The following is a 288,358-nucleotide window of genomic DNA, read 5'->3' on the forward strand; positions in this document are numbered from 1 at the left end:
GTGGGCATCGGAGAATCCATCTCGCCACCAGCCCTCAGATCGAGGAAGGTTCAAAAGGAACGATACTTTAGAAGTCAGCGGTGGCTAACCGGCGTCTCCTGAGCCACATGCGGCTCTATAATCCACCACATGTAGCTCTATCGAAGGGGCATAACGTAGAACATACTATCACAGCGGCAAAGAATAATGAATGTCTCCCATGCTGTGCCGAAAACTGCCAATATATACACTGTTTAACATGTAGGCTTTCGTAACCAATATCATCCATAATAGAGGTTTTTTGGGTTATACGAATTGGCCACGTTCTGTTGACGTGACAAGCTTTACTAGTTGGCTGCGTCGGATGGTGGCGGGTTTTAACAACACTTTTATATATTTACGCGATCCAACCACACAAAAACCCCATTATGCATATACACTCTTATATACATACACTTGACTCTTTGCAAAACTCATGGGTCCTTTTTGTCTCTCGGTCTACGACAGGTTTACCACCCATGCTTTAGGTGGTGTGAGAAGCTGTCGTGGTTGAATGGTGAGCACACTGGAACTTGCAATTCAGAGGTCGCCGGTTCAATGCGATCTCCTTGTGCTGCACGTGAAGCAATGTGCGAGTTTATTATATCCAACCGCCTCCGTCTACTCAGTGGCATAATGGGTGAACCACAGGCCATCACCAGGTTGGGTGCGGTGGGGTAAAATGTGGGTAACCCCACCTCTTCCGGCCAACGTGGAAGAGTAGTCGAAAATACCCTTCAGAGGGGTTCTGCAAAGCTCACTGAAATAGAAGAAATTACTTGGCGATACTGAATTTGCACGAATAACAAAATAACCTCAGCACGTTCCTCCATAGCATTGCATTTAAAAAGAATAAAACTATAATCGGTGGCGTTTTTGGCAATTGCCTTTCACAGCAGGCACCAGAGTCAATAGAGACCTTGTCTCTAGTGAAGGCCCTTCTGCCAGCAGTGGTATGAGCAAGTTATTGCAGGGTTGCACCGTTACATTTTTTTTTACTTTAGGTGGCTAGACGAGACTCGTCATATCAATGTGGATTTTTTGTTTGTTTTACCACTGGCAAGGACGACACTTTGCGACTTTTAAATTTACCGTGGCGTGGGAATGTTTTTTAAATCATCTGTTATGAGCACATTGCATATATATGTATACACACGTTGTATATAAACACGTACACATCTCAAAAGGATTAATTACACAGCCCTGAAAACTAAGGCACTGGCCACTGCATAACCACACGCTTATGTTAATGTACATGCCAAAACAAAGCGTGAAAAGGCATGCAATTAAAACATCCAGTGGTTTTTCTCTGTGTGCCACGTGTCGGTAATTTGCATTATTGATATGCATGGTTACAGATAACACTGATTAAGAGATGTGATCACGCGAACGTGCGGCTTAATTATCCTCTGCGTGTAGTACTCCAGTCGGACACCCATGGCACTCTTCCCCGACACAATTGCTAGAGCTGGCTGCATGCCTCCCTCCCTCTCTCCATCTCACTCTCTTCTTACCCCGTTGCGAGCAAAGAGAATCAAATACGTAAATAATGAATGAATGCCACCTCCCCCCTCCTCCCTCCTCCACTGCCCACGCAATTCGCGCAGCGCGCCGTCGGATTGGATACACAATTACATTACATCATACCCATAGATGGAGCAGTGGGCCTGGTCTCAGCTCATCTCTCGTGCTCACGACTGGAAGAGAGAGAGAGAAGGGGGGTGTGTGGGTGGGTGTAGGGGCCGGTGCGGTGGGGAGGGAGTGGTGGGTGGATGCGTGGGGGATGAACGAGCAGGAAGAGAGAGTGGGGTGGGTTGGTGGATGGGTGGGTTGGTGGATGGGTGAGCCACACCAGAAGGGGGGGGGTGTCTACGCGCTCCCGTATAACAAGTGGGCAGGGCAGCTGATGTGCGTTGGCGCTGCGCACACCCAGCGCAACCCCCTCCAACCCCACCCATCCCAACCCAGCCCACGACACCATCATACCTCCCTCCCCTGCTCCACGAACCCTCCCCTCCCATTGCATTACTCACAGTCCCAACCCCACCCCATCCCATCATAGCCCAGCCACCCCTCCCCCTGGGGGGTGGGGGGGTAAGGAGGCGGAGAGGGAGGAGGAGGGAGGGGGGTGAGATCTGGGGCTTGCGCAGGCGACCACGGGGCTTCCAACACCTAAGCAGTGGGGCGCTTGACCGTACTGAGCATTAGCGCTCACTTTGCCGTGACCAACGTCCGCATGTTACTCCCCCGGCGAGATTGATAGTGGCTTTGACGGGCAGCTGTGATTGCTGTAAGCAGTTTGTTTAAATAATAAATAAAATAAATATAATATAAAGGTGGCTGGCGGTGGGGAGGGGGCCACCGGCAAAATTGACGTTCTAATATTACAGCTCGTGTTTAAAAGGCAGTTAACTCTATCGCGTAAATATATTTTTTTGCGTGAGTTGGTGGGTGGGGGGGAAATAGGGGTTTTTGGGCCTCTTTAACGAGCATCTAGAACAATTATTTACTCAATTTTTATTTTATTTTTTTTGGTGGTGGTAGGAACCTGTGACTTGAGCAGCAGCAGCAGCAGGAGTAGCGAGGCAGCAAAGGGAGACCGCTCCAAAGAGCGACTGTGGTTATTGTTGTTGTGCTGCTTCTCATCCACGGGGCAAGCGGCATCGTCGGTGCCGGGAGTCGCTTGTTCCCTGGCCGTCCTTTCTTTGTTGTGTCACCTCGTGCGGCGCGTCCCGTGCTGGGATAACATCATCATCATCACTAGAAAGGGGGCAGTCCAACGCGCTAAATATTCTCGCTGTGCGCCATTGGATTCGGAAGACAATCAGAGGGGGGCCGGCCGTCTTGTCGCGTGAGTGAGACAGGCGGGGTGGTTGTTGTGTTGGGGGGTGGTGGTGGTGCGAGACGTGGCTCTGGGGGGTGGTGGTGGTGGAGAGACATTCGCAACACGGAGAGGAAGAGAGTAGCAGCCAGCGTCGGTGGTGGAGAGAGGCGAACAGATTAAGAATGCTGTAATAAGCGCAACTTTGGTCGAATCAATTTTCTTGGTTGCTGCTCTCGAAACTACAGCGACGGTGAACTCGGAATTGGCGTCCCGGGAGAAGTTAACGGGGCTCGCGAAGTGGAGGAACAATCAAAGTCGCCCTCGGTCGGGACTTTTTGTTGAACGCAATTAACTTTTGCGCGTGTCCGTGTCGAGTTTTAAACGCGACAACTTTGGCTTAAGTTGGTTCACAAAGACGCGCAATCCCGTCGCCTGCCTCCTGAACATCATCATCATCATCCGCTGCTGCTGCTGATGATGATGCGTCTGCCACCGCCGGTTTCCGCTGTCTACTTTGTAAATCGCTAACAGGGAAAAGAGGAGGGTGGAGGTGGAGGAGGAAGAAGGAGGAACAAGAGACCCGGACTGATGTCGCAGGAGGCTCGGAGAGCCACGGGGTTCGCTGGTTTTTACGCGTTCAGTTGAACTGCTGTGAAAGCGGCGTTTGTCGGCAGTCTCAGGCGGGGTTTGGGGGGGGAAGGGAGGGACAGGAGATAACCCACGAGCAGCACCGGATCATTAACTCATAGCATTTACTAATTAGCTGTAATAGTAAACCACGCACGCCTAGTTACCGCAGTTATTGCGCGTCTATACGGCGCATGCGTTCCTAAAACGAAAACTCATTATTAGCAACGGGAACAAACAAACAAACAACAGCAACAGCAGAGACATCGACCATCATCAGCATCATCATCGCGATCACCGGGGACGAGAGGCGAGGAGTCAACCCACAAGACCGTGGCCACGATGGACCTGAGATTCTATTCCCCGGCGGCTGGGAAATGTTTTCCCGCAGAGCCCAACTCGAGCCTCGACCCGTCTCGCTGCGCATCCTTCCCCTACTACACCAGCGGCAAGGTGATGATGGTGATGATGGTTGTGGTGATGGTGATGATGGTTGTGATGATGGTGATGATGGTTGTGGTGATGATCGATGATTGCGTCCGTGTCTGTGTGTAAAGTGAACGCGTTCAGCGCTCCGCACTACGAACCCGGCGCGCCGAGTTCGACTCCACCGCCAGTGGCGCTTGTGCGAAGTGGTTCTGCTGTCCCTCGTCTAGGTCGACTCGGCCTCGAATGAGTACCTGGTGCGGTGCGTGAAAATTTTTATAGTAATACAAAAAATACATCTCCACTGGGGAGACAAAGGCGGCCGGGTGCGGTGCTGGCCACCCGCTCGTGTGCCGTGCCGGCCTTAATAGGTGCTCGCTAACAACACTTGGCCCTACACGTGGGGGTATGGGGGGGGGGTGTCGTTGTGTCTGTGGCTGCGCACGGGAAACGTAACTCCCTCGGCATCCTCGGCTCATCATCCCCCGGTTGACAATCTCGCAGCGCTCACACACGCGCACGTGTGTACGAACGTGCACGTGTATGGTGTGTGTGTGTGGTGTATGGTCTGTGTGGTGTGTGTGTTTTGTGTGTGTGTGTACGTTGCTGGTGTGTATGGTGTTGTGTGTGTGTGTACGTTGCTGGTGTGTGCGTGTATGTTGTTGTGTGTTGCTGGTGTGTGCGTGTATGTTGTGTGGTTATGTATGGTGTTGTGTGTGTGTATGGTGTATGTGGTGTGTGTATGTGTGTGTGGTGTGTATGATGCTGGTGTGTGTACGCGCAGGCAGTGATTGTTGCTTTGTGCTTCGCCTGCACGTTCACGTGCGCGCTTGTTTGACGGACGAGTAAGGGAGGCGAAGTCGTCGTCGGGCATTGCGAGTAAACTAAAGCACCGCGACACCGTCAGCTGAGCGCTCGCTCACGCGTTACCAGAAGCCGGCAGGCACCACGCTGTTCACCCTGTACCACAACGTAGGATGCACACACGTGTATGTGTGTGTGTGCCTGCTTTAAACTATATCGACGTGCCCCCCAATGCGATTATTGTCAATGCAAGTTACGTTCGCGCAAAGCGTGGTTGCTGGTGTACCCGTAGGGATGTATATATGTTGTGTTTGTGTGCCCCCTTGTTCCGACAAAGTCAGGTCGTGCTTGTTAGTTGTGTGTCCACTGCGTGGTGGGGGGGGGGTGTCGTGGTTGTGCTAACACAGCTGGTGTTTGCGGGCTCGACACGCGAGTTTGTTTCGGGTTGACGTTTTGTTGGGAGATTAAAAAAAAATTACTCTGTTCTGTTCCTGAAGAGGGCCCCCGCAGCGAAACGTTGGCAACATCACGCGGTTAAACGACGTGTGTGCTCATCGAGGAATTGTGCGAACATATCAATTGAAGGATACCTCCTGCTAACGGGGTTCTTGAGACTCCGACGATGCCTTCGTGTACAGATCACCCATCGATATACTTATGGAGTGGTAACGCCAACGACCCCGAGGCGCTATGGTAGAAACGAAGACTTCACGTGGCATTCGTCGACTTTCTCAACGCGATGTTCTCGCAATGACAACTGGCGCCATGGGACGGTCCTTATCCTCATTTATTTACTCCTCTCTCTGTCTTTCTCGGATCCTCTGTAACGTACGAAGCGATGTTAATGACGTGTATTAAATATTAATAGCGATGGGAGGCTTTTTTTAGTTTTTTTGTATCACGACAGCGCTGTAACGAACGGGTTGTGTGTTTTTTGGGGCTTTTGTTTGGTAAGTGGCGGGTGGTTGTTGTGTTATTAATTCCACTTAGGCCACGAGGTGGCGGTAGAGTGTTGTGATTGTTCAGTCGATCTGTGCGGAGATGGTAGTAAGCATCCCCATCTCCACTTGGGTTATCTTCGGGTACTCCCGATTTATTGACACGTGCCAATTCCTTAACGGAACCGGCCACGCATACAGACGTGGGATCCTCCTGCAAATCTAACGTTTAGAGTCGGATAAGGCCTTCGTAAAAATAAAGGGCATTAATCTCACGTTTAAATTAGTCGACGGATATATTAGCACGAAACACAATTGCTATTTAGGAATTACAGCGAAGCGTACTAAATGCAAATCAATTCATGCTCAGTACATAACCTCGTTTAGACGGCCATGGAATTACAACAGGCACATGCATTGGAAGTCAAATCGTTAATATTTTCACTTTTTTACATAATTGGTCAGTTGGTTTTTAAATACTTTATGCAGCCACAACGTAGCAGGTGTGAAGTGAACAATTATTAAGCTTCAAATCAAGATTGAACAATTATTATAGTAGTTTTTTTTATGTATATAATGTGGTTGGCCGTTCTTGAATGTAGATTTCAAATGTCCGCATGTAGAAGCATACAGCGGTGGGTTGGATTAGAAAACTTAACAGCTGATTTGTTTTGGACTACGCACTAATTAATAGCAAAGTTCGGTCAAAATCCCAGTGACGAAGTGGTATGGTGACGCGTTCATCTAGCAGTGGATTTTACCCCATGGTTCATGCTACTGATGTGTCTGGAGTATAATGACTATTTTGTTTGCTGCCGTTGCTGCGTTGACAATGATGCTCTGGGACATTTTTATGATATAAATCAAGATATTTGGCAAACGCAAAACTGCGTGGCTTTAAAAAAGTAACAAAAAAAACCGTTCACAGTTACGTTATAGATGTAATGCAGGCTGAATTCGGTACCATTAATTTACTTCGTGATGATTGTGTGCTGGTATGTCACATATGTGGGGAGAGTTGTTTGTAGGGTACACCTTTTGAACGCAAGCAAAATGTTGATTGTCATATATTTTTTAATGTGCAGCATATGCATTATAAAAAAATACGCTTTTTGAAAGCTACCTCCATTGTACAGTACGTGAGTCGTGCACTTTATATTGTGAGACCATTAAGTGAAACTCAAGCCTTCGCAAAACACACTTATTAAACATGACTCCGACCCAGAATCCTTCAACAATATGTAACCCAAACCGCATATAGCCCATGCCACCGCCACCCCCCATTCTTAAGCCCACTGACAACATTAACAGGAGAGTAATCTGCAATGTGATAAGGCTCGATTTTTTTCAATTTCCTTTATTTAGAAGCAGGTGAACGCTTGCCCAACGCGATACAATATCTCCTTTGCAAATTCAGACACTGGTCACCCATACAAAAGACCATTGTTATTATATGTTTAGATAACTAGTGGATTCACATATTTGTGTTTGTTCTCTGGGATGTTTTGCGCTATGCCATAGTCATTTACAGGAAACTGCTACTCCAACATTCAAAACGAGCGTGCAATAACATAACATGTAAGCGTGACAAATATCCTCAATTTAATGCGACCAAATTCATCCCGAAATTCACAAGTGTGGAGTCACACTTTGCCAACAACTCTTCCACACTGTTTATGCAGTTTCCCGATCCGGCGTGTTTATGTGTGTGTGTATATATTACGCGTTATACTGCTATTGACTACAAAACCGTGCATGTGCTAAGAGATAGGCATCTTCAGGACAGTGTTGTGGGGATTAAGCAGAGAGAGAGAGGGGGTAGTTTGCACGCATGCAAGGCTGCTGTCCCTTAGCCCTGTATGCGCCATTCATGCTGTCAAGCAGTGATAGCGAACCGCTTCTTCCACGCGATAGCCATCGCATCCACAAGCGAAAGCGAGGGGCATGTGGTTACGTGGGGAGGACTTTCACCCACACGCTTGGAACGCGCCGTCTTGTGGCGATCAACGGGGGAGTGTTTCGCTTGCGCCAAGAGAGAGAGGATCTTGTTGTCACCTTGTTAGGAGTTTTTTTCTTTTAAAGAGAGCATTTATTTTCATAATCAACGTTTTTGAGACAAATAGTTCACTGCTTTAGCCCACCGGTGTGTTGAAGCGTGAAACTACAACATTTACAAAAAAATTTTGCAGTGAACTATTTGTCTTTTGTCAACGTGACACTTTTTTGCTGATTGGCCGTGTCGGGTGGTGGAGGGTTACGACACATTTATAAATAACGCGATCTAAACCCAAAAACGTTGATTATGAATAATATTGGTCGCGAAAGCCTTTGTGTTAAACTGAGCATTTATTTTTTGCGGATGAGTGAATATTGCACAATTTCGTTGCTCGCTTGGCTCTTGTCCGTATGCTTACGAGGTGTAGTGTCGTTGGTGCCTTCATTACTGGCATACCAGCTGATCAATGTGCAAATCGATGATCTGTGTTGCATTTATATTCTTGATCTACTCTCATGCGCAAACGGCACCCACAGACTATTGGGGGGTAATCCTGAAATTGGGGGTAATCCTGATGAAGTAATTTAGAGTTTAATTAAATTGAGTATTGCTTTGGAGCTCGGACAGCATCTGAAAAGGGTGGCTAATGTCGGACTTAATGTTATTTGGGATTCGGGTTACATAATTGTTGCAGTGTGATTTGTGTTTGCCAAGTTAACGGAGGGAACTATATAGCATATATATCGTGGACTGCAAGTTGCCAAGAGAGGGGTTATCAAACAGCTGCTAAAAATCGCAAGCACGATACATTTTTTACGTCCGCCTGCCAAGTTAATGAGATACCACGGTGGCGAGATGTTAACTACCTCGCCTGGTATGCAGGGGGTGGTGGGTTCGACCCCGACTCTCGCACCTGCCGTATATTTGGAGTTTGCGTGCTCTTCCCGTGATCGCGTGGATTTTTCTCTGAGTCCTCCCGGTTTTTCCCTCCACACTTACAAACAAAATCACGCGTTTAGGGTATTTGGAGACTGATATATATTTCCACGTGATAAGCCACTGCGTTGAGCTATCATTTGTGGCCAGGTCGCTTCTGAAAAACAGCTATACAGCTCAGAGTGGGCCTTACCGGGTAAAATAAAAATAGTTGAGTTTAAATTGTAATTCCAAGCCGAACTGTGTTAACCCCCCCCCCTCGTTTCTTGTCCAACACTTTACAGACTGTGCAGGGGCCAGCTGTAAGACCCCCAAGCTGAAAGCCTCTAAACCCCCCCCCCCCGAACACCAAATTGTAATAATGTTACAATATCCAAATTATATTGTGCGTGCTGTGTTGGTGACTTTTTTCATCAACACCCTCCTTCGCCTTATCAGCGTGCAAACAGCCGCTCCTTTGCTTTGTGCAATATTGCACGGACGCCCTCTGTCTAGGAAGAAGGTTAGTTGTACCCGGGGTCTTGTGCTTTCGTGTACAGAATGTGTAAATTTCCAAGACTTGGACCCCGCGGCTTTGCTTTCCGAGGAGTATCGGCTGGTCTGCACCATTACCCCGTTTTAAAGGTCCAACAACGAGCTTTTGCCGCACCCCCAAAGAGGAACGGCCGCCCGGGTCGTTCGGCTGAGTAAACTGTTTTGACAGATCATTTGACAAAAGCTTGTGCTACGTGTGCCGTAGAGTTTCTTGTGTTCTCTCGTGTTTTGAGACTAACGCATTGTGAAAATCCTTAACCCGTGCAGTGTGAACCCGAGCTCAAGTGCCCAGACATTTTCTAAAACTTTGATCCAATAATAAGGAGTTTCAACATAATGTATCGGCTATATTTACAGTTAAGAAAGGGGGGGGGGCATTTTACACTTTACAAAACGCATTAGTGAGAGTGTCAATCTTCTTCAAAGTGTACATTTTAAAAATAGTACTTCCAAAATGACGGCTATTTTAGCTTTCATGTGGACTTTGAAAGTTGCGCTTTTTTATTGCACTGGAAATTGTGAAGTTCCCCGAGGTTTCATATTAAGCAGAGCACTGTGGAGTGAGATTAAGCAGACCAGGTTCACCAGCGTCGGATGTGGCTTTTTAAATTCAACGTGCATTTCACCGAGACCTCGAGGTTGTGTTTAGCGAGCTCTACGCGGCACAGCGGATGCGGGTGCTTTGGAAAATCCGTGCTGGGCATTTTGCAGTCTTCATCACAGAGTTAAAATCAAAGCCTCGATCATTCCAAAGTATTGCTCAGGACTTCCAGTTACACTTACAGGCAAAGCACTTGCGATGTGCTGAAGTGACAGCTGTCAAAGCCCCGCTATTGCTCTGGGCGTAAAATTCCAGATGTTCAAGAAACACGTTCCATGGCTGTCAGTATGACTCCATTCCGTCTGGGGAATGGTATCCAGTCCAGGCTTTTGGCTCGCATTACTGCATTCAGATACATTGCAGTGAATACAATTGATATATTTTTGTTGGCAGTTCCTGTATGGATTGAAGCCACATTGTAAGCTTGATTTGCAGATAAAGCATTGTGGTTCCTGGGGGTCGTTTCAGCCATTACTCACCATCGTGTGATTCTGGAGTAGATCTGCATTGTTTTCAGTGAGGTCACAGATAGGTTATCCCCTGCCAGCCAATAGGCTCATCAATCATCTCAAAACATTACACGATTGAATTGTTATGTGCAAAAAGAAATATTGTCCTTTATCAATTCACCCAGCCGGGCATTGCTGTTTTATCACTCATTCATTCCCATGATGAATTTGGTGTAAAAGGTATACATTTCGCAATGAAAAATATACAGTGGAGCAAAAATAACACGTACGGTATATTGAAACAGCGTGTGACGAATAGTGAGCATCTCATCAAAATACAATATATCGAATGACGGTTCTCATTTTCATTCATGTATGTTTAGCGTGTAATTTTGTACAGCCCCTCCGTCAATCCACTGCTGGATAAAGGCCTCTCCACACCGTGGTGGTCAGAGCCTGCTGGTGAAGGATGAGTGCCAAGGACACGTTTCAAATATCACTTTCCACTGATGTTGACCCTTGGCTGGGAATATAACTTAGGAAGCTGGGTTCATAATGCGGTGCGCTAACCGTTGTCTGCCATCGTTTCCCCATTGTATGCTACTGCTTCTTCCCTATATGTGAATATATTGCAAAATATATTTTCATTCCACGTTCACGTAGTGTGCAACGCAATGCGTGTGCAGCGTTCACATCGGTAAGTAGAATACATGTGGATTGTGTCGAGGGCATTGTACGTGCAGCGTAATTTTTGTTCAACATTTTAATGCAGTACAATTAATTTTGCTTTCATAAAGTACAACAGTGTATTATTTCCTGTACAGTGAATGTAATCAGCAGTGACATGGTAGATAAGCGTGGAATGTCCCTGGCTTCAACGGAAACTTTTAAAAGCCATCCCTCGTTGCCTTTTTGAAACAATTAAATGCCTTATTCCCTACAATGCCAGTGGCTTCTTTGTATCTCATTTTGAATAATTTTACATTCATAAATGGCTATTAACTTATTAAGTAAACACTTTACAATCAAGGGGCCCTTTGTAAAGGGTGAAAATGTGTTACAATGTGCCAGAATCGCTGGAGCCTTTAAAAATGTAAAATTGGCAGCGATCCCGTGCTAAATCCAGCCTTGGTTCTCTTGAGTAATAAATGCACAGCCTAGAGTGGGACGTTTTGCTTGAGCATGAGCCAGCGCAACGCATGATGAAAGACAGAACAAGATATTACATTTACACAGACGGCACACAAAAAAAATAAAAATGACACATATGAGCATTGGCTTGGGCTTATGTGGAGTAATTTAATATTTTATTTCTGACTTTTTAATTTTAATGCACCGTGCTTCAACTCGGCTTGCTTGAGTGTAACAATTCATTCGCATTTAACTCCTTCGTATTATTATGTTACACGTTATTATGTTACACGCTCCATAATAATAATAAAAAGAAAAGTTGGTTAATTTGTTGGCCAAAACTTCCGTGCTTATATTTGAATTTAATGTATAGTATACCATTATTGTTAAATAAAGAAGCAATGCATCATTATTACAATTGTGCATGCTATTTTTTAAATCCACAATTAGATAAAATTCAAGTACATTACAAGCATTCCGTTTCTGTGGAATATATTAACAGGACATTAGTTTAAAACTCGGTAGTACTTCGCCGCTTCTCTCCTAGGTATCTCTCAAAGGTTGTACAATTTGTCAACTATATAAAACAGTCATGTTCTTAAAAAACAATAATATATAACGGACGTAAAGTTTTCCTGAACTGACGGTAATGATTAAAGTGTACTGAACGTTTTTTTTAGTTATTCCTTTTTTTTTTCAGTGTAAACTATTTACTGTGTAACTGCATAAAAACAGAGGCACTATAAGCCAAGATCACGAGCAAGTCTGCAATTCATGCAAGCACATGGTGTCCTGTGTCGCTTTAGAAGGGCCCTCTTGTCCCATCGGATATTGCTGCTGAATTAAAATAAAAGCGTGTTTGTTACTGTGGCTGATTTTGTTGCCGCTGTGACCAGTTTCTTTGTGGCAGTTGTGTTGATCTTGAAGTTGATATTGGTTGGCGTAACTGTTCTTGCCAGAGCGTCGGTTGTGCGGCCATTAGGACATTTTTCTCGGATTTTCTTTAAAGAACTTTCTGACCTTGAGAAAAAAAAACTGAATGAATATCCATGGTAAAAATGTTGTTGAACGCTACAATCGAAGATTGGATATGTCTTCAAGCGTCATGTTAAACGGTGTACGTTTAAACGCATGGCATCGTGTATTTTTTATGCGTTGCGTTTGACTGAAATGCAAGCAACAACAATGAAACTGACATAAAAGCGCCTTTTATAAAATTGCATTGTGAGAAGTGCGGTAAGTAAATACGATGTCATTTATCACAATGGCTATTAGCCAAATAGGGGGCTGTAATACATACGTGGGGGTAATTGGATGTATTAAAAAAAGGTAATAATATAAGTAATGTGGCTCTGCAGGCACTGTGGCTCAATGAGGCTCTCCAGGCATTGCTGCAAGATCAGCATTGCCACCATTTTGTGTCAAAACACAGGGTGCGCCCCCAAACACACACTGAAGTAGTAGTAATAATAAAAATATACTGATATAACAATCATCACGCTTCCAGAATGTGGGTCTGGCAGCGGGCACGCAAGCGCAGAATCCATTGTTGAGGCGTGCAATTGTTCGCCAGTCGGTGTAAAAAGCACAAAAGTGCAAAGCCAGTGGCAAGCTTTGAATAAAGGGGGGGTGGAGGTTGGGTGGGTGGATACTTCTCTAAAGCACCCCCCAACTTGCGTCTTAAATGGATCAAGCATATCAGCAAATTGTTTCGTAAAGCTGTTCACAACCACCCCCAACGCCCCCCCCAACCCATTCTCCACTTACTGCCACTGTTTTGTAATACCTTGACAAGCATTGGTACACACCGTGTCTGGAGCTTGTAACAAACATCACCTGAAAGCGCACACAATTCTGTACGTCTTTCCCTCCAAGGCAGTTGTTCCTTTACTTATTTATGAGTTTGCAGTCTTATGAAATACACACACGCCTGGATTGTTAATAAAAAAACACTTTTGTGATTTTTTTGAGAAACTAGTTTGTTTTGTCGGTATATATATAGATAGAGTTGGTGGCACAAGCCCATAGAAACACACGGAAGGCCAAGATTTCGCTGATGCCGCTGTCATCTTTCCACGATGTAGTCTATTAGTGGCCTAAAAGGTTAGAGGCACCGTGTCGACGCGTGTACAACATGCAGAGGACAGGTTACGACTCGCATCCAGTGGGACGCAGGCGCGTGCTCTCCGTGCCGACGGGAAGGAGCTTTTGGGACCGCTTTGCGCTGAGCGGTGCCATTTCACAGCCGGATTGCCACGTGCGCGTAAATCCCGTGGATCTCCATATCATCTCCAGGATGACGGCGCTCGTCAAAACAGTTCCCACTTTAGTGTGCACGATTTATTCCTGCCCGCTACAAACTGCCCGGTTTCGCTTTTGCTGATGAATCGAGTGTTCTGTGGAAAGCCAGGGGTTTTTGCGGCGCGCAATTCACGTCTGCAGAAAGCGGTACCTGTGCGCTGACGAAGAGGCAGCGGCAATAAGCGAGCCCATTCACCGCACGTAGCAATAACTGGCGTCGTCATTTTGTAACCACCGTACACTATCCACAGACTCAAACGCGGTATCAAAATGCACCGCTTACAGTAATGCACCGTACACCGAATTGCCATTTGCAGTTGGGCAAGCGGAAATGCACCATTTACAAATAGCACAACACAGTATAAAATTATTTAACGTGAACAATTACGCCTTGGTTACTAACTCGGCAGAAGCAAAATGTTATGTACAAGCCAATTTAGCAATGCCACTTTCTTGAATTGGTCGGTGCGACGGCTGTTTCACAAGGAAGCATTGTTTATTGTTTATATGGCGGCGTGCAGTGCGTTGGACGTGTTCGTCTGGCTGCGCTGCCCGCATATGGTAGCCAACTCTGGCCACATATGGTAGCCAACTTTGGCCGTAAATGTCCCACGGACCCTGAATGTTTTTAAATGGTAGGGGACGGTAGGTGGTATCAAAGTCCACCTCTGAAATGCAACCCATACAGCCTGCCACAGGGCCAGCCCCACCTGCCCGTTGTGTTGTGTCCAACAAGAGGGCCCATTAACTTGAAATAGCATTTTAAATATTAACGATAGAAGACAATTATGATTTCATTTAAAACCTCAGTGTTAAACTCATTTTAAATCTGATTGCCACAATTGTGCGTACCGTGACAATTTATAAAATTTGTATTGTATTGAAGAGTGTACTTTATAGACCTGCAATACTTGCTTACAGGCCTATAGTGTTGCCAGACTAGCAATTAATTGTGAACACAATAGATTTAGTGTTTTCAATGTTTTCTCCAAAATGAAAAAATATTAAACTTAAATGCCTTGTGACACGGAGTGAGTAATTTTTGCTTTCAAAAAATGTTACTACATAACGTGGAGGTTGCCTTTTGAATCATTACATTAATTTGTGTAATCACAAGGGCACAAATAAATTTAGAAGTGCTCAAATGCATTTAATTTCAAACATTTATTTTGAAGCTAAGTGCATAAAACACATTGGAGGGCGGGGGAGAACTACGTGTCAAGGAATTTTTGTGTTAAAAGATTTTTTTAATGGAACGACATTTTCATTTCTGAAGCCGTACATTTTCATTGTCCGCATCATTTGATCTCTCAGAATTCATAGTGCCTTTTAGTGAGGTGATAGGTCGGGCTTCAATGCTAAAGTGAAGGTTGAAACCCCCTGAGTTATGAGAGACACAGTCAAAGGGGACCAAATTCCAGTTTCTGTGTATAGATAATAATATATTTGGTGTGAGGTATAAGTGGATAAAGACCCACCCTCTCTTTTACCTGATTTATTTTTGAGCTCGAATGCCCGAACCTCAAGAGTTGCCACAATAAAGTAAGGCTATCATCGCTTGTGGATGGGGATGGCACTTGATCGGTCTTTGGGTGTGTTTTACTTGCTTCAGAGGCCCTTATCTGATAAGTACATTTTGGGTTGTGCTGTCGTGGGGGTTGGGTGTGTGAGTTAGAGGAGGGGTGTGGGGGGTGTGAGCTTCGGTTTGTGGGGGGGTGGCAGTTGTTGCAGCACAGTGGGGGGGTAGTGCAGCATAAAGTGGCTCTGTCACTCTGAATGGCCCCTTTCTGTCTGTCTGCGTTGACATATAGTGGGGTGTGTGCACTATGGCATTATACAGTCCATAAAAAAAATTCATTTACAATAGCCCTACACATTTTTTTTCTTATGTAAGTATGATATTTTTTTAGAGTAAAAATTCCACGGTGCAGACGTCATTACAAACACAACTTTAAGGAGCTGATTTAAAAAGCCAGGGTAGGTAAAACGATTTAAACAATGGCTGCCGGCTTACTTTTCTCCTCCCATCCCTAAATTGAGCGTTTATGATCCAACCATTGCCTGGCATGAATGTAAACTAGATGCCACACTTAAAATAAAACTTATCAGTGCCTCCCTGAAACATTGCAAAAATAAATAAAATAAATAAATGTTAGCCCAGGGAGCAATATTGTTTCAGCAACAACCTCGTGGAAGATAATTGACTAAAAGTCAATGGGGAAATGGAATTATAAGCTCCGATTGCTGTTTAAGTGATTGTAAGGACAATCCACCACAACACGAACTGCTGGTATTTTGTTGCTTTGGGGGTGGGTGGGGGGACAGGGCGTGCTTGCAGTGAGGACAAGTAGCGCTGGACAGATGGCAAGGGGGGAAGAGGCACCGCGGTTATGAAGAAAGAGTCGAGGCACTCGAAATGCCGAGTTTACAAAACGTACGTGCTTGCCACCCCTCAGTGGGGTGGTGGACGGGCGGGGGGGCAAGGAATTACCCCCGCAAAGTCAGGTGAACGGTGAGTTTGCATTTCTTCCGGCGGGGGTGCCCAGATTATTACATTGGCGGAGGCAGGTGGCAGGTGCCGGTGTAGAAGGCGGGGGAGAGACAAACAACCCAGCCCACTTAATAACAAACAGGGGACATTAAAAACGTATTTCACCGTCGTTTTACAAAAATTGTCTCCGAGGCATCGGCACTTGCGGCGGTGGCATCTGCTTGCGAGCGCGCACCTCTTTAAAAAAAAATAGAAAGAAAGTGAGAATTGTACGTTTTAGCGAATTGATTTATGCCTCCGATTTACTGGGGGGATGGGGGTGGGGCGACGAGAAAGGTGCTGCCGACACGCGGCTTTTATTCCCATTGAAAAATGCCCCACGGTTTTTTGTCCGCGTAACCCCGGGGTCCTCCTTGCCGGCGTCTCGGTTCCCACATCATCCTTGGCCTTGTGTGGCTTTTTCGTGGCTGTTTCCAAGGGGAAGCTCACGGAATCCACGCAGATGCACGGCGCTAATTTGTTCCGGCCACCCCTTCTCTCTCTTCCCCCCCCCCTTTCGTTTCCATGGCTTGATTGACGGCTCACTCTCTCTCATCCGAGCACAGCTGCGCACTGTCATTGTGTTCACATTACTGCAATTACCATAACTCTGTTCACGGAATACTAATGCTGCTCTATTACAGACTAATAGGCGAGGAAGCAAATTGCAACATCAAAATACATTTGTTTCCAAAATGTTGCTTTGCATTTCATTTCGCCATTAGCTAGGCACGGAGGAACAACGGAACAAGCACAATGTGAATTAAATATTTCCATCACAGTGAGGCAATTGCTTTGGATTATTATTCAGTTTCTTGTTGTGTGATTACACTTTTTTTTAATATATATCTTAGCCATGTAGATAAATGTGAAAAAGTACAACGTGCAACTTAGTAGTGTTTTTTTTAATGTGTTTTGATATTTTCATCAACACTGATTTTCAGAAGAACCGTGAACTATATGCTGGAAAAGTATACTTTAGTGTTGTGCTGTATTCAAACATGAGTGGCAATTGGAAACCAAAATAATTTGATCATATTTTGTTGAATAAAATCAGCAATTTAATTGCATGTGTTTGGCTTTTGAAAGTAATTGTAGAAATAATGTGGACTGTCGCAGTGTTGCATGTACAGTTCTACACTCCACATACAATACGTTAATTCAGCAGTGCAAATGATTCGCTGATACCGTCTTGGCAGTAGTTCACAAGCACACAAAAAACTCTGCATTCATAAATGACACTGCCTTAAAAAGTATTCCATGCGGCGACGTGTTTTCTTTTGCAATGGCCATTCTTCACAGCTCATAGACGGACCAGTCCTGTACCGTAATATCATTGGGGGGGGGGGGGGGATGGAGCAGTGGCACAGTGGTTAGCTCGCTCTGCTATGAACTCGGCAAGCCCCAATGTCTGAACTAGTCCTACACCCTGCTCCCCTTCAAAATTCTGCACTGACCAGTGTGGCAAAGTATGGTCACACAGCCCCCATAATTGACATTCAATTTAGGGCCATTCATCCAGCAGTGATAGTAAGGATACATTTATATAATTAATGTCATATATACACTAAATAGTGTATAATTAATTTGTATCAAAGAAATCATGCCAGAGCAGTAGAACAACATATGTAATGCACTGTATTTTTATGTATTTTTTTACTTATACAGCCACTAACTAAATCTGAGGGAATCGCCGTGGGTACACCAGCTGCCTGAAGCAATTTCGCCAGTGACTTGTATCTGGCTGCCTGCTGCGCATGTGAAGTGCGTGCGTGCCGTGCACTTGCCAAGGCTAACTTGCCATACGTCCTGGCATCAGACGGACCGAAGTTCTGCATCACTTTGGGCTGTTAACCGAAAATCACTTCTAATTGCTCCGTTAATATTTATACAGGACGAGGCGTACGGTGGCGGGTGGTCACGGTCTTTGCCTGGTTCCTTCCATCGGTGATCTGCACCCCTGCTGATTAGCGGGGTTACGAATGTGGAGCCGCGCATGCCGAGGGTGAACAGAATGATGGTTGGGGCTTGCTTTGAAAACCCAGATAAGCACAATCGCGTCCGCGAGTTTTTATCGGCGCGACGTTTGCTGTTTGTTGCCTCGGACCTTGTTTGAGTTCATATCCGTGGTTGGCGTTTACAGTACGAGCTTTGTTTTACACATTTGCACGTCCTACATGCACCACCAAGTCAGTCGTTACGGGGGAATTGTGTAATATTTTGTATTTCTCGGCGGGCTGTAAACTGTTATTTAAGCGTCGTAATACGTGTGCATGCATACGAGAAAGCACTTTCTGTTTATTTTGTGTAACGACCCTGACAACCTCACATTGTGGGCCAACCTTTGTGGTGTGGTTTTTATTTTCCTTCTGGCGCTCGGTGTTATGATTCAAAGAATTCGCACGCAAATACAACATATATGCAGGGCCAAAGGTGAAGGTGTAGTTTTAGCTATTTGCGCCCCGTGAGGGTGAGAAACTAAATCAAGAGCAAACATTTCAAATGCGCCTTTGTGTTAGGCGTGAAGTCTCTGAATGTAAACCCGTAATGGATAGGAATACGTGGACAAACGTACCTGGGTTAAACGTGTCTGTGTGTTGCTTTGAGAAATGTGGAATTTATATGGTGTGTTTTGTCGTTCCGCTGGCAACACTGCGCCTGAATGCGCCTCGTATTTATTCCCGCTTAGCGTAGAAAACGTGCAAGATTATGGAACGAACAGGAGGCACTTCAATCCATCAAGCCCGTTGATCAAAAAACGAGGTCCCACAGAGCAACGCATGCCCACAGCCGATGCACGCGAGACTCAAATTCAGGAGAAAACCGACTCATTTGCCGGGCACCGCTGGGGAAAAAACTAAGAAGAAGTGCTCGCTGTTTTGTTTGCGAGGAAACAAATTGAGAGAGTAAGAGCAGGTAAAATACTGTGGAGACGCAATCCTCCTTGAAGTCCCCCTTGTCTATGCCACAATCTGTGCGACTGCCGCCAAGCGGCTGAGAGCTGAGTGGCCCAATTGAGCAAGATTGATGGGGCATTGAACCAATCACATGTGAGCAAATTAATGGTCACATGTGGCTTTAAAAAAAAAACTCGGTAAGAGGAGTTTACATAAAGTTTACAGCCAGTTCTCAAACACATTTTTGGTCATGCTTTGTGAATTTATTACATTTTGTTAGCATATTTCATTTGTTTAAAATACGCATGTGATGGCGAACGCTTACGTGCGATTGGCTACGCGTACTCGCCGTAACAGAACCAGATGCGTGAATCTTAACAAAACCTAAATTATAGTACCCTGCTGCAAATCCATTTGTAAACTGTCTCGTTACAAGCAGCACCACAGGTAAACTTTTCTTAACTGTGGATGGTATATCAGCAAAAACACCCCCCCCCCCAAAAAAAAAAAATCCCTCTATCAATAAATATCTGTGATGAAGGAAAATAAATGAACACAAATCTTCCCTGCCGCTGGTTTTTAAATATTTTCCTTTGTGACCTACGAAATTGTTTTTTTTCTTGTCTCTAAACTCATTACAAAACCATTTGGCACTGGGCGACAATATGATTGGTTTGAGTAATTTCACTGTGTATTACACGGCACACTCGGTGCAGCATTTTGTTGAATCAATTCACACTCTGGCTGCTGCTTCAAGGCAGCAGCCAGGGAGGCTTAAAAAGCCTATGGCGTGCACTTTTCCCTACCTTTTTTTCTTCAGGGATGATTCTCCATTCTGGAATGTAGTTCTAAAGGATTGTTTGGCTGGGTGTGGCGATGGCTGCGCACCTGCAATGCAGCAAAATGGAGGTGGGGGGTGGGGTTGGTGGACCACGTTGAGATGATGTGCTTGAGACTCCCATCGTCGGCAGGAGCAGCAAGGGGGCACTTCCTATGCAAAATACTCCTGAAGTACAGCAGTGTAACAAACTGCCCACGTGTAATGATCCTCCAAACGGTTATTCAGCTCTTAGGCGAGACTTTGGTGGGAAGATGAACAATGTAATCTATGATACCTTTTTTGCCCAGAATCGAAACTGATGAAACAAAAAAAAGAATGGGTTTTTACCTTTCTGGCAATAAAACAGGAGGTGTTAATGTGATCAAACGACAAATAGATACCTATTACAAGGCATCAAGTCTGCATTAGCCGCAAATACTTGTGGCAATACATGCAAACGAACATGCTGCGATAATGTTTGCATTGTCTTTGAAACTGATTGGCCTACACCAGAGACAACCATCTTTATGGCCTTGTCTCACTAGTGCTAGATCAGAAAACGCCAAAAGGCGAACAGTACAAAGGCAATGCAAGTATCGATCAATACCACCGCGTAGGTTATTGTGGTTGTGCTGTTTCAGTTCCTTAAGAAGCTTCCAGCACGTGGAGCGAAACGTGGGACATTGTGCTGAACAACACGCGACACACCACATCGCAGAGCCATTAATGAAGGAACATTTTATTTTCGACGACGTTGCCCAATACGGGTGTCTCTTCTACTTTGCACAACACGTGTTCCGTTCACCCGTCCCATCACAAAGGTGCGTGGAGGTAGTGGCGTCGTGGGTAGCAATGCTCCGTCTCATTGTAGCTCATTTCTATTCCAGCCTCTTCCTCCCGAGCTCATAACGGCCCCCTTCCCTGTTGCTGCAGGCACAGGGGAGGGAAGGGATAAGGGAGGCCATGCACGACACACGAGTTATCACATTGAGTGCTCAACTAAGAAGAGAGTAGGCTCTGCTATCTCCTGTCCCCGTCGCCCTGTTCAGTACATTGAACGTGAGTGTTCTTTTGTTTAGAGACACACATGAAAGTCTCTCGCACAAGAAGGCCATTCATTCCACAAAGCCGGTCACAAACATGGAGCACAAGCCAGGTCCGTCATACTAACAACTACTGTTACGCTGCTGTTTTATTTATTTTACCCCCCCCCCAAAAAATAACAAATGTGTGCCTTCAGGACGTCTCCCAGGGATGCAACTGGACAGAAGGTTGCAGTGATCTAAAAGCAAGGCTCGAGTGTGCGAGGATCCATAATGCACAGAGGGTTATGCTGATTCATACGAGTCATTAAGAGAAGGATCAGCATGTTCTGAGTTTTAAGAGAGCTGGAATGAGTGATGTTTATTAACCGCAGTGAGCAGTCCCGCAAGGGACATGCATCAACAGTCACTCTTGATACACGTGGCATCTATTCTGTGTATTGTATCTTTATTTCTTGAACTAAAGGAAACGTTGTTCTTGTGATCCAAACGGGTATTAGGTTTCAAGGAGAAACTCCCGCCTGCAGTACTGTAACTTATTTCCATGGGGCGAATGTAATTGTCAAAGGAATGTGAATGTTGACTCCAAAGCTCAGCCCCTTAGACTATCCCCACCCGCTGTTATTTGTGAGTAAATATTTGAAGTTGCACGGAGGGGTGCAGAGAAATGGACCATTCAGAGGCTCTTGAGAATGCACACAGAAAGGCCCTCTCATCCTCTGGCCAGCTCAGCGTGAATAATTCATTGTGACCTTTGCACTCCATTAAAAAAACTGGAATGCGGCAAGATGACGTCTTTTGTGATAACCGGGCGACCTTACGCGGCGTGACGTTTCACCGTAATGGGATGACCGATTCCATTGTTCAAATTCTTCCGAGTTATTATAGAGATTACAAAATCGCTTACCAACGGGGAGTGGTGTGTGCTGCCGGAAAGAGCTGACACGGGGTTTCCTGCAGAGCCCCTCTTTATTTAAATCAAAAGGGATATTAATTTGCTCTTCGTGATTGACGAGCCATATCATGCAAACAAATAAAAGAAATACAAATGTCACGTCATCGTTTTCGTATGGAATTACACTAAAGTTGGTTGCGTAGACTGTAACCATTTCTATTGGCGGTCTTCCATTATTAATAAGAAATCGGCGAGTGGAATTTAAACACGCACATTCGGTATATGGATGAGCAGGCATTTACAGAAGACATGAAGACGACGTTTAAGTAATTTCACTTGTGCAGTATAAAAGCCACAGTCGTTTTCAATGGACAAAATTAAACTTAAATCGTACCTGCGTTTGTGGCCACATGCCAAGCAAGAATGCAGCTTCCTTCACGAGAGCCCCGTGTACAATTTGAAGGCAAACTAAAATTGTTCACAAGTGGCCATTAAACATGCGTAATGTACACAAATACGCAATTTAGGTTATCGTTGGTGGTCTAGTTTATTTGTCCAATTTTTACAAGCATGAATTTTAAGCGATTGAAATGTTCACTGTTTGCGAGAGAGTGAGATTCGTACGTTTTTTTTCTATTTTAACATCAATACAGTTTCTAGGAATTTCCATCGCCGCAGCCATTTGGATTTTTTTTTCTTCAATGTGACCTCGGAAGCAGCGTGTGATGGACAGATGCTGTGGTCTACAGCTTTTGGTGCACATTTGATGACACTTGCCCTTTTAATGGGAAATGTTGAAGTTTGAAATGAAAAGTGCAGTTATCATTCCACCTTTCACCTTGGCCTGTGGAGCAGCCGGGCCACACATTTCATGTTGTTATAATACACGCATGACTTTCAAACCACAAACATTTTAGCCCAAAAAAAAGCTAAAATGAACCATTTTTTATCTTCCAAACAATCTGCACAATTAGTCATTCCTATTATCCCAGTCACACTCGCTATCTTTAATCTTTCGCTTATACCAAGATATTCCTTGAGAAAGGAAATGTTAATCAAATACTTCATTTGAAAAAAAGTATTTACCTCTGAGGGAGACCTTCATGGTTTCCTCATAATAAGGCAGCTTATTAAAATAAATTGTGCACACTTTGTAAATGTGTACATTCGTGGTGCAGCGCATAGATATTACGCAAAGCCCTGTGATTAGAGTGCTTTATCTTAATACAAACCATGCCTCTAGGCTTGAACAAGAATTGGAGCAGTGCTCCTCACGCTTGTGTGACCCTGAGCCTACAGTGGAAATTCCACGTTTACATGGCAGCGACCAGATTGTCAGTAAGATAAACCACTGCTAACTTACCCAAGAAGTGGTACGGCTCCCCTTCTTTATGACAATAATTTTAAATATTTGTCCGGCACTTCAGTACACCAGAAACTGGGGGTGGCTGGGGATGTCTCGGATACATCTGTGCTCGATATCAATTGATCACAAAATACCCCAGACGCTTCAACGTGTTTCAACCTGCCCCCCCCCAAATTTGTGTAAAAGGAAGTGCCTTGGGGACCAATAGAGCTTGAAATTACAGAGCATAAGGTGACTTCCACGTTGACCTGCAGCGGCCCCTGTGCCAAAGAATTAGCGTTTTGTGTCGTCTCCGTTTGAATGCGTGCAGGTGCACGATGCAACAGTTTCATGGGGGGGGGGGGGCTAAATGCCTTCCCAATGGAGTACCGTGTGGAACTGTTGCAGGCGGAGCTTTGTGCCAGTGGTGTTGTGGTGGTTCTAGACTTCCTTGTCGGTGTGTTGCATGTGTGTACCAGTCAATCCCCGGTGCAAGCCATAAGGCTAATGCCATCTGTCATGCTGTGTAGCTACTTAGTGATATAAATGCTGTAATGGGTAAATTAATTAATGTGTGTACGCTCATATGTAAACATGTGGGGGGGGGGGGGGAAATATTTGTAGGTGGATCCCTTTAACCAATTAATTGTAGGGTACGTGCGATGTGGGTGTACACTTATGTACGTGCACATAGGAGCGGTAGTGTAGTGGTTAGCACACTGCACTACGAACCCGGCCAACCAGTTCTGGGCCTCTCCGGGGTCGATTCAACTGTAAATGAGTAGCTGGTTGCGGTGTGCAAACATGATCATTGGGGAGACAAAGGCGGCCAGGCGTGGTGCTAGCCACCCCACCTCCTCGTGTGCCATGTCGGCCTTCATAGGTTCTTCCTAACAGCACTTGCCCTAACAGTCTGATGAATGATATATGGGGGATCTTTGTCTTGCCTCCGTATATCCATAAATAAACTACCATATTGTTCGTCCTCGATTGACCCCTGAGCAATTATATACATGCAATTATTAGTAATGATCGATATTTATCAATTCATAATAATCATTCCAAACCAAAATACTCAAATACAATATACTAATGTGTATATATAAGTAAAGGTTCAGATTCTGCTATTTGTATTTGCACAAATGACGTAATGTAAATAATATATTGGATTAGAGTCATTTCAGTGAGCCCACTGGTAAACAATATAATTTCCAAGGTAGGGTTGGGTAACTCTATATGGAACCTTTATTGTTTGTTTTTATTTTATTAAAATATTTCACCTACAAAATCCCTTGAGGTGGAAAAAGTCATTTGCAAAGGTGTCCAGGGTGTCGATTGCAATATACAAAACAAACTCGTAATGTCACGCATACACACATTTCAAATCTATAACTTATACGGTCGGCATTTATACAGCGAATATCACACCCAGTGAAATATATAAATAAATACATCAATAATTATATTGGACACACCGCTCGTTCGTATAGAATATGGTACATATAGAATGCACCACGGTTGTTGTAGCGAGTTTGTTTTTAAATAAAGATTAATCCAAGGTGAGACTGGTGAAATATTTGAGTGTCTGGGAGATGTTTCAACGTTGAAGCGGCTCGCTGACCAATGCATGGCTGCTATAATTAAGAATTGTGGTATTCGTGCCATGGTAAACACATTCCTGCGGAGGGAGCTGGTAGGAACGTTGGGTTGCTCGGTCAATGGGCAGGGTCAACGGCGGCGTGGTGTATTCCGAAAATATGCCCGACTGTGAGGGCGGGCACAAGCCGGCGTGAGTAGGTTAAACGTTGAGTTTTATAAGGGCACCACGGGGTGACCAGCCCCTCCCCACCCAGCCCCACACCCCTCCCACCCAGCCCCACCCTCCCCATCAAACCCCTCCCCACCCAGCCCCTCCCCTCTCCACCCAGCCCCACCCCTCCCATTTTTGGATGCACGACGGACGGACAGAATAATCCCCTGTGGGCTGGTGTAACCAGGAGGTTCCTACCAGTATAAAACATCGCTGGCCTACAGTGATACAACAGGGTTTTGAATGTTCACTCTGAATCAGACACTGAGCTTTGGTTATTCCAGTTAGCATTGCCAGCCAATTTCGGGGATGGAACTATGACAAATGTTTTGCCCAGCAGGTTGTATGAAATATTCGTAAACTATAACAACATTGATTTATTGGCAGCGTGAAGACGTAGGCCAAATACGCTATAGAGGAGCTCTTTAGAACTCCCTCTTGTGGAGATCCTTTCACAAACAGTGGTGAGAGAAAGCAATTGCAGGGCTAGACGCTTACCTGTTTGCAGGATGCCTATACAGGAATACAAATTTAAACCTAATTACATTTTTCGGATGTGACCGGAGGGATCGGGCGCAGAATAACCAGAGCTCCTGGGTTCAAAGCTAGGTAAGTTAGCTGGGATTACACCATTTCCTCAAGTGTAGCGAGTTGATGTTCTCAACCAAAGGACATTGTATTGGATATAATGTTTCACTTGGCAAAATTCCAACCGTCATGTGATGAACATTTATCTGTGTAGTTGGGAACGTGTTCCCCCCCCTAGAGTCTCGATTAAAAGGGTATTTGATGGACAGAATCTCAGAATTAATTTTGAGATGTCCTGACACAGAGAATGTGCACTGGCTCAACAAGAGTTTTGAGTGGTTAGTTGGCCTTGTCACGTGATGCAGACAGCACAATTGTAATAGCGTTCTGGAAAAGGCAATAAAACACATTCCGTACACATATATAACACTTACGTGTGCACATGTCAGCGAGTCGTCTGCATTTAGAGGATTGGTGGTAAAAGACAAGATTACACTAGGAAAAAAAGCATTTGCAACAAATATATACACTGAGAAATGCTACACAAAGCGCGGGCCGGGCCATTGTGGGGATGTCACAGTGCCTCCCACGAGCTCGCACTGACAACACTAAATCATGGCCTTGTTCCTGGGACCCCACAAACCTGCCACCGCCGTCAGCCGTAATCCCAAAGCACGAGCGCGCAATCGGAACTGGCAGACGACTCGATTTGCCCGTTCGAATCGGCCGCTCTACCCTTTGTGGCGAACGACGCAAAACTTTTCAAGTTTGAAAATGTAGCACTTCACACCGGACGAGACGTTACAATGGGTCCCATATTGGTCCCACTGAAAGCGCCTTTAGTTGCGTCCAGTGGTGGGAGTGGATATTAATGCGACATGGCCTGGAAGTGGGTTCGGTACATGCTGGCACGCATCGCAGCTGTGTACCGCAACGTTCTGAGAGAGGCATTCAAAGCTACCGTATCGTTTTCACAGCTTAGTGAGTCGGTGGAGCTTTTCAGTTGATTGGTAACGGACAACCTCAATGGAAATTCATACAAATTTGACATCTCTTGTCATCTGAAACGTCCATGCTACACCCCCTAGCTCACGTGGCAGTGTTATGGGTGCAATAGTACTTTGAACGATGATGTTTTTGATGACGATGGCAACGGCAATGCATGTGGTGATGAGGATCATGTAAATAACGTGTGCAATGTCTAATAACCAGCATAGGTAACGACAATTTAAATAGTGATCAACTATGTGGCACTAATGGTGATGGTGACGACACCAGTGACAACAAGGGCACGGATAGCAATTAGTGGTTAAGTGTGCGGGAATTCATTACGTTGGGTTTTTAAGGAAGGTTATTTGTAATGCACTTAAGTTGCTCAGAGGCTGAGACTTCCGCCAATGTTGAGAAGGGGCATTGGCAGCTGTGCAATAAAGCTAATCCCCATCGACAAATTGATCAGTTCAATTCTTGCTTGAAAGGAACCCGCTGGTTAATTTATTGGGCAATTACTGAATTAAACCATCACGTGGATTTGGAGATGAGCCGCAGAGTAGCCTTTGGTGAAAGAAGAAAAAAAGTAATTTAGCGTTTAGCTGTGAAAAAAAGATGAAAGCTGGAAATGATATTCACATTACTATTTTTTGTTAATGATATTTAAGCGTTAGGTAATGCGGTTAAACTCCCAAGTCTTTTGTATAAACTGGAAACTTGCTGCAATAGACTTCGGCTGCCTGTTTCGTTATTCCCCTTACAATAATGCAGTTGTTGGAGAAAAAAAAACATTTAAAAGGCAAATTTATGCATTCCCTCATTTAAATTAAAATAGGCTTGGATGCAGTTTGAGACAGGAGCTTTATCATGACGCTGGACTAATGGAGTGTTTCTGGCCAGGTGGAGTCCAATTACAGCCCATTAATCATTGATAAGTACACATAACAGGACATGTTGTTCCAGGGGAACAGATTGTTCGTATTCATTACGGCACTCTTCATCTGCAGGCTTGATCAATGATGTCGTTTGGCTTGAACACAGCCATTGTGCCATGACTTGGAGTGTACCATACGGAATGCTGAATAAGTATGGGGAGGCAACGAAGGTGGGGAGGTGGTAGGGAAGGGGGGCATATGGCAGCATGAAAATGAGAAGGCATAAACTGGAGGACTATCCTGCATTCAGTTTATTAATTTCAACGGTGCACTGCTTAATCCAGCTTTTAGCTTTGGTTCAGCTTAAATTGTTTTATTCTTTTGTAGCCGGCTTTGTGCGTGTGTTTTTTTTGCTAGCGTGCGTATATTTATTTATTTAATTACATGCTTATGCCATTTTCACTGCAGCTTGCATAACAGGTACTGACAATACCACGCATTTCTCGAGGCTACGTATGTTCAGAAATACGCTCGCCCCCCCACCCCACGCTCGGCTATTTAAGCTCACTGACATTTGGCGAAATATAAAACCTGCATATAAAAGAACATTAACATGCTGTCGCAGCAGTGGCTCCACCGCATGCGGGCCGTTATTAGAAGCCACCGCTGTTTGTTTAGGCCGACTCGCGTACAACAAATTCTGCGAGTTGATTGAAAATGCCGAGATCGTGCCAAATACAGCTACGCAGTTTCAGGAAAAGGGGGGGATCATTGCAAGGATGTAATTGCAAAGCAGATCACATTGACTATTGAAATGAGCCTTTGGTTGGTAAACGGGGAAATGTCATACGGTGTCATTTAGGATATGGGGTGAAATATACAAGATTATTTGTGGGATCGGGGGGGGGGGGTGTTTGGGATTTGTGTTTGTTACGTCAAGTTGATGCTCTCGTTCAGCTGTTAAATCGATTTCGGTGGCAACTTCAATGCATTTTTTGGAATTTCGCTACATAGTCATCATCAGCCATGTTCTGTCAATTGCTGGATGAAGGCCTCCCCCACATCACCGTCACCCACATGACATGTGCGCAGTAATGTATTACACTCGTTTCCGCAGGATGTGTGCTGCATGTGCGGTGGCTCACTGAACCTCGCATTCTGGGTTTGATTCCCGATAAAGGCCTCCTATTTTTTTACATCATTGGCGAGTAATAACCGAACCGGTATGGGTCCCCTCTTCACTTACCCGCACTGACCAGCACGGTGAAGTATGGTCAAACGAGCCCTGTGACGACATGGCGTGGGGGAGGCCTTCAATCCAGCAGTGGATTGACAACATAGCTCTCAATTGTTATGTTTTGTCGTTATTAGCGTTATCACTACAGTGTGTTTTAGGGGTGGTCAAACTTTTTTAATAATAGCGCTTGAAACATTAACAAAGGGTAGCGTTTACAGTCCCGTGTTTAGTTTCCAATATCCACCCGTATTAATGTATCATCGTAAATTATTAATAGCACGTGAAGTTTGGGGGCTTTAGAATTTGCTCGGCATTAGGTAGGAGGCGGAGCTTTTCCTGGTGTCTTGTTCTCAGAATGTTTTGGCCGTGCCCTGGCTATGAATGAATGAATGTTGTGTGTGTGTAGCGGTTGTGTGTGTGTAGCGGTAGTGTCAGCGGTCAGCGCGCTGCACGGCCAACACCCCAGTGACGATTGTCAGAACCGGTCCTGGGCCTCCCCTAGGTCGACTCGGCCTCAAAAATTACTACCTGGTGCGGTGTGTAAAACATCATAGGTGCTCGCCAACAGCACTTGCCCCAATAGTCTGTTAAGCCTATACGGGGGATCTTTGTCTTTGGTGGTAAGCACACCGCACTCCATTGCTGGTGGAGTTATGGCTCGTATCCTGGGCCACCATGCACAACATTGGTGAGCAAAGTGGCATCTCAACCCATCCTGCGGCTCGCGTAGTTCAACTAAGCCTTAAATAAGAGTTCCGTGTCTGTTGTTGCAGTGTGTCGAGGGATAGGCAGCAGGTTGACAAAGGTGGCGAGCTTGGACGTGTTGCCAACAACCACCCACTTCTTCTTGCGTTGACAGCCTTTAATAGGCGCTCACTAACCACACTCTTCCCTGCAGTCTTTGAGGTCGGATGGGCTGGTAATCTTTTGTGTGTATTTTCATATCCTCTACGCATCAAAATGATTGATGCATGTTCATTTCGCGTACGGGCAAACAAGAAGCCGGTGGAATTGGCGTGCGCGTTGCGCCCATTAATACGTTGTATTTAATACGATTACACAAGCAAAGTCGCACGCGGCAGACCTTGTTAGGGGAGTCCAGAGGAAAATGCTTATTTATGTGAAAGCCACTGTTCGATCTCCATCGCTCCCTTCTCAGCCACTGGCCCAAACCAATGCCCCCCCCCCCCCCAAAAAAAAAAAACTCCTGTAAAAAAACACAAGAGAGAATAAAAAAAACTGGTATTAATTAGGCACGCAGAAACATAGCGCTTTCTACTCGTTAAAAATAATTCGGAGAAACAGAGAAAATATTGTGCGGGAGGGGATTAAGATTGATTACGCTCAGAGTGAACGCAGCGGGGTTACTGTTGTCGATTATTACTGTCATGCCAGCTGCAGTGGGTAATTGCTGTTGACAGCCCACCCTTCATTGTGTGTTCAGTTTGCTTTATGTTATTTCCTTTACATTTCTACTCTCTTGGCACATATTTGTCTACTTCAGTTTCTTGGCTTATGAGTTATTTATTTTGTGTGTGCGTACTGTATTTTTTTACCCCCCCCACGCCCGTGTTTGCCTAATGATCTTTATCCATCTGTTGCACTGTTTACGTTCCATATCCTACCGTAACGTAGTTATGTTATAAATCTCCCTTCATTGTAAGTGACTTGTTCATTATCCCTCCATGTTTAATTCCTCCCTTTTCACCGTAATTTTTTTTGGCACTTATTTCCAAAATTCTCTCGTCATGTGCTTTTGTTTAATATACCCTACCTATTTGTTGATGAATATCCCTTTCTCTCATAACACCCCCTCCTCTCCACTCCCTTGCCTCTTTCCACACGAACCACAACCCCCATCTCCACCCAGGCCCTCCCTGGCCCTCCTTCATGGTCTGTCCATCTTTTGCTCTACATGCATATCCAACTTGACACTCTGTTGCGTGCCGAGTGAATTGTATGGCCAGATGGTGTTAATCAATTACCCCGGAGTTGTTAAGTGGGAACATTGATTTTCATGTCACGCTCTGTAATAGCGGTAGGGGTTTTGCCGAAATGCAGCAACGAAACGTGGACTCAGGAGCGGCTGCTAACCCCTCTGCGTTCATCTCGCCCTTATTGTTGGTCCTGTCGCAGCATATTGCCATCGTTGTAAACCACTTTTGGAATACCTCCACTGCTTGGAAAATGCGTCGCACGGGGGATGCGTTTTAAAGCCCCTTCTTGATATAAACGGGGCCACGTGCGTTGAGCAAGACAGCCCTGCGTGGACGTACAATTTTATATATAAACCAGGGATTCATGCAATTTTCATTAAGGAAGTAAACCGTAAAATGACTGCTGTACGGTATTATCTACAAATCAGATTTCCCCCTTGACGTTTTATTTAAACATTGATATTGGAATGCAACCACAGTTTTTTTTGTTTCTTTACAATGTGTTTAATCATTCTTAGCAAGTGCTTCAATAATGACTTGGCAATCCATCAAATTAGACAACGTGCTTTTTATGGGAGCATTTGGAAGCCATCAAGTACAGTATTACATTGTGATTCAACCTGTCTCTCTCTCTCTTTTTCCCCCAGTCTAACAAAAGCTATATTTTAACCAGACTAAATTACAGCAGTCTTCAGTTGTAAAGCTTTACCATATGTACGCCTAATGTTACAATTCATCTGCCCAGTTTTAAACAAGTGATTCTCATTTGTGCAATATGTGCCTTTTAAACGTTTACCGACAACAATCATTTTGACAGCCCAGTTACATAAATTAAGATAGGGAGGGCGGGGGGGGTAAAACGTGTTAAAATAAATTATAAAAACACATCCCAAAACTTAAACTTTGCACATTCCAACGTGAGAGTACAATGTAATGACACATTCTCAGCTTGCCCCCAGAATGAGCAGTGTAAGCACACTGGCCCAGTTTGGACAAAAAAAACCTTTCCCCAGAGGAAGAGAATTTGATGTGATCTGCCTCTGGAGAATGGAGAATTTATAACCACGTGGCCATTTTTTTTGTATGTCAATTTAAAAATGAGGCATTTGTTTAACTTTGTTCCTTGTGTGCGTGTGTGTCTCTATCTCCCCCCCCCCTCCCTCCATTTATTTTGTTGTATGTTCGTCATTTTAGTTCGGAAGCGAAAACTACATGGATGTCATGGAACCAAGCCACAGCTTTCTTCCAAATACAGAGGCAAGTAATACGACAATATTAATGAACACACGCATATATGTACGTTGAACTTCTTTAACACCATACGTAGCCAACCATGCTATATACAGCAAATACATATACCAGTGGTTCTTAACCTTTACTGCAGATATGCACCCCTTTGATTCTCAATTGTAAAACATATATAATGTTAACAAATACATAGGTTTGATGTCACAAAGTAGTTGTACTTACATGGCCGTGCTTAATTTGTGTTTCGATGATTTACCTTCTAAAGAAATCCGGTATGTCTCGCACCCCCAGAAAGGGCATCGTGCACCCCAGGTTTAGAACCACTGGCATATAGTGTAGCTGTATAAGCATAACTCCATTGCGTGTCTTCACACGAATATAATTGTGATCACAATGCAAACACAAAACGTACTCTGATAATGTATATGATAATATATCTGGTGTGGACCAATCAGTTTCAAAGACAATGCATATATTATCAGAGTACGTTTTTTGTTTGCATTCTGACCACAAGTATTGTGGTTAATGCAGACATGATTCCTTGTAAAAGGTTTCAGTTTGGTGTATTAACATCTTAACACCTTTTTGTTGCCAGAAAAAAAGGGGAAAACCTATTCTCATAAAATTGGTACTGGCAAAGGAGGTCCCATGATGAATATAATTGTTTTAGCCCATCAGCCCTTTGCCTTTCTAGACCAATATTATCCCAGCAGAATTAATTCTGCCGGGGAAATATTCTGGGCCGGTTTCAGAACTTCTGGGTTCTGTCAGCAGCCAGGCTTGTTATAAAAACGCTGCTGCTGATTTACCAACTCATTGGCAACAGCACTCGATCTAAGCAACGGGACCCTGTTGAATGGGGAAAAAAGCAATATTATATACAAACTACATATGAACTGAGCTGTAGCTATAGCTCAGTTTGTTGAGCAGCAAGGTTGCAAATCCCAAGCAGGGTTAATTCTTGCCCTCATCATCATCATCATCGCTCCGGCTAAAATTAGCACTCTCAAGCGTGGCTGCGCAACTCTTTGCAAGATCAACAGCAGTTGCTCTGTGGTTGTACGAATCCCCGCCATAGGAATGTTGAATTAATACCACTGGCACAGACCACATATAGATGTACACCACCCATCTTTCATTGGAGCATGGAGGAATGTGAGCTTTTATATCTTAATATTAAAATACAATAATGTGATCATAAAATAAGTATATATATGAGTATGACCGCATTACTTTTTCAACGTATTATGAACCCACTTCTATATTACTTTTACAAAGACCCACTTTCCGAGTCTAAATGTGGCCATATACTCTAATTTATTGCTGCCAAGGTTGGCACTGCTGAAAATTAAACTCTCATAAAAACCTCTAGAATTTCAACCGTGAACTCGTTGGAATTTAAATTTGCTTTAGAGATGGTATAGAATGTACAGAAATCTGTATTATTACATGAAAACGTATGAAGTGCAATAATTTATTGGAAGTACAGCATATATATGCGTGTTAATTGTAAATGTCAGCCCTGCCACGTGTGGCTCATGTCACTGCAGATGGAGTTTTTGAGAGAGGTGTAGCCTTCTTTCATGCATGTCAGATGACATGGGGGGAGGGGGGGGGGATACCCACGCTTTTCCCCACCATGAAAGTACATTGCCTTTCATTCACTGCAGATTATTGCAGGTACAATGCAGGTGATGATGCTGGAGGAAAATGTTCTATAATTCACCTATCTCGGCATCTCTTGAGGAAGGCCAGCGTCTCGAGAAGCTGTGACTTCTTGTCTCGTTGTCTGTTAAAAACTCTAATAGATAGGTGGAATTCCTCCCCGTAGAGGGCATTAATTCTAGATTTGAAGCTTTCGTGACTGCAAGGATTCATATTCTTAGGTTTTTTCGGTAAAATCACGTATTTTTATTTTACTTTTATTAATTTTATTTTTTTTACCTACGTGACTTTACCGAAAAAACCTAAGAATATGAATCCTTGCAGTCACGAAAGCTTCAAATCTATAAGTTTTGAGGTTCACCATTCAGATTGGGTCGTACGAGCCGTTCTTCCTGCATGCTTATATTCCACAATAAGGCATACAGTAATCCCTCGCCACTTCGCGGTTCAAGTTTCGCGGCCTCAGTGCATCGCGGATTTTTCGAACTGATTTAAAGGCCTCATTATACCTGTGCAGTAACACCATCATCATCATCATTCATCGAACTGCACAGGTCTGTCATCGTCGTCATTGTCATCGTCATTGTCATCGTCGTCGTCGTCATTACTGGAGTCATGTCTCAAGATACAGTACTACTGTCATTGGTGAGTGTAGAACATCATAATACGTATCGTATGAGAGAGAGAGAGAGTGAATGTATAATATTAAGGTTTTATAATTAAATAGATTTAAGTAAAATATACATATAAAGTATAAATATACATATTGTAAAACATTCTGGTACCCACACACACATATACGGAAATTCCTAGGGGGCCAATCCTACTTCGCGGATTTTCACCTATCGCGAGGGGTTCCGGTCCCCATTAACCGCGATAAACGAGGGATCACTGTATTTGCAACAAAAACGATACCATTGTGCGAGTAGAATAAAATGCTAAAGTTAACGTCACAACAGCTCTGTAGATTGTATCCAACGTGTTATCCACACCCAGGCATCCGTCTGCATTGAAATAAGAAGTCGGTTGCAAATTATCCATGCAAAGAACAGCATAATGGAGGTAGATTGTTTAGTTAATATGTTGCCACACACTTTGTCACACTTAATTAACATGATATGCCTTGTTTGTTTCTGGCCAGAAGAGCATTAAGTGATAACCATAACGTGGGCAAGCAGTTGGCAATTGCAAAAGAGACTGTGTGGAAAGCTGATATTTATCCTGCATTGACAAGGATAAAGTAAAAAAGACACGTGTTGAAATAGACGTATTAATACTCCATTGGCATATACAATGTCGCAGCGAAAGACACATTCCCCTTTCGATAGTTGTCAGGAATAAAGAGAAGAATACAATTTATTATTAAATAATTACAAAGGTCATCAGATAATTAAACGAGGTCAAATCCGTGTGTTGAAGGTTGTATTCTAAGTTCAATTTACAACATGTGCCACATATTCCAGTGATACATACTCTGGCCTGAGCTTCCACAATTTCTCGTGGCATAAATTCCACAAAGAAATATTTAAAAAAATGACATTTGAATGCAGTGTACAGACTCTTGCATATGCTGCACAGTATGTGGCTAATCCTGAGTTTTGATATACGACGTTATTTGCGCTGTCAAAACGAATATAATTGCAAACAGATGCCACTGTCCTGCATTCAAGTTATGAATGGGGCCCCATCACTCGGAAAGCGTCTGCAGTGGTGTGTGTGCGCGTTTGATCAGCTTCATTGCGGCTGTTTCATTTCACGTGTAGCTGCCACGAATGGGGTCCCATTGCTAAGCAGGGTAGGCATACCAGCGTTCAATAAACAGCGCGTGCTGACAGCAGTCCACACACCAGGATAGTGGAAACCCTGCAGGCATGCACATGTCTTCTCCAGTAATAGTGGGCTGTTTACATGCTTAGCAGACAGGCCTGGCTTCTGGATCTCTTAAGTACTGTGGTTTTTTTTTCCCTGCAGATAAGTTGTGTCGAGGTTCACGTTTGAAATATGTTTTGCGATGACGAAAGGGCGGACAAGAAATTGTGTGTTGCATATGCGTATTCAGGAATTGTGCAGTTAAAGAGATTGTTATCACCTAGATGATAATTTCATAACCTACCTAGGTCGATTCGGGTAAAACTAAAATGTTTGTCATTTAAAAAGTAAAACTAAACTATTTGTTTTATTTTACAAAGTAAGACCCACGCTGAGCTATTATATAGCTTTGTTTCTGAAGTGGCTTATCACGTGGAAATGTATAGCAGCCAAATACTCTTAAAGTATAAGATTTGAATGATGGCAATGTAGCAAAGAAAGCTTAGATACACGTGAAAAACACAGCTGCCTGGAATACAATACCCTGTTACAAAGTACAAAACAGGAAAAACCAGTACTAATGGTTGACAAAGGTAACCTTCTATCCTCATTGAGGGAGGGGCAGTGGGAGGAGGATTTAAGAGTCGTTACGGTGGGCAGGTGTTTTTTTCTCGCCATTTCGCCAAACACTGCTCTTCATAAAGGCCACCCAAAGTATCGCAGTCAATATTTTGTGGGGTTTTTTGTGTGTGCTCAAACCTCTCTAATAACAAAACACACCATTTGCAAGATGGAGAACCCTTTTAAAACAACAAACAAAGTTTCCTTGCTAACAGTTGTTAACAATGGGGCTGTTATAATGACAAGTTAAAAATAGTGGAGTGAGACTTTTTTTTGGAAGGAAAGGTTAAATAATAAAATGAAGAACAATTGGAGGCAAGAGCTGGTGAAAGGCATTAGTCATATTTTGTCATTACCAATCTGCACCAACAGTAACTGTAAATGATTCACGGTCTTACCTTTCATTTCTTTCCAGTGCCTTTTCAGTTTGGTGGCACAGAGAACGTCACTGTAAAACATCAACCACGGCAGTTAAGCGTTAAAGGTTAATAAACACACCTGCTCAAGGAGGGGCCCCTCTGCGATTTTTTTTTTACCTGCCAACTAATCTTTTTTTTCTTCCACGGTTTGACGAATCGTCAACAATATTGAAGACAACGAACGGCCCGGGGATTTTTTTTTTCCCTCCTTTGCTCCAGATGTTCCCATTGCCGCTGCAGGGGGAATTTGCTCGGTACAAACATTTATTATAAAACAAGAGCCTTCAGGCACGATGTCCCTGGGCTTGGGCTGGGTGCGTTCCAAAAGACGGCGGGATTACAAGGATGGGTTTGAGGCCAAAGTCGCTGCACTCTGCCGTATCGCTCTCGCTTTTGTTTTCTCAGGGCCTTCTGTGTACACTACTTCGCACAATGTCGCACTGTACGCGCGAAAGACGTGCCGTAAAATTCCTCCTGAATATAACAAAAGAACAATTCATTTACTTAAAAGCTCCTTTGTTGTTGTTGTTGGGCAGAGGATTTACAATGTATTAGAAGAGGAAAATTAACCCCCCCCCCACCTTTTGTCTCTTTGGAAACAGGCTTTGAGATTATTTAGATGATTTTGGTGCTATAAATGTCCAAATGATGGGCGGCTTTGTTGAGCTATATCATTTGTGGCCAGGTCTCTTCTGAAAAATAAGTTAATACATCAGTGGGCTTTGCCTGGTAGGATGGGGATGGTTGAGTTTTATTTGTGTATTTGGGTGATTTCTTTACCTTTCTTGTACTTTACACTACTATCGGTTTTTTTGTACTGTTTGTTGTTGTAGCGTTCTTACCCGCCCCCACTGGACATCTATGAAAAAGAGCTTTATAGGTCATCGGATTCCTCCAGGCTAAATAAATATTCTGATTCTCTTTCCGTGACTGGCAAAGAGTTGTTAACCGTGTGCGTGTTTCCAGTTGGAATTGTCGCATGTCAAACATGCACTGAGTCCAGCTGAGCAGCTTTCTTTGTTTTCAGTTGTACGTTTTTTTAAATGAAGTAAATGTTAATCTTGCTTTTTTACTTTGATGTCGGTTAAATTGAACTAAGAGTAATGGCAAATGCATTTTCGATATCAGGCAACCACCTCTAACTGCAGTAGACTAGATTAATCGTTTAATATAGTATAGTACAGCCCTGCGTATATTATTTTTACAACAGTAGCCTTTTGTGTGTTAATGCATTGTATCCGTTTACAAAAGGCAGATTCACTCGTCTAATGATGGTAAAGTTGTTTGTTTCCAAATACGGCAATGAAATGGGAGATACACCAAAGTATGAACAAGGTGTAGTGCCCGTACCAGTAAACAAACAAACATTTAGAATTGAAATGCAGATCATTGGCAGAAAGTTTGACTGGCGAGAGATTCTGAGAAAACTTTTGACTTGTTCAAAACTAATGTGAAAACAATTTTCGCCGGGACATATATCTGCCCGCGTGCACGATTGCTTTGTTTAAATAGCTGTGTGGAAGACAGTGCAGGCAGATGATTGATTTTTGTGTCCTCAAGGCCTGTGCCTGGCACCAAGCATTGAAATGTTATACATTTTCTTTGTTTGATATCGACTTATTTTTTTTTAGGGGGCCTTGTTGCCTTTGAGCACATGATGAATACTTTGTATAATCTGCTTTGATGTGCATTCATTCAGTATGCCCACCTTCCACAAAGTGCCTCTGTGTGCTGTGTGTGCAGATACTCTGAGTAGGTATCAACACACAATTTAATTTTGCATTACAATGTGTGTTTGTGGTGCGTGTAAGGTTAATTTATATTTTTGTGATATTTGATATTTCATAATTTAGATTTTTGGAAATTCTTCCACCAAAATTCACCCAGCCGATGAATCGGGGCTGTGTGTATGCAATGTGTCATTATGTGTTGGTTTGTATATATTGGGCTGTAAACACCAAAAAATAATGCAACATATGAGATCAGCTGAAGAATTTGGATATTAAAGTTATTCGCAGCTTTAATTTTGTTACTGTACAATGTGATTTCACCATCCTATGGAGAGCTTAACCTCTGCCATGGGAATGTGAAATGTTCTGCCCGAGTTTTTTTCCTCTCCAATTTCGACGGTAAGTTAGCATCCATACAAATATTTGTGCTGTACATAATTGTCAATCTTATCAAAAACGAAAATGTGTAATGCAAACAGATGCAAATAATCTTTTCGACATATTTTAGCACTGTGTCAAGATTGAAATGATAAACTGGCCCACGCAGACCTCAGATCGTGGAGCTTACGTCACTGAAAGCCATCAGCTGACGACCCCTGTGGGTTCCGAAAGGATTTGCCAAGCGCTGCGGTTGCCCAAAACAAGATGCGAGTAGGGATCTGGGTCCTGACTTGCTCTGCAGACATCGTGCCAGGCCTCGCTGCTTTCTTATGAAATGGGATCCTGCTGTTGAGGAATATTTATTAGGTTTATAATGGCTGCTTTTCATCTTTTTATCCACGCCCACGCATACTGGTCAGAATTTCTGTGGCCTCTCAAAGGGGTGTGCTGTTTGTGGTCATGTTTATGCTCTGTGTTCAGTTTCACGTAAAAACAGTCCCAAATTAAAGACAGATGTGTGCTTCTTAGCAAATGGCTTTCACCGACTTTAATGTACAGTGTTGTGGTGTGGGACGTGCCTCTTGTACAGAGCAACACTGAAGGCCTCTGATGTTAACCCCTGATGGCTTTCAAAAAATGTGCGTCGTCCATTTTAAACCGACATGTTTTATTCAAATTTTAATTTATTGAACTTGTTCAGGCCAACTAAACAGTGCAGGAGTAACACTCTGGAAGCGGGAAATGTCGAAACGCAACAGCGCCGCTCGCTTTGCCCAGAAGTTCTGCGTAAGTGGAAAAATATGCTTCTTGAGGGTTACACGCAGTCTAAGGCATTTGAGTGATTGAGCAAAACTTCTGAGCAACTTCCCAATTCGGAAGGAGGGGAGGGTGTTACCATTGCTGTAAGCATCTGCATTAAGATTGTTGTCCAAGTTAATGCGTAACACTTGCGTGTTCACGCATTCTTAGGGGAATTATTGCCCGTTTAAAATTCAACATTACTCACTGGCAAGGCTTGCATGCCCCCCCCCTCATTTTTGTCTCTTAGTGACCCCCCCCCCCCCACTTGAATTCACTCGCACGCGCGCACAGCACACGCTTGGAAGGAAAACGTGAAATTCTTTACCGTTCTTGACAGTCTGAATGCGGCTTACACGCGTGCTTAGACAGGTGTGCTGACTCAACGCATGCCAAACGAAACGTTGTGCAAATATGCCCCAACTTCAAGGGGCCTTTTGGCATTTTTATGCAGTTTTACTGCACCCCGCCAAGAGGTGTAGTTTTATAAAAGCGTGTGCAAATAAAAAACAAGTCTTGATTAACGTGACTTTATTATGAGTTTTTTTATATTAACTGCAGTCCGGACAACAGCCTTTGACATTCAACAGACTATGCCACAGCGCCAAGAGGTATTTGACGATGCTTTCAGTGGGAGAAAATAAAAAAAACTGTGACTCGTACTCACGTTGTGGTGTTGTGCGGCACAAATGGCAGATTGTGTTTATTTGCGTGGCAGCCACTGTGTTATTAGCTATCTACAGGAAAGCGACAATTCCTGCCTTCCTGCCTTTTAAAAGAAACACTGTTCGGGTATAAATACATATGCATATACACAGATAAAGATCCCCCTCCCCGTATAGCCTTAACAGACTGGTGGGGCAAGTGCTGTTAGCGCGGAGCACCTATGAAGGGTGGCACTGCACACGAGGGGGGTGGGTAGCCAGCACCATGCCTGGCCACCCTTTTTCTCCCTCCACATGCACAAGGTACTAATTTTAGGCTGAGTCAACCTAGGGGAAGCCCAGTACACACACACGTATACATTTCTATTTTACTTTCAAATGCACAACAGGACAGTATCATCAACTATATGCCCCAGTTGGACGTCTGATGACATTGGTTTAAAAATCCACATCAATCAAATGTAAAACTACCTATTTTCCTTTTATTATGGACAGGGGGGTGTTTACAGAGACGGAGAGTGATTGCAACGGAGGGTAAGGGCAAGGGAGAGAAGAGGCTTAGAGCGTAAAATGGGGAATAACAGTTTTAAACAGAGGTTTTCCCACTTGATGTGGAACGTAACATTTTGAAGGAAGATGCCTGCGGGCATGGCTTTTGCTTGTTGCTCTTGTGTGCTCATGGATACTGTTGAACAAGAAGCCAAACTGTGTTAAATTTGACCTTTAGTCTGAAACAAATAAGTCTTGTGTAATGCATTTTAAACATGTAAATAAATTATATATCGGTACAAGCGCAATTCAAAATGTCTCCGTGCTCAAACGAGCATGGGGGCAATGCTGCTTTCTTTTGGTGGCCCCGGACCAGTGGTGCGCATCGTGGTGAGGCTCTTCCCCCCCCCCCCATCAATACGGGGGGATGGGGCACCACAGTGGCGAGATGTTACCTCCCTCGCCTGGTATACAGGGAGGCATATTTGTAGTTTTAATGTTTTCCCCGTGGCCGTGTGGATTTTTCTCAGGGTCCTCCGGTTTTTCCATTCACGTTTGAAATCAACGTGCGTGTAGGGCATTCGGCTACCGATATACATTTCCACGTGATAAGCCAATTAGTTGAGCTATCATCGGGGGCCAGGTCACTTCTGAAAAAGAGCTACATAGCGCAGTCGGCCTTACCTGGTAAAATAATTTTTTTTAATAGATACAGGCAGAATAAGTGCTTTTAGAGGATCCTATTATTTGCGCAAATATAGCTCCCAGTATCCGCACAATTACCCGAATAATAGACACCTGTAATACGATACATTTTTACCACCACTTTCTGGGTCTTTCCTTTTATTTGGGAAAATGTAGGTAATGGGATGAAGTTATTGCTTCCAGGAGACAACTTCAATGTGACACCTTTCATCCACAAATGTTGCGGATATTAGGATGGATTTAGTACTTTCAGGTGGCTTATGTGGATAACAGCTTGTTCTTGCCACTACTTCCACGTCACTGTTCTTATCTGCGTAAAAAAATATACATGATGTGAAGAATACATCGCAGATATTAGTATTTTTCATGGATAGACTTGAGCCGCGGATAGTAGGAGTGGCAGATCACAGGGCCTCAAATACGAGGGGTTGGTCTGAATACCTTCCTATGGCTGGAGACGTAGGAAGGCATTGCCACTGCAATGTCTCATGCTTTGGAGAACATCTTGGGTTTTCTGTGTGTAGAGATGCAGTGCTATGGACTAAATGTGCACAGCCCTTTGACAATCAGCTGCTGCATGAAGACATCGTATTGTGTCAGTCGTCGGGGATGTTTGACCATACTTCATCATGCTGGTCACTGCGGTATTGGTAAAGCGGGGACCTGGGACCAGTTTAGACATAAAGCACCACTGATGTGTTACTCATGTGCAGGAACTAATCTCAGGGCATGTTCCATAATTGTATACAGACCAATATAATCACACCGAAACGTAAATGTTCTGCAAATAAGATAAGTAAAACTTTATGCAATTGCAGATGTATTGAATAATAGAGCTCGGAAACAACATCAGTTGTCATTCAAGCAAACGCCAACTTTCATCACATCTCTCTCATATAGAGTACTGTAGATATACTCTACATAAAGATGCATAATAAATGCATAATATGATTGCAGTTACTACTCATCTGGATGGTATCAAAATTGTATCTTCAAAAAAACATCCGTTTGAATATAATTTGCGCCGACAAGACATGCATTGCCTTAATAATCAAAGCACTCTGTCTTTCATCTGCATTTTAATAAAGTGCAGGCACAAGCTTTAAAGTGTTGGTTTGGATTTTTTCCCCTTTCTGTAGTTAATAAATCCTGTTCCCCTCCCAGAGAGCCATCACTGGTTATTTATGATTTAAAAGAGCAGTCTCAACTTCACAGGATGCAATATCAGTGCCAGTCTTTTGAATGCTGATCTTTGATATCCCACCAATGCGTTTGATGTTCTATGTGAGAGACTGTGTATTTTCAGTTTTAATGATTTCACGCCCATGTTTTTTTGTAGCCAACCCTTGAAAAAAAAGAAATCCTTGCTCAATATTTTATTTTATTTCTTTAATCTCATGTTCAACTTTGCCCTCTTCAAATTTCAAAAATTTCCAGTCTTGTGTGTTATTGTCCAATGTAGATAGATGACATTTTTGACTTTGAAGTGAAGAGATGTACAAAAGACGATTTTCTAGCTTGTATTGTAGCAGCCTAGTGAGAAATGACACGTCAGACATGTGTTCTCTATTTGATCTGTACTACCAACTGTGAACAACTGATATATTAAAAGAGAGCATTTGTGACCTTGAGTGTATTGAAGCCACATGTCCATAATTTTGTGAAGCAGAGCATTCAAATGTTTAAATGTGTGTCTGTCTGTAGATAAATATTAGATCCATTTTATTGTTCGATTTTTTTACATTCACAGTGATACTTTTGCACAGTTAATAACATTTGACGGTTCCTGTTTGTCACCCACAGACATTTCACACGCCAAGCCTCGGCGATGAAGAGTTCGAAATCCCACCTATCAACCCCCTCAATGAAATGGATCCTTCTGGATTGATTCTGGATGATTCTGTGGTGCGGTATCATGGGCTGGAAGATACTATTCCACCACAGGGGGGACAGTATGTGCCACATTTCCCACCACAAAATCTGGACCTGCCGGCCATCACTGTTTCCCGAGGCATGATGGGAGGTCACATGAATGGCATGGTGAGTTGTAAACGCAACGCCTTAAGCACATATCCATCTTCATGCATGCACTCATGCACGTACACAATTTAATGCATTAAGACATACTGCTGCCACTTCCAAGTATCACAACGTTTTTTCTAACTTATTGCACTAAATACTATTTAGGCCATATATGTTTGTCATATTTTACCATGCTGATCAAGTTTGGTTAGCAAACGGGTGTCCAGTACTGGTTCAGATATCACATCCGACTGATATTAAACGTGGTCAGGAATGTAACTCGCGTTACTGGGTTCACAGTGCAGTGCGCTCATCACCGTGCCACCGTTACATGGCATTATTTATATATTTGAATAAAGATCATGATTATTATCTATAAACGATGATCAATACTAACCACATGAATAACCGCCACTGCTCTCAAGGTTCTGCGATGGGCTGCACTGGGCTTTGCCCTGGTCACAGGGCCTGGCTGTTACTCTCGTCATTAAAAGCCCCCTGTTTAGAATATGTGCACGCTCATGTGCTCAGAAATCATTAGCAATTGCCTTTGACAGCAGTGACAGGTCACAGGGGAAGGTCAAGCCTTGTTTACCCACATTGTCACTGTCCCAGTAGCCGACCATGCAAAGAAGCCCTGAGGGTTCACATCCTCGTGGCATCTGTGAGCCGGTGATGCATACCAAGGTTACGCCCGTTGGCCTAAATCACCCCAAGGTGACGCCGGAATCTCCAAGGGTGTTTGTGCCTCTCATCAACTTTTTGCACCCCGCCCCCCCAAAAAAAAAAACCTCACCTGTTTCTCCTGTATACTGAGCAATGCAAAGAGCTATCGTGCCCATTTTTTAAATTGCAGATTTAGCGCAGGTCATCGAGATCTACGCAACGGAAACCTGTCGGGCAGGTTCTTTTGAGCCGGCATGATATGTACCATTACAGTTGAAAAAGCACCATTTGGCAGCCTCTGTTTGTTGAAGGTTTAGCAACATTTACATAACCACTTTTGACTGCAACATTTATCTGTGACTGCCAAGGCTGTGGCAACATGCATTGTAAACTTAAAGTGAATCACGTGTGAACAAAAAAACTGCAATTCATGGTTGTGTTTCCATTACACGTATGTTTGTGCAAATATTTCCCTTGTTAAAATTTACAGGGCTTGATTTTTTTCCATTAAATATCACTATGATCAACCTTGAGTCATTACTTTGCAAAAAGCCACACATCTTAATGAGGATTATTTTTAAACACAATTTTGCCAACTGTAATAAAACCTGGTAAAAGACTCGTTCAAATAATTCCAAGGCTACCATCGTCTCTTCTCTCATTTACATCTCGGCCGACTTTAACGTCCCCTTTGTAAGGTGATGTATTTTACAGCGGCTTGTCCCCACGAACGCGTCACAAAACCTCTGTGTGTGCCGTTAAATGGTGAATTTAAGACGGAACAGAAAATGGGCTCATTCTTTTCAATTGGGGAAATTCTGCCAGCAATGGCTTATATTTATGTAATGTGCACGTTTTACTTTTTTATCGACCATCTCAGACTACTCGCGTGTTTATGGAGCTAACAACACCGTGCTGCATTATTTTTTTGTTGCCGTACATTTTGACGATGGTGTAATACCGTAATTGAGGCAAAATGATATTGACTTAAAACCATTTCAATAGTCACACACTGGCCTATTCATATGCGCGCGATTTAAATCTGCTCTCAAATGAACGGCTTCTCCAGCACAAATGTTGACACAGTAACGGGCGGCCATTTTAAATCCCCCCGCTGTTCTTTCTCCCTCTCTCTTTCCTTATTGACCCCACCATCTTCCTGATCCTGACTGAATTGCGTTATTTCTGGACAAATTTGAATGAGGTTTCGGACTGAAGCTATTTCGGTTCGCACAAATTAACTCGAAGGGGGCGAATGTTTTCGTTATTTTCAAAGACATGTTTTCTTCACACGAATTAGGTGAATTTTTTTTTCTTATTCTGTTAATTGGCATGACAACAGCACATATTGATGCATTTGGCATTAGAGCTGTGGCGTAGTGGAAAATCAATCCAAAAGTAATGTACTGCGAGGGATTTTTAGAGATTAAATGAGTTTTACAGTAATTGCTTTGGGGTCAGCTTTCAGCTGAAGGCTTTGAGATGCAAGCCATCTTACTTAAAATGCCTAAATATAGATGGCAGTGACGTCTGTGACATTTCAATGATTCATTCTGTACCTGCTCTAACAAAGAACGCCATGACGTTACCTTGCGTGCGCACTTACATCTGTTTTTTCCCTAATTGAATACTCAGGTTAAATTATCAAAGAGGAGAATATAAAACATGTTGGTGAATGTAAAAATGTAACTGTAAGAATGAAAGAACGAAATACACAGGATTCCTTTTTTTTAATGGTGTGTTTCACTGGTTGGACCATGACAAGAAATACAAAATAAACCTTGCGTGGCATTTAAAATGCCACATTTAATCCTGTAGGAATTTTCCATGTCAGCATTACTCAATAGTTATCCTTTAACATAAATATCCATTAGGGTTTCATAAAAGCCCTTATGAGATCTTGTTGGTTTTGTAAATTCTTGAAGGATTCCTTGAGGATTTCTCTTGAAATTGTTTACATTTCATACAGGGTCCAATAACATGTTTTTTTTATTTGTAAGATAGGGCTTTTCTTCTGGCAGTGGGCGTTACAGCTAACGAATTAGCTTCTTGCCAGCAAAGAAATACTTTAGCTGATAGGGTTTCAATGAGATATATTAAATGTGTTCACAAAGTTGTCCATGTCACGATGCAAGCATTACATCACTGAAAGTAAATCTGGAAGCATTGTTTTGCTGCTAAATGAAATGGGTTTAAGTGGATATTGGATTTTTTTTGCTGATATACCGGGTATCAATACTGGCTAAGCATGGACACTGCTTCTGGCTTGCACACTAGCTCTCATTTAAGCGCAGCACACTCGCAGTAATGATGCCGTTGGATTATGAGAGGCTTACGGTAATGATGTGCCCGATTTATAAAAGGCCAAATGTTTAAAACAGAATTCCTTACTCAACCAAAATTCGGCGCTTTAATAAGCCATTTCTTAAGGTCCTTTTTGCCCTCATTTAATATACAATGTTTGTATTATGGCATTATTAAAACTGTAGGTCAATTTACTGAATTGAGAGCTGGCACTTTTTTTGGGTGGGGGGGGGGTAGAGGTGTCGCTATAAGGTGGCAGGTGGTCACTGAATAATGAGGGCAATAGACTTGGGGGGGGGGGTGGATAATTCTGATTGATCGTAATAAATGCCATTTTAGAGAAACTAGAAAAGGAAGATTGCATTACATTTGCACCGTAGAAGGTATCCATCAGTATATACGTTACGGTACAGTGCGGTACTGTATATACACACACATTTGGGATTTAGAAACAATTTAACTGGAAGAAGATCAAAAGAAAAATCATGTCCAGCAATTGAATATAAAGTAATGACATTACACTAATTACGAATAGAGTTCTTTTCAACATGTGAATTGTGTTCTCTGCTTAAACAAACAATGAAGAGGTGTCTTCTTGGTTCTTTCGGTAAAGTCACGTAGAATGGAAATAATAAAATAATAAAAATAAAGCATAATAAAATAATTCTAACGACGTTTCGGCCACAACGCAAGCAGCCGTCCTCAGGTGAAGAACAGGTCTGTCAATAAGACTCTGGCCAAAACGTCGTGAGAATTATTTTATTATGTTTTATTTTTATTATTTTATTATTTCCATTCTACGTGACTTTACCGAAAGAACCAAGAAGATGAATCCCTGCAGTCACGAAAGCTTTAAATCGAAATTTAATGAAGAGGTGCTCCTCTACTTTGGCGGGCTCTGAGCAAGTGGTGAGGATTCCATATTCCTATGGTGGGGGGGGGGGCATTGTCTCTTCAAATGAGACCCACCATTCACTTCCATTTAAGTGGTGCTCATTCTATTGACCCTGGAGGGATTGTGGGGTGCATCGACCCCCAACCGGGATTTGAACTCGCGACCTTCCAATTGTGAGTCAATTGCATGAATAACAGGGCCACCTGCTTGCAATGTCTACAAATGCCACTCGTAGAGCTCAATGATACCAGCATGGAGAGGCCTTCATCCAGCAGTGGATAGACAATGGATGGTTACGATTATGGGAAACTTCATATGATAACAAAAAATGTGACCCTATAATTATATTGTGGACAATAGCTGCAGATAATGCCCCTAGTGCTGTTGCTGATAACAATAATGATGTTCAATATCAAAACTGAAATCCTTTATCTCACAGATAATTTAAAATGTCATCTTATGATGCTTCTAGTGCTGCAAATGGTGTCGACGATGTTTTACGATTCTGTGCAGTTTCCATCTTGGTTCAGGATGATCGGGCGAGTGACATTTACTTTGAGTGTTTCCTGTTAATGATTTCAGTGGAACCTGCTGAAGGCAGTCCGCTAACGGGCGTTGCGCGTGTGTGTGTGCGGCTGCTACCCCTTAGGCAATGGCTCAAGCTAACCCAGCGTTCTTTGGGCACGACCCTCACCTGGGCTTCCCTCACATGATTCCCATGGGCGGCCTGGGCCAGCCAGGGTCCATGCTGCCACCACACGGGCAGCTCACCACCATCAACCAGTCCCACCTGGGCCTGGGGGCTATTGGGGCCGGGGGAGGCGGCGGCGGCGGTGGTGGCGCTGGCATGGCGGGGCTACCGTACGGCTCACCCTCACCTCCCGGAAGCAAGTCTGCCACGCCGTCTCCGACCAGCTCGGCTAATGACGAGGAGGCGGACGATGCGGCTCGGGTAAGTGAGCACCACGGTCGCGAGATGTTAACTGCCTCGCCTGGTATACAGGAGGTCGTGGGTTCAATTCTGACCCTCACGCCTGCTGTATATTTGGAGTTTACGTGTCCCCTCTCCCCATGGTTGCGTGGTTTTTTTCTCCGGGTCCTCCGGTTTTTCCCCTCCACATTTAGAAATATGTGTTTAGAGCATTTGGCTGCTATACATCTCCACGTCATGAGCCACTTCATTGAGCTATCATTTGTGGCCAGGTCTATTCTGAAAAAGAGCTATATAGCTCAGTCGGCCTTACCTGGTAAAATAAAATACAACATTCGTATAATAGTTTAGTTTAGAAAAGGCATCGGATGTGCCACACTGGTTAATAAACAGTGATCTAATTTTGAGGCTGCCTTGTCAACAAATCCAATGAATACAGTGATGAGAACGATGGCAACAACATCAACGCGAAAGCCCACACTTTCTGTAGACGATGAGAAGGCCTGTCGAAACGGGAAGGCAAATGTGTGTGTGTGTATAGGCTGGAAACAAGGTCGAGAGCATTGTTCATGCGAATGTGGTAGCGACATGATATGCACGCAAGGCACGATGGGAGTCGGGCCTTCCTGCTGTTTGTGGGCACACCTTTTGCATGTTATTTTGACAAAATTAAAACCGTTGACCGGAGGAATATTGGATGCAGAGCACACTGGGGAGAACAACAGTGATTGGTATACTGGCCATAAGTAAAGGGCTTGGTTTAAATCCAACCTGGGCCTTGAAATGATGAGCTGCTGGGATGTTGTCAAGCACTGCAGTGCCCATCTCTAGCTAAGTTTGCATCCAAGAATGTGAAAGGGAGAAACTTTCTTTTCTAATCGTATATTCTGATAGATAAAGATACAATGCTTGCATCGTAACGGAACTGTATTTGAAAAATGGAGGCATAACGTCTTGAGTTCTTGCTTTGAATGGGTTGCGAAGCCAGGTTTTGGAATAAGAAAATGGCCAGTGACCCACAGGATGACATGCCAATTAGGCCACAGCACGATGATTACACGAGCACACTCTGATGATGTACCCATTGTGCTGGAGCGCAGTTGATAATACAACCAAATCATCGGCAGCAAGGCACAGTCTTGTAGATTGGCCATTTAGTGAAGTGGCAGCCCACCTGGTCTGTAATAATGAAACCTGGGGTTGTTTTATCAGTTGTCATGGATGAAAATAACCCCAAGTCATTATTCACAAGAAATAGGCTGCTGTTGACCATAGATAGTTGTTTTCAATCTCGCATTGCCAAAATGATCAGATTGTCCTTTCATGAATGCTGCTATATCTCATTTCTCTATCCGCTGTGTGTTTCCTCCGGTAGTCACACGTGCTCGAATTTGCCATTGCTCCGTCAACATGCATGCGGTGTTGTTTACAGGGCAAAGCTTTAGATGATTATTATTCTGTGAAAATGCCCCTGCTTGGAGCGAGTATTGCACCTGACCACGGTATATACGTTCGCCGGGACTAATGAAGATGCTTAACGTGCAGTGGCAAGGCAGATAACACACGTGTTTGTTCTGTTCCCGACGCACATGATCATTGTGCATGAGCTGAGAGCCTGAACCAGCTAACCTCTGATTTGATTGCTGGTGCAATAGGATCTAAGCCCAACCACTTCGGAAAAAAACAACCTGAGCCACTGTCTTACGTGTGGTGTACAGATGTCACGCGTTGTAAGCCTGTGGCATAATAATAAAAAAAACAATGGAGATAGAAATCTCGTCGAAATGATCCCCATTTCATTTCTACAATTTGGCTGCTTTGACCCCTTCATGATTTTAAATACGGCGAGTCTCCCCTGAAGCTTAATTCACTTTGTTTCCCGAAAATATTTTTCTCAATGTCTAAACAAGCCCTGACATCTAAAACTCACTCCGCCAGTGTGAATATTCACATATGTGTGCAAATGCATATACCAGGAACCTCTAAGTCTAAGTGTGATTGGTGGTGTAATCCTGTGGGATGTCTCAGCTTCTGCCACAGGTTAGATTCTAGGCCATATACAACACCAGTGGTAATTGGTATCCAAATGCAGCCTGGGTCTCCTCAAGGGTTGATTTGGCCTAAATCGAGTACTTCGTGTGTGGGGTGAGGTTTGCATCGACTCTGCAGAAGACAAAGGCAGCCAGACATGAGTGGTATTGCAGACCACATCACTCCTATAAATACCATGCCGGCTTTAATAGACGCTCGCAAACAGTCCTGTTTTCTGGATGGACGTAGGGATTCATACATTTGCTCATTTTATTTTCCACATCCATCTTTCCACATTGGCCAAATTTCCATGAACCTACATTAGGCCTGCAATGATTCACCTCCCTCCCTCGCCAATTTTACGAGTCGTCACGATTCCATATCGCGACCGTGGTTTGTTCCACTTCTTGGTTGCAATTACATTGTATGCACACCTCGGAGAAGTCGCGAGGTTCACGTGAGCTCACCACAATCAACACACGCGGCGTGAATGACAAATTATTGCAACAATTTGATGCGTCTATCGTGAGCTTGTCAACCGAATTGAATCCGGTGGGGTGTCATTGTTCTGCTCAAAAATGAAAGGAGGAGCTCTAGATTTGAAGTTTTCGTGACTGCAAGGATTCATACTCTTTGGTTTTTTCGGTAAAGTCACGTAGGTAAAAAATTGAAATTAATTAAATCACGACGTTTCGGGCGCAACACAAGTGTCCTTCTTCAGCTGGGGACAACTGGAGCGAAAGCACACCGCTTAAGCGTTGGGGATAACTTAGCGAACTTAGCGGTGTGCTTTCGCTTAGTTGTCCCCACCTGAAGAAGGACGCTTGTGTTGTGCCCGAAACGTCGTGATATAATTAATATACATTTTTTACCTACGTGACTTTACCAACAAAAAACCAAAGGGTATAAAGGAGGAGCTCTGGACGATGTCGAAAGATTGACTGGTGTCCAGCACATGCGGTCAAAACGAACCCCCACTTCTCATTCAAAACCGACAAGATGTGAAGTATGACTGTGGCAGGCCATTTATATTTGTGGGAAAGCATTCCGTATGTTTACAGTCGCTTTAATTGTTCAGTTATTCGGTCTGTTTCCCTGTCTCTCTGGGTGGTTCTATTCAGTTACTTCTTGCGAGTCATTTACAAGGCTGTGCTCTGTTTGTTTTTGTTGGATAACATTATCCAAAGTAGGTCTATTAAGCTCCTCTTTATACACGAGCGCGTCTTCATACAGAGCAACCTTGTTGGCGTTACATAAATCACGTTTATAAGAAGGGCCCTGTTTGCTTCTTAAAGAAACCCCGTGACTGAAGAGAGTCATGTGCTTAGCTTGGCCTTGAAACCTATACACAATATTCTGACACTAAACGAGGAGTTCTGCCATGGTGTTAGTGTCCATGAGACGATAGGACAAGCTGTTTCACCATCTGCTGTGATATATACACCAGGGCTGGGTTTCCTATTGACTTCTCATGAGATCAGAATCAAGTATACAACCAGGCTTGTACCTACAAACAAGATGAATAATAACAAAGAATAATAATACTTTGTTTATTCATAAAAGCCTCAATTAGGTTTGAGGCTCATTTCTAGAGGACCATGCATTGGGCTGTTTGTACAATTCCTGAATCGGTATTATTGCATGTGGCATGAAGCTGACATTTAGAGAAAAATAACACATACTCGTGGAAATACTCAAAAATCAGTATAGTTAAGTCGGTACAATAATGTATTAGCTGTACTGCCATCTACTGATCACCTCACAGCCCTGCTGGTTAGAAGTCTCAACACAGGGGTACCACTTAATGCAATGGGTACCACTTTGTGGGAAGTCAGCAGTGGTTCATCCTACGGAAAGATTGGCCTTGTCATGACAATCTAGAATTTCCACCACCTGAAATGAGCAATGACCCTTGCTCGTTTGAGCAGAGAGAGGCTTTGACGTTTTTTGGCGTGCAAAAGACGATGAACGAGCGGTATGTTATCCTTAAAAGATAAATGAAGGGCATCTGGCTGGTATGTTCAGAAATTAGTAACGTCGCTGAACCGAGGCCTTAATTGAATAACAAATTAGACAGGGCAGGGAGCAGGCAAGAGAGATGGGCACTGCATTGTCAAGGTGGTACATTTGTCCTAAGGGGGGTGGCTGAAGGGTTTAATGACGTTTGTTGGCACACGCACAAGTGCGTACATTGATTAGCATGGCACAAGCCGTGCCCCATTGTAATCGTTGTGGATATGTGGCTTAAAAATAGAGCATCCCATTTTAGCTTTTTAAAGCGCGCAGGAGCCGCTGCGCTAATCCAAGGGTCACTGCAGCCTCAGAATAACTCGTGTGCTCTGAATCGTGGCCCACCAAAAGACCTGACATTATTTATTCTTGTTATTTTTTTCTTCTTTAAATATATACAACTGTATAAAAATGGGATCTCCTCACTACAGTTCATGCAATTGTTGCTGTGCTTCTGGCAAAGCCAAAGAGCTGAGATGGCATATTGCGTCGTGCTCTTTGGTTATTTGAGGTGTAACCTAATTAAGAAATTAATGCGTATGAAGAAATGTAAACTCTGTTTGCAACTTGTCAACTTTGGTCATTGACTGGCAAGGTTCATGAAGAACAGTTTAACACTCACATTTCCCGATACATTAGCTGCATTGTAATTGGCTCGATGAATGCACTTTGTTGGGAAATTTGTCGGAAAAAATTTCACCGCGTGAATTGAGTCATTGAGCGTCACTGTGATTAGTTCGTTGATTGCACACACATTTGTAATTAAAATGTTTTTGCATTTATATTATATTCCACACAATTCCGATGCAATTAGAACTGTTATATAAACTCAATTACATGTTGTTTCTTATTTTAATCGTGTAATTTTAGATCTCTTGTTGTCATAAAAAAACACCCACAATAATGCTATCGCCACCAATGACCAATAAAACTTTGTTTCAATGGTGGAGGCGTAGCCTCTGCAATACTAACAATAAAAAAAAGATTAGTCTTCGTTGGGGCGGCGTTCCTTGCCGGTGCGCATTGGCGGCGGCGCTGACTGTGATCGCCTGTGTGTGCGTGCAGAATGGCGGAGAGAAGCGGCCTGCTCCCGACTCCGTGCTCAAGAAGCCCAAGATGCCCAAGAAGAAAAAGAAGAAGGACCCCAACGAGCCCCAGAAGCCCGTGTCGGCCTATGCGCTCTTCTTCCGCGACACGCAGGCGGCCATCAAGGGGCAGAACCCGAGCGCCACGTTCGGAGAGGTCTCCAAGATCGTGGCCTCCATGTGGGACGGCCTAGGAGAGGAGCAGAAACAGGTCGGCGAGCGTCGCTTTTGTAATTCCCCGCGCGCCGCGTTAATGCGGGCATGGCACTTGGAGTTGCACCGCCCCCGTGTGCGCGCACGGTAGACGCTGTCTTGTTGTGCGTGCAACAACGACAACAACAACAAAAATCGCAAATCGTTGTGCGTCCAGTGCTCTGGTCCCTGACGTGTGTGTTGCAGGAAAGCTCTCTGTTGCCCCGTTGCCTCTTAGTGCAAAAGATGGCCACATTTTCCCTCGATTTAGCAGTCATTTTTCTGTGATCCTGCCAAATGCTAGCGCAAACTGCCTTTTCTGCGAACACATGAATTCGGCTGTGCCCTTGAACGTCAACATGTGGCATGAAGCTGATATAAAGAGGGGGCATGTTGGGGCCTAAGAAAGTCCTGTGCATGAAATATACAGGAATGTAATGTTTTCCTTGGAATACAATTTTACATCAATACATGTCATTCCAACCACCATCTAAAATACAGCTGTACACGCAATGAACTGCGTGGCATATTACAACCTCGCAGAAATGTAACCACATCTCGTGACATTCACACAACGTCTATTGCGGTACGCGCACATATATATCACCGTTAAAATAACAGTTGCAGCCCTTTGCCAATCCTCTGCTGGATAAATGCCTCCCTCATGCAGCGTCAGTCCGTGGGGGTTGCTTGACCATACTTCAGCATGCTGGGCAGTGCGGTGAGCACTTATGTCGGCCATGGCCACAAATGAAACTCGTGTCCAGGAATCGAACTCGATTCACAAAGGGTGTGCGCGCCCCTAATGTACACATGTACGTTGAACTCATTTCGCACCGTACGTAGCCAACCGTGTTTCTGCTAAACATCCATGTAGGCGTAGACAAGAAAACGCGTTACTTATTGTATAGCATGACTTACAATAATATTTTTACTTATTTAAATATCATGTCAATAATTCAAATGTATTGTAACTTAACCAGCATTAAGCTTTTTCCCTGCCACGATGGGCTTGTCCTCAATGCGAGTGTGAGTTAAGCTTTCACTCTGCAATCCTGAGATTCGAGTATGTGTGTGTGTGTGTGTGCAAGATTGTGCACATGTATTTCATGATGTAAAGCCAGTGCATTCGAATGTGTTTTCTTAGGCATATAAACGAAGAACTGAAGCAGCTAAAAAGGAGTACCTGAAGCAGCTTGCAGCATACCGAGCCAGCTTAGTTTCCAAGGTAAGATGTTCCCCCTATCAACGCTTCAAGCGCTCCATTCAGCCTGCAAGCACCACTTAACATACCTGGACTACAAGAACAAACCTTCTTGGAGAGGGAGAGGAGAAATAAATAATAATAAAATCCCACCTACTTCGTTTTTCCTTCATCACAAAACCACAACCAGTTTGTACCACAAAACTGTTATTTTTTTAATGTTACATCAAATAATATTTTTTTTGCAACAAAGAGTGTACAATTAATTATAGATTTGAAGTTTTCGTGACTGCAAGGATCCATACTCTTTGTTTTTTTTTGTAAAGTCACGTAGGTAAAAAATATAAAATAAATTTATTTGTTTTTATTTTATTTTATATTTTTTAGCTACATGACTTTACTGAAAAAAACAAAGAGTATAGCGTACAATTAACATACGGGCGCAGGTGGAACTGCATGACAATGTGTCATCATAATCGGTAATCCTAAATTTTTATTTTAATCTGTGTTAATGCCAGCATGCAGGTGTATTTTCTCCAAGGCTTTGTCCTTGACTTTCTTTATCTACCTGTTTAACCCCATTAAGGCGCAGTCATCTTGCACTGGCTACTAATGCACTAAGGCAGCATTAGCTGACCAATTACACCATCCCTTTTTGCGGTCCATTTAAGGCAGATGTTGCATTTATTTCAGGGTAGCTCATAGAAGGCTGTACAGCAAGTAGGTTGCTGAGCTGTCTATTTATATTTTTTGACTGCTATCTCCTCGCGTGCATGGGTATTCTCTGCTGTTCCTGATTCATCCCACATGCAAAAAAATACTCTGAAAGAAGTTGACTGAACATCTGAAGCAGGATCTTCTTTAAAAAAGTGTCTTAAATACTCATGAGACTATCCCGGGTAAATTAAGGATAATATATATTTAAATAATTATCATCTATTTATAAAAATTCGATTTCCGTGCTTAATTTTTCGCAAATACAAGTTTAAAACATTAGTGCAAATGCACGCAGTCATGAACACAAATAATGTAATAATTTAATTACACTGATGTTAAGGGTTATGGAATTAAAACATAATTACACCATCATAACTGCGAGCGTGTGTATACGTTTAACGTCTCGCTCTCAACATTTTGGCAGACTCTTCGTATACGCCGCGTGCGTGCACCCTCTCGTTCGTACGCACTCCCGAGTGAAATTTACATTTCAAGTTGCTTTTAAATGTCACCGTGTTCAGCACTTGCCACAGTCGTGTGAAGGCAAACAAACGCGTAAGCATTTTCGCCGAATTCCCTTTATTACTTTCAGCTCCATTAATATGCAGATTGCCGTTGCTTTTCGCAATAAAAGCTAAATGTTTTTTAACGTGCAACCATTTTAAAAGCCCGCAAACAAAACATTCTTTATACGGCACCCTCTTAAACGTGGCCAATTTTCTTTTAAATATCATTAACAGGTGATGGATTTCAAAAAAATAGTTAATCTACACTACAATTCCTGAATCTTGCCAACTATCCTCTATTACAACTGACATATTATAATGTTTTTTTGTGACCTGTAATCATGAAGTGATTGAATTTGCCTGTTATTTTTTACCATCTTATACGTCATCAGGATTTGAGTCTAATAGAGTTTTCAAGGTATATTTATTTTCAACATTAAATAGCTCATTTTCTTTTCAGCTCTAATATCAGGCCTAAAATATATAAAATGAAATTAAAGCCATTATGACGGTATTCTAACAAGCTCATCTCTATCGGTGCTCTGTGGGGGGGGGGGTTCCAGATTACAGTATGGTGTTGGGGTTAAGTTGACCCCAGAAAGGATTTTAACCCATGACCTCATGACCGAAATCCTGGCACACATCAATTCAAGCTATGGTATATTCTAATCGTAAAACCGTTGCTACATTCGTATATATATTTATTTTTCCCCGTCTTCATCATGTTATTGTATTCTTTCCCTGTTTTGCCGCACTGGCAGTGACAACTGTGCACAAATCCCCGTACAACGTTCCTTTGCGCTGTCCCTTCCTTCGTCTTCCCTTTTGGCAGTCCTACCCCGACCCAGGCGACACCCAGCCTCCACGCGTCACGCAGGGCGGCATATCGCAGGTCAACATGTCGTCCTCCTTCCCAATGTCACAACAATCTCCGGGCATGGCCTCCCAGCTGCAGCCCATCCCCAGGACCATCGCACCCAAGCCGCAGGGGAACCAGGGACAACCTCCGCAACAGCAGCAGCAGCAACAGCAGCAGCAACAGCAACAACAGCAACAACAGCAGCAACAGCAGCAACAGCAACAACAGCAACAACAGCAGCAACAGCAGCCACAGCCGACGCCCGTCGGGATGGTGATGTCGCCCCGGCCAATGAGGATGAGCCCCCCTCGCCCACACCACCACCCACACCCTCACCAGCACCATCACCACTCGCCGCACGGCATGCCCACGCAGATGATGACGCCGGGCCAGGCGATGGTGCCACCCCACGGCATGCCCATGCAGCGCCTGCACCCAGCGCAGGGCCCGCCCATGGGGATGCCCACACCCCAGCAGCAACAGCAGCAGCACATGCAGCACGCGGCAGCACAGCAAGCCCTGATGGGACAACCGCAGGAGCCCCAGCCGCCGCACTCTCAGCCTCAGGGGCAGCCCCAGCCGCCGCAGCCGCAGGGCCAGCACATGATGGTGTTCGGGCAGCAGATGATGGGCAGCCCCATCCAGTCACCTCACAGTTTCGCTCAGCCACCACCCGGGCCGCCCCAGCACCACCCGATGGGCGGGCAGCAGCAGCAGCCGCAGCCACAGCTGCACTGTGAGCCAATTGGGCCAGACCAGCAGTCTATACAGGTGGGTGTCCTCTAGAACCTCTTTTCCACCGTACGAGTGAGCTGTGCCGGAGTGGTGCCGAGCCATCGCGGCCGTGCCGCTGACGTCGCACATAGTTGAACCAGTCGAGGCGCGTGTCGATGATGCGGCGTAGCCGTGTGCTCGCGGTGCATTGACTGATATCGCATGCAATGAATGCGTTATTTGGCCTGGCTCCTGGGCCTGCTTAACCCTGGAGCAGGATGTGGGTGTCTTGTGAGGCCGATGTGTCGTGGCTTGGTTCCGGCACAGTATGGCAAATGCCTTGTGGAAAACCACCCATACCGTGAGGGCGCAGCGCTGGCTTGGGCTCTGATGTGTCAATGGAAACGGGTACTAGCGTACGTATATGTACGTTGAACTTGTAGTGTCCTCCTGACCCAGGATGTAGTGACGGAAGGAGGTCAGATTGCAGGAAGTGAATGCACTGAATGGAAATTTCCTCATCGTGGCAGTGCAAGCGAATTGTAACTCGATTTGAAATTTGAATGTAATGGAAGTGTTGTTTTATAAACACAACATTGGATACCAAGCCACAAGTCATTGTTTTATAATATGTCAATTGAACATGTGTATGCTTTGTAGAATTCTTATTTTTAGGAGCAGAGTCAAGAATGCAAATATTTACAGTATTTGTTTGCACATACGGGTCAATTTAAACGTACAGCAATTACGAATGTGCACGTTTTTTTTTCACTGCGGTGCAAAATTATACATCGTGCCTTCGTACAATCCCATTTGTGATTACGGGAGATAAGATAGCATACACAAAAGCATGCGCACAGTTAAAACAATTTAATCCACATAGATAATTCACGAGCAATCACTTTGCACTGCAGAGCCGTCACGCAGACGGTGATCCCTGCCTGGGCTCAGACGCAGTGTCGCGCAGCAGCAGCTGTCACGGCGCGTACTGTACACCCCACTGCCGCACCGACAGCGCTGATGTCTGCGCATTTGGAAACGATTGAACCCCAATGTGCGTTGCATTATGAGCAGAATGTTCTACGCAGCGGTGTTTTAAGTGCTGTCCCGCTTAATTATTAATGCCCCATCGATCCTGCTTTTGTGGATTTATTTATGGTATATATTTTTTACGCGGCAGTGTGCGTGGCCTGGTGGTCAGCAGGATTTTGTGAACTAATTTATAACTATTTATATCCAAGTTGGCTGAATGCATTGGTGGCCAACACACCGCAAAGCCATGCGTTACAGAGGGGACAGTTTATTTTCCCTGGGTAGCCAGTAGCCACCATACAATTGATGTATATTCAAACAACTTGTGACATTGCTCCAACGTGCAGAGAACCTCGGCTACCACCAGTATTAGAGCCCAAATCCCACAGCTCGAAAATACCCACAGGCAAATTACTAAACAAATTAACAGCTATCACTTCCTGGCTTGGAGTTTACCCACGTGTTCCTGGCAAATATTAATGTATTTGATTGGACCTCATGATTTACCACTTAATTTGTTTTTGCTTGACTACGTCGCAACGAAGGAAGAATGACAAGCACAAGGCAATATGCTTCACCAATGAAATGCCTGCAGAAGGTCAGGCTCCGTTTGGTAGCATTTACTTTAGCAGCTGTGAGCCCATTGAGACATTAAAGCTCTTTTGCAAGGGAGACCTGGCTGTGTTTCTATATGATTAGTGTCCTCTGTGATTTGTCAGCCACCAAAGCAATAATGGAGCCCTTGGTTGGTTGTTCCGATACAAAAACATGGTAAGTGCATTGCAATATAGTGAGCCGCTTAGCAGTGGGATATTCGGCCAGTTGATCTGTCCTCGCAAATATTGGAGATTTGTCTACTAAATAAATCCATTGTGGTTACATTTTATTAAAAGCAAATAATATTAAATCGCTCTGAAGGTAAGCTCCCTGCAGCTTGCTGGAGTAAATAATTGCGTGTTATGTGCGCACTTTGCTTCACTTAACAAAAATATATGTTAAATTGTCCTTAACTTTTTCTTAAACGAAACATGTTTAGAAAGTTTTTCATGATTAAATGTGTGGTTTTAACCAGGCTCATTTACCTTCCAGATGTGCATCATCAACTTTGTATTTCAATATCTTTTTGCCATTATTAACCTACGGATGTGAAATGTAAATTAATACCAAATTCTCAATACATGGCTTAGGTAATTACTAAAACAAATATGCAATGTTAACTATTTCTCTGAAAGCTCATTCATTCTGCAAGATATCTCAAACACGTATTCATTCATTTCTTAATTACGTACACACCTCGCAACTCTTAACCATCTCCACTATCAATGTCTGCCATTAGAGAATACAGCTTCATTTTACTAAACACTGATTAAGTTTTGTCATCCTTTCCCCAGCCAATGGTACTCGCTGTGCCTTCAAAGCTAATAATCTTATTTAATGAAATAAGGCCACCAGTGGCTGAACTAACATCTGCATTGCCTCGCCTCTTCTTAACTTCCAGTTATTAAAACGTAATGTTCTCTTTTTTTAGAATATCCATTTTAATACTTCCAAGAAAGCTTTGTTTATTTATTTGATACCTTCGTCAATGAGAGGTGGTCGGAAAATGTTTGGAATGGGTTCATAAATGTGCGGCGGGGTCATTAAAAACCAATGCACTTTGTGCTTTTATTTTCCATCCAGTCACCTCTATTGGATTATTGTGAAACACGTTTACACTTATCATAATAACGTGCAGCATTTTGTCACAACACTGTTTGATGAAGGCCTCTACATGTCGTTTCAGTCATGGCCGTTGTTAGACCATACTTTATAGCGCCGCTGGTCAATGCAGTTTTTTTAAGGGAGTCCAGGAGCGAGTTCAGATATCACTCATCACTCATGTTAGCCATGGATGAGAATTTAACTCCGGTAGCTGGGTTCAATCGCGCACTGTGCACTAACCAATGGGCCATCACTCCACCTCCACACTTTCATATGAAGGCTCTATAGTGCTCATAACATTAAGTCAGTGCGACTATTTCATATCACATTCTTAGATTTGTTTTCCTCCAGCCCAGTAAACTGATACAGCATCTGTTTTTGCATATGTTGTGTCTACTTCTCACCTTTAAGGCCATTGTAATGGCACATTATAAGTGTAGTTAATAAAAAATAAAAATTTGCAAACATATACGCGTGTTTATACTCGTGTCCTGGTAAAGAAAAAAACACATGCAAGTTTATTTTTACTTAATGTTTCATCAATATGACCGTTACTTAAATCCTCAAAGATGGCAATTCTCCGTGTCAAAAAGCAACCCAGCCCCGCATGTTGCACACACCAGCAGTGCGTCGTCTGGTTAACTGGAAGCGCAAGCCACCATTGTCAACTGTTCGATTTGCAGTATTGACGGGCGTCTGGGGGCCCTTTATATGGGAACAAAGCTGCAAGATCAGAACCCCTGAGTGGGCGAGTTGTTATTGCCCCGACGACGCAGAGGGGAAACAAAACCAATTTAGCAGCACACTCGTCACTCTGGCGGCGCTCTTTGAACATTAACCAAAGCCCTCTTGCTCCTGGTGTTTCATAAAAAAAAAAACAATTATGATTTTACAAGAATATGCGTGCACTGCTGGGCTTTTTCAAACAAGAAAGTAAATGGGGATAAAGAAAAACCAATAATGAATATTTCAGCATCGTGAATAATTTGTAAGGACTAGTCTTGCCAAATGCCTGAGGAGTCGTCTTCCACCCCCCCGCTACTTTTTATATTTTACAAGGATAGAGTATCAAGAGCAGTGCATGTTGGGAGAATTTCAGTAGAAATGAGCGATGGGACAGGTTTTTGGCAGACATGAGGCTGAGGACATAACGCATTAGCTGCATTATTAATGTGATGCCCACACGTTTTTAAGGTTCGTGTTATTGGTGTGCATTAAATAGCTGTTAAAGGAAAATTGATGTACACTCAAAATCCTTAGCACAATAAACTCTATTATTGTACGAAACCTAATTATTTTGTTTTCCTGAACTGATTGAAGGCAGGAAAAAGTCCGTGGCTTTATACGCATGTGTGTGTTGTCAGAGTAAACAGTTCCATGGAAGGATTTGAAAAGTAATTTTATTTTGATGGACTATGGAAAATAAATGCAATGGGCGCACAATGGAAAAAGCAAGAGATGGGGAGAGCGCTGACCACGATGTCATTTTCTGTTTGCAAGCATTGTTCACAACTATTCATATACAATTTCGAAGCTGCCCCACAACAAAAAAAATGAATTGCAAATAAATTACCTATAATTGTATTTCAGCTGCCTCATTTACACTTGCTATTCTGCCAAAGTAAAGCTTTTATTGAATGTGATATCGCGCGCTCAAATAGTGACCGCATAACTGTATTCGTTCATCACAAATTGGCAGACAGAAGCCCCCAAACCCATAGGTCCAATAAGCCAATGGCAGAGTAGTTGTCATAGTGATGACGGTTGATGGAAGCTTGCACGCTACTGGCCCAGTGCACGGTTAGTGGACCTGCATGATGTTCATTTAGAGGTGATGGATTTGAGAATACTTTTTTTTTTAAACATTCGCTGGGGATTTTTGCTTTTGACAAAATTGTCCTCGGCTTTCTATACATCCACGTTTAAAAGATACCGTTGGATATCTCCAATTCAATAGTTGTGTATTTCAAACAATCACATTTTTCTGTAGGCTCCAGTAAGAATTCCAAATATGACTTTTTTACCTCAAGGAATTATTGTTTTGTGTACACAAAAATGCGTACAAACTGTTGCAGATTTTGTGTACCCACCCGAGCACTGCATGTGCATCCACTGCCCATGTTTTCAGACAATTATGAAGATGATAATGATGATGAATTGTACCATGGGTCCCTAGTCACTGCTAACGGGAACGCGCCCTTAATTGGAAACTGCTTTGGCCATGATGATTTGGCCAGAGTCAAACTGATCAAATAAAGGTGCCCCCCCTCCTATCCTAATTCTCTGCCTCAATTTCTCCTGCACCTCAAACTTGGCTGTACAAACACTTTACAATCTTACCCTGCAGAGAAAATAAGCATACTTTAACTAGCCCCCCTTGCATTTATCGTTTGACCCCAGACACCTTAGCTGCTCGATTCAAGTGCAGCAGAGACTTCTGGTCGAGCACTCAAGCCACGGCCGTTTGCAAGTCGTGATCTCCACTTCGATCTCGCCATTTTTTTTTTACAAGATGAGAAAGACTGTATCAGATTTGGGGCACTTGGGTTAATGCATAGATGATTTTTTTCTTCTCTTATTAACATTACACCATTCGAGATGGAATAATTACCTAAAAAAAGCCTCTGTCTCCACCTATATGGGGAATTTTTTTTCACATTATAGCTTCAGCTTTGATAAGTAAAAAAAACAAAGGACATTCAATTATTTTATATATGTAAAAGTTAGCGTGCATATTGCAGCCAATTATGGGCAAAAACGTGCTGGTTTTCTGAACAATTTAAAGTTACAAAAAGAAAAAGGTCAACAGAATTAAGGGGCTGATCCCTGACTTGAAATTTTCTCATTGTGACCCAAGGAGATTGCATCTCTCTCTCTCCCAGGCACCTGTCTGCTACAGCAAGTTAATTAGTTTGGAATAGGCTGGGGAAGGAGGAGGGACCTGAAGCAAGGCGCGAGAGAGAGGTTGTGTGTGAGGATGTGCGGCTGTATAGGGAGTGAGAGGAGGGAGGAGAAGGGGGTGGCAAGTGCGGTGTGTTCCCTGACAGTGAATGGAGAAGGCAAAAAAAGAGGGTCTCAATCTGAATAGCGGTGGACAAAACCAGCTTTGTCCCCGGATAGGCCTGAGCAATGGAGCAATGAGGCATTGGCGCAGCGGCAGCGAGAGAAAGTACTTGTCACGGCTTCTCTGGAGCCTCCTGGGTCTCTCAGTGGAGGGACATTTTTACACAACAGCTGAGCTATTAGTTTTTAAATTGCATTTCGCAACTTTCTAACTGGCTCGTGGCATTGCTTTATATGATATAATGAATTGATTGATGCATTTTCAGTTATCTTATTTTACTAAATCTGGCGTCGGTTACACTGAGAGTAATTGTTTGCCTTGTTTCAGCTTTGTGCATTTATATGCGTAGATATTTACACATGCCTTCTTATTAATCTGTTGATGTTGACCAAGTATCACATTATCTTTTTTTTCTATTCGCAAGAGTCATCTTGACTAAGTTATGCTTTTCTGGGTAAATAAAATACTATCTGTTCATATACAGTACAGTATGGACAGCAAGTCATAATGTGAGACAAATATTCTTGGTTCTTTCGGTAAAGTCACATAGAAGGGAAACAATAATGTTTTATATTTTTATTATTTTATTGTTTCCCGTCTACGTGACTTTACCGAAAGAACCAAGAATATGAATCCCTGCAGTCATGAAAGCTTTAAATCAAAATAAAAAAATGTGAGAACTTACAATGTGTTAATGTGCAATACAAACTGACGTATTTTTGGTTTCTTGTATGGTTTTTGTTACGCAAAATCACTAAGATGCCTTGCCTTTTCGTTATAAAACAACTTAATACATGAATGATAGCAATATATTTTCATTCATATAAAGTCGTGTGGTTAAATACGCACATTCCAGAGGATGTGTTTTAGAGGCTGTAAGACTGCATACAATTGACTTGTTTTTAATGTTTGGCACAAGCTAAATAACATCTTTAAATACGGCTGCTGCTGTCATGGCCAAGAAAGCAACATAAAACCTTCATTGTTGAATTTACAAAACATTAATAAACACACAAGCTGTACGCTTATGAAATGATTGTATCTGTACAATATACAATTCCATTACCAGTATAATATTATTAAATCAGAATTATTAACTTTGTGTCTGCAAAATGAGACCTGGTAACTTATTTGCCGAGGACAGTTTAATTCCAAAACAAGTGAATTTGCCTTTTTTTTTTTCAAATGTGGAATTTTTGGGCTTCAAGTTATACCACTCTGGTCACATCGCACGTTGCGAGAGATGGCACTGCTTTGGTAAGTGTACAAAAGAAATTGGAGATCCGTGAAGTTGTGACATCGCACCAATGCCCGCAAATAAAACCTTTAAGATTCAATGTTGTGAGTGCTAGACCTATCCTGCCACTAAAATAACATCACGCTTTTATCAGTTATTTATGTCAATGATCCGACACATACGGACTAGAACAGTTTCGGGGAAGAAAAAACAACTAAACACATGTTTCTGATAGAGTTGCAGTATCAGTTGCATTAAATTAAATTTTGCCATTCAGGCTGGAGCCATGCCCTGGCTATATTTTGTGAATGCTGCTGCTGCTGCTGTGTGTACTGTTAGAGAGTTGTATAAAGCAGACACTACATGAGTGTTGTCACAATACCCTGTGCTCTGGAATACATTCTGCATGTGGGCTTGTGTTGACATGCATGAAGGACAGTCAAAGAGAACTGGAGAACAGCCATCACGCAGATTTGATAACCAGATATCCGTCAGCTCTGTGTGATGATGACAATGAAATAAGAGAATAAGTGGATTTTTTTTTTTACAATGATGTCACTATGTAGGGAAACAAAGTATAATGTTTATGGACAATATAAATTCTGCATCCAATACTCTTTGCTATTGTTATGCCCATGTCACATGTAAACATACCATGCAGGCTATAAAAACATTTATAACATATGTACTTTGTCCAGCCCTTACAGTTTTGATCTGATAATGGGATTGCCTTGGACTTCGTAAAAAACTAATTTGTTTTTTTTTTGTATTCAGTCCAATTAAAAACAATACTTATTGATGTTCTATTCAACTAATCCTATTGATCCTTTACATGAAAACATGTAGTTAATGTATTCAAAGAAATCCTATAATACCCCACAGGGATTTTGAATTCCTCCAGGATCTGATAGAGCAGTGGTAAAACGCAATAGGACTCTTTTGTAAAGATCAAAATGCAACAATAAGGGCCCGTGTATGAATTGGCCTAGTCCCGTGACAACGCCCCAAACGAAACACCTCGGCTGCAGCAATAACTCCGCAATGTGCGCGTTTTTAATCACCGCCTCTTCTCGCCGTGTATTTACATCGGCTTGGCAAGGCCCAATGCATTATTCCAATGCCATCATCCCATCTTTGCAATTAAATTGGCAAATTGCATAAAAATCTAAATTGCAGTGGACTTTTCCATTAGAAAGCACACCCCCCCCCCCTCTTACGGAGAGACAGAAAGAGATTGGGGGGGGGAGAGAGAAACTCCCATCCCACCCTTTTTACTTCAAGTCGTCAATTCAGATAAAAAATAATGTACGTTCAATCAGGTCCCGTAATCTGAATAGGGCCCAACAGCACAAAGGGCCTCGCTATTTTTCGCTGTTAAATGATAGACTGAACCCTCTTCTCTGTTCCCTTCCTATGTGTGCACCCCCCTCCCTGCCTAATCCCGCTTTTATTTTGTTTGCTCCTTTGTTTAGTGGCAGCTGTCGGCTCTGTTTTTTATTATGATTATTTTCTTTCTTTCCTTTTTTTTCGTGGGGGCCAGCTGGGGTGGGCAGATGGGCCCAGAGAGAGAAAGGACCAGATGGTGCTTAGCTATGCATGAATAGTTCTGCCTCAACAAAGTTCCCACAGGCCAAGTTTCTGTGTGTTAGCGCACAGCCGTGCATGCGCGCACACGCACACTCGCCAATTACGTATACAGTAGATGCGGTGCGCATACATCTATAAATGTATCGTATGATATCAGACGGTCACCCCCCCCCCCCCCAGTTGCATTCATTTCGGCCTTCAGGCTCGCTTATTCTCTCTGCGATTTGGGACGTGTGTAGTGTTTTTGTGTCGCTGTTGAAACTCCTTACGCAGTGCGACAGTAAGCGGTGAACTTCTTAGTGCTTTCTGCACCTCCGATTAGCGCGGTTAGCTATGTACGGTGCGAAAGAGGTTCAACGTTTCAACGTACATATGTTGAAATTGGGGGGAGGGGGGTAATTTAGCTTCAAGAAATACAGGAGGACTAATACTGTAAAGGTATGGGGCGGAGAACAGATTTTAAAAAATCACAGTTGTTTACTTTGCAGTTCAATATGTTTACCAATAATGTGTTGTGTAATTACCCTCTTGTTTAGCGATGTCAGCATTAAACCGTAGGTCAAAAAATGCTTTGGTGGATACATTTACAAATAACCAGCTTCCTTCTAAGTATACTTCTGTTCTGCTTAAGGCACTGCTAACCACAACAGTTGCATTAGTATGACGGGCTGAGTGAATATTATTTGTGGCACGCATTGTGTACACTTGATATAACCACCCGAACTTGCCCATAAGTAGGACTTTCATTGAAAACGTTTCACGACACTTTGATGCATTCACTATTATTATTGGATTACAAATTAGATATATTTTACCCGATATTGTTTAACGATTGTAAAAAAAGGCATTTAGTTCATACAGCTTCATTTATATTATTCTTTTGTTTAGTTGCGCTTGTGAAATCGCTCTTCGATAAATATTCACGGCTGCATGTGCACCTATTGACAAAAGCGTGGAAGGAGCTAATGGAGAAATCAATTTTGCTCAATTACGCAAACACACTCTGCCTCAGAAGCCATGTTGCTATATTGAGTACCGGAACTTCTTTAGTAATTAAAAACTTGTACTTGTTAATAGCATTAGTCCTACCTTAGATTTTCCCGGAAATATTAGTTTTTTATTAAAATTGAATAACAAAAAAAATCATTGCTCTCTTTAATATCTTTCTACGCACTCGTGTAACTATTGTTCAAAATTGAGCTTGGAATTAAACACTATTTACAAGTAACCAAAGGATATACAAAACAAATAGTCGATGGGCAGGTTGCATGAGGTGGGTTACAGCGTGGGTCCTCTCACCTCGTTTTAGATAACTGGTCAGCGTGGAAGAGTAGGCCAAATACTCCTGGAGGGGCTCTCTAGGGCTCCTGCCGCCAGTGGCGTAAGCAAGCAGTCACATAATAATAATAGTTCAATTTGTAACGCGCGCAAATTTGCAGACGTAGTGGCCGCAACTCAGAGGCGCGGAGCCAAGCTCAGAGTCGCTCGAAAGCATGATTGTAGAGGTGAGTTTTTAAGTGTCTCTTGAAGGAGGCGATTGAGGTGATGCTGCGAATGTGCAGAGGGATATCGTTCCAGACTGTTGGGGCTGCCACCGAGAAGCGAGGCATAGACATGACCATCCTGGATCTTGGTATCAAGAGTAGGTCGTGAGTTGCGCTGCGCAGGCATCTGCCGTGTGCTGAGCTGCAAGTTGTCAATAATGAAGAAAGGTACGGCGGGCAGGCGGATATGAAGGCATTGTGGCAGAGGCAGGCGGTCTTGTATGTGACCCTACTGGCGATGGGTAGCCAGTTGATTGGTTTTACCTCTTAATCTCTCGTGTCAGGTCAGAGGTTTTACCTCTAAATCTCTCGTGTCAGGTCTGAGGTTTTACCTCTCAATCTCACGTGACGGGGATGAGTGTGGCTCCTCCTTGACTGCTACACCCAACAATAAAAGCAGTGCGAGCATGGGAGCCAAGAGATGTAACCGAACCCGCGATGATGACCAAGGGGAAGGGAAAAGTGGCCCAGGTCTCTGTGTGCAGGCACAAGGGCATGGCTGAGCAGCTCGAGCAGGTAAAAGTAGCCCAGCTTCCAATCATGAGATCATGACTTAATCTCATCAACACAGGATCAACTCAGAATTACCCTCATCTAGTCAAGGTCATAACTATAAGCACTGCATTGGGAGGCTAGGCTTGTGATCATCTTGTGGATATATACAGGTCCCTGTTATAGGAATGAGTAATTAATTTTCAGCATGTGCTGAGGATTGCCAGTGGAGCGGGGGAGGGCGATAAGTGCCACTCAATGCTCACGTGTACATGAGAACACATTGGGGACTTGTTATGACTTCATCATGGGACCTCCTTTGCCAGTACCAAAATATGAGAATAGGTTTTCCCCTTGTTTTTCTCGCAACAAAACAGTTGTTAAGATGTTAAAATACCAAACTGAAACCTTTTACAAGGAATCATGGCCTTTTGGCGTCCTCTAGTCTAACACCGTTTTGAGACTAGGCTCAAAAGAAAGCTGTCTCTGGTGTGGACCAATCAATTTCAAGGACAATGCATATATTATCAGAGTACGTTTTTTTTTGCATTCTGACCACAATTATTGTGGTTAATGCAGACATGATTCCTTGTATAAGGTTTCAGTTTGGTGTCTTAAGATCTTAACACCTGTTTTGTTGCCAGAAAAAAGGGGAAAAACCCATTCTCATATTTTGTTTCGACTTATTGAGTCCTAGGAAGCCAGGTGCTCAGGACGACGTTGAGGAGTGTTGAGCTATGGGAAGACATTTTGCGGTGACCACAACATTGCTGACGGTGAATGGAAGTCTGTAGAGGTCTTTCCTTGAGTTTTTGGGGGAATCCAAATCCAGAAATATGAGTTTGGGAAGGATTCTGTGAGTAGGTATTTTAATAGAGTCTTTAAAAAGTCATAAAATACACCTGCAGCCAAAGCACATTCACGATTGTATAAACATCATACAGCTGCATTCAATATCACAGGGCTTTGATCCTGGTGAGGTTACACCTGTAAGTATTGCACGTTAAACCGGTGAAAAATGTACCTGAGCCCCAACATTCCTGGGGACAATGTCTGCACGCACACCTGCACCAAGTTACTCCATGTTAAATTCAATTATACATTCATATCAAAATCTTTCACTCTATTGTTGCTGTTCAGCTGTGTGCAGTTTATCTTCAGGGCCCTGCGCCCTTGGTTGTGTGTGTGCGTGGGTTACACTATGACTCACGATTTGGCCAACACACAGTACTTAACTCGCGTAAAAAGGGCTTCATGGGATTGTTAATGCCTAAAAGCGGATGGGATGGCTGGTTTAACATACCCTTTGAAGGGCAGCGCACTTCTGACAATGCCATGCCCAAGGCACGAAGCCAGGGGGGGGCGGGGGTGGCCTAGTGCGTGGCGCGTTAACGTGTCAAGCGTCGGTGCCAACGCGGTCTCCCGCGGCATCTACTTGCGCCCGGTGTTTTACGCTCGCTGTCCCCCCCCCACCCACCCTCGCAGGTGTACTCCCCGCAGCAGGGCGACTCGCGACCCATGATGGGCTCCCCTCCGCCGCCTCAGCCCAGCCTGCCTTCCCCGCAGGGACAGCCGCCCCCGCACCGGTCGTGCGTCCGCGCCGGCTGCCCCAACCCGCCGGCTCCCAGCGCCGACTGGGACAGCAGCTACTGCAGCAGCGAGTGCGTGGTCCACCACTGCAGGTGTGCGTGCTGCCACCTGTTTGTCACTGTGCATGCTTGTGACTCGGCCTAGTGGCGGGGGGTAGTGGTTGGCGCTACGAACCCTCGGTGGGCCGAATTCGATTCCCGCTCGTGGCCAACATCGGTGACGAATATCTGAACCGGGTCATGGGCCTCCACTAGGTCCACTCGGCCTCAAATGAGTACCTGATGCGGTGTGTAAACATCAGCACTGGGGAGACAAAAGGCGGCTTGGAATGCTGTTGGCCACCCAACGTCTTCATGTGCCATGCTGGCCTTATTTGGTGCTCGCTAACAGCACCTTTGTGACTTGGCCTAGTGGCCGGCAAGATTGTCATTGGGCCTAACGACACTTTGATTGCCACTTTGGTCAGTGGATAATATCAACTGAGGCCTGTCGCCTTTCGTTAACTGAATTTTAGCATCTCCATGCTCAAGCAAGGATTGCGTGGTGCCCATTTTCTGGTGGCCTTGTACCAGTGGTAAACATTCCACATTCCTATGCCAAGATTAAATATTTCTATTTGACAACGATTTATGAAGACTCTTGGAGACCGAGAGAATTGGGCCCAATGTGCACTCGGAAGACAATCCCAGTATTTTTAATTATCCGCAGTTGAATCCTGAAAATGTTGACAGAACTGCCCCTTTATGTTGCTACGATTTATTTAGCCTCTCCTGAAAAAGAGATAAGTATAAATTCTCTCCCTCGGCCAAGTACAAAAAAAAATTGGATTTCGTTTTTAAGGTCACGTTCTCTGTTGTCGGTGTTACCCAAGGCTCAGCTTACTTCCAACGCTGTTGTAATGTTATCGTTGGTGTATACTATAAATCAATGGTTATTAGCTGGAACCGAGTGACGTTATGAGATTGGCTCAGCAAAGAGGTACTATATTTCACTCGAGCTCCAACACATGCCTCTTTGGTGCATTTATCACGGCCGCAGTTATTACTCTTTTATATCCCAGGTGTTTTTCCTTAGCTACAGCTAAACGCAACTGAAAATGCAAGTTAGGGATTATGTGGGAAACACAGCTGTCCCAAGTCTGGATCATACCCCTTATGCAAGCTTTTGAGATGTTCAATGATGCAGGTGCGCTAATCCAAAAGAAGTTGAATGGACCAGTATGTAAATTCACAGCGCATTAACTACGCATGAGCTTGAAAGCAGTGTGTCCTACATTACATTTAGATGGAATTGAGTAATCAACCCTTGCAAACAAAAGCCTTTGCAAGCTCACACATTTTCCTCCATTTCTTATAGGGCCCCATTGAATTAATTTCCATAATCCCATAGATTTATTTTCAGTATGGAAATATTACTGGGGTGAGTTTTACATTTAGACTGTGTTGCATAATGTAGCCCAAACAGGAACTGATCTTTTAAGCATTTCAGAAAGGAGGAAGATACATTTTGTAGCTTGTTTCATGAGAGGTTTCAGAATGAGGTGTATACTCATTTGCCCACCTCCTTGATTTGTTTTAAGGAAAGTTTTGCGTGACTAGGCATTCTTGCATTTCCATTTGGTGGCATTCCTCTGAGATCATGGTGGGGTGTTTTTTTTTGTTGTTGAGTGAAACAAACAGCATTTGGTGCTTTCGAGCAGCAGATTGTTTCTAAGTGTGGGTCGATAGACCGTTTAGATGCGCAAAGTCTGATCACGTCTTGCCCTAAGCGTACGGCAGGAGGGGTAGACATAGCGGAGAGCAGCTGTGCCATGTGTTTACGAGCGCACGTGAACGTGTCCTCGTGTGCGCATGTGTGAGATGTACACGTTTCTTATTTGTGGGTGTTGCCGATGTTGATCTGTGGCCCATTCTTTAGCCGAAGAGAGCGCTGTGTTTTATTGTGCATTCCACACCCTTACAAAGCGACATATGCTTGCCACAAACAACCGTCAGATTCCTACAAGGGTCTAAAGCTCTATTGATTTGGAACAACAACAAAAATTACAAGTGGCATTTGAAACTGTTCAGACTAATTGTCCCTTTGTTTCTGTCCCTGCAGAGATGTGTTTATGGCTTGGGTGGCGGGAAGAAACCAGAGCAATGCTGCTCCTGTCAAGTGAAGCCACTGGACGGGACACTGACTGAAGCGTTGTGTGCTTTGCAGTGATTGCTGGAACTTGAAAAACGATGATTCAAAAAGGAAAGTACGCAGATCAGAGTGGGAAGGGTGACTCTCGCGCCGACACAGGGACGCTGTCTGGATTTTCTTCTCTCCCGAAGGCGAAACACATAACTGTACTGCGTCACGTCACGCAAGTTCTCTTTTAAACCCTGTAGAAATTATTATCCCTTATCCTCTCTACGCTTTAACTGAACACCTGTGTTTTGATATATCACTACATGTAAATGTTCTACGGTTACCACTTGCTGCGAGCAAAGCTAATCGTTAGTGTAAAAGCCACACGTGTAAAGGATGGTGCTTTTTTTTTCTTCTGTTTGTGACGCTATCAGTAATCGGATGTACAGCCCATATATGTGAAAAACACAGACAAACAGACCACAAACCTTGCGCCGACAGTTGATAACTACAGCACAGTTTACCAAAACGAGCAGCAGCAACCTCTCGGAGCCGGGGCTGACTGTGCTAATCCACGCCGCATTGTCGGGCGCATCGAGAAAAAAAAAAACATTTCACTGTTGTACATTCACAGAGAACGACTGAACAGACGATGGCACCGGACGAATGCATTTGTGCGACGCTTGACCACTTGTCATGCTTATCCCCTGCCCAAGTCGCAGGGTGCACTGGGTGCACTGGTGCACCCAGTCGGAAGGGAGGGGGCGGCACCCTGCTTTCTTCATTTTTTGATCCCACGGTGACCCTGGTCGGCACAGACCCGAATGCGGATATCGTTGCATTTATCAGACACTTTACCAGGCTAGGATGTGTGGAAGAAGACACACGGGGGATTTAATTCTGTGTGTTAGCCTCATTAACTGAACTGGGGGTGAGGGGGGGGGGTCTGGCAGGGGGCTTAAGTAAATGACTCTCCCACACGTTTCATCGCTATGGTTTTTTTTTCTATAAGGTGCCTGTCTGCCTGTCTGTCTTTTTTTTATCTGCTATATAAATGTGTGTAATGCACGGATTGCTATTTAAGAAATGAAAAAAAATGTAAAAACAGAAAAAAATGGACTTTGAAATGGAGAGCTGAGAATCCACTGCCAAGGCAAACATTAAGACATTAATGTGGTTTTCAGTTGGCCGTAGATAAATTGAAAAAATGGCAGTGTACAAATTGTGCGTGCATCATATATATACACATACCTGGCTGCCAAGAGGGTAGAACCTCACATTCAGTATCTCCTCCTTTGCTGTTGGGGTTTTCGTTTTTCTGTTTTTGCAAATTTTGCAATCTTAGCACTTGTTTGTTGGAGCTGTATGTGGCTGAACAAATGTACTTGTAAGTTGTGGCAAATAAAATAAAAACAAAAAAATTCCAGCCTGGGTTACCTAGGGCTTTACGAGATAATTTGTAAAAAAAAAATAACGTGGTGATGATGTTTTTTTCTTTTCTAGCGAAGAAAATACACCGGAAAAAAATGTTTGGGATTTGTAAAGTAAGATGAAAACACAATTAAAACAAACCATGCTTTTTAGCTCTCCGTTTAAACCACACCTTATATTCTGCTACCAAAAAATGAAAAAAAACCAGTGAAAATATTTACATTTTGTAATCTACGGTATATTGCAGAAGTTAATATAGCTTTTTTGTATGTCGTCGTGTGTAGAATAAAAAAGATAAATCCGCCAGATTTTTAAGTGAAATCCATTTGCATTAAATGCCAAAATAGCTTTCTAATTGACTGCTGGGGGTATAGTTTTAACAGAGGGGGTGTTGAAGTTGGCTCCATGTAGCCTTAAAAGCATTCAATGGTATAATATGATGTAATAAATTAAATGTTTCTGTTTCTTATTTAATTTTGTTTTTGTATTTGAAAATGAGGCTTTATTTAAACTGTAATAATGACATTTTAAGGAGGTCATCACCATCTTTTAAAACATTTCTCTTGTTTAGTGTAAATCAGTCTTTCGGATTTGGTGGTATTATTGTTATTATTATTTGTTTGTAATTTTTTGGGCCACAATAAATTAAGTCATCACAAAATGTGACTCCACGTGTGGCTGTGTGATTTGTCGGAGAACATGAATCAACACTGGTACCCTGGTTGCGGATGATTTGTAAGCAACACGGCCCTTTGAAAGTGACTGAAACAACACAACTTTTTCCCAACAGCTGCTTCAGCATTTATTTAGCAGTACACACATAGTGCAAGGGAATTAAAATGAAGGTAAAACACAGTACGGGTGAAATTGTTGGCAGATAACCTGCCCATCAGAACTGAAGGTCCTTAATAGTGGATTAAGTGTGGAAACGGAAAGAGATTTAGCCTTGCCTAAGGAGGCCTGTCATTCTGACAGCTATTGCCTCTGACACCCTGGGTTCTAAAGCTGTCATCACAGAAAAAACACGATCAATTTCGTCAAATGTATAAGGGCCAGTAAAACCCCTTTCTGAGTTAGATTTTTTAAAAGTATGCAAAGACTTCAACTGGCTGCAGTACTTCAAGCTGTAAATGCAATAACTCCTAATTATACCTGTGAAAATATTATATGACCTGCAAGAAACCTGTCCTATGTCAGGAAAACTCAAATGTAAACTTAGTACAATAGTTAATTAAGAAATAGAGGATCTGCTTCCTGCCTTAACTTTATGGCAGCGTGGCTTAAGTGTTTGAAGTTGGTTACCTCCGTGTATTCTGATACGTAATAATTTACATTTATAAGGTGCAATTCATCAAAGGAGCTCTGCGCCTAGTTCATTATAGAACAACCAATCTGTCTCACAGTGCGTGTTCATTCTGGTTCTCATGGTACCGCATTTGTACACGATGAGTCAGTTCTGCGGGAGTTTGCTTGCAGACTGAAAGTCACTTTATGCAAGTAAAGGCGCAGCCATGAACGGTCTTGCTCGCGCCACTGCCAACAGAGGTTCTATGAGAGGAAGCTTCAAAGATGCCCCCCCTAAGAAGGATATTTTGGCCAGTTTTATTCTGGCCTGGTTTCTTGGAAGAGACTATAGAAACTTGTACGCAATATACAATATAGCATTAGTTATGTATTAGGGGCCGTCCATAAATGACGTCACGCGATTTTGGAAGATTTTTTACCTCCTCCATCACACGGCGTCACAAAAAAGTCAGACCCCCCCCCCCCTCAAATCTGACGTCACAAAGCTTTGCCGCCTCCCAAAAAAATAAAACATGCTTCAAATCGCTTTAAACTATTGTCATTGTAGTGCGTATTTAATGTGGCGCTGCACTCTGATGTTGTAGGAGTAAACATTTATGAAAAAGTCTAATTAACGTATTATCTATATTTATTTAAAGTTGCGCATTTTGATGTGACGTCACATTTCTCCCCCCCCCCCTCGTCACAAATGTCTGATCCCCCCCCCCCCTAGGCGCGTGACGTCATTTATGGACGGCCTCTTACATTAGATTATCAGCAAATAATGCAGGAATCAAAATATATCTAAATAACTTGTAAGTTAGTGTTTTCCCCCCGCACCTCTGATTATCACGGTTGGCTACGTAAGGTGCGAAAGAAGTTCAACAACATACACGACTTATGTAATTCATATCCTTTTCACTGTCTTTTTGACCACCCTGCGTACATGAAGCAGAGAACCTGGGACATTTCTGTTCATTAGGGAGGGAGTCGAAAGTAAACCAAGATGAAGATGAAGGGAGTAAACATCGGGAGCTAGTAAATACAGGGAGCTGGCCTTGTGAGCTCCGCACGTGGTTCTTGGCATTGTTGTTTGTCAGGCTTAAATGAATGCTCCCAAGTGCACATGGGAATTCTTTCAGTGTGCTTGCGTACATTTTGACATAAGCCTTCCTAATCCTCTCTCTACTTTTGTCCGTTATTATGCATTGGGAAAAAAAAAATGATGCATTGGTGGTATTTTATGATCTTGGCCTCGTAAATAAAACAATCCACTGCTGAATGAAGACTTTTCACATGTGATATCGGTCATGTTTTTTTTTTACCACACCTTAACATGGTGGGATGCAGGTATCTTTGCATTATGTCTTTGCTGACCTATAAAATCATATCGTTATGGAAAAAAACATCTCATAGATCAAAAGCGGAGAAATGGCATGGCGTATTTTCATGTCTTGTCAATACTCTACTGCTTTGGGTTAAAATGTTCCCTGGAGCATTGCCTGGTCATGCAAAGAAGAAGGTAAGTTCTAAATGCCTTATTTATTAGTAATCTGAATCATTTTCAATATGCAGTGTGTGTATGTGTTTGTGTCTGGGGTTTTTAATGGGGGGAGCGATCGTGTAGTGGCTACCTGAAATTGATTCCGTTCACAGCTCAAATCAGTGATGTTTATCTGGACTAGTTTCGGGCCTCCCCGAGGTCGAATCAGCCTTAATTGAGTACCTGATAGAGTGAGTAAACAATCAGTACTAGGTAAACCGGTGGCCAGCCGTGGTGCTGACCACATCACGCACCATGGATCGCTCTGGTAAAATAGCCGAGAAACTGGCTAATCGGCATCATCAAATCAAACTCAAACTCTCATGTGCCGTGGGAACCTTTAATAGGTGCTTGCAAACAGCACTTACCTCAAAAGCATGTGTAGGCTATAGCAGGGTGTCTGTGTTCACATTGTTGGAAACAAAAGGAAATGTATCATGGTATCTAATACACGTAGATTTCGATTTAAAGCTTTCGTGACTGCAGGGATTCATCTTCTTGGTTCTTTCGGTAAAGTCACGTAGAAGGGAAGTAATAAAATAATAAAAATAAAACATAATAAAACAATTCTCACGACGTTTCGGCCACAACGCAAGCAGCCGTCCTCAGGCGAAGAATGAAACACCACCAAGCTTGGAGCGTATATTTAAGCTGGGTTAGAGGGGGGGAGGTGGGAAGAAGAGCGCCTAGACAAAATAAGATTGTTCTAGTTTACGAATGAAGTCACGATAATAACTTTCTTTTTCATCTGCCAATTCTACAATGCACCGATAACCATGTAGTTCCTGAATTGTAATTGGCCTTAAAAGAGTCAACTTTAAATCCTCTGTGAATGAAGTCAACAGTGCTTGGATGGCAGAGAGACCAATCTCTGCCATAGGAACGGGGAATGTACATCTATCTCAGAGCTGCGGATATATGCATCACCCATTGCTTGTTTGAACGTCAGCGATTTAAACATATACTGGAATTAAGCTACGACAATTGGCCTTAGTTATAACTAAACGTGTCGGTAACTAGTATTCTTCGTCTGGTTATATAAGCCACGGCAAGTTAAAAAATTTGTTCTCAAAGCAAGTGAGTGGGTTATTCGCGGTTGTGCTGTGTGGCGCGTGTGCCACTCGGGCGCTGAAGCTTTCAGACATATTGCAAAATTCGGTCAAAGGCCGAATCCAGCGACAGGTCCGTCACCTCTGTTATTGTCGACGTTGACCTCTGTGATAGGTGCCGTTACTTTGATGTTACCTCCGCCGTGCTGTCTGCACATTGTGTTGCAGGCCCACAGAGATGTAATGATCCCAGCAAAAGTGTTTTGATCATGAATCAAATACCTGATTTACGCAGCCAACTAACGCTTATTGGCACTTTGGCCATTACGTAAGCGGCTCTATTGGCTTATTGGTTTGACCTGAGGCTCCTCTAAAGTCGTATTCCCTGTGGCTGATCAACCTCACACTCTCTTGATTGGCAGCAAGGAACGACTTCATTAGGACAAAGAGCTCAAGTGGGCAAATACACTCTCCCTTGATGTTAACTGACATCTTAAATAAATTATGTTAATAGATTTCCCCCCCCCCAAATAAGTAGGTGCAGATCACGTTAGGGCAGGGAAGAGATTAAACGGCCTTGTTTTGTTAAGGCATGGCAAGCCTTGTAACATTCAAAAACAAATCTATACTTTTACAATTTAAAAAGTAAACTTCACAAACTTGTTATGTTAAGGTTAAAGCTTTTCGTTTGGGGAGAAAACAAATTATGTATGTGGAATAAAAATAATACGGTTCGAGGATACGAATGTACAGTCCTGTGTTCACAAAAGAAGAACTTTCTTTAATAAAAACCCGTGATGTATTTTTTTTTACAGGTCACACCTGTTTGATTGACTGTTCAAACATAACCTTGTGTTTACAAAACACAACGCTGCCTGTGCAGATGACACATTATTTTTCCAAATGTCAGATTTTTCCTTCACCCACCCCCACAACCTCATCGTTTGTTGTTGATGGGTGAGGTGTGCTTCACTTAGCAAGCTGTCTTTATGATCAAAAGCAGACCATTTTAAAGCATGTGTCTCCTGGGTATGACAAACAGCTGTAGAAAGTAGGCCTTCAATTAGCCCCCAGGCAAACTTTAATTGTCATCTAATTATTGTCAAGGTTGCTTGCCAACAAACAGAAGGCGGTGAATCTGTTAGCATCAATAAAAGTAAAAAATAAAAAAAAACTAATCAAACCATTAAAATGTCACACCCCCCCCCCTTCTCTCTGTTCACATCAGTTGTGTAATGATGTGGTATTGCTAAACTACAAACAAAAAGGAACGTTGGGACATGCCATTCACTATTGAGGAAACATGTTAACTTTAGGGCATCTGCTCACTTGGTTAATGGCTTTGGTGGCTACTTTGGTTTTGTTATCATTTGTGTTGTTTCTCGTCATGCCATCTGCGCACTAATACATCTGAATGTCTGCTACTGCTGCCATATTCCCTTTCCCCCTAGTCATGGTGTTACAGTAGCGCATATTCATTGTTCGCACGAGGGAGTACAAATCGCAAAGCAGACAAGCCAAGAATGGTTTGTTGCCCAGAGCAGATGTTCCCAAGCTCTCGATGAGACCTCCGATGCTTGCTTTACAGCGGCCAAACTCTTGCACAACCGTCCAAAGACGCATTCCATGTTAAGTTAAACACAAGCCTCGCAAACTTGGCATAGTTCAATTAATGCATCACAAAAATAGCAAGTTGCTCACATTCCTGTGCGCTTTTTTATTTTTAGGTTCCAAGGCAACTGATTTCTAAAAATTTACATCAACCTTTGTTAAAATCAAACATGAAACGGTGCTTGTAAAATGAGACAGTGGCGGGCCTATTTTAAAATTCTGGATCGTATTTCACAAGTTCACTCCGAGGATTTTAAATTATTTACGGAATAAATTAAATGCATAGTACCAGTAATTCCAGTTCTCTAATGAGAAACAAAGCAGGCGCTGACAAGCATGACGCAGTATACCGGCAAGGCAGTTCAACAAACAGTCACCTTTGACTTCCACAAAGGAAACCACCAGCAAATAAGATATTGGGCTGCACTTTCTGATAAGGTATTGTACAGTTCTTTACTAAAAACAAACCCATATGTTCACTGATAAGTGTGTTATTGTTTTTTTTATAATCCACTATTTATTTTAAATCTGGTATACGATATGTGTATTATCATTCTTATCATTGAGTTTATTTTTTATTTTTTTATGCATTTAATCATTCTTGCTCCGTTGTCCAATGCTACTTTTAGTTGTATTAATATTAATACGGATAGATGCATTCCGTCTTGCCAAGCAGAATTTTGATATTGGCTTCAGCATTGCCAACATCATTATACCAACATCCATCAACCTCACCTGAAAGCATTGCCAGCCCTTTTACAAGAAGAGGGGGGGGGATGAAGAGTACATCACAGTATGAATCATATGCATTTTTTATAATGTTCTTGATTTATTAATATTGCAACACTGCGCCTAGGGTATTTGATTTATGCCTGTTAATCCACAAGCATGTTGCAGAGATATTTAAGCTGCCGAAAAGTATTCTTTATGGGGTACTTATTTTAAAATTTGGAGAGAACTTGCCGGAACACAATACTTGTTTAATAAAGCTGAGAGATAAGGAGTGCAATGCTGTCATGTAACCTTTCAGTTTGTATGATATATTCTGATGCTCTTTGCGTTGTTGTTGTCTTTGAGGATGCTATTATCAAAGGTCCCCACTCACAGTCTCACGGGGTAAGACAGTTGACCAATTTTATCCTTTAATCTTGTGGCCCTAAATTGTTTTACTTGCCTCCAGCGTGTATACCACAAAATTTGATTCCAGCATGAGTCTGTTTGACATCAAATTAGACCAGTGCCTGGAGCACAGGGGCCTCACAATGCCTTGGCATGCCCCTAAATAACACCAACAAGACATACGCTGTTTGTTATAGAACTCGTCGTTTGGCAGGTAAGCTTACAGAATGAACTGAACACGCAACATACAGCCAGCATTTTACAGGCACTCGCACACACACGTTAAAGCACATGTAAAAACACAGAAGAAGACACGCATACACACATGTGTGTATATAAGTAAAGGCAAATATCATTGTACTGTATTGCCTTATAGACGATTTGGGGAAGTTGTGTTAGTGAGCACCTATTAATGCCAGAAGGTGCACAGAGAGGTGGCGTTGCAAGCAATGTCCCTGAATAATTTTGTCTTCCCGTGACGCATGTTTGCACACTCGCATCAGCTACTCATTTTAGGCTGAGTCAATCTATGGCAGGCGCAGGAGCAGACATCGCTCACCAATGATGCTCGCCATGGTCAGGAACCAAACTCAGGGGAGCCACGTTTTGCAGCGCGATGCGCCCCAAGCACGACACAATCACTCCCCACACAGGGACACAGCAGCAGCAGCAACAACTACAGCCACCATTTCCCACTAAGTGAGGGTGATATCACCAGAGCACTAGTGCCAGAGGAGGTGCATTTGGAGACCACGTGACAGTGCCAAAGGCTCACTGCTGGCAGGAGATCATGGAACAGATGCAGGTGTTATGGGTTAACTGAATGAGATGACTGGCAGATGACTGAGACACAGGCACGAGCGCATACACACACACACGCGCGCGTATGCACACGTGCCTTTGTGTTAGCTCACCTGCACCACTGAATTTTGTTGCGTTAAGAGGGGGAGCGAGGCATAGGAAGGGGGGGGGCCGGGCTGTTGGGGTGGATCGCGCCTGTGGTCTTTGGAGGTCGTCCCTCACATGGCCCCTGACACATGTCGTGGGTGAATATGGCGGAGTGTTTAAATGTGAAGTGTCTTAATGGCTCCCCTAAGCCAGGTCTGACAGATACCAGTCTGTTTTTTTAAAGGCAGGGCCTCCGGGCCGCATTCTTACCACATGTAAGGTCATGTCATCTGCCGCATAGTGCAGCCTTAGCAGCTGTGTACAGACAATGCGAAAGCCAATTTGTATTATAGCACACAATTGAGATCACACAATTCCTTCTTACAATGCACTTGATGAGTGTCGCAAAAGTGGAAAACACATATCCCTCTGCTTCGTCCCTTATATATAAAAAAATATATTTTCGGGGTTGTAAAACCCATTGGGCTACGTGCACAACGCAAGATCACATTCTCAATAAGTTCGTGGGGTTTGATGAACAAAAACGCATTTAATTACTCGTTTAAGTGAAAGTGTATTATTTATGCATGTATGCTCACTCAGTGTTGATTCATGAACCTTATTAAAAGTTAACCATGCAACCTTTGCTCCCAATGAAAACTATCTAAGAATGGCTACATTTGAGCTAACCTTTATACATGCATTTAATATATAATGGCTTCAACATAAAAGGGAATACAGTTCATTAAAACAAACAAGGTGGTGAATTATTTTTGAGGACTTTAATAGCATGTGTAATGGCATTCTATTACAATCGGGTATTAACTAAAGTGTGTGCTATTAAAATTGTTGATGTTGTTGTTGCAAAAGAGCTTACCCGTATTCATAAATCCTTTTTTGGAAAGTGTCATGGTGTTGAGAAAACTTATCCCTCCCTCTTGTAAATGATCGAGATGAAAACCACAGCCGCTGACAGAGAGATGAATAGATCTTCCCTGAGAGCTGTTTTTCTGCCACCTTATTTCATTATAAAAAATAAGACGGCGTTCCATCTTAATCAGGGACACTGTCGCCTACAATACCCAATGATGGCGCTCGCTGTTGTCTGCCATCCAAGCATTAGCTATGTATAATTTCACGAAACAAGCATTCGCTGCAAATGTACCGTGCCGTGCGAGTGAATGTTAGTTATGTTTGGTGGCGAGCGGTGGCACCATGATTCGGAGTGGACAGCAATTTCAAACCTGAGTTTTCATTCTTAAGCACGGCTAAACAATCAGTGGTGAGTGATATCTGAACTGGTCATCCGAAGCCACACGAACCGGCGTGGCGAATTATGGTCAAGCAATCCCAATATATACGGACGCAGCGTGGGGAGGCCTTTGTCCATCATAGTTTTAATGTTAATTATTTGATCTTGATTTGAAGCTTTCGTGACTGCAGGAATCCATACTCTATGGTTCTTTCGGTAAAGTCACGTAGGTAGTAGAAAAATGTTAAAATGAAATAAAACAAAAAATAATATATGCTGGTTCAGCAGTTCCACTGCTGGATATTTTTTTTTTCCGCCTGAGGACGACCGCTTGTGTTGCGATCGAAACGCCGTGATATAAATGTTTTGTTTCATTTTATAATTTTTTTACCTACGTGACTTTACCGAAAGAACCAAAGAGTATGATGATTATTTAGATATGTGTTAGTGATGACGCACGCAGCCGTTTGCAATCTGGTGGCTTGAGCAATGTGTGAGCGGATCATGTTGCCATCTTGGTAGGTTCTAGCGCCACAACATAGGTGTCACAAACAGTATGACAAGGAGTTTGTTCAATAGCGACGAGGCATTGCGTGATTTTCACCCTTGATTATTTAATTTGCAACGTATTCATGCCTTTCTTTTATCTTGAAAATCAAGTACTGAGACCCAAGATATCTTTAGGAGGTGCCTGCATTGAGATGTTTGGACAATTCCTTTCATAAGTATTTAGCATGTGGGAGGACATCTGGAGAAAATCCCACTCACGTAAGGAAATAACACTCAAATATCTGTAATAGAGATTTTTTTGGGTTAGATCACGTAAATATCAACGTGTCCTTAAACCCGCCACCACCCGACACAGCCAATTAGTAAGGTTTGTCACGTAAACAAAACATGCCGATTTGTTACTAGTACAGCTCATCGGTGTGTTGGAGAGTAACCCCACAACATTTACAATTCGAGTAGTGACGTTTTGCCAGTAATTACAACCAGCATCATCAGGCCACAGCTAGATTTGTGGCGGTTTTAACGGCACATTTCTAATTAAGGCAATCAAACCCCAAAAAACATCTACCATGGATAACATTGGTTGTGAAAGCCTACGTGTTAAACCGACTCGAACATCTTCATTGGCAGATTCAACTATTTATTGACGGACTGCCATCTCCTGGCCATATTGCAGTCCAAACATTTGGAGGGGTAGGCGAGGGGGGGGGTCACGTTTTGATTCAAGAATTAATTTTTTGTTGCCATTCTCTCGTGGCCGCGCAGGATTCACACGATGGCGAGCACATTAGATGACCATGGCATAGGGAGGCCTCCGTTGCAGCTTGTGCATTTGATGGCCTCGTGTTATTATTTAACGAGCCACCCACATGGGGGTGTTATTCTTTGAATGCAACAGTCTACTTAACCTTGCTCACAAATAAAAAAAAAACACTCACGTAAAACGGATTGGTAACGTATTCCAAAGTAGCGTCCTCCTGATATGTAGTCCTGAGACTCGGTGAGGCTCAGTAAAAGTTAGAAGTGCAGCGCTGAAATTTCTTGCTCAGACTACTGCTGGCGGACGAGTCTTCCGACTTCTGGTCACACTGACCAGACGTCTTGGAAGAGGTGGGTGGGTACCCACACTTTTCCCCCCACCAAACACGTATTCCCGATTGACTGTGTTGTGCCCATTTATATTGCTGGTGTTGGCAGAGGCCCCGCACCGGGAAATCAGTATGGTAAAGGCGTGTTCCTCTGTGCTCATTTTAATGAGCCATCTAAATTGTTACAAAATGTTGCAGTGAGAGAAATCGAGGCAGGAGGGGTAACATGAAGGAGGTTGTCAGATGTCATGTTGAGTGTGAGTAGAATAAAAAAAGCTCATACCATAAAAAACCCTGAAGGTCATAAGCCTGATATGATATTAAGATTGCTTAGTATTAGCATAATAATCATACATTATTAATAATAATACGTGTAATGGGTGTCTTAGTGCTGACTGTGATTGCAAAGTGAAGCACAGTGCTTTCTTAATTAACCTTATCAGGTATAAAAATATATATTTTATAAACTGTAACTATAAATGTGTTAGGCATATGGATAAATGTTCTTTCAAACATTGGGCAATGTTATAGCCATCGTCAGCCCCAAGGTTGTGGATGAAGGCCCCTCCCCACAATCTCTCGGTCATGGGACTTGTTTGACCATACTTCACCATGCTGGACAGTGCAGGTTCGTTAAGTGGAGGCCCAGAAGTGGTACAAATGTGACGTGCCACTGATATTAGCCATTGAAAGAAGTCCGGCCAAACATAGCACGTGACCAAACAGAGGTCACTGGGCTCATCATGGAATGCACTAACATTACAAAAGCAACTATGTCTTGGAATACATTCTCCTTATTTTGATTATTGCATAATAATGTATAATACATTTAAATATCGTGCATGTCAAGTCCTTGGATTATTTATTTTTTAAGACTCCTTTTGACCATTAGTAGTAAGCCATGTAGCCATTCATTTTTCAGTAACAGTAGTGATAACACTGTGTCCCTGGGTAGTAAGTGTTATTTCCTAATTGCTAATGCCTCAAAAGTACAGAACATTTTTATTATTCCCCACAAACTTTGCTTTTGTGACCAGGACAATGATATCTTGAAATGTACCTATTTTACAGAACATTCCAGATAGATTCAGTGCTGAGCAAACTTGGAGTAACTTCTAGAACATTCTAGAACTTTCCAGTAATATAAATAGTAGTATAAATACAGGGGCCTTAAGCCCACCAGTTCAGTTTAGTTCCAGTTGCCTGAATTTATGAAGATAGTCATCTTCATAAATTAAAGGAGAACATGGGAGCGTACTCAGAGGAGCAAGGCGAGCACTTCCACCAGGATCTACTGGACTTTGAACGCCGCTACCAAGGACAGTATAACGAGAACATGATGGGAGACTACATTTGGGGGCTGATTCGTGAAAGTGATTTACAGTATAATTGTAAATCTCGAAACAATACTCATTTCTAAATCTTTTGTGGTCATTTTTGTATTACTTTAGTATAAATACATGTTAATTTTGATTCAAATGTTTTTTTCCTGATTTTATGTGAACAAAAAGACACAAATTCGCCCGTTTTCTCATTAAAAATAGGTAATTGCAGAATACCACTGTTCTAGTCACAAAAGCAAAGTTTGTGGGGAATAATAGCCATTTTCTATACTTTTTAGGCATAAGCAATTACGAAAAAAACACTTACTACCCAGGAACAAAAATTGCATTACATAGTGTAATCATTGGGGTATTTTTTGGGTAGGGTCTGCATTAATAAATAAAAAACACATTCAGATTTGGAAAGCATGGCTATAAGGAGACATGCATGTGTGGAGTATAAGAGAAGTGCATAGGCCACTGAACAATGGGAAACATGCTCACAGTCAGCTAGCAATCAGCAAATGCATCCTTGAAGCAAAATTATTGCACTGCACCCTGGCAGCAAAAAATTGAAAGGGCCACAGGTTTCCTTGGGGGAATTCAAACTACTGTACTTAGAATTGAATGCATCACATGCCTCGACTTGGTTACACAACTATTGCGATCATACTGTGCCATACACTGATTCCTCAAGTGTTGTTGCATTGCAGTAGAAAACTTGGGAGACTCAAGACCATGTAAAAATTTTGATCCAGGTCCTATAATACTTTAGATTCAAGTGCTGTAAGTGAATTAATTCATATTCTTGGGTCTTTTGGTAAAGTTACGTCGATAGGTTCAAAGAAAATAATTCAGCGATTAAACAAAAACATGCATGAAGTGCCCTACATTTTAATTGGCAATTGACTTGTAAATTGTCGACATATGTTAATGTTTTTTCACATTTGTTTTAATTGCTTTTATAATTCTACACTTAACTTCCCCCATTGTGCAGTTTGCTTATAATTTTTTTAAAGTAATCTCTTTCAACTCGGGTTGAAAGTCTCTTGATGAAGAGACTTCTAGTTTCAATGAGCTCTTATCCAGTTGAAATATATTAACATGTCTTTATTTTTTTCCAGATAAGGCCCACTAAGCTATACAGCTCTTTTTCAAAAGTGACCTGGTCACAGATGATAGCTCAACGAAGTAGCTTATCATGTGGAAATGTATAGCAGCTAAATACTCTAAACGCATGTTTCTAAATGCGACCACGGTGAGAACACGCAAACTCCAAATCGACAAGCGTCAGGGTTGGGATCGAACCCATCGCCTCCTGCATACCAGGCGAGGGAATTCACGTCTCGCCACTGCGGTGACCCCGTGGTGGCAGACACTGAGACAAAGCGATACCAAGGGCCTGCTTGTGGTAATGGTTCCACCACCGGTTGGTGGAATTCTGGCCAAACCTGCACAGTTTGACACATCATCGTCGACTCAGTCCGTGGGTGAAGCGACCGTGCTGACGCCAGCCCACCTGCCCGGATTCTCCCCACCAGCTACCGATGTACTTGCAGAAACTATTGTGGAATGGGGCCTCCACCGATTATTCCGCATAGTGAATTGGACCAGAAGCTTACATATCATATGATCTCGGCAGAAACTATTTTTCCGAATTTCTTTCTTCTGCTAGAATGCCGGAGATGCGCAGAAATAAAACTGAACACGAATTAGGCCCTCGACGATACGTGTGCGTTTACAGTTAAATAAAGCCTTCCACAGGGCACATAATAATGTGCAAAGCCTGAGTGAGAGTGGGAGAGGTCTTGGAGTATCTTGCAACCGAGACTGTTCTCTGCCAAAACGCATTGTTCTGATCTCAGTTGGAGATTCTAAGATTAAATAGTGTGCTGCTTTGTAACCAACATGGTTGAATGTTGAGGCAAAAAAAAATCTGTCGCCAAAAAACTGAAATTATTTAAACAATGAAATAGCCTTGGCTAAGTTTGTAAAATATGTAATATAGCATTAATATTGACTTGGAGTTCAATGTATGGTGGGATTTTGCTATTGGCTATCATGGTGAGGGCCTCAGCTTGTTTACAGCTTTGGTTGAAGAAACAGTAATGCATGGCTGTACAGTAGAATCATAAACTCAGCAAAGGCACTCCATAAAACCAGCAGGCCCCCTCCCCTTCCACGATGCACACACCACGCCGTTGTTGTTGTTGTTGTTTTAAATTGGCGGCGGGTCCAAAGTACAGAACTGTATCAAATGAAGTTCAAAGTGCATTACTGCAGCAAATTAATGAAAAATGCACTTTTAAAACCTCGAGCAGCATAGAGTATTTATTTTTCTCGACGCGTCCGCGGGTAGATGTCGAGCGCACAACAATAAAACATTATAATTTTGTTTGAAATTGGATTTCTGTCACTTTGATATTGTAAAGAAAAATCATAATGTCTTGTGTGTAGCATGCCAACTGGTTGCAGAATGTTTAAAACCCCTTTACTTGGAATGTGTAGCTCATTCAGATACACGAACAAAACAAAGAACCGCTTGTATGTTTTTTTTATTTCAGTTTTTAGATGGATGTTTAAGGTTCTTGGGAAAATTCCATTGGTGAGTGCAACTCCAAGAACATGCATTGCATGGACTTGTGGGTTCAGTTATTTTTTTCAATAAGAATTTAAATTTCTCTTCATTCACGTTCTCCACTGTACCACTACAGTGACCTGGCATCTGCACAGGGATAATAAATATACGACCCCTTTTACAACATTGGAAATAAGCACTGGCCACGTGTGTTAGCTTTACAAGTTAATTTCACTTGTGTCCAATTTGGTCTCCAGTGCACGGCTTTTATGATACATCTGCATTGCATCTGCATTACTCATCCATAACCCAGACTCGAGGTTTCATTTGAAACAAAAGGCCACTAAAACAAAGCAAACGGCGTCTAAGCAGCACCCATTATGCTTCTGCAATGGTGAGAATCGGTATATAATGTTTTGTGTATATTTATTGAAGAATAAATGCAACGAATGTCAAGAGGTAAAGGTACGGCCCTGCAATTGCTTGCTTCAGTCTACTGCTGGCGGAAGAGCCTCCGCTCGAGGGTGTCCTTGAGAATCCCTCTAGAAATGACATTTGGCTACTTTTCCCACACTGACCAGACGTCTTGTAAGAGGTGGGGGTACCCACACTTTACCCCACCACTTGACTTTACCCCACTACTGCTGGCTAGATAGAGGTGGGAGGAGGGGCCGTTTAATAAACTGGCCCATTGTTCCAACTGCTGCACCAGGAAATAGAATCGGCCTTTGGATTGCAAGTCCAGTGTGCTAACCATTACGCCAATGAATATGGAATGAATGTACAGTTAAATAAATGTAATGCAGTAATTCAATCCGCGTGTTATTTTCGACATATTTCATTGTGTGCAATCGGAAACTGTGCAGAAGCTGGTGTTCCTGATAACAATCGAAGATAATGCAGTTTGTGTGTATTGTAACCCACAATAAGTGTTTCAATTTATCACCAAAATGTTGTTTTGCAGCAGCTTATAACTTCGCTATAAAGAGACAACAGATTGCACAATATGCAATAAGATTCCCATTTTAAGGTGGCGTGCGTGCACAAATTGTGATAGAATGATGGTAGCTCTCTCAACCAGATGACCGCATTAAGCAGCTGTTCACATTACCTTCGGCTGGGAAATCCAAGGTAATAGTGGATGACTCCTCAAACTGGGACTATAAGCAGCTGTGACACAATTCTAGATTTGAAGCTTTCGTGACTGCAAGGATTAATATTCTTAGGTTTTTCGGTAAAGTCACGTAGGTAAAACATTAAAATTAATAAAAGTAAAATAAAATAAAAATCACGACGTTTCGGAGGCAACACAAGCTTCCGTCTTCAGGTGGAACCGTCACAGCCACGACAGCTGTATCAAGTAAATGAGAGATTGTAGGAGCTACCACTCCGTTTATATAATGGTTGGAGAAGGGGGGCGGTAAGGGCCAAGTGCAGCACACTTTTTATTAATATGGTAAGGTGAGGCTTAAGAGGGTGAGCCTTTGTTATGGAGAGGTACGGTTTGTGACTCAAACTGTGACAAGGTGACACAGTTGTTGGTGCTATGTTCACAGCGACCAGAACGAAAAACAGATACATCTGCATATCAACCTCCTTCCTCTTTGACTGACAACTCAGTCTACTTAAGCCATGCTTAAATCTAGGAAGCAGGAGATTTAGTATGTAAAAAAAAACACAGCACTTAGGAGTATGCACTCAATGAAGGCGGGTAAATAGATGTTTTTTTAACTGCAAAGAAAATATTAAGTTAAATTAAATAAAAAACAATTACACGTCTGTATCGATTTATCCAGTTCTCATTTCTCTGAAGCATTTTCTTTTGATCACCTTATGTATTCCACGTTCATGGCGCTTTGTATTTTCTGCCAGTCTTTATATGTTCCACACAAAAGAGCGATTACACACGACTTTATAGTTGAACTGTAGGCGTACTGTTTGAGCGCAAGGTTCATATAATGTCTAATTGAGTCTTGTAGCGAAGTAGAACTTTGCCCGTGATCGCTTGAAACAAGCCGCCCCGGTTTCTCGGCTCTTGGCAGGAAATCTTGGGTGGCGTCATGAATAACAAAATTAAAGGGCTCAGTTAGTGCTGCCTTAGCTCTTGGGTCTTGTACATAAATTAGTAATTATATTTCCAAAGAGCCATTCTTCAGTATTTCCATGACCTGTGCCAGGCACTAGTTGGCGTGAATACGGCTTTACCGATCTTTGAAAGGTTAACAGAGCTATTTTACCAACACATTTGAGAATAAAATTTGCCAACAAAGTTGAATTTACCCCTGAAAGTATTTCTTTTATTTGTGGGAGTCTTTTTTTCTTTCACATTGCCATTGATTTGTCGGGCTGATTAAAAAATATTTCCGTTGGAATAAAATTTCAGTTGGATGAGCTTTGTTAAAATGGTGATATTTGCAAAATTCAGTTTGGCCAAACGAGCAGTAGATTTCCTCCAGTGGTATTGTGTGAATAAATCATTGTGGGTAAAGGACTGCAGTGGGATGGGACTGCTGCCTTCATAGGGAGCAGTGCTGCCTCAGATCCAGTGTGAAGCCCATGTAAACAAGTCTGTGATTCATTATTGTCAGTTAGAGATACAAACCTCAATCACCCGACACAGCTAAACGAATCAAGTGAAAAAGCAAACAAAGTGCTACTTTTCACAATTCCGGTTTGCTGAAAAATAAAAACACGTTCCTTCGGAGTGGGCAGGTAGGAACTTGGTTGTACAGCGCATTCGTGCACGACAGACAGACAAATAATCCCTGGTGGGGAGTGTGGAACCTGTTGTTCCTACCTGTGTACAAGATAACTTGACTTGAGGTAGCCAGGCAGCCAACCAGGTAGCCAGCCCCCTTAACTATCGGCCCCTCCCCGTTGCTTAGGCCCCTCCCATTACCCCCCTCCCTTAGGCCCCTCCCCTGACCAACCCCCCATATCCTCAGGCCCCTCCCTTGACCCCCCTCCCTTAGGCCCCTCCCCTGACCCTCCTCCCTTAGGCATCTCCCCTCTCCGTACCCGGCAGTAGGGCTCCACCAATCAAAGAGCTGTTTGTAAGGTCTCCACCAATCACAGAGCTGTGTGTATTATATATTTATTTATGCACGACAGACAGACAGTCAGACAGACAATAAATCCCTGGTGGGCAGTGTGGAACATTGTTCCTACCTGTATAAACTTTCACATTTGCCCACGTGACAACTTCATTTGTTTGGCTCTGTCGGATGGTGGAGGCCCTTATCGGTAAGGAATGAACATTGTGCAGTACTTTCGCGGTCTCACCTAACATGAACCAATTATGAATCAGAATATTGGTCATGAAATCACGCGTACGTAAACGAGTCAAACTGTGCCCAGTGCATTGCACTGCGGGGCCCCTACATGGAAATGGAATGCTCTGTAATCAACACCTGCAGCTGCGTAGCCAGCCTTTGCCGTTAATTAAATGACGCGCGTGTTTGAAATTTTCCTGAGGATTGTACCGTGCATTTTCGGTTTCTTTTTTTAGAGTCAAATCCCCCTTTTGGGGCCAGCCATTGAGTCCGTCACTTAAGGATCCTGGTTACGTGGCCATAATAACCATGCATTCCTACAAAGGCCAGATGCAGGGATGTGCAGTGAAAGTGCACTTCAAGATTGGACAACTAAACACACAAGAAACTACGATGAACACAATTTAAACGCGGTGTTTTTATGGCAGTCTGAATGTTAAGTGCACTGTATTCAACTTTATCCGATCACGCTGCTGATTAGTTCACGATCTAGTTGTAAGTGGCCCTGAATAAAACACTTTTGCTTACTTGGCAAAGCACAACTGCTTTTACCCATCTGTCGATTTTACGGAGACGAGATGCGGGTAATTATTCAAATGGGTGTGTTTTTAAAAAATTATATTGTAAAGGTGGTCTGACATTTTTGTTCGATGTCCTGCCGACTCTGTTGAATATCCATGGGTCCTGTGGGTTTGAACACTGATTTGAGACTCCGTGTTGGTTCACTGCAAAATGGTCGAACGTTTTTTTTCTACGTGGGTTCTTTAAACATCCCGTGCTCCTATTCCTACGTAGAGTACCTGCTTGCTCATACGCTCAAGCCGATTTTAAATTTATATTGAGACGTTTAAATTAATCATTTAAAGCACGAATGTCAAATATAGGAAACTGCTGTTCTGTAGCGAGAATCCCATAAAATGATGGGCTTTTTCGTTGCAATAATTAAAGTGCGATAGTGTGTATATCAGTACAATTTGGCATGACATGTACCGTAGATATTTTTGCTATACGTACATACATGGGATGACAGAAGCAATAGCGTAACTGTGCTTGCTTGGTGGTTAGGCATTATAACAGTGCTTATTACAGTGTTTGGGAGGCATTGCCTGTCTTTGCCTACCCTTCAAAAAGCAGAACTCTAATAATGAGAAGTCATTGGTCATCTCAACCATAGAATCACACCGTGGATACCTACAGCCTCTTCATGAAGTTGCACATCTCATTGCTAGGTAAGAGGGTCAACGCTCTTATTTTCAAAGTCACACATTCCAGTTGCAAAACCACCACTGTATTTTGTGTGTGTGTGTGCTAATTTTCAGGAGTTGATTTGGAAAAGGCCAAAAACTGACCCGCAATTGATGGCAAAGAAAATTGAAGATCCAGTTTGCGATGTTTGAAGATTGGAAATCGTGAGAAAAGCTCATGTTGCACTCTTTTGGAGCATCCTAGTCCAGAAAATAACCCCCCCTTCATTCTGTATCTCCACACGAATTTTTTTTTACTGTATCGTCCAATTGGCTTCCTAGAATTGTGTTCAACGCCAGCAGCCTCCAAGTGAATTCACTTGAATTTGCTTGATATCGTCGGTTATCTCGCATTCTAAGCAAGTTTGGGGCTTGTATCGGGGTCTTTAAATTGACGAGGAGATGGGAGTGCTGAGTGACACTCCCCACATGTGTGTATTTTTTCCAGGTCTTCTGATTTTCTCCCATATATATGCCAAACATCACCCGACTACAACAGCCTTAGGACTCTGTGAGGCATTCCTGGGTAAATAATTGCCAGGCACAATTGTTGCCATATATTCAAGCAAGCAAACGCCGAACTGGTTTAAACCTTTTAAGCAGAGTCAGGTTGGATAATTATACGCTGTTTTTGTTGTTGATTCAGTTGATATTGCTTCTGCTGATGGTGATAATGATGAAGAATGAAACTCCCACTGCATGCAAGAGGGAACTCGGCACCCAGAGGATATGCAAGCTTACAGAGGATAACAATCAAACAATCTGCACAGATAGATTCAAGAATGAACTTGTTCTGTCATCTCTTGGCTATGTTACAGCCCAGCGGGAATTGTGAGTTTCAACTTTCACGTGATTCTCCAACCCATCCCGCCAAAGTGATGTATGGGATGTTCCACGTCTGTGCTGGACCAGGCACCCATTTAAGTCTGAGTTGACCTAGATGAGTCTTAAAACAGGTTCTTATACCACTCACCACTGATATGTGTGCCTTGGCTGATAATTATCAAACGTTAGTGATCAGGTTCATAGTGCAGTGTACACACCGCTGCATTCCCCACGTGACACAATGACAAAGGTGCCCTGTACTGTATAGCCTTTAAACAGACTATTGGGGCAAGTGTTGTTAGCTGGCACTTGTTGGCCTGGCACGGCACACGAGGGGCTCGGTGGCTAGCACCACCCCTCGCCCAAGCTTTGTCCCACCAGTGCTCATGGGGCGCCACGGTGACGAGATGTTAACGACCTCATCCGGTATTCAAGAGGTCGTGGGTTCGATCCGAACCCTGACGCTTGTACATTTTGAGCGTGAATGTTATTCTCGTGGTGGCGTGGTTTCTTCTCCGGCCCCTCCGGTGTTCCCCTCAACGTTTAGAATCAACACGCGTTTAGAATATGTGGCTGCTGTAAATGTCCACGTGATAAGCCACTTCGTTGGGCTATCATTTGTGGGCCAGGTCGCTTCTGAACAAAATAGCTAAATAGCTCAGTGGGCCTTACCTGGTCAAACAATAAATTGTTTCCACAAAAAATACCACGTACTCATTTAAGTCGGAGTCGACTTTGAGAGAAGCCCAGAACCAATGCGCTCGCCACTGTTTCGCCTTGACTGGGAATTGAACCCAGGTGGCCAGGTTCATAGTGCAAGTGCGCTAACTAATATGCCACCACTCCCTATTCACAAAGGGCTGTAAATTATTACTGAATTTTTTTTTGTGTCGCCAACTAGGGGTAAGCACTTTGACCGGCGATCTAGGTGTTGCTGCTATCCATGTTTGCCTTAATCACTGTCATTGATCTTTTCCTTTTGATGTTTAGCAATATAAATAATTATTTTACAACCCTTTGTCAAGCTACTGTCTTTGATGTTTTTGTTCGTGAGGGAATCGAGGCAGCAGTGACCACTAGATGCACCGTGCTACGAAACCAAGCACAAACTAACTTCAATACTCAACCGCTGGAAAACATCAATGGTGTCTGTTGTTTTGAACCCACACCTTTTGTCGACTCAGCCTTAAATGAATACTATAGCTCGTGTGGAGGGTAGGATGTTAGAATGGGTTGGTGGATTCCCCGTTGGTGGATAATGACTAGTTACATGAGCATTTACTGATGGAAAATTGTAACCGACAGTTTTATGGCACGTGCGTTGTGCTGAGTGAACGATGAAGAGTAATAACAACAGTAATTATTGACCCAATGAACGCTTCTGTGAGTCCACGCATCGGGATGTTTGTCCAGGACCGTTAATGAGAATGAGTATTTAGCGTTTGGAGGGAAACCAGAGTAATGGACTCTACTATACCTGGAGAAACCCCACGCAATACAAGGGGGGGGGGCATTCTTAGCACTGCCACATCACAGCTTGAGCAAGGCCTAACTGGCAGAGCCAGTCATGTAGCCTCATATCCATAACCAGCCCAAAACACACGTCACATAATTACTTTTTGTTAACGTAAACACACAACTCATCGATTTTATTTTTTGTAATGTATGTCTTTGGCAACAGTGCTAATAACAGTGTTTCAACTCTCACTGAGAATTCCCGTGATTTTATAGATCTGTCAGGTCTCATACGTCACACCTCACGAGTCCTTTATTATGCTGTTGCAGTTCAATAAACATGCATTTATGAAAGCTTCCGTCTTCAAAGACGGAAGCTTGTGTTGCCTCCGAAACGTCGTAATTTAATTTATTTAATTTTTTTACCTACGTGACTTTTACCGAAAAAACCCAAGAGTATGAATCCTTGCAGTCACGAAAACTTCAAATCAAGAATGCATTTATGAATATTCCACTTGCATACTGTTTCACGGAAATTACTAATGAACCACCATATAAAAATGATTTTTGCTATATCAGTACGTACATAATTAAGTAGCGCTCGTTGCCAATAACCAAACAGAAGTTCTAAACGTTAAACTTAAAAATTACGGCAATAATGTTACTCATTAGGGCAATTATTAAGGAGGGGTTGTTGACGTTTGGAATTTTCCACAACTCACCATACTGTACTTATTTGGGCCACGATTTTTTTAAGAAGCTGATTAACTGAGAGAGTGTGTGTGGAGTGTGACCCATGATGAGAAAAAAGCATTGAATAATCAATGACTCAGCGTTGACTTAGTGAAAGGACTTTTTAGAAAAGCTGTGACAGTTGCTAACACCGTGTCTATTGACTCCTTGGCCAATTTATCAAATGCCTCCCTTCACTCATTCATTAAGTATCCTTCTCTTCCCATCACAAATCCAGGCACGTTTATTTGTACATTTTACAAATTCCACACACTAGAGTCCAGTGTGGGGGGAAATTGAACATGCCTTTGTTATTCAAATTACCTCGATTGACTATGCCTAACAACAACTGCTTAATATTTCGCTATGCTTTTCACACTTAGTTTTTTCGCAGTGCAGTCCGGCAATAATTAAATGGGGGGGGGGGGGGGGAATCACTTCTGCTATTGCACTCCAATTTATCTGAGTACATCGTTTTCCATGAGGGTAGGTCTTCATAATTCACAGAGGATGTAATAATGACCTCCATTCGTTGTCATTCTGAGAGAAGCCAGGGGTGTCCTCGGAAGGATCGCTTGCATCCTTCACATCACATGAACCAAATCTCGCCACGAGCACAGTGTTTGGATCTAAATATAATGCTTCACTTTTTTTGCTTATTTCTATGACATTGTCTGTCTTAATGCATTTTTAAACACCGTGTCTGTAGCCCACTGCTTTGAAGGCGGGTTGGTGGATAAATCACGCAAAGACACTGTATTGTGGTGGTGGTGGTGGTGGCGCACGCCTGTAATCCAGCACTGTGGAGGTAGCGAGGGTTGATGGATCACCGCACGAATGTTTTGAAACTCAGGATGAAAAATAAGAATAGGTTTGACCCTTTCTGGAAATGAAACAGGTGTTAAGGTGTTCAAACACCAAATAGATCAGTTTTGCAAGGAATCAAGTCTGCGTTAACCACACGTACTTTTGGTGAGCATGCAAACAAACACGCTCTGATATAACGTGAACCTCCCTTCCTGAGGATGTCGAGGAGGTGCCATATCCGAGCTCGCCAGGAGTAGGCAGTACAGGAAGTGGACTAATTTCCATCTGTTTCCATCTATAGGGAGAGGGTGTTTCCCGCTTGTGCATATTGGTTTCCTCCAGGTCCTCTGGTTTCCTTCCACGTTAAAATTTAACAAAAATCCAATGCAAAAGAGTCATTGTACTGAGTGTGTATTTACTGAATAAATAAGTAGTAACAATAGTAATCATTCGACATGTCAACCCTGCAGGGCTACATGGTGGCCAGTAGATGGCTGAAAGTCAAGTACAGGTATCCCTCGGTTTACGAAAGGGATGCGTTATTCAAAACACACGCATGACACTTCATGAGAATGGCCTCCCATTAATGTAATACGAAAGATTAGGAATGTGTTTCAGACAGCGAATCTATCTATACTACTAACCTAAAAATGTATATCACCTATATCACTTTCACAATTTTCTCGTTTGAAAACTCCTTTCTGCCTTTTGTGTTTAGCTTATTGTCCTTCCCCCTCACCTCCAATTAGCACGGTTCGCTGTGTACAGTTGCAACAACAAGAAAGTCCAATATACATACGTACACAATACGAAAGAATAACGAAGACCATAAATACAAACACGATTGAATAATAATTTAGCACAGCAATTTACCTATTTAGGGTACTCACCCAAAAAGATCTGCATTTTGGAATTACTGTAAATGTGACGTGGAGGCCTTACTGTTGCACTGCAGGGACACCTTGGCACTGTCGCGGATGGATGATGCATCCTCCCCGGGTGCTTCTTCTTTGATCTCATGGTGGCGTGCCACGTGATATTTCGTTTACACAGAAATTGGATTTTGTTGATTGAAAAGTGTCCATAATTTGTCAATGGCGTGAACGCGAAATTTCGCAAGCCGTACGATCATAAATCGAGGGCTATCTGTGCTGTCGGTGGTGAACTGACGCATGCACGTTTTATTTAATGGTTTTCAAGTTTTAGTATCGTTTTTTTTCAGGGACTCTACAGGGGTGGCCCAGATGTCTTGTGACCCACAATTTATTGACCCCGAACAGTGAAAATATATATATATATTAATTTCTGTTTAAAATAAACCTTACTTAAAAAAAAAACATTAAGTTTTAGAGAATTCAATGGGGGTCACAAGACATCGGGATCACTTTGTAGATTCCTTCTATCATAAAAAAAAAAACTCTACATCTGAAGTAAGACCTTCTTTATAAAGAGACCTGATAATAAATTATTAATTGATTTCGTCGATTACCATTATCATCCCAATAGGGTTGATAAAATGAATGCCACTTTGTGAAAGGTTAACAATGAATATCCTATTACTGGACTGGCCCCTGCCATGAGAATGTGGAATTTACACCACTGGCTAAGAGCCAATTAAAAACGAGTTCCACCCCATTGCTCACTAGAGCAGTCGTACAGATCTGACTAAAATAAAACTAATCAAATAAAATCACCGATACAATTGTAAATATTATAATGGTATGGTCATTAGAGTAGAATGTAATACAATAATAATTGAAATATGTAACAATAAGGTTTCTAGAATTTGTGTTCATTCTCGGCAATTACATTTACATTTGAAAACACGTGGGTTAAAATTAAAACCGTAGAAAATCACGCACTCATTAGGGCTCATTTATTGGTTAACTTGGAAGTTAATGAGTAAAAAATAATAACCAATCGACTTCAATAAACCCATTGAGCGCCGCTTTATTTTGTGCGATCGGGCAGACTGCTGTTTAATTTGTGCAGTGATGGCGTGGCTGTGTGGAGCAGAAACATAATAATGCCTCATTTGCTTGATTAAGTGCCAGTAGGAGTGCTCTTCCTGCCACATAAACAATGTAATTTGTGCGGGTGAAAAATGGCAAAAGGTTAAATTGCGCCCGTCGCATGCAATTAATTTGCTAAATTGCAGTTTGTGATGTTGACTCGTTAAAAATCTCATCTCATATGAAATATGACTCTGGAGCCCCAAAGACAAGTATCTTTCATGTAGTAACAATAAAAATGAGTTTTATACTCTTATAATATCGCCGGTTTTAATTAATGGAACAACAGAAAGGTTGCTGTTGGGGAAGAAAAGAAATAATATGAATTAAAGATGTGGAATGTAAAATGTCAAAGATCACGAAATTAAATGTAGATTACAGTGATGTATAGCATCTTGATATCATGCATTCTGGCATTTGATTGAATGTAATTACAATAATGTAAGATGTGAAATGTCAGACGAGATAGTTTGCATAAAGTGTTTTTCCATGATGTACTTTAAAGTTGTACGTTGTGTGTTAGGATAAGACATTCTCTCGTCGTTTAATTTTAAGCATATTCCGGGAAATAGATTATGCCATGACCTTTAGCTAAGTCAGTGTTTTTTTAAAGACCATCATTTATTTCACCTTGGGAAGACGTATATTGTAAATGTTCGATGAATTAAATTAATTGCTTAAGATAAATAACATTTAAATGGTAGAACATAAAAAGCTATGACTTCATAACATCCGTCCCAGCATTACTTTAACAGAAAAGTGGCAACATTCCATTATGTTTTTTTGTATTATAAGTATTGCAGTCTCATAAACATTAGTTACTGCATAGCAAGTAACACGGCCAAATATACATTAATAAATTATTGCTATAGCTTATGTACAAGACTATAAGTCTATTAGTGAATTAGTTAAACAGTGTTTAAGTGAAGCCTTCATTGTCTCGCTGTGGTCATTACTTATTCCAGAAACAAAATCTTTATTTATGTTTTTTAACACAATTGTCTAAGGCAATTTTTTTCCACACTTGAAAAATGTTAATGAAATCAAGGAATGTATTACCCCGGGGCAATTGATGATGTTCACAATATAGAGCCGTGGTAGGAGTTTGAGACGTCAAATTACCACACCGAACACAAACGCAAGCAAAACAAAGCGAACAACAGTGGGAGGCATTGCGGCATGTTGCTGGGCGCGAGGTCTAAAAGAGCACTGGCAAACAATTACAGGCCGCCGGCCTGACACAAAATCATCGCCGACGTCAGTTGCAAAGCAAAAGGGCCGGCCCCCAAAAACCGCAATCATCCAGCTTAATAAGAAACAAGCAGCAAAATATGTCTGACCCCCCACAGTCCGCTAATGAATTCATAAAAAAAGCAGACACACTGAGACGGCCATATACTCCCATCCCTGAACCTCGTCTGAATGGAGCTCGAGGCGTGTGTTATGTGGTGTTGTGTGTGTGTGTGTGTTAAATATGTCAAATGCACTTTTAAATCATCCACTTATTCATACGATAACCTGCAACGCAAATTAATGCGGTTGATGATAATTACAGTATCTTATATTTAACTGTTGCTTTGCAGTAAAATCCTATGAATGTATTCAACGGCCATATCAGATAAATGTAACAGCATTTATTCAAGTGTATTAAATGCAATTATTTTGTTTTACTTATGCTCAAACTTGCAGTCATCACATGGAAGCCATGTTATGTTCTTGCATGTCCTTTTGTAAGACATCATAAAGTGTACCCTGGATTTGAATATTGACACCCACCACTGATTCAAACAATTGTCGAGTGAACTGAGTTGATGATATCAGTCACTAATGACTGCACAAACAAAAAAACCATCGCATTAAATTCGTTTCCGCACTTGACTTGGGTAAATTCCAGCCCTCAGAACAAAAACAATATATTAGTTTGACTGTTATCCCAGTAAACACGCAACGTTGGGCCAGCAATTGTCATGTAGTTGGAAGCGTTGGTCCCAACATTGTTCTAATGTTCCATGCTTGCTGGGATACTGCAGTCTTCTAACAGAGCTGTTGGAAAGTGCAGCCTGTACTGTGTAGGCCATAAAGAAAAAGTCTGGTCAAAAGACATTGCCTCGACAGGCCGTTCTCTGGCGCACACTGATCTGCTACGTTTCCGAATTATGGATTCTCCATGACACGGTGCCAATAACATAATTAGAATAATTTGGGAGGGGAAAAAATACCCATGAATTTTTGTTATAAGGCCCTTTGTAAATAGATTTCTTGAAAGCAAATGTTTCTTATAATTACACGAAAAAGCTTTTGAAATAATTGTGCACAATTTTGTATCGCAACATAACACGAAAAATACACGTTTTAATTTATTCTTAAGCGTGCAATTACCTACCAATTTTCAACAACACATTTGCGAAATAGAACATCTTTTGTTAACAAGGCCGCACTGTACTATTGGAATAGATTTGTAAACTTGTGTTGAACCAGTATGAAAATTACATTGAAAACAAAGTGTTATCACTCGCTTTATATACTGCGGTAAAGTGTAATTATACTGAAAAAGCAATATACGCCCCAAACATTGTATAATGAAAATTGGTGTGAATTGAATTGCATGTCGTTTTGCTATGCCGTGAGAAAGGGTGGGTGAATGGAAAGGAATAATATTATATTTTTTCTCTTTTTAATGGTTTAATGGTATTATAAACTAAAACTCTTCTGGAAAACTGTGATAGCATGTTAAATGGAAAATGCAATTTTAACAAGGTTTTTGCTATAAACCACTAATGGGATTAATGTATGCGGAGCAATCTGCTTCTTAATGATGTCTGCAGATACCAGATACTCCTATTCGTGTGATTGCCATTATTTATTGCTGCATTGCTGTAACTTGCAGCCCTCTTGCCGTGCACTATTTAAAGATATATTACTCATATAAATCAGCCCTTGCATTATGATTATTAATATTTCCATTTTACCGTGAGAAACGGGTACCGGGGAAACATTAGTCATACAGATCAAAATGTTAGCAATGATTTATTGGTGTAGACTTGTAATTGGTTTCTTGAATGCAATCCAGCAGACATCCACGGGGAGCAAAACAAAGGGGGTGATATAGCAGTGTTGTGAAAAGGAGAATGGCTGACCTCATTAATTATTTACAGGGATAGCAGAAAAAGGTAGAAAATATTGTATTTAAGCAGCGCAGTGTAGTTCCGTATTTATTTTCCCACCTTTTGTCGAAGAAATGAGTGCTCTGAAAGGGTAGCTCTTGCTGAAAAGTGAATATTGCTTCGTGCCCCGTAACAATAGGTGGCTTTGAACCGATTATGGATCTGTTCTCTGCCTGTTTATACATTGGCGACTGTAGCCCATGAAAGTACCCTGTACCTGCTGGCGTGTAATTGCCACGAGATGTTACTACTCACGTGATTTGTTAAAGTCAGCCAGCGTACCATTGCAATCCACCACTCTTTGGCAGAGATATATCTCCGTGAAACAGCATGTGTAATCTCAGTTCTCATATTAAAGACCAATTTTCAGACCAATTTTCACCTTTTTTTTAAGTAAGTGGAGTGACAGGGGGAAACTCATGCCGTGAGAGGGGAACACACTGAAGCCTCATGGAGACCGCATCACTGCAGCTCAGGTTTGATGCCGCTTACAGAAAATGAAAAGGCTGTCGATTTAAGATCAAAATTAATAATTATGGAAATATGTCAAGCAATTAGTTTTTCGTTAACAAAGGTTTATGCATTATTAATATTGTACAAGCTGTGCAAATGTTTTAATGTTCAGTACAGTAGTTTCTTTTAAATGTTTTTCCATGTAGTGTCATATTCAAGTGCAAAAAAAAAAGTCTCAGCATTTCTAAATTAACATCGGCCGATAACTATAATATGTGGGCGAAACATTGGTGGAAATTCCATATTGAAATGGCAGGGGCAGTTTTCTCAATTGTAATATAATCACTTTTATCATGGGACCTAATTACTTTTGATACCCAACAAAGGGGGTGTAAATGATGACACCACTATTAAACACTTAGCCTCTTTATCCCCTAACATCTCACAATACACGGTGGTGTAACCATTATAAGTTATTATTAGTTCTGCCACAGTTGCCAGCACCTTTGGTACGTGAAGCCTCTTCCGTGGTCATCACAGGGCCTCCAGATCATCCGACATGGGCAGCACTGCGGGTAGCTATCACATTTACTCTTCTCGGCAGTGTGAGTGGCTTCCTTTGACCCTTGTTGCGAGTGTCTGCCCAGTCGAGAAGGCTTCTGACACCTCATCACCCTCCACCTCCACGCATCATGTGCCAGATTGTGTTGCGTGCCGTGAGCTTAAAGAGGGCCCTTTAATCAGCGGGTGGTGTGACCCAGAGGTGCAATTGTCCCTTGTTCTGAACAACCAAACATCACTTGGCACAACGATTTAAACACAAAAAAGCAAAAATCCCTGGGTTCTCTCCGCATCTCATAATTTTACAAATGATCGTGGCTTTTATCTGTCAACACTGTAGAATGTAGACAAATTATACCGCCTTAATGCTAAACTAACCTATTTTAATGATACTGCCTTTTATATTTAACCAATTTAGTAATGTTGAAATTAAAATACTGTAAACCATAAATCATTACTAATGACAACGAATTAATACATTTTATAATAATATCTGTTAATATTAATTATATTTGTATGGTAATGATATTTTAACATATTTATAATTATTAATCCATCTGAATGTAAATTATATTTAATGTGCTTTTAATTCTAATTATGCTTAATGACCAAGTACAGGAAATTGCCGCTAAATGTTTTACATTTATAATGCGTGAATTTTGTGGCTTGGTCTAAACAAACCTGCATCGCTTAATAATTATTTTAACGGGGCACGGTTACGGTTTTGCATTATATTTACATAGCATGAACAGTTTTGCATATCCGTGCTGTTTTTGCATCGTATACAAAGTAGTCCATGCATTTTAGTGTTTTACTTCCTGCAGTCATCTGCTAAAGAGGCCACATTTCCTCGTGTGTATTTTTTTATAACTAACAAAAAAAACCAACACATTTCAGGTAATAATATTAACATGGAATAAATAGCATAACTTTAAGGCAATATCTTCTTGGTTCTTTCGGTAAAGTCACGTAGAAGGGAAAAAATAAAATAATAAAAATAAAACATAATAAAGCAGCCGTCCTCATGTGAAGAACAGGTCTGTCGGAAAGACAGCGTCTGAATTCGTTGTGAATTCAGACGCTGGCTTTCCGAGAGACCTGCTCTTCACCTGAGGACGGCTGCTTGCGTTGTGGCCGAAACGTGATAATTATTTTATTATGTTTTATTTTTATTATTTTATTATTTCCCTTCTACGTGACTTTACCGAAAGAACCAAGAAGATGAATCCCTGCAGTCACGAAAGCTTTAAATCGAAATTTTAAGGCAATACATTCCATGTAATCATTTTAACATCTCAGTTTGCTTATACGGTATAAGAGTTTGAACTTAAGACACCCTTCCGCATCTCAATACAGTGCACATGCGTAAATGACTAGGTCAGTGCTAAATGTGTGCACAACTTAGTCAATTATTGTTGATTGCCAACTCAAGTTATATATTTGCCGTGTTCCCTAGATTGCAAAGACACCCCCCCCCCCCCCACCTTGTAATTAAAATAAAACATTTAGAGTGCAACTTATAATCTGGTTGGTGTGTGTGTATGATAATACATTTGTATACATTTATTGACGCCTGACATGCGTTTGGTGAGTGTCTTACTATCTTAAAGCATCTCGTATATCTGGAGAATTCTCGATGTGTACACTTTCTTAGGGTAAGAGTCAGGTGTAATTGTTGGTCGACATATAATAAACACTGTCCACACTCCAAGGGATGTAGAACAAACAATGTAAACACCTGAAAATAAAATTTTCTTGATCTAGTGTTTTTTAGGAACATTGCCTTCTATTCTCAGCACCATCCATAGTCACAGCCATCGTTAACCAAATGCCACTAAGCCAGATGTCTTTTTTTCCAGCAAACATTTTCTTGAATTTGATAGCGAATGCGGCATTGCAATGTGCGAAGAAGAAAACAATCCGAGAAAATTCATGCGAGCATCTGGCATGGCAACATTATACGCCACCAACGTCTTATTTAATGTCGGGAAATAGAAAAACATATCAGGATATCAGGTTTAGGTCATTTTCCCCTAACTTATACCTTCGTAATGCGGAAAGCGGGTTATGCAGTACAACTGTCAGTAAACGTCGCGGTCTAGTAACATTAATCTGGGCAATCATTTCCTTTTTGGGGTCAAGGGGTTTGCCTGCAAGATATTCTCTTCTGTGTTCTTTTACTCAGCTGACGTGCACAAGGAAGTGCTTCGTTTGCTCAGAGTTTAATGCACTGTGTTTTGCTCCCATTAATCACATCATCAGCTGTTGAGGCAACGCCGCATTGCGCTCGTTGTACGTTTCGTACAATAATTGATTGTGAAATAAATGAATTATTAAACCAATTATTTAATCACGAGAATTAAAATACAGCGTTACTGAAGAATATTGTTTCCGAAACCTGACACGTGTTAATGTGCGACTGCCTGTGTCTGGTTTCTGATAGCTATGCGCATAGTGATTGCACGAACTTGTTTCACATTTTTTGGAAAATGAGCTCTGGCTATGTCGTTCCGTTTCCCGATTTGAGTCCAAACAACAATTCTGAGATTCACACACATGCCTGGCTGAGCCTCGTTGAATTAAATAATGCGGATGGGAAATCTCCCTTGAAGAATTACCATCGATGCGAAGTCGCTCATAGAATTTTATATGTGAGCTTTATGTCTGTTTACTGCACCGCACCTTATATGCTACACCAAGTATTGTTGGTGCCCATCTTCACGAGCCAGGGGTAGAAACTCCATGTGTTCATGATGCGAAAAAGTCTCTCCCAAGGACGACCTGTTGACCTTTCACCATATGGTGCAGCCTCATGGAATGGCACTTATTTTACCAATGCTGTAAGGGATAAGGCTGTGTTCACACAGGATTTGAGACTTACGTTTAGTGAATGTTAGGTGCCCTACATTTTACCTAATATGTGTTCACACCACCGCAGTAGTGGAAGCTCTAAATGTCAGAATCACCTGGTGTCATTTTTCATAGTTCGGGTTTTGTCTAAGCCTAAACTATTAACTTTCCTATAGGCCCAATAAGATGCAAAAACATCCTTATTGATCGGTAATATACATTTAGCGTTACACATTTTAATAATATGAATATCTGTCACAAATGTTTTCGAAGTTTAACTCATAACAAAGATACATTTACAAATAAGTTAGGCCTAGGCCTCCAACACCTCTTACTCGGCCCCCAGAAGTACCATGAAGCTCTGAGCTTGATACCAATATCGTCTCGGGAATTGTCAATTTTGCTTGTGACCTTGAAATGAGGTCTTCTATATTCATAGAGCCATGGAAATGCTCTCAACTATTCTATTAATCCCTTGTTAGTTTCCACTGGTGACGTGCCTTCAATGTAGGCTGGTTGAAAAGTCTCAAACCCCTTGGTTCCACCTTATTTGTGTCAAAGGACCCCTGATTGGCTGCTGCTTCATTACCGATCTGTAAAATTCAACTTGGCACGTTAACCATACATCCCTGCGATGTCCCTTAATTTTGGCTTTAGTGGTTATTACGTCCCATGACATGTTAAGCCATCCTGTGTGAGCCCAGCATATATTGGGTTGAGTTGACACGAGCCAAGATTTTTTCATGACTGGGCAGCTGTCAATCTATCAACTCGGTAATGTCTCGCGCATTTCACACTACGAATACAACACATGCAATTATTTTGAATGTTGTGCATTGTGTGCATGCACTATTCCCAACGAACCAAAACATAAAATATCCATTAAATCTACAACAATAATAATAAAACAATCTTTAAACCTGTTTCTGAATTTTCGTTAAGGTGGTGTCATCTTGAAAACAGTGGTATCATTTATCAGAATTTCCGCTTGAAATTGAGGTGAAGCGCCGTGCTTTATTTGAAACCCTTTTATTTTTTTCCGGCTGACAGATCTGGGGTGTCAGGCTGTGGAAGCGTTCCGGGTGCATTGGGGGCTCATCGTTTCTGATCAGCGGCGCTCACCCTCACAGCCATAACTGTTACGGTGACGAATTGTCACAAATCAAGTCACAGCTACTCCGGGAATGGAAATTGTTCCCATAAATTCCGAGGCTCCGATGACTGGCTGTGGTAAACTAGCTCGCCACAAAGTTTGGATCCTTTTCTTGACAGTGAAGAGCCATTTTTTACATTCTCAATGGTATAGCTATTTCTGCGATTTTCTAGCATAAAAAACACACAAATTCATACTTTTGTCAAATTAATGTCGTTGCCTCCTCGTATTGGCATGTACTGTATACTGCATGTATTGATTGTTATACAACATATTGTATGGGAGAGTGGTGGCGTCGTGGTTTGAACATGATGCTGTGATCTTGATAACATTGGTTCCATTTCAAGACGAGTGTTAATTCCCTGGCCTTCCCGATGTTGCCTCAGTGCCTCACGTGGTATGTTCATGTCAGCACCGGGGAAGCAATGGCAGCTTGAGTTGGTCCTGGTCAGACCTTCTCCTTGAGATTTGTGTTGGCCTCAGTAGGTGCGAACCAGAGGTCGCAAACGGGTTTTGATTCCTTACCCGTACCCGGCCGCACCAGGGTCGCAAATGGGTACCCGTACCTGTACCCGGCCGGGTACGGGTAGCCGTTCCATACCCGTACTCGTACCCTACCCGAAATGAGTGACAAACGGCTACTCACCAGTGACTCACGGCCTACCCGTACCCGTACCCGGCCGCACCAGGGTCGCACATGGCTACCCGTACCCGTACCCGGCCGGGTACGAGTACGGGTAACCGGGTATCGGGTAGGGTACGGGTATCGGGTAACCCGGTTGCGACCTCTGGTGCGAACTAACACCATCTTGCCTAAGTTGTCGATATGACCTCATGGGATATCTGTCTGGTTAATTATCTGTGTTTCAACATTTCAACACTATCATCACCAGACATGGTCAATATACTGACGGATGATGGTCATGGAATACAATTCATAATTGAGATAAAATTGGTGTATGCAGTAACTGTAAGTGTTAAATGTTGAACAGCAATTTAAATGTCATTACACCCGATGATATGTGCGGCATGACAAGCATAGCTGCATCATTTAGGACATATCCTAGCAGACGAGCCACGCATTTCCATGGCTTGTGTTAAACTGTAAACTCCTGCTTTAAGACGAAAAGCCCACGATTGTTAACACTCTATAAAATGTAAGCTTTAAACACTTTATCAATGTAAACAAAATATATATTTTGGCCGTGAATCTGCACGAGGAAAATATGTGCGCGTTGTTTAATGCATAGTGTGGTCACGTTAAAAAAAGCCGGCCTTTTTTTCCTTCACGAATGTCACATTTCATAAAGATTGATGAATGTGAAACAGGTGAAGTCATGCAGTCAAAGGGTTATATCAGCCTTTGGTAAAAAAGAAGTACAGATCTAATTTCGTAATGCACTATATTTTAACCGTTTCACGTACGGTATTATTTCAGTTTAATAACTGCCATGTGTATCCAAATGCCCCAAGCAAACTTTAAAACAATATTAGTTATAGCTAGGACCAATCTTATTTACATTTTTTTCATCTTAAAGATGATGCATTGAGTCCAATACATGATTCGATCATGAATTGTGCTCACTGTTTTGAAGATATCAATATCGATGTGGTAAGGCTCATGGTGGGACAGTGGTCACCACACCTTGCTGTAAACTCAGTTGTCCGAGTTAGATTCCTGACTGCGACTAACATCACTGTTTTGAAGATATCAATATCGATGTGATGAGGCTCATGGTGGGACAGTGGTCCCCACACCGTGCTGTAAACTCAGTTGTCCGAGTTAGATTCCTGACTGCGACTAACATCACTGTTTTGAAGATATCAATATCGATGTGATGAGGCTCATGGTGGGACAGTGGTCACCACACCGTGCTGTAAACTCAGTTGTCCGAGTTAGATTCCTGACTGCGACTAACATCACTGTTTTGAAGATATCAATATCGATGTGATGAGGCTCATGGTGGGACAGTGGTCCCCACACCGTGCTGTAAACTCAGTTGTCCGAGTTAGATTCCTGACTGCGACTAACATCACTGTTTTGAAGATATCAATATCGATGTGATGAGGCTCATGGTGGGACAGTGGTCCCCACACCGTGCTGTAAACTCAGTTGTCCGAGTTAGATTCCTGACTGCGACTAACATCACTGTTTTGAAGATATCAATATCGATGTGATGAGGCTCGTGATGGGACAGCGGTCACCACACCGTGCTGTAAACTCAGTTGTCCGAGTTAGATTCCTGACTGCGACTAACATCACTGGCAATTGATATCTGAACCGGTCCTAGGTCCCCCAATTAACAACCCGTAGGGACGGTGTGGTGAAATATGGTTAAAGGTACCTAAGACTGACAGAGTGGGTAAACTTGAATCGACCAGTCGATTGACCAAAGGAAGTATGTTATTCTTAAGAGATAAGCACAAGTACAGTGGCTTTTTTTTTACAATCCACTGCTGAATGAAGGCTTTGCCACACCTTAGGGATCGTGTGGGGTTATTTGACCATACTTCATCATGTTGGTCCGTGCATGTTCGTGGAAGCATAGAAGTACTGTCCAGATGCAATGTATCTTTCTGCACTGCCCTCTACTGCCCACAACGTTGCCCCACAGCCGTACGACAACGTTTGGCATGGTGGTCAACCATCCAAGAACCATTGAGGCTCTGACAAGATCTTGGTGTGTTTAAGGGAATTTGTTCACAGGCATTAAGAGATTAATCAAAGCAGATAACAATGAAAACAATAGCATTCTCGAGCAACATTATGAGGATTTTGCCATAAAAATATGATTTGTGATTTATGTTGTAACTAGCGGGAAGTACCCAGCATTGCCGGGGTGAAAAAGACACACACACACACATCGACTTACACACACAGAGATATCGACCCACACATGCAAACATATCGACTTACACACACACACATGGACTCAAATACACACATCGACTCACACATACACATCGACTTGCACACACACATATCGACACACACACACATCGACTTACACACACACATCGACTTACACACACACATCGACTTACACACACATATATGGACTTACACACACATGGACTCACAGACATACATCGACTCACTCACACATTGACAAAAACACACACATTGACTTACACATAAATCGACTTACACACATGCACGTCGACTTACACACACATACATAGACTCACACACACATCGACTGAGACACACACATAGACTTACACACACACATGGACTCACGCACACACACATCGACTGACACACATCGACTCACACACACACATCGACTCACACACGCACATAGAGCCACACACACACATCGACTTACACGCAGACATATCGACTTACACACACACAGCGACTCACACACACACATAGACGGACACACACATGGACTGACACACACACATGGACTTACACACATACACACATCGACGTACACACACACACATCGACTTACACACATATGGACTCTCACACACACACATCGACCCACATTCACACACATCGACTTACACACATATCGACTCACACACACACATCGATTGACACTCACAAACATCGATTGACACTCACAAACATCGACTTACACATATATCGACTTACACACACACATCGACTCAGACACACACACAGGTCGACTTACACAAATGGACTCACACACACATCGACTTACACACACGCCTATAAACAGTGCTACAGTGAAATTCAGTGAAGGGTTTGATGACATACTTTGGTGCAAGATTCACTGCCATTAAATTTACGCAAGATACAATTGTACTTTGCTCAATTTTTTCGTAAATATTACAGCTTCTGCCTTCAGATGGGCAAACAAGCTAGTAGTATATTATATTATAACTAACTGTACACGTTTGAAAAGAAGAAAAAAAACCCTTTTCTTTTTACATTTACCGTTGACAAAAAAAAATTGCCATTTTCATCAACCGGGTTTCATCTTAGCGTTCGACCAATTGTGGCCCAAGTATTTGAGGAACAAAAGCAATGGGATTTCAAACGCACGTAGCCTATTCAACAACATGAACTCGTGAACTGGAGAGCAGGCGCTGGCAGTGTCGATTTATTTTAAGTATCGTCATAGGATGGGTATATGTAACTCACCCATCTCAGAAGGAGAAGGGGAAGCATTTCTGTGCATTAGTGGTTCCCCCCCCGCCCGCCTTGCCCGCCCCCCATTTCCAACCGCGCAAACAACTGCAGTAAGCTGGCCTGATGGATGAGCCCTGCTAGGGGTCCTGAGACGAGCTCGCCAAACACTCCATGGGAGGGTAACTTATGGAGGCGCGCTTGCTGTGTTTTTCTCCTCCAAAGCCGAGTCTCGTAACCCTGCGCTCGAAGCGAGACGACATTTATCCACGTTGCCAGCGTAAGTGCGGCCAGAAGTTTGCAGTGAGCCGAGGTTCCAAAATAGCAGAAGCCAAATAAATTAAACAAAAAGTTAAACGAGCGGCTAGCTGGCTTGTGATGTAATGGGCTAAAGCCCTTATCATGGTTACTGGGCTAACGCCTCTGAGTTTATGAGCTCATGTCCCATGAAGGACATGTGAGAAAAAAAGAAAAAGAAACACACTAGATCACCCTTGGTGTGTAAAACACGCGTGTGCACAGTAAGGATTAATGGCCTCAGACCGGGCACTGGGCTGACGCGTTCACAAAATTGGCTTTTGCCCGTAATTCGATGGGACTAAGTTCCAAGAGTATAACGCAGCGAGTGATGAATAGTGGACAATAGCCAGAGCGGCAGGGGTTCGCTGTGTAATGGCAGGTTAAATAAAGAGCTCAGTAGAGGAGGGCATTTGGTGGGGCCCCTGCGAGATATCCGATGTAGCTTGAATCTGCCAGCTGTGTGCGACGTTGGTTTTTGGCTCGCACCACGGAGAGAGGAGGGGTTGTACTCTGCTCTTCATTTGTTACGGGCGTGGTGTTTGTTTTTAGGTAGACATCGATTCTCTTGTAAATATCCCCGTGAGGTGTCTTCCATTGGCGTCTGCCTCTATGCACGGTCAACCGGTGCGTTTGGTCGGTTTCACGTGCATCCTACTTTGATTTCTGGAATAGCTCAATGATGTGCCAGCTTGAAACATCTCTTTGCACCACTTCATAATGCCAGGTAGCGCTGTTGTTAAGGTTATTCATTGTGTTTTTGTTCAGGGGTGGTCAAAGCTTTTTGATAATTGGATTTGAAAAGTAAAGAGAGATTTTACACGAATTTTAAACGTTGAAAACATTCTCCTCTATGAATATATAGTGCATTATCCATATATGAATACCGCATTATAAATGTGCTGCCAAAGAAACCAAACAATGGGTTATGTAACTGTTTCCATGCACTGTATTTTACTCCTGAAAACCGGTTAACTGGCCCGCAAGCCCTCATATGTTGCAGTACATGACTAGTATTTAATAAAATAAAATCAGCAAATATAATGTAATGTACAACAACATGTTGGACAGCCTTCTAAAATTGCACCTTGATAAGACAAATATAGCAACAGTATTGCCAATACCAGCATTCAGATTAACTGAAATGCTAAAGCGTGAAGTCCTAATGCTACAAAAAGCAATTTATGTTACTGCACATCCCAAGCCTCCCAACCCCACTGCTTCGTTCCTATATTCCTCATCCTCCACCCATCCGCTTTCCAATTGCACCCAAAAGAACCTTCGTCCAGTGGTCATCCTGAGAGAACGTGCAGCAGATGAGGCCAATGGGAAATTTGGTCATCCGCTCTCAATTACACTGACAGGTTGCATTGGGCTACGCCGGATAAATCAGAATGCGAATTGACAGTTAAAACAAAGGCACTTCCAGAGCAATGCTTTTTAGCATGAAGATTGAAGTGAGCTTTTGTTCGTTAACATGTCACAGATTTTCACTGAGGACAGCATTCAGCCCCCACCCACCTCCCGTGACTGCGTAGAATATGCCAGTGAGCCAAATTATTTTAGACAGGGCCAAAGCACATTCCACCATTCAATAGAACGTGCCCACACGTTATGATAATTATCTCTTTGAAAGCGCCGTCACCTGTTAACAGCAGGTACCCAGCGAGTGTTTCAGGTGTAAGTTGGTATTAGAAATACCGCCATATATAATTTTCTTCAACATATCTCATGAGTCGCTTTAGTTTTATTTTCGTGGGCACGCGGGGAGCGAGGTGCTACCGCTAACAAAGACAAAGACCCCCCATACAGCCTTAACAGACTGTAGGGGCAAGTGCTGTTAGCGAGCACCTATGAAGGCCGGAACGGAACACGAGGGGGTGGGTGGCCAGCACCACGCCTGACCGCCTTTGTCTCCCTAGTGGCAATGTTTACACACCGCACCAGGTACTCATTTGAGGCTGAGTCGACCTAGGGGAGGCCCGGGACCGGTTCAGATAATTGTCACTGGTGTTGGCCGTGAGCGGGAATCAAACCCGTGTCGCCGGGTTCATAGCGCAGCGCACTAACCGCTACACTATCGCTCCCCACGCAGCCCCCCAGTGTATCTTCCCAGCCATCTCGGTCAATTAGCCCTTTTCACCAACTTCTTCAAAGCCCCAAAAAAAGGTCGGGCCCGTGTAACTTGCTCTGCTCTCTGCCTGCTGCACGAATGTTCACTCCCAGGGCGGGAGTATGAGCGAATCAAAGTGTAAACATCAATTTGGGACGGCTCCTCGTTTTCTCGAACGCACAGCCATCGCTCAGTCGGGCCCAGTGTCTGTCAGACTCGTCACTGCACATGCGAAGAAGCTCCGCATTGAAGTGGCAAAGCTCTATTCTCACTTCATCCCCAACCCCTCCCGACCCCCAAGGCACGAACCGAAATCTCAGCAGCATCGGTTTCTTACCCTGACACTGGCATTACGCTCCCCTAAGCCACCCAGCCACCTTAAGCACCACTATAATTAAGGCGCATGCACCTTGTCATTTCCAAGGATTTGCCATTATCTGCGAATCCCTGAGTGCATAATATAAAACTCCTTTCTGTTCATAAATTATATATATAGTGTACACAAAGACACCCGAACAACTGAAATAGGTTTAAGTGCATCATCATGATGTCCCCCAAGTAATGAAGTTTCCGGAAGAAAGTCACGTCTGGATTTTGTTTAAAGTTCATTTCTGCATTTTAAGCACCTTCACTGATGAGTAAGAAGGCAATGTCAGTCCTAGGTGAGATGCGTTCTAAATTTTGTATCCTAAAAAAATCTCCAATATTGCAGAACATGCCTGTCACATACTAATCGTATAATAATTACTGTGCATGGAGATATATTGATATGGGTGAATATATACAAAATAATGCTATGACATCATATGTCAATACATTATTGGCGAAACTGCGTTGGCATTGGTGGACAAAGCACAAATAACAAAAACGACTCAATGCATTTGTCAATAACAGTGGTCTTAAAAATAAATAGTATTTAACTTGCGACGTTTTGGGCAGTGGCCTTTCTTCACAGCACATAGAGCGACCAATGATGTTACCTCTATAGCCTTTTGAGGCAGGGTTATTCATTTAATAAGCTATCTCCATTTATTTACCATTATAAACATACTCTTTGTGAGTAAACTACAGAAATAATTAATGTTATATACAGTATTGAGGTTTTGAATTATACCAGCATGCCTTAAACATTTACTCTATCTATTTGTCATGACTATTCATCCTCTATCCACTGCTGTATGAAGGCCAGCCAAAGCTATTGCTGTCTCTTGCAGTCTCGCCATGCAACAACCCATCCAGCTGCTCTACACAAGCTGATCTCATCGCTCCATCTCTGCAGGGGACGTGCTCTCGGACACATTCCCCCGCCTCCCGCCTTTGACTGCCACTCCTTTAGATTTGAAGCTTTCGTGACTGCAAGGATTCATACTCTTAGGTTTTTTCGGTAAAGTCACGTAGGTAAAAATTCAATAATAATAATAACAATAAAATAATAATACATGAAAATAACTAAATTAAATCACGACGTTTCGGAGGCAACACAAGTCTCCGTCTTCAGGTGGGACCGTCACAGCCAAATTTACTGTATTTACTGCACAGCCAAATTTACTGTACAGTAAATTTTACTGTACATTTACTGAACAGTGACGGTCCCACCTGAAGACGGAGACATGTGTTGCCTCCGAAAAGTGATTTAATTTAGTTATTTTCATGTATTATAATTTTATTTTATTATTAATTTTACCTACGTGACTTTACCGAAAAAAACTAAGAGTATGCCACTCCTTTCTTTGTCTCGACCACCCAGCCATCACCCCCTCCAGCAACGTGCCCTGCCAAGCCCACGTATGTTTTTTTTAAACCAGTGGTGGGCTTACCTGCGGCCCGTGGGCCACGTGCATCCCGTGGAACCCCTCGTGATGGCCTGGTCTCCGTGTGTCTCCAGGGTGATCCTAGTTGGCATAGTACAGCACAGGTGGTGCATTGGCCACTCATCTCAGTCAGTCAACCCGTGGCACTTGGGTCTATACCGTGACCTTAAAGTGCACATAGCCTGGCACAAGCGCCGTGGTGACATCACCGCCACTTAGTGGCGAATGGCGGTTGTTGTTGTTGTGTGGGTCATGATGAGTGATGTTAAGCTTGCGGCCCATTCACACTGTGGCCGCTCAATGTTGGGCCACGAACTCGTCTGGTTTGCCCATCGCTGTTTTAAACGGCCAATGTGATATCTGATTCGCGTATTGTCTTCTGATTCATGCCTTCTTCTTTCAGTCTCTCGGTGCTATTCCGAGAATGAGAACAGTATGTCATCGTGGGTAATAAACGCCGATTAAATGTATTCTCTATTAGACACACTGATATGTTGCTTTTCATTAGTAAGATAATCTTTAATCAGACTAAAAATACATTGCAGACCTTTATCAATCCACTATTGAATGCGGACCTTCGCACAACCGTTATCTTTCATCTGGGTTGTTTAACCATACTTCACCACGCTGGTCAATGTGAGTTGGTGAACGTGGGTGGGGTATTTATCATTACATTTATTCGTTTAGGATAATGTTCATAATTGCAAAATGCATACAGCAATATAAAGATAAATCATTGTAAACTAAATACCAAGGCACATTGCTGGAATTCCCCTTTCAAGGATGCAATTTCGCACCAGCTTGCAAAACATTCTTGCAGTGGTTTCCACAACTACTGTTTGAGCTTGAGATAAAATAAAAAAAAATCCTGATTTTACTCGAACAAATATATTTATTGAAAGTTAGTTCCACAATGCATGTCTGTCCCTGCACCTGTGCTGCCTGATAAAGTCAGAGAACTTGGCAGGCAACGGTATGGAATATTTATTGTCAGACATGGATTCTGAGACATTCTCAACCAGTGTTTGTTCTCAACCCAGAGCCACTCACGGGACTTTGACACAAGTATTTCTAAACTACATTGGACACAGCTCTGCAGCTGGGTTATATCTGCCGCAATTTTAGTCACGGCCGGCATTGATCTGCTGTGGACTTCAAACAATCAGTATGCTTGGTGTGGTCAATAGATGTAATTGATCGGAGAACGGATGAACAGCGGTGCATTTACATTAACATACAAATGCAGACTGTATTTATCATCCGCAAGCCAGCACAGTAACAAAGATAGGTGCAGTACACATAATAATTAAGAATTCGCCATTCTTTGTCCATTTACTACTACTGGATGGAGGCCTCATTGCGTCTTGTTTGGCCGCACTTCACCACAATGGTCAGTGAAATGGAGGCCTTGGCCCGGCTCAGATATCGCTTGCCATCGATGTTGACTGTGAAAAGGGCTCGCACTCATGCTGCCAAGGTGTGTAGCGTAGTCGACTATCCATTGTCACCACTCAATACAATTATTCGTCACTTATTTTTTATTATCGTTGAATCTTATTATTCGTGCAAAAAAATAATTGTACGGTAAACAAGCATTTATAAATAATTCAGTTTAAAAAAAAACATTGTGCATGCAAATATAGGGCATTACTCGTCTCTGGTGGCAGCGCTGAGAAAGTGGTGTAAATCCTAGTCTTTTGTAGACAAAGTAAATATGTTGTTACTTTGACACGTCTGTGCACGACAACACAAGCACACTAGCTCTGTCAAACGCAGCTGGCCAAATCGTTGCACGTACGTACTTTTATTAGAGAGACATGTATACATTTCGCATTGTTTGTGATTACTGCTCATTCGATGCGTGTGGTTATTTTTTTCTCGTCTTTTGATCGTCGGGGAGACAGGTGTTCACCCACGAAATTGCGACATTTTGTAATCATTGATTACGTGTGCCTTTCGGTAAGCAGTCTTTGTGTAGTCATCTGCTGCATGTGCTTGTCACTATCAGCAAAACATTCCACATTTGGACAGGGTGATTTAACAATTAGCTTCCCCACTTTACTCCACCAGCTGTTGTCAGGCGATGCACCTTAGTTTGGCTCACTGAGCCCTCTGGCATTTTCGGTATATAAAAAAACATATCAAAGAACACTTACGAATTCTGACACGCACCTGCATTGAGGAATTTGGCAATCCAGTGGAAGATTACCGCGAGTGCGACCATACCGTGTGTAGCTGCAGTCTATATGCTTTGTTCACCTTGAGCTTAAGGTTTTTACCAAATTGCAACTTTAAAGATCGAGTGGGAGATTGTAACTTTATTTTAGAAAGCCATCACGGCTGTGAGCCGTGTCTGCTGAAGGTTACACAGCATTATTGCTAAGCAATTGCCATATTCATTCTGTTTCTGATGCATAAAACATAGAAATAAGACCATTTATCTTTGCACATAAGACAACTCTAATGTTCAATCCATTTGTAGACGGCTAGAAATGATACATTGTGATGTGTGTACCGCGCTCCAATCTGTGTTCTCATAAGCCGGCAGAATGAAATCTGCTCCCCTATTATAATCCCACATTTTCTATCACAGTGTTCTTTGAAATAAACAGATCCCATTATTTTTATGTACATCTTTCTCACAGAAATCTAAGGAGCATTAAACAGCAATCTTGCTGTAAGTCGAAAGCGGTTAAAAGCAACTGGCAGTCGGCAGTAAAGGTTGGGGCTTCTGAAGCTTTTATAGCTGCCGTGGAGTCTTATCACTTATCAGCCAGCTTCCTCCCAATTCTGCAGTCACTGGCATTTCCCAACAACGGCACCATCATTTAAATGTAAATTGAAAGAGTACATCTACAGAGGGGCTCGGACCCTTTCTAGACTTTATTACTTTCCTCGGGGATGGTAAAAATGCCTTGATAGTGATCATCTCTTTTCATCTCCATTGGCTTGACCCTTTACTCTGCAGCGTGGCAGATTGCATGCACAAAGAAATGACTTTGATTATCTATTGGTGATTTTATTGCTTTCATTTTATTATTATTATTATTATTTATTTCTGTCATGTTTCCTGAGGGGCGATGCGAAGAGCGGTTTTTTTTTGTTCTGAAATGCGCCGCGCTTTGTGTGCGTATTTCTTGGTGAATATTGGAATCGTGGAGTAACGACAAGAGACACGGCGAGACACAAATTAATCTCTACGCATGGTGCGGCCGGGGAAAGAGACAGGGACGAATGGTTCATCGGGGTTGTTTGCAAAGTAGGTGCATTCAAACAAAAACACACTACAGCAGTGATACCCTACTGACACACAGACGAACCTTTGTTGATATAAACTAGTAAATCATAATAATAACAATGGGATTGGAGTGGTTTATATTAGTGGTGCAGTGGTTGGCGCACTGTACAAAGAATTCCAACAACCTGAGTCCAATTCCCAGCCACGTCTAACATCAATGATATTTGAGCAATGCCTGGGAGCCCCTCTTAACAACCTGCAATGACAAGCGTGGTTAAGTATGGTCAAACAACCCCCACGATACGGCATGAGGCAGCCTTCATCTAGCAGTGGAGTCCCCTGAAGACTTCCACGATATTGCTTATGTAAGCAAAGACATTTAAGCAAAATGTAGCTACATTCTTTAATTGCCCTGTATGTGCATTATACAAATAGCTACGTATCTCAGAGTATGGCGATTCAATTTAATACCATATTGGCTGGTTTTCAGAAAATAATAAAGGAAAAAAATGTAGAGTCAAAGTTTCTATGCAAAAAAATAAGCAATATCCAATGCTAATGACATTATGACAACCTCCAAACTCTTTAGAAACGTAAGTGGGCTTGGGCAGGACACATCCCTAGAGGTGATGACAGACAATGGTCAAAAAATAATGAAAGAGCGGCAGCCACATCCACCAGAATCGGAATATTTATTTACACTGGAGGAATCCGATGAGCTATAAAGCTCTTTTTGTTTTACAGATGTCAAATCAGGGCGGATGAGAACGTTACAACAACAAACAATACAAAGCACGAACAGAAGTGCAAAGTATAGGAAAGGTAACCAAATCACTAAAAATATAAAAAAAAAACTGAATTTTTTTTTTATTTTACCAGATAAAGGGGCCTTCAAGTCACATCTAATTGACTTTGACTGATGATGATGGTAATGATGATGGGGAACAGTGCCTCCATAAAACAACTAAGGTAGATATTCCACGGATCAATCAATGCAAGATTTATAACGCGCTATATTCGGCAAACAGCTGAGACGGATGCACGGAAGTAGTCCAACCTCACCAATTAATTTAACCAAAGAGATGATAATGACAGGGTTGAGTCGACCCAGGCTGGGATTTGAACCCATATCATCTTGTGATTAGAAACCCTGCTGCTCTACCAATTGAGCGAAAGTTTTGGCCGCATCTCGTCCAAGCAATGGGTAATTCAGTATCAATTGCGTTACCTAGTATAGTATAGCGCGTTCGAGATGTGTCTAAACCCAAGGCTGAAGCTCACATCAAGTGAAGCATTCTGAGGCAAATTGTATTTCAAAGTTCGAGAATGTGAAGATGAATTGCAAAATTACAAAAAGTTTAACGTGTCTAAAATTTAAATTCGATAATAACTAAAAACACAATTTCATGGTACAAATCTCTAGAAGCATTCGTGTTATTTTTCTTTTTAAATTGACATTCATTTTCAAAGCTTGGAAGCCCATTATTATTTTGCATGATATTTTTCTTTCTTAAAAAAAATCATCGTATATTTCATTTCCTTTCTTTTTATAATTCTCTTTGGTAATGGCCTAAAGTGGCTAATTCACCTTCCTGGCAGAGATGAACAAATTCATTTAAAATGTAATTACCAGTATATGCTAAACATTCTCTCTGATTATATTTTCATAACTAGACACCAGAATATGGTTTAATGCATCCATATGTATAATATATTCTCAATGCAATTGTTTTCCAAGGAATAAAACCATAAAGACCCCAGCCGTCATTTGATTTAATGCGCTTTAAAGGGTTCGCAGACTGGAAGTTATGAAGTAGCGTTGATGTGTGGAGTACTGTTAAGCCTAACATACTGTGCGTCTCTTTTAATCAGCTACTACCATTCATATACTGTATGTGCCCTAACCATCTTTAGCTGGCCTATGTAAGTCTGTATTCACACATATATTCATAATTATTTTGGTGCCTTTAAAAAAAGGTGGCAAAAGAATTATAGTATCATACATTCCAGCCCACATCTACACATCATATAAGATTTGGAAGTTTAAAACGAATTTAAAATTGTTGGGCCGTAAATACACGTGGTCACGGATTTAGAGGGATTTCACCTGTGGCCATTTTACCGAGTGATTTGTAGCTGTACTTCAATCCACTGCTGGATGAAAGCCTCCTCAAGCCATCGCCATCTCTCATGGTTCTGCGATGTTAAAATCCACTTAACGCCCAACGTCACTGCTCCATCTCCCATGTGATTGTGCTTTTAAACGCGTTCTGTGTTTTTGGCTGCCACTTTTTTTTTTGCCCCATCGATCATCATCCCTTCTAGCGAAGTGTCCTTCACAAGCCTTTTCTTAACAGGCTGAATTATGTCTTCATCTGCATACTTTCGTGAATCATTGTACACCTATTTCTGCCTCTCAATGTAATTGTATTGCACCTCGGTACAATTATAAATGAAAAGTTAATTGTTTGCAGATGAAAACAGAGTACTGCAATTATACATTTTCGTATTAAAATATTCCAAATGCATTCTCAGCAATGTACATCTTGTTAAACTTAATTTGCAAAAACAACCACGATTGTTTTTGCCCTGTTACCACTCATTTATTGATGTGTTTGCAAAAGTAATTTCCGCAATGTATTTTGGTGTTTTTGTGGACAGATTCACTTAAATTTCCATGTAAAAAAAAAACACACGCACATACACGCTTGAACTTTCTCTGGGTCAGTTTAAAAAATCATCCGCACTTAAAATCATGTGGCCGTATGTGAATACAGCCTCATCTTGGCCTGAGCATGTGGGAAAGAATCCCACATGAATCCTGCGAAACGAGGCTTTTACAAAGACGTCCAGTTCAGCGCACCCGCCCTTTAATTATGAACAATTCTCGCTCGTCTTTTGTTAACACCACAAGTCAGCGTTTGCTGACCAACGTCTTCCGATCCTCGGTGTTTCTTATTTTCATCGAACGAGCCACGATCTGGGATGACAAGACGAGCCCGATGTCACGTTCATGGCGTCATTAAGTTTGGCTCATTGCGCGCCGAATTTGGCCGTTCGAGTTATGAAATGGTAATAATCAGAGGTGGGACAAAGTCATTGTTATGCAAGTCCAAGTCGAGTCGCAAGTCATCAAATTCATGACTCGAGTCTGACTCGAGTCCAAGTCACATGACTCGAGTCCACATCTCATAGGTGGGACAAAGTCATTGTTATGCAAGTCCAAGTCGAGTCGCAAGTCATCAAATTCATGACTCGAGTCTGACTCGAGTCCAAGTCACATGACTCGAGTCCACACCTCTGGTAATAATCGACGCAGAAAATGCGACGATTTCCTTCGACCGAACAAGAAAAGGAGGATGCAACATCATCTGCTTGGAACTGCGGCGGGATGACCATGGGAGTAGGCTGAGAGAGGTGGACTGAAATGTATAGAGGTGATGGGTGGAGTGAAATGAATGGGGCGGCAGCGACGGGGGAGGGGTTAACGGTTTCACCGACACAATTTACGGTAGTTTTATCGCTTACACCTTTCACTTGGACGTTAATTAATTCGGAGATTTCGTTGACATACCGACCCAGGGCCCCGTGTTCGAGAGACCGTTTAAAAAAATACATATATATTCCCGTTCGAATGGAGTGTAGTAGTAGCCTAATGTTGTTACTACGGCAGAAGGGGTGGAGGGTGAATCAAAAAGAATGAGAGCAAAGCTCTACTGTGGCGGTTTTAGTTTCTGCCACGGGGCAGAGAAAGGGTTAAGCCTATCTTTCATCTCGTCAGCTAGATTGCAGAACCAGAAGATGATTGCATTGGCTATTTTATATCCAGCTGACTAATGGAGTAACGCACAGTACAAAGGCTTATGAATAATGAATATGCGTTAAAAGAAAAATGTTCTGAAAGGGATTTGGCGATGAAAGAAAATTGTATGACACAGGCCGGGAGTGCACTTCTCTGTGAATTACGGCATGTTCCCTGTGTGTACAGTGCCAATATACCTTACACTGTACTGTATATAAATGCTGGAAGCAATTTCCTTTGGTCCGTGTAAGTGTCACGTAAAACATCGAGTTCAACGCCGAGCAGTAAAGAGCCGTTTGTTGAGATTTAGAAGAATAATATAAATTATGACGTTGGGGCGGGAGGTGCAATTAGCTTTGCTTAGATGGGTTCCAGTTTTTGCTGGTTGCTTTGACAGAAGGTGTGTCATGAAACAGACAAACGGCATTGCTGCATCTTCTCACCATAAATATTTGTATTCATTCCAAATTCATGTGTTTTTTTTTACAGGCTTTTGCTTTGCAAATCTAAGAGAAAGAAGATGTCTCAAATGTACTACATTTGTGGACTTTTCAAAGGATGTATCTGTGTGTGAGTCTTGCGTCTTATGGGGAGTGGTGGCATAGTGGTTAGGGCACTGCGCTATGAACCCGGCGACCCAAATTCGATTCCCGTTCACGGCCAACACCAGTGAGGATTATCCGAACCGGTCCTGGGCCTCCCCTAAGTCGACTGAGCCTCAAATGAGTACCTGCTGTGTGGTGTGAACATCGCCACTGGGGAGACAAAGGCGGCCGGGCTTGGTGTTGGCCACCCACCCCCTTGAGGGCCGTGCCAGCCTTCATAGGTGCTCGTGAACAACCACTTGCCCTAGCAGTCTGGTAAAGGCTATACGGAGGATCTTTGTCTTTGTGTGTCTTGCAATGCAATACATGTCCTCTAGCCCCACAATAGCAAAAACAAAAGGGATGAATTTTGTGTCTTGTAGATACCAAATTATTTGAATAAAAGTCCGTATTAAATTGAATGCCAAATCCCTTGTTATATTCCTGTAAAGTTTTATGTATGTGTGGAAAATACTCGAAAGTTTTTTAAGAGTCAGTTACCTAAATGAACTATTGTTCTACTAATTTTGAGGTCCCATGTTGATATACTATTGCAATACAGTAACTTAAATGCGTACTTCAGTAATACTGTTGGCGCTATTGAAAAAAGAGAAATAACCAATTGCAAGTAAGGTATTCAATTTAATATCTAAAACATTTTTTTGACAAACCGCCGTAAAATGTATGTATAGTGGACTTCTTTCTCACCGTACGTAGCCAACCGTGCTAATCGGAGATGCGGGGGAAGGACAACAAGCTAAACACAAAAAGCAATAAAATACATAAGCTCCCAGTCACGGGCAGAGATGTGACTCACGTAACACTGAAGAGAACTGGAAATCGCTCCATGACATAATTCACAAAATAAAGTAATTATGCAAAAAAACGAATATACGGGATGTCAAAAACCACAGAAAATAATGTATTAGAAAATATATTACGGTAGTAGTGGATGCCATACTTAATCACAAGTTGTCTACAAATATGAAACTTAATTCGAGGAAAAAAGTCAACAACACCTGTTTCATAAATGAGGCAATGGATAAAAAAAACGAAAGTATATAACTAATGCAAATATATCGGTGTGCATTTGAAATGGTGGACCATTTTCTCATGTCTCTTAAAGATTTCGCTGGGAAAATCAGTTATTCTTCTCTTAAAAAATGTCTACTAATACATTTCTTGATCTCGTGAACGCTGAAACGTTCAAATTCACGAGTTTATCTATCAAACTTGACGTTGAAACGATTATATCGAAAATAAAAGACTCAGTTCTTCCTAATGTCAGAGGCTCACAGTCCCTTTTTATGCATGAAGTTTAACGCACCATGGAGCACATTATTTTTCGTGGTTTGCACAAATCAGCACTTTCTATGCTCATCACACAATGTCAGCACATTTTAGCCAACTACATCGTAAAAATACAATGACTTTCTTGATTATCAAGTCAAAGGATGTAATATCACATTTAGTGTGGTTGTTAGGCGCTAGAACTGGTTTTGGAAGCAATTTAGCCATTGGGGAAGATGCAGTGCAAACTTAAAATGCCATAAATACAGTTACGCTGTGGATTCATTTTTTTTTTAGATTGCAATTTCAGGGTACCCGGCACAGAGTGCAGAACATAATATAACCTTAAAAATGCTAATCCTGATACATTTATTTGCGGTGTTGATGTCAGTGGAACGTATGTGAGCATCAGTTCTAATGTGTACTGTGGCTTAGTGACCGTGATCGTATAATCAGCATCATGCTGCGGGGATAGGATGGTAGAAGCAGGACCCTATTGTCTGTTAATTCCCCACGTGTCTCGGCTTAATTACCACAATCACAGCTACCATTCTCGTAATCCCTAGACAGAGAACCTTAATTATACAGATACAACCGAGAGGACGTGTTGCACGGTGACATGCACTATAGCTACACGGGGATGGACAGACCCAAACAAATAAATAAATAACTCAAATGTTTAACACGTGGCTTTTCGGGGGGTTGCAAAAGTGGATAAATAAATGTTGCCATGTCAGCACTCTGAGGTGATCGCAGAGGATCAAGTATTGCTGAGTTTTATTCCAGAGCGCATAAATAAAACGTCGCAATACGCGAAAGTGACTGTGTGCCTTTTGTCATTTTGTAATATTCCAGTGGCTGTTTGGGGCCAAAATGTGCAACGTCAGCGTGTTCTCTTTGTAACGGCCCACTTCTGCATGCTGATCAGTCTCTCCGAGACCCCCCCGGCCTTCCCAAGGTCGTTGTCTCTGGCTGTCAAATGCCATTTGGCTCAAAAGGGTTCACGCAGCAGCCTGTGATTGGCTTTGGTGTGACCACATGGCCATATGATGTCACAGGTGAAAGGCACAGCATTTTGAGGATTTTTGGCTGTGATTGGCCATTTGAGAATTAGGTGGTCATGGGACCATTTTACTCATTCTGTCATCATGATCGTGGAATCTTTATTCATTTTGTATAGGAAAATGTAATGACTTTTGAGAAATAATTAATGATGCTACATTTTGTTAACCTCAGCCCTCATGAAACGTGGTGTCCTTGGCCAAATTGACGATGAATGGGGGCTTCTGTGAATAAGTAACAGTAAACAATTAAGTAACAGTAAACAATTAAGTAACAGTAAATAATAATTTAAATCCCCTTTAGAGCATGACAACACACACACAGATGAAACATTCAATTCTCTATGTTTTTACTCTCTCTACAAAATGGCTTCCTGGAAAATTCTAGATTGCCAGCCAAAACAATCCACTTTCTCTTTTTGACCCCCCCCTCTCTCTCTTTGCTCAATGTACCAAGTGCTCCACGAATGTTACGGTCCAGCGAACGAGGCAGCAATAAAAATAAAAAAGCCATCTCCTGAATCCTAATGGAAGTGCATTAAACACTTCTTCGTGGCAATAATCATAAAACGGCTGTCGCAGATGTTGATCCTGTTCGATCTAGTGATTACTCTGTGCAGTTGTTTACAGGAAGGCTGTAAACGGTAAAATAAAAAAGCATGCACGTTAATGATAAGTTTTCACAAGCCCACATAAAAACCAAAACACTACCATGTATATGCAAGTATTATATTCAAATCACATAGGCACGAAAAACCGTGCACAGACATACACAGTATACCCATGCAACTATACAGTCGTACTCCTCTTGTTGCCCTATTACCCGCGACTCCTATTATCCGCGGCCCTATACTGCCTATTATCCGTGATGATGTCATTTCCCCCCCCCACGATTAAGTGGAGTACATTCATGGATGTCACGGATTACGGAATCCGCAATGTCCATCCCTCCCTCATCACGGCGGATAAAGTAGAGTCATACTCCTCTAATATTTGCGTATGGAGTGGGGGTGCGATGGTTATCGCACTGCAATGTGAACCCGTCCACCTGAGGTTTGATTCATGTTCCATGGATACTGCCAGTGGTGAGTGATATCTAAACTAGTCCTGGGTCCCTGCCTCTTGCCCTTCACCAACCCACACTGCCCAGTACGGTGAAGTGTGGTGGAAACAAACCCCGATGACCGACAGAGCAATGGATTGTTTAAAGGGTTTTTTTTATATAATTAATTGCACGGTATATTTCGTGTGGTGAGAATACTAAGATATTTCAAATAGATCTGAAGTTTTCGTGACTGCAATGATCCATACTCTTTGGTTCTTTCGGTAAAGTCACGTAGGTATAAAATAAAATAAATCACGACGTTTCGGAAGCAACACAAGCGTCCGTCATCAGGTGGGAAAGCCACAGCAAGAAACAAATTGCTGTATATAAATATAATATTATATAAATATAATATTATATAAATATTATCTCTTGTCACAAGCAGCTCTTTTGCCCACTACAGCAATTTGTTTCTTGCTGTGGCGTTCCCACCTGATGACGGACGCTTGTGTTGCTTCCGAAACGTCGTGATTTAATTATTTTTTATTTAATTTTATACCTACGTGACTTTACCGAAAAAAACAAAGTGTATATATCAAATTGTTCATTTGATCGTTAACACGTGCTCTATATATGTAGCAATTTATACCATGGTTTGTCACGTTTTGCCAAGGTTACCGAGTTCTTTAATGAATTAATTAATTGTATGATCTTTTGATTCTCCTCTTCTTTAAGACCAAATGAAACACTCGGTAATTACGGCCCTGCTTCACAGCACTGATGAAAGCATATTGCATGCAATGATGCATTCATTAGTAAGAACCCACTGTTCAGGCGTAATTGCTTTTCATTTCAAAATGCAAAATTAAACAAAAAAAAGGGCACTCGTACGCGTGTTTAAAGTTTCAAATATAGTTTTTTTACTCTTTCTCTCAATCACACTATGGTATTAACTGAATTGCGTGTTTTTTTGTTGGCAGCAGCCATATTTTAATTTACATCACCGTTGAGTACACATCTCTCACAAAGCCAAGGAAATATGCTAATTCATATAAAAAAAACTCAGAAAACAACCACCAGCCACTTAACCGTGGTTTTCAAAAGCCGTTGAAAGTGGTTAATTTTTTAAATATTTTTACAATGCACTTTCATTTAAATGTAAACAGTTAAATACGTTCTTTGCTCTATACGGCTGCATCTTATTTTCCTCAAAGGAAAAGAACCGCAGCAGCGTACACGGGTAACGTCGTCCGTGGCTTATTTGGTTGAAGTCAACTGGCAGCAGCAGCACCACGCTCCGCGTCTTAGAGAATGCCCAGGAAACGTGGCCATCGTAAAGTGGGCAAACCCTTTCTCGGCATGGCACATTCCTCGCCTCTGAACCTCCTCCTCTACAGCAGAGCGAATGCTAGGCGCGGGACATCGGTTGAGCCGTTCCATCTCTTCAGGGGCGAAGGAGGGGGGGTGTTTGCATCCATTATCTCCTTGCAGGGTCATCATCGACGTTATACGGGGCTAAATCACGCAACAACACAATTGGTGGGGATGCCAGTCATCCATAATGAATTGTGACAGCTGTTGCAATGCATAACATATGACCAGAGAAGCAATGGCCGTTAACAAACATAAAATAATAGATAAATATCCTGCAGAGGTCATAAGGTCAAGGTGAGTCTCCAATCATATGCAAGAGACACAATGTACCCGATTACAGATGGCCCTACCTGCCACCACGACTCTCTCATGCAGCATGCTGGTTATTGTAGATCATCACTAACAGCGATTGTACCGACAGTATGATGGTTAAAATAGGAAGTTGCAGCCCTGCAATGTTTTGCTTTTTCCTCCCAACTGGCAGAAGGGCCTCCAGTAGGCGAAAATCGATACATCCGCTCGAGAGGGTATTTTTAGGCCTACTTTTCCACACCAGCCAGACGTCTTGCAAGAGTGTGGGAGTACTCACACTTTACCCCACCACACGCGACCTGCCCATTGGTTAACTTTGGTGTAACCCATCGCTACTGCTGGGTGGAGGACAGACACGCTTGGTGCGGGGATGGGGTTGAATTCACTCGCACAACTGTTTCAGCTGCCGCAGCAGGAGGCCAACCGGCGACGTCTGGACTTCAAGTTCAGTGTACAGGATTGTTCTCAATAGCACCACGGGAGCCGACCGTTGAAAGTCTATGCAAGTTAAAAGGTGCATGTGTTTTGTGTCTGTTCAGGCGGAATAAATGAGTACTCTGTGTGGGTCAAGCAGCCTACTCATCACTTCGTTTATGGCTTCTTGATGCCTACCAGCAGACCTCTGCAAAAACCCATCACAGATGCTTCTTTCAAACCACCGAATATTTATCGAACCTGTCTCTTGAAAGCACAAAAAATGAATGTTCTTTGAGAGATAAAACAAACAACAGAGCTTCTTAGAATTTCGGTAAAAATAAACATCTCAATTTTTCAAACAATTGGAAAGAATGTAAACACAACTTCCTGCCAATTTACAGTGCATTCTTCTGTAAGCAGTGACCCTATAGCAGATACTTAAAAACATCCTTTATCCGTGGAAGACGAATAGGAGAGGTCCATATGTTTGAAATTTAACCGCACAATGCTCCACTATGCGTCGGGATTAAGTTGTTGGAGGCAGCGTCTTGAGATACCTCATTGGAATCACAAAACAACAACTTGTTTTTTTTTCTCGGGAGCGCCATACGCAGAACTCGTAGGGCATCCGGTGTTTGAAGAAAACAAATCTTCCAGCGTTTTAGTCTTTCCGCCCTTGGCCCTTCTCGTTCTCATTTATTCCACTGCCACTCTTGAAATAATAAACGCGCGCAACCTCAAAGTGAAAATGTAAAGGACTGCCCCTGTGACGGTTTACTGCCTTGGTCGGGAAGTTGGGATTGTGGTCTGGGATGTATGATACCTAATGGGCTAATTTCTTTGTTGTGATAACCAATAATAATACATACTGATTATTCTCTGCATATTCTCAGATCAACATAAATGTAAAAAAAATCATGGAAATACATTATGTTGATAATCTGTGAATAACCCAACCAATAATTATAGGTACTACATTTTCTCAGGTTAACATGATAACTTGTAACTTATACGACTACATTAACCCCCCTCTGGTCTTCGTACCTGATAGGCCCACAGTGATGGCATCATATTTACCCCTCTAAAACCCAAACAGGAGGACTTCTTAACAATTCTGGCTATCGCCTGATGAAGCTGCTAGTTCTAATCACCAGCAAAAGGTCATACTCGAATTGAACATTGTGTGGGTTTACTCTCCAACACGCCGGTGTGCTGAAGTAGTAACTAATTGGCACGTTTTGTTTTTGTGACAAACCTTACTGGTTGGCCGTGTCGGGTGGTGGCGGGTTTACATATTCGAAATCTAACCCAAATAATAAATTGTTATTATGGATATTGGTTGTGCAAACCTACGTGTTGAACATACTTTTTGTTGTTTTGCTATTAGTTTTGATACCATTTCTTATATATTTTATTTTGCTTGCTAGTAGGGTTTTCATTTACTTGGTAGTGGCTGTATATGGGATACGGTCCTTATATATAATTAATGTAGAGCGTTGTGGGATGCTATTACCATGAATGACGCTATATGAAATGAAAGTAGTATGATTAAGTATATAAAGTGATGTGTAAGCACAGACTGAAGATAACTTCACCACCTCTGGCATTTAATATCAGAATCTCTATTTAGACTGGAGGAATCGGATGAACAATGAAGCTCTTTTGCACGGATGTCCAGTAGGGACGGTTGAGAAAGTTACAACAAACAGTACAAAACCCGATAGGAGTGCAAAGTATAGGAAAAAGAAGCAAGTCAGTTAAAACGTTTAAAAAAATGTATAAGTGCAAACTGCATATCAATTCCTGCGGATTTTTCAACAATAGATCCAAGTTTGGGCAAGGCAGAAAAACAACAACAATCCCAGACCACAGCAAGACAACAACACACAGTCCCTCAATAACAATTTCACATTGAAAAATACTTCCCCTACAAGCTAGCTTAAAACATGTCACCATCGGCCATGCTCTATGCATTACTGGATGAAGGCCTCCCCAAGTCATCGGCCATCCCTCACAGGTGTTTGAGTCGACAATCCATCGAACCCCTGCGCACACGAGCTGATATCATTGCTTCGTCCTCTCCGCAGTGGCTATCACTTTTCCAAGTGCATTTTCTCTCTTCTGGGTGCCATTAAATGGCCACTTTGAACGTCAGCCACCATCGTGTCCAGCAATGTGCCCTGCCCAAGCACACTTGTTTTTTTCCAACCACCGACACTCAACGTTGTTGTCGCTCATTTTTTCCATTTGTTCTCCGATCCACATGTTTTGCTTCTTGGCTCTAGGTGTGATTCAAAGTTCAGTAGTCTCTCGATTATCCGGACTTAATGACGGGAAGGATAGTTCAAAATGGTGGGTAATCCAAAAATATCAAGTTTCCACGGATCTCTATGCCAAAAATTAACGATCACCGACGGATCGATGCGCGTGCTCAGTGATAAGACTTTTCTGCTCGCGCGCATAAGAGTCCGCCCACTAAGTGGATAGCAGTGCCACGCCAATCACCATCAATCAAACTCCGCACACTGTTGTAAACATATGCAACTACTGTACTGTAGAGGCGATCACGTGTTTTTCGGATCAACCGGAGCACATATTTGTTCGGTTTAATCACCTAATAAAAAGATCGAAGAATAAGAATGTTTAGCTATTTTTAGTTGATTCATTTGGGATTAAGGTGAAATCTCAGGTGCGCGGTTAATACGCAAATAGGATACACAGCCACGGATAATCGAGACTCTACTTTATGCAACTCTTCATGATGATTTTGTATACCTTTCAGCATTTGTTCCGTTTTCTTTGCCAGTGCTCACGTTCCCAATCCAAAGCAATGTGCCTAAAGAAGAACATTTAATTTATTGCATATTGCCTGCTATAACTTTAAACGTATATCATTTTGTAATGTTTTAGGTGTTGGCACTTTGTCATGATTATTCTTAATGTCAGAGATGGCCCATTAATTTTATTGACCGGAGATAGGGTTTTGGTCTTGACATCAGTCTGATTACTATTCCTGATGTTTAATGATATTCCAGATAGAAATACAGTAGCAATGTTTGTGAAAACTGAAGGTCGGTGTCATGTCGAGCTTTCGAAAAACTGCAGCCCTGGCATTCCATTATGGTTCACTTTTCCATATCATCCATGATTAACACACTGCACACACCTGATGATTGCTAAACGTGTTCCACATGACCTAGAGAGCACTTGTGATTAAAATTTAGACAAAGATCTTGTATGAGCCAGCATATAGGGTATCCCATACGTCTGGAATCAAAGGAAAATCACAGCTCTGTGTTATTGGCTCACGGTCTAGATACAGTCTGTTATATTAAACAGCTCCCTCCCTCTGACTCCGATTTCCTATGAGTAGAATTATCTGGACTCATTCTTCCTTACTCAGAGACATGTTGAGCCTACAAAAACAAAACAATATTAATTCGTTATTTACCCTATGATTCCAAACTTATGGGCCACCCTGTATATAGACATGTATTTACATGTGTCCCATTAATTCAAATTACGAAGCTCTCTCCACATTACAGGGCACATGTTTCGCAATCAATATGAACATACAGTGTCTAAAGATGTAATTCGCATTTTATTAATGGATATTTGTGAACATATAAAGGTTGACTGTGGTTGGTAGTGAGGACTTGAGTTTGGAAAATCCCCGGTTGAATGCCTCGTTTGACACAGCAGTTTCATCAATATTTATTTTTTACAAATAACTGATGGGAACTGTGTAAACCACAGGTGTGGAGGGCAAATAATGAATTGCCAATGAGCAACAGTCTATCATCTTCTGCATTAACTTCATATTTTTTCTATTTTTCATTGGTCCATTGGTGTCCCATTCAGGTCTTTGACAGGCCCTACTGTGCTTTCCTAAAGAAAATCAATCATCACGATGGTACGAATGCAGGCTCACAGCAATAGCTTGGTTATAAGGCCTACTTAGAGATGCTTACTTTAAGGATGTGGGTGTCAAGGGAGCTCAAGTGAGCAACACACTCAACGAGTCAGAGAGAGGGGCCCTTGTTTAAATTCTCGGTGCCGTCGCTGTGTGAGGAGTGTTCTCTGATGGTTGACATGTTACCCACACTTCTGTCTATTTCCCATGATGCTCTTTAGAGCCGCGTGTGACATGACAGTGCCAGTGTCTAATTGCACACCTGCAGTGATTTATATTCATCCTGATTCCGAGAATAAACAATAAGACATATTCTCCGAAATGTAGAATTTCTGCCAATTTCCTGTTTTTTATGTTTCAGTTCGTGCCCAATATTAAGAAAAACGAAGTCATAAAATACAATTTCACGGTATTTTTGGTGCAAGCAATGTATATTATTGTCGTTACAGCTTATGACAAAATCGCCCTAAATCCATTCCGTGTCATGAGATCATGGAAGCTAAGCAGGCTGGGGGACCTGCCGAGTACTTGGAAGAGTGACCACCAGAGCTGGCCCACTGTTGTCGATGCTGGGCTACATGAGGTGGCCAGCAAACAGCAGGGGTTGAGAGCCACCCCTTCCTACGCATTGGGGTTTTCTCCAGGTACTCGAGTTTCTACCGCCATGCCTTCTTTTTCTTCGTTGGCATGATTGATGTAGATGCAGAGCAACATCTACAATTTAACTTTCAGCCAGATAGCCGCGTAAGGAGCAGCGGAGTGCATCGCTGTGATGTCTCCTTTCACGTTTGTGGATCCGGGCATTGTGTCGTTATAGATTGTACGGTCTGTTCTGGATGACCATAGTTGGAAACTGGAGAGTTTTTAATCTTCCATTTGTGCATAAGCTATCCGCATCTGCCATGATTTGTGCGGATGCACTTTAGGGTGAACCTGGAGCTTCGCGGAAGATCAAATCCAGGAATATTCTGCGTTGGATCTATCGCAAGGTGTTTTTTGTGAGTTCTTTTGAACTCCATTCAGCTCTCCAAGCTTCGTCGGGGTTGAACTCGTATTGTTGAAGTGTTAAGCGCGTGGGTCCAAAAGGGCTTGCATGATTTCAAGCGATGGCGAGGGACGTTGTTGAGGTCCTGACGGATGTGAGGGCGACTGTTTTCCTCAATCCGCAGGACTTCCCGGGGGGTTGCAGCGTTGCGTCGGATGGTGGGGGAGAGAATGTGTGACAGCACGGGCAGCCAGGGTGCCAAAGACTCATTGATGGTGTTGGTCATATATATACCAAGCATCTTGAGAGTCAGTGAAGCTTTCCTGGATAAATAATTGGCTTTCAATTCACGTGGATAAATGTTCATCGTATTTTGCCAAGATGTTGTCCACACCTTTACGCTTTACTGGAAAAATGTAGTAAACGTGGATTGTCTTACTAAATAAGCCATGCACAAAAAAAACCGCGATGAAAAGCAGAGTTCAGAAGTGAAATTTGACCCCCCCCCCATATCAGTGAGATGTGAAATGAAGAATGATACATCATTCGGACACATGGCGACAGTTGGTCTGATTAGTTTTTGGCAGGTTAGGTGAATGGCAAACATGGCATTTCATTCACATTTCGCTGTATTACTTAAAACACGTTAAAACTCATCAAAAATGTTGTACATCTTTGAATGGGTTTTAGTTGTCTGTCTGTCAGTGAAATGCTGTATTTGTGAGCTAAAAGTAGCAGACGTTGATATAAATATACATGTCATTTGCTTTTATAATAGGAAGTCAAAATATTAACTATCTAAAATAGCCATTAACAGTGTGACAACAAAGCCATTCTTTTATGAAAGTTCTAAATTGGTGAGCACAAATATGAAATGAAGTGGCGGTGCACTTATTGTATTTATTATTTTCCTTTTTAAAATGCGTATTTAAAATATGTTTCAGGCACAAGCCCACCGCACACATAATTAGTGAAGATACATGGTGCACTTTTAGGGACAGCTTCGACAGAAGAGAGATGCTTGTAGAAAAACTTTGTGGGTCTGCTTCAGAAACACGCTTGGACCGTGCTTCATCTTCACCCTGGACATTCAACACCTTCCCATCACAATTCAGAATCAACCACCTTGATCACCGTGAGGTGATTTAGTCGACATGATTAGTTTGCTTATAACAACAACAAAACACACGCACAAAGGGTTTGTTGAATAATGGGAAAGTTAGATAAAAGAGACAGACATGAGATTAGCGCCTTAGTAAAGAAATCAATTCCTTTATTTATCCTGTTGAGGAACCATGGAGATGTGGTATCTCTTGTGATGGGAATTCAATGTAACTGTAGCTACTAAGGGGTAGTTTTATTATATATTTACAATTTTTACCTGCAAGTTCGCTTGTTTGCCCATCCTAGGACGGAAGCTGTAATGTTTACGGAAAAAAATTAGCAGAGTATAATTACTCTGTGTAAATTTAATGGCAGTGAATCTGGCACAAAACGAAGTCATAAAACACTTCACTGCATTTCACTGTAGCACTGTATTAATGGCATTGATTCTTGCTCAAAACTATGTCATAAAACACCTCACATCATGTCACTGTAGCACTGTATATAACTAACCTTCAATTTGTTGAATTTCACTGCTCTGATACTTTATTCTCTTCTGCTTTTGGTCGCTGGGGTTGAAATAAATTTGAATTCGATACAATATCTGGAAAATCACCGAGAAACGTGTATTTTACCATAATGTAGAAGGATACATTAGACTTACCTTTTGTCACAAGTGCTGAAAAAATAAATAAAGACACCAAATCCACTTTGTTGCTGCGTAGAATTATTTATTAGATTCACTTTCAATAAAGAAACGTCAAACTTAAAGCGAATTTGCGAAAAAAAATCCGCTCGACCTTCTGCGTGAGTGTAAAAATCCACCCTCTCATGAATATTAATGACGGGAGGTGCGGTATGGGGAGTGACGTCACACGTGTTACACACAAACAGATTTTCTTGGCTCATTATAGTAGTAATAAAAAAATAAGAATAGGTTTTACCCGTTCTGGCAATGAAACAGGTGTTCATATGTTCAAATACCAAATAGAAACCTTTTGCAAGGAATCAACATCGTAACACTTCCTGTTTTATAGCCAGCAAGGATAAAACCTATTCTTATGTTTGTAATTTGCATCTATTCTAACTCTAGCCTCCAATGCTGTCACTAGTTTCCACTCACAAACATGTGGATTGAATATCGTTCTCGTTACGAGGTGGTCAGTGTGCTTAGCACTGAGACAGTTTTGTGTCAAGCCAAAGGTTTGATTTCTGCAGTTGTCCTATCGTCTTGGGAATTAATCAATAATATCACCAACATCGGCCCTTCAGCCAGCCCCACCGCTGGCTGGACAGAGGTAGCTGGATTTAAGAAGCATGTCGATTTAACAAACATGCCGATTTAAGCAACATTCCAATTGGTTGAAACTGCAGCATCCCAACGCAGTCTGCTGTGCTGTGAAATGGCTGCAATACAAACCTGTGACAATATAATCAGCGCAGTCGGTTCTTGACTGCTGTTTTGATTGTGCATTTTTTTATGCGACCAAGTGTGTGATTAAGCTTTCAGTGTTGGAAATTACTTTTTAAGAATATATTGTTTTAAATCCACTTTGCCTGTGTGGTTTGATATTTATCCAGCATTACTGAGTTTAATCAGTTTGAAATGGAATTTAAAATTATGGCCAGTCCAATGACACACATTTGAAAACACAATCCGTGTACAGTGCAAAAACGCATGCTAACGTATGAGCCTCGAGTGTTATTTATCTTTTATTTCATTTAATTAGTCATCGTCTTGAGGGCTCACTGTGCCTCCAGCGATATTTACCAGTTTAGCAATTTAGTAATTTATTATTAATTGATTCATTTTCTCATGTGTAATGCATAAAGGTGCAAAATATAATAAATGATCAATACATCATTCAAAGCTGTTATGATGTGAGCTGTCATCCCAAGGGTAACAATGCCACTATGTAGAAGGCCTCAATTTGTCCTTGTTGGGTGGGCCCAGAATTACATCTCTTCTCAAACTGGAAGTTGTGGTTGATGTCGAGGTACTGGTCACTCCAGTTTGAGAGGCACAAGTGGAGCCTGCTCCGCGTTTAACTGCGTTCTATCTCTCTGTGCAGGACAGGACAATCGTGTCCACATTCAAATCAGTGTTGACCGAGGTGGCCAGGTGGCTCACATGTCTGGGCACTCTGCAGAATCAGATTATTTACTTTTACTGGAGGAGGAAACCGATGAGCTATGAAGCTTTTTTTCCACAGATGTCCGGTAGGGGCATGGGGTCAGAACGTGACAACAACGAACAACACAAAACACAATAGGAGTGCAAAGTATAGGAAAGGTTAACAAATCACAAAAAAATACAAACAAAACTGAACTATGTTTTATTTTAGCAGGTAAAGCCCACTAAGCTATGCGCTTGTTTTGCAGAAACGACCTGTCCACAAATGATAGCTCAACAAAGTGGCTTATCATGTGGACATTTATAGTAGCCAAATAATCGAAAAGCATGTTTCTAAATGTAGAGGGAAAAACTGGAGGACGCGGAGAAAAAAATGATCACGCGACCACGGGGAGAACATGCAAACTTAATATACCGGGCAAGGAAGACACCAAGACCCTGGGTTCGAATCCAGGTTTCAGCCACCCACAATTCAACTGGGTTCTCACGTGTAGTGAATTGTAGGTAGATGTTTGTGTGCTGAACAATATTTGCAGGGCATTTAAAGATGTGGCCCTTGTGAAGATAAAGAGGTCTGTTGGAGTGATTTGAGAAGTAGTTGTGTGATGGTACATTCGAGGTATGCACACTGACACGGGCTGATGTATTGCTAGCTGTAGAATTCGAAATGGAAATTTCTCCAACTCTTGACATGCCTCAAATGTAAAAATGGAATAAAACTGACAGAGGAAATAATTAAATATTTCCCACATTTTGCATAAATGGTTTTGCTCAGAGGCCAAAAACATTATTCTCTATGCACACTGATTTAAAAATGAGCAATCGCTTCGCAGCATTGCAACATATATCTCGGATGGAAATAAGTTATAATGATGGTTCTGTGCCAAAATTCACAAGATGGATAAAAGCTGCACATCAGAAGTCACTTGTAATAATATCGCAACATTTAAGAAGGTAACCCAAATTGCTTTCTAAGGTGGGCGCAGGCAATCTCTGACACTTTGTGATCGGCAATAACTCATAAATTGCCGGTGACTTGAATCTGAAGGAAAGTATGGAGTGAGCGAGTGGCTAAGCAACATTACGTCATCGGTTGTCTGTGGCTCGGAGATTCCAAAACAGTCATTTTACAGCTCGTAACAAGGCACTAAGTGTTGGTGTTTCAAATGTCGTAACACGTACACTGCTTTCTGTTGGATCTGAGCTCTAATGTTGTGCGTCTTGTGTTGAGCACACACCTATGAAGGTCCTGGGTTTCAGCCCTTGAGCAGGCAACTGTAAATGTATTATTGTTCCAGCCGGGTGGAACGATTCTCCCGTGTGATGCCTGAAATGGATCTGCGCCTCTCATCTCATTTGCAAAATGGCTGTAAATGTAAAAACAAAAAACAATTAACTTAATGCTGTATTGGAAATCTCTAAGTGACCAATAATAGGATACATGCTCTAGAAATCTGGGTTAAATAAAGAGCCCATTGAATTGGCTTTTAAAATCTTGTAATGTCTCTGCAAGAGATTATTGGTGCCGTGCTGTTTGTATTTCATTGATTTGTGCACACTTGAAAAAAGAACAAATCAAATAGTGAGCACACACTGCCTGTGTACATTCTGTTCATTTATATAATAATAATAATAATTCACAGGCTGTTATTTTTCAGTCATTGATGGAGGAAGGCCTCCCCCAATCCACGGTCAGTCGTGGGGGATGTTTCACTGCGCCGCATCCCCTCCGTGTAAATAAACACGTGCAACATATAGAACACAGAGCCTGTAAAATTGCTATGTAAATTGTGTTAAATTGTGGCTAATTGGAAAATTCCAATTATCTGCTGTAATAACTCCAATTATCTAAGGTTTGGGTTTATGCGCAAAATTGGTTCATTTCTATGATCTTCCAGCACATCATCACGAACAGCTGGATTTCTCTTGTGTGTAAGTGTGCACGTGTGTGTGAGTACGCACATACATACACACATGCACACACAAAGCTAAAATTACCAACCACACTTCTGCCATTGTGACTGATGCAAATTCATGGTTTTACGGTCCTTCCAGGCAGGCCCAATTAGACCAATCACCAATGCTGGTCATATATGCGGCTCACTTCCCTGCTGTAGAAATCCAGGATTAATTAAAAACAGGCTCCTGATGCCTGGTCTAATGTGTTGGCACAACAGTTGCCTTCAAGATATTCCTTCTGCCACTCAAATTAAATAGCGCCTTTACTTCACGTGAGACATGGACAGCTAGAATGATCTGTTCTTTGCATTTAAATGAGTATTATTTTGGACTGGTACCCCCTTTATAGTGCATCTAGTTTATCTGAAATTCCATTTGGTGACCAATTTACACAAGAGATTGCAAGCCAGCATTATGATCTTGTGAGTTCCAGTCCTGGGGTTATTGCTTTCAACATACTGGAGTTTTTCTTGGATGCCCTAAATTTGCTGGTCTTCGCTTATTCACCGATGGATTAATTCATTCATACCCTTGTTCCACCCCCCTGACCCCCACCCTTTCTGATCCATCTAAAAGTAAATGTATATATGCACGTAATTTTACCATGGCCAATTTGTGAGTTGATAAAATGACGTGTGCTGTGCAGTAGTCCCTCGGTTAACAGTGACATCGGTTCACGGTTTTTCGGCGAACGTTTTGCCTCCCATAGGACCCCATGGTTTCGACTAACGTTAACATTTTGTTCTAGATTTGAAGCTTTCGTGACGGCAAGGATTCATATTCTTAGGTTTTTTTCGGTAAAGTCACGTAGGTAAAAATGTAAAATTACTTTTATTAATTAAATTTTTTTTTACCTACGTGACTTCACCGAAAACACCTAAGAATATGTTAACATTTTGATTAGCGGTATGCTTACGTCATGCATGCGGGCGCCAATTTCGGCCAATCCAAGCACTCGTAAGTGATCTGAGCCATGCCCTCACCCAATCAGCGACGCCCATTTGTGAGCGTTTATATCTCGACTGGCTTTGTTCACATTACTTCTTCTGTTTTGGCAGTGGAAATAGCTCTCTTGCAGACACAGTGATTTTTACATATTTTTCAACTTATAAGTGAATTCGATTGACAGATATTTCGGTTAACAGTAAGTTTTTCGTGGAACGGATTACAATCGTTAACCGAGGGACTACTTTATAAGGAGGGAAGCATCCCCAGCCTGTACAACTAAGCATGTCAACAAGTGAAAGTCCAGAGAATTGCTGGTCAATAGTGGAACGGCTGAATCCATTGCCAAGGTTTCCCCTATCAGGCCAAGTTGCTGTTGCCATCACTCGGAATATTCAGAGCAAAGGGTCGGACTGCGGGACTGGGCAACCGGACTTTTCTACCATACGCCAATGCTGCATTTCAGCCATCTCTCACTTGGCCCAACCTAAGTCATCTGGACTTGAACCAAGACAACAAATTGTTGAAGTTAGGCTGCGTGTTTGGTGGCAGCACTCCAGGACTTGGCTTGTGAGGCAAATGCCGATGTGACAGGGGGGTTACACAATAACCTTGTTTGCGATTTGATTCAAGAGCTCTTTTCACTTTTTACATTGCAGTGGACGTAGCGGCCTCTAGTGGCTGAAGGGGTCACGTGAACCCATAACGTTCAACATACCAATTTAAATACTGTACATGAATCATTGCATGTGCAAAATAGATGAATATGTAATGAGCTAAGAATCTATATTCATCGATGAACCGATGTATCAGCATACTCCTACTACCACCAGATCATATCATTCCTCAGCGGTTAAACGTGCGGATCTGTTTTAAGATATGCCATGGTAAACCATAGTCGTGTTGTACTGATCTTATTGGTGATGGTGTACCATAAACAACATGAGGTTACTTTGGATACAAGATACCGTCGTGCATTTATTTGATAATTTACCTCACTCTGGGTCTCCATGAGTCCGATGACCAAGGGGAAGACCACAGACCGAATGGTGGGATGCTGTTCAGACAGATCTTACAGGTGGCGTGTCTACAGTGCAACGGTTGCTTGATCTGACGGAGGGGTAGAGAGAATTGGCGAGGTTTGGTGGCATTAACGGCTTTGGCCATGATGGAATTTTGAACTTGACCGCTCATTAAAACACGTAAATTATCACACCAACAAGAAGGGCCCCATCATTTACAGAGATATCTCCTACGAATAACATCTGGTAATCAGCAGTGTTTATTTAGCATGTCTGACATTCTGATGATCCCCTATGAAAGCGATACTGCTCCAAGCTTTGTGTGATTAAAACACATTATCCTGGTAAACATACGTCTAGAAGCTCGTTATGCAAAATAGACCTAAACATTTTCAACTGTGATTGATTATCACGCAATTGTGTAATTATATACTATTATAATGAGTCATGGGCAATATGAATTGGGCAGTTGTGTATTTTTTTCAGTTTTTGTTTGTTTGTAAGTGAATATGTTGTATTATAAATAAAATAATTTGTTCGCAATTGCTCGGTGAAAAGAAAAATGCAATAAAATGAAACCAGCATCATAAGACATCAATAATACTTCATTTTCTTTGGAGAATAACTCTCTAAAGGGGTTAAAAAGACATTCAGCCTGTTGATGACAATTGGAAATGATGGATTTACACTCCAGCTGCCACATCTGCGCCTCAGATTCCTAGGATTTACAGTATCTTTGAAGAGGTGGGTCTCCGAACTGCCAGATCTGTGGGATCTGTCTTCTACCAAACCGATTTCACAGCCCTTTATGATGCGTAATGGCCCACGGACTTAGCGCCGATATCTATCTAATCTCCGCCGCCAGGGAGGAAACACAAACTGTGCCTGTTACTGCGTCAAACACCCAAGCCGTCCCCAGTTTTTCACCGCGGTATAATCTACCCTGGGCTGCGCAAAGCCTAGCAGGGAGGTACAGTGTGTGCATTTCATGCCGGCCGAGCTGGGTTGTCCGCTCAGCGATCACGGAAATCTGCTCATGCTAAGGGCGCTAAATGCCCACTCTCGTCTTATCACCGGTGGCGGTCTCCTCGCCCGAGCGCTGAGCGAATGCATCGCATGCGGTTGCGACGTATTGCGGTCGGGTGAAAGGGTTTGAGGATTAAGCGTGAGTTCCGTTGTGTGCCGCGGTGCCTTCTGGCCTCTTTTGTCACATCACGGGTTTGTGTGCACTGAGCGCAAGTGTGTGTGGCATCGTGGGCCAGTGATGGGATACCCACAACAGCTCATGTTCATCGGTGGCCATAAGTGGTGGGGAAATTCCACATTCATACGTGTTTAGCTTGGAAACTGAACTTTAATTTGGAACAGAAGTTTGCAGTGAACTTATCTCTTCATCATAAACCAGGAAAAGCTTAAACGTGCATTTCCAAAGCCATTTGGAGAGACCTTGTGGGAAGAGTGCACGCACATCAGATCACAACTCTGACCCCACAGGTCAAAAGTTTGCATCCCACCACCACACCGGCACATTTTAGTAGCATGTTACAAAGGGCTCTGTCTGCCCTGAAATTAATTCACAATTGCATTTTAAATATCCCACGGGTTGGCCATTGCATCTAAGTTCAGTGGGTCCCTATATTGAAGAATAAAAAATGACCTGCAACTAAATTACGGGCTGTGTTTCACTGTACCCTGATTAGTGGATGTTCCGCCTTAACACATGGTGAGCATGAATGCAAAAATAGAAATACGATGACGATGATTGCTGCTGCTGTGCACACAAAACATTATTTTCTTCAAACCAGATAATTTAACTCCACAAGGCACATTTCTTCTTTGGAGATATTTTAAATATGGAGCCTCTGGCATACACACCAAATTTTCCAGGTAATACGCTTACGTAAATTATACACATCATGGATAATGTTCACATTGCAAAGTGAAGATGTTTTCCACCTTGGCACGTAGAACGTACTTTCGTCAAAACATATAACATTGTGTGCACAATTTAATGTTGAACAGGAAACGGGGGGGTGTATCCACTGACAGTGAGTATTTTTGGAATTGAATGAGCTACAAATCTGACCTCCTTCACATGCGGCCGATTTTGAATGAGCGTGTCCCAAAGGGCAACAAACAAAGATCCCCCGTATAGCCTTGACAGACTTTTGGGGCAAATGCTGTGTAGGCTATACAGGGGATGTTTGTATTTTTGCCTTCGTAGTAGTCAGCACACTCTGCTTTGAACCCAGTGACCCAAGTTCAATTCCTGCTCACGGGCCGACATCAGTGGTGCATTTTCGAACCAGTCTTGGGCTTCCCTAGGTCTACTCAGCGTTAAATTAGTAAAGCTGGTGTGGTGTATTGACATCACCACTGGGAAGACACATGTGACCAGGTATGATGCTAGCCACATCACCCTCTTTTGTGTACCACGTTGGCCTTTATATGTGCTTGTTAACAGTTTTCATCCCAACAGTGTGTGAAGGCTATACGGGGGATCTATGTCTTTATATTAGTTTGGGGTATATGTATGTTGAACTTCTTTCACACCGTATGGTGTAGGAAAACAAATTGTATTGTGAAGCTAATAATTTAGTTTCCATTTCTGATTATGTGCAACACCAGTGCCAGTTTTTGTATTGCCTTGGTTTGACTCTCCCTTGGGTTGATTCAGTGTAAAATTATTACCTGGCGCAGTGTGCCTCTGAACATTAGCCCTGGAAAGAGTGGTTTTGCCAGCACCAGACATCACGCTGCCAACACCAACCTCAATATGTGCCATGCTGGCATTAAAGCTGCTTGCTAGTAGCACTTGCCATGCCACTCTGTAAGTACTTTGAAAGACCAAATGTGGGACTTTATATATTGCTGTGTATGTATCAATGCACCAGTACGTGTAAACATTGTATAAATGGACACACAGTGAATGTATGGCTAGAAATTTGACAGCTGTTGTTTTGTGGTGGTTGAATTCCTCATTTTGACTCTTAATAACAACTTCACAATGCAAGCCACAGCCTAGGCAAGTTTCCTCATGTTTATAGGAGTAATATGTTTAAAAAAAATTCATTTAATTTTTCCCCCCTTCAAAATGCCAACAAACTAGTCCTGACAAGCTCACATTCCTGTCACAATGCTCTCGGATATTTTCATAACAAACCCACAATGTTCCATGTGTGTAAAATTCCATTGTGTGTAGTTTATGTTTTATTATCTCTATGTTTTGATTATATTTTGGAACCTTTGTTATGGAAATACTGGCAACCACCTAATTTATGGCCTGTTATTGTGACAACGGCAACACTGGAGTATACAGTTCTTCTCAGATGTTCATCCATCACGATATATATTTAGGGTCCCTTTTACGTGTTGGCAAATGTTACATTTTGCTTGAATATTGGAAAAATCATGATAACGGTAAAACAAGGTAAAGGCGCAGCTCTGCAATTGCTTGTTCACGCCACTGCTGGCAGAAGGGCCTCGACTGATGGAGCTCCAGAGAGCCCTTCTAGAGGGTAGTTTGGCCTAATCTTCCACGCTGGCCAAACATCTTGGATGAGGCCTTGGGGCTTGGAGGTTCAGGCAGGGGGCTGAAGAAACTATACTTGCCAAGTCACGGTGGCGAGATGTGAATTCCCTCGCCGGGTATACAGGAGGTCGTGGGTTCAATTCCGACCCTGACGCCTGTATATTTGGAGTTTGCATGTTCTCCCCGTGGTTGCGTGGAATTTTCTCTGGTTTCCTCCGGTTTTTCCCTCCACATTTAGAAACGTGCGTTTAGTGTATTTGTCTGCTATCAATTTCCATGTAATAAGCCACTCCAGTGGGCTATTATTTGTGGCACAGGTCACTTCTGAAAAATAATTATGTAGCTTAGTAGTGGGCGTTACCTGGCAAAATTAAAAACAAATATTGCAATCAATGCCCTGGCAAAAACCATGCCAGTGTCTTACACGACCGGGGTGTCGGCAACCAAAATAACAAGAAGAGACATTTTTTTTGCGAATTCGGTCAAACACTCAATAATTCAAGAGCCGCAGTGCATGTGAATGCGAGACAGTGGTCCTTAATAAACAACTGCCAAGAAGCAGCCCTTAAAGAGCCGCATGCTGCAGACCCCCTGTTCATGACCAACAAATGGTACAAATCACCAACGCCATTTCATCACAATCGAGGTCGCAAAGCGTATATCTCACTCTCACGATGTTCAACGTGACACCACGCAAGTCACGTGACATTTGCCACAGCATTATTCTAATTGGATTACTTGGAACTGGATTGGAAAAATGAACATGCTGCATATTCACAGACATAGCCTGATACCCACAATAAACATTTTACTTACCTATGCATGTTGAACTGTGGGGATGCTGCTGATAGTGTATATAATGTGAGCACACTGGAGGTCAGTTGAGACAATGGGTAAGTTATACTCTTTGGGTATTTCGATAAAGTGACATAGATAGAAAAATTATTTTTAAAAAATCACAACGTTTATATTTCTTCTGCCTCAGCAGTTATCCTGCTGTATTTTTTTCACCTGAAGATGATTGCTTGTGTTGCGATCCAAACGTCGTGATTTTTATTTTTCTATCTACGTGATTTTACCGAAACACCCAAAGAGTATGAATTCCTGCAGTCACGAACGCTTTAAGTCAATGGGTAAGTTTATTTAATCCCCCTCCCCACCAGCCGCTACCACTGTCCACTCAGCAGTATAAATGGGGACACCGCAGTTCATGCTCAGGTCATGCTCGAGTGGGGTAAACTGTGGGTACTCGCACCTTTGTCGAGATGTCTGAGCAGCGTGGACGAGGCGACCCAACCACTCTCTCGAGGGGCTTCTCTTGTGCTGCCTCGAGTGGAGGCTCTTCCATCGGCAGTGACGTGAGCGAGGAATTTCATGGCTGTAACAGTTTCACCTTTTTCACCCTTCCCACCTTTTATTGCGGCGTTACTTTGCCACAATGCCCTAAAACTGGAGATGTCTTTGCGTTGTGTCAATATGACACAGGCATTCTTATTGTTTAGCAGTAAAAAAAAAAGCGAAGTTTCTTTCAGCTCAAATGAGTGCGGAGTGATGGTCGTCTCCCGCTGCAGTGGCGGTAATTCCACATTCTCTCCGCAGGCACAGCAGGACGCCCAGTGGTAATGTCCCCCGAAAAAAAAAATTGTCCGAAATGTTTTGACCCTGGAGCGATGGAGGGATGAGTCGACGCGCAACCGAGGATATGAACTCAAAACCTTTCCGCTTGTGAGCGATGCACTCCAACCACTGTTCTACGTGGCTGGATTACCATATAAATGGCCTGCAGATATTAAAGGGAATGTTAGCACTCTATTTTAAATGGTCAGAGTAGTGGCACGGTGATGAGCAAAGTGCGCTACTGAGTATAATTTCCTAGGTGATGTCTAACGTCAGTGGCGAATTGGTTAGTTAACCGGTCCTGACCCACACCCTCATCATCAGCGACACGGACCAGCGCAATGAATTATCGTCACACAAACCCCCATAGCCCACGTCGTGGGGAGGTCAGCATCTAGAGCAGATTGACAAAGGGGGGGGGGGGTACATCACTATGCATTATGTTAATATATGAAGCGAGGTACAACAGTAATTCACACAACGTATGCATAGTCACATGTGCATAAGGATGCAGTGTATGTAGAAATGCATAGCCACTTTTAAAAACAATTTTATTGTAAGATTAATTTAATTGTTTCGCCCAATTCGCGATTCTGATGTTGGCTTACCAAAATATAATTTACTAACACTTAGTTTATAGCATCGTTACTGGGAATATAGCAATTGAATGCATTACTTGATTTAAAACATATATTTTCCGCCCACACATATACACATCATCAAAACATGCATATCGAAACTAATGAGAGTCAAATATAATATATGGGACCATCACATGTCCGCCCCGACCAGTTGAACTTCTTTCGCACCGTACGGAGCCAACCGTGCTGGATCGCAGGTTTGGTATTAGTGCACGGTGTAACGTCTCCATAGTCATCCTCTGCTGCGCCCTCTCTGCCCAATACCTCGGCCACCAGAGGGTCGGATACGCGGCGTTTGTAACGTCCCCATGACAAGGCTCTTCGGCGACTGGGATGAGTCTGAGCTGCCGGGTCACTGCCGTCGTCCAAGCTCTCGCTCCCAATTAATTTCATCAGTAGCCGGCAGTGACACTTCGTCTGTGTCTCACTGCAATGGACTAATGACGGATGTTGAATATTTTTTGTCGTTTGATCGGCACCCCCCTTGTAACGGCTTTGCCTTGCTGCATTGCTTGGAGAAGTTGTTATGGCTATTATCATTGTGATTTTTCATAATTATATGCACATTATGAAAGTATGTTTTATTAGGCTGATGGATTGAACAAGGCAGGACAGGACAAATTGAGACAACGCAAGCGAGACTACAAATGAATGATTTTTTAATCAGGCATTGACCCAAATTATGACGATTTGTCGAATCATCGGAGACCACATCATAACATGCCTAGTCAGGGCTCTGAACAATCAATTTACCCGCCCAACATGTTTGTTTTTAAAATACAGTTGCTGAGGACAGGGCCCAAAGGCCCAATGTGCCAAGTGTCCAGCAAGAAACAGCAGCCATCAACGTGTTTTACTATATAAGAGTCAACACGTTTGTTGAATTCAGCACAGTTGTAAGAGGTTCGGGAAAATTTTGAAGGCAGATAATTACTTAGAGCGAGAGGAGAAGCAGAAAGAGAGGTGGTGTGGCCTACAGTGTGGTGAGTGAGTTAATGAGTGACTTGTCGTGACCTGCAGTGTGGTGAGTGGGTGGGTGAGGGTGTTGTTGTGACCTGCAGTGTGGTGAGTGAGTGGGTGAGGGTGTTGTTGTGACCTGCAGTGTGGTGAGTGGGTGAGTGGGTGAGTGAGGGTGTTGTTGTGACCTGCAGTGTGGTGAGTGGGTGGGTGAGGGTGTTGTTGTGACCTGCAGTGTGGTGAGTGGGTGAGTGGGTGAGTGAGGGTGTTGTTGTGACCTGCAGTGTGGTGAGTGGGTGGGTGAGGGTGTTGTTGTGACCTGCAGTGTGGTGAGTGGGTGAGTGGGTGGGTGAGGGTGTTGTTGTGACCTGCAGTGTGGTGAGTGGGTGAGTGAGGGTGTTGTTGTGACCTGCAGTGTGGTGAGTGAGTGAGTGAGTTGTTGTGACCTGCAGTGTGGTGAGTTAGTGAGTTGAAGTGACCTGCAGTGTGGTGAGTGAGTGAGTGGGTGAGTGAGTTGTGACCTGCAGTGTGGTGAGTGGGTGGATTAATGAGTGAGTTGTGACCTGCAGTGTGGGGAGTAAGTGAGTTGACGTGACCTTCAGTGTGGTGGTTAGTCACAGTATGGATGAGACAACTGGTAGACCGAGTCCTCAACATTGGTGAAGCAAGCAATGAATGCATTTTACAGGGACAGTAACCACGGCAGTAGCGCTAGTGGAGTAATTCGAAGGCGACTCATCCCTTTATTCAATGCTCTAGTCATGAACAAAATGGCTTTGCCATCTTTTAGCCATAATATGATAAATCAAAGAAGCGTCACCAAAAATCTAGCAACAAAAAAAACCCCAAGCCTTGCACACGCAACCTCACTTATATTCATTCCTGTGAGACGTATCCTCACGGGCCGTTCAAACACGGAGGCGTACAGAGACATTTGCATGCACGCACGCCTCGGCGCTCTTAGAGAGATGCACGGGGGGTGCTCACGCACACGCGCGCGCGCGCGCGCACTCCGAGTGGTGAGTTGGACGCGCGCGTGGCCGAGGCACGGCTCATGCGCACGTGGAAACAGGTGTACGAAACGACGCAGCGGATAGATGTTCATGCTGCGAATGAATATATATATTACTCTTTGGTTCTTTCGGTAAAGTTACGTAGTTAGAAATAAAATAAAAGAAATCAGGAATCAAATCACTAAGTGATTTTATTTATTTTATTTCTAACTACGTGACTTTACCGAAAGAACCAAAGAGTATGGAATCCTGCAGTCACGAAAGCTTCAAATCAAGATATTTGTATATATATTGTTAAATTAATGTTTCATTGCCCTAAATGGGTGGGATTGTCGCCTGCTCGCCGATTGTATTCATGAAGGGGAAGCTGCGAGCGCTGCTCTGCACACAAGGAGTTGGGGCTCTGTGTGTTGAGAGGCGGCAATCGAAAGCGAGTGCAATTCCACGCTTCGCCCGTGTGCCCATTGTTGGCAAAGATGTCAGCTGTACAGGTTTCATCGGGGCTCTTTGCGCTCTGCAATAATGCGACGCAGAACGCCTCGTTTAACGGTGAGCACACTGAACTTTGCTAAACCAGAGACCTCCAGTTCTATTCACTGGCGTCACAGTTGAAACAGCGCGTGGTCATTTTGTTTCTTTTTAAATCCCGCCACTGCATCTGTCCACTCAGCAGTGTGAATGGGTTACACCGCGGTTAGTAGATTGGCAGGTCACGTGTGGTGGAGGGAGTGTGAGTCCTCCTAGTTCAACTAAACTATGAGCTATATAGCTCTTTTTCAGTAGCGAACTGGCCACGAATGATAGCCCAACGAAGTGGCTTATTACGTGGATATGTTTAGCAGCCAAATACTTTAAACGCATGTTTCTAAATGTGGAGGGAAAATCCGAATCTGGAGAAAACTCCACACGACCATGGAGAGAACATGCAAACTCCAACCATGCAAACTCCAAACAAACAGGCGTCAGGGTCGAGATCTAACCCACAACCTCCTGTATAGCAGGCGAGGTAGTTGACATCTAGCCATCGGAGCGCCCCTAAGGGGCCGTCCATAAATGACGTCACGCACCTGGGGGGGGGGGGGGGTCAGACATTTGTGAGGATGTGTGACGAGGGGGGGGGGGGTTGAGAAATGTGGCGTCACATCAAAATGCGCAACTTTAAATAAATATAGACAGCACGTTTTACTTAATTAAATATACGTTTTAATAAATTCTCCTCCAACATCAGAGTGCAGCGCCACATTAAATACGCACGACAATGACAATAGTTTAAAGCGATTTGAAGCATGTTTTATATTTTTTTGGGGGGGGCAGAGCTTTGTGACATCATATTTGGGGGGGGTCTGACTTTTGTGACGCCGTGTGACGACGGGGGTGGGGGGGGGGGTAAAAAATCGTCCAAAATCGCGTGACGTCACTTATGGACGGCCCCTAAGACGACGCCTGACCAGTGTGGAAGAGTAGACCAAATACCCTCTATAGGGGATCTCTGTCGCCCTTATTCCAGTCGTTGTGTGAGAAAGAAACTTAAGGGCTGCCCCTTTATCTCTGTATTCAGGAAAACCTCATTGAATCTCGGGACCTTTTAAGGAGGATCCTGCATGGAATATTTTACGGAGTCACTTGCAATAAAGTTTGCAGGTGGTAATAAACCAGAGCGCCCAGGGAAAACCAGCGCAATAGGCTCGATTCCTGAAACTGCATTGAATAGTTGTTTTTATTTGTATGTCTGGTATTTGTGCTATTATTTTAACGCAAGGATATCATGAAGGTGCTGTGCTTAACACATGGGGCATGGTATATTAGTAGGGAGCGATGATGTTACGTTGTCTTTATCCACTTGAGCAATTTATGGGTACATTTTCAAATTTTGAAAAATTGACACTGGGACACGTGGCCGACTATTTTTTTTTATAATGTCACGGGATCGCAAGCAGTCACCGTTAAGCATAAGGGAGATCTTTGTTGGTTGATACACTCACACTATTAATCAGGGTGCGTGTCGGGTTCACACTTCTGCAACAAGCGGAACACGCGATGTGTTGACGACCTCATCTGGTATGCAGGAATTCATGGGTTCAATGCCGACCCTGACGCCTGTATATTTAGAGTTTGCATGTTCTCCCCGTGGTCGTGTGAATTATTCTCCGGCTCCCTTTGATTCCCCCTCCTACATTTACAAACAAGCCTTTAGAGTATTTGGCTGCTATACATTTCCACATGATAAGCCACTTCGTTGAGCTATCATTTGTGGCCAGGTCGCTTCTGAAAAAGAGCTACATAGCTCAGTGGGCCTTACCTGATCAAATAAAAATAGTTTAGTTTTTAGTGTTATACTGCACGCCCATGTCCATCAGATCCATTTTCAAGCTATTGGATGGCAGGCATTCATTACCACCATTGCCAGTAAAAGCACCTTCACAACCTATCCAGATAACATCGATGAACTGACGGGACACTGTGTGTATTTTATTTCAGCACAATATAATGGCTCGTAATTGGTTATTTCACGTTTAATACGTAGGCTTTCGCGACCAATATCATCCATAATACAGGGTTTTTCGGTTAGATCGCGTAAATATATAGTCGAAATGTCATACTCAGATTGTAAATGTTATGGCTTGGCTGTCCAACACACAGGTGTGCTGTACTAGTGACGAATTGGCCACGTTCTGTTTACGTGACAACCCTTACTAGTTGGCTGTGTCGGTGGTGGCGGGGTTTAACAACATATTTATATATTTACGCGATCTGACCCAAAAAAACCTGTATGATGGAGTTATTTCACGGCTGAAAACAAGGCATGGCTACCTCTGGTTGGGCATTGCAGAGTATTCTCATAGTTCACTACATATAAAAAAAACCTGACCTCTGATGTTGCTTTCAGGTTGTACCTTGTGCTGGTTGGCACGATGCCCAAAGTTTCACTCTACGTGCTGGGAGTTTCTTCAGGAATTGAACATCCAGTTCGGGAGCGAAACGTCAGACATTATGCCGACCGACGCACGGTACGACCCATAAGCACATCACAGAGCTCATACAGCACACCCGCGGAACCCTTCGCAGTCGGATGTTGACACCGCCCAAAAGGGATTGCCACGTTTGTGTACACAGCAATGAGGATCGCAGTTTGTATCATGCAGAATAAACGCACCATATGGCGAGAGGCGTACTGTGTACCATGCTCATTGTTCGCTTCGTGCGAGCTCATGATTGACAGCACTGACGTACCCCATTTACACACAGGCAGATGCAGGCTTTTGTCACTGAAAGTGGGGATGAGGTCGTGGGGCTTGGCAGGCTTGGGCCGTGCGTGGCAATGACAAGAAATGAGGAATGTTGAGTAGAGCCGATAGAAAACCTGTGTCACTGGCGAAGCCAGGTCGCGTCTCCCCGCACAAGGTGGTGCTCATCTTAATCGGGTGATCCTGAGCCAGTAGTGGAAATTCCACGTTCACATGGTATGTACCAGTCTCTCCGTCAGACGACCGCTGTTAAATTCCCTAAGGGATTACGAAGGACGTAGTTGACCCTCCCCCGAACCGGGATTTGAACTTGCATGCTTCCAGCTGCGAGTCGAACTCTCTGCCACAGCACTGGCCTGTTGCCGATAACAGTACGCCAATCAATATACCTGAGATTTATAGGAGCATTATTACTATAAAACTAAGAAACTGTTGTGGGTACACACACACGCACACGCCTTTGGTAAGCACGCCGCAGCGCACATGCACACTGGGTGTTTATTCTGTGAATACACATGCACAATCCGTGAGCACACGTGCACCTGCTTTGTCTGAGAGAGTACAGCGGTTGGGACAAAGTCTGTATTGGTTTAACAATGCACACTTATACTGAGCAAGCACCTGCCCTAGACACAAAGATAACATGCACGTTAAATATACTCTGCTTTGTTGTGCGACTACTTACTGTGTGCATGCGTCACCCATGTATTTACCTCTTAAAACAGTTATGACAGGACAAATTGAAAAGGGCACAATATTACCCTGCATTTCCTGAACAGGAATAGGTGATGCGTTTCATCTCTAACTCAGTACTTGACTACAAGCAGGATAGTATTCACTTGTAAGTGTTGTTATATTGTACCTGAATGGTCTTTTAAAGTATTTTTTTCTGCTACTTAAGAATTGTGGAGTCAACAGTCAAAGTGTCTTTACTTTACAGATATTTATGTATCCATGAAAGCCACACTGAGTCATATGACTCTTTTTCACCACGGCCCTGCATTGGGTTTTTATTTTTAAGATGTTTTCAGACAATCAATAATATAATGGGCGTTTATACGATTGGGAAGAAACCAGAGCTCGAGGAGAAAACAAACAGACACGAGGGTGCAACGCTCGATCCCCGTAGTCAGGGAACGGCACCTCAACGCACACGGGAAGGGAGTTTCACGACATTTGTTGCAGTGGTCCACCAACCTTCGCCTCACACACTGCTGGATTACAGGCGGTGCCCCATAACCGCCTAGCTGCCTTGCTGCTTAAAACCAAGCCAACAAATCGGTGGACAGCCCCTTAATCCTGTGGTGGAAATTCCACGTTCCCATGACAATGGGACACTTGAGAACCACTTGGTGAATTTCTACAAAAGAGGTACTCACATCGCCCCCTGGAGGGATGAAGAGCTGAGTTAATCTCTGACCAGGCTTCGAACTCACAAGCTCCCCCCACTGTGAGTCATGTGCTCTAAACAAGGTTCCATTCGACCAAATTACAACCTTGCGGCTTTGGAGTTACGTGTGCTGCTCACCACCGTAGGTAAACCCATGCCAATTAACAGTTATGCACCTGGCGTGTGCCAATCTAAACGCCCCTGGGGGAGCCACCGCCCTTGAATTCGAGTTCAAAAAAATGCTGCACGCAGGCGTGTTTGCTCACAGGAGCATGTGCAAATCTGTAGAAGGCTTTAGATTCCCTCTTCACAGGATCAGTATAATGATAGTCGGGCACCAATTCATCAAAGCCAGTCAATTAACATCCATTGGCTGTGCACAGGTCAGTGAAAATGCAGAGGCAAATTCCATCGACATATGGATGGCTTGATATGTAAAAAAAAACAATTCTAGCCCTGTCAGTGAATAAGGCATGCTGAAAAGTAGATGTTGTGTTTTGTGTGGTGTAACGCATTGACAGATGCACACATCACACACAGATTTTGGATACTAAAGCTATTATTGTATAACATTGAAATGTTTTTCATAGTGGCGGCGGGGGGGGGGGATCCTGATGATATGCCTAGGCAAAATATTTATAAGTAAATAAAAGTGGTAGGCGCTGTGATGTAAATCCCATGCAACGGCAATAAATTTAATGCCAACGTGGTCAATCTGCTGCCAAAGAAAATGTTGAAAGCAAGACCCAGATAATAAACGTGACAGATTGTAGTCTCTGGGCTTGCATGCATGTACTCAGTTTATCAGCCAATAAAGCTGCTTTAGTGGCCACATGCGTGAAAGATGCTCTGTACGCAGAGTAAAGAATTCAGCTCAAGAAGACTCAGACCTCAGCCAGCGCTTATACCACTTCCTCAACTTTAACAAGCACATTTATCCATTAAACGTCCGGTGTGTTGGCCACTGCTAGATATAGAAAGCGATTTCAGTTCGGAAAATATACTCTCGAAATGTATTATACTTATAAAAGAGCAGCCGGTAAGCCACGTGTGTTAACCCATTGCCTGCATGTGTGCAGGTGAGAGTGACGACATACTGGAAATGTTTCATTCCCCCTCGGGGTTCTTTGTTGTTGATGCTAACTGCGGCACTAAGCCCCCCCCGCCCCCCCTTTTTTCCCCTGGAGCTAAGTGGCTGATTTGTGTAACATCTCCCACTGCCGAAAATGACCTCTTAATGCCCCCCCCCTCCTTGACTGTCTGTCGACAATGGCGTGGATGGCAGCTTACGCAGAGACACAGAGATAGCGCGCACTCGCCATCGGGTTTTGAGGCCGACCGGTTTGAAACTTTATCCAGGCTCTCGGGCACGGATGCGCTCAACACACCCTCAGTGAGCGAAGTCATTCTCTTCGTGCGGGGGACAGTGAGCCTGCTGTCTTATCTGGCATTCGTGGACATTGAGAGATCGAATGACACTTCTCTGTGCAAGAGTGGCCCATTGTGTGTCAGTTTCGTAGCAAAATTAAACGCGCGGCCGTAAGACAACACTGCCCGAACACAAACAGGCATTTCTTATCCGGAGCCGTGTCTGAACAAGTGAAAATCTTGATGGCTGGTAAATGTATTAACTCCATAATGCCCCGTTTACATAAAGCAGTTGCCCGCTCAAGTAACCGTTCGTCTATTCCTGCTTGGTTATACTTTTACATTTCGTCCTCTGCTATTTGATTTATTCTCCATTGCTATGTGTACTTGTACGTTTTATAAATGGTACTACATTTTATTTTAAATATCGCGTTACTGTCTAAAAACAGCTGACGCGTACCTCGGTATAGATCTACTAACTCTGCAAGTTAATGTGGGGCAATTTCTTTTTATTTTACGTCTACTGTGTTTCATCTCTTTTATAGCTCCATAGCATTTTTATATTTATTGTTTATTATAAAACAACACAATTACAGTTTAAAATAATGTATTATATATATTATTTTGAGCAACAAATACGAGTAGTTCTGTGAATAAGCGACAAATCTAAATGACTAAAATCTTCAATTCAAAACTTGAGCAACACAAGCAGTGGCATTAGCTGTAATTAAAGGGAATTTAGAGTTTAGCAATGAAAATTGCACGGTTAACAAAATGTCTTTTTACACAATTCTGAACAAGTTGAATACAATTTCATGGACAATCACTTTTTCTGTGAAACATTCATTAATCTTTCATTGGCACAGCATATCAGTTGCCCTGGTCATGTGCCCGACGGAACAACGGTGGCTTTGTGAATGTGTCTGGTGGGTATTCCAAATCACTCATCACCATCATCATCGCCACCACCATCATCACCGCCACCATATCGTAGCTGTCATCGTTATCGTCATCATCATCATCGTCGTTGATGTCATCACCATCACTGTCATGTACACGTACAAACCCTTTGTCACGCTGCTGCTGGATGAGGACCTGCCCATGCCATGCGCGGCGTAGGGGTTATATGACCAGAATTCACCAGTCAGTGTAGGCTGGTGAAGGTGGGGGTCATAGACGTGGGAACACAGAAGTACACTACAACAATGGATTCTCCTGCTTTGCACCATGTATCGCCAAAGCAGCCGATAATACCTGTTATGCCTGACGGTCGCCCTTCTCAGAACTATCCATGCTCAAATCTGCTTAGCTTCTGAGATCTGATAAGTTTGGCTGCATTCCAGGTGCTTTGGTTCATGGTGATTGTCATCATCATCGAAATCATTGTTATCATCATGATCATCACGATGATGATCATCAAGGTGATATTTATAAAACAACACAATTACAGTTTAAAATATATATTCTATATATTCTTTTGAGCCACAAAAAACGAGCAGTTCTGTGAATAAGTGTATAACCCAAATGGCTAAAACCTCAATTCAAAACTTGGGCAACACAAGCAGCGGTATTAGCAATAAGGTTGATAAATGTTGCACGGCTGTATGCTGGTGCATCACTTATTGCAAATGAAAGTGTAGCAATGTGAAATATGTTACCTCTAGCTCAGGACAATGAAGGGAAATAAATTCGCGTATAGACAAATACTTATTTAGCACGGAGAGATTTGTGATTTGACTGTGATTATTACTCCTATTTGAACTCCGGTGAGTTAGATGCATTTGCATTTTGTCACGCTGTTCGGATTAAGCTGTAGAGCTGACAAATGAGTCTCGTTGGCAGCTTTTTTGCTTCTGTCAACTCAGCCAGAAATTTGTGGACTAGAATCAGACATCCGCTGCCTTGTCCAGACTCCCTGGTTTACACAGCTGCTAGCAGCACATGGGCCCACTATCTACCTGCCACTCCCGTATCTGTGCCGATAACGTGAACAGACGGCACACAGGTGCAAGGCACGTGTTGCTTTGAGAGGTACAATCGCTTCTTGGCACACGCTTTGGTGTTAATATGGCACCGTCCGATGCCCGCACTTTGGCTAATTAATTTCCGTGGTGATAATGAGAGGTAATTATACAACGCATAAGTATGTTTTATTTTGGTAAATGGCTGTTTTGGGGTATTTTTTTTGTCACCAATTCTGTCATTATTTTTACGCCAGGAATTTCCCTTGCGGCAAACTGGAAACATTAGTGGTGAACTTTTTCCTCTCTGCGTATATAGTCATCCATCTCATAAACTCAGAATTTAACCATTAATCAGTATGAAGTCAAAATGTTCTCGAATCTTAAATTATTCTTCAAATTGTATTTCAGTAATGGCATGGTGATTTATCCAGATAGCAGCTCCATAAAATGTTGTGTGTATGTGACTTCAAGGGAATGTACTTTTCAACAGAACATCCGAGACCCATATCTTGCGAGTGTGAATTAAAATACTTTTTTTCAGACTCTACTAAGATGTGTACAAAGGTCAGCACATCTTAAAAGATTCGACATTAATGTAACATTTCTGAAAACATTCATTTAATAATTCGAATCCACATTTGAATTTTTTTTAAGTATCTATAAAATTCTAACAATGAACATATGGCAAAATGTAGCACACATAAAAAAAAACATACACAAGTACATATATGGTATAATAAAAGTTATGGAATTATACATTACTATATATTATTATTTCTCTCCCATGAAGCACCGAATAGCCACTTACTTTAACATGGAATTATATTTTTGGCGGAAAAACTATGGTACCTGTAGCACTCTGATTCTCACCCAGAACTGACAGGTTAACTCTGGGAGCGATCCATCGTGAATGTTTTAAAATTCCTGGTGGATGGGCGGCACATTTGTGTTAATGTGAACGCTTGTTATTTGGTACAGGCACTTTTCACTTAGAAGCCACACCTGGAGAAAGGAATTTTAAGAAGTTGTGTTGGGACGCCTTTTGGGTGGTGGGTGGGTTCATGCGGAGTGCTTCACTTAAAGTGTCTATTCCCTGTTCCACCCGATGACATTCCATGCCCTTTGACCTTAAACAGGCATTCTCATTTAAAAAGTAATTGTGAATTATTAGTCTAGTGCCGGGTGTGGTGGTGCATACTTGTAATTTGGTCTGTAACAAATTCTCCTCCCTCGTGATGCAATGAATTGTCACAATTATGGTCACAGTCTCTTCGAGAACATATTCACTCTTTCTGTTTGTAGAACATGTCGTTGCCTCTAGTGGCAGCAGGGATCATGTGTACCTATTGCATTCAAGGTAAATGAATCACACATGATCCAATGCATGCATCGTGAGTGTGAGAATCAATTTTAAGCCACGACATGCAATGCAGTGGCTTGCAGACAAGCTGGTAAGTCATGTACACATGGAGCTATCTTACGTGTGAAAAATGTATCTGCAGGCAATGCGATGATTGTATATCAAGCAAGGAGCTGACTTATCTCTAAAGTGTTTGGGTGTTGTCCCTTCATATGCCTAAGCTTTCTCCAGGCAATTCAGTTTCACAGAAAGAAATAACATGCATCCCAAACAGGGCCTTCTTGAAAAAAATTCTTAGTAAGGCTTTCCAAAAAACTATATTATTATTTTGTAGCCGTTTCTCATTCTAAAAGACATTCATTATTTGAGGACTTATTTCACATGTTTCTTATTTTTAATTTAGCGTTCATTATAGTGCACTTTGAGGTCATTTCATCCCTCCACCATGACCCCTTCGTGATTCCCATGACCCCTTGCCTGGATTTCACCATGACTCTCTGGTCATTTCTGCACGACATCTATAAAAGCCTACCATTTGCTGTAAAAGTTGACATTAGCGTCCTTGCGGTATTATTAACCATGGCCCACACCCAAAAATTTTAATAATTACATTCAATTATAAATGTGTAATCAATAATGCCAGGTCCCGCCTTGTGCATTTGTAAACACCCAGGTCTTAGATGTAAAGACAGATTGTATCTCAGTGTTTCTTTACCTGGTTCTAAAGGAAGGAATTGGGTGATTGATTATGTGTGTAAGTAGTGTGTAGGCAGCAGTTGTGACTCGCCTGATTGAGTTTCGAGGTTGGGTCGTGGGGCACTAGGAAGCTCTGTATTTGGATCAATCACAGTGAGGAAAGAAATCCACTGCTCTCCACTGGCTGATATAATTCAACATTTGTTGGGCACATCTAGTCCACAACTGCCTGTGTTGATATCCAATTTCCTGAAGTTCTCTTTAGTGCGATGGAAAAACACACGCGCGCGCACGCACGCAATCTGGAAAAGTTGCTGTAGAAAAAGAAACCTCAAGGTTATTCTAGGAGACTCTTTAAGTGCATTATATTAAGCAGAGTTAATCATGAACTATGTAGTTGAAGGTTGGCAAGTTAAGCAGTGGCCACAATAAAGTGCACCTCCAACTCACTGATCTAGGTATAGTTTCAGCCCTAATACCAGCCCCAAACCTGATCTCGGAGAGATGATGATGATAATGGAATTAAACTTGATTTAAAGCTTTCGTGACTTCAGGAATTACTCTTTGGTAGTTTCGGTAAAGTCACGTAGAAGGGAAATAATAAAATAACAATAAAACATTAATTAAATAATATAGTACGACGTTTCGATTGCAACAAATTTGAGAAAGAGAGAAAACACAGACACGGAGACACACAGGGAGACACACACGCAGAGAGAGACACACAACATGTGTATGTTGTGTGTCTCATGTGTATGTTGTGTGTCTCTCTCTGTGTGTCTGTGTTGTCTCTCTCTCTGCGTGTGTGTCTGTCTGTGTGTCTCCGTGTCTGTGTTTCGTCTCTCTCTCAAATTTGGTTTGTGTTGCAATCGAAACGTCGTAATATGATGGAATGAGTCAATCCAGCCTGTGATTTGAACCCGGGACCTCATGGTTGCAAAGCCTCGCTCTGCTCTCCCACCTGAGCTATGTCCTTATCTCCCATGTATAATGCAGCTAAAGAGTTTGTTGCCGCTTCAGTGACTACACACCGGTTACAAATTGGCAAAGGGACACCCATTTGTTAGTGTGACTCAGCATATCACCCAGAGCACCCATCCAGCACAGCCCTCGCCCCACACTAGCATTGCCACCGGAGGATTTGCTGAAAGGTAAGATCACTCCTGTATTGAATATGGGATCCTTTAATCCTTTGTGCAGCTGAACATGAGATGTGCCCCACACAGTGATCACTAGTAATGTGAACCCATCATCCCATATACAGACTGTACACTATTTCACGTATTAAAATATTGAACAAATGACATTTTCCTAATTGTTAATATTTTATCAGGGTTTTTTTTCCACCCATTCCTTTAAAAGCTAAAAGTTGCATTATTAACTATTAACCGTTAACCTTCTAAGAGCATTGCATTTAAATGCTTGCATAAAATTCAATCCAGTTTAATTCCAGCATAGAGGGCACGGGTATCATGGTTGGCATGAAATCTGGCACACCACTCTTTAGTTTGCACCCTTGCATGATCTGACAGGCAAAATGTGGTTGGGTCAGTATTTTTGTCTTATATATCGCCTACTGAGTGGGTCTCGACCACGTCGTGGAAGAGAAAGAGAGGGGAGGATTGATCTCAAAAGTAATTTTCTAAGGCATGAACAGCACTGTACACATTTAAGGTTGAGAAGTATGCGTTTGGTTAGGTCTTAAAGTCCATCTCACTCTGCGTGCTGTGCTTCTGTGCTTGTGTATACTCAGCTGCTCGGCTATGTTTATCTAAAGCCATTACCGGCCCAAACTGGTTTGTACTGCAACATGGCTATACACTGTAAACTGGCACACTGTCACACATTCATGGACAGGCAAAAAAAATCAAGTCATAAGTCTCCCATTTTCTGTAAAAAAAAAACAACAACAAAAGTAATTTATTGGGATCCTGGCACACTTACATTGAAAGTAGTGTAGTTTGTAAACTGACGTAAAATTATTTATATCCTTTGCAAAAGTAAAAGAGGGCACATGAAACTAGTCAGCTGGCCCTCTCCTCTCTTGACAGGCGTTACACAGTGTTCAGTTCATGCCGAGGGCTGTAACATGTGCTTGGAGTTAAAATTGAATTAAAGGCCTTCACAAACTGTAATTAATAGTTATTACGTTCGGAGTGAAATAAATTGCGAGGATACTTTACCATATCAACCGCTATTAGGGTCCAGGTAAACACACGTTTCCGATAGCTCGGCAAACGAACAGATGGCCGCGTCCATTAATAACAAAGCAAACGCACAAGACGCATTGCTTACAAAAGCAGAAACTTGTGGTCATTTCAGTTAAACGGAACAGGTCGCTTGCTGAAAATGCGATGTTTTGTCGTTTGTATTACCGTGCCACATTTTGCGGTGTGTGTGTGTGGAATGTCAGGTGCTGTTGATAAGGCAGGTTCCTATAACCACCACTTGAGGCACAGACTTCCAAATGAGGTTAGACATTGCATTTGATTCGGCCTTATACTGCAACAGATCCAAATCAGCATTCACAATGCCTACTTCCCACCCTCACGCGGATAAAATGATTCCTCCATTCAGCTCTGAATGTTTGTAATTAAAGGTAAAAAGTGTACAGAAAGTGGCCTCGAAAATCTGTTCTGCAATTAAGTATTAACCCTGGAGCCAGCTGATAACACTTTTAAAATTTACGATAATTAGTGCGTAATGATGACAACTGTTCATTAAAAGAATAGGAATATCAATGAGTCTTAAAACTGAAGTGTTTTCTACTCGTTTCTTGCTAGAATATTTTCCCTTAAGACGATGTTAGATGACTGAGATGAATGTGACTCGTCCGAATTTCTAAAACATAGCAAACAGCGCTTCTAAATAATGGTTTGTTTGAAAGATCAGCTAAACACAATCGATGCTTTCATCCTCTAAAGTTGGAGCTCATAAAAAAAACACAACATAGTTTTCAAATTTCCTCTGGACAGATTTAACCAATAAATTAAGTTAGAAGAGGCACTTAACTTGTGTTTTCAAATTGACTGCAAATATGTAAACACATGAAGGTTGCATTTAATAATTATATTCAGTCTCTTGGCCGCAGATGATTGCAGAACTTTATAAACGCCCAGACGAAAACAATGCACACACACGTATAGAGCAAAATACATGCTTAATTTTGTTTGGTTCTTTCGGTAAAGTCATGTAGATAGAAAAATAATAATAAAAGAAAGTGAATACAAATAATAAAAACCCTAAAAACCCACTAATGTAGACTGTAGCCTGGTTCTTAATCGGAATGAGTGTACAGGCCTGGTTATTAAGTTTGGTGAGTGTACTGTCAGGCTATAATGTAGACTGTAGCAATGGTTATTAAGCTGGGTGAGTGTACTGGCAGTCTATAATGTAGACTGTAGCCTGGTTCTTAACCTCGGTGAGTGTACTGGCAGTCTATGGTAATAAAGGCACTGTAAACACGTAAATTATTAATGGGGGACAATTAGAAATCATTGACAAAAATTTTAAAGCCTCATCTCGATGCTCTAGAGCAGTGTAAGAAGGTAACAACAACCGCCAATCGCCACTAAGTGGCGGTGACGTCACCACAACGCTTGTGCCAGGCTATGTGCACGTTGAGGCCACGTGAAGTGTCGAACGCCCGCTGGCAGGAGGTCACGGGACAGACCCAGGTGCCATGAGTTGACTGACTGAGATGAGTGGCCGATGAACCACCTGTGCCCCTACTCTGCCAACTTGCTGTATTTATCCACTCGGCGCTCCGCTCGTTGTTGTGAGCGTCGCTCCTCTGCCCTCCGTTGTTGCTGGAGGGCGACTGCCTCTAACTGCCCAGTAGCGTCCTTCACGAGCCTCCTCCACAGGTGCAGATATACATACAGCACAGAAGGTACAGCAGGTGCAGCCCTACAATTGCTTGCTCATGCCACTGCTGGTGGAAGAGTTTCCACCAGCAGTGGAGCTCTAGAGAGCTCATCCACTCGTGGGCACTTTGGCCTACTCTTCCAAGCTGGACAGACATCTTGGAAGAGGTAGGAGTCAACTGAAATGTTTTGTTATATTAATTAATATTTGCCACCTCTGGCATAGGTTTGCCATCCAAGTCACCACAAAATAATACAAGAAAATACATTTGGAAAGCATAAAGTCCGTTTTAAAGAGTACTCACATTTTACCCTGCCATACAAAACATGCTGATTAACTTACTGTACTCTGATAGGTGAGTCAAGGCAGGGAGAAATAATAAACGCGTCTATTGTTTTAATTTCCGTGACGGGAGATCGCATTGAATTGGTGACCTATGGATTGAAAGTCCGGTAGGTGTGTGCTAACCATTACACTGCAGCAACATCCCTATAACGATGTAAAACAGAATACATGTGTAATGACAGGGTGCCACCTGTCGGCCTGAAGGGGTAATCGCGGTTATGGGAATGTTACGTAATGTCTAATTATGAAGGGGGCGTATCTGGGGTGAAGGTGAAAGGCAGAGTCAGTCGGGAAGCTCCGGGAACCTGCTCGAAGGTTCTGGAAGGGGGCGTGGCCGGAGGCGGGGCTTGGTCGCGCCGGGGTGTATATAAGGGGGACCGGACCAGAGGTTCGGTGTCGTCCGGCCACGTGGCTGATCTTCTGCAAGGTTCTCATCGTCGCCGTCGCTGCGCTAGTCAGACAGCTGTGTAGTTGGACACCGATGATGGGGTTTTGTAGAAGGGTCGACTATGTGTAGCTACGTAGAACATTACATAGACATATTGCCCTGTGTTGTGCTTAAAGTGTGAAAATAAATAAGAAGTCTTCTACATGACGTGTCTCAGAAGTCGCTCACTACATTTGGAGTCAGAAGTGGATGAGAAGACCATTTTATTGAACGGAAGAATGTCGCAGTACCAAAAGAAGCAGAACTCACCTGTGGCGTCTTCCGATGATGATGAAAAATGATGATGAAAACGAGATGCAGGACCTCCTGATAGCCCCAGGAACGACAGTCCCGGTTATTGAAGCCGCGGTGGAAGAGTTGGCTGTGCCAGAGACGGCGGGACCGGGGGCAGCCTCTCTGCAGCAACAGCCTGAAGAGGGTGGGTACATGGTATCGGCACAAATTGAGCTCCTGTGGGCGACTACACACACAGTTGGTGGAGCTCATAACAGCGACTACGATGGCAGGGCGGACCACACAGACCTCGCCGGAGAGAGATCAGGAACCAGAGAAAGATGAGCTGGCGAGAACGTCCGCGGGTTGGGGCAGCCGACATTACAGCGTGGCGCAGAGACCACGCGGCCGGAGGCCGCCATTACACACGACGCGGGAGAAGCACAGTCGGAAGCCGACATGTTTGGACTCGGGCGTGATTCGCCAGAAGCGACATCTGCTGTTGCTGACGGGGAAAGAGGAACTGAGCAAACCCGCCGATTGCATCCTGTCAGGGAATTCGTCACAGCAGGGGGAGATTGGAGCGCCTTCACCTGGCATTTTGAAGCGGCCTACTATTCGGTGAATTGGACCGAGGAGGAGGCGCTGAGAGCTCTGCTGATGGTGTTAGACGACGACGCCCTCACTGTTTTATACGCTGAGATGGCGGAGGTGTACGAGCCGCCTTCCGATACACGTAATAAGTTTCTGCAGCGTAGGCCAGGGGAGGCCGAGATGTCCCACGCCTACCACAGAGCGCTGTTGGCATTGACAGAGGCGGCGTACCCCGCGGTGGACCCGAAGTCCCTCGACTCTCTGGTAATGGAAAGGATGCTGGGACTGGCACGGGAGATGAGGGTTGTCTTGCTGGTGATTGACGAAGATGAACAGACATCCCAATGGGCCGCCAGATGTCTGCAGGCCCACGAGAACTTGCACTGGTGGTCCCAGATGGCGGCATGGACGGGAGAACCCAGCTGCGACGGCGAGCCAGATGGGTGGTCGACACGGGTGTTGGAGTGCAGTCAGCCATGGACCTGTCGCCGGACGTGGATGTTGCAGCCGTCGTCCCGGCGTGGAGTCGCAGACGTGGAGAGGTCCCGCGGCGGCCAAGGGACTGGAGGCCCCAAGGGGAGGAGGATCGCCTGCTGCGGAGGACCACACTAACTTGCTTCCACTGCGGCCAGCCGGGGAACTTTGCGCGGGGATGCCAGAGCTTACCTCGGGCTCCAACGACGTCTCCGGCGCCCCCGGCTCTGTCGACGGCTCCATTCCAGCCCCAATGGGCGAGTCGCGACACATCAGACACCCGACCCATTTTGCAAACTCAGGCATCTAGGCTTCTGAGAGTCATCTTTACCCTGCATCACACTCATATTGCCGCCGGGCAGCAGGGGCTAGTTACACAGGGGTGGCCTAGCTCGGGAACACAGTGGAGGAAATTGGCACGTCGGGTGATCGCGGCTGCTGCGGGTTCCTCGGCGGAATTTAGGTGCGTGTCTTGGTGGACATGGGTGCTTCCGCCACCATTATATCGGACGTAATTTTTAATCTGTTGCCGATGAGGAACCAGCTTGTTAGGCCGGTAGTAAATGCGTGCGTCGCGGCGAACGGTGGGAGTATGGGATTAAAGGGCAAGTGGAGGCCCGCGTCGAGATTGGCGAGATCGCAGTTGTTAGGCCGGTACTGATCTCGAGGATGCTGGCGGTACCCTGCCTTTTTGGCACGGATTTTTTTAGTAAAATGCCCCTTAAGATCCTCATCGATCAGGGCTGTGTGAAGATGCCGTTGGGCCACCAAATGTTTTTTCTGCGGCCCAACTGTTCCTCTTTTTGCCTCTTGTCTTACCTTCCTATGATTGCTGCTTAGGTCCTTCCCTTTTCAAAAACAATTTTGTTGGGGTTGTTTTATTCCAGTTCATGATGGAACTTTTTCTGCCTCGCGTGTGTTTTTGTTATTATTGTTAGCCGGGGCGGCTATCTTTTAAACGTGAGGGGGGGGGGTGATGTAATGACAAACTGCCACCAGCTATGGGAATGTTACGTAATGTCTAATTATGAGGGGGGCGTATCTAGAGTAAAGGTGAAAGGCGGAAGCAGTCGGGAAGCTCTGGGAACCTGCTTGAAAGTTCTGGAAGGGGGCGTGGCCGGAGGCGGGGCTTGGCCGCACCGGGGACCCAACCAGAGGTTCGGTGCTGTTGGGAGTCCTGGGTCCTGGCTGCGTCGCTGCTCGCCGTCATCTCTCTTCGTCGTCCGGCCATGTGGCCGATCTTCTGCAAGGCTCTCATCGTCACCTTCGCTGCGCTAGTCAGACAGCTGTGTAGATGGACGCCAATGATGGGGTTGTGTAGAAGGGTCAGCTATGTGTTCAAGTTCAAGTTCATTTATTAGGTATAGCCCTGTGAGCCATTCGGCTCTTGAATCGGGTGCAACCGCAACAAACAAAAAACATAAACATGAACAAAAAAACATCTTAAAGTGAATATGTTGCTACGTAGAACGTTACGTAGATGTATCGCCCAGTGTTGTGCTTAAAGTGTGAGAACAAACAAGAAGCCTTCTACATGACGTGTCTCGGAAGTCGCTCACTACACGTGTATTGCAGCTCAACAAAAAGTGTCTCCATGCTCAAACGAGAATTGGGTCTGCTCATCTCCTTTGCTGCCAAAAAACCAATGGTGTAAAGTGCAGCAGTAGATATATCATGGCTGCTGTTGCTGATGATGAATGACTGTGAATTTGTATCCTAACATCCATTCCTAACATCCCTTTCTCAGAAGGCCATTTGTATGCGATTCAGTGTTTTAAATTTTTTACTTGTTCTGTCAAATGCTGTACCATGCTGCCCCAATCCACTCTATTCAATTCGACTTTACATCTGAAGGGGTTCATCATCATTACCATCAGCCATGGTCAATGCACTGCTGGATGAAGGCCTCTAAAAGCTATTGCCATCTCTCACTGCCCATTTAGCACTTTGCCCACCCACGGATTTAATCGCTCCATCTCCTCAGTTGACGTCCTCTTGGTCGCCGCGTTATATTGTTTGGGCTGCCACTCTATTATTATTCTTGACCATCGAAAATCATCCCTCCAAGCCACGTACTTCTCACTGGGGTTTCAACGGAAACTTACCTTTGAGTTAATAAGTAAACAGGGTAAATAAGTGAATATTTTTATTGACAACGATTCATGTGGACCTTCGTAAGGTGCAAATAAATTATAATTCCTCGCTCTCACTGTCCTTGGAGTAATAGCATTGAAAAGGCTTCGAACACTTTTTGCAACATTTACAGAAAAAAAGTGTCAGCAAAAGTTTACTCAAGGTGTGTTGTAATATACATACTGGCCAGGACATCGTATGTTAATACACTTACTGAAGTATTCCCAAGCTAAATGCCCGTGAAATTTAACGACTAAATAAGTAAACATTTTCGTAGTATATTTATTTATTTATGACCAGTTGGACTTGGGAATTGTAGCTGCGAGCATTAAAGCTGCAAGAACACATCGCATGCGTCAGAGAGAAGGGAGGACTGCTTTCTGCAGTAAAGAAAAATAATTATTATTGCCAGAAATGTCCTTGGGAGTTCATCTTTGGTCACATTCTTTTTTTTACCTTCTGCGATGTAAAGTAGGCAAAATTTAACAGTTGAATTTGAATAAAGGGTAATTTAGTCCACGACACGAATGTGTAATTTGTTTAGCTGAGGGGAGAATGGAATATTCAGTCATGCAAACAGGAGCCCGATGGACATTGTGCCATGGCTAGCAGATATAAAACATGATGCAATCTTATGTTTGCATCTGTGAATTTGTTTATTTATCTATATATCTCTTTCCTTATTTATCCAACATTGCCACGGTAACGAATACGACATATCGGCTGGTTCCATGTCTTCATAACAGTGCTCTGCTGCTAAGAGTGAAGACACAACGTCAGTGCTTACACAGTCTACAATGTTGGGCGACTTTGGTCACAAACTAATTTCATCGCTCCATATCCTCGTCAGACGTCCCCTCAGACGCGTTCCAATTCTTGGCTGCCACTCCGTTATTATTCCTGACCATCAGCCCTCAACCCTCCGCGCGGCGTGCATAACTCAATGGTTGGTTTCCTTCAAAACATACAATTTGAAGAATAAGTAAACAGGGTAAATGAGCAAATATATAGATTGTCACTGGTTCGCATGAAAATATATTTTAATTCATATGTGGCGAATTGGACGACCATAGTTTAGGTGTCCTTGGCATTTCAATGCTGACGATTCCCCAATGAGAACAGAAGCTGGCTGTGTCTGCAGCGCTGCGGACTGCCTAGCGACTGGGCCTCTAATGATTCATCCCCCTCACGATTCACGGTCGTGATCCATTCAAGAATTACAGTGGCTCCTTTGTGACAATTGTGGTGAATGTAGTGGCCTCTAGCGACTGCAGGAGTAATATGAACCCATTGCGTGCAATGTACACAAATGGAGAAAATCACATTTGTTACACACTTGATTTGATGCACACGTCTTGACATTCATCAAGTCTGGTCATTTTCTGTCCACTGCTGGATGAAAGCCGCCCCGTGTCGTCATCCCTCATCGCCCTGTGATTCCGTGATTCATCTCACTTCTAAATTTCTTTCACTGTATCCATCTCCGTGATCGCTATCCACTTTGGTATTTTCTCACATTTAGTTGCAATTTCATTATCATTCTCGCCCATTTGTCGTTTATCTGAGTTATGTCCTGCTCAAGCCCGCTTACTTTTCTCAACAGTCCACGTGATATCTCGATACCTGCATTTGTTCTATTGTCCATAAGTTTGATTTCCATAATTCATCTCTCCCTGGCTATTTGCCCACTTCTTCAGCATATGTTCCGGGTTTCAAATGTGCGAGCTTACGAAATTAATTGTTACATCCATAATCCTATCCCGAGAATCCGATCAAAGTGACGAGCTATTATTTATCAGCACGTAAACTGCACAATATGATGTTTATTTTTTAAGTAAAACTTCCTTTAAAATAACAATCGCATTAGTTTATGTAGTTTGGTCATGTTCAGCTGTATGGGGGTACAAGCAGTCACAATGGGCAATGATGAGTGGAGTATGTTGGCTGGCTCAATAGTAGCTATATTGCCACGACGAGAATAAAACACATACCACATTTGAAAAGAAATGGGCAATGATGAGTGGAGTGTGTTGGCTGGCTCAATAGTAGCTATATTGCCACGACGAGAATAAAACACGTACCACATTTGAAAAGAAATTGTAATTGGTAGGTTAGGAGGAAGGTTTTGTGATGTTTTGATCTATAGCTCTGCCTGTTAAGTACTGTGCCAGGAGCCTTGACTGTGAGACGAGAGGAGGAAAGTAGCCAAGACTGCTCAGCTGTCTCTCATTTGAGGCACAAATAATTATCAGTGGTGAAAACCGCAAAAAAAATGTAAAAAGCTGTTACCATCTCACTCCAGTCTCTGCTGCCGTTGCTTTAGCTGCGATAAGGAAGTCACTCAGAGGTGGTTCACAGTTCAAACAGGAGTGTGCGATTCAAAAGCATTCAGCTCTTACGCATACGTTACACAACCAACTGCAAGTGCACTGTATGTGCACGTACATATGGAAAACTTACACTTTGTCTTGTAAAAACGGTTAATAATTGTTTCCAGTACTTTAACGCTCTAATGCTGGATACAGACTACTCTATTGCTGTGGTGGTCATGGAGGATGTGGTCATTGGTGGGGTTGTTTGACCATACTTCACCACTCTGGTATACCTTTTAGCATTGCATCCTACCCAAGGCCATTTATGTTTCTTGTCAATATAACATCTGTGTCTTGTGCTTGTAAATAACTATGCAGTGAGGGATTGTGAATTTATTTAATCTTGTAGACCCCCTCCCCAAAGTAAGACACTGCAGCTGCTGTTCACGTGTTTTATCGATTTCTCTCTCCAACACTTCTTTATATCTCAAAGGCCTGTGTTCATTTATAATGGTAGACTTTAAATGCCCACCTCTATAAATGTGGCATGCCTTTCAGAATTGCAGAAATAGAGTTGAAGCCTCTTTGGCCATCAGCACCCCCACTCACAGCCACAGAACCACTCTTTTACGTTAAAAAGTTGGTGTGATGTTGGTGAAATGCTAGAGGCTGCCTCCACACTTCTTGCAGGCTAAGCCTGGGTCCTCAGAGCCCAAGCCACTTATAATCCACTTGCTAATATCCTTTCATGTGCCACTGGCTGTACAAGCATGGGCAAAGTGGGTGAAGTGCCGAATGTGTACACCGCAGAGGCCAAGACCTGGCCCGCGGCCCTGCTGATTGTCTTATCTCCGTGTCAGATTATCTTCCAGCAGCTAGCGGGCCACCGGGTCATGGAAATTTCTTTTTGCACATCCTAATCGGCTGCAAGGGGGATTATTCCACCCCCTTGTGAGGGCTAATGAAAAGCAAGGAGGAGCAGGAGAGACAACCCGTTAAGGAGCACGTAAAGGCCAGGGGAACTTTGAACCTCCGGACAAATGTGCGAGCTCACATTGCCTAATAGCGGGGCGCCTCGTGATCGCTCTCCGCTTAAACAGCTGCTTGCGCCAATTTCGCCTCGATTTTGAGCCTAATGCTCGTGTTTCGTTTTTTTTCTTTGTACGTGGACTTTTCGTCAGCGGCAAAAGGTGTCAACGCCACTGAAAATGTGCCCCCTGCTGGACAAGTAGACGCTGCACGGTGTTTTTGTTAGTAAACACAGTCGCCACTAAAATCTGGAAATACCATTCAAGGTTATGTTAAGAAGTGCACTTCAATTTTCGGTGTGCGGCTCGATGCATCTTTAAAAGGTCTGCGTGGGAGACGTTGAGCTGCCCGACCTGCTGAGTGTGTGCTTTGGAAAGGGGTTTGGCGGTGTGATTTCTCACAGGGCATCGTTAAATCTGATGTGAAAAAGAACTTGACCCATCCCTCAGTAATAGCCTACCCCGCGCACCCTTCCCCCTGCTTGCACACATATATCAAGATTGTGCCGAAGCAAATTGGTTTAACGAGCCCGACTTTAAAGCCCGAGAAATGTCATCGTTGACAGAAATAAAGACGACTTTATTTTAATGAGTACATTGTCTCTCCTGTGTGCCGGGCGCATTTTTTAGCCGCTGTCTTAACAGGTGTAGGAATTTATTTGGATCAATGTTAATGTCTACCTTGCCAGGTTTGTAATATTTCCTGACACCACCCAGCTCTTGGCAGAGAGAAGAGCTCAGAATTTGGATGTATTAAGGAGTGATAGCGCTGTATAATTTAACAGAAATGAACCCCCAGCGCCTGTCCGCTAATGTTCCCGGCGTCCCATTAATAACATTGTGCACTTGAAATCAATTGGTCCATTAATGCGTTTTCAGGGTTGTCGTGCGATCATTTCTTAACTTCCATCTCGTGAATTCCAAAACTAATCAGTGATTTCTCTGTGCTTGGATTAGGTCTGAAATCTCTCCATTACAATACAACAATTTAAAAAGTCATTCTCATTTCAGAAATGTAATGAGAGCAAACCAATGAATTTGAAGAGGCATTGCAGGCTCCGGTAATTAAGATAAATGGTTGCTGTACATTCAGGCAAGACCCCCATGAATATTGTTCTCTGCAAATTATCCAAAACAATATAATGCTGTACTGTACACCATAAAATTTGTTTAGGTCAATTCTTATTCATTTCCTTTGTTGCCATTTTGGTCCTTACACTCCTAAATACAAAACAAAACACTTTTAACTCTACAGACTGTCAGGTCGAGCGCTGTTAGCAAGCACTTTTTAAGGCCAGCCCAGCACAGAAGGTGCTAGTTAAGCTAGTTAGATAAGCGCTCTACATAGCCACCTTTATTTCCATCACGCGAATGTTTACACACTGCACCAGTTTACTCATTTTTGGCTGCGTTGATCTACTCGAGGCCTAGAACAGGCTCATATTTCAATTCTCAGTGGTGTCATGCTGCATGTCCGGGAATAGAACCTGCCTTTCTCGAAAGTGTTGCAGTGTGCGGAGCACTATGCAACTGCTTCCCCCCGATACTACAACTTACTTCACACACGCACACAAACCCATGCACAAATCATACTTCTCTTAATTTGAAACACGTTCGTCATGCCTCTTATAGCTTAGCTACCGTCGCCGTGCACGGTCCCTCGGGGATCGAGGATGACGTCCATCAAGGTTTGGTGGTGGCTCTTGAGGTGGCTGAGGAATCCAATTCTAGATCCGCAGATCTTTGGGCATTGAACGTGGGGGGGGGGGGGGGGTACCACCCGGTCCCAGATGGAAGTGGGATCCGTAGTGCCGGGTTGGCTTCCTTTTCAAGTAGCCCAAGGATGAGGAATACACCGAAGAGAAAAAATATATAAAAAAAGGGTTTATTTTTTTCGAAAATACAAGTCTGTTCTTTAAGAGGGCTTGACCTGACCCAGAGAGAGAGTGCGGCCTGACCTGCAGAACAGGCAAAAACGTTTAAGGGAGTGATTGATTGGTTGTGATTGCTCACGAGAGACACATTGATTGATAGCTGAATTACAATATTTTCTCAAATCATTATCGTCATCATCCAGCTGTTGGTCCATTGCAACATTTTTTTTTCAGAATGATGACGCAGCCATTGATGTCATCCGCAGCGGGAGCAGTTGCCATTGTCTATACACTGCTGGATGAAGGATTCCTTCGCGCCATCACCATCCCTCATGGTCCAGCGCCGCTACCGTCCATCTCACTCTTGCACCATGAACCGATCTCATCGCTCCGTATCTGCGGCGGCCGCCCTTTTGGACGCATTCTCTCCTTTGGTTGTCATTCTCTCAGTAGCCTCGTCCGTCTTCCGTCATTACATGTCCTGCCGCAATGTCTCCTGCCCAAGACCATTTATTTTTCGTAATTGTCGACATGATATCTTATAACCTCTCTTTGTATCTGTCCGTGTATTACAACATATTTAATCGTTTGTTCATCTTTAGATTATTATCTTGTTTACTTTGCTGCGTGCATGGCTGTGGTGGCGAGACGGCAGCAAAGCGAATTGTACGTCTTATATATAAATTCAATTCAAGTCAGGGGTGTTTTTTTTTATCTCGTGCAAGCTCGTCAATTTCCCAGTTCATTATTTTTGACAGCAAGCTGATGAGCGTGTGAGCTGAAGAGTACGCAAACCCGTGTGCATGTTTTTTAGAGGAGCCAACACTGCATGGCTGCTTGCACATGCAAAAAAAAGGAAATGAAATTATACCCAATGAGAATATATAAATATGTTGTCTATTTGTGCGGCAGTAAAATAATTGTCGCGTTGTATAGTTATTCTTTTCAGCAGCATTTTTCTAACAGTGACTGTCATCTAGTAACAGGATGTAGGATAAAGGTGCAAACCCAAACGTCCAATTCCGTAAATAAAAAAAATACCGATATGCCTCGAAGGCCAACATGTTTCCATCACCACATTATGCATTTCATTAATTGTACAATGATGCTAATGTTCATTATGTTGCTTTAAATGTTATTTTGCTTCGTCGCTTGCATTGTTGCAGATTTTGAGCACAGCTTCTTGCACCGTGGTCCTTTTTCAAAACAATGATTTTCCACTCCCTCCATTACTAAGCCTTCTTTGGCCAGTTTATTCCACATCAGAGGTGCACATCTTCATCATCAGCAGCAGCAGCAGCTTTAGCCTCACCAGAGCAAATAAATAATGCAGCTGCTCAGAAGCAAGAAAACATCTTGTCAAAATAACTGGGCCAAAAATAAATGTGTCTGCTCAAAAGGGAGCACTAATTTTCTTGGCTGCCTTGTATAAGGATTAGTAATTTTCCTTATAATTATTTCAAAGCTGCACAGCAAACAAACTGCAGGCAATCATACTCATAACCAGATACCTCTTAAATTTCAAAATAATCTTGGCCAAGGCAATTACGTACTGATGGGGGTGGAAGGTTTTAAAAAAGAGAGAAAACAAATTACACGGCTATTTGTGTGTTTTATAGAATTTTGCATTTGCTGCAATATTGATGTTCTCATCTAAGGAAAAATAATGCATGCCCTTTTTATTCTCTTGCAACAAATTGCTTATAGGAGAATAAGCAATTTGTGTGTGCACTATGAGATCTCTTTTACCAGTGGCAAAATATAATGGTAGGTTTTTACCCTTTTAACTGGTACAAAACTGACACCTTTATTCAAGGCATCATGTTTGCAATGACCACAACACAAGTAGACAATAAAGCAAACAAAAAGAAGCAACTCTGATAAGGATAATAATATGCACTGTCCTTGAAGTTGATTGGCCCACACCCGAGACGGCTTTCTTTAGAGCCTAGTCCCCATTGGTGTAGGGCCAGATGACGCCAGAAGGCGTACAACTCAAAAACAGTGCAATATCAGAGTATTGAGAGTTCGGGGTAAACATTTACACTATGAGATCTCTTTTACCAGTGGCAAAATATAATGGTAGGTTTTTACCCTTTTAACTGGTACAAAACTGACACCTTTATTCAAGGCATCATGTTTGCAATGACCACAACACAAGTAGTCAATAAAGCAAACAAAAAGAAGCAACTCTGATAAGGATAATAATATGCACTGTCCTTGAAGTTGATTGGCCCACACCCGAGACGGCTTTCTTTGTGTGCGCTTTGAGAAAGCCAACTAATAAGTAAATATGTAGTTTGCAAACATGACTCAATGCATTCGCACATTCCAGATAACAATACCTGTTGTGGTGGTGGTGGTGTTGCTTGTTATTAGAATTATCATGGAAGTGAAGAGCGGGAAATGCCATCTTGTCATTATTCCAGCGCAGGTGGTTAATTTCAGGCTTGGCTGAAACAAGTGATATTTACTGTCTGGATGGGGACAATAAACATCTGTCAATCACAGCACCCACATTTGTATGTAGTTTAATCACAAATACTCTCTTCTTACACTTATAGTTTTTCATTTCTGCCACAATGTCTGATGAGCTTTGAAAACCTACCTTCAGATTGTATCTCACTCGGAACGGAAATGGATTTTCTGAGAAATATTCCTTCGTATGCGGGAGAAGGAAATGAATTGGATCTATTACTGCGATTTGTTTATTGAAAAAGAAACTGCGTTTTGGTGGGGGAGATAAATAGATAGAATATTGTTCCAAGTACCCATCTGGAATTAGGATGTTGATGGTTGCTGAATATATAATGATGACATTTTCCAGTTCATTGTTAAAACTGATATTTTATAGTTTACTCACTGCAAACCAGAATTAAACCGTTCACCTGTATAAATATTTCATTTCCATAGCTGGCTGCCTATAATAACAAGGCTTTGAACAATCCAACAACACAATGAAGAGGCATTGTTTGCATGGTAATAATTTTTTCAGGGTCAATGGACACAGACCCCCAATGTCACCCTGGCAGGAAAAAGCAATTGCAAAAAGGCCGTGTCGTTATTTCATTTCATCCTCACTCCCAGGGGGGGGGGGGCGGTGAGGGGGGAGGGGGTGCAACTGAAAGGGTTAATGCCATTTCTGCATGTGAAAGGCATCTGCATGCCGGTCAACGCGCAGTGGGAGTCTCAAGCTGTCGAGACGATTCCACGTTTGGGCTGATAAGCTGACGAGCAATGAGCGAGGCACACGTCAGGTGTGGCGAGTGGCCCGTGAGACTCGCGGTGGAAGTGACGTACTCGTGTTAGCGGAGAAGAGGAGGAAGGAGGAGGAGTACGGCAGACGAACCCCTCGTTACTCCGCGATGCCCTTCTCAGTATCACGATAACGCGCCCGATACTTCCGGAAAGAGCGAGGATTAGCACCAAATGCATTCGGTCACAGCTGGCCACTGTCACAATGTCATCGCACCTGGCTCCCCTGGCGCCGTGGATTAATCCATTATTATAATGGCTGCACACCTAGCGTACATTTAACGTGCAGCCGAGGAAATCTTGCGTTTGTGTCTGGCGATTCCCGAGTGTAAATTTGGGCGATAGTTCAGTGTGATATAATACACTGAGACTTCACAAAATTTGCGGTGCCAATGGCTGAGTGTGTCACAGAACCTGCGTTTTAGCCGCACGACTCTAACAATCCGCAAGCATTGTGACTTATAGAAGTAGCGGGGCACATGAGTAACTACTCCAATATCTGCCCTCCAAAAAAAATTCGCGAAATCTCACAGATGTTGAGATTTTTTTTCTCCCATGAATCATGGCGACATTTGCAAATTTTAGAATTCGCGAATTGTTGGATGACTGATTATTTAAGTTCAACTGTATTGTACAGGGAACATCCAACTCACAGTTGGAATAACGTGAGTTGCAGGACAATTCAGCCTATTATCCCTCCGGGGCCAATAAAAGAAACAGTATGACTGTGTGGGACATCAGCAGTGGTTGTCCTGTTAAGAGACTGGCATCTTCCCCTCGTTGTCTCATTCCACATTGGTGTGGTATCCCAATTTCAACCATCATAACTTAGATGTGAGCTCTGGTCAACCTTACATTTTTATAACAAATCCAAACTCCTAAATGACAGAAACGCAAGACTTATGGCAGTCTTATGTTGAGTGAACTGGAGTTGAAGAATGTGGAAGCAATGTTTATTTATATCGGAGGTATAGAAAAGTACAAAAACCATGCAATAAAAATGTAAAATTAACTACAAAAGTTATGGGAAACGGATATTATGATAATAATCATTGAAAAAAAATGATATTGAGGAAACCATAATCATAGCTGGTATGTTGAATGATTGTACTTTGGGTCCTGATAACAATCAGGCTAAGGGAGGAACAAAATACAGGATGGGCACTAAATATCCACGGTGATTGCTCCGGCAGCCAGTTCCTGCACGCTGAACAAGGCATTAACCATCTTGCCCTGTGGCCCCCATTTAATTTTCCACATTTAATTTATTTTAAATGTGCGGGGGTTAAAATGTGAAGTTAACACCCATCAGCGATCTTCCCAAATCCCATTTTCATATCCAACTGAATTACTGCGCACCTGCGACAGAACGTTAACAAATTTCCACACCACATTTTGGCAGCAGCCAGTGACAATAACGGTGGGGCTTCAATAGATTTCATAGGATTGTAATACATCTGTTGGTTACACTTTGTGCGAGGGTAAATTAAAATATTAGCGTGCGTTACTCATACCGGGTCCAGGCAATTTCTGCTAACAGAACTGAACGCAGATTTTTCTTTTTGTGATAATAATTCTGGCCGACGTTCCTACGTGCTCGTGTCATGGTTGTTGTGATATCGAATTATCGAACAGGCTGTATTTTATTTGATCATTGCCTGTTTTTTTCTCTCTATCAAAAAATATGGTGTTTAAAATCTCGCCAAAAAGGGAAATAAAAATCTGAATAGCAATTTTTTTTTTATAAACCAACACATAACAATGCATATCATGCATGGGGATATATACAGTACACTCTGTTTAGTTCAATTGATATGTATACGATGGCTGAGTCAGACTCTAATTATATAGATGTATACGGTACAAAATGCATCATCATTCATATCTTGAAATGTCGTAGAAGGTAGAGGAGAAGCATTGCAATCGTTCACTCATGCCACTGCTGGTGGAAAAAACCCTCCACTGGAGGGAACTCTAGACAGTCCATCTAGTCCATAGGGTATTTGGCCTATGCTTCCTTGCTGGCCATAAGTCCTGGAAGAATACTTATCACAACCCATCACATGCAACCTGCCCATAGAGCTCACACTGTGGTGTATCCATTTAAACTGCTGGGTGGACAGAGGCCGGGAGATCAAATTGTACTAACAAATCCAGAGTGATAACCCTTTCACCACCGCAGCGTCCTTATAGACGGAGTGCTTCTAATATATAATACAATTTACAACATTTTACACTGCAGTATGGAGCAATGAATTGTGAGCTAGGCTCGATTCTAAATAGAATCATAATAGCATTCTATTCTATTGCACACAATTTCCATCGCAGCATCCCTTGTAGAATCGATTCCATTCAAATGAATAGACATTTTAACATGGGAATCACCCGTAGAACACACAGAAGAATCACGCTACCCGTAGAAGCCACCCATGGTGGGGACGTCGGAATCGAATAAAATGTCTGCACGAGTTGCGTAATTCCGATGTAAATCTATGCTGAATATGAATGGATATTTTACATACGCTGTCATGTGTGTGCAAGAATACATCAAAGTGTCTAAACACTTGAACATGCGCTTGTGGTGCGCATCTCTGCTGGTGGTCCCGGACAAGAAGGCCTGTAATGACGTGGCCCCTCACCATTTCATTAAATGTCACAATTTGTCGCCGTGATTTGACTCAAGAATTGAATTTCTCCTGCGGCGGTGAATGTAGCAGCCTCTAGTGGTAGCAAAGCTCACGTAAAATCGAAAATAATCTATCCTTACACACATGGTGCAATGCATGTATCGTGTATAGATCAGAACACATTTTGATTGACGAATCGATGCTATAAGCCAGTCTTGGACATTCCACGTTTCTATGGCAGGAGCCAGTTTTGTCTATAGAGCAACCAGTGTTGACTTCCCACTAAATGATGCTCACTTTATTGATCACTGTGCTGAGTCGATTCCCACTCGGGTTTTGAGCTTGCAACTTCGTTATTGTGAGCCAAGCACTCGACCTCACAGTGCCACCTGGCCAAATTCATGGACACCATTTCATCATCATCATCACGATCCATGGGCAGATAGGCCGTAGGTGTCCACCGTGCATTTCGTCATTTATTTTACACTTTCCTCTGTCTTGTGCCAATGTGCTCAATTAGTGCACGTTTTGTCTGGCACCGATCTCTGATTTCGTCATCAAGCCATTTTCTGTTTATGTTCGGTTCCTTGAATTTTTTCCAAACAACAACAACACTATTACATTTTCTTGTGGTTGTCCATCCTACAAATGTGTCCAAATAGTGCCAATTTCCTTTTCATCGCTGCCTGCGTCAGGTCTTCTTCGATGTGCAACATTTTTCTTTCTCCTTAGGTTCAGTTTAGAAGCAGTATCCTTCGATAGCAATACAGTATCCATTTTTAGCAGTACGCCATTGAGGAAGCCATTTAACTATTGTGTATATTTCGATTTAAAGCTTTCGTGACTGCAGGGATTCATCTTCTTGGTTCTTTCGGTAAAGTCACGTAGAAGGGAAATAATAAAATAATAAAAATAAAACATATTATTTTATGAATAATAAATAATAAAAAATACAACTGAATATTATTTTATTATGTTTTATTTTTATTATTTTATTATTTCCCTTCTACGTGACTTTACCGAAAGAACGAAGATATTGTGTGTATATATATACAAATTCATTGGCTGCCACTCTTCTACGTAAAATCACACCTGTGCAAACGTCCACTTATTCGAAGTGAAACACATTTCTTAAGACAGCAGTTACCACGCGCAGTGCGTTACTCGGAACAGGTCGATTGGCCACGACACGTGTCCACAACAAAGGGCCGGCCATGCGAAGAAGAGCACTCCGCTACTTTCGCGAGAGGACCTGACAGCGTTGTCCAACGTCAACGGGTCTCTGCGCCGTGCATATCAAATGCCTGCAGCAGACCCTTTGCTGGCTATTTGTCCGCCCGCTCTCCTCTCTCTCTCTCGCGAGCGTTGACAAGCAAGAGGCCGAAATCCGTGGCAGGTCCGGCTCTATCGCTGGGCTTTGTCTCAACACGAGTCACCGGCGATGATGGTTGCAGCCAAAGGGACGTGCGGCAACGGGAAAGCCATTAACCGCAAAATGCATCTCTTCAGCGGGTTGTTGGGGAGGGGGAAAAAAAGGGCAGGCGTGTTTCCAAGACAACCCGAGCAATTTTAATATACAGAGTTTGCATTGTATTTTGAAGGCAAAATGGCTTCAAAATGCCTTTGATAAATGGTAGAATTACAGATTTCTTTTTGAAGGCTTTATTTATTTGCATGTTTGCGCGCGCGCGTGTGTATGTGTGCAATGACGTTGTTTGCCTGCATTAAGGGAAGCGCAATGAACGTTTAATCGATAATTTATTCTTTACATTATGTATTATGGACATGAACAAACACATTTTAACATACAGAGATTTTATTTTTTACGCAAGCATCGCTGCCTTGAACAACGAATTCGAATGTTGTAGAAAATCTAAATTTTATTTGTTTTATTCTGCCCGTTACATATCTGCACACGCGTATTCAATTGGGAGAAGATGCTCTAATTCTACGATCATTTCTCATAGCATGTCATACAATTATATGCAACAAAAAGTTGGCGCGACAATTAACAGCATATGCACATTTGGTGAAAACTACAGCTTCTGTCACGTCTGAGCAATCGTTTACATTCAGCCTTGCTTATCTGTGCACTCTATCTGTGGCCATACAATCTCTGCCATGTGCTGTTAACACACAGTATTGGTTCCCTTTGAAGGCCAAAAGCACACAACTTGTGGCCTGTTTTTTTATTGTCCACACCTTTGCCTTGTAAATAGCATCTGGCATGGCTGTAGGCGGTCAGTAAGTGATTACAGCATTTGACTGGAACCACGAGCAGTGATTATTCTAGATCTTCTTGAGTTTGTTCAGAGTTAATGGTGCCTGTTTATTGCCTGTCGTGGTGACTGCTGTTGTTATCGGGTGGGGGGGTGTCTGTGCAGAAGCATTTTGAAGTATTGAATCTGCTCAAGTTTATCATTATCAACGTTGGCTTCTGCTCCCCATGGGACGAGGCTCATTAGATGTACCGAGGTGTAAGTGGGGGGGGGGGCTTTTATTGCCAAAGCAGCAGTAGGAGTACGTTTTGAGTGACAATCCTCTTCATTGGTGGCCCAGAGACAGTGGTAGAAATTCCACATTCCTGTAGGGGTGGGGGCAGTGTCTCCAAATGTGGAGCAACTGTTGACTTTCCACACAGTGGTATTCATTTGACTTATCCCATCAAACCATCAAAGTGGTGGGGCTCAGTCGATCTCCAACCGTGATTTGAACATTGCAACCTCCCAATTGCGAGTCCCGTGTTCCAACCACAGAAATGCACAATACCACGGTTCATCAACATCATGGTTAACCCAGGTCAACAACTGATGTCAATGTACCCTTGCCTGTTCTGGTTCGTGTTTTTTTGTTACTGGAATTCATTGGCAGACTACTGGAGATATGCAATCTATTTTCGAGTTCGTTCCGGTTGTGCTCGTCGAATGCATGATGATTCATAGATTTTCATGGGGTTTTGAGGCAAGTCATTGTCTATGAGATTTAAATGCAATGCAAATGTTATTATCACATCTTGAGGTACCGTTGAAATCTCTCGGTATTAATGCACTGCTCCTGGCTTATGCTCAACACTTAATTATTGTTGGAAATGCTGTTCGAGCCAGGTGACACTAATTCATAAGTGGTGAATCTTAGCAAGACTGAGAATTGTGCAGCTGTGTTGCCCCATAGTTGCACCAATTCTGGTCCAAAGGACATAATCCTTTGTGCTGGGCTTTCCGCAAGCCATTATTGTACAGCTGGATGTGCTTCTCAGTTTCACATGAAGCCCATAATGGATTTGAACTCATTTCCAATAGTCCATTGCCTGATGTGTCTTGCTTCACAGCTCCAAAGATTACTTCTGATATGTGGATGATACTGTTGCACTACATCATGTATTTTGGCATGCCCGCATACAAATAATATTACCCCTACAGTTATTGATATTGGTAAATTACTTTTTGATACAGTACCTTCACAATTATGCTGATAACGTAATCTAAAGCTCACGCATTAACTGGCACTCCCCATGCCACACGTGCATTATTTATTATTAACTAATATTTTACAAATAAACTGATCAACTACTTTATTCAGATTAATAATAGATTAAATGTTTTATATAGAGTGAGCGGAGAAATCAGTGCAAAATTACCACGGTAATTTGAAAGACTTGTTTTACCGTAAAGGTGGCATCAATAATTTGTAAGTCATTTGCAATGTTAATGCACAGGAAGAGAGTTCTCTTCGCCAGAGCAGGTTGCAGATGGGTAATTAATAGGAAATGATTCAACCTAATTAGGTTTAAGCCTTGGCATTAAAAATTGAACTAAATTACCAGATGCATTCGACAAACTCTGCCAAAAATCACTGGCAATCTAAACATGTCACCGAAGGCTTCCTGTGAGCAATGAGTCCTTTTTTAAAATTTTGATAAAAGTGGTGGTTATTTTCTTTGACATTGCTGCCGCCCTCTCAAGCTTTGATAAAGAAAGTAAAAAAAAGGGCTGACAGTTGTGAAGCTTCAAAAGCCTTCCCTTTCATCTCTCTTCTGCTGCATGATCAAATCTCATTATGAAAGCTCAATGGCTGATGCTTCCAAAACAGGCTGAGCTGAGTGCATTCACGAGAGCAAAGCCACACGCAGACCCGCCATGGATTTTAGTCAAAACAATTGCCACACACCCTACAATAATTCATTTACAAGTTTGCGTAGTGAAGGTCGCTCATTAACAAATTGGCCCCGTTGAATGCAATGTAACAGGATGACAATTAGCTGCCATATTGTCTCTGTCGGTTTAATGTGTGAGAAGTCACTTGATTGGCAGGCACAGTAAGTGTGAGATTATTCACCTCAAGGGGACTTGAGGAGTAATTATTAGTGAGAAGGAAATGTATGATTTATACACGGCACTGGCCTCTTGGCTTTCTCAAAATATATTTTGTGAAGATTTAATGGCTGACTAAAATATGTTAACACAAGAATGTGGTTATTAACATGCTCCATTACCTACCTCATAAATTTGAAAACATATATGAATTTATTGTTGACTTTTAACTTTTTTTTGCCTCAGGCTTGACTGCCATTATTTTTATGATCACCATGCCGCAATGGCAGAACAAAGCAAACGAATATTATATACAGTGCGCATGCGGCATACGCACGGTGAATATGTTTAGCTACATATGTTTAGAGGAAGAATGTGCTTCTCTTTCCATATAAATTATGTACGACATAACACACTCACAAAGAATATCAACAAATTGAGACTCCGATGTTCGAGAAAATCTTGATTAATATGTCAGGTCAATCTACCCTGTAGGAAACATGTTTACGAAGTTTTAGAATAAAGCTAGCAGAAGCCATTTGGTGTTTTTTTTGGTTTTCTATTAAATTACAAGCCTGATTCTCAGGAACGCACATATTACATGGTGTGCATGCATCTGTGACCCTTTCCCACACAGTACGTTCTGTTTCTTTCTTCATCACTTATACACAATGTTTATTGCCAATTTCATTTAATGAAAATTACATCTAACAATTGTATTAGTTGAAACGGAACCGTGTGCTGTTGAGTCAGTTTTGAAAGCTTATTAAAATAAATTAATATATATGGTGAAAAATAATGTCCATCCGTAACTTATTTGTATTCGACGATCAATCAGCATGCTGCCAAGTGCAAATTAGTTTAATATTCAGCTTTCATTGAATTGTATTTAGATGAACAACAACAACAACCTGAGTTGTGTTAATTATAATGTGCTGGCTGTTTTGAAAGATTTTAAATAGGCACAAAGCAGCAGCAAAAGTGGCCTTCTAAAAAATAGCTTTCACATTTTTTAGGTATATTTGCGCAAATGAACGCCGTCTGATACCCAGGTATAGTTTCTCCACTAACATCAACAGATTTGAAAAAATAGAGATGGTGTTGCTGTTTTATATCCATTTAATGGGTAGCATGGCAAGTATTTGTTAAAATTGCAGTCATAGCAATTATTTTAATAGCAAAGGTCCCATTTGGAACAGGGCTTGCAATGGTCCAAGTCACTCCTATCTCATTTTTTCTAATCATTAAAATACTAGCCAGTCTGTCAATTGAGATAATCAATATGCCACAGCCCAAGTACATCTCCCTCAACCAAACATCTTGAAGGAAGCTGTTTGATGCTTGTGTAGTGACCAGTAACGTCACCACTGTGTAAACACACACACGCACACGTGTGACGTCACCATGCGGGGGAGTTGTCACTACCAAGCGGGTCTACACACACACATGATGTCATCCCGGCTGAAGGCGGGGATGACGTCAGGGCCGGTTCTGGACTCGGGAGGCCACGGGGGTGGTGTGAGGCCGTGGCACTCTCTGTGACCCCGGCTGGACACGTGACCGGATCCCGGTGGGGGCCGGGGGCCCGGGGGGCACTTTGGGGGGCACGTAGACAGCAGGGAGGCTTCGAGAGGGTTCTCGAAGGGAGGCGTGACCGGGGCGGGGCCCGGGCACACCGAGGCCCATATAAGCAGCCTCCTCACGAGGTTAGGGGCTGCCCGTGTCAAGAATGAAGATGCATCGTGAAGACGCCAAGAATAGAGAAGCCTCCAGTCAGCGGACCCGCCAGTAGCCCACCTGGCTGGGTCACGCGAAGTGTATCCGAGAGTCAGTGCTAGAGAGAATGGTGTGTGTTAGCTAGAGCAGGACGGTGGTTACCATCCTATGTAACACACTGTTGATGTTAATAAATAGTGTTGCCTCCTGAGAAGTTGTGAGCACCTCTCCGAGCCCATTACATTTGGTGTCAGAAGTGGAAATGACTAAGATTAGACTTACCTTTAGGTGCTATGTCCACACGCCGTAGAAAACTTGCAAGGCGCTCTTCTGAGGAGGAGGACTATGATGGAGCTCTCGTCCAGCCGTCTGCCTCGGGGATGGCAGCCCCTGAGGGTCGCCGGCGGTGGAGCAGTGCTGCGGGGTCCTGCTGGCGGATCCGTTTCCGGCCTGAAGATCGGCGGACGATGAGCACCCGCATCGGGGAGTTGCTGGGCGCAGTGGCGGAACTGGTTGCCAAATTGGACATCGGCCAGCCGGCGTCGGGCGAGCCAGGACCGCGGGGCGACGCCGCGACGGCGGCGGCGGCGCAACCGCAGGATTTTCCCGCCATTCCGGTGGACCACACAGTCGCCATTTTGGCAGGTGCATGCAGCATGGAGGCTGCCATTTCCACTCACCCGCCAGCCACGTAGCGGAAGGACCCTGCGCTGCATCGCCGACTCCCCTTTGCGAGGGAATTTTCCGCGGCTGGAATTCGGGGACGTGTTTAGTCACGGGAAGTTCGATCTGGGTCGCACCACCCTGTTGAGGCACCACATTGACACTGGTGACTCCCCTCCTAATTCGGCAAAACCCCTACTGGTTGAACCCGGCTGAGAAGGAACACGTGCGGGTTGCTGTTGACGAAATGTTAGCAGCTAATGTAATATCCAGGTCCACGAGCCCCTGGGGTGCCCCAATAGTGCTAGTGAAAAAGCACGACGGGAGTCTGCGCTTTTGCGTAGACTTCTGTAAACTTCATAAAGTCTCAGTGGCTGATGCCTGTCCCCTGCCCCGCATGGACGACTCGTTGGATGCGTTGGCAGGGGCTAAGTTCTTCTCAATGCTCGATCTCCTTTCGGGATTCTGGCAATTGGCCCTCGATGAGTCCTCCAGGCCTAAGATGGCTTTTCGAACGCCGCAAGGCCTCTTCAAATTTAATAGACTCCCGATGGGATTACATTCCACTCCGGCTACCTTCCAGAGGTTAATGGAATTGGTCTTGGCAGGACTCCAGTGGGATTTCTGCCTCATTTACCTAGACGACGTGATTGTCTTTGGACGCACGTTGAGGAGCACCTCGGTAGGTTGCGCGCTGTTTTCCTCAAAAAGAGACAAGCCAACCTCAAATTCAAACCCCAGAAGAGCCATTTATTGCAAAGATCAGTAAGGCACCTCAGGCACATCGTGAGCGAATTGGCCATCGCGATCGATTCCGAGAAAACTGCGTGCGTGCGCACATGGCCCACCCCCATGTCCGTTAGTGAGGTCCTTAGTTTTTTCGGCTTCACTTCATACTATCGCCGATTTGTGCCGGGGTTCGCCACCATTGCCCAGCCTCTACATGCTCTCACGGCAAAGGGGCAGTAGTTTCATTGGGGGGACGAGGAGGAGGCCGCCTTTGTTGCCCTCCGGGATGGGTTGGTGCGGGCCCCTCCCCTACAAAACCCAGACTTCGCCCGGCCCTTCATCTTGGACACCGATGCCAGTAATTCGGGCATCGGTGCTGTTCTGTCCCAGGTGATTGACGGCTTTGAGAGGGTAGTGGCATACGGGAGCAGGGTGCTCTCGGCAGCCGAGCAGCGTTACTGTGTAACGAGGAGGGAGCTGCTCACCATTGTTTATTTCGTGCAGCAGTATCGGCCCTATTTATATGGCCGGACTTTCGAGGTGCGCTCCGACCACGCTGCACTCCAATATGCGCTGCACGTTGACCAGCCTTCAGGACAATTATCCCGCTGGCTGGAGATACTCCAGGACTACTCCTTCTGGGTGTTGCATCGAAAAGGGACCCGGCACACGAATGCCGATGCATTGTCGTGGCTTCCTCCGGGCGGCCATTGCGCCTGCCTGTTGGGTTCTCTCCGCTGTCGGTCTCCGGAGAGACTCGATTACTTGTTCCGCTGGTCGCGGCGGCGTTGACGTCCTCTCCCGAGACCCCCGTCCCATGCGATTCCGTCCTGGAGGTGTACCACTCCAAGTGGGGGTGCCTCCAGACCGAGGATGCTTCCCTGTCGAAGCTACGCCGCCGGGTTGATGGCCGTCATGACGCCACGGGCCGTCGTGATGTTGCTCCGGTCGTCCTTAAAAGGGGCTTGTTGATGCGTTGGGATGGCGGGCTGCAACAGTATAATGTCGTGGTGTCCACATGCCTCAGAGGCAGGCTGGTCGTCGCCGTACATGAACGGCTGATTCATTTAGGACAGCACAAAACGCTTGCCGCCCTTAAATTAGATTATTTTTGGCCCGGTATGGCGGCGGATGTCGTGAAGATCATTAAGGGGTGTATGCAGTGTGCGCACCAGAAGCCGCCACCTGTTAAAGGCCCTTGCAATCTATAAAGGTGTTCCGCATAAATGAGCTGGTGGCTCTGGACATATTGGGCTCCTTCCCCATTTCGGCCGGGGGGAACAAATATTTGCTGGTAGGGGTCGAATATTTTTCCGGTGGCCTGTTGCATGGCAGCACCCAAATCAGATGGCTACCAGCATTGCGGCGATCTGCACAGGTAAATGCTGGATAAGAGGGCCCCGGAGCGCCTCCTGACGGACCAGGGGAGAAATTTTTCAGCGGGGTTGCTGAAAGAAGTGTGTAACCTTCGGGGTATCGAGAAGGTCTGCACCTCGCCCTGCTACCCACAAACGGATGGGATGGTAGAGCGGTTAAATCGGACCCTGGTCTCGATGCTCAGTGACCAGGTGGCCGAATCCCAGAAGGATTTGGACCTACGCGTCCCGGGGGTGCTTGCGGCCTACAGGATGGCCCCCCACTTTTCGACGGGCTATTCGCCCTTCTTCTTAATGTATGGTCGGGAACCTAGCCCCCCATTGACATTTAGCTCAGGGCCAGCACTTCTAAGGCCAAGGTGGTCATTCCCGAGCCGATGCGAGTTACCCTCCAGCGTGTTTCGGAGGCATGCGAGGCCTCCAGGGCCCATTCGGCTGCTATGCAGGGGGCAAACGAATGCTTGCGGGGTCGTCGGGTGGCGGGCAAGCAGTGGGTCCCTGGGGACAGGAACTGGCTACACTGCTCGCAGGTGCCAGTCGGGACGTCCACTAAGTTGTACTGGCGGGGGCCGGTCGAGGTCGTGGTGGCCGACCACCCCCAATGTGTGAAGATTCGGTTCTGTCGTCGGTCGTGGTTTGTTCACTCGTCATGGCTTAAACCGTTCGTCCGCCCCGGTGCGTTGATTCATCCCCAATCCCTGAGGGCCGCGTGTCTGGTGCACCAGGCAAGCTGGGGGACGCGCCTGCTGAGGTGCTCCCTTAGGGTGGTTCTGTGATTCCGCCCGCAGGACCGGAAACAGTGACCTTGCCCAAGCAGTTGGGAGCTGCTTGTCCAGACAGCCCTCTCAAGGGGGTGCAGGGGTCGCCCCATGGACCTCCGCCGTCCCCGCCGGAGTGGCCGTGGCCACCTACCTGTGGTGACATTGGCCCATCGACCTCCGGCACGTTTTGGCCGGCCTCGGATGGTGGTCCGGCCACGCAGACTCGCTCCCGCGCCGCGCTTCAAATAACATTTTCACACGTGCAGCGTGGTCTTTTTTAAAAATATTTCATTGTTGCGATGTTCGCGTTGTTCTGTTGTCGTGCGCGTTATTTGGTGGTGCGGGCGCTGCTGGGTTGGTGTGTGAGTTGCTTCTCCTCAGGTGCGGCAGGGTTGTTGGTCGTTCCTGTTGCCACGTTCAGGTTCGTTGTGTTGGGTGATGGGTGTGTACATTTGCTTGGTGTTATTTATTACTTACAGTTATTAATTGTCGTTGCTTGTTGGAGGCACACTGGGGTTTTTGGATTGTCTCAGCCGGGTCAGCTGGAATTTTACGTGGGGGGGGGGGTAATGTAGTGACCAGTAGCGTCACTACTGTGTAAACACACGCACACGTGTGACATCACCATGCGGGGGAGCGTCACTACCGTGCGGATCTACACACACACATGACGTCATCCCGGCTTGAGGCGGGGATGACGAGGCCCGGGCACGCCGAGGCCCATATAAGCAGCCTCCTCACGAGGATCGGGGCTGCCCGTGTCAAGAATGAAGATGCATCGTGAAAACGTCAAGAAGAGAGAAGCCTCCAGTCAGCGGACACGCCAATCGCCCACCTGGCTGGGTCACGCGAAGTGTATCCGAGAGTCAGTGCTAGAGAGAACGGTGTGTGTTAGCTAGAGCAGGACGGTAGTTACCACCCTATGTAACACACTGTTGATGTTAATAAATAGTGTTGCCTCCCGAGAAGTTGTGAGCGCCTATCTGAGCCCATTACACTTGTAATGAAAAGGATTCTTCTTGCAGAAAAAAACATAGCTTCTAAGAACATCAGATACATTTAAGTGGGTAGCATTAATAATACATAATTAAGAACAAATTATATAAGAACAAATTTAATCAAGATTTATTTTAAACATATATCAGGGGAAGAATGGCATCAATTCTTTAAATGACTTGTTAAAGCACCACATTCTCATTGTGCCTCACACTCCAATCGTCTAATAAAGAGCAATCAACTGATGTATCTCAGCCTTGTCCATCTCAACACGATCATTTTTAGTGACTGCCTTTTTTACAAAAATGTTTGGTTCTAAATTTCATTTCACAATTTTAAGTACAGCTTCCAATAGAATCTTCGTGAGATTTGTAAGAGAAGTCGCGTTTGAAGCGCACATTAATTCTAGGATATCCCACTGTCTTGTTTCACTGCTGCAGGGTTCGTGTTTATCTAAGAATGTGGAACGCCTGCCTTTTGGGCTCAGCCCAAGCCAGCTCTTTTACGTTTGGAGTGGAACCAGTGCAGTAGCAAGAAAATATTAGTGTTTCTTGGCTGATGGTCATGCTGCGTTTTACGATTGCTGTGGCGTGTCTTTATTAAAACAAAACAATTGTTTTATGGTTGGTGTTGTTGCCGGAAAATCTATCGTAATAAATCAATATGGAACATTATTCCAGATATCTTCTAAAATATTCATGCTTGGAAGACCATCTCGTTGTAAGACTTGCATTTTATGTTGCCATATCTTGCACTGGGCTGTGGCCTGCACAAATCCCTTTTCACGGCATGTGCATTTAAATTCACATGATGATGATGATACTACGTGCAATGGTGAGCTGATAATATCTGCAAAATTTTGATGCATCCTTCTGCTGCATAGCAAAATATTTTACCTCTGGCCAATGTGAGATGCCTAACTCTCTCGACAGTTACAGATGGCACACATTAATGCCCTGTCTCTGAGCTAGGATACAGAAATACAGAAGACATGCTGTTTTTTGAAATACAGTAAACTCTTATTTGAATTTCAAATTTGACATTTTTGAATTTCAAAATGTTTCCCCCTACGCCTGTTCACATCCAGCTCCCTACTGAGTCACATTTTTAATGTGCAGACTGTCAACTGCTGTAGGGCAGCGCTATTGTTTTGCTGGGTTTAACACGGATTGTTTGATAGCCACTTTGCGTAGAGTCAGCACCGCTGTCCTGCTCAATTCCACCAAGCAGCCTGACTGCATTGACACAGCAAGTTACAGCAATTCCCTCTTTATATGTATATTTTTTTATAACTTACATTTGGCGGTTTTTATATTTAGGCATCGTAGCCAAATGTTCATACGTATCAACAGAGAATGTTCTCAATTTTGACGACAATGCAGACCATCTTGGAGCATTTGGCTGATCATGATCATGATCACATTCTCGACACGTTTAGTGGTGATGCACACTTGTACACATTGAATAAGCACAAACGTGACACATTATCACGTACACTTTGATTTGAAAAATCAAATGCGAGATGTGTTATTAATTTTATGCCGCCCAAATGCAATGCCAAAACATCTATTTGTGAAGTTATTTTTTAAAATGGAAATTAGCATTTCATCTCGAAGCTATTTAGCAATCCTCATTTTATTTTAATTGTTGTTAACATATTTTAACTAGATGTTGGTAATTTGCGTAATAATTGGCAGTATTTAAATTCCTATAGCTTAAACACAAAATTGCACGAATATAATGGCAAGCTAAAATCAAAGCTCACTGAGAATAAATCAGTTTCATTATTTTGTTGCAAGAGTTTCATTGCATTTGAAACATTTTGAGAAGGAAATAGCGAACAAAAGTCTCAATCATCAAAGGCTCGGTTTGAATTCCCGATTGTAATACTTCATCTGGATGAATATGGGGCCATCAATGTGTCGGCCGTGTGCATTTAGAAATTTGTTATTCCAAATTCTACGCAAATTTTGCCCACGAGCATTTAAACACCAAAACGGGAAACTCCTCTTCTCAACGACGACACGGGTGATCCTTTAATATGTGGGGTTTTCTGCAAATGAACTCCCCTTATCCGTAGAACATATTTGCACATAATTGGGTATAATTGTAGGAATTCGCCACTCACTCAACTCATCTTATCTGCAATAAAAAATTGTAGGCAATTGGAAGTCATTCTGCTAAGACCTCGTGTACGAAAATATGTGTGGTTGACAGCGGATACATTGAAAAATAAGGCCGTGGATAATAGGAGTTTCCATCGACTCTACAGCTCCCATGGACAATCGGGGCCATAGGTAGAACGTTAGAGCTACTAGCAATATACCAATTTAGGCTTCCAGAGTATGCATGATGATGGCATACCTCATAGTATTTCCAGCTGCCTTTGTCTCTCTCATGTTGATATTGATAACACTACAAATAATACTCAGTTTTGCTGCTGATTTGACCTGGGAGGGGGGTGGTGCTCAGAATTTATTCAAATATTACTTGCCAATTATACCGTGCATAGACGGGAATTGAACCCAGGTCACTTTAATTGTAGTGTTTTGTACTGACCCGTACTCTACCGCACCTCGGAATGAATGCAGCATACACAGATGCACCATATTTAGATCCCGGTCATTATCTTAACCCCTAAATGTGTGTAATCCATTTCATGTAAAGGTAATTAAAGCATTAATAAGGTTGATTTCATTGCCGCCGACGATCCGTTCGCACAATTCATTGTCAAATGTTCTTCCAGTGCGTCTCGACAGGCAAGACAGTGGTTTGCGCTGTGAGGCAATCTGACATCTTGTTACATTAGCTTTCCGAAATAGCAATTTACTCACCACCCAAGAGAACGAGATTTGCTCTGTACAACAAAATGAAAATATGACGCCATAAATCATGTGGCTGTCAAGCCTCCCTTTCAGCATCTGTTTTTTTTTACAGGTGCAGGGCACTCAAAAAGGACTAATGCAAGAAATGTTAATCTAAATTCTGAAATAATGAGCTGTTATGCATGTGTTTTTTTTTGTATTAGAGCTTAGTTCTTACAAACAGAGCTGTGTTTGATGTTTAAAAAAACTAAAATCTGCGTGCGCCTTTGAAAATAGTCTCAGCAACGAGTCATAAATAATATTTATGAATTTTAATTGGTATTTAATGCATGCAAATGTATTTAATTGCCAATGTATTATTAATAATCTGCAGTGTGACCCTGATGTATAATAATGGTGCTTGGCAGAGCACACAAGAGGCTGTGCAAAATATATGCACGATACAGTATGTATGTTATTTAAGCTTCTTCGCCTTTGCAAAGGTAATATTGTGTTTATTTCCAAATGCATGCATGCACGCACGGAAACAAGAAATATCTTTTTTTGTCTCGAATAAAAATGTCACTGCTTTAACCAACAGGTCTTACGTTTACTAAAAATACTGTATACTCCGACACAACGTGTGGACATTCAATATGATCAAGTATGTTGTGCTATTAAACATTATACGGGTGGCTCGTTTGAACGCGAGCGAATATATTTACAATATACTTTATACACTGCCTTGATGTACAACTTTTGCATTTTCAATTTTCGTTGAAGCTTTTGAAAAGCTCCCCTTTGTAAGTTCTGTGCCTCTCAGCAGCAGGATGCTTGCCAAGGATTTATAAACTATTGTTTGAGAGAAAAAAATACCAGCTTATTCTGCAGCCTTTTCCCAGAATTGTCACATACACAATAACTCCCCCCCCCCACATTTTACAATGCAACCAGGAAACATTATTTTATTATCGAGCCAACTACAGACAATAATACAAGGAGGAAAAGCATGATTATGACATTTCATTTTGTGTTAGCGCATGCATAGAATTTAAATAACTTGGATCGCTGATTTGTATTATTGCGAAGCTGAATAGATTTGTTGGAAATGTGCTCAAATGTAAACCCCAGATTAAGTAAAATAATGATAAAACCAAGAGACAAAAACTTGGTGGAATTGGAATGAAATGGGCTTAGTTCTTATATGTTGATGTGCCAATTTGGATTTGCTTTCTGATGAACCATCACATTGATAAAAAAAAAATGTGTTATTTTCTTCAATATTGTAACTCTAGCGCTGCCACATCAAACGTTACCTCTCTCAATTGGTCGTTTCTGTTGTATTGCATTTGGCATCTGACCCTATACACAATTTATATTCGATAATTTTGACCTCTCCAGAACACCGGTGTACTGAACTAGTAACGAATTGGCATGTTTTGTTTATGTGACAAATCCTTATTATTAGAGGTTTCTTTAGTTAGATCGTTTAAATATAAATGTGTCGTTAAACCCGCCACCATCCGACACAGCCAATTAGTAAGGTTTGTTACGTAAACAAAACATGTCAATAAATATAAATGTGTCGATAAACCCGCCACTACCCGACACAAACAATTGTTTACGTGACAAACTTTACTAATTGGCTGTGTCGGGTGGTAGCGGGTTTAACGACACATTTATATATTTACGCGATCTAACCCAACAACCTCCATTATGGATGATATTGGTCCTACAAAAAGTTTATTTTTTTTTTGTTAAAGTGGTCACTCTGAGAGATCAAAGAGCAAGTGCTCAAGGAGATATAGGGTTCTGGGGTTCAATCAAATAAACCTTCTCAATTTGAGTAATGATGGCATGCTGCGGTATTTGTGCCGGTACACCGCCGTGTGATGAACGAGCGAGCCAGCAGGATAGTCAGTGTCTCCCAAAGTATCCCGCAGCCCCAAGCTTATTAAAGCCCTGATTTATCAGATTAATGGCTTGTCGGCCTCGTATTCATCATATTTGTCATTTTATTAAAGCTCGATTTTATAACGAGATAGATAGCAGGAGGCCGCCCTGGCTAGGGCAAATGGCTCCTTCGAGGGGAGTCGGAGTCCATCGGGGGAACGATATTTTTCCCAACTCAATTACGCAGTTTGCAAACTCCCGCACGCAATTTAAAGCGGACAAGTTTTTTTTTACGCTTCCGAGTGACTTTTACATTTGTTTGTAATACTTGTTATTGCCTGAATCAGCCAGGTGCACTGCTTTGAAAACCTTTACGGGTGCAATGCTTCTGTAGGCAGCGATATTATACAAGCGGCACATGACTAATTGCTCCCGTGTCATTATAAAACTAGTTTTAATAGTATTCACTTAATCTTATGATAGATGTTACACTGTCATTAGCAGAGACTGGACAGCAATAATAAGTTAAATAATCGCAGTGATGAATTGATGGGGTGAACTACAATGGCACTGCATTTTTAAACAAGGCCAGCCTTTTGGGGCCCTTGCGACACATGGACCTCGGCAGATCCTTTCCTAGAACACGCCTAATCCTGCACAGTCATTTGCTAACAGAATCTGTTGGCGAAAAGTAAATACTCGAGAAACCTGAAGCCCGAACAACACACAAAGTTATATTGCCACGAAAGATCGGGTTTTTCCCACCACCCCCTCACAAACAGGGCAAACCCTGTGTTCTTACCCCCACCTCAAGGCGAGTCTCTGAGGGATTGTGTTGCATGTGGACAGGAAGGGAATGTTTTCAAGTAAATGTAGCATGCAGTATATCAAATTTCAGTGATGCCCATTTGGTGCGTGACGGTTTAGGCGGTGGGGGGGGCGTTAGAGATGGAAACAGTAACTTTCCATGCGCATTCCATTCGAGGGCTCTTTCTTGGAAATAATTTTCAATGACAGTATGTTCTACATTTGACACTTCACGAGGACTTGCGTAGTGTTATTTTTAAATGGATTTCAAAAGAGCCAATTTCATTGCACTCTGACTTGAATGCGGTCAATTTAGGAAAACACATGGTCGGCAAAGTGCCTCGGGAATACGACCATTTACTAAGAGAGACAAGTAGAGACTTTCACAATAATTTAAACCATAGCAGTATTTGCCCTTGAGGTTGTACTTGCAAGCATACAATTAACATATAATACACACCGCGTATTTCAATTATTTGAAGTAAATGTAATATTTTGTTGAGGCTCCACCCTTCCAATTGCACCAAGACTTGGTAAAGACTGCACACGTGTTTTTTTCAAAATATATCTAATGTATTCATTCATTTATTATTCATATGCATGCCAATCATAGGCTTGTGGCAGTCTGTCCAAGGGGAAAATTGTCTTGTTCAACAAATAAGGTCCTTACCCTCGGGATAATACATGGGGAGGATTGTTTACATTTGTTGTATGTTAATTAGGACTATTGTAAATTAAAAAATATGCTCTAGTGGCGCTGTGGCTTAGCAACTGACTCATAATCTAGAGAGGCCACGAGTTAAAATCCCAGTCAGGATTTTGTATATTACAGACCTTTGTTAAATTACTCCTGGATGAAGGCCTCTCCACATCGTCTAGGTAATGAGAGATTTTTTTAGTTTGTTACCATACTTCACGATGCTGGCCAATGCGGGTTGGTGAAGGTGGGGATGGGTGGGGGGGAGTTGCAGTACCAGGTCATGTATCACTCACCACTGATGTTATCCGTGCGCTGAGAATCGAACTTGGATCGCCGGGTTCACAGTGCAGTCCAGTGCTAACCACTGCATCACCGCTCCACTGCTTGTTGATAATGCCCTGCTACATAGAGAACATTACGTCCTATACAGTGGCTGTTCCGCACATACACTATTCCCCATGTCATAGGAAGGTGGTATTTATGCTGCTGGCTCTGGACCTCCCATGGCGATGATCGCTGTCCAGCGCTAACTTCAATATGAGGACACTGTGTTTCGTGACGAAACTAATGAGGATATTCTGTGAATGGAACATTCATTTCAGCAATGTGAAGGGCTAATAAATATTTTGTTGGAAACAACCAACATTTTTTATTTCCATGACAGCTGTTTTTCATTGAAGTTGTGGAAACACGGGGTGCATTCACAGTGCGGCTCAGGTTCATTATTTATTTTCATTTTGGCCGAGCAAGCAAGCACATCGGAGTGACATGCGTGGCAATGAATTGTCACGGTGGCGAAATGACTTTTTTGCCTCTCAGGGAGACAACTGATCATATTCCTTTGAAAAAAATGTGTAAAACACCAAAATGCAAACACAAACACGTTAATGCACAAAAAAGCGACAAACGCACACAGGAAGGTATTAGAGAGGCACTGGAATCTCGTGCATTTGTGAAAACTTAACACGGCACACAGCCATGTATTGTGCCAAGAAAATTGTGAACAAATGTGTGCAAGCACTAATACTGTAATCATGCACAGTTCTTCTGTGAATTTATGAAGCAAAACACCCGATCCCAATGGTACTCCAACAGCAATGCTTCATACTTTAGTTTTTCCCAATACCCTTTTATTGCTTTCTTATAAAAATGCTACGTACAGTAAAATCTTGAGATGCTCCAAAAAATACATGGAAGTCCACATTTTTTTGGTTCTTTCGGTAAAGTCACGTAGAAGGGAAATAATAAAATAATAAAAATAAAACATAATCAAATAAAAATTCTCACGACGTTTCGGCCACAACACAAGCAGCCGTCCTCAGGGGAAGAAACAGAGCTGTCGGAAAGACAGCGTCCCAATGAACACCGCCAAGCTTGGCAGCGTATATTTAAGCTGGGCTTGTGTTGTGGCCGAAATGTCGTATGAAATTTTTTTTTATTATGTTTATTGTTATTATTTTATTATTTCCCTTCTACGTGACTTTACCGAAAGAACCAAGAAGATGAATCCCTGCAGTCACGAAAACTTTAAATCAAATTTTAAGTCCACATTTGTTTGGCGAATGGGTCTAAGTGTTCAGATGGCAGAAGCCCTCCTCCAACAACCCGACAATTGCCAGACCACACACAAGCCTGAGAACTTCAAAAGTCACGGCACAGTTTGAGTGGACTGTGGTGGCCCCATTCACTATCTACCTCACACGGGCAACATTTTGAATATGACTCCGCTCTCTGTACAGGAATGTCATTTTTAAATGGTTTAGGTGACTGCTGGTTCAAATCCCGTTACCATGATTGGTGCAGAAAATTTTAGAGATGACTGTATGTTGAAACATTGCCAAATGTTCATACGTCCCCATGAAAGAACATCTGAAATGTTGTATCAATTCATTTGAAAAAGTTATTAAAGAATAAAGATACTTTACTTTAAAGGCATCGCTCATAAACATTAAACCTAGCATAGCACAATAAGTAGTTGATTATACAGGCACCACTTCTGCCCTCCATTGTACCCATTGATGATTTCGATACATTATACCAGCCTACTTTGGGCAATTCAATACATTTTGCCGCAGGTATTTGTGCAATCGTTGTGCAGAATTGTCCACACGTGATTTGTACGTATGGCAAATTCAGCAATCGTTCGATTTGCCCATCATTCCACCAAGAATGTGGGCCCAGTTGTCATTGGCAATGGTGCATGTGGCAAGACACAAACTCTTAATCCATGACATTATTTATTGTCCAAGCGACTGTGCAACACTTTCTCCATCCCTCACGCACACAAGAGGGCCAAAATACAGGCACATTATTACCTCCCAGCCATTGGAGCAATGCTGTGTCTTGGGGGCAATATTGGGCCTGCACCACCACTGAAATAAAATGTCTACATTAGGACCACAACTGGCACGTGAAGTGGGTGGTCATGACCACTCTCAACAAATACACACGCCCCCACACGTACCACTAATCAGAAGCAGTCGATATAAAGTGCTTGGGATACATGCGACGGCCGGTTTTCAACGCAGAATACAGATCCCATTGGCAGCGGTTTGCCTTGTCAGTGTGGTTAATGTGCAATTCATGTGGGCAGGGGCAAGTAATATGAAGAATGTTTTTTTTTGCTCCTTAGAGGAAATGTTGGTGTTGTGGAATTAGATTAAAGACGCACTCGCGTACACACGCGTACACATGCACACAGTGATGGATGGCGATGGGGAGCAATGTACGCCGCATAGCCCGTGCCTCCGTGGCTGCCGTCCGCACTTGATATTTCACACCTGTGGTGAACCGCGCTGAGCAATTTAGGGAGTACAACGCACTGAATCGTGGGTATGTGGCTCATCACAAAGGGCGTTTAATGCTATCAACAGTGAATATGCAGAACATTACCTCTGGACCGCGCAATTGTTTACAGAGGTATATTAATGCATCGCCTAAACCCTTACTGAAGTTCCGGCTCTCACACATACCTACGTGCATTCGTGTGTATATACACATGCGTACGTTGGTGTATGCTATTGGCTACTTCATGGCCAGCTTTCAATGTTGAGGCATCGGTTGTTAGCGAGTAATCTGGCAGATGACTGCAATGTTTAGGCGTATCACACCAACTAGTGCAGGAATCGGTTACACCAAGACAAGCCGAAATAGCCAACACAAACTGTCGATGGAAGTGCTGTTTGTGAGCCCCTATGAAGGCCAGCATTGCGCACGAGTGGATGGTGTACCCGGTTATGATGTTTACCCACTCATTTAAGACTGAATCGGCCAGGGAGAGACTCAGGAGCTGTGAAAATATTTGTCACCAATATGGCTTTTAGCGGGAATTGAACTCAACTCATCAGATTCGTAGCACAGTGCACTCACCACTGCACTACCACTCCCCACAACGCATATGACAAAGATAAAAATCCCCCGTATAGCTTGAACAGACTAATGGGGCAGGTGCTGTTAGCAAACACCTATGAAGAACAAAACAGCATACGAGGGGGTGGGTGGCCAGCACCACGCCCGGCCGCCTTTGTCTCCCTAGTGACAATGTTGTTACACCTCGCACTAGATACTCACTTGAGCCTGAGTCGACCTAGGGGAGGCCCAGGGACAGTTCAGATAATCGTCACTGGTGTTGGCCGTGAGCGGGAATCGAACTCGCCCACCTCCCCCCCGTACCCACACGCATACACACCTTCTGGTACATATGGCGTGACTGATGACATGGAATTCGTGTACACATGCAAAGACATGCACGCATGCACACACACACAATTACACTGCACACTAAAGGACATTTTTGGGGCTGTCATTTTGGGCTGTCAAGCAGAAAGAGCCAGAACGCTTCTGCAGAGTGTGCTGTAATATCAATCTCGTCCAAGAGGAAAGTTGTTTTAACCGCTCTGTTTCAACGCCGTTAGGGTAACGGTCTGGAAACTCATGAATAAAAAACACGTTTTAGAATTTGCCACTTGCCTTTAAAGATAAAACAATAATAATCAGTAGGTTTCCAAAAAATATATTAGGCCATTTTGCACCATTTCAAGTTTCATGCAATACTTTATATCGTAAAGAAAATGATGAATATGAATATGGGTGCACATGATTTCCAGCGCTTAAGAGATTTTACTGTAATTTATCTTTATAGTTTTCAAATATGCCCTTTTCTATTTCACATTTTTATCGGCAGCAGGGAAGTGCAATGGGAATACTCGTGCCTTATAATAAGAAGGGCCTAGGTTTAATTCCCAACATGGGTGCTATTCTGCGTGGAATTTGTATGTTATCTTCGCCCACCTCTGCTTGGGTTTCCTCCTATAGCAAAAAAGAAACATACAATGTGATTTGCATTGGACAAACATTCCCATTATTTAAATAAAATTGCCTACAAATTCCTCAATTGCAATTGCACGTTGTCAAATTGTCCCCATGTTGCAAAACCTTGGCAGGACCCTTCTGAAATAGAGTATTGAGGCTTCGTGAGGTAATTCTGGGTAAACCAGCAGAATCATAATTGTAAATAATCCCAGTTAGGTAAAGCTGAATATCCTTCATGAGCAGAGATGTAGGCGTGTAATAGACACGCTGCCACAAGATCAGTAGTCTAGTTTTGCACAAGACATCATAAACCCTTGCCAAACTTTTCCCCCAGTTTGTTTTTGTTTCATAAAATAGAATTCACTGCCGTGGAATAAATTATTGCTGGAACATAACGTAGCACAATAACAGTCTACATTTACGCTAATGCAACTCTGCAGGTGGTCTTGCCATTGAGTATTGCCAAAATAATTTGGCTAAACAGTGGTGATTTCAGACACAGACCAAGTGCCAGGTGGATTTACAAAGGAATAAATTAGTTTTATTGAAGGGCTTAATTGGATAGACTTGCATTTAACTTCATAAGCGTAAAGTAAGAATTGTTCTAGTGGCTCGGGTTTAAAACTTAATTAGCCGCTGTAACTAAAATATGTAACTTAATTAGAGACTATTTACTGTGCTCAGCGGGACATGGACTTAATATCATCAGTGAATAATTGCTCATTAAAACTGCATAATGCTATCCTTACAGATTTTTTGTTCTCCCCACCATCTCGTGGCGTGCTGCACAGAGCGGACTGTTTCGTAGCAACACGGCTTTTATTTGTATGACTTGAATATTTCTGTTAAATAAACACTGGTTATCTGACGTCACGTTTTGCCTGGCACAGCATGTCCATGTGCTTAAATGAAACGTAGGGGGGACCTGCTGAGTGTCTGTCTTAAGTGCATCTTTTAATTAACCAATAAACACTTCTGCCCGATCTGTGCTTAGGTTGTGCCTGTGTTCTCTTAGTCCTATACTGCCAGCCACTGGTCCAATGCGAGTATATGGATTAGAGACACAAGCTTTTAACCACCAACCTCGTGTTTTATTTACTCAGTTGTGAGGCCTGCTGTGGGCTTGTCTCCGGTGCAGCTCAATTCCCCGTGCTTTTGTCAATCCACTGCTGGATGAGGGCCATCTCCCCCACCATGTGAACCTTGACCATACTTCACAGTGCTGGCCAGCACGGGTTGGTGAATGTGGAGAGAGGTGCAAATCAATAATAGAGTTTGACGCACTGCCCTTGACTGCCCTCAATTCCAGCTACACCAGTTGCTTTGTGCATGATGGTCACCCATAAAAAACTATCCCGGCTCTAATTTGCTTAATTTCTGAGACATGATCCTTATGGCGGTACCCCGGGGTACCAAATAATACAAAATGTCCGAGGCAATTAAATCTTTTATTTCTGGGCCACTATTTTTTCCCAGGGGTGTACTTAACTCCGCGACTGGGGTACCAATCAATCCGAAATCCACTTTCGCGATGTCGAAACGCCAAACAGCATAAAAAAAATCCGTCATCGAATAGTGCATCGTGCACAGCTCGTTGAGATGAGTCGATTGCCGCATCGCCGACCATCAACAGACTAAAAGTGACTGCATCACGGGCATTATGCGAGAGCCGGGGTACTATGGTACCCCGGGGTGACCGCCATGAGGTTCATATGATGAGATCGGGAACATTCCTGATGATCTGGCCACAAATAATGTCATAATAGCCACGCGAGATGAAAACTCACCCTTACGTGATTGGTGTACAATATTCACCCCATCAGGACAATTCCTTCATATAAACCACGTGACAAACCATAGACCAAACACACTCAAAAATGCCTTGAAGTTTGGGAACCTACTGCTTTGCTGCTGTGCGTATCATTGTGTTCCCAAGGTCTCCCTTGCAAGAGAGTCTTATTGTTTCAAAGGGCCCTCACCTGGAATAATAAAGGATAATTAATTAGACATCCACTGAGCTGCACTACAGCCAATCCCAAGCTATAAAAACACTTCTATATTCATGTAAAGCGACAAGTCGAAGACTATTTATATTATAACCATAATGGTCCACAACACCAAAAGTTTCCCCCCAGAATAAGAAGTTGATTTGCCGAGTAAAGCCCATTGAGTGAAGAAGCTCAACATGTTATACAATTATTACAATTTTCATTGCTATGTATTCGTTTGCCATTAATTACACGTGAATTATTATTTACTAATGATTTATTAATAATTAATTAGAAGAATAATCCAATCAGAAATCTTGCAAAAGCAGTGCTTCCCACGTGCCAGAAACAGCTGTTGAAGAGATGTTTTGTTCCCACAAAACAATTTTTTTAACCCCTTCAAGTTACCCTTTTTAAATCCTTTATATTAAGTTTGCTTGCTTGCTTGCGTGCTTGCGTGCTTGCTTGCTTGCTTACGACCGTGCAAATCTTTCGGTTGTTTTTTAACCCACTTCCCGTGATCCAATCGAGCTGACATTTTCCACACAGACTCGTTGTGCGTGACAATTAATTTTCGTGAAAACATTTTTCCAAAATTTTACACTGTTTAGGGGAAATGTTTTATATATTTAATTACCAATTGCTTAATGCTGGCAGACGATCATCTGACCCATAGGTGGCAGCCATCTCAAGCCAGAGGACGAGAGGACTCTAGCCGCCACGCATATAAAGGATTTATAGTGAAAAACTTGGTTTTTACGGGTTAATTTTTTTCTCTTATAACAGTAGTGGTCACACTTTCCTGCACACTCTGCTATGAGATTATCACATAACAGTCAAACCGATATATTTAAATTCATAGAACTGGAATTAAGGAAAATTAAGTGCACGCCCATATTTAATACAGTTGGGGGTTTTTTGCACCCATTGATGTCCAGGCTGAGAGACCAATCAACGCACTGCACGAGAAGCCAAGTTTCATCACAGGTGGTTTCCTAATTGTTTTACCCAGAATCCCAGTGGTGTCGACTCAGTACTCTGACCTCTTTGCCACCGACCACTTCCTATAATGAGTTTTGTTTCCCTGCTACATAGGTCATCTAAGCAGTGGATTGCTAGTGTAGCAGGATAGATATCTGACTATATTGCGGCTCAGTGAGTGAAGCTTGCATGTAATGTGAGCTTAGCGCTACTCAGAGTATTAGCACAATGCAACAACCTTGCGCGTTTCCACACAATAGCGCGGCAATCACTCTGTCAATATGGCGGTGGATAAACGTACAATTTCAGCAGACAATTGAGCACAATCTGTATCTCTGTAGTGATAAGATGGCAGCCAATTTGTTCGTTTATCCATGCATTGTATATGTTTATACGCTTACAACATTGACTAAATCCCCTTGCTCTCTTTTACAGTTGCAAAGCGTAGAGGTTTTTGAATTTTGCATTTAGTTTTGTTGCATGATAAGAAGAAATATATCGAATAACGCAACTTATGGTGCACCAGTGCTGATGACAAATAGGCATTGGGTGAAATCCACATTCACAGCGGATGTACTGAGCCGCACATCTTCAAGGTGCCGTATTGTGAATGTGTGCAATGTAATTGGGGATGTGTGTGCATGCGTGCATGTCTGTGCATGTGTACACGAATTCCATGTCATCAGTCACGCTATATCTACCAGAAGGTGTGTATGTGTGTGTGTATGTGCATTGTTGGGGCGTGGGGAAGCGAGTTTGATTCCCGCTCACGGCCAACACCAGTGACGATTATCTGAACTGGTCCTGGGCCTCCCCTAGGTCGAATCAGCCTTAAATGAGTGACTGGTGCGGTGTGTAAACATCGCCACCGGGGAGACAAAGGCGGTCGGGCGTGGTGCTGGCCACCTCCCCCCTGGTGTACTGTTCCAGCCTTTATAGGTGCTCGCTCACAGCACTTGCCCCAAGAGTCGGTTAAAGCTATACGGGGGATCTTTGTTTTTGAAGTCGTGGGCAGTAGCGGTGAATTGGTTCAAACTCTGCACTATGATTCCAATTACCTAGGTTCAATTTACGTCCGCGCACATCAGCGGAAAGTGGTGTCTGAATCTGCACTGGGCCTCCACTAGGTCATCTCAGGCTAAAATGGCATCCAGGATGCAGTGTATGAACAACAGCTCTGTGAAAACAAAAGCATTTGGGCTTGATTTGGATCGTGCCCTATCCTTTTAAGTGCAGGCCATATTCGGTGGTTTTTTTACAGAAAAAAAACTCGACAACACCTAAATATTAATCTTGACTTAAAGCTTTCGTGGCTGCAGGGATTCATACTCTTTGGGTCTTTCTGTAAACAAAAAATAGAAAAATATACTACTCCTGATAACGATCGCTTGTGTTGTGATCGAAACGTCGTAGTTTTTGTTATTTTTTGTTATTTTCTTTCAACCTATCTACGTGACTTTACCGAAAGACCGAAAGAATAACACCTAAATATGTTGTGCTTATTTGTTATTTTTGGCTCTGCACCTCTGCCAATGTAGTATCACCAAATAATTCGTTTTGCTTTCTTACAGCATCAGGTACAAACACAACTATTACTGGTAGGAACCTCCTGGTTACACCAGCCCACAGGGGATTATTGTGTCCGTCCGTCGTGCAGGGAGGGGCTGGGTGGGGAGGGAGGGGCTGGGTGGGGAGGGTGGGGAGGGGCTGGGTGGGGAGGGTGGGGCTGGGTGGGGTGGGGAGGGGAGGGGCTGGGTGGGGTGGGGAGGGGCTGGGTGGGGAGGGTGGGGAGGGGCTGGGTGGAGAGGGTGGGGCTGGGTGGGGGGTGGGAGGGGAGGGGCTGGGTGGGGAGGGGCTGGGTGGGGAGGGGCTGGTCACCCCGTGGTGCCCTTATAAAACTCAACGTTTAACCTACTCACGCCGGCTTGTGCCCGCCCTCACAGTCGGGCATATTTGCGGAATACACCACGCCGCCGTTGACCCTGGCCATTGACCGAGCAACCCAACGTTCCTACCAGCTCCCTCCGCAGGAATGTGTTAACAAGAGTCACGCACGTGTCTGTATACGAATGCTCCGGTGCTCTATAGAGCAACAGTCCTGATATTGCCCTCTCATGTTCATGATGTTTTTTTTATATCTACCTTAAGCCAAACATATAATTAATAGTCCCTCAGTAGGCAATTAGGGCACTGCTAGATGTACACACAAAGCGCGGTGCTGTCATAGTTTGAACGAGGAGCTTTACTGGCGCAAAGATAAACGAAGAAAACATTTTTCTATTTTACGAGGTAAGGCCCACTGAGCTATATAACTCTATTTCAGAAGCGACCTGGCCACAAATGACAGTTCAACGAAGTGGCTTATCACATGGAAATGTATAGCAGCCAAATACTCTAAACCCACGTTTTCTAAATGCGGAGGGAAACGCCAGAGAACTCGGAGAAAAAGCCACGTGACCACAGGGAGAGAGACATGCAACCTCCAAATATACAGCAGCAGGCGTCAGGGTCGAGATCGAACCCACTCCCTCCTGTATACCAGGCGAGGTAATTAACATCCAACAACGGGAGGGGGCGAGGCAGTGGTAAGACGTGGGAGGGTTTACAGCTTGCTGCATTCACTTAAGTGACCGGTAAGTCTTCCCCTTTTTGGCTGCACGAGTGCCCTCCAATTAAGCCACCTGACCTGTGCACCACAGGAACAATAACGGTGATTGCGGCAATTAACCCATAAGATCACTTCCCTAACTGGAAGCCCACAACCCAGCTCTCCGCCCTGCGCATACAAGCAGCGCACCCTTTGTTCAACACATAACCCGTGTTGTATCTGCGTGCGTGCGTGCATTAATGTGTGCGTGTATACGTGCGGATTCTGAGTGTGTGTATTTGTGTGTACCTTGTGCGGTGTGTCAAAAAATAATTATAAGCACTGGAGGAGACAGAGGTGGCCGAGCGTGGTGCTAGCCATAATAGGTGCTCGCTAAGAGCACTTGCTCCAACAGTTTGTTCAGGCTACATGGGGAATTTTTATCTTTGTGTGTATGCGTGTGAGTAGTTTGTACACTGCGCTATGAATCCACTGATCTGAAGTTCAAATTACGTACCAGCGACAACTGACCACAGTGGTCTCCCCTAGATCGACTCAGCCTTAAATGATTACCTTATACAATATGTAAAATGCCAGTAATTGGGAGAAAAAAGCCTGGTGCTGTCCACACCCTCGAATGTTATGCTGGCCTTAATAGGTGCTCACTAACTAACTGAACGTATCCCAGCAGCTTGTTAAAGGTTACCTGGGGGATCTCTTTATTTGTGTTTGGGGAGCAGTGGTGCAGTGATTAGTGCACTGAGTTATGGACCCAGTGACCTAAGTTCACTTACCAGCTACGGCTTCCACCCATGCAGCATGAAGTCTGTGCTTCCTTAATGCATATTTGTGTTATGAGTGGCTGTGATAACCTTTGTCCGTAACCTGTGTTGCACGATTGTGTACCCCAACAGTCTCTGTATGGCTGCTCATGTAGATGTTGATACACTGAGCTATTATCTGGATGACTCGTGTTCAATTCTTTATTCTCGCATGTGGCCTTGTGTTCATGAGCTCCATGTCAATGTCGAGGTCTGCTCGACACGAGAGGGCTCCAGGAGATGAGAGTTGGTGTAGTTTTGCTATTCCTCCAGTGGAGAGGCACAGGCTACAGTGGTTTACTTTATGGCCCGTAGTTTGGGTTGCATGGCCGCAGTCGCACTGTCTTTAATTTTCCATTCATGAAAGAGATGTGCGGATCGGCCTGTTGATGTTCTGATGTGTTTGATGGGTACACCGGCAGTGTCTTTGTGGAATGTCAAAGCAAAGAGGTGTGATGTTTGGGTCTCGACTTCGGAGTTTATTCTGGGCCTCTGCATTGTTGCACTCCGTTTTCCGAAGTTCTTTCAGCTGGGAGACGGTAAGCAGCATTCTCGTGGCCCACATACAATGTGTTTTCGTGTCACCTAAAAAAAAAACTAATACCATTAAATTTCGATTTAAAGCTTTCGTGACTGCAGGGAGTCATCTTTTTGGTTCTTTCGGTAAAGCCACGTAGAAGGGAAATAATAAAATCATAAAAAATAAAACGCTGTCTCCCCGACAGACCTGGTCTTCACCTGAGGACGGCTGCTTGCGTTGTGGCCGAAACGTCGTGAGAATTTTTTTTATTATGTTTTATTTTTATTATTTTATTATTTCCCTTCTACGTGACTATACCGAAAGAACCAAGAAGAACTAATACCATTTTCTAAGCCAAATGGACACCGTTTATTCGAATCCAGATACGACCAGGTTCAATTTCATGCCATTCACACATTTGGCAGTTGGTATCGGAACATGGACTGAGCCGCTCTCCTATACTAGCTCAATAAACATAGAGGGCCTCATGAGGTGCGTCCCTATTAACATTTGCCAGACAAAGATGGCTGTCTGTGGTGCTGGCCACACCACCCCTCATGCGACATGCCGTCCTTAATAGGTGCTCACAAACAAAATTGCCCACAGGGTACATTGATACCCAAATATTTTTCAAACACGGTATGTTTATCTTTTTAAATTTGCAGTAAGTCTGGAGTGATTATGTGCTGCTTCTGCCATTGCTATTGAGCTATGGTTTTTTCACACATTCCATTATCCAGTGTGAATCAATGGCATCTGGTTTAATATGCAGAGCTTTCAAAAGTTTATCTTTCACTGCCGATCCTCTTCTACCCAATGAAAGGTTAGCAAACAAGTTGAGCAGAAGTTCATCTTGGAAGGATATTGTGAATTCAAAGGGCAAAGACAGAGCTTCACATTATGGAAACCTACCGTCGTCTTTGAACTTACCTACACTAATGAAAATAAATCCTCTCATTTCTCACATGTGTTTGGAGGCTCATAGATATTCACCATTTGTTATATTTAAAGAATTGTTCTTATTGGCTCTTTCGGTAAAGTCACGTAGAATGAAAATAATAAAATAATAAAAAGAAAACATAATAAAATAATATAATAATATAAAATCGAAATTTTAAGAATTGTTGTTTACGTTTCAGAGAAGTTTGGCTTTGACGTTGATGTACATTGACAGGGCCACGCAAGGAGCAGAGGGCGTGTCGAGATAATTGTCCTAGGAAACTTGCAGGTTTTTTTTGGGGGGGGGGGCTCTGTGTTATGACCTAGGGGCATGGATGAACAAAGACGGCGTCCCCCACTCAGCTGTTATGGGTGGATCCTAACAGGACATGGAGGAGTTTTGCTGTGCGGCTCTGTAGAAATGATGTTGCCGTGCCCTGCCGATATGGCGGTACCGAATATCAATGTTGTGTTTTTCACGAAGGGTGTGGTCAGGTCTTCAATGCCCATTAAGTCATCCTGCGCCATTACTCTAATTTCCTTGTAGCTCATTCCTAACGCGTGACGGAATATCACGGTAAATCGAGCGAGAGATTTGCCATTGGTTCAGCCGCAGGCCACGATGACAAACACGGCCACGTAACGAGGACATTATTTAGCTTCGTGTGTCTCATTCCCCACTTATGATGGCCGAGAGCATTGTTATCCCACGTGACTGTAAGTTATTGGAAGCATCTGGAAAGTGCAATCGATGGGGCTGGCTGTTTGGACGGCATTAAATATTCACGTGCACTCAAGAGCCGTCTGAATGCAGCCTCATCAACGATGATGTGGTGTCATGTTATTTCATCACCGAACAAAAGAGTGCTAATTGAAAGTGTGTAGTTATGTCCATTGATCAGAGTCAAAGTGTCACGATGCTCAAAACTGGTGTTTGTTCAAAAGCGTTTATTGATTCATGGCACCGAACCCAGAAGTGGAAATTCCATATTTATATGGTTTAAACGATGGAAGTTTTTTTGCCAGTATCCCATATATATAACTGCTCGACCGAGCTATCATTGTTCTGATTACTTGCATTGTCTTTGTACTTTTGACATTCTCTGGTCTAACACTGCTGGCGAGAAAAGGCCATAAAGAAGGCAGTCTCTGGTGTAGGCCAATCAGTTTCAAAGACAAATCTTGACTTAAAGCTTTCGTGAGTGCAGGGATTCATATTCTTTGGGTATTTCGGTAAAGTCACTTAGATAAGTTCAAATTAATATTTAAAAAAATTGTTCATTTTTTTGTATTATTATTAATTTGAACCTATCTACATGACTTTACTGAAAGACCCAAAGAATATAGTTTCAAAGACAATGCATATATTATTAGAGTATGTTTGCATGTTTTGCCACAAGTACGTGTGGTTAATGCAGACTTGATGCCTTGAAAAAGGTCTCTGTTTGGTCTTTGAACATCTTAACACCTCCTGTTTTATTGCTAGAAAGGGTAATAACCTAATTCTTATTTTTCATCATTTTGATAAAAACTAGTCTAGACATAGGATGACTACATTTGGAACATCACCAGGTTGAGCCTCACAATTTCACCATGGAGTTAACCCTGACCAGAATTTGAATTCATGATTTTATGATTAGGGGCATCGTTGCTGTAACAAATGGGACTTATCACATCCTTATCGATCAGAAATAGCCAATAACAAGAGCGTGATAAAGTAAGGCATAAAGCATCGTTTATGTACAGCTCCCATATAGCATAAAGCCATGATTAACACGTGGGGCTTTCGCGACCAATATCATCCATAATAGAGGTTTTTGGGTTAGATCGTGTAAATATATGTGCCGTGAAGAAGACTGCTTCTGTTGCGATGGAAACGTCGTGGGTTTTTTTGCTTTTAATTTAGATTTTTGTTTACTATCAACGTGACTTTACCGAAAGAACCAAGAATATGAATTCCTGCGGTCACGAAAGCGTTAAGTCTAAATCTCTGAATCAGAAATAAAAAGCAATATTCAAAGTGCAACATTTTTACAAATAGCCACAGACACTACGATTCCGATTTATAGAAAAATATACATTTCTTCTCATTTTAATCAAAATAAAGGGAAGCGGGAGTATTTCACGTAAGAGTTGCCACCTGGTCAGGGAATAATGCATCTTTCTTGGTACTGATTAAGACGAGGTCCCCTCTTTAGGCAGACAGCGCATGCAGGAGCGTCCCTCGAGCCTTCATTAAATGCGCCCTTGTTCCGTGGCCTCGGTTCGAAATGCTTGTGCGTGATTGACTCACGACGAATTCCATCCAGCCAGTCGGATGAAAAGTAATTTCGTTGAAGGGTGCACACTTTGATGATATCGGGACGCTTCTGCTCAAGTCTGACCAACTTGACCATTCCGGAAGGTTCGCCGTCTCTCGGTGGGACGCGCGCGACACGTTCGCGAGCGGCGTGCATTAAGACAGGAGGTGCAGGAGGGAATTTGGAAGGCAATCCTTTTCACAAAAGAATTGTAGATTATTGGAATAGCCTCACCCCCCCTCCCCCCGCCGCAAGAAATGTTGAGGCAGATTCAATAGGTTCGTTTAAAAAAAGCAGCTGGATGGGTCCATGTCGACCGGTGTAAAAGACAAAGATGTAATGGGAATAGAGGGAAGGACATGAATGTGTCCGAGTCCTAAACAATAGGCTGATTATGGCTCAACACAAACACAGACAAGCACATTGGTTCTCGGGCCTTTCATGTTGCATAAATGCCTGATTCTACGGACACTTAACACTGTTGTTATTATTAAGGAAATCTGGAAAAATATACAGTATATATCATAGGCGAGCATTTTTGGCAATGGACCTTCATCAGAACCAGGAGAGGTCAAAATATTCTGACTGCCCCCCCCCCCCTCTCTGTTTGCTCTGAACAAGGGCCATCTCCCAAAGTATGTGCCTTTTGTATGATGTTTGATTTGAAACCGGTGTTCATGACAACGGTGTTCATACGTTCGTGTTTAATTGTGCAACACTGCCAATGCAAATATTGAAGTGGGTTGTTGTTTTACACGTTTGGGTTTTAAACTGAAAAACTGTAAGATGTAAAAAAATACTTTCGTTTGCAGCTTTTCTCAATCCACTGCTAAACAAGGGAATCCCTTGCAGTGCATCGCTCTCGGGGGTCATTTGACCATACTTCACCTTGCTGGCCAGCATCGGTCTGGGAAGGGGTCTTCCCAGGACTAGTGCGGAAATCGCTGGCTGCTGATGTTACCCATGACCAGAAATCTAACGAGAATGACACATAAGTTCATAGGGTGGTGCTCTAACCTCTTCACCTCCACCCAAACCATGACGCTAAAGTAAGTAAATTGAAATCATCATTGTGTGTCCATGAATGGTCTTATTTGGGGGGGGGAGGGGTTGACCTCCTATGAAATCTACTGATGGAAACCACAGTGGCAGCTTTGCTAAGAAACCTGAGCTGATATCAGGGGGTACCATGTAAAAGAGACAAATAAACAGGAGATGCTTGCACTTTGACGGATGAGGTTCAGCTGGAGTTCGATTACGAATGCAAATAGTGAGGGAGATTGAGCGCTGGCCTGTCTGGGCCACGAGGAAGGTTGAATGGTTTGGATAATATGCCGTTAGTATGTTTGCCAATGGGCTTATGAATAGAGGAGATATCTGTGACCCCAATCCACTAGTCCCAAGTTAAATCTGCCACTCGGGCTGACTTGCAGAATGCACCGCTGTCCTATGCAATTAAATAATTTGCTTGCGATGGGATGGGATGGTTCGGGGGAGATCCGTTTATGAATTTGCAATTTATGAAGAAATACCGGCGTATGTGTTTGTTTGCACTATACACGGTCCATACAATAATGTTACCACATGTCATAATATGGTGATGGTATTAAAATATGTATATATAGTTTTAAACACAGATTGCTAAACGAAGCTCATTCATGTGCCGTCGATATTCCTTTCAATTGCAACGTGTTTGTGTGTGTGTTTTTTTTCTCTCTCCATGGTTCGTTTCATAAAATTGTTCATTTTTGCGATGATTGATCACATTTTGCACTCTGTGCTGAGAGTGAATACATTTCCTTTCTCTTCTATTTGGGAGGGGGCAACTTGTTGCCAAGTGAGTATTGCACATCGAGAATGCATCACCGACTGTGCAATATGCTTGATGTTCTGTCGGCGGTCTTTCGCAGGAACATTATACATACGTGCAGAAATAATGTAATAACGTGTGCCATATCTCCAGGTCACGGGAGACATTCTGCACCATTTGATCATTAAGTGAGAGAAAAATCACTGTAATAGGGTCCAGTTATTTACGCCTTCAATTAAGGTGCCTTTTAATTTGCACCGAGCGTACGAACGCTTGCTGAGAAAAAAAAATGGGCAATTGTTTGCTAATTGGAGTGCGTCCCCCTGTTTTATTTTCAATTTACAAAGCCGACGTGCTGCTTTTTAAACAATAGCACAGGGCAGTAGATGCCTTGTAACGTATTTGTTCCACGGCTGCCAGGCCGCGTGCTACCACATACGGAGCAACTCTGCTGCGGCTCACTGTTGTGGACTCATCAGGCACGTTGTTGATGTGCACATGTAGAACATGGAATATATCAATATAAATATATAAATATATGTGTGTGGGTTTCATTCGGCTACTTTGGTTACCCCCCCCCGCGCGCCCCACTTCAAAAATAATGAGTAAAGAAATGAAGCATATATTATCACAAGAACTGTACGTTGTCTTAAAACTCAAACATGTGTTTCTAGATCATTCCCATTGATGGAAAGGTTTTAGTGTCTCCCTGCTGAAATAAGTAGTGATGTAGCAGCTTTAATTACCATGGGGCGGTGGTGTTCATGTAATGTTTACAGTCCAGGGCTAGCGGTGAAAATTCCATATTCCTATGCCGGAGGTGAACAAATTCCTGTAAAATGAAACCTCACGAATTAATTTCCACAAAGTATTTATTCTTTCAATAATCCCTTTAAGGATAATAAGCTGCGTTTGACCCCAATTGGGATTTGAACTTATGACCCTGGGTGTGAATGATTCTTTGTTAATTTAATTATTCTGCTATTACTTGCTATTAACACAGTTCCTGCATGATCGTGACCGATTCTCAGTTATTAATATTATTCTAGCTGTTACCATTGAGTATTAAATGTCTTAGTTATGAATAACATTATTATTGTTGTTGTTGTTATTTGTTATCAATACAGCATCCGTGGTAATGAGTGATTCATTTTAAGGTTTTTTCTAATTATATTATTGCTGTTTATCATTTAGTTCTTAGTGTAGTCTCGGAATGTAAGTCGTCGTGCCTTTCATTGAGGCAGCGTGCGGTCGACCTTGCGTGGACCAGGCGAGAGTTTCAGGAACTACAAACATCAGCGACCCGTGTGTGTGAGAGCTGCCCCGTTTATATGCAGTTTGCGTTGAAAAGTATATATATAATTGAATCACATTTGTGTTTGTTATGGATCATTGGCCCACAACTATAAAGGTGTCATTGTCAGGATATGAATGGCGCAATGAATGTAATATATTGCGTTAAGTCATTTTTTAATTACCACAGCTCAGCTGTAAAGTTGTTGGAATTCCAAAGCTTTGGTCGGTTCTTTGACATTTATGACGCACACAAAGATTGCACTTATAACTCCCAGCTTATATACATTAATTTCGCAGACATTAAACGCAAAACCCAATTAACGTAATTAATAATGCAGCAAAATGAATAATGTTCGGTCTTTTAACGGCTGAATTGCTTCCCAAATGGCATTAGTAATTGTGGCGACCGACTGAATGAAGCACTTCTTTCTTTTGTGCATTGTGCAGGCCTGAATAAAAAGGCATCAATCTTTATTCAGCTCGGAATATCTGGGATACAGCCATCGCTCTTATTAAGTGTGGCCCGCTGCGCTGTGTGTCTGAGATAAGACTCGCGGCCCCCATTCAGTAGCATTTACATCCACAGTAATTACTCTTCCTATTAATTGAAATGTAGATGGAGTGCCATGCGTAAGAAAAAAAAACTCTCCCCAATGTGTGTTGTGCGGGGAAAAGGGGGGCAGCCTTTGTGTACAATTGTGGAGTCCATGTGTGCGAAGTTTTAACTGCGTTTGTTATTTCCTGCCATGCTCCAGCTTATTTGGTTGGTGAATGTCTTGTGTGCCCCTAACCACCCCCCCACCCCCCAGCTTAAGCCGGCAATAATAAAGAGGCTCAGCGTTTGTGTGAAGTGTCATGTTTATTTTTTCCCAGGCTGAAAAAAAAATACTTATATATATAAAAACGTGAATTAAAAAAGTTCATAAATAATCATGGTCTCGAATACAGTCTCACGATTTCAAACATGAAGGCTGTGGCGAGCTTACAACGTCAATATGTTGACAATGTGTGTTGTTGTTGTCTGCGATTTTCAACAACAAGAAATATACGAGAATAATTTTACTTCCGTTGAATACATCCTCTATCTATTCTTCACAAGCATAACCTACTGAGCAGGTGAACAATATCGCAATAGTAAAAGTAACCAAGTAAAAACATGGCAAAGGCAACGTGTAATATGCATATATTTACCCTATTTTATTTTTAAATGTATAAGGTCAAGGATTATCTTGCCAGAGTACATTGTTGGAGACTAAAACTTTTGAGTTCCAGTTTGATGGACGTTGCTTCAAAATGAAGGTTTACGAGGCACATTCAGGAATGCTTTCAATATATGCCTTTTCAGTTAATGGCCAAAAACTAATGGTTGTCATACGCTTCAGTATTGCAGGGACATTTTGGTGCTTGATTGTCAGATTCTATTAGAGTCAGAGCACGGCAGAATTGCAGCTATCGCTCTAGATGGAAAATAGACGTGACGTGTGCTGACAAAAAACATTGGCCATGAGGCTTAACCCTTTTCAAAACAATTCTTGAGACGCAGTGGAGAAATTAAATAACGGAAAGAGTGGGCTAGCAATCTCACTTATTACACGCTTCATAAATAAAACCCGATATGTTATTTGCACTCGTGAAACAGGGCCTGATTGTGTTTTGACCATGGGGGAAATGACCGTGTCATAAATGCTTCATGATATGCTTTTTAAAAGTCTCCAGAAGGTTGTTTTTTTCTCGTGCGAGCAGTAGTTTAGAACTTAAAGCAAAATCTATAATGTAAAGCATTAACTTCTGCCGGTGCTTGTGCGCGTGCAACGCAGGTAACGCGGATGCCCGCGAGACTGGAGGGTATGAGAAATAATTTCTTGACAGGTGATTGTAAGTAATTACGAAGGAATTCAAACAAATTGCACGTACGGGTCATACATTACAGTCGCATAGTGCGGCATGCGCGATGGCACTTCAAGTTAAATCCCACGTATTATATTCATAAGTAACGAGTTACAGTGTCTACATAATCAACAAGGTATTGGAGTCAAGCTCACGTAAATTCTCAGCACTGAGTCAGTAGTGCTAATTCCACATTCTGGGGGCAGACACCAGTCTAAACATCTATAGGAACCTTTTTGTCAGTATTAAGATTTATTTCAAGGTTTAACCCTTTCTGGTATATTACAGGTGTTCAGATGTTAAAATACCAAATAGCCACACCTATTTATTACAAGGCGTCGAGTCTGCATTAACCACACATGCTCGTGGTATAACATGCAAACTAATTTGCTATGATAACACTATGTAAAAAAAATGTGTTCCTGGGTAGTAAGTGTTATTTCGTAATTGCTTACGCCTAAAAAGTATAGAAAATGGCTATTAATCCCCACAAACTTTGCTTTTGTGACCAGGACAGTGGTATTTTGAAATTTACCTATTTTCAAAGAGAAAACGGGCGAATTTGTGTTTTTTCGTTCACATAAAGTCAGACAAAAACAACACATGAATCAAAATTAACATGTAATACAACAATTACCACAAAAGATTGGGAAATTAGTAGTTTTTCCAGATTTATAATTATACTGTAAATCACTTTCACGAATCAACCCCCAAATGTAGTCTCCCATTATGTTATCGTTATACTGTCCTTGGTAGCGGCGTTCAAAGTCCAGTAGATCCTGGTGGAAGTGCTCGCCTTGCTCCTCCGAGTTCGCTACCATGTTCTCCTTGAATTTATGAAGATGACCATCAAGGATATGGACTTTGAGGGACATCCTACAGTCCATTGTGCCGTAGTTCTTCACCAGAGTTTCAACCAGTTCTACATAGTTTTCGACCTTGTGATTGCCCAGGAAGCCACGAACCACTGCGACAAAGCTGTCCCAAGCCACATTCTCCTTACTAGTGAGCTTCTTGGGGAATTAATTGAATTCCAGGATCTTCTTTATCTGTGGTCTGATGAAGATGCCGGCTTTGACCTTTGTGACCTTTGCCTCAGACAGCTTAGGGAAGAAGTCTTGAAGGTACTTGAAGGCTGCCGATTCCTTATCTACAGCTCTGACAAATTGTTTCATAAAGCCCAATTTGATGTGCAGTGGTGGCATCAGCACCTTCTGGGGATCCACCAGTGATTCCCACTTGACATTGTTCCTCCCCACAGAGAACTCGGTCCGCTGTAGCCAGCCTCGCCTGTGGTAGTGCACCCTGGTGTCCCTGCTGTCCCAAAGGCAAATATAGCAGGGAAACTTGGTAAAACCGCCTTGGAGACCCATCAGGAATGCCACCATTTTGAAGTCTCCGATGACCTCCCAGCCGTACTCATCATACTTCAAGGTGTCCAGCAAAGTCGTAATGCTGTTGTAATCCTCTTTGAGGTGCACCGAGTGAGCCAGGGGAAGCCAGGGAAAGAGACGGGTACTTCTTCTTGGTTCTTTCGGTAAAGTAACGTGACTTCACCGAAAGAACCAAGAAGATGAATCCCTGCAGTCACGAAAGCTTTAAATCGAGACGGGTACTTGTTACCATTATGGAGCAGCACGGCTTTGAGGCTCCTGGATGAGCTGTCAATGAAGAGGTGCCACTCATTCTGGTTACAGGCGATTCCGATTGCCTCAAACAGACTGGTCACATTGTGGCAGAAGCAGAGCCCATCTTGATGGGTGAAGAAGCTGCAAAAAGGTTGGTGACACTTCCTCTGATCTGCGACTTGTACACTTTCATCCAACAAGTTCCACTGCTTGAGCCTCGACGTCAAAAGCTCAGCATTGGACTTGGTGAGACCAAGATCTCTGATCAAGTCGTTGAGGTCTTTTTGGATTTCTCTCCTCAGCTCCACCTCTGAAATTATCATCTGGATCAACAACGTCTTCCTCGCTCTCTGACTTGCTGCTCTATTCTAAAGATGGCTGCTCTCTCTCCGGAGGAGTGGGTATGGGGAGCTCAAAGCAGTGTCGCACCGGGGCGATGGATGAAGGAAGGTCCGGATACGTGATTGCAGATGTATTTTTGCCAGTCTGATGTTTGGAAGGGTCCACCATGCAGAAGTAGATATTTGCTTGAGTGGTCAGTGGGTTCCCGCCAAATTATTGGGATAGCGAACCTAATGGCTCTCTTTTCCCCTCTGTACCATGCTACTAAAATACATTTATTTCACCCATGACTAATGTGCAAACGATTCTGGCAACATTTTTCATATATGATATGTGTTTTCAATAACATTGAAACTTGTAAAACATTTTAAAATATAAACTTTTACAATTAAACATTTTTAAACAAATTTTACAACGTAAAATTCCGAGCAACAATTGTCCATCTTATCTTCCAGAGTTCTTTTTCATTGCACGCAGGTGAAATGAGGTGCCCAGGGTATGCCTTACACATCTTAGCAGATGCTTCCACAGAGTACTTTTTCGCTTTTGTCTTGATAAATTGGCTGCAGAGATAGAAAAATGCGTCTGCCGGATGCTTGCAGCCTCTTAATGCCATCTCAGAAAAATGCAGATATGTATCCACTTAGGCAGCTGGAACTAAACTGAACTGGTGGGCTTAAGGCCCCTGTATTTATACTACTATTTATATTACTGGAAAGTTGTAGAATGTTCTAGAAGTTACTCCAAGTTTACTCAGCAGTGAATCTATCTTGAATGTTCTGAAAAATAGGTAAATTTCAAAATATCAATGTCCTGGTCAGGAAAGCAAAGTATGTGGGGAATAATATCCATTTTCTAAACTTTTGCGGCATAAGCAATTAGGAAATAACACTTACCACCCAGGAACCAAATTTGTTACACAGTGTAATGTATGCATTGTCCTTGAAACTGATTAGCTTACACCAGAGATAGCTTGTTTTTTTGTGGCCTTGTCTCACCGGTGCGAGATCAAAGAATGGCAAAAGACGAACAGTGCAAGGATGATGCGAACGCCAAAGCATTAATGGCTCGGTTAAGCAGCTTTATCTCTGAGACCCTTTTGCCAGTGTTAACCAGAGGATAGCTGTTTGGCTTGTAATGATTCTGTCACCTTCACAATTCGAGGAATTGTCACAATCCGGGAGCACGATCAACCCAGAGAATAATGTGTTGCATCATAGCACCTCTAGTGGTTACACACAACATATACGAATCGAAAAAAAACATCCATTTCTTGTGCACAATTCGTCTGACACATGTGAGTTTCGGAATTAGATTTTCATCGTTGACCCATCATTGACGGTCCCGAGTCGCCACTGTGGGTGGATTACTCTGACGTGCAACTCGTGTGGCGTTTCAGTTTGGACTGAGTTCAGTGGCTTTATCCACAGTGACATCGTGATCCCATGCCACGTACAAGTGAAGCGGCGTTGCGTAGGACACGGAAAAGGCTCACACGTCCAGTATTTCTGATAATCTCAACAGCGCAACATTAAGTGTGTTCCACTGTGTCCTTAGCAAGTCCTTGTTAGCTAATGGCCTCTAACGAATAATTGTTCAAGCCTTAAAATTACCGCTCTCCCTTTATGGTTATTTTATTATCGGGACCGGCCATAGGTGGCACAAATGGTTTAAACAACACATTGCACTTTAACGATGCCTGAATGTGTATTTTTTTTAAATGATCGTTTTTCACGTATCTGCTTCACAGGTATGTACTGTATTTATGCAAAATTATAATTCTTTGAAAAACCACTGCTGGATGAAAGGCCTCCTTACCTCCGATTAGCTCGGTTTGCTACGTATGGTGCGAAATAAGTTAAACGTGCATACGTACTTACACTGTGTCATTTCACCATACTTCACCATGTTGATCATTTCGCATTTTTGAAGAGGGAGGTAGAACAATGGAATCGGTTTGGATATTACTCGCTGCTGATGTTAGCCATGGCCAGTAATTGAACTCAGGTCGGGTTCATAGTGCAGGATGCAAACCACCCCTCCATGCATGTATTCAATAAAAAAACATTAAATGATCATAATTAGTTAATTGCATGTCAGATGACTACAATGTTCTTCGGACAGTTGATCCATTGGGGGAAGCTGCTTGCCCGACATGTGCTTCCAACTTGGCAAGTGTGCACTGACAAGACTGTTGCTACACCACGGATAATTTGGCTCATGATTCCAGCGCACAATGACCTACTCTTGTGAATAGCGTCACAGCTTATTAATTTCCACTCTTTACCTTTCGTGTACCCTGTAATGTTGCCGGACTCAATGTGCCAAGTGACACTCAACTCACAATCGGAGGGTTGTGCGTTTAAACACACAAGTCGGAGGTCATCCTGCTAATCTTCCCCTTAGGCATTGATGAAGTGAGTACCACTTTGTAGGAAGTCAACCATTGTTGTCCTATTTAAGACAATGGCCCCTGCCATAAATAGGAAAATGTCTTTTCCATCAATGACACAGGGCCCGCCAATTTAGGTGACCGCCGCCCCATTGGCTATGATTATTACCAGGGAGGGCCCATACTAACAGTGATATCCGAACTTTTTTTTAGGAATGCACGCATCATGCAATGACAGGAAAGGTGTCTAAAAATGTAAACAAAGTGCAAAAAAGGAGCAAAAGAATGAATGTCCGTTGAGCAACTGCTTTGCAGTAACCGCGCGATGTAAATCTAGCGCAGGCCACCACTGTTACTCACTATTGAGCCGGGCAGTTCTTTTATCGTCCACTTTAGTGCCATTGGATTCTATTCTGCTGGATGTGCGGTGTAATTTAGCACCAAACAGTTTTCAGCAGTGGGAGTCTTGTGGCGTGAGAGCAAATAAATAAATAAATAACGCCGAGATATATTTGTTTTATATCGCAAAATAAATAAATATATTTGAATAAGTCCCTATGCACCCATTTCCACACAAGCACACACCTTAGAATCCAGTCATCACATTTTAGTGGCCCATTCTCCTTGAAAGATGAGCTCAGTTATATGTGAGCCACATTTCCGATTTTTGCATTTCATCCAGTAAAATCCCAATAAATGTTTTAACGTCTGTTCCTATAAAGCGCCAAAATTTTCTATAATCTCGCAGGACGTTGCTTTAATAATGGTCACGTGCCGTCATTCTGCATGCAATATTATGTGTGCTGTGCGTGCGTTTCCACACCAAGGTGGTATCAATCACATTACAGATAAACTGATGCGCAGAAAGTTTTGCTGCCAATTAAAAATATTTATTTAAGTTTTGGCCATGTGGCATCGAGATCACAAGTCAGAGCACTGAGCTGGCTGAGATCCTGGGTTCGCATTCATGTTTCAGCCACCACTGATTAACCAGGGTTCTCAAGTGTGACGAGTTGATGGTCTCAACCAATTCCAGCTCTCAGACATAAGCACTTCAGTATGATTGACATGTGAGGAACAATCTTTGTAGGGCATTAAAATATTTGCCCCTGGTGCGAGTTAAGAAGGTCTGTTGAAGTGTCTTCAGAAGCAGTTCTGTGACGTAATCTTCTGGGGTCCTTTTTCTGACTCAAAGTGATGCACTGCTAGCTGCAGAATTACAAATGACAATTTATTCATCCAATTACATGGTACGGCAAGCACAATTGGAACATAATAGAGAAACATAGGCAAAGAAAGAACATTAATATAGAAAGTAAAGGTCATGTTTAAATGGTACAAAAACTAAACGATTGGATATCCGAGACCTTTTCCTTTATTTTACCTTCATATATTACATGTTATTAAATTGCTTGTGGGAGAGGTGATCACGTGATCTAGGTTCACATCCTTGCCAGGACTGACATCAGTGGAAAGTGATAGTCAGTGTGGGTTAATGAGGGGTTTGTCTAACGTCACTTCAGATGCAAGTGAGAATGCACACTGGTCAGTATGGTTAAACAACCCCTATGACCTACACGCAGATTGTATCTACACATTTGCATAATAGCAAATACGGGATCTGTCTTCAGTCACTTCAGGTGCAAGTGAGAATGCATTCGTGTATTTTTTATCAAAGCAGATTTATGCTCAGCCAAACTAAATAATATATATATGAATCTACAAATCTGGTCAGGTGGTGCTGTGGTTAGAGCAGTCAACTAACACATGGGACCTTGTCAGTTCTAATTCTAGATGGAGATATATTCAGCCTATCATTCCGCTGGGGTAGACAAAATAAGTACCGCTTTGTTAAACTATGGTTTAAACCAGACCATGCCATGGGAATGTGGAATTTAGACCCCTTGTTCAAGACTTCCCATGGCTTATTTTGAAGCAGTGAGATGTTCTGACTGTTGACTTTACTACGGTTTTGCAGGCCTGTGAAATTTAGTTTTCCATTTGCAGATACTTGTGCTTCATTTTCACACTGAAAATGTACGAGTTGTTGAGGTACGACATTTTTAAGACCGTCTGTCCTGCATTGTGCAGCAGCAAAAAAAAAAATCACTAAATCTAAATTCAGTTCGCCAGGTTGCAGTGGCAGTGCTTAGGCTGGGTGATGTGAATTAGTGTGATTCTGATTGGACAGGGAGCCATCCACAAGAGTTATCTCAACACTTTTCTTTCCACCTATGGGGACCTTTATCCTTTTATGGTTCTTTGTGCTTGGCACTAAATAACAGCCACATGAAAAATGCATTGCATAAATATGAGGTTCCCTCCAAGTGCTTTCTGATGCAAATAAAACATAAAACCAGACTAACGAGCAGCATCATGAGATATAAACAACAATAATATGCATTGTGCTTTAAATATAAAACAAAAATAGTTGGAATTTATTTCCATTATTTAGTTTATTAGTTGATTGATTCGTCCGAGTTTTGTTGGTTACAATTTTTCAAAATAAGTGTTGTTCCGTATTAAATTTTATATTGTGGTATCTGAAACAAAACGCCTGTAAAAAAAATACGATAATATAACCAACATCTCACAGTGTTTAATGAGAAGAGAAAAAACACCCCAACGCAAATGATGTAGCTACACAGCAGCCGTCTGTGTATTTATAAGCTGAGTAAAAAAGACATGCATACTTTATAATGGACTACAGCCAAACCTCCAAAACCATAAAACACATCTCTGTGTAGAGGAAGATGCTGAATATAAATAGTTTCAGTACAGTTTAATTTGTCATCTTCCCCAAAGGAAGTCTTGACATTCTGTTTGAAAACATGAATAATGTAACTAGTGCAGAGGCATTTGGGGTATCAATCTTAAACAAACTAAATCTGGTGATACCACACACAGTTTAATGTATGTTTCATACGTGTCAAATGCGATGCACGTTATTCCATGCGTCTGCCACGACGGGTTCCATCTCGTTTGAGGCTCATTGCGTGAGATCCAATTTAATTGTATCTCTGCGCAAGATGGACAAACGCTCCGACTCTGTGACACTGACTTCGCATTGTGAGGTGAAGCAACTGACTGCAATGTGGGGGCGTCGGATGCATCGAGCGAAAGCCTCACGAACCGTCGAAGCTCGTGCCTCCGCATAGGCGTTGTGGAACGACTCCAAAGGACTGGCACCTCTCTCAAGGCGACCCAATTCCTGGCACCGATAAGCATCTTCTCTTGGACCTTTGCTGCGTGGTTGCGTGAGCTTGGTATGCGCAGGTGAAAACTTGAATTGTTACTGATTGTATGGGGCGGGGATAAATGGCGCATTGGTAAGTGCATTGCTCTACGAACCTGTTGGACTGAGTTCACTTTCTGGCCATGGCGAACGATAATTGTGAATTATGTTCGAGCTGGTACTGGACCCCTCTTCACCAACTCTCACTAACCAGCATGGTGAAGTCTCGTCAAACGACCAGCACGATCGACATGACGTAGAAAGGCCTTTGTCCAGCAGATGGATTGACAAAGTAATGTAAATCATTGTTACTATTAACACGATCCGAATGAGACGCCTTTTATGAACTGGTATTGGGACGGTCATGATGTTTTTTGCTTTTAAAAACTCTACTTTATGCACCCGACCATAGTGCAAGTGTATATGTTTATTGATTGTGAGATGCATGCTTGTGTGCAGTCACTTAAATTTATGATTGAGTTGAGTAAAGATGGAATGTGGTTGGGCATGAGGACTGGCATTTGGAAAACCTCGCTGTAATGCTTGGAAAGGGCACGCACGTCACACTCGCAATGAACACAACTGTGATTCACATACCATAGCTGGTGGGCAGGGGGTTGGGATTACCTATCAGCAAAAGCCTGGATCCTTGGGTCTGTTTAAATTTCGACAGGTCAAGTGAAGCATATCATCGAATTATCAGCGGTCATTGTGGCTGGCCCAGGCAGAACGTGCAACTGACAATTAAAAGGTCGCGAATTTGATTGTTTATTGGGGGTGGTGACGTGGCCCAGTCGTAGCTCGTCCATTGCACGTTTCAGAGGTTCGCGGTTTTGAATTCGACAGGCCACCCCGGCCATTACTGTGGGGCGTTTTAACCTAAAAATACATGCCGTCTGCTTCACAGCGTACATTGAGGATCGCCTGATGTCATTCGAAATGAGCAAGGCCATTGTGTCGTGGAGTCACGGTCCAAATTTGCCAAATAATAAAAAAAAAACACAAATTACTTAATGTGACTTACACGAAGCAATAATTAATCGCCCTGCTTGCACGATAACGCCTGTTTGCAAGCCAGCTGATGAGTCATCTTGTGCCACTTCAGGGACTGCTGTCACAAAGATTGCCTTTTCAAAAGCTTGATATGAGATGTTATGTAAAAGTGGTCTGAGACGCCCCATTGTATCAGAGACAAATCGTGGTCATATCATTGATTGCCGGCAACTCAGGTGATAATCCCTCCAGTGTCGATAAGCCAGTGTTTGTTCTTTAGAGAGGTTTGTCCCTACCATAGAAATGTGGAATGTCCATCAATGGCTCAGGAACGCCAGTGAATATGAGCATCATCCAATTGCCCCGATGCTTTCATGACACTCTCATCGATCACGGTTTGGTAATCCATTTGTCTATCATTACCATGCCTTTGGTAATGATAGACAGATGGAAGAGCTCAAGATCTTTATTAATGTTTAGAAAAAAATATGTCCTAATTGTGCACAACCTAGGCCATGACAACAGTGCACGACGTCTCATTGTCTTAAAAAAATCCTCATATACAGTGTCTCGGGCTTTTGTGTTTCCAGCCCCTTGTGAATTAAATGCCCCGCACGAATGGTTTCTTACATTTGGGCCACACTTTCAGACACCAAACATTTGTGAGCAGTTACTGGGGGAATATGTCTCAGCGTTGAGTGCCCCCAAACCCATGGTTTCCACTGGGGCTCACAAAAAAAAAACACACCACACCATCTGTATCGCCGAATCCAAATTATTGCCTCCATTACAAAGCTTTTTAATTGTTTTTGCTAGTGATGCTAATTTGAATTAACAAAAACAACAATGTAACAAACAAGTTGATGAGCTTCTTCACCCCCGCCGCCCCCCTCGGCATTATTTGCATAGCATTAAAATAATCAGATTACTTTAATTCAAACAGTTCTGTTTTGGTCGTATTAAGTGCTTTGTTCCGTAATCCTTACTCTGTATTTTAGCATGCATTTTGAAACAATAGGGTTATTAGAGTGTTCTTGTACACCTTATTGATTAAGTGCTTGAGTCATGTAATTACACCGCAATTCTATAAATCATGCTGTCAGCAGAAACTGGCCACACTTGATCGTATTTCGTGCTGTAATGATTTTTATAAATCTTTAATGCCAAAGTCTTCTTTTACATGATTTAAGGCAACAGTCAATTAAAGTGCTTGTATTTCATGGGTGCATTTACAAATCAGCCCGTAGAGTTGGAAGCCTCATTCCCTCCCCCCAACCTCCCCCTAAAAAGGTCATGTTATTATTATACAGCTGCAAAGACGCAGTGCGCAGTCGCTCGCCTTTAGAACAACTCTTCACGTGCCACCTAGCGGTGAGGGTGTTTCACTTGAAATCATCCTTTGTTCTCTTTTTTTTGCATCAAGGACAACGTCCATTTCCCAAAAGGGCTCTTTTTTTGTAAATGTCCACGGAGTGTGCGCCACGTTAGAAATTTCCAAAACGGGATTTTGTTGTATCTTTGCGTGTACAATACCGAGGGATTAAACAAACAAAAAAACCACTAGGTGCCTGTCACCGACGTCTTCCCATACGGGGCATTTTTGTGCGCTCGTGAACATATAAAGGCACGAGTAATAAACGCAAACGCAAAGCTGCTGTCTAAGTGAATGTAAACGCGCTCCCAACGATCCGTTCGGCTGTTCGTGTTGCCCTCGTGTTTATTTTCTTTTTTAGCCAAACAGCGAAGATGTCCGCTCAATTTGTCGCGCAGCACGTAAATCGCAACGAGCAGGTGAACGAACGCGCTGCCTGCCTGGGCAGCTGCCCGCGAGAAGAGCGAACAACACACAAAAAAACTGCACCCCTCCGCGAACCGGCAGAACTGTCACGGACAGGGAAAGTGTCCCCTGAACTGACATGAAACAAAAAATAACGCACCACCCCCCCCCCCCACTTTTAATATAGTCGGAGGCTATGATTCAAAGGACTCGAACGTCGTGTTATAAGGACTGTAAATTCAGCGGCTAAATATCAGCGTCCTCCGATTTAACGGCGTTTTTTTAACATTATTTGGGTCTTTCGGTAAAGTCACGTAGATGGGTTGAAAGAAAATAACAAAAAACTACGACGACGTTTCGATCACAACACAAGCCATCCTCCTGATGACGATCGCTTGTTGTTGTGATCGAAACGTGAATTCCTGCAGTCACGAAAGCTTTAAGGCGTTCCCCCCCCCCCCCCCCGTCGTTTGCGCATTGCGAGTGCGATTTGCGCGATGCGAGCTCACAGCAGCTGCTGCTGCGTCTGCGTCTTCGTCGGTGTCCGCGTGCCCATCTCGACGTCCGTCTGGTCACCGACACTTTTCCGAAGGGCCCCTCGAGCGTCAACGTGCGGTTACGAGAGCGCAGTGACGAGCTTGAGAACGGGATGGTTTTTGTTGTTGTTGTTGTTCAAAGAGCCAGCCACACTCGCATTGTTTACCGCTTCGTTCCGCAATGTACGGCGGCAACAACTGTCTCATTCAATCGTTTGATTGGTCAAGAAAGACAAAGGGGGTTGTGTGTACCGACGTTGAACTTCTTTCGCATCGTACTTAGTCAACCGTGATAATGGGAGGTTTGAAACTATGATCCCAATACAGTATAAGATTTGTGTGAATTTTTTTTCAAGTCTCTTATTCTCAAAAGACTTTAACCGTACCATATGGCCCTGTATTGGGCTTTTTATGCTCCAACTCATTTACTTCAAATTAATTCCATGCATACACCTCGAACAATATCACAGCGGGGGCTCCATTTTTGCAGGTGTTGACCCAGAACCGCTGATGCACCTTTTTCTTTAACATGTATCATTTGCCGTGAATATATTCAATGTCCACATATCTTAGACATTTCAGCAATTCAAGTGTCGTGTCGCCTTTAAAGACAGGGACGCTGCGCTCGCTCAGCTCTCTGTGTCATGGCTGTAATTCCGGCAGAAGCCACTGTTAGTACAATGTTTCCCATGGCCTATTTCCCATCATTGTACTATGAAACCCATGGACCAGATGCCTTCTGAGATACCTCGCTATTCATTGAAATGATGATGCATTCAGGTGTGTAGGATTGGCACTCACTAGCCTAGGAATGCTTTACCGAGTCCCATTAAAATCAATGAAAAATCCCGCGGCATTCAAGGTTAATTTGAAAACGACATTTATTCAACGAGGCTTTTGCTGTATTGTTGCGATCACGATTGTGTGTAGGTGCTTTGTGACAGGTTTTTTTTGTGTGTGTGAGGTGTTACAAAAAACGAAATGATGATGGTGGTGAAATATGCCTCACAAAGCATTCCATAAAGTTTCCAACTAAAATGCAGTATAACACGTAGGCTTTCGTGACCAATATCATCCATAAGAGGTTTTTGGGTTAGATCGCGTAAATATATGTGTCGTTAAAACCCGCTACCACCCGACACAGCCAACTAGGTAGGGTTGTCACATATAAAAGAACGTGCCAATTTGTCACTAGTACAACACACCGGTGTGTTGAAAGCCAAGCCGCAACATTTACAATCTGAGTACGACGTTTTTCCAGTAATGTTTACGTGACAACCCTTACTAGTTGGCTGTGTTGGGTGGTGACGGATTTTAACGACACATTGATATATTTGCGCGATCTAACCCAAAAACCTCTATTATGGATAAAATGCAGAAGTTATCTGGGGGTTTTTCAAGGTCATTGGTACATTTTTAAAAATGTAAATACACAGACCATACATTTGGCCATTTCCAACAAAAACAAGACATCATCTGCACATGCTTTTGATTGTTATCCTCTTGCAAACAGTTTATTTTTATTTCTCCTGACCCACCTGTTTTTCCTTGATTGTACAAAAATACTCAATAAAATCTGGCAAGCATCCCAAAGATAGTTTTTTTACACTCAGTTGAGACTTCCCTGCATGTATAAATAACCACGGTAGTATAATTATTAGAATGTTTATTAAATCATATCCAGTGCAACCTGCATTTATTTAAAGGCAAATAAGTAGAGTATCCATAATAGAGGTAAATATGAATGTGTCTTTACACCCACCACTACCCGCTACACAAGTAGAGTAGTAGGCACGGTGGCGTGGCGTGCCGTGCACTGCGCTCTGAACTTTGCCACCTGAGTTCAATTCCCAGCCGTGGCTACCAGTAGTGGCAAACGTCATTTGAACCAGTTCTGATTCCCCTTTCTCCTCTTCCCACGCCGGCTTTGTTACGCAGAGCCATACTCTGGCTGCGTTTGAGACAATCCCGAAGCGTACAGTACCGTCAAACAAAAAAATAACAGCAGATGATTAGTCGTGGAACGGTGTGCAGTTTCTCTGGGATTGACAGGCTTAAAATTGTATTAATACAGGCAACACGCCGAGCACAAACACGCACAGTGCAATATGGCTTAATGCAGTCGCCTAAATAATAATCCTGCATGATAGTATAATTAATGATCGTACTATTATTTTGTCACGAACAGGTCGCGTGTGGTGGATGAGTAAATTGTGCATCCTCCCAACTCCTCCGAGGCGTGGAGGAGTAGGCCAAATGCCATCTGACGGGGGCTCAGTAGAACTTCCTCTCTTCAATGCCCTTGGGCCAACAATAGCGTGAGCAATACATATCAGGATTACGCCTTCACCTTTTATATAACCATAGAATGTTAAATTAAATCTGATATTGTCGGTAATATAAATTACACCATGTTATTACCCAATCTCGCAAAACAATCCTAAATGCCTCTGAGTCACAGATCTATATTTAATTAGACCGAGAACTTTGAAATGAGCTGCTGCTCGTAAAAAATCAGTCTAACAGTCTATGTAGCGTGCAGGATTGAGACAAAGATTAAAATTTGGCTTAATACCGTACCCACTCGTAAGTAGATTGTGCTGCCAAGCTGTGCACACCAGTATGTTATAAATCCTGCACTGACCAAACACTGCCTGCTGGATCGGAGTCATGTTGGCAGGAAACCTCTCTGGCAATCACAAGACCGTGTCAAGATATATATTGCATGTGCATAACATATTTTATTGGAGTACTGTATATCTTAAAACGTGTGTATGTTGAACTTCTTTGGCACCGTACGTCGCCAACCGTGCTAATTGGAGGTGCGGGGCATTGGTGAGCACACCGGACTTGCAATCCAGAGGTCGTCTGTTCGTTCGACCTGCGCGGCAGTAGAAACAATGCTGCAAGCTTCTTGAATCCCACCCACAACTTTGTCCACCCCAGCATCATACATTCGTGCCCCGCAGTTGGTCACGATCCGCAGGTCACGTGTGGTGGGGCAAAGTGTGGGATTACTTCCACCTCTTCCAATACATCTGGCGAGTGTGGAAGGGTAGGCCAAAAACCCGAAAGAAGGGGCGTTTCACATCTCCCTCGAGCCGAGGCTCCACTGCCAGCGGTGGCAGCAGCATGTGTTGTTATTACAGGGCTGCTACTTTTATTTTACATCCCAAAGATGTGCTTTTAGTATATCTTGAAACGTGACAACGGGCAGAATTGGTACTTAAAAATGGCAATATTTAAGTAGGGCCACATTTCAAAGATATCAGCGAAGTTTATTTGCGCCATGAAGACACTTTGAAATTGCATGTGCTCTCAGCTACAGTGGAATGTTTCTGCAAGAATCTAGAGTGCACGTAAGTTGTCTGCATTGGGATATATAGCTCACATTACCCTCGGAGAGCGTTCGAGTTTGTTGTGTTTGCAAAGGCGCGCAAGATTTTTTTTAGTTTCCCGTTTTGATAGCAAATTACATTAAATCCTTGCCCTAATGAAACCAACATGAAGACAAACTGAGAGGTCAGGTTTAAGTGTGGCACTAATCAGGTTACATAAACTGGGAATCCTTAACCCTGTTGCGGTTGATGTCTTTTTATCCAGCCTTTTTCACATTCTGCCGTAATAATGAACATTTAAGTATTGATTTGCCTATGCGTATTACATATATTATTATCGTTGTTATTTCACGATGCTTTCTATAAATTTAATCATTCTGTTCTCCTCTGCTTCAGTGTAAGTATTCGGAGGGTAATGGAAATTTCAGTGGTGTGTGGGTGAGACAGCCGCAAATAAACAACGGGCCTGTTGCAAATTGCAGTAATGTGTTGCGGTAACATCTATTATAGCAACACAATTATGTTCTGACATTCAACGTTTTTATATACTCTTGAGGCGAGCAGTGGTGCAGTAGTTTGCGCACTGTGTAATGAACCTGGTGGTCTGAGTTTGATGCCCCGTAATGGCTAACGTCATTGGAGAGTGGTGTCTGAACCGGTCCTGCCCCCCCAATTCATATTGACCGGTGTGGTGAAGTATGATCTAGAAACTCCCCACGACTGGCACAACATAGAGAGAGGAAAAAGTCTGACTGACTTATTGTATTTACTTGAATTATTATAAAATAAATGGACAGACAAGATGCGTAGCATTCGTGTATTACACATAGCAGGTCACGATTTATATATGCACGAATACATAGAAAAAGGCAAGTTCGATTTCTTGGACATGGCATGAAAAAACGAAAGATAATATTAGGTTTTCACTGGAAAAAAATAGAGGTACAAGGAGTCGCCAAGGAACACAGGGAATTAATTTAGAAGAGCAATATGAACAATTGGATAGAACTGGAAGGCGTATCTCATGCAGAGTTATTGAGTAATATCATGGACAGATCTCAACGGAAGACCATGATCACCAATGTCTTTGAGAAAGGGCATGGCACGCAGAGAGAAACTTGAACGTGTTATGAATGTAAAGCATACTTTTTTAATACCAGATTACATTTATTTATTATATGTTTTTGTTTTCAAAAGCTCAATAACCACTGACATTGCTGATAGAAAATGCCAACTATTTTTCTTGGAGGTCAGACCAATCTTAGGTAGAGAGTAAACCTGTCTCCAGCAAAACCCGTGTCTCTGCGTGCGTTCACAAAAGCAGTTCATGTTTGGCTGCAGCTATAGGTCTAATAATACACAGGCATTTCTGAAGGGTCATTTCACAGTGATGGCATTAAGATGATTTTTTTAGTGATGGCATTGAGATTCTTTTTTCTTCTTCTTCTAATAATTGCATGAAGTGGATAAAAGAGACAACTCAGATGACAACTCAGCTGTGTGTGTGTGTTTTGATTTAAGCACAAGTCATGATTCCTTCAGCGATGAATCCCAATTGCAATGTTCTATGAATCGGTTAAACATAACTTTTTTTCATGAAGTTACAACCGAGCCAATAATGTTAGATGATTAAAAAAAAGTTCTCTTAAGTTAAATTTTATAAAAACTGCTGTTGGTGTGAAACCGAAAATGTCTCTGTAAAGAGTGTACAACTCGAGATCTCGATAACACACCTCACCAACACTGAGTCGTAACTCCACCATATTAATAACAGCGCTGGGGGAAGTGGTGGTGCAGAGGTTAGTGCACTGCACTACAAACCCAGCCACATGAGTTGGATTCCTGGCCATGGCTAACATGACGAGTGAGTAATGTCTGAACCAGTCCTCGCAACTCCTCCCCTCCTTTATCAACCCACACGAACCAGCATCATCAAGACAGGTCAAACAACCCCAACGATGAACACGGCATGGGGAGGCCTTCATCCAGCAGTGGATTGACAAAGGGCTCTCAATTATTCATCATCATAATCATCTACCGTGGTCAAGCCACTGCTGGATGAAGACCTCACCAAAGCAGCAACGAACTCTTACATTCCTGCGATGTAATAATCTACCCAGCGCATGCACACGAACGGATTTCATGACTTAATTTCCTAGGTGACAGTTCGACTTAAGATGTTCCACGCGTTCCATTCCTCGGCTGCCACTCGGTCATTATCCATGACCGTCGGCCATCATCCCCTCTCGCGGTGTGTCCTGTCCAAGCCCACTTACTTTTCTTCGAAGTTTGGATGATGGCATTCACCTGCTCATGTTCTCTAAAACTGTCAGAGTATTTTGTGCGTGAACGCGTGCGTTGTTTTGCCCGGGTTGCTTGGGCACTTTTCCGTTTTTTCTTCCATATTTACATGAACGGCTGTGCATCCGAGCAATATGTCAAAGCAGGCGATTCACACCGATTAATGTTCATCTTACAGCACCAGTTACTTTATATTAACTAGATCAAATTTTCCAGAGTATTCCAACCTACTCTCATCACCGTTTTGGTTATCGTTCTTCATAATGAACTGATTCTATTGTTAGCAGAATTTTGCTGGGGCCATTAGGTAAAATATGGCAATGATTGTATGTTAGGTTTCACTGCTAACCAAACACAATGAATATTTTAATGATGGTGATGATAAGACATTATCATATAATGTAAAATACAACACTTACAATGTGAATGGACACGTTTCAACCATTCAGTATTCAAGTTATCCTTCAGAAGGAAGCCTCTTACAGATACACACAGTATTTGAGCTCAAAGGTTCTTCAAATAACTTCTTTATTGACATTACATCATAATAGCCAGAAATATGCTTTATTCCAGAATGCTCTCTATGGCAAAACACGTGATCTTTAAACACAAAAAAAACCGCCGGTTTAAATTAATGAAAACTATTGAACATGCCACCCTTGGAAGCTACACATAAAGAACAGAACACAACGGATACAAATCTTCAATACTTTGTTAGTCTACTGCTGGATGACAGCTTCCACACACCGTTCAGTAACGGGGGGGTCATATCCTGCACCATGCTGGTCATTGTCGGTTGGTGACGAGAGAGCCAGGACCAGTTCAGGTGCCACCAACTCACCACCTGCTGTGAGCCACGGCGATGAATGTAACTTGTGCAGCCTGTTTCATAGTGGAGTGCATTAACCGTGATGCCACCGCCCCCTTAGCTGGCTGGATGCCTGCCCAATTGAGATAATACCTCGCACCTCGCGGGCCACACGCTTGGAACATCAATGCCTTATTTGAGCGAATGTGCACAAATTTGCTGACCTAGAGGTTCAATGGCCGCTCGTTTTGGGAGTACGTTTTTTTCACATCTCTGCCGTGTGCGGTCCCCTGATGAAAGGGTTAAGAGTCACCGCTTAGGACACGAGCACAGGTTTGACCCCAAGTGAAGCTGGAGAATTACCTGCTTCTCTATTTTTCCGTCCGCTCCTCGACCATTTGGGCCAGAATGTCAGATTTCATTTTCCTCCGCAACATAACCTCTGATCCCCTTCATCAGCCCACGGTCACGTGGCACAGAAGGAGATAATGGTGAGGAGAGAGGGCGCGGCGCGGAGGTGGGAAATTAGATGAGGAATTGCACTGGGCCGAGAGGAGAGGTGCACACAAGCGATCAATGTTTTGGGGGCACAGGCTAGTCGCATATGATGGAAAAATACAAGGCGCCTAAGTGTGCTCTCATGCACGGTCAAAGCAAGGAACACAGAATTCAAGTTGTTGATAGGTCAGTTCACTGTGGTTTACGCTGTGTCACGATATTCTCTCAGATTCACCATAACTTCATACTTACGCTCCACTCCCTATGACTCACGAGTCTGCTGATTGGCTGGCTGGCTGGTTGATTCCTGGAGAGTTGGGAGAAGGCTAAGTGTGTCTGTCAGGCTACAGTTAAATAATGTATCTGGCTCACAGTGCACAACATTATATGGGTACAATTGCAATTTAGGTTTCAAAAATGTGATTTATATAAATAAATTGCAACGTGCTATTTCAAATTATTGCATATTTACTACATTTTTCCAGCATCTGACTTTAAATTGCTCTGTGCTTTTTTGAAACTGTGCGAGCTTTTAATAAAAAAAAAGTGCACTCTGTTATTTCAAATATAATTGGATTCCATTTTCTTTATTAAAATAAAATCCAGCCACACATAATTAGCAGATATGTACTAATTAAAATGGCCCTGACATTTCAATCAGGACCGCCTGTCAGCACAATCCTTTCATCATGGAGACAAAGGCAAGCTTTTTTGGAGAATACGAAAAACCTATTCGTGGCTGTAATTCTCTTTGAGGAGAAATATTATTACACAAAACAGTATCTGGAACAAGCTCAAAGAGGAGAACAAAAAGTACTCTAAAAAGGAAAAGGTTTCACTCTGTGAGCCAACTCAAAACATGGGTAAATTTGCGCAAATCACAATTCTGTCATCACGGCCAATAACAGAACATCATTTCATTGTGCACTGCACCTAACCCTAACTTCATAATCCACTGCAATTCCGCTGGATATTAGTTTGACCACTGGAAGGATTGTGGAAGCTGTGAATGTACATTTACAAAGTACTATGTTTCACTCTGGGGTACGTATTTTTTCAGCAATGTCTAGGGCCATTACTTAATGATTGTGGCCCATGAGACGCCATTAGAAATCCGTTATGATTTAAGAAACCTGCCAAAATGAAGATTAGAGAAAATTTTACCTTGCGCTTTAATGGCATGACACGTTTTAGATCATACTCAAGAAAATTATCAATAATGTAACTTGGGCTGGTGGAGGCATGCCCACCCTTTGATGTTGACTGATCCTGTCAACCTGTTTTAGCAAACCCTTGACAACATGAAAGCATGGACATGAAAGACATTGGTTAGTTTCATGCCCGTCCTGGAAAATGAAATCATTCTCATAATTGCACTGCATTTTAGCAGAGTGGAAGGGCATTTCCCATTCCTCTTTAACTCACTCTTCCTAGAATATGCATTCTATTAATACATTATAATGGATGGCAAAACATTGAGTCAAGTCCACTGTAGTTGTGTGTGAGCGTGCTATGCGCATAACTACATGACACACTCAGTCTGTGTCTTAAATGGGGCATTATTTATCTTGAACGTGGGTGCAGATTTGTTAATCACTGTGAAACTGCTGGGGCATCTGTAGACTTTTGAAGCAAATCATTCTGAAGCGTGAAAAAAAATACAATTTCTATTTGCAAAAAAATGAAAACTTTTCTACATCATGCATGGGTCGCAAATTTCAAATTCAGTTTAACATAAATTTTCTGGCATAAGTGCTTTACAAAGCTGAATTGTAGCTCCACTTTCTCGCTGCAATAGGACATGCTCTATAAGCCTTGCTGAAATCAACATTGATTTATGGCTCTGAGAGTCGGGTAAGCAGTAAAAAAATGATAGGAGACTGAAATTAGCAGATATGAGGGTGCTTAGGATGATAAGTTGAACAAACAGGGGAAGAAACGGCGGGAAAGGATAACTAATTAAAACATTAAAAAGCAATTAGGGGGGCTGAAACCATTTCAGTAATATTTAAGTCTGGCTCTCAGCTGCTTACTGTAGGGTTGTGAGTGCATGTGTGTAGTGGATAGTGAAGAGTCAGGCTAAACGTGCCGGTGCTGGCTGGCTTTGTTACTGTACCTTAAAATAAATAAAGCCAAAGCAGGAAAAAGGAAATGTGCACGATCAGGCAACGTTAAGTGGCATCGTGTGCTGCACCGTATATTCATTACTAACGTAGATAATGGTGATTGATGCTTGATTATGATAGCCCAGGGTACACTGACATATTTACAATACAATATTCGTTCATATCTTGTGTGTAATGGGTGGAGTCGTGGCACATCTGTTAAAGCACTCACTGTTAAACCAGGCCATCTGAGTTTCGATTACTGGTCAGTGGCTAATGTCAGAGACAAGTGATATATGAACCAGTTCTGGGACCCCCATTCACTAACCCGCACTGACCGGCATGTTGTAGTACGGTTAAACAATCCCCATAACTGACCTGGTATGGGTGGGCCTTCACCCAGGAGTGGATTAACATCAGGCTTTTCCGATACACACACACACATGCACATATATGTACGAAGTATACGAGCCCGACTCACACTCAGAAGGTCAAAATCCAGGTCAGGAGTCAACTAGCTCTCAAAGGCGTGACAACATTCGTACCACTTTGTTGAAAGCCTACAGGGGTTGTTCAGTGGTGATACTGGTGGCTGATATGTGCATATGGAGTTTTCACCACTGTCTTCAGAATTGGCAATGTGCATGAGTAGCGTGCAGGGCTCATTTCATAATTTGGACACTGACAATTTGAATGATGGGGATTTGCCATGGTAAATTGTGACATTAGTTAGTGTTGGTGATGCATGACAATTATTATTCTTATGATGACAATGATGAAAAAGGTATGATGATGAATGCAATCAATAAATAATGACTCATTTTCAATGATTACAAAAATAATAACGATTACGTCAACTACGTTGACAATGATAATGATCGACAACAATGACATGGAGTTTTCAGCCAATTAGATGCATTCATTTAATTGCACACATTGGCTACCCACGCGTAGTACGTTTAGCACGTGACAAACACATGACCTCATGTGAAAAATTGGCAAAATGCAGTTGTACCTCTTTCTTAATACTAAATGTGGGGTCCAACACGATGGTCTGAATAATGATGTACTTTGCAAAAGAAAGGGTACACGCATAATCATAAAATGTAATTAGCTTTTGGTCACTATGGAAATAGCTCCGTGCTGTTACAATGGCGACTGTTTTTTTTTATTTCACGAAGGCAATATTTTCCAAACAATGGCAGTAGGCAATTAATGATCTAATAGGTTATTTTAAAACATCGTGGGAGATCGCCTCCCGGCTGACAAATGCACCATACAAGAGCAGCTTTGACAGAAGCGTTGTTGAAACAAGCCATTACGGCTGCATTAGCCATTCATCCTGTGTGCAATCGCATTTCATAAAGAACTTGCTGAGAACATTTTCTCCCCATTAAATGTCATTACAGTGGGAATGGTATTTTACTGCAAGCCAGTTTTTGATTGGAGGAAGAGGAGGCGAACGATTGTGAGAGCTCTCTGAATACCCCTTCTGAAAAGATTATTTGAGATTGTGTTCTAAGTACACAGAGTACTCTCATAATTATCGCACGTCAATCTTTGACAGTAATGAGTCAATGTACTTTACAGCCAGTGCTCCGCGGGGATATTGATTTGGTTTAACCGTTTCTTGGCAAAATAATGTTCGACAAAGAATTGCGTATGTACGATGGTGACCAAGAGGCTCAGGGTACAAATACCACGTCAGGGCATCTGATCCATTAACTGCCGAGGTGACACGTTCGAATATTGGCAGCCATGTGTGTGACTAAACTGATCTGTTCCGTGCAGTGGTGTAATGGCCCCTTATCTGTCATCTATTAACCTCAAAACCCATCATATGTTATTTTTTATGTCACTTAAATCAACAAATTCTGGCTCTGGAAACGTTCAGTTTGATCGCAAAGGTAATAAGTTATATTTACAGAATGCAGAAAAAGAGGCCTGTTGTCGCAATGGCCTCAGAAATAGCTCCATGACATCATCTTCTGGGGTCCGTTCTTTACAACAAGGTGAAGGTACTTGGATGTTCTGAGATGTTTTGCTCTGCCAAACAAGACGCTCGTTCCACAGTTGTAATATACACTTTCAAGGGGTGGTTTCTGCCCATATCTCACGTGCGTCTGTGAGTGCCGTTTGTAGTATTTGAAAGGCTACTTCGAAATATAATGTTTTGTCTACCAATTCATGAACACAGCCAAGCATTACATCAATTTGCCAAAGCTCACTGTTTGGGTATCTATAAGTGAGGGCGCCTTTTGTCCCTCATAGGCAGCACATCGTCACGTGGTCTGTAATTAGTTTTGCCCTACTACAGCAGGTCTTCCTGAATTGGCTTCCGTTTAGATCAGATGCACAAACACACACGAGGAGCAATGCAAGTCAGTAGCAGTTAACCCCAAATGGCATTTGCTTCATTTATTCATTTACGTGCAAGCGCAAACACTCACAGGCAAGCCAAGTAAGCAAATCAAGATAATCACCGATCTCTTTTTAATGAAATTTTTTTTAACATGCCGATTCATGAACAACGGCTTTGTGTCAAATAGACACGCGCTCCTGGTTGGGATTAAGAAAAACAAGTGCAAAGCTACCTTATGATAATTCAATTTGCTTCACGTGTGCTGGGAATTGTGTTTGATAAGGTTGAAGGTTAATGCAATGAGTTTTGGTGAAATCTATGGAACGGAAATTGCTTGGAGGATTATTTCCAACAAAAAATAGAATACCATAAAGGTCACGGGATTTAATGGCCTAGAAATATTTCACATATTAGGATTTCAGATATAACCACTTTGGTTCAGCAAAATAAACGAAAATTCTCTAAAGGGGAAATGTATGTGTTTTCCCCCCCAACACCTGCTTTAGATGGAAACCTTAAAGATTGCCCTGGGATAGTAAAACCTCGTGAACTTTTATTCGAATAATTTTGAATACATTAGCTGAAGAAATGCAGCCTTTGAAATGAGAACGTCAGCTAAGTATTTTTTTAAAAACCTATACAAAAAATAATTTGCATATTAAAACCGTCATCTGATAAAATTTGCTGAATTAAGATGACATTATTGTAATGCAAATGAAGTCAGATTGCCCCTAGGCTTTTCATATGATTAATTCATTCTGCCTCACATATGCCACGGTCTCATGGGATGGTGGGCCAAAATAATTTACATTTTTATTGCCAAATTTTCGGTTTTGCGGAACCACCATTGTAATAGCAGCATAATCTGGCCTGGCAGAAAGCTTTAATCACTGCTTTTCTTTGAAAATGTACACAGAGCCAGGGCTGTTACAGCGTTTATGATGCATTGAAATTGCTCACAATCGAGTGCATCTTTTTCGAATGAATAATTACGCGTAATCACACTGTAAGCCACCTTGTAATCTTCCGAATGCTTACACCAGCTGTGCACAAATGTGTCGACCAATTTATGTTGCGCAAGGACGTAAGTCAGGTGGGGGGTGGTGGGCGAAAAATCCCTACAGCAAAATCTGACGTATTAACAAAAGTGCAAGCCTCATCGGAAAACGTCCTCTGTTTTAATTAAGCCGCTTGATATGTAACTCGGGGTGGCGATGACACACCCGGCGTCACTGATTGATGCTCGCGAAGTGGGGGAGCGTGTCACAAGTCCCTGGCATGACTTTCCAGCTCCTCAAAAGAACCGGGGACAAATAGGCCCCGCGAGTGCAGATCCGACGTGAATTCGTTGTTTTCCTCGCCCCTCTGCAAGACACCGCGACGCTGGCGGCTGCGCCTCCGAGATGGCAGGCGTTGGTGCCAGTGGTTCAGGTGGGGGGGCTGTGCGTGTGTGACAATCTCTCATCGGGCTCGGGCTCAAGTTAGGGCGACGGCAGAATCAGTGACAGCCATCCACGCCGCAGATTACCTCGCCCGATGACGCCTCTTTTTTTCGTGTGTCGAGTGCCGTAAATTCGGCGCGCAAGGACTCGCGGTTGGCATTTGAAGCACGTGGGAGGGGGGGGGAGGTGAAGGAAGTGTTTGTTGCAACTCCTTCACAATTGTCTCGGCCAAATTGAGGTGGACGGATGAGTTAGTTCATTGCACGAATGCATCCTGGAGTGGCTTCGGAATTTTAAATAGACTCGAAAGCGGCCGTTATTAAGTTCGTAAATGTTTACGCGGTACAGTAAAAACTTACGGAACAGCTGTTTAATGCCACTTTAAAATTGTAATTGTGACTGATAATACATCAAAAGAGGAAGGGTATATTGCTTAAAGATTGAACTGTGAGCAACTATGTTTCTGAAAAGCATGGACATAAAACTTAAAATGACGAAAAAACTTAATTTTTACGTAGTTGAAAAATTGGAACCCATAAACATTACACCTACATTTAAATGATCTTATGAAGATCCAAGTCTCATTGCATAAAAACAAAACAGCGCGTAAAAAATGATGTCTTTCAATGTGAGATGTGGGAAAATAATAAACACAGTGGATGCACGATTCAGGTTATATCCCAAGCCTGATTCAAATACTAATCCATCCAGTCCCCCCATTCCCTCAGATACAATTCAGACCTGTAATTATATCTGGTCCAGATTGAAAGTGTTCATATTTTCTATGAATGTATTAATGTACCCACGTATCAATGGGGTTTCTCTCAGCGCTTAGGCATCTTCCGGCAGCCAAAAATATTCAATCATGATTTATTGGTCAAACATTCTATCTGGGGATGAAGCAATAATTTAAGACTTAAATAATAGCAGCTAATTGTTGTTGGTATGAGCGTACTGAAATTGTATTTATTCGTGCAGAAAAGCATCACCGAGTTTCAAGACTCTTTTTCGGGAAGGGGCCTGCATTGAGATTTGTGGCCAATTCTTTTTTTTAAATAAGCACTGTTTTTGCATCTAGAAAAGAAATCAGAATACCTGCAGGGAACCGATGCATCTCGCAAATATCTGCGTGATCCACCAACTTATTTTCTCTAAAGCACTCAAGTACAGCTATGCCACCACTCCTGGCCACTCCTGCTGATCATGATGATTTTGATAACCCTCCTGCTATAATGAAATCTCCTCACCACCGCAAACTATAACACAAGAGGAAATTCGCAAATTGAAGGGCTACCCCTTTCTGCGACCATCAATTATATGCACTCCAAATTGGTCGAAAAGGAAATTGCTACTCACGAATTGAGTCGTGATTCATGGTTCCAATGCTTTTATAATGGTGAGAATAAACAATTGTTTAATACAATTATGACCGATTCCTGAGGCCATATTTAATTTTACAGCATCAACGTCTAATAGAAGCTTATGTTCTCCAATCAGGATGTGGCTCTATGTGGATTGTGTCATATCCTGATTTATGCACAGTCGGTTTGGTGATCCAATTGAATTCAGATTGTTTTTTATGGAAAAATGTGGTTGATGTGATTCTGCAACTGACCGATGGTACACGCCTCATAAACCTCAGTACTTGGAACATTTTGGAAAATGGACCTAGATTTCTAAGTGTAATGCACAACCATTGTTGGCATGTTTAGCCTACAATAGCGTTTGATTGAACAAGTTAGGCTCTGTAATGTTCAGACACTCTCTGTGCATGTAATACAATATTCCATTTCACACCTCCCAGTGCATGCCTAGGGCCCAGAGAATAATGAAAGCTTCATTATCACTCACAGGAGCTTCTGCCAACCCCGCAGCCTCCTTACGACACTCACATCAGCATGCGGAATGCTTTATTAAGAACGAATCCACATCGCAAAGTTAGACATTTAAGTCAAAGTCAGTCTATTACGGCAGCAGACATCTCTATTTGCAGCTCTGAGCTCGTGATGGAAATTCCACATTCCAGTGGCAGGGGCCAGTACCTTCTTAGGATATTGCAGTTGACCACAGTGCTGAGCACTGCTTTCTTTGCCCCAGGAATGGGCTCTCGACCCCTGTATGGGTTTTGAATCCACAACCTTCTGATTGTGAATTGAGCAATCTGTCAAGAGTACCACATTGACCCCTTAGATGTATTATAGTTGACACAGTATGTATGTACATATGTATGTATGACCAGAGGAATCCTGCTGGGATCTAATGGTTAGCATCCTGGAACTGCAATGCGGAGGCCACCGGTTTGATCTCCCGGCACAGCAAATTTAAGGTCGTGTGTGGTGGGGTCAATTGTGAGTACTCCCACCTCTGCCAAGACGTCTGGCCAGTGTAGAAGGGCACACAAACTTAACCCCGAGAAGGGCCCTCTAAAGCTCTCAGTGGTGGAGGCCCTTCCACCAGCAGTGGCTCGAGAAAGCAATTGCAGAGCTACACCTTTACAGTTAAAGGGTCCGTCGCGCGATGGCAATACACACGCAGCATTTGAAAATATGATGAAGAGCTTAATGTTTCTAGACACAGAGCCACAACGGCTGAAAAATAATGTACCATTTGGGAACTGCAAAAGTTCAGATGACTGATCGAAGCTGGTGATTTAAAAAAAAATGTCTTTCCACTGAGTCACGCAGAACTTGGTGAGTGTAAGTGGGCATAACCCGTACCTGTCAAGCACTGACTCACATGTTCCCGTTGTATGAACACTGTGGCCTTTAACAGCCTCACGAGTTTTGCAATTGGGCCACGTTGTCCACAGCGAATAAAAGAAACACTTAACTACAACAATTGAACGCCGCTACCATTGAAAATGATGCACGAAATGGAACGCTAAATGTCACAATTAATACACAATGTAGCACACGCGTGGGCAGCTTTGTACACGCCTATAATTCAGCGCTTTGTAGATGGGATATAATGATCACGGGTACATTTAAATTTCACGCCATCCTTATAGTACAACGCGATCACGAAGACACTCGTTTCACAGACCGGTACAGTCTGCCAGTAGGGGACAATGTTGCAATCTGATTTTAGCTACTTTTGAATGTGATGCCGGCACACTTGGGTCTACTCATTAAAAAATATATACTGTATATACATGACGAGGTCTTTCACATCCATCCGCTGTGAAATAGATGTTGCATATTTATGATTAATATGCCTGCAGTTTTAACCAGGATGGCCGCTGGGCTTGAACCACGAATCTCTGCAGCAAGTGGCAAATACGCCCCTGTTGGGCCATGTCGCATGGAGGAAGATGGCCTTTGATGGCAGCCCAACAAGTAGGCTATTAACTTAGCTGTAAGGATTTGGGAATTTTGGAATGTTGTCTCCTTGCATCAATGGGGTTTCTCCAGATGCTTGGGGATCCTCCAGCAACGAAAAATATTCAATAATTAATTATTGGCCAAGCAAGGCTTTTTTCGGTAAATACAGATTTTTTAAAATGTATTTATCACTTTCACACTGATTCCAACCCATGGAAAAAAAACATCTCTCAACCGACTCCACGAAATTCAAGTACCCCTTTCACTTTTTTTTGTTTTGTTCCACTTGATTCCACGCAGCACACGAACCAGTGGTCTAAAGGCTATCAGTGGCCTCAATCTGCCCACTTCCGCACTCAGACGACACAAATCCTAAATCGGCTGACACATTCAAGCACCGAAAACTCGGCGTTTGAATCCACGTGGCCCAGCCATGGCCGCGTGTGCTTTCATAAATTCAAGACGTTTCCTGTCAGGGGTGGCTAAAGGTGCGGCGCGCGGCGCGATCACCGCTTGTCTCGAGTCAGGAGCGCGGGACGCACGGCACGGCACGGTGTTTTACACCGGTGTCAGATCCCTGGCCACTAACGCCCACTCACTTTTTTTTGTTCACGAGGCTCATTCATAAATACGTAAATCAAGCCACCCCCACACCCCCCCCACTAATAACAGCAGCTCAGAGGAATCGACGCTGCTGTGTCGGTAAGATAGAATTACTAACCCGGATTTCACGGCGCCTGTTTTCATGCTCCGCTGCAGTTGCGGATTGCCCGGCTCCAATATACTTTTTTTCCCATCGCAAAGCCGTCAGCTCATCGTGGCCACTGTTGGGGCACTTGTGCTCCTAGGAAGTCTTCCGTGGAGAGAAAGCCGGGTTCATTACGAGTGCTGGATTCTTGGGTACGATTAAGCAGGAGGAGAATCAGAAATTCAAAGACAAAACGTCGAAGTTCTGGGATGCTCGAGCAAATGTGGAGTGGTGCCCCTCTCTGTTGGAGACCCGAAATCAATGGTGGTAATACCACGTGACTGCAGTGAGTACCAGTCTATCCGTTCGACTCGCTATTAACTTCCCACAGTGGCACTAATTTGATCAACACCAGATGTAATGATGGGCCTGAATCAACCTCCGACCAAGATTTGAACGAATTACCATCCAATTCTGAGTGAGCTGCTCTGATACAGTGTCAACATGACTGGATCAAAATAACAAACAATTAAGGTATTGGCCTCAGCAATAATAGTTTTACGTGTCACTTATTTGACGTGAGATTGAAGACGAGGCTTCCACTGAGATCCTTTGGTGACCACCAAGTCCGCTACTGTGAATGAGCAGATGTAAGCTCAACATTAAAGTGAGAGTCACACTTTTTTCAAAGTACCGCTTTGATATGGTTACATTATTTTCTCGTGATATGGTTACTGTCTCAACTGAAACTTACAACTCAAAAGTTTATCATTTTGTATTTCAAGATGAACATTGCAGAGGCATATTTAAATTGTAGAAACAACATTAGAAGGGAAATTGCAGCAAGCCGATAAACATTTCCAAAAGCAGTACTCTGTTACCATTAAATGCGAACGCGATTGCACAATAACGACAGCAGCTTCAGTGTGAAGTGGCAATCAAGATGTTTACTGTGCAACTAAAGGCAGCTGCTGAAAAGTGCACACATTGCACTGCGTTCGCAAGACGTATTTCCGTGTCGTAAAGTTTAATAACCCGTTTTTATTGAACCGTAATATAAAATGCGGAAACTTCTCTTAAATTTCAGGTGAAAATTGGTTAACAATAAAGTCCTGTAATTAAAAGAGTCTCCACTGGGATGAGCCGAGAGACTTGTTCAAACCCCAGACTAGAAAAGAAGAAGAAGACACATCTCCTGGGAATCTTTCAGAGAAAATCAATAAAAACCTGAAATTGCAGCTTCATTTGTAATTTAGAGAAACAAACTCTGAAAGTAAAGTAACTGAAGGGAGAAGAAGAGAAAAAAACACTGTTTGGGAGTTCCTATCTTTATTCTCTTGCTCAAGGTGCAGTAAAGCCTCTAAAATTATCCTTTTGTGTCAGAACAGGTGGGGGAAGATGGGGGGGAAGAACAGGTGAGGGGAAAGATCCCTTGTAATTCATGAGGTGGGGCTGCAAGTTAATACCAGAGTGAATCGAGAAGAAGCGCTCCTCTTTCTGCCCCTACTGCGGATGCCACTGCCCTCTGCCCTGCCCGCCGTATCAGCCCCACCTGCCCATCCCCTCTTTCCAGCAGAGACAATCATTGTAGGTGAGACTACCTACCCGCAGCTTCGAGTGGCTGAAGGAACGTGGAGAGAGGCCAGGATAATTTCTTAATTGCCGAGACAAGAAAGCAAACCACACTGACGCTCCCCACACTCTATATGCACACACACGCACGTGCACACAATGTGCCATTACAAATATAAACTGCATGTATACAAATAAAAAAACGCCACTTATCCTTATTTGAGAGCTGGCATTGTTGGCGAGCACTGATTGAGACCGATAAGAAACACAAGAGGGGTTGAGTCATCGGAAGCATGCATGTCAAGCCACTTTGATCTTCCTGAATCTCCAACAACTCATTGGAGGTCACAAATAGCAATTGCCACCGACTTACTGTTTAATATATAATAGCATAAATTGAACCCAGATTTCCGGAGTCACCATGCGACGTGCCAATCACACTCGCTAAACAGCACACGCGTTGACATTCGAAATGCACATCTTTAATTAGTGTGCTTCTCACCGAATAGCAGCCTGAGACACACATTTAATTATTTTGGGGCATTATCAGTTCACTGCATCTGTGGTCTGGTAAAGTAAAAAGGTTCAGTGACCCCTGAATATAAAGTGTCCCTTTACGCAATGGGAGCAGCGTACAAATAAAAGAAGTGGGTGGCTTTTGTCACCAATAAAGAAAGCGTAAAACGCAGTACACGATGGGATGCGCATCTTAGATGAGTTGGCCGGTACCATGAATGCATCCGTTTTGATATGTCAGGGTCATTCAGAAAAGTGCAGCTGTTCTCTAGCATAATGAACAGTTCCATGACATTTGTACACGTGGCGTGACCTCTTTTTTTTGCACAATAAGAATCAGAAACGCAGCGGCTTTTGTCCACCGATATTAACACGAGCACAAACACAACACGGAGATGCACCATTAATCAACAGGTATGCATGCACAGACGCACACGTGTGCATATGCAGGCCCACCGCCACGTGACATTACGACACATGCGTTAACGCACGTACGCACACACGCCCCTTCCAAACGACTGACCACGTGCTTCGAGCAGGGCCCGCCCCTGCACTTTGTTCATGAACACCTGTCGTTAGAATGGAATTTTGCAGCAGTGTTCTCTCTTGACCCTTTTAATGCCATGATGTGCTCACAATGACGTGTGCGTGGACAATGCATGCACGTGGAAAAGAACGGATGTCAATGTGTGTGTGTGTGCACGCGTGCCTGTGTGTGTTTGTGTGTTTTATGGGGAGCGGTAGTGTGGCAGTGAGCGCACTGCGGTGTGAACCCGGCCACCCGAGTTCGATTCCCGCTCACGGTCAACACCAGTGACGATTTTCTGAACCGGTCCTGAACTTCTCCTAGGTTGACTCAGCCTCTGATGAGTCCCCTGTGTGGTGTGTAAGCATCGCCACTCGGGAGACAAAGGCGGTCGGGTATGGTGCTGGCCACCCACCACCTCGTGTGTCGTGCTGGCCTTCATAGGTGCTCGCTAACAGCACTTTCCCCAACAGTCTGTTAAGGCTATACGGGGGATCATTGTATTTGTGCGTGCGTGCGTGTGTTTTGAACAAGCTTGGTTATGGTCACATTATTAAATATGCACAATGTCTGAAAGCACGGTGGCTTTTTTGAGACGTGTATAATTTCTAGGATGCATATTTTACGTTAATCTCGAATGCGCGTGCATGTGTCTGTGTGTGGATTACTCGCGTGACAATATACCACCCGCTCACCCCACCACCACAGGCAACTAAATGCATTGTTACGATCCCGTGTTGTGATTCCATTTAGGTATCAAATGCGTTGTTGTAAATTGTGGTGAAGGTAGTGAGGCCACCGGTGGCTGCAGGGATCACACAAACCCATCAAACAAACACCTCCGATTTGCACGGTTGGCTACGTGCGGTGAGAAAGAAGTTCAATGTACATACGATTCTCGCACTCGCAATTCGGCGCATGTGCTGCGAATCTCAGAGTTCTTTTGAGAGGTGCCTAAATGGCACATCGGTTATTGCGCTGAGCTTGCACCACTGAAGTCCTGGAATCGATTCCAGGCCTGTGATTAAACTGGGTTCTCAAATGGAGTGAGTTCATAGTCTCAGTCCAGTCAATAATGGTCGCACGCACACACAAAAACTATTACGTTAAATTTGATGTGCGCTTAAATTTAGCAAAATTCCAGCTCTAAGAATAAAAACAAATCTGTTTGAGTGTAATGCAAATAACAGTACAGTACTCTCATATATACCCTCTCCTGTGTGGACCAGAGGTCACTTAAAGGGATTTTATTTGGAGCTCTGTGATATCTGCACCTGTAGGCCATTATCCACACGGAGATTCGCACTGCTCTGCGAGATATCCAAATGGATGCTTAGTTTCACAGCATGATGCCAATAGCGCAATTGGGATAAAATTGGGGGGAAATTACAAAAATAATTTGATATGAATCCATAATAGTTCACGTCCACTTGACCCAGCTCTGTGTAAGGCTGAATAGAAGATATGTATCTTTAGCCTAAAAACAGTACGTGATAATCTAACATTTAAGAACGTACTTATGTGTGCTGAAATGTATTAATCTAAAATCATTACACATAAGTAGCCTGTTCGTGCCAAGATTTACTCCTCCTCCATAATCTTAATTGACCCATTCGACTGATATGTTATTTATATTTTAACCGCTGAACTGATATTTTAACATTAAGTGGGGAATTCAATCTTTTGCGGAGCAGCAGTGGCCCTTCTGAAATATAACTCTGACATAGACACTGGTAATGCAAAGAGTCCACGTGAGTTCTTTATCAATAGGCGAGTGTTTCTGAGTCACCCGACAGTGTAACACGAGCAGAGGCAAACAGAGCCGGGCATGACATAAAGCAGTTATACGACCCACAGCGGGGGGGGGGGGCAAAACTGAAACCCAATCTCAACTAAAATAACATTACTGTCATTTTAAAATTTACAACACAGTAATGTAGATGCTACAGTAACAGATGCTTAGAGAGATAATACGAATAATTATAACCTTAATAATCAGCTCATCACTCCCCCGGGGATCATTCATAGGAATATGGACTGTCCATACCAATGTTTGTTTGAGGATGTGTGAGGATGGGGACCCACCCGCATCGGCTTTGAATCATAATCACAACAATCGACTGGCGTAGGATATTTGGTTGTTTGCGAGTGTCATAGCCCCGGATGTCAAATCTGGAAAATTGCCCACAACTGAAATTGTAACAAATAAATTAATAAAGACATGCACATAAACCAATTGTCTCTTCAAACCCAGCATTTCCCAAGTCTCACCTGCAAAAAAGATAAGTCAATGCAATTTGGATTTATGAAGCATCTAAATCCAATTGTATCTCAAGGCCATATATCTCGATGGTCTCTCACTAGGTTAAATAAAGGACATTGAATAATATAACGTATAATACGACCATACACCTATAGCCCTTGAGATGATATACACAGAGTACTATCCATCTATTGGGGAGTAATATTGCGATTACATTATTCAAACTTTGCCCTTGTATTTTTTTTTCCGAAGACTTTCATCAACACTTGTATTAAATGTGCATAATCCAGATTGTGTTTGTCCATGATGCACGCAGCGTAATTTTCTTTCAGATTATTTCTGAGGGTTCCACGCATGTCTCGGTGTGTGCTAGCAGCATATATATTGTTTGCTTTATTTCAATTAAATGTGGCCATTCAGTGTGAGCAGCTGTGCGGGGATGAGACATTGTTTGGCAATGAGAGCAGTGTGGAAATAACACATTGACGTAGACAAAAGCCAGCATCTAATGTGAAAACTAAAAAAAACTTTGTTTGTTGTACCAGGCCCACTGAGCTATATAGCTCTTTTTTCAGCAGCGACCAGGCCATAAATGATAACTCAACGAAGTGGCTTATCACGTGTAAATGTATAGCAGCCAAATACTCGAAAGGCTTGTTTCTAAATGTGGAGGGAAAACCCCGAGGAACCCGGAGAAAAATCCAAACGACCACGGGGAGAACATGCAAACTCCAAATATACAACAGGCGTCACGGTCTGGATCGAACCCCACGATTTCCTGCATACCAGGCGAGAGAGTTAACATCTCGTCACCGCTACACCCCGCTTTACCCAGTGAGAGGCATATTGAATCGAGATGATTTTTTTTTAACCGCATTCATAAAATGACTGTAGCTTATGTGATTGAGTGGGTGTCTGTGTGTCCAAATTTAAACAGATTTTCTAACCATGATGGGGCCATTTCATCACTTCGTTTTTTTTTCAAATGTTCAAGTTTTTTTGGTCGGAGGAAATTGTACGGATCAGAGACCACGTTTTCTTTCCAAAATACGAGGAAAACACATTTCAAGGAAACACACCATCCGATAGATAAGAATTACTGCCAAGAGGACAGACTAAGATAATGGGGTGAACCAAATTGGAGGCAAAATAGTAAATTGAAGCACTTACAGAAGTAGTCCACAGGATTGCAGCCACACAAGGTTGTTTGTATTGCCAACATAGATACAACAATGTTACATAAATATAGGCTGATGTTTGCGATGGTGATGATGATGATGATAATTTAGCCAAAGCAAAGTCAAGGTGTTTCTGTGCTCAAAACAAGCAATGGAGTCGTTGCTCATTTCCATTTGTGGCTCTGAGACGGTGGTGGAAATTCCCACATTCCCACATGGGGAAAAAATCTCCCCCTTTTCGATCACCAGTCTCGACTTTCCAGAAAGTGAGACACTTATTCTATAAAGCGCTGTGGGGGTTGATAGACTTAGTTGACCTTGACCGTTTAGAGTGGTGGGCTGCAATACATTTGCACGTGATAAGCCACTTCGTTGAGCTGCCATTTGTGGCCAGGTCGCTTCTGAAAAACAGCTGTATAGCTCAGTGGGCCTTACCTGGTGACATTAAAAAAGTTTTGTTGAGTTTATTTGACCTGTACTCGTTAGTAATCGAGCACTATAGGTGCAGTTCTACCTGGTCAGATATCACGATAATGTACACGTAGCAAAATAGACAGACCTGTGAGTGCAGTCGCCACTGCCTGAGTGTGCATTTCATGACTCAGGCCCCAAACCAGTTCCTATTCAGCCACGGTTATGGGGCAGAGGTCGCAAACGGGTTTTGATTCCTTACCCGTACCCGGCCGCACCAGGGTCGCAAACGGGTACCCGTACCCGGCCGTACCCGTACCCTACCCATACCCGGCCGGGTACGAGTAGGGTACGGGTATCAGGTACCTGATTGCGACCTCTGGGATGAAGCCATGTTGCAGGCGTGGGTGGGTTGATTCTAGGAACTTGAATTGTGAGAAGAGGCAAGACGTTGGGAAATGAGTGACAAACAGTTACTCATCAGTGACTCACGGCCTACCCGTACCCGTACCCGGCCGGGTACGGGTAGCCGGCTATCGGGTAGGGTACGGGTATCGGGTACCCGGTTGCGACCTCTGTTACGGGGACATCAAACCAGCATGACATTGTTATGGTAACGGTCATTACTCTGCCCTCAATCCCCTTGCCAAGATCTCACCTTCTTCCACATTGTCAATATGACTGTGTGTAAATCAGTCCTGAGATTTCCTTGTACTTAATCAATCCTCCTTAAATTATGCACTCCCAGGAGGCCATGGGGCCAATGGGTTGTGTAAACAAATATATATATTCGATGTGGAGGGATGGATATATGACAGAAACATTTTGTCTGCGTATCTGTTTTGTTGCTTTTACATTGTGCAAATTATGTTGGACCGATACGGTTTAAAATAACAAAAGTGGATATAGTATATCGATAGTGTTGGACCATTTTTCTCACTAAATCTCAGGAAACCAATACAGAATAGTTTACCACCATTGCCGTTTCCTGCTCATTAACACAATCCACGTACCCACGTGACCACGTATCTATCAGCCAATCATGGAGGTGAGGGACAGACAGATGAATAAACAACATGCAATTTTACATGCGCATACATTCTGCAATAAACATTGCCGTGACAAATTGTGGCTTCACACCTTAGCAGCTGCTCTAACCTCAATTATAAACAAAAAACGTGCACGTTCATTGTTCCATTTTCTTTTATCTTGACTGCTCTACTAATGACAAAAGTTTCCTATATGCCACCTGTATAGCTCTTGGCCATTAAGAGGATAAGTGAAAGTGAAAGGAGCCACATGCTATGTTCTATAATTCTGCACCGCAGAATTGTGCCAGGCGTTTTGATGTTACCGCCCCATTGAGTTGTAGCCAGATTATCATCAGTTAGACATTACCAGCATGGACTTGGCAGCAGCGACCACTACATTGCCCTCACGCCTAACCCCTTTAGCGCCTGCAGCAGAGTAGCCACAATTATTAAATTTGCTCACTTAAAGGACAGTACTTATTTGGTCCAACCGGCTGAGATGTGGGCAAGCGCCTTAGTATTGGCAACATTTCACATCCGATCATGGCTAACACGAGCAAATGAAATCCTAGAGGACATTCCTCGTTTTGTTTTAATTCCCATTGTATGATTATTTCCATAATTTCGACATGCGACCGTCAATTTTAACGGCGCTGTGGTATCAGAAGCTTTAGAGTTAAAATGCTGATCATGGTGAATTTCAACCCATCATTCCTCTGGGGTTGATAAAACGAGTACCACTCTGCAGTACTGTAGAAAAACTGTTCTCACCGTTAAGCATCTGAAATTTCCACACCTCCAATTAGCACGGTTGGCTACGTATGGTGCGAAAGAAGTTCAACATACATACACAGATTGTTCAGGACCGACAACAGATATTAGCAACATTCCATTCTCACGTGAGTACTATGATACATGCTGGTGTTTACATTTTAAAGAAGGCAAAAAAAAGGCCAGGAAAACCTCGATAAAAGTATACAAACCATAAGTAATGTTCCTTAAATATTGGAGAGGGGTAAAAGCAGCTGCCACCATCACCCCGCGCAAAGTTATTCGCTGCCTATCCGCCACCTCTGGAGATTTCAGCACCTCATTTACAATTGCAAAGCTGTGTCAGTCTCACACTCGCACCGATTTTAGGTCTCTGCAGCTGTCCTCTGCTGACGAAAAAGTCTCGCCACTGAATGACACACAACGACCTCCTCTGGCAAATGTTTCCATAGAATCATCGTCATGGTTTGGTGCCACTCAACGAGTGGGTGCGTCACCTCGCCCACTCGGCCCGATGCTGCATCAGTCATGGTGATTGACCATACTTCACCATGCTGGTCAGTGCAGATTGATGAAGGATATGGTGGGGAGCGGGGGGGGGGATATCACCCGCCACTGATGCTAGCCATGGCTGGGATTCAAACCCAGTTCGCTGTGTTCGTAGCGCAGTGCCCAGAACATTGTACGACCGCTCCCACACCCAACCATTCTTGCAGTGCGGAATGTCAATTGTTCACCTGCAATGTTCCTGAACATTATTGAATAGTTTCGCTATCATTTGTGTGCCTTTTATTTTTTACAATTGTTTCCTTTCACAGAAAAAAAATACATACAAAATTTTAATTTGTCAAAAATCCCAGGCAGAATCTGTTGAAGACTTTTCTTCCTCATACTCATCATCATCAGTCATCCTCAATCCACTGCTGGATTAAGGCTTCCCCAAATCCACCACCAATTAATAAATCAATTATTATTGTTGTTAAATTAGGGGTGAAGCAGTTGCATGGTGGATATTGACTGCAATCTGAATTCAGTGACCTGAGTCTGAGTCCCAGCTGCAGCTAGCATCAGAGGCGACTGAAATATCAACCCATCCTGAACGCCCCCCCACCCTCACCTCCATCTGTTACCAAAATTCTATTGACCAAAGTTGTGAAGTATGGTCAAGCAACCCCTATTATTAACATGGCATAGAGATGCCTTCGTCCAGCAGTGGATTGCCAAGACGGCAGTTATGTATGATTAATGCAGAAGTACTGTATGTATGTGTCTTTGTTCGGTAGTGCAGCGGTTAGCACGCTGCGCTACGAACCCGGCGACCCGAGTTTAATTCCCGCTCACGGCCAACGCCAGTGACGATTATCAAAACTGGTCCTGGGCCTCCCCTAGGTCGACTCAGCCTAAAATGAGTACCTGGTGGGTGTGTAAACATCGCCACTAGGGAGACAAAGGCGGCCGGGCGTGGTGTTGGCCACCCACCTCCTCGTGTGCCGTGCCGGCCTTGATAAGATGCTCGCTAACAGCACTTGCCCCAACAGTCTGTTAAGGCTACACTGGGGGATCTTTGGCTTTACCTTTTTGTCTTTGTTCAACTCGAGACATATCATTGGTAAAACTAGCCAATTTTAATTTAATTTACAGAAGATTGAAGAACTGCTAGAATGCATCATTTTTTTGAGACTCGCATTTGTATTTCTCTTAAATAGCAGCGTATCCGCCTCGCATCAAATCCGAAAAGGCAATTGCATTAGTGTCCAATTGCGGCGTGTGGGTGGGAGCGTGCGCTGGGCAGCATTTCAATAACACGAGTCCACTGTGCTACGCCATCCTGATATTGTGCATCAACTCAGCTGACAATGAGCCACTATAAAGGGCGGTGTTGACATTAATAATTAAAATCTCATTGAAGAACATTTGGTGGCGCTATCCATCAATAGCCGTCACTATAATAACACGTCCCTGGGCAGTGCTGAGTGTTAGCCCGGGTTTCTTTCCATGCACTGCTCTTTCTCAGTCTCCCAAACTTACTGTGTTGGTGGGGGGAGGAGGGGAATCAACAAAAATGGGATGTCGGGTGGGGATAGAGTTTTCCTTATTGACAAAATTTGCAATCCGTCTGCCATTTCAATCTTGCTTGAAGCTGTTTACAACAACAACAAAATACACTTTTAAGGGGAAATAATGCAGCACTCACCGATTCACTTTAATCACTCACTCACTGACGGTCAGTAGCCGCCTTGTTACTCTTCTATGGCTGCTACTGCTGCTGTGGTTACTTTTCCCATCAACTTCGCTCCTTGATTTTCCCACCCATGTCGAGATCTCGGTCCTTTCTAATTTCGCTTCGATTGTATATTTGCTTGTGAGTGTAGTTTTATTTTTTTTATGCACAGCGCTTTGAGATAATTCTAGATTTGAAGCTTTCGTGACTGCAAGGATTCATATTCTTAGGTTTTTTCGGTAAAGTCCCGTAGGTAAAATATTAAAATTAATAAAAGTAAAATAAAAATAAAATAAAAATCACGACGTTTCGGAGTAATCCTCACTTCATACAGCTATCGTGCTATGACAGTTCCACCTAAAGACGGAAGCTTGTGTTGCCTCCGAAACGTCGTGATTTTTATTTTATTTTTATTAATTTAAATTTAATTTTTTTACCTACGTGACTTTACCGAAAAAACCTAAGAATACGCTTTGAGATACTTCAATATGAAAGGCGATTTATAAAGTAGAGGTTTTTATTTTTTATTACGAGACTGACTGTTTTGTCTCGTCCACGTTGCAGGTCCAAACACCACTACTCTCCTCTACATTTGCGTGGGCTGCCAACATGAGGTTTATTTCATCGGGCAGTGCGTGTGTACCCCTTCCAGTGACTCGATTGCACTTACTTGGAAAAAAATCGGCAATCAAGAGGACCTTCTCTAACATCTTAATGCGAGCACTCTTTCGCTGCGGGATAATCTAAACAAAAAAAACATTGTTATGACAGTTGGTTTAGGCAAAGCACACTGTAAAGGTTAGAGTGGATTAATACCACCCTGCTAAAATTAAACCACGTTGACAGATGTGCTGCCGGATGCCCGGACCGGAATTCTTGTGTACGCAGCTGTAGGGCCGCTCTGGGTATTTTTAGAGAAACTTGTGCCCAACAGAAGATCCTGAGATCACAGCGGCAGTAGAGTCCTTATTTTGCATACACCGTGAGGCCAAACCCCCAAATGTAAATCCTGTCCTTCTTTTATGCTTTGGAGAACAATTTCTGTTTTGACTAATTAACATGCCATGTATTATTCATTCCTATATTTGTATTTTTATCCCGTTATAGTTGTACATTTAGAATTGACGTGTATGTAAATACATCCAATTATAATTACGTTATCTTTCTACGTTTATAAAATGTTCAATGGATGTACTACCTGGCATTTTTGTTTACACATTAGAATGCCTCGGGCTTAAATATGAAAGGGGAAAAAACTAGACCCCGTTTTCGTTCTCGGAACCTGCCTCCCCGTCGCAAATACACGCGCAAACAGTAATTTGTATTTAAATGGCCTTTTACGTCGTTAATATCTAATCATGTATCGTAAATTATTTGTGACACAAACCTTAATGAAATTAAATGTATTATTGATGATAATAACAGTGGTGTCGACAAGAATTTATAACAGAACTGGGGTAAAAGCAAAACAGGTCATGCGAGACAGTACACTGTAGCGTAGTGATGCGACATGAATGTTAATGCCATAAATGACTAGACTCTTGACCAGTCTGGTCCTGTTCATGTTTTATTATTGTATCACAACAAAGCGATCTGTGTGTGTCTGTGTCTTTGTGTGGTGAGCGGTAGTGCAGCGGTTAGCGCCCTGCGCCACGAACCCGGCGACCCGAGTTCGATTCCCGCTCAAGGCTAAGACCAGCGATGATTATCTGAACCGATCCTGGGCCTCCCCGAGGTCGACTCAGCCTCGAAATGAGTACCTGATGAGATATGTAAACATCGCAATTGGAGAGATAAAGGTGCCTGGGCATGGTGCTGGCCACCCACCTCTTCGTGTGCCATGCTGGCCTTAATAGGTGCTCGCAAACAGCTCTTTCCCCAAAAGTCTGCGAAATGCTATACAGGGGAGCTTTATCTTTGCCTTATAAGCATGTCGTATATGTGCACCTAACTATTACGCTATATAAAGTATGCAAGCACTACGTGAATGTATAATGACGTAAATAGAACTCTATATATATGCATGTGTGTGAACAGGTATGATAATATTCATGTGTGCGTGTATTGAATGCGAAACATCGATTGTATCGTTCAATTTCACTGCCAGAGTCAATTCATGAAATAAAGAATGATTCTTCTTGAACTATTACAGTCAGCAGAACATCTCAACATGTCCGTAACGCCCCAGAAGATGACACTACAGAACTAGTTCTGATATCACTTCAATCGGTTTCTCTTACCCAACACGACACGATCCTTTTTTTTGCTGTGCAAAGTAGAGTTTGTGTACATTTCACTCGTCTGATGTGTTTGGTAATGATAACCCTCAAATGTGGGTCAGCCTTGATGAACAGGGGAAAAAATACACTAATTAATAATCAGTGTTTTTTTGTGTGGTCCTTGGTGACCGGTCTGAGGTCATCAACCCTACCACAAATGAGAACCGCGGTTACTCACAAGTGAGTGGTTTCCCGTTGTTAAGCTGTGGCCATCATGAACCTCCTTTTTATTAAAAAATGCTTTGCAGAAAATTGTAATTCTGTATTTTCCCAAAAGCCTTCACAAGTCCTACATTTATACAAAGACAGACTATATACACTTGGCAGTATGAAGATTTTACCATGCGAGTTTTATCTCTCTAAACCTGCATATGGCCACTAGGCCGTTAGCGACACAATGGGTGTGTGTGTGTGTTGGACTTCTTTCGCACCGTACGTAGCCAAACGTGCTCATCGGACGTGCGAATCACATCTCAATTACATTCAGATTTTAGATGGTCCCAGATGTTGCTGAAGAAGCTCCAAGCAGGTGAGGTGGAGCATCGGATATCATGCCAAACAAAATGCAATCCATCCCAAAAACACAGGGGAGAGCACCCCTGGGTGTGGTTATTTTTGAATGCTTCTGTTGTGTGCCATTGAACGTTACGCATCATAAAGGTGTTTGGGTTAGACCGCATAAGTATAACTGTGTCGTGACCCTCCACCACCCGACATTATGCATTTCTTCGGTTTATTCAAGTGACCCCAATATTTAACGACACAGTTCAAACTGCCGTCTACTTAGAATTGGTTCACAATGGGTGCTACTTTTATAGACTGCCTGAATATTTATCCAAGCAAAGGGGAACCTACTTTCGAGGTAAGCTTTTGAGCTTAATGACGACGTAACCTGCAAAGGTGTTTAAAAAAAAAAGTTCAAAATTGTGTGAATTTCCTAAGTCGTGCTGTGTGAGGACCTACAGCATCTCAGGATGTATTTCCAACGACGATGGAAGGTAAATCGCCGTAAGGTGCAGCTCTGCAATTACTTACGCACGTCACTGCACCCCTCCACCAGCTGGGAGCTGAAGAGAGTCCGTCTAGTGGGTAGAGCCCGTCTCGTGGAGTACCCACACTTTACCCCACCCCACGTGACCTGCCGAACAACTCACCGTGGTTGCATCCATTCTGGGTGGGGGAGTCAATGAAACTTGCGCCGTGGATCAACCGCCACTCCGGGAGCTCCAATCGAACCGGCGACCCCTGGATTGCAAGTCGGGCGTGCTGCCCGCCGTTGCACCACCACTGCAGAGGATGTGCAACTGAGGATGAGATTTTTTTTGTTTTACGTGCGAAGCGTTGATACGAAGTACATGAAAACGCAATTAGAGGCAAAGTTTGAAAAGACTATCTCGATTTGAAACTTTCGTGACTGCAGGAATCCATACTCTTTGGTTCTTTCGGTAAAGTCACGTAGAATAAAAAATAATAATAGATCACGACGATTCGATCGCCACACAAGCGATCATCCCACCCGAGGACGATATTTATATTTCTACGTGACTTTACCGAAAAAAACAAAGAGTTTGAAAAGACTAAGAAGTACGTTTTTGTTTTTTAATAACGGACGACAGAGTGGGGCTAAAACTAACTTAAATAAACGAGCCAAGGAATTCCATTTTCGTTTGGCAGCAGCGCACTGGAAGTTATCTCCAACATGTGAAATATTTGTACACGTAACATGACGCGTCGGGGTTGTACTCCCTCCTCTGTAGGGGAGCTTACGGTTGGTTTTGTGGCAGTGTAAATCCACAAGCGCGAGGAGGAGGCAGCGAGCGTTAAAGCGTGTGAGTCGCGGACTAAGAAAGGCCCTCGCTATCGCACATCCTTTGCGGCCTCAGCTCATGTGCTGTCAATGCCCCTCATTTATCGTGGTCACAGCCGTGGTTAACTGCCCCCCCCCCCCCGTGTACCACACGCTTGGCTGTTCCGACAGCCACTGTTGGCTGAATGACTGAAGTATCTGCTTTAACACGTCCTGAGAGTCTGCATCAGGTTCACCGGCTGCAGGTCACTCTGATATTACAGTATTATCTACTTGCTGTCCTCCTCGCACATTTTTTTTTATGTTGTTAAAAATAGTGGCTGCCTCGATACAAATGCGGGATAGCAGCATTCGCTCCAATGGAAATGCATTTAGTACCTCGTGTCATCCGCCCACCTAACACATTATTCTTGTACTTTTCCCCAAATTTTATTTAAGTTGTGCTACCGGTGTCTTGTCATGAGGCAAAATGTCCATTCGGAGTTTTAGAACAAAAGCGTTTCACCCTGTTTGATAGAAAATGCCCTGCGAAAGAGATATCACAGAACTACATCTGAGATCCTTGCAAATTGACCTCTTATCCACGCGATAGGTGGCTGTGTTTTTCCATGCACCGTGCTATAACGATGGTTCATGCAATGGCATTAAAATTTTTTTTTCAATTTGAAGAGCTGGAATGTATTTGGATTTTCGTGCGATTAGAGACCAAGCTTGAGTAATCAACTCACTACGCTTGATAACCCAGTTCAAACAAAGGTGACTGGAACCTGGATTCCAAAGCCATGATATGATATCAGCTCAGTGCTCTGGCCTCCGTGCCCCCTGAATATCTCTTCTTTTTATAATTGTCGTTGTTTTAATTTTACTCGCCAGATTTTGCTGAGATGCATTGTCTCATTTCTATGTACATTTAGGCAAAGAATAAGGGATTTCATTTCTACAAATTAGTTGCAGTAGTAGTAGTAGGGTTTTACCCTTTTAAACTGGTACAAAACTGACACCTTTATTCAAGGCATCATGTTTGCAATAACCACAACACAAGTAGTCAAAAAAGCAAACAAAAAGAAGCAACTCTGATAATCTTTTTGTTTGCTTTTTTGACTACTTGTGTTGTGGTTATTGCAAACATGATGCCTTGAATAAAGGTGTCAGTTTTGTACCAGTTTAAAAGGGTTAAACCCTACTACTATATTTTGCCACTGGTAAAAGAGATCTCATAGTGTAAATCAGTTGCAATTCGTAGTTTTAAAACTTAGCACGGTGGGCCTATAAGATTCGCACGCAATAACCTTTATCTTATGAAAGACATTCAAAGGGTGTTTAACTTGCACTTTGCAGAAGGCGGTGCTTTGGCAATGACCCTGCAGAATTTCTGGGCAACTTCTTTTTGATCTGTAAACCCTCCGCAAATTGCCTCAGAGGCATGAATGCTCGCAACTAGCCTAAACGGACAACTTTTAGGGCACTAACAAACCCCTTTTCCAACAGTTTGTACAGGAGTCTGCTGCTTTTTTTTTCACAACCCACAAAGGCATACTGAGATCGTGCACAAGTCATGTGATGGAACAATTCGGGTCACTTGACTTCCACACCACTGCAAAGCCACCCTTGATGAATGTGCTGCCGCCGTCAAGCGGTGGTCAATTTCCACCCAAAACTAGAAAAAAAGTGATAATACAAAAATCTATCCCAGACCTCACCCACCCACCCCCCATTGAAAAACTTTAGACTGTTTCGTGAGTCGATCCTCCGCTGAGCGTGACACTGGATTTTGTGTTTTAGAACACCCATTAAATCATTGAAATTATCCTGTCTGGAACTCAGCACTTGGACAAAATAACCAAAAGCCCCTTTCTTCAGCTTCAGGGCTTGAAGGCGACTTTAAAATCAATAATAATAAGAAATGGTATTCATGAAAAGATCTAAGACTTAAGCTGTTTTTTTTAAAGATTTGTCTCAGAACAAATATACAGTAGTTACATCTCCCTCCACATTTAAATTAAAATATTTTTTTTAGAACTGTGTTTTTTTGTGTTTAGTTTGTTGGCCCTTCTTCGCAGCGCCAATTAACACGGTTGTCTACATACGCTGCGAAATAAATTAAACATACATACGTATATTATCACGGCTCCTTCATTAAAACACGTCCGCCATTAATTAATATTCCATTGCGGCAGTTGCAATGTGTAACACCTTCACGGCAATTGAAAAAAAACAAGTCGTGCTGCTCATTGATGATTCTGAAATTGACTCGTCTGCACCCCCCCCCCCCCCACCTATTTTTTTTGAATCAGTCACTTAATTGGTCTCAAATGAGGTCAAATACCCAGCTCTGAGGATGACGCTGACGATTCGGCCCTGTGGGTTTCCATAGATGGGTGGACACTTGTGGCTGAACTTGGCTTCTGACCTCAGTGTGTGTCGAGGGCCCTTGCATCCTGTCTCCCTACGACTTGAGGTGCCATTTATTCGCTGACATTTACTCCTGGCCAATAAAAGTAATTGTGACAGTGAAAAAAAACTCCCCAGCCAATTACACAACCTAATGACTCACCCGCCACACATCTCCACCCCAACTCCAATGATTTTAACAAACGTTTTATTTTTCGATTTAAAGCTTTCGTGACTGCAGGGATTCATCTTCTTGGTTCTTTCGGTAAAGTCACGTAGAAGGGAAATAATAAAATAATATAAACAAAACATAATAAAATAATTTTCACGACGTTTCGGCCACAACGCAAGCAGCCGTCCTCATGTGAAGAACAGGTCTGTCGGAAAGACAGCGTCTGAATGAATTCGTCTGAATTAAGATAAACGTTTTATTGTATAAATTAGAAATGTATGGAATGTGTGTCTGTATATCTATGTGTGTGTGGCACAGTGGTTAGGGTGCTGCGCTACGAACCCGATGTCCCGAGTTCAATTCCTGCTCACGGCTAACATTAGTAACGATGATCTGAACCAGTCCTGGGCCTAGGTTGCCTCAGCCTCATATGAATACCTGGTATGATGTGTCAACATCGCCACTTGGGAGACAAAGGCAGCCGGGCGAGGTGCTGGCCACCCACCCCTCGTGTGCCGTGCTGGCCTTTATAGGGGCTCGCTAACAGCGCTTGCCCCAATAGTCTGTTCAGGCTATATGAGGGATCTTTATCTTTGTAGGTATATGTGGAGCAATAATACAGTCGTTAGGGCACTCCACTATGAAGCTGACAAACTGAGTTCGATTCCAGGCCACACATAACATTCGTGGCAAGTGGTTTGAGAACTAATTTTGGGCTTCCACGAGGTCGACTCAGCATTAAATGATAACCTGTTGCCGTGTGTAAGCACCAGCAACGAAAAGACAAAAGGAGCTGGCCGCGAGGCTTACCACACCGCCCCCTCATACACCATGCCAGCCTTAATGAGTGCTAGCTAACAGCGAATGCCCCAACAGTCTGTTAAACGTTTTACAGAGGGTCTTTGTCTTTATCATGTGTGCCCCCAAAAGTCTGTTAAAGGTTATTTCGATATTTTGCGCGTGTGGAGTAGGCTCATGATGAACGCTACTGGCCAGTTAGAGGCAGTCGCTCTCCAGCAAGAGACGCTCACAAAAACGAGCGGAGCGCTGGGCGGCTAAAACATAGTAGGTTATTGCAGTAGGGGGCACAGATGGTGCATCGGCCAGTCATCTCTGTCAATCGATCCATGGCACCTAGGTCTATCCCGTGACCTCCTACCAGCAGGCATTCGAGACTTCACGTGGCCTTAAAGTGCACATAGCCTGGCACAAGCGCTATGGTGACATCACCGCCACTTAGTGGCGAATTGCGGTTGTTGTTAAAGGTTATGTAGGGTTTTTTTTGTCCTTTTTATGTGCGTGTGCATGCGTGTATTTGCCTTGTGCTGAAGCTGTTGAGTGAGGCCACTGTTGCTGCTTTGGGCCGGCGTCCGTTAGCGCTCACGTGACATACACCTGTAATCCAGGACTTTAGGGGCAAAGGTTGGCGGATCGCTTAGATATCTGCGAAACTGTCACCCCCCCCCCCCCCCGGTTGTAAGGTGGCCTGAAGACGAGAGCACAGCAAGTGCATTCATGGACCCATCTTGGTGGACCTTGGAGTGTTTATCCCCTCGTCCTTAAAGGTTATCCGGTTTCCTCACACATGCAGCACATTTTTTAAAGAAGGAAATTGCCACATTTCCCAGCGTGTTATATGACGGCAGCCTATCGGACTGTGCCTGACCGCTGCACCAAGCTAAATTTAGATGTTTTAATTACAGATACACCACCTGTTTGCACATGATACATATGTAGTGGGTTCAATTGAGGCGCAAACTCAACTTGGAGTCAACACTATTTATTAACACATAACAACCAACGTGAACACTATACACAAGGCAGTGATCACCAGGGCAGGTGATGGGCTGCCTGGTCACGAACGACGATTGGAGACTTTGAGGACCGCTGATGGCGTCTTCATCGGGGTTTAAGAGCCCCGCTCTCTGTTTACACCCCGCTTCTAACTCCCATGGCATGGCCGGCTCCGCCCCAGGCCACGCCCCCCTTCTCGATCCTTCGAGAAGGTCCAGGCTCCCAACCACGTGACCCCCAAGCTCCCCCCTGGGGCCCCAAGCCCCCCTTTATCCGGTCACGTGTCCTGTTGGGTTCACGCAGAGTGCCACGGCCTGACACGACCCCCGTGACACCCGCCTACAGCACCCAACACAGTAGTGACGTCATATGTCACATATGTTCAACTATGAGATGCTATTTTCATACAAATTGCATTGTACTGTGCATTATTTTCGAATTAACACACACATTCAAAACGTCGTACATTTTTGCCATTTGTATTCTTCTAAAACTAAATTGTACAGCTCTTTGTAAATCCACTGCTCGACGAAGGTCACCCTATGCCTCTCAGTCATGGGAGTTGTTTGACCATACTTCGCTATGCTCGTCAGCACAGGATGGTGAATGAGAAGTTGGATGTATCACTCGTAACTGAATTTACCTGTAGCCAGGATTTGAACTTAGGTCACAGAGGCTCAAGTGTTATGCATTGCACTTAATGCTGTGCCACCACCCCACCTGGATCTGTTCCCATTACATTTAAATTGCAGTTCTTGATTCTTCGCAGGTATCTGTCAAAACAGTGTGCGTGTTTTACCCACAATTTTCTTCTGTCATCAGCATAAGGCAGGTCTGGATTATAGAAAATACTGGGCACTAAGCCAGAACATTATTTTGAGCTGTTAATCCACGGACAAGGTTATAAACCTCGCAGCCGATCAAGCCCCATTGGCCCTCGCACAGCTGCCCGTTCTACATAACAAATAAATCAGCGGTCGATTGTGAACAACACTTTCATTTCCACACCCTAGCCCCCCCCCGCACACACATCCCCTCACCATAGTTTGTGATTTAAAACGTTGAATTTTGGAATCGGACCGATGGAACCAGTTTGTATGCAGGCGTTAGGTAGATCGTTTACATCACAGGCTCGTGAGAGATGCGGTGACGGCTTGGAAACGCCTTCATCCTGCAGTGGATTGACCCTGGCCTAGTGATGATGATGGAGATGAGGGGAAAATAATAACTTAAGGCGATTTTTTTGCAACAGGTCGCAGACACAGGGCCTGTAGAGATGACACAAGAATCTGAACATGTAAGGCAAACTATACCTTCTCTTTTTCTTCATATATCTCTGTGTGCATAACCCTGTTAGCAGAAAGGATTGGAGGCCATCTTGATAAGGGTTTGTTTCCTCTATATCTGCCGAGGAAACGTCAGTGTGATGGAGAGAGGCTTCCCTCACCAAGGTGGCTTCCACGTCTACTGTACGGCATACACAAAATGACGCCACGTCCCATCTTATCTTTCCATCGTCTGTGCCTGGCATCGATCTGCAGCACATTTTGGAAAAAGAAGGGGGAAAAAACCTCACCGTACAATGTGAGGCATAATAGATTTATGATTGTGCTCTGCACACAGCCAATCTTCAATAACCTCTGCTGACGCTGACCACATTGTGCCTGAGGAAGTAAAAAAACAGTGGACATCAATCCACTGGGTCTAAATGGGGTATAGGAACAACTATGACCTCTATATTCCCCGTGCTCCATGCACAATTGCGAATTTTTGGCAGTGGACAAAGAGCGCGTATTGTAATTTTTTTTCGAGTGTCAATATAAATCCTTTCGGCACTGATATAATTTTTTTTTTCACAAAAATACCCCACAAGCATTAAGGCTCACTTTTAAAATGTATAAATTTTGTGCATTGCTGAATGTTTGTCTATGTATGTATACGTACACACTGACAGCAGTGATGGTTTATAGTAGTTTCTAAAATCACATGTATGTACACTTTGCCCTTCTTCAAATAAAGCTATGCATGTGTACTTACACGTGGGCAAATTTGTTATCAGCAAAACAAATTTTCCACAACATTGGCAATGAAAGAAGAATAAAGCCCCCGTCCCTGGTAATCCTTCGTAGAATATTTCCTTCCTCGGGATGTCCAATTTTTTACTTTAATCTATATTCCTTTTTTGGCTTCCACAGTCACCAAAGCGCCATGGGTGCCAGCTGAAGAGTCAACTGGCTTTTGTTTTTGTTGCCAATGCCACTGTCAGCTCAAAACACTCAGATCTCTGGACCAAGCCGGGTCAGGGAGTCGTTTAATCAATTTCTTCAATTCTGGAGCCATTGATGTACATCAATTCTAGAATCAAGGCCAAATATTCCACTGGGTCCACCTCTCTTGCCCCCTTTTAGGTATTCTGTATTTTGTATGTTCTCTTGTCGATGCTCTTGGTTGTTGAATACAATCAAGCACAGATACAAATTGGCCAAACAGGCGTGTTTGAGATGTACATCGTGCCCTGTCTTGGTGGATTGTGGGTAATGAATAATGAACGCGCAAGTGTGTTTTCCACAATCAAAATACAATCAAATTTTATCTATATTTCTTTGGGCCTTGTGAAACAAAGTTTTCCAACAACATTTGTAAAAGCAGCCAAACTGGCTTGTACTTTGAGTCTGGATTAATACATTCTGCTGGATTGTCGGATGTTATAGGTAATAGCTGTACATTAACATCAATAGTCCTGTCCAAGGCAGCACAGAAAGTTTGTGGTAAATGTATTATGACCTCTCTTTGTGGGCTGTGGGTAGGTTGCCACCTTCTCCACAAACCTAATCTCGACATATTTCTCAATCAATCTAGGTCGATCAAAATTGCGCTATGCACTGGAATAAAGATCAACGCAATAAGGGTACCAGATATCGGTACAAATCAATTCCTGCCACCAGAACACAGGTGGCAATTCCTGGACTACTTGGGTCCAACCCAGACAGTCCGGACAGGTGTTGACCCTAGCTGGGAATCATCTGATTGGAGGACACTTTGGTTAGAGCGCTTAACTCACATTCAAAAGGTTGCAAGCTCAAACAAATCCTGACTCACTCAGCCCATCATACTCCAAGGCTTCAAAGCATACCAGTCCCTGCCCAAAGAATGTGGAATGTCCACCTCTGGCTCAGGGCACGCAAGAAGATCGAGTACCATCCCATATTTTGCTTACGCAGGAGGACATTTTGACTTTTGACTTTCCTGCACGAGGGTTCAAGTAAGTGCTCACCGAGGGGCTTGGCCTATGGTGCCCCTAACATGGCACTTGTATTCCTTCAGCCACACAGCCACTAGCCCTCTGGCTGTCCATTTAATTTCGCCATCTCGGCTACATAGCCACACAAAGTCACGCGCATGACTGTCGCTGTTGTCCCAAAAATAAGAGACGAGACGAGCATTCTCACAGCTGCCGTCAGCCTGTGGGAATAAGTGGCCCGGGGCAGATGGTTTTGAGCACTGCTTGCACGTCTTACTGCAAGGGGCGGCTTGTTGCCGTCACTCACGCCGAGCTTGTGAAACAACCCTGAGACCCCCACTTACGACAAGGAAGAGGGCTCATTGTGCGCCGTTTTGAATTCAGCAGGTGTGGCCCACAGAGGTGGTGCATTCAATTGTTGGTAAAAACGATGCATTTGTTTAGTGTCCTGACACCACCTGGCGCGGGAACACTGCGGCTAAAGATAGGTAAACACATTACCTTCGAACTGTATCAAGTAAATGCATGTTGTACTCCAGTAAATGTTTTTTTCTCTCTAAAGAATGGGGGTAGCGGTGGTGCAGCGGTTAGCCCACCGCGCTGTGAACCCAAGTGACCTGAGTTCGATTCCCAGCCACGGCTAACATCACTGGCGAGTGAAAGCTGAACCGGTCCTGCACACCCACCTTCATCAACATGTACCGACCAGTGTGGTGAAGTATGGTCGACAATCTCGAATATCAACGTGGAGTGGAGTGGCCTTCATTCAGCAGTGGATTGATAAAGGCCTGTACATTTGGTATGATTATTACTGTTGAATGAAAATTGCATATACTTAGCACCACGAACATCAGCTTGTTTAGGGAACATTATAGAGCCATAACATCACATTGCTCACTGTGTATGCGGTGGGGTGCAGGTAAAGTCAGGCTTCAGCGAGTACCTTGTGTGGTGAGTATAAATCAGCAGTGGGAAGACAAAGGTGGGCAGGTGTAGTGTTGGCCACACCACCCTCTTGTGCACAGTGCCGGCCTTCGTAGGTGCTCGCTAACAGCACTTGCCCCAACATCCAGTGGAGGATATACTGGGGTCTTTGTCTTTTTTTGATGGGGAACAGTGGTGCGATGGTTTATGCACTTTGCTACATTCCAGGTCATGGCTAACATCAGTGGTGAGTTATATCTGAAACTGGTTGTCGGCCTAGTGTAATGCGTAATCTGTAAAGGGTGGCACTGGAGAAACAAATGAGGCCGGGTGTGGTGGTGACTACACCACCCCCTCTCAGCACGTTCTTCAGCAGCAATGTGTGGCTATACGGGGGATTTGAAGCTTTCGTGACTGCAAGGATTCATATTCTTAGATTTTTTCGGTAAAGTCACGTAGGTAAAAATTTAAAATTAATAAAAGTTGATGCAGCTATCGTGCTGTGACGGTTCCACCTGAAGACGGAAGCTTGTGTTGCCTCCGAAACGTTGTGATTTTTATTTTATTTTTATTTTACTTTTATTAATTTTAATTTTTTACCTACGTGACTTTACCGGAAAAACCTAAGCATATACGGGGGATCTTCGTCTTCGTTCCTGTAAATGGCTTTGATATTTTCCATCCGATATATCAACACGTTTTCAACAGAATCCTGAAGGGGAGGGGGGGGAGTAAAAATGAGTACACAACAGTGACAAGTCGCGTAGCCCGAAGCAAAGTCAAAACAGCGACACACTTCCTCGATCCAACAATCTCTGCAAATCCCCCAATTTGAAGACTTCATTTTAAATCAAGAAAGAGCATGCCCTTAGCGACCAATTGTTCACAGTTGAAAGATTGTCAACTGAGTTTACAACAAGACGTAATGTGCACCACACAGGTGCCTAATGTGTTGCGTTAATTCACTTTGTACAAAAAAGTGAGACTCATAGGATTGTAACGCTATCCTATGATGTCAAGTCTCGAGGCTCATAAGTGATAATGTTCTACACGTGCACATTATGACAACCCACTGCTGGATAAGGGCCTCTGATGCCCCACGAGCAATGAGGGATATTTGACCATACTTCACCACACTGGTAACTGTGGGTTGTTGAAGAGGGGAGAGGATAACAGTGGAGATCTGATGATATCGGACGCGTTCTGGTCGATTTGGACATGTGCCTCGGGCTCGTAATGCACGCATCAAATTGCACATGTAAGAATCAATGCGTTCGCTATTTGTTCAAATGATATGCAAATGAGTACGCCAATATTGCACGAAAGCTTGCAGCGTCAACATTTCGCTCCTAATGAGATAGCGAGACGGCAAAAAAAAGAACACAAGACAAAAAATAACCAACACAAATATCCAATGACGGCCCTGAACCACAATAATTCATGCAATCATTGGAGGCTTCCTGCAGAGGATGGGTGGATTGGTGTGTGGCCCTGCTGTTTATATGTATTATTACAATGCTACCACTGTTCAGCAGGCACACTAGTCTTGTGTTTTTCAATAAGGTGCCATCTGATGTTCCTTGCGTTCACATTGGATGCGTCAGGTGACAGCGGAGAGGAGGCCAACGTTCCAGACAGAGCACCAAGTGGTTTGGCAGAGCTTACTCAACGTTCGCTTTGTCGAGACGGGGCCAACACGAGAGCGCTTGTGAAAGGAACAGTTTACACTTCAAGTCTTAAATCATCTCAATCTGCCGTGGCCGATGTAGGCTGCGTTGAAAATGCGCCCCCCCCCCCCCCCCATTAGAGCTCTTTCTCGTGTGTGCTGGCGCAGCTGAATTTATGACGGTTCCCATTGTTTGCAAATTGGCCGTCGGCAACAACACTGAGTTTGCATAAGCACCTATTGGCAGAAACGTAAAAATTGAGTTTCCTTTGTAAATTTTGTTAAACTGTCCCCACAGTGCAGCTTGTTGGCAGCATCCCCCCCCCCTCTCGTCCCCTTGCGAGTTTTGCAACAGGCTGAATGGACCGGCTGTGTGTGCGCGCGCCAGCTACCAATGGTGCCTGTGTTGTACGAGTGTTTATGAGCCGTCAGAGAGATGACCTTTAAGTCCACAATTGTCGCCAAGTGGACATTTGTCTCGGAGTGCTCTGCGATCATGCTCAGACTCGGCATTATGCAACGTGGCACGCACACATGTATTCTTTGTGCAATTTATTTAGTTTTAGCAAGAAATTATGAGCTCAACAATATTGTAATCAGTGCATTCCCAGACATTTACAGATGGTAAACATACATTCATGTACTTCTGAAATATGAGTAAGCTTATTAAAATCAATAAAAATGTCAGGCAACAATATATACTTTCACCAATGCGATTCACATCAACATTACAAGATCTTTTTTTTCTGAAAATGTATGTTTAAAATTAAAAACATAAAAATATACGGTGAGAGTATTTACCATCTCAGATAATTCCTGATGACGTTGTCATCGTAATAATTAAAGATAGTTATTTGCAGGATATTTATTTTTTAAAGTTAAGAACGAAGTTTGCCAAGTAAATGAAAAAATATAAATGTTGTACAAGAAAAATTTTGAACAAAAACAACTCATTGTAAAGAAAACACAACAAATATGTACATCGAGGGCTATTACAGAAGTCATATTGGCATCAACATGATAAAGATGAGTGAGAGAGCTAGATGGATTCGGACTCTTAGAAAAGTTAATATGATCCCAATGATAAGGAACATGGCATTGTGCCTAATGAATAAAGTGTTTGATCAGTACATATTACCAGGTATGACACATCGATCATAAACAGGACCATTGACGAATACAATGAAATACAAATTGAAGAGTATGGAAAGAAGCATGAAAGGTGCCTGTTGGGAATTGCATTGACAAACAAAAAGAAGAAAGCACGGATCAAAGAACCAATGAAAACCATTGGAGATGCATCAAGTTGACTATTAAGAAGAATAAATGGTGTAGGTGAAGGCACATCGCCAAAAGGCATGATGGCAGATGGACAAGACCGGTGACGTTAAGTACTGAGCACACAAGAGAGGATGACCACCCCAGAAGATGGCACGTTTACATGTGCTCCTAAGCATCGCAACACTGCGGAATGGTGTTGGCGTGGGAAGGATTTCATCCAGCAGTGGCTAAAACTCGGGTGATGATATTGATGTACAGCTCTTTGTCAATACTCTACCAAGAGAATACCACTCCTTTCCATGTAGGTCATGGGGCTTATTTTGGCCATGTTTCACCACAAACGATCAGTGCAAGTTGTTGAAGGGGAGCCCAGGACTGGTTTAGATAAGCCTCACCAATAATGCTAGCCGTGGCCGAGAATTTAGTTCAAGTCAACAGGTTCATACGTAGCATAGTGTGCTAATCACTGCGCCACTGCACACACCACCTTTCTGTGAAATACGTTGCGCACAAAAACACGTGATGTAATACGCGGACGCCTTAGTGGCGAGACGTTAACTACCTGACCTGGTGTGCAGGATGTCGTGGGTTCGATCCCAACCCTCGACGGACTGCTGTATATTTGGAGTTTGCGTGTCTCTCTCCCCGCGGTCGCGTGGATTTTTCTGCGGGTCCTCCGGTTTTTACCTCTACATTTAGAAACGTGAGTTTAGAGTATGAGGCTGCAATTAATTTCCACGTAATAAACCACATCGTTGAGCTACAATTTGTGGGCGAGTCGCTTCTGAAAAAGAGCTGTCCAGCTCAGCGGGCCTTACCTGATAAAATAAAACATAGTTTAATAATAATTAATAGTTATGTGATGCAAACACGTGTGTGTAAGGATGTAATGATGCACTGATTGAGTCATTAATATCAATTCATGAGCTCTCAATACATGCAACGAAATGGGTAATCACGTAATGTTTTTCAATGTGTATAGGTTGTATGTAATGGGTTCAACAAATAGTCGATACTTAAAATCGAATGCCATAACCCGAATTGTGATTATTCATCACAATTATTTATGGGGAGGGATTGAAGTTGTCCACCCTTTGTAGGTAAACGTGTTATTTTTTTTTATTTTACACTTGCAAGCAGAAATGAAATGAAGACAAAACAAATGCGCGCTGCAGGTTTGAGCTATGCTGTTAATCCATCATCTTCTTGAATTTGGCAATCATTAATAGCACAACTTTGTACTTTAGGTCACAAACATGTTTACATGCGCACCTGCCCTCTATCGCTCTCTGTCAATGTTCTCGATCATTAAACTTTGCTTGGCAGTTCTGAGTGTCAATTATAACCATTAGTCAACAGAGCCCTCCCCAACCCCGGCTGATCATTAGCTCAAATGAATCACGTTTAGTGCCCATAACCTAATTTTAGGCGGCCATATTTGCAGTTAATCATTAACTGGAATTGCACATTACACAGCAAGGCCTTCTTTTCCATTTCTGTATTTTTTTTTATTTTAATTGGCTAACAGTTAACCAGCGAGGTATTTAAGTGTCAGCTAAACTGGAGGCACATAAACAACCCCACTGCAACCATAATGAGGCAGCTGACTTCTTTCCCTAAAGGCACTGCTGCATACATTTAAAGGAATTGACCAAGATGTCTTGGTGGTTAATGTCTAATTTAAAGAATCCGTACAATCCAATGTGAGCATCATAAACTCTTTGTTATCCCCTCATTCAATGGGGGGGGGGGGGGGGTGGAGAAATGGCTCCTCCATATTGTGGCAGGACAGTGAAACGCATATTTTTTTTGCTTTGTGTATTTTGTGTGGCTGTTGCTTTTGGGTTCATACCACGGCTCCACCGAGGAACTGCGCTACTGTATGAGTAATTCCCTTGTCAAGAAAACAAATCGTATTAATATAGCAAAGTGTACAGCAAGACCTTTTCATTGGATTAGCCATGACGGAGCATGACTTAATACGCGGTGAATTTTCATTAAGTAAATGTCGCTCTCCCCGGGGCTGTCGAGAAGAGAATCTTAACTCTTTCAGATAAAAATAAAATAGCTCGTGTTCTGCATTTATGAGCACTTTCCTTAAATCAGAACACATTATACCATCCTGCCGAGCAATCAATTGTAATGTTTACGTTGCAATCTGTTTAAAATAAACAATTGTGTATAATAGCCAGTATGCTTAATATCCTGCTTTAATTCCAGGAATTCATATTGATTGTGTTTGGGCTTCGGGGCTGCATTGTCCAAATGAGGTCAGCCTTTGAGTGGCATTTGCTTGCCTTTATAGTGGCTCGAACACGAGGGCTTGCTAACCACTTCTCTCCCCCATCTGCTCTCAGTCGTGGCCGTTGTTCAACGTTCCTGCGCCGTCGCAATATGGTTTCGCGTTGCAATTTGGCGCTTTAAAGTGAGTTTCTTCCCCCCCCCCCCCCCCCGTTTCACAACGTACAATTTAAAAGAGACAGAAATATATTCACGTATTGTCGATCCATTTACCGAGGCAAGGGTAACGGGGTGGAGCCTGCAATGGACATTGCGTACAATAGCACAGACATCCCACGGCTCAAATCCGAACGAGCAATGATTGATCGGAAAACCTGTCTATGCGGCGAAACGTTAAAATGGTTTGTTTGTCCGTGAGTGAGTGAGTGGGTGAGTGAGTGGGTGACTTCGGACTGAGTGCGTGCACCGGCAGTAACACGCGGTGGGAGGTGGGCAGAGGGGGGGGGGGCTTTGCGTTTCGGCCGGCATCCTCACATTTTCAGTTTCCATGGCGATCCCCTGGAATGACATTAACTTTCCAGACGGTCCCGAGTAACTGGGCAGTTCATGATTACCCAAGGTGCCGCGCGTCTGCACGTGGGACCGGGCTGCCTTGGCGCGTTCCTGTGCGCGAATCGTCGGGAGGACAGCGCCCGTCGCGTGCGTTCAGTTGACGATGTGGGGTGGAGAGCAACGCAGGGATAATTGAATTGACAGATTGGTATTTGAGAGTTTAAGGGCCCGCGCGTCGTATTCGCGCAGCCGCTCACCAGCAAGTAGCCTGCTCATCCCCCTCCCGCCCCCACCTCTCTCCCGCCCCCCTCCTTCCACCCCCAATGGTTGCGCCATCTCAACCCCGGCAATGCGCGCATCCACGGCAGCCCCTCTAGGTTCGCGTCGCGTGGTCTTCTCGTCCCGTTTGTTTTGGCCCTATCGGAGAGGTGCGCAGAGCGCAGAGCAGCTGAAGAGCCCAACGCGAGGCCCAGCGATCGATGTAACGCACCAAGTCGAAGTGTCGCTGATGGCTAGAAGAAGCGTGGACCACGCTTGCCTGTTGGCGACTCTGAGCCAACGGTGGACAATCCGCATTGTTAGAGCGTGGGTGGGTAGAGTGATGAGAGCACCTCGCTATGAACTCGGCTGGCTGAGTTCGATTGCCGGCCACGGCTAAAATTGGTCGTGAGTGATATCTGAACCAGGCCTGCCATTTCACAAACTGGCACAGACCGTAACGGGGAACTTATGGTCAACCGTCTCTGCGATCAACATCACTTCATCCGGCTGTGGATTACCAAAGGTCTGTTCATGAATATTGTAGTGGAGGCTAATCTCTCCGTGGGACAAATATTTTTAACTTCCCATTCATAGACCCTCCCCCCCTCCCCAGAGATATAATGACTGGATTCCTCCGAGGATTTTAACGCAACGTTCACACTGCGAGGCAGGCACCCTGCCGCAGCGCCTCCCAGCAGGACGCCCGCAGTAGAGGGGGCACTCTCTCACTGCCGTGTCTGCGGTGCCAAGCCGAGAGCACGGGTCAATTCATCAGTCACGGCGAGGAGCAGATAGTGCTTCAAGTCTGGTGAATTTACACGATTCCCATTAGAGCTGGGATTATCACTCGATAATCAATCGATTCATCGATCAAAAATATATATATAATCTACTACTTTCTCGGGTCCTATTTAAAATAACAGATGCCCTGGCATCCTGCCACCTGAAGTCAGAAAACCCCCTGCAAACTACACCCGCGTGATTAAGTCACCAAACATTGCTTCATCACCTCCCGTCCAGCAACACATGTCGGGAACAAAAGATACTTTTTTTTTTACCAACAAATGTCCGTGTCGTCTGATTGGTTGAGTAACATAACCATTGATCAGTCGAGTAATTGATTTACTTAAAACAAATGGGGTCTCGATGCTGTAATGCTGATTCATCCACGATATTTTCTCGTTATTATTCTCATCATTATAGTATAGTGCTATTCATTTCTAGCAATAGACATCAGGGTTCAAACAGGCACGATATGTAGACGCCGTGCTTTCTGGCACCCATGGAAAAGTAGCAGAAGCAACGGGGCCCTGACTGGTCCCCTTGGGCCAGTAGTGTGCCACGGTGGCTAGGAGATGTTAACTACCTCGCCTGGTATACAGGAGGTATATTTGGAGTTTGCATGTTCTCCCCGTGGTCATGTGGATTTTTCTCCGGAACCTCCTGTTACTTCCTCCACATTTAGTAACATTCGTTTACAGTATTTTGCTACTATACATTTCCACATTATAAGCCACTAAGTTGAGCTATCATTTGTGGCCAGGTCACTTCTAGAAAAAGAGCTAGATAGCTCAGTGGGGCCTTACCTGGTAAAATAAAAAGTATAATTTAAATTTCGATTTAAAGCTTTCGTGACTACAGGGATTCATATTCATGGTTCTTTCAGTAAAGTCACGTAGAAGGGAAATAATAAAAATAAAACATAATATAAATTAAATTTTGATTTAAAGCTTTCGTGACTGCAGGGATTCATCTAATATAAATATAAATTCTCACGACATTTCGATTGCAACACAAGCAATCATCATCAGGTGTGAAAACTACAACAATAAATTTTCATCAGGTGTGAAACTACAACAAGAAAAACATTTCTTGTTGTAGTTTTCACACCTGATGATGATTGCTTGTGTTGCAATCGAAACGTCGTGAAAATGTGTATTATGTTTTATTTTTATTATTGTATTATTTCCCTTCGACGTGACTTTACCGAAAGAACCAAGAATGAGTTAAATTTAGTTTCTGTATTCTCGTTGGGTATTTGCTCTGCTCCCAGCTTGAAGTGCAGTGCCAAATGCAGTGATAAGAAAAAGGCTGCTCAGTAATTCACCCATCGGAATGCTTACCAGTACACAAGTTCAGTAATTAGAATGTTTAATATTGATTTTCAAAGCACAGTCAGCTGCTGACACAACCGTTCTTTCCAGAGAAAGCAATGGCAGCATGGCTGCATAGCACACGCTCAAGACGGCCGTTCCACGTTGTGGTGGCTGCCGTAGGTCACATTGTTGTGGTTTTGGTGTTCACCGATGGTATTTAACAACTTTAACCGTTTTGGACACGTAATGCGTGAAAAACGTGGCACTCCAACATACAATTCTCGAGACAGTTTGGAAATCACCGCTACGGAAATGTCAGCAACTCCCTTGATCAGTCTGGCCTTCTCAGTCAAATACATTTCTGAAGAATACATTTTCAGTTTAGAGGGCTGTTTCTACTTAATGCATGGTATTTGTTGAGCCGTGGGAGAAAGTGGACTCGCTCAAAACCCAAAACACCCCCTCCCTCTTCCATGAACATGGTATCTTCCCCAAGCAAATAACAAACCTGACCATGGCCCCAATAAGGACAGCTGCAAGGCGTTAAGTTATGGTTGTAGATTACGCAACTGATCCAAATTGTGTTGGGTAAGTTTCTCAGTGGCCCAGTGCCACCGCCACTCCAAGGACCCTGTGTGAAAGCAGCCATAGAGCCATTCCAATTCTAAGGTTGATGATCACAGGGGGGGGGGGGGAGGAGGTTTCAGTGTTTTATGTTTATTATTTTATTACTTCCCTTCTACGTGACTTTACCGAAAGAACCAAGAAGATGAATCCCTGCAGTCACGAAAGCTTTAAATCGAAATAGAACTACAGTATTAAGATTACTGTGTTACGTACTGCCCAAAAGCTATTTTGGCTTAAGGATAATTAATGAATGCATGAACTATAAAATACATTTCCAGCACTTCATATATGTGCTTTCTAAGTTCAGTTAATCTTCAGTAAGTGGTAATTTGTGGGTTGAAAAATGGTCCCTTCACACAGATGGCAGTAGACATCGTGTGTTCTGAAGAGGTATTATGATTCATGGAACCTAGAATCTAGTTCGGCCGTATACTGGACTTTTACGCGTATTGATCCATAACTTGTACAAATATGTCCGTTTATCATCCCTTTGTTTGCATCTACATTTAAATACGTTTCTACCAGTGCCCCTAAAATTTTCCCTCTCTTTGTTGTTTAACTCAAAACGAAAAGCTTTTTGTCAGTGCTGATGTGTATCTTCCCCGTTCGTGGCTTTCAAAAAGTGTGTATCATTTTCTTCATGAGTTTCCTCTCTGTTCCAATGTCAAAGCACCGTGTCACAAATTGTTGCCTCGCAAGGGTTTTTTTTCTCCACCCCGTAGAAAAAAAAACCCTGAAATCTTTCTGGTTATTTTCCTTTTGTACTTTGTAAAAGTGAGTCTTGCTACTCTCTCTTTCGCAATGCCATGAAACTTGCGGCCCGCTCTTCCAAGAAAGGCAGCAGCAAAACATGCGTGCGGACATCTAGCGCAGCATTTTATTTCAGTGAACATTTAACGTTTGAAGAAATATCAGAGCTCTCGAGTTGAATCGGCTCATTCTCAAAATGTTCATTACTCGAACCCAAGCATGCTAACTTAGTAACTAATGGTAGTTACATTAAGTTCACTTGTTCCAACACCATTTTCCCTTGCTTATACTTTGTAGGGCGTTAATTCTGAACATGTCTGTACCAGTTCAAACTGACCTAGTCAGAATAAACTATATATGCTTTACAAATTCGTGAATAGTTTTGTTTTGCATTCATCAGGGCCCCACTGTTGAGAGCTGGAGGACTGCAAACGATAATATTTGGCAACTCAGCGGCATTTGTTTAGCAAGTCTTACTACTAATGAGACAAATGAGAGTCGAAACCGGTCAAGACAAACGCGTCTGGATAGCATTGAGCAGGAAACCCAAAATTAAGGCTGTCGGACTAAACACGTATTTTAATTTGGATGCGGAGACACAGAACAGAGTTCTGCAAATGTGTATGTTGATTAAATAATTTAAGGAAAAGTCGCCCCATTTCTTGTCACTCGAGAAAAGAGTCCAGCTCAGCGTATAGGGTCATGGGAACGGGCTGATCGTAGGGGGGTCCTCTCTAAACACCCTTGGGGCTTAGAGGATCTGGGGGCGATGTGAGTGATCACCCCATTCCTTGAGACTCCAACATTCTTTTTTTATTGATATCTGAGAGGAACTGCTTCTTCCATTAGCCATATTCCCTTGAACCTGATATTGATTGCATTAGTCTTTGATAAGTTAGTTTGAGTGAGCTAAAAAATTACGAATTGAAGCTGACTCATCTGAGACATTCTCCACAACTAGTTTCATGTCGCTTGTGCAACTGACCATCTGTACGCGCAAAATAAGGTCCCAAGGGCAAACACAGCTTCGGGCCGTTTATTTACGGTGACAAAACTGCCTCTGCCATTGCTAAAATTCAAGAGGTAAAGATCGGTTGAATGCAGAGTGATTCCCTACCCCCCAAACGCCTATTAAGCACGTCTCCAGGAGGCTGCAAGAATATCTTACTATGTTCTAACAAGACACTGCTCCATTAAGGCCACAACACAGTGTGGCAATTTTATGACAATTGTCGCTGGCAATCATCACTAGAAACACATTCACCACGAACACTACATACAACTTGATAGGGTAATGAAAAAGCGTTGCAGACCTTTTGTAGTCATACGACCGTTCTGTTACCTAATTGGAGAACACCGTGCCAGGTGCCCATTAGGAATGGCAGAGATCAGATGTATCCACATTTAGTGAACATTGTTTTAAAAATATATATACAATGAATGTGCTGTTGGGAGCAAAGACTGTCAGCAATTAGTGCCTTAAAATATCCATACTCCCGTTTAGGAAGTCTCAAAGTGGGGGTCTCCAGGTCCTGAAAATCCTAGGAACGCACCCTCCTACCCCCGATATTCATTATAGGATCACATTGAAAGTACAGTCGATATTTTTTTTTAAAAAAGGTTATCTTTCTCGACATAGTATTAGTTTTACATCATTTAGGTGCCTTTAATGGGGCATTAATTAAATTAGATGTTATCTTCTACCGAGCCTCTGGGTTTTTTTTTCGTGTACAGCTCTGTATTGATCCTGAGTGCTATTCCGCGCATAGCCACACTCACCCCTTATTATGAATACAAAGAGCACTTAACATGAATAAAATAACTACGGGACCTTTGAACCCACCGCGTGCGCATGGCTCGGTCAACCTCTCTTGCAATTTTCACAACGTCCACAAATTTTGAGGTCCTCCTACAAAATGGTTTAGTGTTGTACTCAAAAAAATTACGTGACCTTTGGCCTCATCAAATGATTACGACAGTAATACATAAGTAAAAGATTAATAGGCCCAGCGATGACCCTTTATGACTGCCCATGATCATTAAGGTCCAATCACAAAATGTTCCACTGGTAACCATCTATCTTTTTGCCATTATCTGTCTTCCGTCTGCCTGATACGGTTTTGCTGATTATGCAAGACTCATTGTAAGCCAACAAGCCAACAATGTACGTGTGCATACGCTTTTTGGATTTGATAGACACGCTGTTAAAGCGTGTTATTTAGGCTATATTTTTTCCACCATTAACTGTTTTACCATAGAATTCGATTTTGTTTAAAATACAAAATACACACGTGTTGCATGAGTAAATATACAAAATATAATTATAACCATATTAGTGCTTTGACGTTTTTTAAATAGTTATTTTATTCAGTCTCTGTTGCCAAAGAGATGTTGTTTTTTAGTCATTTCACTGAGCCGTGATTTGTTCAGAAAAAGAAAATTCGGATTGGAACTCCATTCACATTTGGAATTTAGTCCAGATTGAGGCGAGTCACAATAATGACACATGCACTCAAACTTGCACCGGCTGTTATAACACACAAAACAATTTCCCTTCTGCAGTTTCGTCACATCTGCATCAATCACTCTGGCTAAAAAAGAATGTACCATTGCCAGGGTAGAAAAGAAACAAACAAAACAAAATTGTTCGGCATGTGCTGAGACCTCGTGCTTTTTTTTCTGCTTACATTTCATCTGTCCCCACTTTGTTGACAGTGGCCATATATCAAGCATAGGGAAGCGCTCTTCTTCACATTGATCATTTTAATGTCAGCCCCATGAAGTTTTTTTTTCCCTTTTTTTTCCATCAACAAAATCAGCCTCGTGCACGTACATACCAAGGGCCTGGTTCTGGTTGACAAGAAAGCCAATTTCGACTGATTTCAGGTACAAAAAAATGGCAAATACATCGAAAATTGCAGCAATATGGACATTTCTTTCCAACGAATTTTCATGAAACTGCCTTTCTACCAACATCTTAAATGCACCCAAGTCTTACCGAGCCTACGTCTGGGAGCAGAGGAGGCCCATTTAATGCGGCAATGGGTCAGTAAGCATTCAACGGATAACAATGTGGTAATTTATACAATTCTGGTATACAATAACTCCTTATTTACCGATATAATGAGTATCACGCCTTAATTTCAGGAGGATCTTGATGAGGTTGTTTGACCAATTCCTTTGTCAAGTTGTTGTTGTCAGATTTGCTGAGACCACATTTCCTAGAGAAAATCCAAGACATGCAAAGTGCCAACGTTTTGGCAATGGCTCTTCTTCACAACATGTAAAATTCTGTCCAGGCATGTCAACAACCTACTTACCTGTACTGCCCCAGGAGACATGGAACTTTCTACATTAATGGGCCCAAACTCCCCATCGGTGCATTTTAAGGATTTTAGACCAAATTTTCTACGTTACATTTTACTATATTAGTTTATGGTTGCAAGTTTTGTTTACACATGTTTACTATTGAAGACATCCCCCCCCCCTATTAAATATTGACATTTACTAATTATAACTAACTAGTTCATGAAACCTGTCTTTGCCAGGCATAAGTTTTCAATAAATATAATAATTTACCTGATATGATTTTGAACAATTTTTTCTACGATCAGACACGAACAACTACTCCAAAATGTGTATTTTTCCACAAAAAAGCACAAAAAGACGTACCCATTGGAAACCACTCAATGTGAAGATGCGAGTGGAAGCTCCTATCTTTTACCGTTTTCGAATTAATCAGATTTGAACTTCATAAAATGCGTACTTTTTCCTTCAAACCCGCTTTAATACGAAATATCACAAAAACAATAAAATATAGAACAATGGTTATGGCTTTAATTTGAATTGCTGTTTAAGGCTCTATCAAAACATAAAATCGCCCACAATGCACTCCGATCCCGGTAGACTGCAGAAGCTAAGCAGGCGTTGAGCCTGGATAATGCCTGAATGAGATGCCACCACGAATAAAGCAGGTGTAGTTGGCATTGTGGGCAACAGAGAAGAATACGGGAAAATATTGCCATGTACTCCCCCCCACCTTCAACCCGCAGTGACCGGCATGGTGAAGTATGGTCAAACAACCCTCACGGCCTACACGGCATGGGGAGACCCTTATCCATCAGTGGATTGGCTGCACATGCACATGTTTATATGAGATTATTATAACTGGCTGGAATACATTAAATAACCTTCACACTATATTCTTGGTTCTTTCGGTAAAGTCGCGTAGAAGGGAGGATGGCTGCTTGCGTTGTGGCCGAAACGTCGTGAGAATTTTATCTTATTATGCTTTATTTGTATTATTTTATTACTTCCCTTCTTCGTGACTTTACTGAAAGAACCAAGAATATGAATTCATGCAGCCACGAAAGCTTCAAATCGAAACCTTCACACAACTTGTCACAATTATAAAAACACTGAAAAGAGACAGTTAATGCAATATTTATGAGTTGTTGTGTAAGGTGCATTATAATATTGTCACACATTGACTTTTCACGTGATTTATAGAAATCCATGTGCGTCAGAGTGCATCTGCAGCTAATAATTAACGTGGATTCTGATGTAGCTTTGGCAACAGAAAGTCAAAGATCAGACAACACCAACCGGTGGCTCTAGATTCAATTCCAATTGTGTTGACGACATTGTGTTATTGTGAAGTTAAGGAATGTCCATGCGGGCACTTCTTGTTAGCGGGCAGCGCACAAACTTGACTCGGATATCAGCCTCATAACTTCCACCGGCCTGTGTATCCGTAATATGACTCACCATTTACAAGCCCTTATAAATATTGCTTGTAGCATGTCACCAATGCCAACATTTTTGTTTGTCGGAAAGTGAGAAGAGCGTACTTACGTTTATTTAATTTAATTTGGTGGGGTTGAGTGAGCGTAGTTCTTGTGCTAACTTATCAGAATAGTGTGATGAGATGATTTGGTGAGAAGGATGTTAGAACATGAATATGATGATGTGTGAATTAAACGATGATGAAAGTGAAAATGAGTGGTTAATGATGATTAGGGTGTGATTAATGGGTAGGGATATTGGGAATTGAGATGGTTTAATTGATGGGGAAGAGCGGCACGGTGGCTAGGAGATGTTAACTACCTCGCCTGGTATACAGGAGGTCGTGGGTTCGACCCAGACCTTGACGACTGCTGCATATTTGGAGTTGCATGTTCTCCAACGTGATCACGTGGATTGTTCTCCGGGTCCTCTGGGTTTTCCCCTCCACGTTTAGCATCAACATCACACGCGTTTAGAGTCTTTGGCTGTTATAAATGTTCACGTGATAAGCCACTTCGTTGAGCTATCATTTGTGGCCAGAGTCACTTTTGGCCAAAGAGCTATTTAGTTCAGTAGGTCTTACCTGCTAAAATAAAAAAAATTTGTTTAGTAGTTTAGTTAGTTTAAGCAAGGGAATACAAGCAAAGTGAGTGTGTTAAGGGAAAAACGAAAAATAGTCAGCGAGGTTGATGGTTTGACATGTAGGGGCAGTTTGTTCCAGTGTAAGGGGGCCACAAACGAGAAATAACGGAATCGTGATTGGGGTACAATGCACCAACGTGCATTGTTCAACACGATGTCGGTGGGAGGGTTGTTTTGTGCAGTCACAAGGATCTTGAACGATTCACTCCCCTCGCGACTAGATAGATGATCACTTATCTATGTTGAACTTCTTTCGCACCGTATGTAGCCAACCGTGCTAATCGTAGGTGAAATCATGATTCACAGTTGTGGTTCAATGAAAGGACCTGTATGTTTTTCGTTTGTTTGTTGATAATGTAATGGCAGCATTGGGTGATGCGAACCCGTTGCCTACAGCATATACAAACAGAAAATAAGAGATTCCTACTCACGCACACAAACACGATTCGATAAATGTATCATGAGCCTCAATAATCTCTTTTGATCGACGAATTGATGCGTCATTGAATCCGAAGTGAGCAAGCTGAGTCCATCAACTCAATGTGTTTGAGTAAGCAGTTTAATTATTGATACATTTCTCAGATTAAATTTCAAGATTTCAGCTTTGCCAGCTAGGTGGCCCGCTGAGGCACTTATCCAAATGCACAAATTTCATTTCAAAACCTATATTTGCTTCTTCCAGACTTAATGCAGTATGCTGGAATACCCCCCCACCCCCAAACTGTGATCGTGAATGGTATTGCATAAACAGCAATTCATGTGGCTGTCAGGGTCCCAGGCACTTGAATAATTGAGCCAATAATCAATGAAATATTGGACGACCCTCTCTCCTGTAATCGGACCTTGACGCTAATGTAATCACGGTGGCCTTAAGCAGTGCGTGATTCCGCGAAGGCAAAACCCTGAACTTTAATTGTGCACTGGAGGATGGCCGCTTTCACAAGCCTCGGTCCTCCACTGTTGTTATATTTTTTGTTATAAAATGTTTGTTTTTTCATTGTTGAAAGTCTCTATGCTGCTGGGCAACATCCAAACATAAATGTTTACAAGTATTTGAACAATGGAGGAACTATGCTAGCTTTAATTTACAAGGTCCCGTGTATACACGTTTGTTTTGTACGGATATTTCATGTGTTACATAATCAGTGTAATTCAAGGCATAAGTCACTCCATGTGCAATGCCCATACGTGGTCAAATGTAACTAAATACTGTGCATTGCTCTCATAGATGATGGTTTCATTGTACATTTGGCATTCCTTTGTTTTGTGGCTTTTGACAACCCTCATACCCAGCTTCCATGTGTTTATAAACAAAAGACCACAAATTTAAAAGATGCGTCATTGTTTTTTTGCATACCGCTAAATTACGTGGCAACAACATGAGAGTCCCCGTGGCAAAAGCACATCTTGTAGAACTACACCAAACATTTTACCCGTGCCACCCCACGAGAAGGGCAGGAAGGGGAGGAAAAGGAGAAGTAATGACTGTCCCAAGATGTCAGGGATGAGAGTGGAGGGGAAGAACGAGAAGGAAGGAGCGAGCAGAAGTGAGCTGCACGGAGCAGCGACTGTTTTCAGAGTGGGTGGTGGGGCAGGGGGGAGGGGCTTCAGAGGGGGAGTGGCCACACATAAGTCACGTGTTGTAAGGGAAGCTTGAGCTGAATTAGACGTAAAGTGTATATATATATATATCTTCTTGGTTCTTTCAATAAAGTCACGTAGAAGGGAAATAATAAAATAATAAAAATAAAACATAATAAAATACAATTCTCACGACGTTTCGGCCACAACGCAAGCAGCCGTCCTCAGGTGAAGAACAGCTCTGTCGGAAAGACAGCGTCTGAATGAACACCACCAGGCTTGGCAGCGTATATTTAAGCTTGGTTAGAGGAGGAAGGGCGCCTTGACAAAGTAATTTGCATATCAACATAGGAATTTTGCATATTTATGGAAAATTCAGATATGGGATTAGTCACTACTTGTGGAATGCGTATATATGTGCATTTGCAGCCTATCCACCGCAGGACAAACCCCACAACGTGTGGGTTATTTGACCATCCTATAGCAATATAGTCAGTGTGGTGCTACCCTCTGCTGCACACAGCGCCTCCTACATCTGCTTCTTTGCATGGTGGTCGCCTATCCAAACACTATTCAGGCTCAAGCAGCTCAGCTTCTGAGGTCTGACGAGATCGGGCACATTCCGAGTGGTTTGTTTGTGGGGTGTAGAACTACAGACAGAGCCCGCTGAGACTTCAAGTCTCTTTTTTTCAAATTACACCTGGGTTACTAGAGATAACAAACACACAAAACAGGCACAGGGCAAAGAAAACACCACACGGGCAGCAAGACACACGTAGGTCAAACGCAACTATGAAACAGTTTAAATGTATGTGATTTCAATAAAAACAGTTGAACGCAGGAAACATACGTACAAATATATAAACAATATGAAGACTTGGCGAGACAAAAGGTTAACGTTCAATAACGTTTATATTCAAATTGTCAAAATAATGAACCCAGTTTATCATGAAAACAAGTCTATTGAGAGGGAGCAGTTGATATACAGTATATGCTTGGTTCTTTCGGTGAAGTCACGTAAAAGGGAAATAATAAAATAATAATAAATAAAACATAATAAGTTGATATATGTAAGAGAGTCGCTCTACACCTGTGTTTCTTGGTTCGTAAAGTGTCGCAGATGAAGCACCTTCGCCAAATATAGTATTAACTCTCTGTAGATAACCAATGTTCATATTTTAGATAACCGACCTGAACTTTCCTTTTGACTTTCTTTAGCCGTTTGTTTCAAGGCCATGCTGCAGGCTTACCCCTTGAACAATTGCTATGAATGCTACAACTAAGTTATTTTAGGCCTAAGGCTGTACATACGATTCGTTGACATACGGCTGCGACAAGATTGTTTTAACACCGCTTTGATTTGTTTTAAAGCACTATTTATTGTTGATCACGTTTGCAGGAAGTTTCGACATGTATTTCGTGTCAATAATGTTTAGGTTTTGCTCTTGTAGTTGTGTACATTCCCTCCGCCCTCCATTGTCGTGTAGCTGCCACCACTGCTGGACAATCTGGGATGCGGTCGTCCTTGCAAAATATCTGCTAAGCTCAATGGGGGACTTACCCAGCTGAAATAGAGTCAGAAATCGAGGATGATAAAAGCAGATTTACCCCATAGTAATTCATGATAAAATGCTTGCGAGATGAATGTATGCTAATGTATATCCTGTGTGTTGATAGTGAGCGGTTAGCCACATTTAGAACAAAGATCACAATGATGCAGTGACATAATCATGGCAACCAGAAAATCAACATAGTGTTGACTATTAGTGTAACCCACTCACACCACTGAACATTAAAATAACCCACACGTCTTTTGTGTTGTTCACATTTCGAGTGGCACTTCATGGCGAAATGTCATTTTTTGAAAAACATATTTCACTTTTACGAACAACATAGACAAAGGCCTAGTATTACGAGCAGAAGGAGTTTATACACAAATAGCATAACAGCTATGGATTGTGAATAACTTGTGTGTCGTGCTATTGCCTATGAGTGTAAGAAGTCAAACCACTTATGGCATGGTCCTGTAGTTTGAGCCAATGCTTTGTGGACTAAAACTTACTGCACAGCAGAATACGTTCAATCAGATTAGCTGTGCTCCGAGTTATTGTGGCCAATGAAGAAATATAACTGTATAAGGGGCCACGTCACGGAGTATGAAAATAGTTACATTATTATGTATGAGCGCTCCCCACAATTGGTGTCATGACATGCCTAATGTGCTCCGAAAGCTTCATTTGCATAGGTCAACACCAAGGTCACTGTTTCCAGTTTAAAAATAGGTCTTCTGCTCCTGGTGCCAAGATAGATTAAGACCAAAACTGTGACCTAACAAAACAACTTGCAGAATATAAAAAAAAAACTCCTTGAGGATCACAGAGGACTCGAAATCTATACCTAATCCTGTACATATACCCTCAGAGTTCGTATAGGATTTGCTTGAATTTGTGCAAAGATTCGAAGGGATTTTGACAAATATGTGCCCTATTTGATATTTCTATAGAATATGATATTTCTTGTTTTTTCTTGTCGCAAGTGCAGATAATACACGATGCTCTATTTCCAGCAGGGGTCTGTCACATTTTGAGATTAGAGCCTTAATATGGCTTTGAGGGGTTTAACAAGCAGTTGTTTCAGAGTTTGCAACTTAAGCTATATAGGGCACAATTGGCTAGAGTTGCATTGTCAGTTTATTTATTGGCAAAACCATTTTGAAAGAAAATATATAAGCCATTTGTTTCAATTAGGCCACTCTTTTGCCACTTTCCATGGTGTCCAGACATGGCAAATGTATCACTCGTAACGTCAATACTATGGAAAAGATTGTGCATATAACAATCTGTAGCTACGTAAAAAAAACATGAATATAAATATATTTTCTTATAGGACTCAAAGATAATGTGAAAGACTAACGCTTTAGGAATTTTACAATTCTAATACGGGGCCTAAACAATGAACGTTTAATCCTGAAAGAATGCCCCTAATTTTATAATGCAGTTACATCGCTTAACATTGCCCGACTCTGCTGCAGTACCTACAGCAAGTGCTTTAGTCCACTGAGTTACGTGGTGTGAGATGTACAAAGTGGCCGAGCACACTAAAAACACATCCAACTTAATTATTAATTACCTCATTAAACATGCAACACTTGCCCATGGCTGTGTGGTTTTCCTGACCATTAAAAGCATTGCAAGAAAGTTATTCTTTTATTTGCCTGAATATAATTATGGACAGATGTTTCGTTAAGACGAATACCAATTTTTAGTTTTTTGGAGCTGCTTAAAGTTTGATTAATTTACCCAGCACTCCAACATACAAGGGCGCCGATAACGGTGCAGAGAGTGACATGAAATATTAACGTACATTGGTGAGCCGACTGCCATGCAGAAAGGGTGGATTTCTGCACCATGGTTCGTCTTGCACACTGATGCAGGATCACTGTCCACTCAATGGAAGAATGTTCCCGATCTCATTGGATTTTAGAAGCTAAGCAGATCGTGGGTTCGATTCCATATTTAGAGGTTGGATGTTGTCCACGTGGTCCGGTAGATTTTTCTCCGGGTCATCAGGTTTTTTTCCTCTACATTTAGAATCAACACGCGTTTAGAGTAATTTGGCTGCTATACAGTTACACGTTATAAGCCACTTCGTTGAGCGATCATTTGTGGCCAGATCGCTTCTGAAAAAGAGCTGTATAGCTCAGTGGGCCTTATCTTGTAATATATATATAGTTTTGTTTTGTTTGATTGCAGGTTGCCACAGGGTGCTGTAACATCCATTTATGCATTTGACTCTACTCCAATGTCTCTGCTTCCTAGATTAACAGACCCACACTCACAAAGTGTGGTGAAGTATGTTCAAATAACCCGGATGATCCGCCCCCTCAGCGTGCACAGCCTCTCATCCAGCAGTGGATAGACAAAACGACAATCGTCTCACGTGAATGGTGGTCTCAGAAGAGTAACTTATCCAAAATCTGACCCTGATGTCATAATATTTTTTGCAGTCGTGCCCACTGTGTGTACGAGGATTTCAGTGAACATGTTGGTGTCATTAAGAAACAGAAATGTCAATTTCAATGCATTGCATTTTATGAGCTTTAAACATTTTAACCTTTCAACTATAAAGCTTGCATTGAAAACTCAGCGATGTAATTTGGTAGAATCGGCCACTGTGTGATGCGTTTTGGTTGCAGTGAAGACGTTTTATTGGCATCTTTATCAGGGTAAAACACCTTGGTCTGAACCTAACTGGGATTGTTCTCATTCTTCTTAAACTGTTGAAAAGCAACAGCCACTATCCAAAAACAGGTTTTGGGAATGAGATAATATTAATAAAAAAAACTGCCCTCATGTTTGGCTTGAAATGAGGCTCCATAAGTATGCATTTATTATGTTAGAATCTGGAATAAGTGCTTTTGTGTGATGGGTATAACATTGAAAAAAATTGATATGTTAAAGATGTAAAGATACAGCCCTACCATTCTAGATTTGAAGCTTTCGTGACTGCAAGGATTCATATTAATTTTCATATTCTTAGGTTTTTTCGGTAAAGTCACGTAGGTAAAAAAGTTAAAATTAATAAAAGTAAAATAAAAATAAAATAAAAATCACGACGTTTCGGAGGCAACACAAGCTTCAGTCTTCAGGTGGAACAGTCACAGCACGATAGCTGTATCAAGTGATACAGCTATCGTGCTGTGACTGTTTCTTGTTCATGCCACTGCCGATAACGGGTCTCCACTTGAGGGCGCTTTATAGATCCCCTCCAATGGGTCTTTGGCCTACTCTTTCTCACCGGTCAGATGTCTTGGAAGAGGTGGGAGTATCCACACCTTTCCGCACGACACGACACATGTTGATTAACCAACTAACTGCGGTGTGCCCATTTATCCTGTTCGCTTGACAACGTCCGGGGTGTTTAGAAACTTGCCCCATTGTTTCAATCGCTGCCCTAAAATATGCCCAATCTCATCTAACCGCAGAAGCTAAGCGGGCTTTATAAGCCAGGAACACACTGAGATGGGTGGCTTCGTGGGCCTGGCAGGCGTTGGAAGCACGAGGCTGCGAGATGGCCAGGAGGTGACAGTGCTGAGTGTCATCCAATCGCATGCGTGGGATTTCTCTGCATACATCGGTTTCCTTGCACACGTGAAGTGCTCATTAATGACCAAACATCTCAATGTAAACATCCCATTGGCCAAACATCCCAATGTACCAAAAATTATCTTGAGGCTCAAGGAGGCTTTGCTGGTAAATAAGCGCCATTATTATTAATAATATTAATGTAAATACACACCACGAACTCAAATTGTAGAAACATTTTGGTCAAAATCAATAGGATTTCAGAGACTGGCAGTGAAAATACTTCGCTATCATTGCCATTCACAAATGCTATTTTATCACTGAGAATTGTTATTATTATCGTTATGTTGTTTGCCTACCCAGGTAAGCCTCATGCTGAGCGTCAGAAAAGGTTCTGCCAAGTTTTAGTCGTAGGGACCAATAATTTTTGCTGTCAAGATGCAAGTGAGTCATTTGCGGGTAATATATCAAAGGTGGAAACTTTGGACCACGAGGTCAGCACACGATAGCCTACGCTTATAAACGACGTCACGGGATCTTTAAGGCTCTGTAATTGTGTTATTAACCAGGGCGGCCGCTGGAGATAGAACCGCGAACCTCTGCAAAAAGCGGTTGCTGGGCAACGTCACTGCCAAGAAACAGAGGCCCTTTTTAATAAACAATTTACAATAACACCCTTTGCATGTACCTTTCACCTGCTCTAAATAGGGACTATTTCCCAACATGTTAGTGTGTGCTTTTGGCGACCTCACATGTAAGTATATACATGCATATTTTATGTATGTATACGTTTTTTTTAATGAATTTCCTCGCACTGAATTGACAGTTAACAATTCTTCATGTGTTCTTCCATCTTTAATCTTTTTTACCGTAACAAAAGTGATGCTTATCGTTAATGGCATATGTCTCAATGCTGCCATCACAAAGTAAATGTAAACAAGACGTTGCATCTCATTTACGGCCCTGATAACTATTTGATTAAAAGGAAGTGAGTAAATATGTAAATGAATAAATAACTCTGCACGGTAAATACTATTTTTATTAAATGTATATAATTTCTAGCTAAAGATATTTAAAAAATGATGCGTGCTTGTTGACTAGTAGAAATTTCGTGTTTTTTATCTAAAAAGTGTGCGCATTCGCTTCGTTATTAAATGCAATAAAATCTCAAAAAATACCAACAGGGCTACAATATATTTTCCAACATCTTTTATTTCATGGATAATTGAAACGTGATTTTTTGTTAAACGGCCGTGCTGTCATTTCATGCATTATTTGAACATTTACATAGAAAACAAATGTTCAATTGGAGAAGCGATGAAAACAAATTTTACGAGAAAATAAATCGCAAATTCATAAGGAGGAGGGCAAAAGCTGTACACATATGATTAGTGGCCACGTTTCATAAACATCGCTTGGGTGAATATAAACAAGCTTCTGGTTTCAACAAATGATTGATAGTGCAGTCCACCGGAATATCTCAAACGCTGCTGTAACCCAATGATTTTGGTGCAGTATCTCATCGCGCGTCCTCTATGGTTACCGGAATTACCTTGAGATTTGTTGAAGCGCAAAAAATAAGCGCAAAAAACCACCTAGTGCACATTGCTTCAGGAAGCAATGCGCTCTGGAGGTTCACATTTCCATCCCGAGTCAGGCTGGAAAGTCACAGATGCTTAATAATCCCTCAATCTGCGGAGTGAAATCATCAGTCTAAGTAATTCTTACCCCAAACCCCGAATCTTGTGAAAACTTGCCTCGCAGCTGCATCACTCAAGTGGAAAGTGCAACAACGAAACACAACTTACAACAGGTGGGACCCTTTTGTAACGAGGACACACAATAGCGGGCGGGCGGGCGGGGGTCAGCCGTTTGAAAAGGTTACGATTCGTCCTGCGTTGTGGCCCCTCCCATGAAAAAAAACAAGTTACCGCAAAACAAATATTTGTTTTTGTGTAAACGCGCCAAGACGTTTCCACCTGCCGAGCGAGGTTGAAAAGCGAGCGCCTCGATGAGCGAACGCCGCTCTCAAGGTGAACAGTCGCGTCTCGAGAAGGGCCCTCATTGTCCGTAGCGGGCGGACGAGCCGTTGACGCGCGCTGGTTAAAGCCGAAGTGCTTCTCTGCCCGTAGACGCGAGATCGTCCACCAAACCCCCCCCCGCTCCCCCCCCCCCACTGTACTGGTGTGCACAATACTTTGTTTATACAGAGTTTGACAAATGATTTAAAATGAGAAGGGTAAAGCCGACATGTGCAATGACCTGACACAGAATCTCCATGACAGCAAATGGATTATGGGACTGAAAAGGGAGGTTTTTTTGCGGTTCATTGAGCCTATAAAAAAGCAAAGTGCATCGCTAAAACTCCAAATGCCTCGCATCCTTCCAACAACTTGCACTCACTATATATTTTTTTTTCCTTTTTTTGACAAAAACCTTCCATTATCCCTAATAGCACAGCAAATTGATGTTCAGTGGAGGTACTGTGAGATTTCTATACCCCCAATAATGCTAGTTTTCCTCAAGGGCTTTCAATTAAGAACTTCGAAATTGCATTATTTAGAGAGAGGGAGAGAGAAAAGGTCTGGCATTAGCCGATGCGCTAACACCTTACTTCCCAAAAGCTAAAGAAGGCTGCCGTGACTGGTGCTCGTTTCCTTTGCTCCCTTGCCCTCCACCCCCAGTTCTCTTCGCAGGGGTAAAAAAAAACAAGGAGTGGGCATTTTCACGCGAGCGAACTCCTTAATAGAGCTCCACAGGACGAGGTGTACGTGTTGGTTGTCGATAGCCACACCCCCGAAGCCGAATCACGGGCACATGAGTGTCTGAGTTGTTTCCCGAGATTAGTGGATTGTGTGCGTGAATCTGAGCAACGTGTCAGTAAATATGTAAAATTTATTTCGTGATTTGCGCCACATTGGGCATTTAACGATTCACATGCCCGGGCCACGCAATGAATTGTTGTGATTTGGGGGTCATGATTCAATTCGAGCTATCGATGGCGGGGTTTTTTTTCTTACCTCAACGGTACATATAGAACTTCCAGCGGCCGCTTTGTTTAAGTGAATCAATCGCATGCAATGCATACAAATGGAAAAATTATTTATTCTTACACGCACAATTATCCGCACAAAATACTGGGACCGTAAGAATCGGTATTAATCAATGAATTGATTAATTTCCACATGCCTCGTGTGCATGTATTATATACAGCATGTTCAATGTGATTATTTAGCGTGCGTACCAATGTCGCCATATGTTTGGGGAGCGGCAGTGTCGTAACTAGCGCTCTACAATACGAACCCGGCTCAAGACCAATACCAGTGGCGAATATTTGAACCGGCCCTGGGGCTCCCCGAGGTCGACTCAGCCTTGAATGATTACACGAGTAAGAGAGAGGCAGCCAGGCATGGTATTGGCCACCCACATCCTTGTGTGTTGTGCAGGCCTTTATGAGTGCTCACTAACAGTACTTTCCTCAACAGTCTGGCAAAGGTTATATGGCAGACTTTTTCTTTGTGCGAGCAGTGGTGGTGCAATGGTTG

The 288,358-nt window shown here is 42.9% G+C and overlaps 1 protein-coding gene and 1 long non-coding RNA gene across 5 annotated transcripts; both read left to right on the forward strand.

The window, feature by feature from the left end:
- The first annotated feature begins 2,150 nt into the window (after nucleotides 1-2,150).
- LOC144936913 (TOX high mobility group box family member 3-like) lies at nucleotides 2,151-73,620 on the forward strand. 4 transcript variants are annotated; one of them, XM_078864137.1, is made up of 9 exons: nucleotides 2,151-3,922; nucleotides 31,687-31,749; nucleotides 42,826-43,062; nucleotides 47,559-47,861; nucleotides 52,947-53,177; nucleotides 54,306-54,386; nucleotides 56,418-57,215; nucleotides 69,301-69,497; nucleotides 71,506-73,620. In XM_078864137.1, exons 1-9 carry the CDS (start codon nucleotides 3,812-3,814, stop codon nucleotides 71,564-71,566), a joined length of 2,082 nt encoding a protein of 693 aa, XP_078720263.1. In that variant the 5' UTR covers nucleotides 2,151-3,811; the 3' UTR covers nucleotides 71,567-73,620. The 4 variants fall into 4 exon arrangements, with proteins under 4 accessions (XP_078720263.1, XP_078720262.1, XP_078720265.1 ...); XM_078864136.1 differs by having other exon boundaries at nucleotides 71,611-73,620; XM_078864139.1 differs by having other exon boundaries at nucleotides 69,301-69,476.
- A 5,244-nt stretch (nucleotides 73,621-78,864) lies between these two features.
- LOC144936740 (uncharacterized) lies at nucleotides 78,865-185,808 on the forward strand. Its single transcript, XR_013637462.1, has 3 exons — nucleotides 78,865-78,879; nucleotides 149,885-150,005; nucleotides 185,773-185,808. It is a non-coding gene; the product is annotated as an uncharacterized LOC144936740 (long non-coding RNA).
- The last annotated feature ends 102,550 nt before the right edge of the window (nucleotides 185,809-288,358 follow it).

Source organism: Lampetra fluviatilis, chromosome 17 (assembly GCF_964198595.1).
Source record: "Lampetra fluviatilis chromosome 17, kcLamFluv1.1, whole genome shotgun sequence".
In the NCBI taxonomy this organism is placed as follows: domain Eukaryota; kingdom Metazoa; phylum Chordata; class Hyperoartia; order Petromyzontiformes; family Petromyzontidae; genus Lampetra; species Lampetra fluviatilis.

What these genes read in the sequence shown, in the direction of transcription:
- LOC144936913 (XM_078864136.1), top strand. Translation starts at nt 3,812, where the DNA reads ATGGACCTGAGATTCTATTCCCCGGCGGCTGGGAAATGTTTTCCCGCA. An exon ending in TAGGAGAGGAGCAGAAACAG is followed by an intron (nt 53,178 to 54,305) that starts GTCGGCGAGCGT and finishes GTGTTTTCTTAG; the next exon opens with GCATATAAACGAAGAACTGA. An exon ending in CAGACCAGCAGTCTATACAG is followed by an intron (nt 57,216 to 69,300) that starts GTGGGTGTCCTC and finishes CCACCCTCGCAG; the next exon opens with GTGTACTCCCCGCAGCAGGG.